Genomic DNA, 261943 nt, shown 5'->3' with positions numbered 1-261943 from the left:
ACAGATGACCACCCAGACTCCTTAGCAAGAAGCTTGGTAAGGCTTCTGGTCTAATTTTCCATTGGATCAGAACCCACCATAACTCCAGAATTGCCCTTCCATTTTGAGCCTAAGTTGCCACACTCCCCTCCTCCTCTACTTTTCTCTCGATCTTGCCAGGCTTCTCATTCCTTGAGGCCTCCCCTTGGCTCTTGCCGCCTTCTTTTTTAAGGCTCGGAGTTCTCTGTGGCTAGCCCTTCTTCAGCTTTCCCTTTGGTCTTTCGGGCTTTCTTCCTCCATGTGGCACGTCTTTTCCTGGACTGCGCTTGAAGGATGGAAAAACCACTTAGCCTAGTGTCTGCTGTGGATCCTTCAAATGCAAAGCCCCGAGCATTTGAATGATAGTCACCTTGGACCCGGACCAGAGACTCCTCCATCTGTGAGAACCTGGAAGACCAGCCGTATACACATTAACTACTACATTCATAACAGTGAGAGTGCAGATGAGCAGAGGACCTGAATGACCACAATGGGCAGTTTTCTAGCTCCCCTGCAAAGATCGTCTTTGACTTAGGAAACCTCTGGGGAAGGGTTACCAGCTGAATGGGTTCTCTAGTTGCCGGAACTTCATTCACCTGTATACAATACTGCAGCACGCCGCTCCTGCCAGCAGAAGAGACAACTGCAACAGGATCCTTCTCAGAACACCCTTTATTGGAGCACTTACACTTGAAGTTTGAAAGAGGCAAGAAGACCCCGTCCCCGTGGAAGCAGAAGAATATATACGGTGCCAGACAAAGCCCTGACGTGTCATCAACCCAATGGCTCAGGCCAGAATGGAGCGATAAACGTGCTAAATAGTGATTGGCCAGATCGGATGGCCAGATCGAAAGACTCCCCGCGCTGGGGGGGGGGGGGGGGGGGGGGGGAGCTCGCGCGCATGCGCACAAGTTCTCTCAAGTTTGACATGGAACAGCAAACGTTGCCCAGGCTCTGTGCCCACGACATGACAGCGCCATGGTGCGCGCTACACAATACAGTCCGTGTAAGGGGAGCATGAGATTGGAGAGATGGGCAAGTTTTGAGCAGATCACCAGGATTATTTTGGGGCAGTTTGCGCAGTGGTTCTTTGTAGGGTGATCATGTAGGGCCCCAACAGTTTTGGCATACTGCATAGCAGGGCGCTCCAATGGAGAGACAGCGTTGACCGTAGGCCAGGTTCTGCATTGAGGTGAGCTTCTTTCTTTAAAATGCACAGCCTCCTGCCTTGCTGCAAGCCATTAGTGAGCTAATGTGTGAGTAGAAACTTAGACTTTGACACATGAAATTAGGAGAAAAGTCATCTTTGAGTCCCTACTGTGTACCAAACACTGTTGCATACATTGTATATATTAATTAACTCTTGCTCCTAAAAACCTAGAGATGACTACTTAAAATTTTTTTTAAAGATTTTGAGCCACTGTCTCCAGGCTGGTCTCAAATTTACTGTGTAGCCAACGATGACATTAAGCTGATCATTTCAACTCCTGAGTGGTGGACTGTGGACATAAACCATCACACCCAGTCTTTGTGGGACTGGGATGGAACCCAGGGCTATGTGCATACCAGGCAAGCACTCTGCTGACTGAACTGTGTCTCTAGTCCACAGGCACTTTTATTCCCAATTTTCATGAGGAAGCTGAAGCAGTTTGCTCAAGATCCCAGAATTCAGAAATAGCAGAGACAGGTTATAGACATCATGACTCCATTGCCCAGTCTTAACCTCATGTAGAATCCCATGTTGGCTGTATGCTAGTTTATCAACCCATACTGTCCAGTGATGTCTGATGCTCACTTATCTGTGTGTGTATGTATGGGTGTTTTGTTGCGTGTATATCTGTGCCTGATGTCTGTAGAGATCAGAAGAGGGTGTCAGATCCCCCTGGAACTGGAGCTACATGTGGTTACACTCTGTGGGTGCTGGGAATTGAATCCAGGTCCTCAGGAAGAGCAGCCAATGTCCTTAATCACTAAGCCGTCTTGCCAGCCCAACTGGAGACACTCGTTTTAATAAGTGAAGGCACACTGACTGTTGAGATGCATCTGCTCCAGTTGAAGCCTGTCTCATTGTTTCTCAGCCACTCCCCTGATGCCTGAGTCCTCTGTAGCCTCCCTGCCAGGTGTTTTGTATACCACACTTACTAACTTAACAAGATTAAATAAGTAGACTAATAAGTGTTTAGAAGTTTAGACAAAAAGAAAATTTTCCAGTCATTTAGATCACCAGGAAACACCTGTAACTTAAGCTTCCTGAGGAATCCATCTATTTGGTTTCCGTTAAGTCAAGAATACTGTTTGCCTTGAAGAGTTCGTCCAATTCTTGATCTTGCTTTTGACACAACTTTCCTAAGAGTAAGAAAGGAAATCCATTTAAAGGAGTTCAGTGTACAAAACACATGTCATGCAAATTTGAGAGCTGGTTCCGATCCCCAACACCCGTATACAGGCCAAGTGGGCATAGTGGCCTTCTGTAATCCCAGCACTCTGGAGGCAGAGACAGGGTTTCCTGGGACTGGTTGGCTAGCTGGGCTAGCCCTGATACCCACCTCAGTAAATAAAGTAGGAAATAATAGAAGATTGCAATGACAGAAACCTCAGGCTTCCACACGCACAGGCACCTGCATGTCCACACACATGCAAAACAACAAAACCCATGATGTGCTGGGAACCTCCTTGGAAGGCATGAAGAAGCTACAAATAGCAAGACTCCAACAGAGTACTGTTTTAGTTGGTCTGCGGCCAGATACTCAGACCAGAATGCCTGGCTGAATGCTTCCTTTGTCCCTCTGGGAGTCTGCACTCACCCGTATGACCTTATATTGACTCCACCTAACAAGAGGCAGAGACAGACACCAGTCAATCGGTGACCTCTGGGTTCAGCCAAACGACCCTGATTCAATAAAGTGGAGTGTGATTGAAATACCTGGTATCTCCTGAGGGCCTCCACATGTGTGCTCGCACATGTTTATTGGCGTCCACATACATACAAACATGCCTATGCATGCACACACAGCATACATCCTGAGTTTAAAGTGTTTGCAAATAAGTAAAATGAGACACTTATTTTTAATAATAAATTTTAAGTGAACAGCTGGAAAAAAACAACATTTGCATGTGTGCACTTAGCAAACCTGTACAGATGCTGAATCCACATTAGGAATAAAACAAATTACACCTTTAAAATTGTTGATCGTGCTTGAGAGGTGGTGGCTTAGGACCCTGAGCCTTTTAGCTGTAACCCCAGGTATATCTCCCTACCCAGAAGATCGCACCGTGGGCTGGAGAAGGAGATCTTTTCCTTTGGCTGATATTCTGGCTGTCCTGGAAGAAAGGCCAAAGGTGGACCCTGGGCTTTCTGATTCAAAGCCTGAGCTCTTTCTGGTGTGCCTGCCTGAGGGATGAAGGGGAGATACACGCAGGGGGCACTGCTGAAGTCTTGAGCAGACTGGAGTTTGCCAGCTGGGAGAGGGAGAAGCATATGGCAGGCAGGAGAAGCCAGGATGTAAGCACAGCTCTTCGTGGTATGAGTTTCCCAGTAAGAGGCAGAGCAGTGGGTTAAGATGCCAAACCATCGGGGTCTTTGCTAAATAGTTTAGACTTTGCACTATGCAAAGAATTTTAATGTGTCAGATTGGTACATTAGAAAAATCGCCCTTAATGGCCCAAAGAGAGCTATGAGCCAGACTGCAACTGCATCTTGAGAGAGCAAGCAGAGGAAAAGAATTTGAAGCGGGATTTTGTTCTGTTTTCAACAGATGATTCTATTGATCCCGCTGGAAACTCCGGACAGGAGAACATTAGGAGTGACTTCAGTGTGGAGCGATTAGCCTCTGTTGGGTCACCTCCTGCGTGGAAATCCTTTGGCTCTTGCCTGAGCCATGGTCTAGTTAAAGCATGAAGATGGGATTGGTCCCACAGTTCCTCTCAGGACTCACGGAGGCCCTTCTCTGACGCACATGCACACACTCTGCTTTCAACCTGGAATGACAGCGCCTCTCTGGAATTCTTGGGGCCAAAGTGACCCGTACTCGCAGACTGATCAACTAAGTCCAGCCCAAGTCATGTTTGCCATATACCTACTGGATGGCCAGCTGCTCCTGTAAACTTGATAGCAGTTTTATAAAGTGTGGCCAGCCCAGTTTCATGAATGAAAGAGTTCAGAAGCTGCCCAGCTAGGACATGGCGGAGTTGGGAGTTGAGAGGCAAACTGAGTGTCCTCTTGCCGTCCATTCTTGATGCCGGTTCTCCCCAGCACTAGGAAGTACAGTACGCAGTTATGCATGTTGGAGTTGGGCGTTCGTGTGAGCCATCCACCAAACGGTCGTCAGACGAGACAGTACCATGAGAGAATGCTTCTCAGGCAATAAGGGCTGCCTTTGCCATGAACCCCAAAGTTCACCCCTAAAACATGGGACCTGCATGTAACTCCTAACTCAGCAAGTAGCTGAGTTCATAGTATGTTAGGTGGATTCCCAGCAACACCTAGAGATGGACACTTCATGGTTTTGTAGAAAAGACTTGCCCTTTCGAGTTGCACTGATTCAGTGAAGCTCAGTGCCCATTTACCATCAGTGTGAATTGTTTCGAAACAGGGTCTCTATCCCAGGCTATACACTAAGTAATCAAGGGTGACATTGAACTTAGAACCTCTTGCCTCTACCCCCCAAGTGATATGATGTGCCCATCACTACCAATGTATGTGGTGATAGGGACCGAACCCAGGGTTTTGTTCATGCTACGTAAGCATGCTACACACAGAGCTGCATCCCCAGCCTCTGTGTGACTACAGAGACAATTTTTGAGTCTTCGGTGCTCATCTACTATGCATCGCTAATAGCTACTTCAAGGTTACTACGAGGACTGGAGATAATAAATGTTCCCAGTGGTTGGTCAACAAGTGCTCTTATTTTTAGAGCAATGCGTTGGCCATTAATCTTACCACTGAAAGAAAAATGACTTGTCATACCTCATTACTTTTTTTTCCCAATTCAGTTTTAGTCAAGTGTCTACTTTATATTACAAAACATGTCAGCCTCAAGACTGATGTCATAACAAAATGAGGGATTGCTGGTGGGCCCAGTGTTTGAGTGGGTGTCCTTGGAATCATGCTGAGTTGTGATCCCTTGGCTCCCTCTAATCCCTCAGCACCCCTGGCTTCTAGAAGGGCTGTGTGCCCTTCTCTGTGTGTATAGAAAACACCGGCTTCAGGTACAGCTCAACCAGGACAATACAGAGGGAAGCACAGACATCAGAGGATGCCATGACTGAGAAAAGGTAAACAACCCCCCAGCGGTGTCAGGGCCTCCCCAGTGATGCAGGGGATGCTCAGGCAGTAGTCATGCCTGCAGCTCCAGTCCATTTGTTTTCCCTGGACATCTCTGAGTACTGTCCCCTTGTGGTTTGCATCATCCTCCAAATCCAGCCCTCTTCACTCCACTGGTTCAATAGCTGTCCTTTTTCAACACGCTCCTCTTTTTGGGCACCAGATGTGAAGTTTCAAGGCAGCAGAGGCCAGGGTGGCCAGTGCTGGGACACCTGCTTTGCGGGCAAGCCAGTCAGCTGCTGCTTCTGATGATGTTGGCCGTCTTTCAGGACAGCATGGGGTGTCAGCTCCACCAAGTGCACACACGGGCAGCTGAGGGAGTCTCATAAATTATGGCTTTGTTTACTTCGGGCAGACATTGCGGTGTAGTGAAAAGAGCCTTGCCCTTCTTGCCCCTAGAAGCCAAAAGCCAGGGTTGGAGTGCTCGCTGGTTATGGGATTTGTGTGTGTGTGTCGGGGGTGGGGTCTGAGAAGCACTGCTTTCTTTGTGGCACTTATCACTAGCCCAGCTGTTGGCATCTGTTGGGTTATCTGCTTATGGGCTGTTGCTACCACAATACCAGTGTTTCAGGAAGTCAGGGGCTGTCTTCTCCATCATTCTATCTCCAGAGCTGGGACAGTGCCTGGAACATTGCAGGCACTTAGGACACAATGAACAAATGAAAGAATGAATGAATGAGTTCCAGAACTGCTTCTCTGTCCCATCGACCTGTGATTCTAGGAAAGTCATTTATCTTCCTTGGACTTAGTTTTGTCAGCTCTAACACGGAGGTTTCTCTCTTGGGCTCGCTAAGATCTGAGAGTTTATTCAGAAGGGACTGGCCATGTGGCTTAGTTGGTAGAGCACAAACCAGGTACACACAAAGCTCCAGATTAGCCCTCAGCACCACATGAAATGGCATTTTGGCATATTCCTGAGATCCTGGGACTTGCAAGGTGGAGGCAAGGAGATCAAAAGTTCAAGGTCATCCTCAGCTACGTAGCAAGTTCAAGGCTGGTCTGAGGTACCTGAGGCTCTATCTCAAAAAAATATTCAAGAAATTCCAATTCCCCCGGGTCTCTGTGCTGACCATTCTGGCCAGCCTTAAAAACAATTACTGACAAAGTCAGAAACGGGTCTTGCCCACGTGAAGTTTTGAGAAAAGCAATCAAATATGTACATTCATAAAGAAATATCAAGTGGCCATTGGGGGATGGCTCAGTTAATACAGTGCTTGTTCCGTAAGCATGAGGACTTGAGTCTGATCCCCTTTCTGTCGTCCAGATGGCTAAATATCGGACCTAAATGCCTTCTACTGGGCAGACCGTATGTCTCCTAAACAGATTTGGTCTGCACACTTCCTGAGTATAGATCCGGAAACATTTTAGGTTAGTTTTTTTTTTTTTAATGTGTAGTCATTCTTTTTGATTTATTTACTTATGTATATGGGCTTGCAGTTCCTACAGAATCCAGAAGAGGGCACCAGATCCCCTGGAACAGAAGTTACAGACAGTTGTGAGCTGCCATGTGGGTGCTGGAATTCGAACCAGAGTCCTATGGAAGAACAGCCAGTGCTCTTAGCTACCACTGAACCATCTCTCCAGCCCTTAGGTCATTCTTAGAACAGATTTTATACTCACTCTCAAAGGCTCAAAGGGCAGACAGTTAAAGCACTTTACTTACCATGTACTTGTCTGTTTTACCTGCATGTATGTCTGTGTGCTGTCTGTGTGCCTGGTGCCCACAGAAACCAGCAGAGGGCATCAGACCCCCTGGCGCTGGAGCTTCAGATGGTTGTGAGCCACAATATGGGGGTTAGGAATTGAACCAGGTCCTCTGGAAGAGCAGTCAGTGCTCTACCCTTGGCCTCTGAGCCATCTCTCCAGCCTCTAACACATAGGCACTTGAAGAAACTCTTTAGGTATCTTTCCAGATTGCCTTCCCAGAGACTGTATCACTCTGATGCTCGCTATGGAGACATGAGAATGGTTTTCCTTGCTGCCTCAAATTGCAGAGGCCAAATCTAACGTAAGCCAGTAGAACCCAGCTCTAATCAGCCTAATTTTGTTCACTTGGAGCCCAAAGGAAGCAGGAGGTGAGTGGAGGGAGAGGAGAAACTGGGAAGGCTCAGGCCTCACGGTGGGGGGGGGGGGGGGGGAGTGCGCGCGCGCGCACGTGCGCATGCATGTAAACGTGCCACATAAGTGCAGTGCCTGTAGAGGCCACACGAGGGCATCAGATTCCCGAAGCTGGAGTTGTAGGTGGTTGCGCACTCTCCACATTGGTGTTGGAACTCAATTCTGGTCTTTAGGAAGAGCAGTATGCACCCTTAAGCACTAAGCCATTCCTCCAGCCCCAGGATTATTTCTTATTAAGAAAGCCAATCGTCAAATTTGTATTCACTTAGTGTCATGAGGGGGAAAGCCCACAGAGTGATGGGATCAGGACAACCTCTGGAATTACTGAGTGAGGAGCGTGAAAACACCTCTTCTAAAAACAACATAAACAAGCCCAAAAGTTAAAACAAAGAAATGACCAAAGGCCTATAACAAATTAAGAAGCATTTATTCATGAGAAACTACTGAACTTGGGATATAAGAACTGCGGGATTCTGTGTGGTTTTAGGGGCTCCAACAGTACTCCCCACCCTGCACCCCAGCTTCCTTCAACCTCCCTAACCTCGGGCACCATGGCCACTATTCTCCCTGGAGGGGCAACTTGAAATCTTGAAGCTTTGCTCTGAGGAGGGACTCACTCAACTTATAGCCGAGCTTGGGACACATGCACGGAGAGACACTGGTGTTAGTGCCAGGGCACTAGGAAGAACACAGCTTAACACACCTGAAGCTGAATCCTAGTTGGAGCTAGCACCCAAATAAACTTCGGGTGCATGGCCACACACAGCCTATAATCCCAGCACTTGAAAAAGAAGACAAGGTCCAGTGAGTGAACAGGCTAGCTACAATGCTTGTATGTACGAGCTTGGGATTCGACCAAGGTGAAAAGTGATAGAGGAAGGCTCCTCATGTCCTCCTCAGGCCTCCACACTAACACACACCTGCATCCACATATTCCTGTACAAACATTCGTCTACACACCTACACACATATATACATACAGGCATCTCATGCACATTCAAGTAAGAAAGGAAAAAAGAAACATAAAAATTCAAAATAAAACAGAAAACAAAAAAACCCTAAGAGACATCATTGGTCCCGCATCATTGGTCCCGCATCATTGGTCCCGCATCATTGGTCCCGCATCACTGGTCCCGCATCACTGGTCCCGCATCATTGGTCCCGCATCACTGGTCCCGCATCATTGGTCCCGCATTACTGGTCCCGCATCATTGGTCCCGCATCACTGGTCCCGCATTACTGGTCCCGCATTATTGGTCCCGCATCATTGGTCCCGCACCGCAGACTTCACATATTTAGTTGAGTTGCGTTACCAACAAACAGCGACCAGAGCAGAAATGCATCCCACGGGGCAGAATGAAGTGTCTGAAGTGTCCAGCTTTTAATAATGGAGATGAGCCCAGAAATGGTAACACGTGTGTGGGGAGGAGATACCGTAGCAAGCATGCAGTCCAAACACCAATACATAGGGAGTAAAGGCAAGTGTGGGATATGCAGTGTGCACAAGTCAGCTGGGGATGGTTTTCTGCTGTATGTTTGAGCAGGTAAAAGGCATCTGTCAACTTTATAAGTCCATTTGGGCTGCATAACCAAACTGTCATAAGGACTCTGTAGCCAATAAAGATTTATGATTTCTCATCTGGTTTCGGAGCAGATCCCATGTAGAGGGGCCAGCACACACATCACCTGCCTTGTAGTTTTCATTTTGTTTAATTTTTTTTTTTTTTTTTTTTTTTTTTTAAATTTTTTTTAATATTTATTTATTTATTATGTATACAATATTCTGTCTGTGTGTATGTCTGCAGGCCAGAAGAGGGCACCAGACCTCATTACAGATGGTTGTGAGCCACCATGTGGTTGCTGGGAATTGAACTCAGGACCTTTGGAAGAGCAGGCAATGCTCTTAACCACTGAGCCATCTCTCCAGCCCCATTTTGTTTAATTTTTTATGTCTGTAACAAAGATTTGCAGGAAGTCTCCCACAACCAAACCTGATCTTCGTTAATTTTGAAGAAACCCATAAATATTTGTTTCCTGTTGGAAAAAAGGCAAAATCTTTCCCCCAATGCAACATGTTTTCTGACTTCCATTCTGAAGTTAAGGCATTCTTAAAATACATAGGTTGGTTTTGTTCAGCAATTTCCATAATCCAATGTCTTGCAGCAGCTATTTTTGTAAATCAGCATTTAAAAATTTTAAACTGAACAAAGCACCATACATGATTCAGATACCCTGTGTATTTCCTGTCTTTACATGGCTTATTTTTATATGTTATTTTACCTTTTCTTTAAAGATTTTATTATTTTTAAACTATTTTCAATAACTGTCTATATTTTCTTTTTTTTTCTTAGCACCTAAGCACATTTTTAAGCACACTGTAACCTGTTCAGAGGTTTTCTCAGTTTGAACCTGATTTTCTTCACATCTGCATTCTCCTCTGACCATGTGAGCCAAATCTTAAACAGCTAGGCACATTGTGTTCACAACCATCTGTAACTCTAGCTACAGAGGATTTGATGCCCTCTTCTGGCTTCTAGCTTCCCTGGTTCTCCCCTACCACATACACATAAATAAAAAATAAAACAAGTCTTTAACATTTTTAATGAAATGTATTAGAAATTTAAATTAATAGTGGATCCTAGCACCTAAAAGAGCTAAAAATCATAAAAGTCTTAGAAGAAAATAGGTCAATCTTCATGACCTTAAGATAGGCAAAGCCTTCTTAGACACATTGAAAGAAAGTGAACTAAAGAAAAGATAAATTGAAGTTTTAAGAGAATCCTCAAGAAAAATTTAAAAAAAAAGAAAGAAAGAAAAGAAAAAGTATCATGGAAAATATTCGTAAATCACTCTTAGATAAGGGAATTGTATTCAGAATATATAAAGAATTTGATAACACAAAGGCAAATAATCCAACTGGAAAACTATCAGGGACTGTGCACATAGTTCTCCCAAAGAACATGCAAATTGCCAGTGGGCACCTGAAAAACATGTTCAACGTTATTAGTCAGTAGGGAAGTGTAAACCAAGATTGCGTGTGCTACTCTATCCTACCAGGATATCAAAAGGACAGAAACCAATTTTAATGATAATGTACAACATTAGAACCCTACAGCCGCTCTGGAAAATTAGCAGCTCCTTACAATTCTGAACACATATAGTCCAGAAATTCCACATCCGAGTATATAGTCCCCTCTCCCCCAAACCACGCATTCACACAAAAACTCACATGTAGCAAAAATGAAAACACAAATGTTCATCAAATAATGAATGGCTAAATAAAATGTGGTATATTGATAGACTGTTATCCAGCCCTGTCAAGCAATGAAACTATGCAATGGTTGCAAGCCTGGTTCTCCTACACCAATGAGGAAAAACAGGAACAAACACAGGTCAATGTGCAGCAGCCGGATGCAGAGTGGATCAGAAAGGCAGAGCACAGGGCTGTCCGCTGAGTGAATAAATGAATTGTTAGGTAAAATGCGCAGAAACTGGATTAAAAGGATAAGGATAAACTGGTGATGAAGAGAGTGTTGGGTTTTCCAAGCTGAGGTGTAGGAGGTGGTAGGAGCATGAATGAGTTCTGAAGCGTTTAAGAAAGAGGGTAGGGCCAAAAGACATTGCAGAGGCCAGTTAGAGGGGATGAAAGGCATTGGGGGTTGCAAGGAGGGTCAGGAGGCGTTGCAGGAGGGAATGAGGGGCATTGGAAGGCATTGGGTGAGTGAGGAGGGCCAGAAGGCATTGTAGGGGTGACTGAGAGGAGCAGAAAGACATGGCAGGGGTGAGTGAGAAGCATATGGATGTTTGCTTGTCTGTGGTTTAGCCCCGTGCACTGTGGCTCAGGTACTGGAAATGTGCATCTGTTATTGTGGGGCGGAGGAGGGTTTGTAGACCTTGGGTCTCAGAGGGAAGCATGGGTTTGCTATTCCCTCGCTTGGCGATGATGGTTTCAGGTGAAGCGATGGCTAAGGTGACCAAGGCAATAGCAAAAATGCAGAACCAGGGCATGCAGATGATGTTTCTGCCCTTTCTGGTTTTCTTTGTTTTGTTTTCGAGTGTCTCTTGCTTTCTGTTGCTATGCTAAAACACTTAGTGAACCAGCTCAGGGGTTGTATTTGGCTCACACTTACTGATCGCAGCGCATCCCTGAAGCAAGATAAAACACTCAGACCAAAAAAGCAGCTTGTGGAGAAAAGGGCTCGCCTGGCTTACAGGGTTGTCTGCCATCAAGGGCAGTCAAGGCAGGAACTGAAGGAGAGACCCTGTGTAAACGTTGCTTGCTGGCTTGCTGGTTTGGCTTGCCTTCCTAGGGAACCCAGGACCACCTACCCAGTGGTGGCACCACCCACAGTGGGCTGGGCCCTCCCACATCAATCAATACTCAAGAAAACGCCCCCCTCACAGCCTTGCCCACAGGCGGACCTAATGGAGGCAATTTCTCAATTGTGATTCCCTCCTCCTGGGTGACTCTAGCTTAACAGCTACCAGCTCAAAAGATAACCTTGAACTCCCAACCCTCCCGCTCCCACCTCTACCTCCCCTCGTGCTAGGATTTCACGTCAATGCCACCACACCAGATTCCTCCAGTCCTTGTCTTAGGCATTCAGATCACGGTAGAGGTATGTGCAGGGGACAGATTCAGAAGACACAGCATTCGCTGTGTGCTGCTGTTCAGCCTTGGACAGCCAAACTTAATGTCTGTGTCACGGTTTCCTCATCTGCCATCAGAGATGACATCATCAGCCCCGTACCTCCCAAAGTTGTTGTACCAACAATATGTGAGAAAGTGTTGGGACCGGTAAAGGCTTATCCTGTGTGAGGGATACAGGGATGGAGATACAGGAGGCTGTGAAACAGGGTGTTCTGTAAGCATAGGTGTTACTGTTTCTTTAAAAAAGAAAGAGAGAGAGAGAGAGAGAGAGAACCGAGCATCAGCAGCAAGTACTGCCAGATGCATAGATAGACAGTGTAGCTTTTCCAACTCTGAAAAGCAAATAACGGAGAGGGGTCAATGAGCTCACCCAGGAGGCCTGAGTTTACCTATTGAAGTCACATCCCAGGGAATGGCTGCAGGAGCTGGCCCAGGGCAGCTGGCCTCATTCTGGGCAGGCAGGACCTGGGAAGTGTTGCAAGGAACAGCTTGTTCGTCCTGGCTGCCCAGAACCAAAATATCCACACAGAAACTGTATTAATTAAATTACTGCTTGGCCCATTAGCTCTAGCTTCTTATTGGCTAACTCTTACATCTTAATTTAACCCATTTCTATTAATCTGTGTATCACCACGAGGTCATGGCCTACCAGCAAAGTTTCAGCACATCTATCTCTGGCAGCGGATCCATGGTGTCCCTCTCTCCACCTTTCTTCTCCCATCAGGGAAGGACAAGGCCAACAGAAGTCCAAATGGCTGGAGAGAGACCGCAGGCCATACCTAGTCCCAGATGGCCCATGAAGGGTAATGCCTGCTCCCCAGAGCATGTTCATGAGTATCAACTCGGTGTTAGGCAGAGAGCGACATGGCTTTACCCCAAAATAGGCCAGGCCAGGTTTCTAAATGGCTCCCCAGGTGCCTAGTCTCATTAGTGCTGAGGGTCTCGTTGGGCCTGCCAGAACTGTGGGCCACGGTCCAGGCCCACAGACATCTCTCCACAAATCCCTGCTGGCTGTGAGCCCCTGAAATCTGTGTGTAACCTGGGCACAGTTCTTGAAACACAGCTATAAGATGGCCACACTCCCAAATCTTCCCAGCCAGGGCAGAGAGGACCCTAGCAAACATCTGGTCCATGCCTTTTATTTCCAGGTCGAGGAACAAGAGGCTCATGATGGGGCTGGGAGCAGAAGCCAGGCCTCTGCCCTCTCTCCTCTGTACTGGTGATTTCTGGCCTCTCCGCTTGGGGCTGCTCCCTCTTATTAGAGTTTCCTGGCCAGGCCTGCCAGCTCCCCAACTCTGCTCTCACTGGCCAGCTTCAGGGATGGGGGCAGGGGAGATAGCTCAGTCTGTAGCTACATTGTCGGGCAAGCCTGATGACTCCTAGAGCCCAGTGCAGCAGCACCCATCCTACAGCGTGAGGAGAGGCAGAGAAGGGAGACTCTGCCTGACTCTCAAGGGCCAGCTAGTCTGGAATAATGTACACACTCCACACACTGACGAGAGCAGCCCACAACGGGCTCCAGAGAAAAGTCATTTTCCAGAGGTGCATGTTTTGTTTAATATTTTTATATTTATTTATGGGGGGTGCACACACGTGTGCAAGTGAGTGCACAGGAGAAGTCAGAGACCAAATGGCTGGAGTCAGTTCTTTCCTTCTACCCACGGAATTGAACTTAAGTTAGCCAGGCTTGCCAGCAGACACCCTTACCTGAGCATTCCCGCTGGCCCTTAATTAATTAACAATTAATAGATTAGTATTTGTAGGGGGCATGCACACCACAGCACACTCGTGGGAGTCAGACAACAGCTTTTGTGGGAATCAGGTCTCTCTTCCTACTGTGTCCTGAGGCACATTCCTTGCCCAGAACAACCTTGTGAGGCCTTTCTGGGGCCCCCACACAGAGACTAATCGTTTCAGCCTCATCTTCAGGTAAAGAGAGACGTCAGGAGGGGCATTCACCAGCAGTGTGCCCAGCACTGTGACACAGGGTAGCATAGAAGATATCAGGGGTCTAGATGGCCCTGGTTCACACAGTCCAGAGACGTTCTTGAGTTCAAATTGCCGGGGTTTTTTTGTTTTTGTTTCTAATTTAAAAAATTTTCCCAAAAGATAAGGAGACATTTCATGGGACTGCCTCAGCCCAAGCCTCACCTGAGCCCTGAGTCCTGCACAGCTCACAGTTTCAGCCACCAGAGCCAGCACTGTTCCTGTTCCACCACTTTTACCTCTCAGCTCAGTGGACACTCTCTGGATGGGTTTCCCACCCCTCTGCCGAGGAAACGGGACTTACAGGGCTGGAGGGATGCTTCAGCGGGTGTCTGAGCAAGCATGTGTTCTTGACTTCAGACCCAGCATCAACATGAAAAGCTGGGCTTGGCCACATCAGTGTCTGTAAGCCCAGCACTGTGGGTGTTGGAGACGGGAGGATCACTGGAGTTTGCTGATGGCAGCCTAGTTCAGGTGACTGGCAGGTCCTTTCTCAAAGGAAGAAGGCAGAGGGTGATAGAGCAGGATATGGAACGTTCTCCTCTGGCACTAACTCGAGCCAGTGCTCACGCGTGTGCATACACCAGTGCCCACGCGTGTGCATACACCAGTGTCCATGCGTGTGCATACACCATGCTCACACGTGTGCATACACCAGTGTCCACGCGTGTGCTTACACCAGTGTCCACGCGTGTGCATACACCAGTGTCCACGCGTGTGCATACACCATGCTCACACGTGTGCATATACCAGTGTCCACGCGTGTGCTTACACCAGTGTCCACACGTGTGCATACACCAGTGTCCACGCGTGTGCATACACCAGTGTCCACGCATGTGCATACACCATGCTCACATGTGTGCATACACCAGTGTCCACGCGTGTGCATACACCAGTGTCCACGCGTGTGCATACACCATGCTCACGCTTGTGCATACACCAGTATCCACGCATGTGCATACACCATGCTCACACGTGTGCATACACCAGTGTCCACGCGTGTGCTTACACCAGTATCCACGCGTGTGCATACACCATGCTCACATACATACTTTTTTCTCTGAGAGTCTCCTATGTACCGCCTGGCTGGCCTGAAACTTGCTATGCAAACCAGGCTGGTTTTAAACTCACAGAAATCTTTGCCACCTGAGGGCTGGGATTAATGGCTCACACCACCACTCAACACACACATTTTTAAAAGGGGTAATTAAGACAAATGAGGCCATTGCGATGGCCCTGTGATGGTTCACATGAGCAATGTCCCCCACGGGTCAGGCGTTTGAACCCTTGGTCTCCTGTTGGTGGTGCTGATTGGGGAGGTTATGGGAACTTGCTGCAGGAAGTGTTTCACTGGGCTCCAAGTGGGCTTTGAGGGTTTATAGCCTCACCCCACTTCCTGTTTTCTCTTTCTGCTTCCTTTACGTGGATGAAAACATTCAACCAGCTTTCTGCTCCTGCCCCCATACCATGCCTTCCCCATCGTGATGGACTCCACCCCTCTGGAACCATAAGCCATAATAAACCTTTTTTTCTTAAATTCCTTTTCTCACAGCAACAGAAAAGTGACTATTCAGGCCCCGACCCAACCCGACTGGTGACCTCGTGAGGAGATTGGGACATGGAGATGGCCAGGGAGATGGTGACCATGTATAAGTGGAGGAAAGAGGCCCCAGGAGAGGCCATCCCTGCCCACCCCTGGATGTAAGATATTTGGCTTTTAGAAAATGTGAAGAAAAACATTTCTGTGTGTAAGTCTCCAATCTGCAGTGGTATGTTCTAGAAGGTCTATCAAGGTATTGTTCCTGTGAGTTGCTATGTAAGAACCAGCTGAGGAGGCCACTGACAGATAGGGGGTATTGTAGGCAGGGGTTGAGATGCCCAAAGTTTAGAGGTAGCTGCAGATCACCCCTGATTGCAGGGCAGTTCACCTCACATGGGTCCCAGGGTGTGACCATCCAACAAAGACAAGCAGGTACTTGAAGGCACTTGATTGCTAAAACTCCACATTCAACTCTGGCAGCCACGCCAAGGGGTCCCTGTCACCCACAATGAGCCATATCTGTCGAAATGAACAAAAAGCCTCACGATTCCTGTCTCCCATAGGGACAGCCCCAAGGCCTACGCTGTCCAGACAGGCAAACACCTGGTGCGAGGTCCCACAGTGTGACAGGTGGCATTGAAGTTGCAGTCTAACTCCCTGCTGGTACCAGCTGCTTCCTTCTCCCTCCTGGCACCTCCTGCCACCCAGTCTGCTTTCCCACCCTCTCCTCTGGTGCTAAGTCCAAGAACATGACCCCACAATGATGAAAGCCAGCTCCTGAGGTCAGGCCGGCCTCTACTCAGTAGCTCTCATTTGGCATGGCCCCATCTCCCTCCAACAGGAGACCAAGGCAGCTTGCCAGGCCTTTTGCACATGTCTGGGGGAACACGATGAGACACCAGAAAGGGCTCACTTCTGTTACAGACTGTCTCCTGACCCAGCCCTAGTCTGGAGGACACACCGGCTCACACCGAACACTGATGCCCACGTCATATTTCCGCCAATCATCCCACACTCACCAATCGCCGCCACCCAACTGCCTGTACTTCTGCCCTTATTCATCTCTGGGGAGTGACTTCTGGTGTTTTCTTGGCTTGGCTTGCTCTGTCTTATTCTCCTTTCCTTGTCTGCCTTGTCTACCTAACTGCTACTCATCCATCAATGCCCAGCTCTGGTGTCACCGTGCCCAACAAGCCTTCCCTAATGCATTCCCAGTAAATGGGCCCACTATATCTCTCTACTCTCTATGTGAAGTACTGCTTACATGTCTTTCTGGCTCCCCATCCAGAATGGAAGCTTTTCAAGAGCAGGGATGGGTTGGGACTAGGACTGACTTATCTATGACCTCCCTCCCAGTACAGAACTCAACACAGAATGAGTTAGCGAGCATGCACAGAGAGCTGGAGTCTCCCAACACACATGCATGCACTACGTGAGGCTCATACAAAGTCATGAAATTGATACTTCATAGGAAAACTGAGGTCCAAGAGAAGGTTCCAGACCTGCTCAAAATCCATGTCAAAATCAGGACAGAAACTAGAATTCATCCTTCTGTTGTCTGACTCTTTCACAAGGGCCACAGTTACAGAGCATCCAATCAGAGGACGCCTCTGAATGCAGCCATACTGTGTCCGTTCTTCCTTCCTTCCTTCCTTTCCTCCCTCCCTCCCTCCCTCCCTCCCTCCCTCTCTTCCTCCCTCCCCCCTCTCTCTTCTGGTTTTTCAAGACAGGGTTTCTCTGTGTGACAGTCCTAGCTGACCTGGAACTCGGTTTGTAGACCAAACTGGCCTCAGACTCACAGAGATCCACCTGCCTCTGCCTCCTGAGTGCTGGGATTAAAAGTGTGCACCACCACACCCAGCCGGAATTAGTTTCTAATTGCTGCTAGAACAAATCACCACAAATTTAAGTGGCTGAAAACAACACATTTGACCTGAGGAGATGGCTCCATAGTACAGAGGGACTTGCTGCCAACTGACTTGAGTTCAGTCTCCAGATCTCACGTGGTGGAAGGAAAGTCTGACTCCTACAAGTGGTCTTCTGAAAATCACTCACTATTTCCCGGGCACTGTTGATGCCGAGCTCTTCTATCATTTTCGTTTTTATTTCACTGTCTTACAGATAGGACAATGGATTCATGTGACCAGGGCGCCCAGTCAGACGGTGGCACATCCATTTTCAAGCAGATGCTTCCCAGTGGGAAGGAAGCTATTGTCCTCCTCTGTCCTCAGAGCATGGCTGGGCTTGGGGACAAAGATAACAGGAAGATGCACTCCAGAGAGGTGGAGGTTGGAGGGTTAGCTGGGGATGAGGCAGGTGGACAGGGTCCATCCAGCCTAGGAGTCTAAGGCAGGCTGAGAATGCAGCTGCTCAACCAGCTGTGGCTGGTTTCCAGTGAAAACTCAAATTATGGTCACACCAGAGTTTATTTACTCTGAGAAGTCTGGTTATGTTTTTCTATACCTGTTCAACGCAGAACATTTAGAAGATCTCAAAGATGAAAATAAACATACATAGAGTGTGTGTATCTGTGTGTCTGTGGTGTGTTTATAAGTGTGTAGGACAGAGGCTGGCCTCAGCTAACCTTGGGTGTCATTTCTCAGGGACCGTCCACCTAGCTGGGATGACAAATGTGCACCCTCATGCCTGGCTTTTTATGTGGGTGTCGGAGACTGAACTCAGGTTCTCATGCCCTTTACCCAGCCCCTTTACAGGTGCTTTGTAAAATAAAATATTTCAACACGTGCCAACGTAAGAGGATAATATGATGAACACCTGTTTATTCCCCAGCTATAACCCAGGATGTTGCATGTGAACAGATGGGGTTGGTGGGAAAGTCATTCACAGTCAGTAGAAGCTGTATGTACAATTTTGAGTCCCTGTCTTTCCCTGGCCTTGTAGGGTGCCACATAATACTCTCTCTTAGTTCTGGCAGCAGTGAGCGGCTGTTCCCAGTCAACCATGCTCTCAGGAGGAAAAACCGCTCATGCCCTACTGGAGCCTCCACAGCATTGCCAGCCGTGTTTAGATATTGTGTCTTCTGTTTCCCGTCCATTGTGTGTTTAAAATGCCCATCTCTGACTGTACAGAAATAGTCAACACTTTAGCATAAAATAGCCTTTGTATTAGATGACTGTGAGGCAGAACGCTCATACACATAAAATAAAAAATATATTTAAAAGATAAAGAAAGAAAAGAGTTTGTTCTCCACACATGAATTTTTCAGTGGCCCACACTGTCCTCAGTGGTTCCTGCCCTAGGTGACCTGGCTTGGCACAGTCCCTCTGCCCACCCCTTCCTACCCACCTGACCCCTGCACTCTCTGCCCACTGTATTTCCTGACTGTTTTCTTTCCTCTCATCCCAGCCTCCCTGCCTTCCAGTGCTCTCCCACTTCTCCCCTGATGGCTGAAATGCCTCCATTTCTGCTCTCTGTAAGCTCACAGTCAGTCTCAAGAACGGACATCCACTGAGACCCTGGTTAGCCCTCACCACTCCCTTCTTTCAGCAGAACAAAGCCAGGACCGAGGTGTCCCTCCTGCCTACTGTCCCGGAGCTCTGGGCATCATTAGCATCCAGAGAACATCTGCCAGGATCAGACCTCACCCAACGTCTAGGGTGGATGGGGGCGGGGCGGAGATGCTGGAATGTCTTCCTGTGTTCAGAGGTCTCTTTTTCTTGGTTTCTGAGGCACCTGGCTATACTCCCTACCTTGCTATAATGCCTTCTCCAGGACTAGGAAGGACAGGAACTTAACTTCACAGAAGGTCAAAGGTGGAGATGGGTCACACTCTAACCCATCCAGTGAAGAGTTCACATTCTGGGAGGATACCTTGCACATACACAGAGCTGAGCTGCAGTTAGAGGTGCCAGGGTGCCAGGGTCAGGAGCACGGGACTGGACGTTGAGGCCGCTGTGGCTACAGCACATATCCTCTAAGGCTCTGCTCAGTGCTGGGCTCTGCTCAGCGCCTAGCATGGGAAAATCAGGGGCTGGCTTTTGACAGAGGCAGCAGAAACAGCTGCACCCCTTGGTGTCTGCAGCAGCAACACCTTCAGCAAGGATCAGGCTTGAACCCAGACCATTCTAGTTCTCTACCACTGAATGTGCTATTGGGTCAGCCCCTGGGCTTTCTTGAGGCCCATTCTGTTCCCCTGTACTGGGAGGACTAAGGACAGCCCCCCAATAAGACAGATGGGACTGTCCTGTGAAGCAAATGCTATCAGGTTATTTACTCAAAATTGAACATTCTGTTAAGACCCCTGAAGTACAGGAACTTACCAGATACAGACCCAGCTCAAAACTCATTAGAGTCACAAGGCCTTTCCTTAAGGTTATACAAGCAGTGGCCAGTCACTATGGGGGAGCAGAGCTGTCTGCAGCTCCCTTTGGGTCACCTCATAACTCACTGGTGCACCAAGGCCAGCCTTGATTGCGATCATTTCTTTGGTCTCTTTGGTGCTCTATCTGGGGTGAGGAGACATTTGTTCATGTCTCCCCAGGAAAAGTCACATAACACAAGCACTCTGAACAGGAATGGCATGGTGAAGGTGACCCAGAAAGTGGTGGTGGCTATGTGAGTCTCCTCCTGCCAAGACAGGCTGAACTCATGAAGGCTTGTCTTAGGGTCTGTCTTGTCTCCTCGCCTACCCTAAATGGTGTTGGCTACGCAAGAGGGGCTTTTCTGTGTCTAGAGGCTGAGCAACTGGATTCTCTTCTAAGTCTGAGCTAGGGCAAGAGTTGCCATTTGGTGTTTCTACATGGGTGAGCTCATCTGAGATGAGTCACTTGTAACTGGATGCCCAGTCTCTGTGCACTGTCCAATTTGTGACCTCATATTATTCTCCCAACCCCTGCCCCTTGCCAATTTCGTGTCCCGTGGGAAGACATGGAGACATGGGGATTGGTTTCCCCAGTTTTTAGATGGGAGAGTTGAGTTTGGGAGAGAGTACGTGACTTATCTAGGGTACCCTGACATTCACAGTGGTTGGTGTAATGGTCTAAGTAAAACGCTGCAGGTCCCCGAATGGTGGCAGTGGGCAGTGGGCCATGAGACCACTCCACAGGTCCCCAGGTGGCAGCAGGTAGCAGGCAGTGGGTCTCGAGACCATGGCAGGCCACAAAGGCAACCGGTCCCAGGCAGGAAGCTGCGTGGCGGGTGAGAGACCGAGATGGACAGGCACACCATGCAGAGTAAAGTTGGATGTTTATTAGTGGGTTATGGAAGGGAAGGGGCGAAGGGGAAAGAGCAGAGAGAGGGGGGAAGGGGAGAAGTGGGGAGAAGGGAGAGACAGAAGCTGCCCGAGAGAGAGAAGAAGAAGAAGGAGGAGGAGGAGGAGGAGGAGGAGGAGGAGGAGAAGGAGGAAGAGGAAGAAGAGGAGGAGGAGGAGGAGGAGGAGACTCAAGCTTGAAGCAGAAGATCAGCTTGCCTAGGTGGACAGGGGAGGGAGTGGGCGTGGCTTGTCTCTTAAAGGGACAGGACAGACCATTACAGTTGGGACTCCTTTCTTTCAGCTCAAAAGGTTTCAGGGAAGTTCAGTGGTGAGCGTGGTGTAGTTCAAGTTCAGGAGCAGAAAGCCACCCAGATACCATGGAGACATGGAAGCAGTCGGGGAAGCAGAGGAGTCAGTGGGACAGCTGGTTCCCCCAAGGGTATTCTGTTGGGGCACTGCTTGCCCATAACATGTGACAGAGGGGTGGACTCAAGGCAAGGACTGTTTTATGGAGTTCTGGCCAATTGTAGGCAGCACATAGGAGGTATGCATATGGTGACAAGTCCTGTGAGCACAGAGAGTGGTCAGCAGATATGCAGTAACCACCTGGAACGAACACTCTGAAGTGAACGCAACTTTATGTGAAAGGAGAGTGAGCAGCACCCAAGTTACCATCCTGGTCTTTATCAGAGACAGGGGTTAAAGACCCAGAGTCGTTGAGAAAGACTCAGCACAGCTGGAGACCCTTGAGGGAGGTCACGGGTTTTTAAGAGGCAGAGAAGTTTACAGCCTGGCTTTAACCTCAGGCTAGGGGAGGGCGTGTCTGATTAGCTGAATTGCCCGGGATTGTTGGAGTGGTGCAATCTAAAGGTGAGCTGCCACAGGAGAACAAAGGGTCTGTCTGCACGGGACTGCCAACAAGCCCTTCGCAGAGTGTGGACTGCACCAGGGCCTGACCTTTCTGACCACAGGGACTCCAGGTACCTCATTGATCTAATCCAAGAGAGCATCCCCGAGAGGAGGCTCCCAGAAACAAGTGACCAACAAGGAGGGAGACAGAGGCCTACAGATTACGTGCGGGGGGTGACCTTGAACAAGATATTAGCTTCCCTTCCTTGGTGCTTTCCGCTGTAACCTGGGTATATCTGTTGCTTTTCTTCTCTTTCTCTTTTTGGTTTTTTGAAGCAGGGTTTCTCTGGGTAGTTCTGGCTGTCCTGGAACATACTCTGTAGAACAGGCAGGCTTTAAACTCACAGATACTTGCTTGCTTCTGCCTCCTGAGCACTGGGATTAGAGGGCTGCACCACCACCACTGCAGGCCTTGTTTTTCTTATCTCTTTGACATAATGACTGACAGCAGCAATTTAAAAAGAAGGGGTTTAATTTATTATTTATTTATTTATTTATTTATTATGTATACAATATTCTGTCTGTATGCCTGAAGGCCAGAAGAGGGCGCCAGACCTCTTTACAGATGGTTGTGAGCCACCATGTGGTTGCTGGGAATTGAACTCAGGACCTTTGGAAGAGCAGGCAATGCCCTTAACCACTGAGCCATCTCTCCAGCCCCCAGAAGGGGTTTAATTTAGATCACAGGCTGAGGGAACAGTCCATCATGTGGAGAGATCTCGGCGTCAGTTTAGTGAGGTGGCTGTGTCTGTAGCCAGGAATATGCTTGGAGCTCAGCACATTTTCTCCTTTCTATACAGTCAAGGACGCTAGCCCATGGGGGTGATGTCACCCACAGTCAGGGTGGGTCTTCCCACCTAAACCTTCCTGGAAATGCCTTCACAGACTCAGAGATCTATTTCTTTAGTGATCCTACATCCAGACAAGTTGACAGTGAAGGCTAAGCACCATACTGGGAAACCCAGCACTGGTTATTTAAAAGCCCTGGGGCCCCTAAGGCAGGCGCTAGTCTGAGTCATTCTTGTCCTGGGTGTCAATGGAACTTACTGGAAAGCAGGAGCCTGCCTGTCTAGTTCACCTCCTTGAGCCCAACGGCTGGCACACAGTAGGTCCTCAGGAAACAGATATGGAGAAGGAGCATTTTGAGACATGTTATTAATGACGGTCATTCCATGTGCCTGTTTGAAATTGCATTGGGCCAGCAGACCTGGGTTCTATGTCATTCCTGGCACTCCTTTTTTTTTTTTTTTTTTTTAACTTCTTCAGTTAAAGAGTTGGGCAAGCTCTCTGGTTCCTTTATGGCTCTGAGGTTGGGAGTCCGGCGAGAGGAACCATGTGTTCATCCATGCCTGGGCCCATAAAGATAATGGAGTCAGCTTCCCAGCTCAACCCTCCTCATACTTTAGCTCCTGGGTGTTTTTTTTTTTTTCTACTCAGATTGGACCAGGTTTATTTGTAGAGTCTAAATGCTGTTTTGAACCTTTGCAGATACCCCCATCCATCTCCAGCATTCCTTGTAGACAGTGACAGTGTCTCCTCCCACTCTCCTATAGACGAGCCGTCCACCCCCTTGGCCTGCAAATGCTCCCCCTCCTTCTCAGTAGCTAGGAACAAGTCTCATTTTTATGAGCGCCTTTACCCGGGACCCACCTCCAGAGCTGCAGTGGCCCCTTAGCCATGGGTCGGGGAGGGCAGAGTGACATGTTTGCTGACAGACTGGTGGCCAGCCTGCTGCGGGGAGCAGGCCAGCAGCCGCAAAGGTGCAGTCTGTGCCAGGTGGGCCTTGCCAGCCTGAGCTATTTTTAGAAGCCATGTTTGCAAATTTTGTGTTAATAGTGTCTCTGTCCAAGCTCTGGCTCCCAGGGCTTAGGGAGGGAGAGAGCCTTGAGAAGCCCTTCCCCCGGCTGCCTCCCTCTCCTCTTCTTGTCCTCCTCCTCACAGGTGGCTGGGATCAGAGCCTTCCCCAGGCTTCCGTGGCAGACATTGGACCAGTGGGGGTGGGGCGGAGGAAGGAAAGTGCAAAGGCTTAGCGCTTAAGTTGTTAGAAGACCAGTCTGAGAGGCGGCAGGGACCTCGCATGGGACACCTCTCTTGTTGCTCATCTCGCTGGATGGGAATTGTCAGTCGTTTTGTTCTTGGTTCCCCAATGGGTCGAGGTCTTCCGCCGTCATTCTCCCAAGACTCCCGTGCTATCCCAAGGCCCCTGCCAGGCCTTGACTGAGACACTGGTAGCCTAGACTGAGCCCTGGCCCACAGCAGAGAAAACTCAACTCAGCTGATCTTACCTGGGCCAGTGTATGAAGAGGGAACTGACCATGCTGGGGAGCCAATCGTACCCCAGGGCCTTCTTGTCTGATATGAAGGACAAAGACAAGGAGCATGTCAGTACCCTAGGGGAGGTGGTGGGGGCTGGGAAGTCATAATTGCTCTGAACCTACAGCTGACCAGCGAGTAGAAGCCAGGTGGAAAGTGGTTGGTAGACATGAAGGACAAAGACAAGGAGCATGTCAGTACCCTAGGGGAGGTGGTGGGGGCTGGGAAGTCATAATTGCTCTGACCAGCGAGTAGAAGCCGGGTGAAAAGTGGTTGGTAGAGACCCACAGGGCACGCTGGAAGACTGGGGATAAGAGAGGACCTCAGACTCCATACTTCTGTGACCACTGCAGCCAGGGCAACCTTACAACCACGGAAGTTCCCATCTTTTCCTGGTTCCTACCCATCCACACAAGCCTGAACTCTGAAGGTGTGCAGCCCTGAACCCTAAAGAGTGGGCTGATAGAAGCCCGAAGGCTCCAGGGAATTCTGTCTGGTCCCCTGCTGGAACACTTGGATGGGCAACTTGACGGGGGTGGGGGTGGGACGGGTGAGCAGGAATTGCCTCCTTGTCGAAACCCACCTTCTTATTGCCAGCTGGCCCTTCCTAGCTCTGCCTCTTCAGAGAGGCGGCTTCCTGTGGTTTTGGGAGTCTGGGTTCCAGCCCTGGCTCTTTCATTTAGGACCGTGTGACCTTTGACGAGGCCTTCACTATCTCTGGACTTTGGGGCCTGGAACCCTGTAGGCTTCACGGTTAACACTGCCATGTTCTCGTTACCCAGCAATGGAGGGGGAAACTGAGGCCGGGAGTGCACAAGCTCCCGCTCAGGGCCTGGCTAGCCCGGAGCAGGCAGGGAGGACAGCCATGGCCTCAGGGGCCCACGCCAGACTCCACTGGGCCGCTGCGCTTTACGAGCAAAAAACAAACACGTCCCACAAGCCCGGCCTGTGCCGCCGGGTCAAAGCCGGCTTTGTGCCCGCCCCGCCGCCCCCGCGGCCCAGGCGATTTTAATTAGCGTCTGGGTCCACGCCGGAGTCGCGAATCAAAGCCCGCGTTCTTCCGTGCCCGCGCCCCAACCCCCGCCCCCGGTCCCGGGCTCCGCGCACTTTGCAGGTAGCCGCGGGCAATGGAGCCGTTTAGAGTTCGAGTCTTGACCTCTACAGCACTTGATCCAAGTTTTCCGCGTTATTCACAGCAGTCACTACAGCCAGCCATAAGTGTGGCGTGTGATATAGGGAGATAGGGTTGACAGGTGAGCTGGCTCTGGTAAAAGTGCAGAAGACTCTTAGGGGAGAGGATGAGGTGGGGCTCAGGAGGGCACTGGGTAGGGCAGCGAGGCAGTGGGAAAGGAATATTAGTCAACGCTTGGCGACCAGATGAGGGAGGTGGATGCGCAGCCATGGACCCCGGCCGGAGTAAGAGGGTCAGATGTGAGTTTCGGGGGAGTCCCTCTACGCTGTCTGGTTATGGAGGTCTGGGGCGTTACCAGTAAGTTTTGAAGCGCTCTGAGAGGGGCTGGAGCAGCCACCACAGGAAGGAAACAAACGGTGGACTAACATGGGCAGCGTTCTCCGTGAGCTTCGGATCTTGTGCTGTTAAGGGAGTCTTTGGGTCTGTCTGGGATGTTTGCTTGTTTAGGAACTGGGAAGTTGGCTCCATAGGTAAAATGTCTGCAGAGCAAGCATAGGGCAGGAGTTCTTCCTCTCAGACTAGCGTGAAAGCCTGTTTGGCAACATCTGAAGCCCAACAGAGACAGTCTGCTCCCTGGGCCTTCTTGGCCAGCCAATCTGGTCCAATTGGTGAGCTCCAGGCTCAGTGAGTGACCTTGTGTTCTAATCAGTGTTTCTATTGCTGTGATTAAATCGTGACCGAAAGCAACCTGGAAAAGAAAGGGTTTATTGGCTTACAAGGATAGATCGCAGCTGTCCATTACTTAGGGAAGCCAAAGTAGAACCTCAAGCAGGGAAGGAACCTAGAGACAGGAACTGAAGCAGAGACCGTGGAGGCGTGCTGCTTACTGGCTTGCTCAGCCTGGGTTTTTATACAACCCAGGTGATGCCCAGGGTGTAGGCACCACCTACAGTGGGCTGGGCTGTCTCCCATCAATCATTAATCAAGAAAATGCCCATAGATTTGCCTACAGGTCAGCTGAATGAGGCATTTTCTCAACTAAGGTTGCCCTCCAGATGAATGTAGCTTATGTAATGTTGATAAAAATAAGTCAAAATAATGCCGGGCGGTGGTGGCGCCACGCCTTTAATCCCAGCACTCGGGAGGCAAGAGGCAGGTGGATCTCTGTGAGTTCGAGGCCAGCCTGGTCTACAAGAGCTAGTTCCAGGACAGGAACCAAAAAAAGCTATGGAGAAACCCTGTCTTGAAAATTAAAAAAAAAAGTCAAAATAAAACAGTTAAACCTCCCTGGACACACCCTCGCAGACATGCCCCAAAGGTGTGCTTCATGGATGCCCTAGATCCATTGAGCTTTCTCTCAAGATTGATTTAGCGCAGTGTGTGTGAGCATGCACACGTGTAACACAATATGTGCGCAGAGGTCAGAACACGTTAGGAGTCAGTTCTCTGCTTCCAACCTATGTGACCCAGGGATCAAACTCGGGATGTCAGCCTTGGCAGAAGCCTTGGTGTTTCTTAATCTAAGCAAGTTACCGTCAAAATCAACGACCACACTGGACCTGGGTCTGTTGGAGGCTGCCGGCTGGAAGGACAGGACATCTAGCATGTGATAACTGCCTTTTGTTGGGATCCCCAGACTCAGAGGTTGAGCTGGGATATCAGGTGAAGTGATGTGTTCTGAGACGTTTTCCAAGACAAACAAGTAACTGTGGAGCAGAGAGGTGGGGAGGGGAGGGAAGTGTGGGAGCCCACGGACATGGTTCAGTTCCACCTTGACCAAAGGTCAGAGAGTTCAGGCCTATTCTTCTTGTTCCTTCAAGGTTCTGACAGGAGGTTTGACCCAAGGTGTGGCTACTAACAGGCTGTTTTTGAGCTAGGGTGTGGTTACTTGATGCTTTGGGTATTGAGAAGGTGATTATTCTGGTTGTTCCTTGTATTTTGGTGAAGAAGCCTCTTTGGATTGTGGTCTATAAAGCCTATGAGAAATAAACTTGGAGCAAATCTCAGGGCTTACTAGATGCCCTCCTGACTCTATCCTGTGTCTCGGTCTTTTCTTTTGTATCTCTGTTTTCTCTACCTGCCCTTTCTTAATCCTCACACGTCCCTCCAAGCACAGACAAACAAGCCCAGTGGGAGCAGCTGATATTGTCACCTGGACGCACGCGGGATACAGCAAGGAAGGGGAACAGAGGAGCTAGAGACAGTGCTGGCGACTGACATTAGCTCAAAGGAGCTGGAATGTCAACACCACACACCCTAAGTCACCATCAGTGGAATGGGAGTGTGCATCCTCAGGTTCCCTGTGCTGGGAGATCACCCGGAACCAGTGCATATGACAATGACAAGGGAATAAGGGATGGGAGATGTCCCAAGTGGAAACCGGCTACAGAATATTGTAGGAACTGTGAGGCCATCTGTTTTCTTAAATGTTGAGGGAGGGAGGTGGTAACCATGTCTGATTGGCATGGCTTTTATTGACTCAACCTTCTATTTATTTATTTTTTACATCTCTGCTTGACCAGTCACTTAAGTGTATTGCTAGCTCTTACATCTAGTATTAACCCATTTTTATTATTTTATATTTTACCATGAGGCTTGTGGCCTACTAGCAAGGTTCCGACTAGTGTCTCACATCTGTCTCCTCTGGCGGCTCCATGGCTTCTCTCTGACTCCGCCTTCTTTCTCCCACCATTCAGTTTAGTTTTCCCTGCCTAGCTCTGTTCCCCTATAGCTCTGCTATAGGCCCACAGCACTTTCTTTATTTACCAATGGTAATGACAGCATACAGAGGGGACTCCCACATCATTCTGTGAACCTTCTATTTAGGTGGAGTTCTTAAATCCACTTCTATCTCTGTGGCCATGTTCTGACCTAGACAGCCAACCTCTCTGTCACTGAGAGCTGTGCTAAGTCACTAAGCCCATGCCCCTGCTTCCCATATTGACCCCCTCCACAGAAACAGCACCTACCCTCAGACCCCATACTGACCCTTTTTCAGTTGTGCCCATAGCACCAGGACCCAAGGAATAAAAAGAATGGGCACTCTCTCCCCATCAAAGGCCACACTCAGAAACAAGGAAGCCTGAGATTCTCTGTCCAGAGGGTAGAGTCTGCTTGCAGACAATGTGATCTCACCTATTCTCAGAGAAACCACTGGCTGCAGCAGGGGACAGCAGAACTGTGGGTGGGGTCTGGACAAGTTCCACTTACCTTTGTGCATGACAAATCCCTGCTCCCTCCCCCAACTACTGCTGTTGAATGCTTCTGAGTTCTGTTTGAGGCCAGCCAATGCCAATGCTTTGTCTATGTCCCACCATGCCTGGGCTCTCTGGTCACGTATGTGGGCTATCATTTATGGTAGCTGGACTGTCGCTCAGCTGGACCTGGTAACTGCAGCATCTAGGAAGACCTCCTCCAAGTGCCTTGGCTTTCTTATGGTATGACAGCCTGCCGTGGAGTCATTGGTGCTGCGTGGCTCAGAGCTCCAACAGCAAGTCTCTTTGTGACGGGCAGCCATTGTGTGGCCTCTTCTGGCCAGAAGTCATCTGCCTAATTTCTCCTTCATTCTGTTGGTGCAGATGAATTCTCCCAGGTTTACAGGGAGCAGAAGGGCTACATGGCCAGTGTGGGGAGAGAAATATCTGTGGAGTTATTCTAGAGATGTCGCAGGTTGCAGGCCAGGATGGCTACCCCTGTGAACAGAGCTAGAATAAGAAGGAAAAGGACCCAGAAATGGTGATACATGTGCAGTCTTGGCACTTGGGAGGAGATGGGAGGATTGTGAGTTCAAGGCCAGCCTGGGATACCTCTCCTCCCGACAAAAAATAAAGGAACAGCAGAAGGGAGGGGGAGGAAGAGCCAAGGATCAATTCTTGGTTCTTTCCTGTGCTACCAAGGAATTTGGAGAAGTCACTAAACTTTGAATTTGAAGTTGACCTTCAAGGCCAAAAAGGAATATTTTGTGGAATGATTTGTTAGTGTGACTCTCAAGTTTTAAATATTTGAGATACACAGACTCTGTTTGAATTCTTGCCCGGGCCCCATAAATGTGAGGTCCTGGTGGAGAAGGTGGCAGTGATACCGGGAAACAATGGTAGTGATGATTTGTGGTCTCAGCAAACGTTTATTGAGCACCTATGATATGCCCCTTCAAGCCCCTCCCACTGCCCTTAATTTCGCTGCTATTGTCTTGTCTCCCTCTTGTATATTGAGTGCCTCCTGTGGAACACAGGCTGGGTGCACAGAGACTATATGGTTGCATCAGAGGCCCACTGCGCGGTAGTAGATCTTTGCTGTATAGAATAAGTTATATTATGGAAGAATACAACGTCTGGGCAGCAGGAAGGATGGGGGGAGGTGCCTTAGTTATTATTATATCGCTGTGAAGAGACCATGACCAGGGCAGCTCTCATAAAAGAAAGCATTTAATTGGGGGCTTACAGTTTCAGAGCGCTAGTCCATGATCATCATGGCAGGAAGCATCTTGGCGGCAGACAGGGAGACATGGGGGGGGGGGGAGAGAAGAGGGCCTGGCATGGACTTTTGAAACCTCAAAGCCCACTCCCACTTGTATATCTCCTAAAACAAGGTCACACCTCCTAATTCTTCCCAAACAGTTCCCAATACCTGAGAACTAAGTATTCGCATATTTGAGCCTATGGGGGCCATTCTCATTCAAATCACCACTTCCATTCGCTGGCCCCAGCAGACTTGTAGCCTGGACCGTGGGGTGCTGTTGGGAGGGCAAACAAGGAGATTCTGTTGAAGAGGTAGCAGAAGACATCAAGAAGAGTCATGATGGAGGGCTTTGGTGTTACCCAAGGGCTGTGGAAAGTCCCGGAAAGACAACTTTAATGGGGGAGAACTGGTGACTCGGAAAGGCCACCCGGGCTGCTAGGCAGGACTTTCTAGCAGGGATGAAGTAGGAAGGGAAAGTTGGTGGCAGGGAGCTGTGAGCAGGTTGTAATAACCAGAATCTTCAGTCACAGCCTCTGAGTGGGCTCATTGGTGTTTGACTTCAGGCATATCGTGTGTTCTGCGATAGAGTGGGATCAGTGAGCCTGAGAGTGAGATTGGACCCATGTGGTCATTACACCAGCCCAGAGCAGAGGTCCAGACCCAAGGTTTCTTTCTAGAAGGCTTCCCTGTGCAGAGAAGGGCATCCACTCAGAGACCCACACAGCCCCAGCCAGCCTCGGCCACACCTGATCGCAATTCCCAGTCTTCTCCTGTCTCCCATACAAGACTCTGAGAAGTCAGGCGGGGGTGCTTTCCAGACACCAGGCTGAGGCAAGGTGGGTTCAGAGCCAGTGCTAGAGAGAAAGCCATTGTGCCAGTGTGGCCCCAGGCCTTCCCTCACCTTAAAGGCAGCTTCAAACTACAGGCCACATCCTGATTCTCAGAAAGACCACCATTTCCCAGAGCCCAGTATCCCCTGAAGGGATGGGGAGAGGTGGAAGAGGAGGAGGAACCAGCCCCAAGCACCACAGTGAATGAACCAGCTCTGGGGCCGGGAGGGTGCCTAGGTTGGAAAGTGAAATGTAGGCTCTGAGCTCAGGTCTGCTGGGCACTCAGTGCTTTGAGGGCCACACGATCACAGTGTCATCGACCCCAGTTGGAATCCACTCTCCTCCTTTTATTCCTCTTTTTTTTCATTCATTCTATGGGTCTTCATTTCCTCACCTGTGAGACGTGAGTAGTAATCCCCACCTCACTGGGGTCTTCTGGGAGCAGAGAAGGTGATGGATTTGAATATACTAGGATGGTGGAGTAGGTATCACTGACCTCAGGCAGGACAGTAGATCCCTGGGGTCCCCTGTGGGAGCCTCGGAGAGTCCCCAAGACTGTCATTTTCTTCTTCCTCAGCAGCCTCATGTGAGAGGAGTCAGGGTACCACAGTGGGTTTGTAGCCAAAAAAGACGATCATCTTTGAATATTCATCTCTCCGTCCTCAGATCTCCTTTCTTCTCTTTTCCCTCTTCCTGGGATCTTCTTGTTACCCAGACTGGCTGGGTTCCCTCTCATCCGAAACACCTTCCATCCCATATGCATAGCTAGCCAGTCTCCCTGTCTCTTCTTACTGCTAAATTTGCTAAAAGTCTGTTTCCTCGCTTCCCAGACACGTCCTCATGTCCCCCAAACTCAGCTTCTGCTTCTCAACTGACACAAATGGTTGTCGTGGTCACAAGGTTGTCCTTGGCTCTTCAGAGGGCTCTTTCAAGGCCTCACCTATTCATCCTCTTCGTGGCGAGTCTCTTGCCTTCTCTCTGATCTCCCCAGTCATTCCCTTGCAAGATGCTCTATGTTCTACAAGCTCCCCCACGCCAGGATCCCTCCCCTCCTGGCTTTGGTCACCATCTATAAGTCAACAGCTTCCAGCTTCTATCTCTAGCCCAACCTTCTTCTGGTAACCTATAATATACCCAGAATGCTATGGTTATATTCTCAGATGCCAGGTGTGTGTGTCTGCGGGTGTGTGTGTGTGCATATGTCTTCTAGAAGCTATCTGGTGAGATTCCTCTCTCTCAATTCTCCTCCCAGTCAGTCCACCCCGCCTTCCCTGTGGCCTCTCTCCTTCCCAAGCCTTTCGTGAACATTTTCTATACCATTCCTCCCTGGCTTCAGCCCAGCTCTGCCAGGTCATTCTTCTGCAGCAGGTAGAGGCAGCCTCTAAATCACAGAGTGTCTCTTGGGGTGAAGTCAGAGCCTCTCAGCTGGAAGACAGCCTCACCTCCGTCTGCTCACTGCCCAACACTGTCCAGCACGGGTGAACGATTGTGATTCTCCTTGTCATCTGCTTCTCTCATCTACAGAGTTTTCTGCTCCTATATCATTACCCACCTTCCTCTCTCCCTCCATCCACTATTTCTCCACCTCTTTCCCATCCTTCAGAGCCTGTATAAGGGTCCTCAGTTGGGGTTGTGGACTGTGCCCCCCGAAGTCCTGCCTTTATCTCCGTCATCGTCACTCAGATACCATGATGTCACCTCTTCACCTCACTGTTGTTGATCTCTTCCTCCAGACTTGGGAAGGGCAACATCAGTTCCTTGCTCCATGCCATTGGTCTAGTGTAAAGCTTCCCCCGGAGTGGCTCAGAAAGCGTGTGAAATCATGGGGCAGTTTGGTGTTGCTCAAAATGAGCGTTTGCTCAAATAGAAAAGACTGAAGCAAGGAGGGCTGGATGTATAAACAGTGCCCCCCACCCCCATGGGGGTAACCAGGCTCAGGGCACACATCACAGACTTCATAAGCCTACTAAAGAAATCGGGGAGACATCTTGTCCTGCCACATCAGGAAGAGTACACTGGGGACCCATTCCTGTCTGGAAACCTAGGACTGCAAAGTCTACCTGCAGCCCGGTAATGGGGAAGAGGGGTGGGGCAAGGGTGGAGCTGACATCTTCAGCAAAGACTTCTGGGGAGATGCTCAGAGCCCACGCTATAAATGGCTGGGCTACTAGGTTTCTGAATTGCTCAGAACCCTCCCTTAGAGTTGCCAGATTAAGTCCCTGTGGTGAGCAAGCTAGCCTGAATTAAGTTTATCCATTAGGAGGGACAGGTTTTTCTAACCCCAGACTCCAGCCTGTCCTTCCAGAACTGGCAATGGGAGCTCAAGGAAGGTGATTCCCAGTCAAGGTGGCATTGGAGGCTGCTTAGATCTCCCAGATCTTGGGGACAGTGTGGTAGAAACCCAGGCTGCAGAGACAGCAGGGTGGGTTCTCTAGGTGGCCGCACACAGATGCTGTCAACAGGCCTCTGCCCACTGTCTCTTCACTGCCTTCAACCTGACCTGGATAGGGAGAGTGGAGAGCTGGGGCTGTGGATGTCTCAGCCTGGCTACCCTGTGAGGCTCTGGGGAAGACTGCCTTCCTCGAGCCTGGAGGCCTCTCCAGAGTCAGGGGGGCGAGGGCGGTAAATCCTACGTTGTTTGACGTAAATGAAGTCACAGGCCATAAAGCATATCTGACATCGCGAGCACTTACACACGTGGGCAGGATAAATGGTTGATTTGTCTTTCACTGCACGGGTTAGGCCTCTGCAGACAACGGGCCAACTTGGCAATCTGACTGCAGTCTTGGATCCTTTTGGAGGTGAGGCCGCTCATGTGGCCGCAAGAATAGGGGGGGGGATGCTAGCCTGGAGTCAGAGTCCTGGCTTCCAGTTCTGGGACAGCTACTACCCCCTCTGTGCCTCCAGGTATGTTAGCTCCAGCTTTCCTCCAAACTCAGGTTCCCTGAAGTAGGGCTGGCTGGCCACACAAGGCCCCAGGCCCCGGGGAAGGATTTTGAGGCTGCAATCACCACCACTTGGCTAACTAAGTTCCTCTCCTAGGCTCAGCCGATGTAACTGCTGGAGGGGTGGAGGTGCTACCTGTAAAAGCAGCCTGCCAGGGGCCTAAGAGTAAGGGTACAAGGAGGCTGCCAGACCTGTTCATGTTGCTGACGGAAAGCTGCGGGCCCTCTGTGCACCTTCTGAATTCAAGATGAAGGCCTCGATCTGCCTAGAATCGAGGAAGTGGGCGGTGGAGTCAACAGGCAAGGCTAGGGAGTAATGCAACCTCTTTATTAATATACAATAACAAAAACAATAAATCTCATATCTGCAACTGTTTAGGTCCTGGTTATAATGTCTTGGTCGCTTTGTCTGGGCTGGCTGTGACTTTCAGCTCTGGAGTCTGGGCTAGGAAGATGGTCCAGTAACCTGCGAGAAGAGAGGCAGAAGAGACAAGGGGTGTGTGTGACCGTGTGTGACTGTGTTCGCTCACAAGCATGTGTACAACAGTGACAGCAACTGGGATGTTAATGCCTGGAGCAGGGAAGACTTTGTGGGCTATGGTCAGCCTTGAGACGCCCTGCATTTAAGGGCTGGGTTTCCTGACTCCATTCCTGTGGGTAATGTTTTATCTATTACCTGACCTGCTACTCCCCCTTTTCCAAAAACCCCATCCAGGTCCATCTTCTTGAAGTAATGCAGACCAAATCAGAGAGTCAGGAAAAGTGGTTAGAAGGACCCTTTGTTGGGAAGTGACAGCCTAGAGCAGTGGTTCAACCTTCCTAATGCAGACCCTTTAATACAGTCGCTCATGTTGCGGTGACCCCACAACCATACAATTATTTTGTTACTACTTCATAGCTGTAGTTTTGCCGCTGTTTTGAATGGTCATGTAAATACCTGATATGTGACCGACCCCCAAGGGAGGGTGACCCACAGGTTAAGAACCATTGGTCTAGAGGCATGGGAAGCAGCAGGGCTTGGGGGATCAGACCTGACCCTACCGAGCCAAGACAAGGCCAGCTGCTTAAGCTCACCTTCTCTCTCTCATTTAGGGATTGAGAAATCTCTGGCCCAGACACCCACTGGATTCCTATGCTGGGAACTGACGTCTGTGGCTGACAGCCCACCCCCTCTCCTGACACTAGCATCCTGGGAACTCCCCAAGAGGTCCTCTGCTTTGTCTCTGCTCCCCTCCTTGGCCCGATTCCTAGACCAAGGTCCCACCTTCATGGGTGCCAGTGAGTAACCGGAAGTTCTGAGCTTCTTTCTGGAAATCTTGCTTCCTGACTCTCTTGATTTGAACCAAGTGGAAGATTCCTGCGGGCAGACAAGACGTGAGCTAGGCAGATCCGATGGGGTGACAGCTCACAACTCACCCTGCCACCTCCCTCCCTGCCTCCAGTCTGACCAGACACCAAATCTGCAGGGTCCCTGTCCTCCTCCTCAGTCACCACACGAGTGTCCTAGCCCCTCTTAACCAGAAATCCTAATGATGACCATTTGAAATATGCTGGCATCTCTGACCGCCTGCCACCACCACAGTAAATAAAGCATGTATCCTTTCCCCTCTTTTCTCTGCTGCTGCTCCTGCCACCATCCACATGCCTGCCCACAGTGAAGGGAACGAGGGGGAGGGAAGGGGAGGAGGGAGGAATGAGAGAGACAGTAAGAAAAGGTTGATCATGTGGACCAGCCAAGCCTTCCTCTAGCTTACAGCATATGATAAAAATCCATAGCTGTGTTCATTCAGACATCACAGAAGATGGAGCTATTGTGTCGTGAGTGTGGCCCAGCCCTAGCCAATACTTGAGGTCCTAGGAGGAAACCGAGCCTTTGCAAATTCCAGCCCTTTTGACATTGTTTTCTACACCCACTGTGCACAGCAAGTGAAGCAAGCGCCCATCTACCAGGTCTTAGTGGGAAGGCTTCCCTGATCCTCCGTGAAGGGGATTTTAGCCCCCTCTATGCGGGACCTATCACAGTTGGGTTCTGTTTATCATTTTACCCGTTTCTTTTGAAAAGTGTCTATATGGGGTGGGGGGATATGTGTACACATGTATGTACATGAACGTGGAAGACAGATGACAGACAACCTTGGGTACCATCCTCAGTAACGTTGCCTTCATCCTTTGTGGCAGGGCTTTTCGTTGGCCTGGAGCTCACCAGGTAGGCTGGTGTGGCTGGGATCCTCCTGTCTCCACTTCCCTAGTGCTGTGATTACAAGTGTGTGCCATTACACCCGGCATTTTTACATGCCTTCCGGGGACTGAACTCAGGTTCTCATGCTTTTAAAGCAAGCCCTTTACCAACTGAGTTGTCTTCCCAGACCAATCCCCCCCTCCCCATTTCTATGGTGCTGTCATTATGCCTATTCCTGCCTTCTCTCTCAGACTTGGAATTCTTGAGAACTTAACTCTCTGGGTTCTGAGCGTGAAACACGTAGGATATATTATTCCTTGGATAGAAGGATGGATGGGTGAATGTATGCATGCCTATGTGTATATATGAATAAAAACAGGTGTCCAGGAGGATGAATGAATGGATAGATGGGTAGATGGGTGTGGGGTGGGTGGATGGATGGGTGGCCGTGTGCATGTATATGTGTATGTATGAATGGATGGATGAGCAGATGGATGCATGCATGCCTATGTGTATGTATGAATGAACAGGGGCCAGGAGGATGAATGAATGGATAGATGGGTAGATGGGTGTGGGGTGCATGTATATGTGTATGTATAAATGGATGGATGGATAAATGGTGTGGGGGTAGGGATGAATAGATGAGTGTCTTGATGGATGAATAGATGGACAGATAGATGGGTAGGTGGATGGAAAGACGTAAGGGTGATGCATAGACAGGTGTAGGGTGTCTGACTAGCTGAATAGATGGTTGTGAGATGGCACTGGCTGTTACCCAGCCTCTGGCCAGAGAGAAAAAATGAATCCAGCAAGGCCTCAGCTAGGCCAGCACGGTCTTGGGGGACACCAAGAACCAGATCTGTACCCAGGGATCAGAGGGGAACCCCATGAAGGGGAATGGAAAACTCAAACATGGAGCCTGCGTTTCAGGAACTGGGAAATAGCCAGCACTATCCTTGGAGCTCTGGCTTAGATGCCAAGATATAGCAAAGAGCTCCAAAGGCCCAGGGACCATATGAGTGGCAAGAAAGAACTTCTGTGGGATGAGGATGGGCCCTCCTGCATTGCTCACAGAAAAAAACATGGGAGGAGAGACGGGCGTGACAGATGGGAGGGACCATCCACCATGGTCTGCAGGGTATATGGAGAAGAAGATGCTTTGGGGACTGGGGTCTCAAATGTGCCTTGCCTTTTTGAAAGGCCATGTCACGTCTGAGCTCAGATGAGCTCGTGGCGGCCCCCTAGGTGGAGCTGGTGCTGCTGAGTGAGTTCCAGGCACTAGGCCAGTCCAGATCACAGTGAAGCCAAACTTCTCTGGACCAAGATGTTCTAGGCACCTGCACGGGGGGTGGGGCAGGGATCAGGGACCATCATGAGGTTAGGGGAAGTTCTTTGAGGCCCCTGAAGTCTACTCTACCAGGAAAGTCCAGAATCTCACAGCCCTGGGCTGGTCCTAGAAGGAGTGGCCTTGCAGCAGGTTCAGTGACCACTGCTCACTTGTTTCCATCCCTCCGAGGGAGGAAACTGCAGTCCTGATAATGAGCCCTAGGTGAGACCGTCTGGGGCAGGGAGGGAATTGTGGAACATTTAGGTGACCCAGGGGTGCAGGAAATGGGGAGCACTGCTAGGGACAGGACAGTAGGGCCTAGCATGGTGGGGCTGAAGTGCCCCCCTCATTTCTCTAATGCTGGGTCTGGTGATGATGAGACAGGAAGTCAGTCCCCTCTCCAGTCTCTCTGTCATCCTGGCCCTCCTGGTCTTTCTCAGGCACGTCCCTCAGGCTTTGGCAAGTCCATGTTGTCTTCCAGACCGAGTCTGCCCTTCCTTCCTTTGCCTGGGTCTACGTAGCCCAGGACGTTCTCAGACAGTGACCTTGAAAGTCTGATTCCACTTCTGGTGTCTGCCACCGTGTCTGGTTTATACTGTTCTGAGAATTGAACTCAGGGCTTCCTGTGTCCAAGGCGAGCATTCTGGTGACTAAGCTACACCCTAGTCTTCCAGACTTAGTTTTCTTACCTAGAAAATGAGGCCGGAAGGTGCTTACATACCATGAAGATGCTTGTGAGGATTAAATGGGGTACTTTGCACCTGGTGTCTGTAGCATGCAGATCACAGAGCACCAGGGCAGCTGTTCTCCTACTTGCAAAGTCTCTGTGACTTCTCCAAGGTCCCGGGCTTCCCTCTGTTGCAAAGGTCTACCCTCCAGGAAGCCTTCCTATAAGCAACTGTTGCAAGGATGGGGGCTTACTGCTTTCTGCTGTCTCAGCACCTGCTGTGTGGGTGGTCTGAGAGCTAGCTGTAGCCAGCACCAGTCTGGGAAACAGTGTGATCTGTAGGTACAGAACAACGGCAAGAATCCCTCCTTCTGCCTCTCCCATGGTCCTCTCCACACCTTCCTCTCACCATAGGAAGGCTGTGAGGATGACAAGTGCGTCCCCTTACTGAACAGAAGCCCACCTCTCTGCCATTCTAACCAGCTGGTGTGGTAGGAGGAGATGGATATTTTTGCCACATTCCATAGGTCAGGAATTATCCCAAAGCACCTTTCCCTGGTTCACAGAAGAGAGCACTGAGGTCCAGAGAGGCTAAGTGACTGCCTGAGGTCATTGAGAAGAGGCAGGATTTGAAGTAGCAGAGGTGAGATTTGAACCCAGGTCTGCCTGGTTGCATAGCCTCTGCTTGTGGTCTGACCTGTGCAGTCATTCAGAGAAAAGCTGTTTCCTCTGACAGGGCAGCCCACCCACTGAATCTTCTTTTCTCCAGGCTTTGGATCATGGTTCAACACTTCAATCTCACCATGTAGAGTTTATAATTTTAAGGCCGACTCCTCAAAGGGTGCAGTAACCCACCCTGACCAGGAGGGGGAACCATTCAGAGACCTTGGCGAGCTTATCAGAGCTATCAGAAATTGCAGAGGAGCAGAAATGGGAATGAAATTAGGGGTTCTTACTCCTGGAAGGATGCTGAGGCATCTGATCAGGAAAACCTCCTTAAGGCCCCTATTGGTTCTGAGGGCAGGAAGATACCAGAGGAATATGAAGCTGGGAGCAGGAGCTGGCCACGCACCTTTTACTAGCTTCCAGATGTAGGTCTCCACCTGGTCAGAGGCTTCATGCTCCAGGACAAAGCGGTGCAGACCGTCTGGGCTTGGAGAGACCAACGTGTACACAGACACCTGGCCTGGCACCTTGGGACACTTGGTGGAAATGACCTCACTGTGGTCGGCATCTGCCTCATCTAAAAGAGAAAAAAAAAAGTTTGATGTATTCAACCAACATTGACTATTTCAAAGTGTCCCACGTTCTAATACTTCATGGCTTCAAAGAATGCAAAACATCATTTGACTTCACATCTATGTCAGGAACCGCTGAGGTTCCCACTGACATGCTAGGTGGTTCCACGTAGCCTGGTATTTTCTGTGTCTGTGCTTCTAGCAATCTGGGCGCCTGTAAACTGCTCCTCCGTCCCAGTACCTATGGCCAGTGCCTCCCCTGCCTTCAGCACCCCTCCTACCTGGGCAGATCTTGCAGCACTTCCCAGCCATCTTCTTGGGCTGACTGCAGGGATATTGGGTGGGGCAGGTCACACGATGGCAGTCCTGCTCGCCATCCACACAGGTGCACAGGATGCAGGGCATGGGGCCGAAGGAGAGCACAGTAGGGTGCCACACCTCCCCGTGGGAGTATGTCTTCCCGTTGTGGGTGCAGGCTGGAACATGGAGATCAGGGAGGAAGCAGGGAGGGTGAGTGCCCCAAAAGGTAGAGGGTGCCAAGTGCACACCAGCTACATTGCCTGCAAAATGCTAGCCAGGGAACAAAATCTGTACCAACCCCAACATCCCTCAGGGCTGAGCCCTCCCCTGGCCTCTGAGGTTCTTCTGGTGGGGAAAGGAGAGTGCTGGCCTGACAATCAGAGAGCCAAGGACAACTCTCAGACCTGGCATGGGCACTCTAGCAGGTTCACTTCCCCTCCCTGTCGGGACTCTGTAGCCCCATGACTCACCCCTCTCTGCCGGCCTCGGAGACCTACTGGGAACCCCTGTTCTCTCCTTCTGCAGCCAGTGCTCCTTCCCTGTCCCCACTGTCACCCTGCAGACCAGCTCTGCCCCTCCTTTATTTGACAGTCTTTTCTTCAGCCCTGTGTCATGGTCATTTATTCATGTGTGTCCCCAACTAGTCTGGGAGCTCACTGGGGCAGAGCCTAGGATGGACTCTGTTCTTTCTCCTCCACTTCTCAATAAAGACATAATAGAAGCTCAGTAAGATACTGTTACTTAGGAGGCTGAGATGGGAGGGTCTGAAGTTCAAGGCCACTGATTCTTTCCCTGATGCAGTACTTGGGCACCTCAGTGTTCTCATCTGCTAAATGGGAATTAGGGTCCATAATCTTCAGGGGTACATTTAGTTGTGTTTGGTTTTGAGTTTAAGCTCACGGTCAGATTGAGATTGGAGAACCAGAGTAGGGGGTACAGGAAGGAGGGGTCCCTACCCCATCAGCAGATGGGAGGAGGGTCCTAGACTCACCTTTCTTATGCTTCTCCTTCAGAATAATCTTGACAGTGGTGCTACCCGTTCCCATGGGTCGGAAGTAGCGAGGGATGAAGCCCAGAGGGAAACTGAGGCTTGTCGGTGCTGGAGTGCTGGGGACTCCCCTCTTTCCCTCCTCCGAGTGCAGATCCTGTCTCTGCAACCAGCAGGCAGGGTGTCTGAGTGGGACGTGCCACAGTGGGGGGGGGGGAGGGGAGGGAGGGAAGAAAATAGGGAGAGGAAAGGAGAGGGAAAGGGGAAGGGAGAGAGGGGGGAGAGAAAGAGAGAGAGAAAGGGAGAAGAAAGGGGAGAGAGAGAGAAAGAGGGAGAGAGAGAGCAGGATCTGCGTGGGTTTCACACAGAACCATCTGGGTGAGAGAGAAGACATTCTCAGACTAATCAATGAACACACTGACAAGGATTTGGCAAACCAGCCTCCACCAGAGCCTTCTCCAGACCTTGGGGCTGCTGTAGATGTGCAGGAAGAGCAATATGGGATCAGGAATAGAGACAACTTATTGCTTAGGAAAATTCAGATGATGAGACAACAGAGTGGGCCTCTGAAGATCCCAGGAAGTCCTAGGCCTTATTCCCTCCCCTCTGTCCTCACTCCCAGACCCTATTCCCACCCCTCTGCTCTCACTCCCAGACCTTATTCCCACCCCTCTGCCCTCACTCCCAGACCCTATTCCCACCCATCTGCCCTCACTCCCAGACCCTATTCCCACCCCTCTGCCCTCACTCCCAGACCCTATTCCCACCCCTCTGCCCTCACTCCCAGACCCTATTCCCACCCCTCTGCTCTCACTCCCAGACCCTATTCCCACCCCTCTGCCCTCACTCCCAGACCCTATTCCCACCCCTCTGCCCTCACTCCCAGGTTCTACTCCCACCCCCTGCCCCTCCACACCAGATCTAGTAGGGTTAGAGAATTAAGTGAGGGTGGGGATGGCAGTTTATGGGGCAGGTTCTCTGCAGCTCAGTTTGGGGACTGGGCTCCAGGTCACAGAACAGGAATGGCAGGGCTGGGCGTGAAACAAAAGAACAAGAAGAGCCTGTTCTTGTCCATGAGCCACTTACCCTGCCTTCTACAATCTGCTCCCACTCCACACTGTCTCTTTCATGGCCCAGAGACAGACTGCAGAATAGAAACACCCCAGGCCCCAGTGTAGGCCTGAGCCCAGAAGATGCTGGCTCAGTGGAGAGGAGGCAAGCTCCAGTTGCAGCTCCCGACTGGTCCAAGCCCAGGTCACTCAGTGTGGAAAGAGTGGCTCAGGGTCTCCACTAACCTGCAGGCCCCACACACTGACTTCTAGGGACAAGCGGGAAGGAGCAGATCAAAAGGCTCAGGTTTGTGTGCCCTCCTGAGAAATCAGCCTGGCAAAGGCACATAGATGCCTTGGCTGTGCAGGAAAGGTCAGAAGTCCAGCTTGGGCTGTCCTAGGCTCCTGGAGCCCAGGCTGAAAGAATAGGAGTTTTCACCAAGGAACTGTAGGGGACCTGCGTCGGGCTGTGGTCACTCTCCCATCTCAGACCTCTGAGGTCTGGGAAGCCTGGGTCATCTGAATTCTAGGCAAGATTGGCAGGAGCCAGGATGGAGGTGAGAGCAGAAAGGCAGATCCCTGGCAAAGACGCCGCATCCTAGAAATGAGGCCCAGAAGCACGGACCAAGCCAGAGGCCATTCCTCAGCGGCTTGGGTTGATCTGACACACACAGGCTGTGGATAGAACAGTGCCAGCCAGATTCCCCAGAGGCAAATGAGGGAGTCTGGGGTTTACCCTGCTTTGTGTGGCAAGCTGTTCCCTTGTGACCCGTCAGCCATAATGGGGGCCCTAATGACAGGTAGGGAGAGAGGCTGGAACTTGGAGGTGCCAATGTAGCTGACCCAGAGTGAAGCTCTCAGGCCTTGGAGTTAGGGTGGACAGAGAGATACAGGATCAGGAGCAGGTAGCCAGTGCTGAGGGTCACGCAGGCTTTTGGCCTGGGACTGCAGCATCTCTCTCCACCAGGTCTGCACAACTGTGTGCACACTCACCTCTCCAGGCTGCAACTGCGCCAAATCTTCTTCAGTGGAACTCTCACTTGTTCTGTCTGCAAAGGAAATGGGGTCACCCTGGTGGCCATGGCACCAAAGCCTCCATCCATAGCTCTGCCTTCCTAAAAGCCACACCTGTAGACCTAACCTACAGGTTACCTTAGAGGGGCCCAAACGTCTCTAGGCAGCTTGTCTTCGTTGTTACTGAGTTATCAGACATCTCCACAGCCAGGATGCTTCCTCAGTTCCCCAACACTGACCGAGTCACTCCAGGGACCCAACTGCTCAGCTACGTCAGAGCATCTTACATAGGCGACTTAAAAGTCACGACACACTTCCAGGGCTCTACTGTCTAGTCCCTCTGCTGCCAGGGGAACCCCGAGGCCACTTCTAGCTGCTATTTTTGGGGGACCAGTACACAGAGAGAGCCCTGAAGCTTCCTGAAGCTTGTCGCCACTCTCTTTCTCAAGTCCTTGCTTCATTCACTACACCCGTGATCTGGTTTGTCTTGAATGTTCCTGCTTCAGAGAGGCAGGGAGTAGAATCAGGCTGCCTGCTAGAGTTGCTGAGCCAGCCTCCCTGCTCACCTCCCAGCTGACATGGATTAAGAATGCCCACACAGAACTGCACCTTCCCAGACCCCAGTGTCCGAGGTTCCCCAGTCCACATGGACAGTCCAGTCGTATACCTCTGTTCAAGCCCAGTCTGCTCTTCAGGAGCAGACATGCCAGCCTCAGTTTACCCCAGGAGTCCAATCCTGTGGCCTCTGAGCTCACCCGCTCCCAGCTGCTACTTTGTGCCTTTTAGCCTTTTGGTGGGGACAGGATCTCTTCACAACAGGCTCTGCAGTGGTACCACTTCTGCCCCCAGCAGCCAGTTGCTCTCAGCTTTACCCCAGCAGTGCCTCCAATCCATGTCCCCTGCCAAGCGCCCCCCCCCCCCCGCCGGCTGCTCCCAGGGCTGCCCAATATCCACACTGCAGAAGTGAGGGGCTTTAATGAGGGCTATTGATGTGAGCATTGGCTGATGGGAGTTGACAAGGCGGGAGAATAAACTTTTCCCTCTGCTTCTCTCACCCCCAGACTTTTACTTTGCTTTGCCTGTGCTTCCTGGTACTGAAGTGACCGAATAGGTATAGCACAATGTTACGCATGGGTCCTGCTTTCTGGGACATCCATGCCAAGCCATCACCTCCCTGTAGGACAGGAGTGTCTACTTCATGCTGGCTGTCCCTGTCTCTTCCTGCAGGTCCACAAAGGGGGATGATGTGGGACCCTGGCAGACTTCAGAGTCACAGTTCCAGTTAATTGCTGGGATAAAACAATTTAGGGAAAGAAAGGGCTTATTTCAGCTTATAAGTTACAGTGCTTCAGCGAGGGAAGTCAATACAGGAGCTCAAGTGGGAAGTGGAAGGAGAAACCGTGGGAGAACACTGCCTGCTGGCTTGCTTGACTTAGCTAGCCCAGGAGGGACCATTTGCCTAGGGGATGGTGCTGCCCATAGTGGGCTGGCCCTCCTACATCAATTAACAAGACAATTTCCCATAGATACCCCACCAGACAGTGTGCTATAGGCAATCCCTCAGTTAAGGCTTTCCTCCCTGAGGGCTGTAGGCTGTATCAAGTTGACAAAGCTCACTGTGACACTCACCTTTGCGGGTCTGACAGCAGGAGTCAGGCAGAGGGAGTGGAGTGGGGCAGCCAGGTTCAGGGCAGGTCATGAGACCGCAGTAGGTGTGTCCTTCCTGACAGACAGAACACACCAGATTGGAAATGAACTCTGTTGAAGAACAACCTTGGGCCCCAGGAGAGCCTCTTTCCCTGGGCACAAACAGCCTTGAGGTCACCCCTGAAGTAGAGGATGGAGGGAAGGAGTGTGTGGTTCCTGAGCAAGGTAAGTCAGCTCAGGAGTTTCCCCTTGACCTCCTTTTCCCTCTCCAAGCCGTGAAAAGAACTTAATCACCATGATTCCCTCAGCTCTCACAGGCACCTGTGAGATGGGTGTCAAGATGAGGGGGGACCCGGGAAAGAGGGAGGAACTGTGTCATCCAGTCAAAGAGAAAGAGTAGAAGGAAGCAGAGCCCAGGCTTTGGGCTTTTCCTACTGAAATCAGTGTCTTTCTCCTGGGCCTGCATCAGGGACCCAGCAAGGGACAGGACTACATGGGTGACTCCTAGGCTTATAACGGTCTTGCAGAAAACCATTGACCTTGAACTTCAAGACCCACTCTCAAAGGTGAGACTCCAGGATGTAGGAGCCTCAAGGAGGCAGGAGGCTGGGCACCTTTGGAGAAGTCTTTTCTCCCGAGTTTCACCTTCTATGAAAGGCAGTGAACACACTCATTTGGGTTGTGAAGATCAGCTGTGAGTATGACTGGGAAAAGCTGCTATAAGACCCTGTGTTCCTGTAGTCTGAGAAGTAAGGATCCTGCCCCAGAGGGGAGGTCAGAACACAAGCCAGAGCCATAAACAGGGATGAGGTGAAAGAGGTGAGCAGAGCCTCCAGAAAGGATGGGCAAAGGGACCGCTAGAGCATCCTCTCATCCACCACCACTTCTGCATCCTCCCACAGCCTGGTCCTAATGCAGGACTCCCCTTTACGGGAAGCAGCACCCTACTAGGAAAAGAACACGGACTTTGGGAGTCAGAGAGGTCTGGGTCTAGATTTTGACCGTGTTGACCACACAGCCATAAGCAAGCTATTTTACTGCTCCGAGTTCTTGTTGCTTATCTGAACAGGATGTACTAAGTTAGACTTGGTGTCCCATCTGTGGTGAACAGATGTTTGTCCAAGTCTCTTCAGGAAAAGTCACACAAGACCAGGGCCGAGCTGAGTTTATGCACAGTTCACTGAGGCTAAAGATCACTGCAACCGACTCCCCGAAGGAGTCAGGAGAGGTTTGGTGATAGGGAGTTAGGAGAAAGGGAAGCCGAGCCTGGAGTTGGAGGGACAGCATGCATGACAGGAAGGGAGCGGCAGGACTCTCCCAAGCAAGAAGATGAAGACTTCCTCAGGCAGGACATGCTGGCTTCACTCTGTCCCCCAGTTACAGGGCTGCCAACCCTGCTGTCCCTAGGCCTCGACCACGGGCAGGGAGAGCCTAGGCACTTCAGACTAAACCCCATCTGTGTCCCAAGACTGTTGAATGGTCTTCCTCTTTCCCTCCCTCCCTCCCTCCCTCCCTCCCCTCTCTCCCTTCTTTCATTTCTTCCTCCCTCCCTCCCTTCCCTCCCTCCTTTTCTCCCTCCCTCCTTTTCTCCCTCCCTTCTTTCCTTCCTCCTTCCCTCCCTTCCTTCTTTCCTTCCTCCTTCCCCTCCCTCCCTCCCTCCCTCCCCTCTCTCCCTTCTTTCATTTCTTCCTCCCTCCCTTCCTCCCTCCCTCCCTTCCCTCCCTCCTTTTCTCCCTCCCTCCTTTTCTCCCTCCCTTCTTTCCTTCCTCCTTCCCTCCCTTCCTTCTTTCCTTCCTCCTTCCCCCTCCCTTTCTTCCTTCCTTCTTCCCTCCCTCCCTCCCTCCCTCCCTCCCTCCCTTCTTTCCTTCTTCCCTCCCTCCCCTCTCTCCCTTCTTTCATTTCTTCCTCCCTCCCTCCCTCCCTCCCTTCCCTCCCTCCTTTTCTCCCTCCCTTCTTTCCTTCCTCCTTCCCTCCCTTCCTTCTTTCCTTCCTCCTTCCCCCTCCCTTTCTTCCTTCCTTCTTCCCTCCCTCCCTCCCTCCCTCCCTTCTTTCCTTCCTTCCTCCCTTTCTTCTTTCCTTCCTCCTTCCCCCCTCCCTCCCTCCCTCCCTCCCTCCCTTCCTTCCCTCCCTTCCTTCATCATTCTGCAATAACCACTGGCATCTTCTACATGCCAGGTCCTGGACATTGAGCAAGAGAAGACACAGAAAAAAGATGGGCACATTCCCTCCCCTCAAAGGGGTACAGTGTTCACTGGGGGAAGCAGACATGAGCTACTCTCATTATTTGGGAATCAGGTGTGAAACCCAGAGAAAGGTCACCTCAACAAACTAGGGGCAGGGCATTGTGGACCCTGGGTGTTCCCTTCCCGTCAACCTTTCTTATTATCGCTTAATGGCCCACCCCATCCCTCTCTGTAGGAGAGACACTGGCTTGGGCCAGAGACTGTAGAAGGTCTTACAATACAGCTACAGAGGACACACTGGCTGGACAGGCGGGTGGGGACCAGCTCCTGCGCACTGAAGATCTCTCCGTGTTGGTATGTGGTCTCATTGAGCCGGCAGGACTTTAGGGGAACCCGAAGCCCCGAGGGAACATGAGGATCTGCAGGTGGGAGAGAAGGGGAAGAAGGAAATTAAATTTCATAGATTTAAGATTTTTTCCAGAATTAGGAAGACCACTTTTCTGAAGATTTTGTGTTCTCCCCCTCCCCCCCCCCCCGCATTACTAAGGTCTGGCCTAAGAGTTCCCCCTGATACCTACATCTAACCACATGTCTCCCTCCACTGCAGCTCAGCCACCTTTCAGTGTCTGAGGCCCATGAGTGTGGCCCAAGAAACAGGGTTGGAGAACACCGAATTCCCACCCTCGCAGAGTTAGTCTTACAGGATCAGGTGTGATGCTCTCCACCATCCAGGTGCTTGGAATAAACTTTTGTCATTCAGTGGCCACCAAGGCCAATATCTACTCCTCATTCTGCTGGGCGGAGGGATGGTTACCCGTCCTGGGACACCCTTCTCATTCCCTCACAATACCTTCACTAAGACCCTAGGCCAAAATCAGGAACAGAGTGATGACCAAGACTTGGCCCTGCCACCTACAGGTTCACAATCTGAGGTAGAGAAAGACACCATGCATGCGTGCATACAGGGGCCAGCCAGCCCCAAGTCCTTCATCTTCATTTTCTCCCCTTCTGCATAACCAGAGGGACTGGAGCCCAAATGTGGAGTCAGCATGCCAAGTCATTCTAGTCTCCTTCAGCCAGTTTCTACTCTTTCTTTCTTTAACTTTACATTTTTTAAATATTTAATCATTATGTATACAATATTCTGTCCGTGTGTATGTCTGCAGGCCAGAAGAGGGCACCAGACCCCATTACAGATGGTTGTGAGCCACCATGTGGTTGCTGGGAATTGAACTCAGAACTTTTGGGAGAGCAGGTAATGTTCTTAACCACTGAGCCATCTCTCCAGCCCCCTTAACTTTACATTTTTACTACATTTTTTTTATTCTGGGGGAAGGGGTGCAAGCTTTGGCATGTGATTGACAGACAGAGGATAAACTTCTGAGTTGATTTTTCTCCTCCTACCATGTGGGTCCCAGGGACTGGACTTAGGTTTTCATCTTGGGGAGCTCAGGTTCCCCTGCCTGCTGAGCCATCTTATCCACCCAATTTCTACTCTGCCTGCTTTCATCTCCTACAATGTGCATCAGTTTGGGAGCTAGAAATCTGCTACCCTCGCCTGCTTGGGGGTCCAGAACGTGTCCCACACATCTGATGGACGGGGTCTCTCTTTTCCTTATGGAGGCTTCTGTCAGTCAGGGGCTTACAGTAGGAGTGAACCGGTCTGTGCGGAGCTCAGGGCCATGGTAGGAAAAGAGCTACTTACCCACACACCTGGGGCAGCACTGCTGTGGCTCCACCACAGGTTGTGAGCAGTGGAGGGGCGGGCAGCGGAGGCGGTAACAATTCACGTGGCCGCTCTGAAACAGACACGTGGTCACTGCCTACATCTACAGGGGTCCTCACCCCAAACATCCACCCAGACTGCAGAACCCCGCTTTCTCTTCAGCCTCTGTATAATAGAATCCAAAACAAACTCAATGAGCCCATCTCGACTTTGCCACCAAGCGACCCCACTTAGCCTACTCATCTGCATACTTCATCCATGCAGAGGACGGACCTGTCATGGGTTTGCATAGACCTCATGACCCCTTTGTGGGTATGAGAAATAGAAATAAAAGCCTTGAGGTATCTGGGCATTGATCTTGGTCCTCTGTCCAGGCTCTTTTTAACTCTAAGATGTTTTTCTTACAGTACTGACCCTGAGCTTTGTGTTCATAGGAGAGCTGTAACACAAGAGGACAGTGACCAGGACAGGACTGGTTCTTTATCATCCAAGTCTCCAAGAGGTCTGGGGAACCCTGGACAGACCCCCTGGGCTTGGCACCATAGAAGGAGGGATCTGAAGTTTTTTCAAGTCATCCAGTTCAGCAGGTGAAAAAGAATGAGACAAACACATAGCAAGAGATGCACAGAGGCTAAGATAGAGGCCATAGGCTCTAGCAGAGGTTTCCCAGAGCTCCAGGCTGTCTCTCAGCCCTTCCTCGGTGTCCGCACACCATCTTGTTCTTGCCCCTGTGCCAGACTCATTGTGATGTATGTTTGCATCTGTCTTTCCTGTTCAGCCATGAACTCCAAAGCGTGGTTGGCATGGGGTCTGACTCCACTATAATCTACAAGGGTGAGCCAGTGGTGACCTGGTGAGTCAGGTCAGTCATGGAGGCTCTCAAATCAATGGTTCCAGCATCAATCAAACCCTAACTTGACCAAGTGGGCTCCAGCTCTCTAGTATGTAGCTCCCTTTTATCCCCTCTGCCCAGCAGGGCCTATGGACAGAACTTCTACCAGAGACAGTCTCTTACACCAAGGAAGATCCTAGACTGCCCAAGTCTCTCTGGAGTCCCTGCTTCCCAAGACGGCCTGGGAGAATGCTAAGGACTGGTCAGAAATGGCTTGAGTTTCAACAGTGACCTTACCTGTGAAGCTCAATCAACCTCAAGAGGGTAAACTGAGGGCGAGGTGAGAAGCTAGGTGAAATTTGAGGGATGTGTGATCTAAAGAGCTAGAATCTTTCTCTTGACTCTTGCTGAAATGTGAACGGCAGGCAGTAGTGGATCAGGTGGGGGGACAACCTGGGCTAAAAAGGGCACAGACATGGCATGAGACAGGGCTCTTTGTGGCCAGAGGGATATTCTCTTTAAGGTCAGATTCACCATTTTTGGAGTGGCTGTGTAAATATAGATGACCTCACATCCTGTCCTTAATAATAGCCTAAGAGACACTAGCATCCATACAGGGTGCGAAGAATCCCCCAGAGGCTGCCTGAGACCACACAGCAGCTGACCACCATCACCAGGGTCCATGCCTGCCTGGGATGCTGAGACACCTTGAGTGCTTATGCTGGGCATAAACACACAACCAGGATAAGGGACAGTCTATCTGTTCTCAGAAGCCTGCTTCTTAGTGGCTGGAGGTAGACCATAGGGCATTGAGAGGCAGGGCAAGCTAACTTCAGGTATTATGTTTATGGTCATGACCAAACCAGGTGATGTGATTAGAAGACAGATCCAGAGACTGTGTGAGAAACCTTCCTAATGGGGTGATAGCTTCACTGTGAACCAGGAAGGGAAAAGCTGCCATCCCTGAAATTAGAGGAAGACTAGTGGGAGGGAATAGAGGGAATGTACCAAATGTTGGAGGTTCAGACTGGTGTGGTGGCAGCAGGGTGTGAGGGTGTGGAATTGGAAGATCAGGAGAGTGTTGGTATTGTGGAACTGCTAGAGGGCTGGGCTGGTAGAGTGCTTGCCTAGCATGCACGAAGCCCTGAGTTCGATTCCTACCACCCCATGAAGTAGGCACAGCGGCACACGCCAATGACCCCAGCACCATCAAGGTAGAGGCAGAAGGATCAGAAGTTCTAGATCATCCTCAGATAACTTGAGGTTAGTCTAGGCTACGCGAGACCCTGTCCAAATATAAGTGATTGGATGATTTTAAGGGGGAAGAAACACCATAGTTCTGGGTTCAGGAAAGGCCATGCGAGCTGCTTCGTGGAGAATGAGTTTTGAGAGGGGCAGCAGAGGGGCCTGCTGGTGGGCTGATGCAGTGGTCCAGATGAGAGATGAAGACGGTGAAGAGGGGCAATGGGGAGAGAGCGGGAGGCATTCAGACTGCACGTTGGAAATGCAGCAGTCCTTTGGGCTGAGGGAAAGAAACTACACTTGTGAATTCTGGGGAAGCAGACAGGAATAAGCTCCAGCCGATCACAAAACTTGGCCTTTGTCAACCACACCACGTGACATGTCTGGAATTTTCTATTATGGTTTCCTTTCTGTTTTCTGGCTATATTTCATAAAGTTCTTTTTGAAATGGCTTATTGGCCTCCGATGTGCTAAGGATAATAAAAAAAAAAAAACGAGGCAGCCGGCGCCTGGGGGAATTATATCCCTATCTGATCCTGAGTTCTACCTGGAGCTAAGATGGTGGGACGGTAGGGAGAGTGAGGGAAAGACCAGGAAGGAGTGAGCCCGGTGAGGAAGAGAGAAGAGCTGTGTCCCTGGCTCCCCACTTAGATCCCTTTGGGGCTCTTCTCTGCCCCTAGAGGTTCTGTCTTAACCATGGACGCCTTAGAACTTCCGCTTCCTCCCTCTCTAGGTCTGTGAGAGAATAGGGTGCCGAGGGTCTGAGAGCCAGAAACCCCGGCAGTACCCAGAAAATGAGTTCTAGACGCCCTCAGCAGGGCCCTGCTGGCTGAGTGTCCCCTCCGCCCTGCTTCTCCTGTCCTTCCGTTCTCTCACCTTCCTGGAGAATTCTGCATTACACTGGTTTCCTGCAAGGTCCAGGGAAGTGCTGGGTTGGTGATATGATTTGGATGTTGAATGACCCCGAAGGTGAAGGTGTTGAGAGGTTTGGAATATGGGATTTTGTGGGCAGTCCGTAGGTCACTGGGGGCATGCTCTTGAAGAGGACCGTGGGACTTGGGCCTCTTCCTCTTTGTTTGGCTTCCTGGCCACAAAGTGAACACCAAGACCAATTGACCTTGGACAAGAACCTCTAAAGCTGTGAAGTGGACAAATGTTTCTTCTTTATGTTTATTTTCTCAAGTGCTGCATTGTGGTAAGGGAAGGCTGACTGCTTCCATTAGTAGCTGGACAGCTGGAGACAGAAATGCAAACAGAGACATGGCCTCTGTTCCATTTGGTTCAGCCTTTGGCTAGATGTGAGACTCTCGGGGGCCTCATCGAGAGAGGCACACCAGGGTGGACAGTAGTTAGGAGGCTGAAGCATGCGTGTTCGTGCAGGAGGAGCTACTCCAGGCACAGGGCGAAGCCTGAAGAATGAACATTCCTGAACTGGAGGAACGCGGAGACAGGGTTAGGTGGCAGGCTGGAGGGGATTCCTTGGAAAGGAAGGAGTAGAAGTCACAGAAGCCAGAAGGCTCTGGCTCGGCTGGGTGGAGACCGGCACCAATACACACTAGACTAGAGACCAGATCCTCAGTCCACTCAGTCACTGAGCCACAGCCACCTCCAAAACCATCACTTTAGGGCGACAGTTCCTGGGTGTCTGGACCTTAGGTCAGGCTGTCCTTCCACCCTCTGGTCTTGCAGACACACCTGGCAGAGGTGACCCAGTGGCCAGAGGAACCTACCTCTGTGCAGGTACATCGCACACAGTATATCGTGCCTTGTGGTTCCAGGTAGGGGTGCCAGCTCTGGCCAGGGGTATATATCTTCTCACCGAAAAGGCAGACTTTGCCTGGGCCTGACAAAGCAATGAGGGGTGTTAGTCTCAGGAGATCCCAACCCCAAACCCTGCTGCATTCCTGCTCCCAGGATGTCTGAGTTGGAATCTCAGCTGGACAACACACTTGCTCTCAGGCATGTGGCTGCCCCTGTCTGAGCCTTGGCAGTTTACAGGGCAGTGAGGGGATCGGGCAATTAAAGGCTTTATGGAGCTACAACTGTGGTATAAATGGTAGTTCTATTGCATTGTGGATAATATGAGGTGCAGAAAGGACAAATTAGATGCTAAAGCCACACAGCGGTTAGCACACCAGGCAGGCTGAAAGCCTGGATCTCCTGGCTCTCAGTGCGTTCACTATTCCTCTGCTTCTTCCTCACACTTGTTCCCTCTCCTCTCAGTCTGTCTCTTACACACACACACACACACACACGTGCACCGAGAGAAAGAGAGAGAGAGAGAGAGAGAGAGAGAGAGAGAGAGAGAGACCTTTGTGAGCCAAGGGGATGGTTTAGTGGGGAAAAGCTGGCTTCACAGATGTGAGGACTGTGTTCATATCATCAGCACCCATGTCGAATGTCCTGAAGTGTGGTAGCCTACCTGGAATCCTAGTGTTGGGGAGGCAGAGGACAGGGAACCCTTGGAGAAATCTGGCTGGCTAGACTAGAAGACACATCACTAGTTGAACCAGCAAGTGCTGGGCTCAAGCGACATATCCTGACTCAATACATAAGGGGGAGCGATCTAGGGAGACACCTATGTCGACCTCTGACCTCCACATCCACGCATACACATCTGCACACACACACACATGCACACACTCGATATGAACACGACACACACCGAGACAAAGATTATCTTTGTTTCTTCCTTGACTTGACGTCCTAGCTGTCTGCGTATCCGTTGCTAATGGGTACGTGGGTTGTTTCTCAGAATGACTGAAATACTGGCTTGTGTTTGAGATGGGCTAGCCACCTCCCCTATTCCTCTGCTCTGCTAAAGCCTCCACTCTCCTTTCATCTCTAACCAACCATTGTCATCCTCACGTTCTCCCTACCCCCTGGCTGGCCCAGGATCAGGCGTCCCATTTCAATATGGCTACCCGGGCTCACTGTGTCTCTTGCCCTGTCTCTGCCAGCTCCCAACCATACAGCCACCTGGGGCTCTTCAGTCCCAAATGAATATTGGCATTCCTATAGGCCATGACTTGGGCTCTTCTTTTCAGAAGACATGGGGAGGTCCAGCCAGAGCTTAGTGCCTCCATATTGAAACATCGAGAAAGAAACCTGCATTTATTCTCTGTGCTGTTTTATGTGTTACTGAGTGGGAGCTGATGATATAGCTCAGTTGGTAGGGTGCTCGCCCAGCATACACAAAACCTTGGATTTGATCTTTTCCTCAGTGCAAGGCAACAGAGGCCTGTAGCTCCAGAACTCTGAAGGTGGGGAAGGAAGATAAGAAGTTCAGGGCCATCCTCAACTACGTGTGCGTTTGAGGCCAACCTGGGATACACCAGACCCTGTGTAGAAAATAAGTTAACAATTTCCTAAACATTGTGTGAGAATTAATTGCTGTAATATTTGCTTAGCTTTCTCATTGTGGGGGCCACAGGGGACCTTAGGAATATACACTTAGCCTCCTCCCTGGTAGGTCACAAAGGACCTTAGGAATGTATATACCACTTAGCCTCCTCCCTGGTGGGTCACAAAGGACCTTAGGAACATATAGCTTAGCTTCTTCCCTACCTGTTCCCACCAACCCACTGTGGAGGGTGGCACCAGACAGCAGGTCCTATCCCCCACGAACCAGCAACTCCTGGCTGGCTTGTCTTGCCCATATCAAATGAGCTATGTTTATCTCCCAGCCTCCCCTGGCAGAGGGTGGAACACAGGCCCAGCTGGGGTGCTGGCTAGAGCCAGTCTGACTCTCCGTGGAGTGAATAATGTCTTTCTTTCTCAATCCCCTCCCCCCACAAGGGAGGGGTGATTGCAACACCGTGACTACCTTAGGTCTCAGTCAGTTGCTGAAGAAACTGTGACCTACCTTTCTTGGGGCAGTCCTAAAGCCCTGGGCTTCTGCGCCAGTTGGCACACCTTCCCATCCCTGCCCGCTCAGAGTGTGAGGACAGGAGCCACTCAGTCAGGGCTCCTCCCTGCCACCAACAGGCCTGGCAGAAGCTGAGCCTGTGGGGGGCCTGGCAGGAGGCCTTTGGTGGCCACAGACTCCACCCTACCATGCCCTCTATGGTGCCTGGAGCGCTCTTCCTCTAGGGAGGTGCGTGCCCAAGGCCATGTGAACTGCCAAGCACAGCCACCCTGGTTCCACTGACCCTGGCACCAGCACCGGCTCCTGTACAAGGCTGTTGGCACAAATGCTTACTCCTGAAGCTGCAAACACATGAGGTGACACTCAGAAATGTCTCACCTTTTCTGAGCCTCAGTTTCCCTATTTGAAAGATATACAGGGGTAGGCTATGGTCTCCAGAGGTTTCCTGTACAGTCTATGAATCCATAATATCACGTTTCTGAGATTCAAGATTTGAGAGTTGCACGCTTGTAAAAGCCCACATTTCATTACATCGTGAAGCTTCCGATGGGCTTTTTGGGTGCTGTGGTTATGAGATGGCTATTCCACAGTCCTTGGAGGTTCTGATGGCTGCATCCACCCTAGGCTCTCAAGCCCTCCTAGGTAGATTAGGATGAAGTTCTGGGAGTCCCAAGTGCCACCGAGAAGGAGGCAGTGTCCTCTTCATATCTCCCTCCCCTTGCCCTCCATAACCTTCTGCCTCCCCTCCTGGCCCCAGCCCAGCCTCCTCTCCCCCATCACCATTCTTATTCAGTCCACCTGTGCCCAGCTCTCTCTCCATCTAGAAATAATCAGGTCTTAATTTCTAGGACCTTTTGTAGTCCCAGAGGTCAGGGCTTAAATAATAGACTTAGCTTTTATTTGAAGCCCAAGTTGAGTAAAGCTGCTTAAGTATCCCACAACCAATTTCACATCTGTTCAGTGGCACTTGGGGCTATTCTAGGATTAAGTCAGATCCAATCACACCACGCTTACTGTCAGACACAGATTACAATATATGTTCATTTAAGTAGTGTGTAAGACCAGACTGAGAAAACCCAGATATGGGTGCTGGCTCTACACTTCCTTAACGGTCTATTTCTCGCGGTATTTATTTCCACAATTCTCAGGACAGCCTCCAGCCCCTCCTAGCCATGAATATCATAATACCCCAGAGGTCATAGCTCCAAAGTTTCCTCATTCATGAAGCTCCTGGGCCCTTATATCTTCACTCAAAAGCCATCCTGTCTCCCTTAATATCATCGGCCCCTCTCGGATCTGAAGGTTGGGCAGAGATGGGGAGGGATGACTAACAGGTGAGAGCCTCGGCTGGGGAAGGAGGGATGGAAGCTCGCGATCCAGAGGGCAAAGGTCGCCTGCGATGAGTTTTAACTGAGTTGCAGGGTGGTATGATCAAACCTGCATTTTAGAAGCATCATCAACGTGGGCCGTGGGAGTTGAAAGCCAATTGGAGGACTAGTGGGCGAGGGACCAGGAAAGAGCTATGGCTGTCACTCTGGGGAGAGAGTACCGTGGCAGGACCTAAAGGGAAGCAACTGTGCTTGGTGGGCAAAGGTTTGTTGGTTCCAAGGGCAGCCGCAGGGCAGGATATGGATGGAGAGGGCAGAGGAGCAATCAAGGCGGGCATGGAGGTTCGAGTGCGTGTGATGTCATCGGGTGGCCCAGAACCACCTGCAAGGCTGGGGACAAGCGCAGTAGCCTGAGGCATTTGGCAGCGCAAAAGTTAGCAGAGTGACAGCAAGGGACCACAGTGGTTGTAGCTCCTGGGCAGGGGCCAGAGAATGACATATCAGTGACGGCAGGGCACTTGGCACATGTGCAGCGAGCATCACTCTCATTAGTAACAGGAAAGAGCTTCCTGACATTCCCTGATTTGTGGAACTTCTGCAACTCAAGTCTTACAACCAGTCATGAGCCACACGCGTGCACGCACCCAGACAGACAGACTCATGACAAATATACAGAGATACACACACAAAGACACACGTGCACACACACAGAGAGCCACACAGAGACACAGGTAGACAGACACACACATAAAAACACACACATGCACACATACACACACATAGACACATACACAGGGACACACAGAGACACACACAAAGACACACGCGCACACGCACAGAGAGACACAGGTACACAGACACACACACACACACACAGACACACACACACATGGAGGGGTGCAGAGACACCAGGCAGGATCTTGGAGGTGTTAAACAAGGAGTGGGAGGAGAATGACTTGCCAGGCATCTGGAGCCACCTGCAAATACAGAGAGGCTGTAGTGCCCATGGCTAGGACAGGAGGACCCCTGAGCGGGCTCTGAAGGGTGCTAGCCCCCACAGGAAGCACCTTTTCCATAGACTCCTTGCCTTAATTTATCTGGTCTCAATTCAGGGCAGTGATATTTTCCAGGCTGATTGCAGATGGCCCCAGGTCACCCACCAGGCTGTCCCTGAGCTGGCTTCTGGATACATTTTTACCACTACTATTTGTGGTGGCCCTGTTTTCAGTCCCATCCCCTCTTGCTGAGTGGATCTGTCTCCTATACCAGAGTGTGTAAGAGGGAGGAATGAGCGTTGACCCTCTGGCGGGTGCAGAGTCTGTGTGGAGTTAGTGCTTGCCGAATGAATGGATGCATGGGTGGATGAGCTTAACCAAAAGAGGGGGTGCGGCTATAGTGGGAGATCAGATGATGATCTTTAATCTTGGAAACCTCTCTCCTTAGCAACAACAAAAAACAGCAGCATTGCATGGAAGAACAAAGCCCTTTCAACATGTACACTATGCCACATCCCAGGAATTAACCTTCCACCGCCCCTTCCACTTCCTGGCCACTGACTCCCAAAACCACCTGACAAACCAAAGGTCAGAAGCTTGGGGCAGCTGAGGGCAAAGATGACTCCCCGATCTTTTTTAAAATTTTATTTATGTTTTATGTATGTGCATTCTGCATGCCAGAGAGGGCATCAGGTCCTATTATAGATGGTTGTAGCCACCATGTGGGTGCTGGAAATTGAACTCAGGACCTCTGGAAGAGCATCCAGTGCTCTTAATCACTAAGCCACCTTTCCTGTCCCAACTCCCTGATCTTTACGAGCAAGTCAATATTCTTCATATGTCCCCCTCCCAGTGCACCCCACAGTCTGATCCAAAACATTCATGCAATGGTAAAGGTCCCATGGGGGCAAGTCAAATGTGCAGGGTGTGCCTAAGGACTCTTCCAATAGCAATCAGAAACGAACCAAAAAGCAGCTTCTGGGGAGGCTGGAGGGGGCCATGGAAATACACCACGAGGTTCAGGGAGGGGAGCGAGAGGGCTGGAACTGTAGTAAGAACTCAGAAAATCTCAGTGAGCCAGACTGCCCAGGAATGCAAGCCTCCGGGTCCCATTTCTACCCATACAATCGTATTTTATTCACACAGACACCCTCACTTCCTTCTAAGACACAAGCCTTGCCCTGGGCTCTGGCTCTCCTGGAAGGGGGCCTCTAATGAAGTTACAAGAAATGTCTCAGTGGCCAAACTGCGCAAGCCAGCAGAAGGGATACGCTTCTCTGAAACCAGCTCCCTTCATCTGGACACAGCAGACATTTAGAAGTGTGGAAGGACGTCCAAGAGCAGAATCATTGAGCCAGGAAGGGCATCTTTATTACCTATCAAAGAGAGCTGTCCGCATTCTATTCCACTTGAAAAAAAATGTGTGTGTGTGTTATATACACTTAGATTCATAGAATCCTAGAAAGCTAAGGACTCAGACTATGTCCAATCCCCTCATTCTAGAGAAAGTGAACCCCGGTGAGGGAGGGATCAGGACTTGCCAGAGATTCTAGATCTCTCCCAGCAAAGACTTCACAGTTATTCCGTAGCTCTGGAAGAGGTGTTTATAGAGATGCCTGTCCAAGGGACAGGACCAGAAGGACTGGCTTCAACTTGCAAGCAAAAGAACCCAACAGAGACACAGCGAAGAATTCCCGAGTACAAGAATGGGCAACAGGCTTGGGTCCTGCCCAGGATGGCGCCTGATCGTTGTGCTGCACCTCCCAGGGACACCGCTCTGACATCGGTCCTCCTCTTTGAGAGTTCGAGATATTCAAGGTCCTTTTCTCCGAGCCGGCGCCATGGCCGGCGGCTGAGGGAACTTGAGAGGCCAGCCCTGGAACAGGTGCAACAGCTGGAGCAACTGCGCAGCTGTCTCGGGGCTTGCTGCCTGGAGCCAGTGAGTGAGGCAGAGACCTCTACTGGTGGGAGCAGGGAGGTGCAGAACCTTGTGGTTAGAGACCCAGACACGGGGTCTTCCCTTCCCTGCTCCCAACCCGGTCATGCACATCTGGACAGATGGATAGAGATGTGACCAAGCTGGACAGCAGGGCAGGATTCCACATTGCTAAGTATTCCAGATACATATTTCTCTAGACCTTTCCAGGCACGTTTTCCTGGGAATTGCTCATTTATTCCTTCCCACAGGGCAGAATACCTACACTCTCCCAACTCCCACTCCCAAAGTCAAGTGGACTTAGGATGAAGACAGACAGTTAATGCTACCCTGGTCCTCAAACGTCACCTAAGCGCAAGCATCTTACCTCACAGGTGGCAGAGGCAGGGAAGGACACGGTGCCTGAGGTTAGATTTTGGCATCAGGGAAAGGGCAAGTGTTGCTACCCTGACATTCTGAGGGTGAGTTTGCCTTTGGAATCACATCACATCTGAGGAACCACCCTTCTGTCCAGGCCTCTTCCGGGGTCTGAGAATCCATCACCTGGGAACCGAAACTCCAATTCCCATTAGACACAAACTCCAGAGGGCTGATGTCTTACTTGGTAATCAGCTAGTCTCCCGAAAGCAGCATAGACAAGAAGCCTGAAGCTAGATGAATCATAAGGACACAATGCAGAGAGAAGCATGTGCTGGAGAAGGCACTGGAGAGGAGTAAAGAATGGGGCCACTTCTGGGTCACAGAGGGGATGAATGACCACACACACAGATGTGATGACTCCACCTGGGGCTTGGGTCAGCACAGGAAGAACTAGGCCAGAGCCTCCAGCCTGTGTGAAAATGGGATACAGCCCAGAGTGAGGCTGGGCAGTTAGGGCTCAGCTTATGGCCTATCTGAGATTCAGTCTGGATCTGTGGGTAGAGCCAAAAAGAGAACTTCTGATGAGCAGCCTTGGACTTCAACTAAAGAGTGTGCCAAAACCCCCACTCACAGGCTCCAGCCATGTTTCAAGCTGTAACCACCTTAGAAGTCCATCCTGCACACTCCCGAGAACACCCATCTGTCAGCACCATTTGTAAAAGCACTTTGGAGTTACCAGGGGACTTCACACAACCACATGCTTGAGATCTCTCTTACACTAGGATAAGACTTTTCATATGAAACCTTAAGACAGAATGCTGGCAGGAGACTTGCAATGATGACAAAATTCACAGACCAAGAGCACCAATCAACCTTAGGCTCAGTGACAGGTGAAGGTGTCCCAACACACGTGACCAATACATGACAGAGCTGGGGTTAGGATCTAGGTCTCTGTTCCTTTTTCCATGACTCGGTAGTAGTTCCCCCTTTCAGCTTGACTCTAAAGATAGGTAATTTGATGGCTAGACACAGAAGAGAAAGCTCTCCCAGCCTTGATAACGCCAGGATCTTAATGCTCCTCCCCTAATGCCAGGTCACCTAAATGATGGTCATTTTCTTGAGTGTCTGGAGCTTTGTATTGACACGGCTATGGAGGGACCTGGGGGCAGATATGGATTAGAAGGCCAGTGGAGGCACGGGGGCCTGGGGGGAGGGGTCATCAGGCAAAGGTGATTATAAAGCTCAGAAGGGCTGGTGGTCATGTGGGGTAGCAGAGGCTTCGAGTAGTTGCTGGGTCATCCTCAGAGTGGACCTCCCAGGGCACTGATATTGGGAAGGGAGCTGTGGGGCCAAGGCCAAGGCCAAGGCCAGGGCAGGCACAGAGGTCCTCTGAGACTGTCTCTTTTGGTGGACAAGCAAGCAGACGAGGAGAAAGTCCTCAAGGTTCAAGGAAGGAGCGAGGACATTTACTGAGTATTTGGCATCTTGCTAGGCATCTGCAAGCGCTATTCCCTTGAATCCTTCCCCAAACCTTTCAGACCCCTGGTTAGTAGCTCTCCTTTGCAGATGAAGAAACCGAGGCTCACAGGACACCAGTGTAAGAGGCAGGGTCAAGGCTTGAACCCAACTCTGAATAATCTGTTTCCCGTTCATGAGGACATCCACAAATCTCCAGCCTCTGGCAGGCTAGGGAACATCAGACAGACATGCAACTTTCCTCAGACAAGAACAAACAAGACAGCAACCAGCCTCACCAGCTCCACAAAACTGGGAGTGAGAGGGAAGCAGAGCTGACCTGTGGAGCTGTGTGGAGATGGAAGGTTCTCAGCTAGGAGGTAGGAAGCTGGGGTCTTCAAGCTAGGCTCTGTCCCTGCGGCCTGGAGCAAACCACTGCCCCTCGTTGGTCCCTGTTTCTTTATTAAGGGAGTTTAGAAGAGATTACCAGTTTAAGGGGGCTGTGGGCCTACATAACCTGCTTGAGGTTACATTGTTTTTGAAGAGGAAAGCATTTTTCTTCGGGGGAAGCTACATCGCAAAACATCACTTTGCAAGTTGCCCTGCATGTTCCGTCATTTAATACTCAGAACGGTTTTAGGAGTCTCAAATTTTATAGATTAGAAAAGAGACAGTGAGGTTCTTTCCGCGTCTGACTCCCTCTGGATAGTATTCAGTGGGGCTGGGAAGATGAAAACACGCATCTAGTTTACCATGTCCTGAAGCCTTCCAGGCACTGCGAGGCAGGCTTTGGAATTAGAGTCCCGGCTATGGATGGTTCGGGTAACTTTCTCCTCTTTGCCCCGCTACGTTTACTCCTCTGTTAAAAGTGAGTGGTGGCACCTCCCTGCAATATTGTGAGCATCCGGAAAGAAAAAGGACTAGAAAGGTCACCCTGCTTTGTTCATCTTTCTGTCCAAGAGCTCTTCCACACAACAACCTTTATCTCTTCATCACACACTCCTATCCTGCGGCGACACACCGGGCTGCTGGGAACACAGTTCCTTTCCACAATGTGTAGTACCTGCCCTGTGCAGGGCAGCATCTCCCCTACCCCGCGTGGAGTTTGCCAAGCCCTTGTCTTCCCCCAGACTCAGCAGCCCACATTGGTCTCAGACTTCCTGCTATGCAGGTGCTGCTGAATGAATTCACGAACGAGGGCTCCCTACATCCCAGTGGTCCCCATCCCTCCCCTGCCTGCCCAGACTCTGCCTCGTTTCTACTTACGGGCTCGGGCTTGCGAGTCCAAGGGGAACCAGAGCATCACGAGTCCCAGCAAAGAGGAGAAGATTCTCACCCCGGTAACCATCCTTCCTTGCCCCAAGGTCAGACAACCCCGGGATGAGCCGGGAGAAAGTAAGACTCTGAGAGGAATGTAAGTAAGTCCCCAGGACCAAGTAGGACCACTGCCTAAGGAGTCAGAGAAGCAAAGAGGAAGAGGAGCCAAGGACAGGAGGGGTCTCAGGTGGGGATGAGAGGACAGTAGGAAGGGGACAAGGAGAAAAAGGGAGAGAGATGGAGAGATGGGAGATGAGTTAGAGGAAGGTCCGGAAGGAGGGAAAAGCGATGGCAGAAAGGGAGAAGGTGCTAGCTAGAGAACCGGGGTCTGAGGGGCGCGCGTGGCTCTCGGGGTTCGGTGCTCGGGTGGCGCTGGCTGGCGGCGCGGCGGTGCGGACTCTGGCACTGGCCAGCGGCGCGATGGGACTGCAGGACCCTCGGCGGCGGCGCGGGGGAGGCTGAGCGAGGCCGCTGTGCACTCTTCGGGCGCCAGACGCCGTGCATTTGTACTTTGCCGCGGGAAGCCTACAGCCCCGGGCCGGCCTAGCTCTGGCGCCTCCTCTGAGGCACCGCGAGCTCGTGGATTGGCCACCCGAGAAACAAGCCCATTTTCCCCCTCCCCTCTCGCGTAGGGCTCCGAACCTCCGCTCCAGGCGAGGCGCGGAGTAGAGACGAGGGGTCTGCGGAGGGGGAAGGGGCCACTGGGTTTTAATCCCTGTCTCCCCTGCAAGGGGACCCAGCCCGGTTACATTTCAGATGGAAGTGGGCTGAGGTTCGAGTGGGGACGAGTACAGCACCGGTCTGGGAAAACTCAGGATTGGGTGCTTGGTGGGGAGTGCAGAAACACTTGCCTTTCTTAACACAGTTTGTGGTTTTGGGCATACCACCTGGGAAGGACACTTTCTTTCTAGCACTAAAATGAAGGTTTCGGTGACTTTTAAGATCTTCAGTATCGTCTTGCAAATGTTGCAAAGTATCAGATGAGATTAGGAGCATCAAAGCACTCCGAGTTGGGAGCAAAGCCATGCCATCACCATTTCAGGTACCTGGATTCTCCCGTCTCCAGGCAGTGGTCCCAACCGCCATCCCCTGGTTGAGAGCTAGCCCAACAAGACTTTCCTATGGAGTCACTCCGGCTGCCACCTACCAAGCAGCCCAGGGTGAACTCTGCCTGCACAAGTGAGGTCCCACCGCTTGCTCTCCGCATGTGTCAGTGACAGCCAGTTGCCAGAACCTTGTCGTTCACACCGACCCAGAACCCCAGCAACCCAGACAGGCTGTGCTTCCAGACCTCATGTTGAATGAGCTCCTGAGCTAATAGGACCCTGAGAAGAGAACCAGCTCTGCCCACACCAGAGCACCCAGGCTCCGCAGCAAATGGGCAGACGCAAGGTCCGGGCCCCATCCACATCCATCCACATCTTGTTGGGGCGCTGTGGGTAAACACAGCCTTCCTAACTTTGGACCTTGGCTTCCTGAGGTTCTACTTGAACTCTTAGCAGAGTCTCAGGGAGACCAGGAAACAGATAAGAGAAGAGATGGCGGGCCAAACCCCACTCTGGCAGAGAATCTGATTTCCAGGTTCAGACAGTGACTGGCGGAATAAATCCGGGCTCCCTGTCCCCCTATGTTGTCACCTCCTCACCCCAATGAGCAGTGGGAGGAACCAATGACCCAGGAGTCCCCTTCTCAGGGCTCTGAGAATGAAGACACAAACACCGAAGTACCCCAGTACCCCTCAGACTTGACTTCTCTCCATCACAACCGGCCTTCTCTCCTTCCTCCGGGGTAGAGGGTTAAGTGCACCTCTTTGCTCTGTCTTTGGTAATGGGAGCTCTGCACCCATCTTAATGTCTTAGGCTACAAGAAGCTCTAAACATTTACCAACCAACTTGCACCCCCCAAGTGACCCTGCATTTTCTCGCCTCTGTATCTTTGTTCGCGTTTTCCTTCTGCTAAATCAGTTTCCTTTTGCTTCTCAATCTTGGCCCTTGAGCAAAGTAGATCAGCACTTTCTGGTTTTAGCTCCTGGCTTGTCAAGTTGCCCCAGCTGGCTTCAATGATCCTCCCAGCCTCAGCCCCCTAAGTGACTAGGAAAAAAAGTCTGCATCCTGGTGCTGGAAGTTTCTGTGACCTCAAGCTGCTTGTTCCTTTTTGCCGTGCGTTTTTTTGGCGTGTTCACACTTGGGCACTTGTGTGCACACCTGTGTATGCTGGTGCACATGCCTCTGCACTTGCATGTTATGGCCAGAAGAGGGCAGCTGTTGCCTCACTTCCACCTTACCCAGCTAGTTCCAGGGATCCTCTGTCATCACTGGGGTTACAAGCTTTAACAGCTACACACAGCTTTTTTGTTGTGAGTCCCAGGGATTTGAAGTCAGGGCCTCATGTCTGCCCAACAAGGGCTCTTACCCACTAAGCCATGTCCCTAGCTCCCCATTTTAACTTACCATCTTCCTACCTTTGCCTCTAAGTGCTGTGGCTGTAGGGATCACTACCATGCTCAGCTGGAGATGGGACAGGGCTTCCTGCATGGTAGGTAGGTAGGCACCCTAACTTAGCAACGCCATCTCTGGGGACTTCACTGAGTTCTCCCAGGCAAAAGTTTTTCTTTTTAATTTTTGTCTTGGTGTAGTCAGGGCTCAAACCTGGGGCTTTCTAGGGTTTTGCTAGGCAAGGGCTCTAGTAAATTCTCAATCCTTGTGTGGAGTGTAAATATTTATTTGCATTTTATCCTGCACTGTGAGGAAGATGCCCTTTTCACTTCTGTAGCTATTTTAAGTACTATACAAACCTTTGATACACAATGACACCGAATAAACATGGCTGAGCATATGAGCAAGAGCAAGGGTGACTTCGAAAGACATTACTCTTTCATCTGAATGCATGAAGGACCCACTGGCCTCAGCCTTAATCACTAAGAAACACAACTGTACAGTGCTAAGGTTCTTGCCAAGCGTGTGCAAGGCCTTTGGTTTTTTACCTCAGGGCACATTACTACAGTCTGCTTTAAAAGGCCCCAGTCCTTAAAAACCATGATACTTTAATAGTCTCCAACCTCTTAACTCTAAACTCCCATGAGCGTACTTCCAACATATTTGGTCCAAGTGGACATTCTTGTTCCAAAGGAGAAAAATAGGCCAAAGCAAATGAGCAATCATAACAAAGTATAATCAAGCCCAAGAGGGAAAACAATAAACCTTGCAGCTCCGAAAACCACCGTCTGGATTCTTCTGGACTCCAGAGAGTTGGTAGCAAAGTCCCTCGAGGAATACTTAGGTTTTTTTTAATGTCTCATGACCTTACAACACTTAACCATTAATATGATCTCAACTGATGTTATATTACATGATAAAGAAACAGAAGAAAGAAAGCCATAAATACTGACCTAATATGTTTACAAATAATGCCTGACAGGTAGGACAAAAACATTCATGTCAGTTACAGTTCTCGTGTCTGTAACTGGTCATGTGACCTCGGCGGACATTTTTAAGTTCATCTGCTACTGCTCGCTCTGTACCTCCCCCACCCTTAACGAGCGCTTTCGTGAGCTTTCGTGAGGGTGAAATCATGCTTTCACTCAGAGGGTCTGGTCCTGCTGTCATCGTGTCTGGATTGGACAGTTGTAGCTTCCAATTGGCCTGGATCCTCCCTGTAGGATCTCTTGCACCGCAGACATACTCTTCCTTACCCCCTTATGAAGAAGCAGTCTAGTTCTTCCCTGGTAGTCTGGGTCAATTGGTCCTTCTAACACGGTTGTTCCTTTCTTAGCTGGCTCAAGAACAACACCAGGAGCCCCAAAGGGCCAAGTCCTCACTTCAGTTCAGTGAAATATTTGGTGGGGCTCCTGGTAGAAGCATTCCTCCATCTAAAACCAAAACTTCCAGGCTTACAGAGCATGAGGTCACAGGAACAGGAAGCAAACAGCTTCCTAACAGGCTACTGAGGTGATTGTGAATGGAACCACCGCCATTTCTTCCCCTTGATTCCTGGACCTGTGAATCCCAGCTGTAGGAGAAACAGTACTATATATTGGACACTGATTCAAATCATATACAGACATCTGGAGAGCCCTGCCCAAACACGCCAAGCTATTGCCACCCAACTGACACTTTAACTGTATCTTTATTTTATAATATTTAGTGATTATTATTATTATTTTACATGTATGGGTGTTTTGCATGCATGTATGTCTGGTACATATGGTACCCAGGGAGGCCAGAAGAGGGTTGGCCTCTTACAGGCAGTTGTGAACCATACTTTGGGTGCTTGGAATCAAACTTAGGTCTTCTGATAGAACAGCCATTTAATTCTTCCCCGAATGTTTTTCTCACTAATTTCTCAATCTTGCTCCTTCTAAATCCCTGACTATCTAGCCAGTCTATTGGCTATAGCCCATTGATAAGTGAAAAATCGCATATATGTCCATTTCTCTGTCTAAGCAAACACACCGATCTGTTTGATCACTGCACAGACTTTCACCGGTGTCCTTTATGGTTGTTCTGGATAGGGTCTGTGATGCAGCAGCTGTCTACTTCAGGGTGATGCCTGCATGGCATGCAGAACCACCAGTAGCTGGGTGAAGTGGTGCACACCTTTATCCCAGCACTTGGGAGGCAGAGGCCAGTTAGATCTCTGAGCTCAAGGTCAACCTGTCTACAGAGTGGGTTCCAGGACAGTCAGAGCTGCATCCTGAGACCCTGTCTAGGGGAAAGAAAGAACAGCCAGTTAACCAGGGTATAGTTTTTTCTTCAGTTAACTGATTACAGGGCATATCCTACAGGGCCATAGTGGATGGTCAGAGACAGACAACATTGTAATAGACATAGGAACCATAGGCATTTGGGAAACTTCCTGTAACTGGCTTGTGCCCTCTGAAACCTCACAAGACACATTTCCATTTGTCTGTGATGCTTTCCGCGTGATCCTCCAGTTTCCCACAGTAGCTCACTAAGCTGCGAGCCCTCAATGACGTCTTCAGCCCAAAGCTCCAAGACCCTTCCACAATCCTCCCCAAAACGTTCTAGTCAGTCTCATCACAGCAACACTCTGCATATGATAGGTTGCTAAAATTCCTCCCCAGGGATAGGGATAGGTCTCATTCCCCTCTCCAAGGTCCCAATGACAAACCAAGGTACGATTCCACCAAAGTTCACCCAGGGAAGCCAATGAGTTTCTTTTTTTTTTTTTCTTCAGTTTTTCGAGACAGGGTTTCTCTGTGGTTTTGGAGCCTGTCCTGGAACTAGCTCTTGTAGACCAGGCTGGTCTCGAACTCACAGAGATCCGCCTGCCTCTGCCTCCCGAGTGCTGGGATTAAAGGCATGCACCACCACCGCCCGGCTGCCAATGAGTTTCTTAGGCTTATTTACAGAGCAATGGTGAGGGGTTAGGGGCAGGAACACAGGTGACCTTAAAGCAGCCATACTGGAAAGTCAGTACCCAGCAGGGATGATGGCTTCCCTGTGACTGCATAGAGGGAACCCCCTCTTCACCCTTTCCCATCTATAGCCCTCCACTACCCATGCTGAAATAGGGACTACATTGATTTGGTGCAGATATTGCATAGCAAGCACAGCTGTTGAGAGTTTGTGCGGCAGCTGCCTGTCAGAAGACAGTTTTGCAGGTGTTCTTTCTGGCCTCCGGCGTTTACAATCTATTTCCTGAGCCTTGGGAGGAGGGCCTGTGATGGAGATGTCCCATTTGAGGACAAGCAGTCACTTCTGTCCACTGCAAGAAGCTTCTCTGGAAAGGGGGGTCAGCTGGACTAACATATGGGTATAAGGATAAGTAATTAAAAGGAAGTTTTTTTGCTCCGGTTTAGCAAAATTATAGTAGCAGGATGTACGGCGCCTCAATCCACAGGTTCTTGGCCAGGCATATTTAGTGTTAGGTATGAATTTCCCCATGTTGAGTGGGCCCTTGAATCCAGGCAGACATCTGTAGGTCACCACTCCAGACATTCTGGCCACGATCACTTTCTTTGTTATTATCTTATTTAATTAACATTTTAAAATTTATTTTACATACTGACCACAATTTTCCCTCCTTCCTCTCTTCCTGTTCCCTTCCCCCACCCACTGGCTCCCATCTGCCCCCTCTCCATCCACTCCTCCTCCATCTCCATTCAGAAAAGGGCAGGTCTCCATGGGTTTGAACAGAACAGGGTACCTCAAGTTGAGGCAAGACCTAGTTCCTCCCCCTGCATCAAGGCCGGGCAAGGTAATCCAGCATGGGGAACAGGTTCCCAAAAGTTGAGTCCCACGCAGGCTCCCTAGCTGTTGATCCAGAATCCACGAGGTCCCTCGAGCTCAGGTCAACTGTCTCTGGGTTCTCCCATCATGACCTTGACCCCCAACTCATACAATCCCTCTTCCCTTTCTTCAGCAGGACTCTGGAGCCAGGCCCAGTGATTGGCTGTGGATCTCTGCATCTGCTTCTGTCAGTGATTAGATAAACGTTCTCTGATGACAATTAGGGTAGTCGTCAATCTGATCACAGGAGATGGCCAGTTCAGGCACCCTCTCCACTATTGCTAGGAGTCTTAGCTGGGGCCATCCTTGTGGATTCCTGGGAGTTTCCCTAGGTCCAGGTTTCTCCCTAACCCCAGAATGCCCCCTCACATCAAGACGTCTTCTTCTCTCTTTCGTTACTCCCCCTCTGTACCACCCCCAGCCCACCTCCAGTGCCCAGCCTGCCCAACCTGGTCCCCATCCCTCCCCACCCCTACCCCCAGTTTACCCAGGAGATCTCTTCTATTTCCCCTACCCAGAAAATCCATACATCCCTCCTTGGACCCTCTTTGTATACTAGCCTCCCTGGGCTGTGGATTATCAGTTGGTTGCCCTATACTTTACTCCCAATACCCACTTATGAGTGAGTACATGCCATGTTTGTCTTTCTGGATCTGGGTTACCTCACTCAGAATGATTTTTTTTTCTAGTTCCATCCATTTGCCTGCAGATTTCATGAGGTCGGTTCTTACAGTTGAGTGATACTCCATTGTGTAAATGTACTACATTGTCCTCACCCATTCTTCAGTTGAGGGGCACCTAGGTAGTTTCCAGGTTCTGGTTATTATGAATAATGCTGCTATGAACATAGTTGAGGAAGTGTTCTTGTAGTATGATTGAGTCTCCTTTGGGTATATGCCCAAGATTGGTATAACTGGGTCTTGAGGTAGATTGATTCCCATTTCTCTGAGAAACCACCACATTGATTTCCAAAGTGATCGTACAAGTTTGCACTCCCACCAGCAATGGAGGAGTGATTCCCCACTCCACATCCTCTCCAACATAAGCTGTCATCAGTGTTTTTTATCTTAACCATTCTGACAAGGTTTGGGTATGTTGTGCTTTCATTTTTATTGAATTCTAGGAACTCTTTCTCTATTTCTTCTTTGACCCAGTGATAATTCAGTTGCAAGTTGCTTCTATGAGTTTGTAGGCTTTCTGTAATTTGTGTTGTTGTTGAATCCTAACTTTAATCCATGGTGATGTGATAATATACAGGGGGTTTTAGCTGGGCAATGGTGGTGCACACCTTTAATTCCAACACTCAGGAGGCAGAGGTAGGTGGATCTCTGTGAGTTTGAGGCCAACCTGGTCTACAAGAGCTAGTTACAGATCAGGCTCCAAAGCTACAGAGAAACCCTGTCTCAAAAAAACAAAAACAAACAAACAAGCAAAAAGATACAAGGGATTGTTCCACTTATTTTTGTATCTGTGGAGATTTGCTTTGTGGTCGAATATGTTGTCAGTTTTAAAGAAGGTCCCTTGAGGTGAGGAAAGAAGGTATATTCTATTGTGTTTGGGTGAAATGTTCTGTAGATGTCTGTTACGTTCACTTGATTACGGAATCAACCTTTCCCAAATTCAAAGCAGTTGCCCATTGAAACCCTGAATAGATATCAATGGTGTGGTGTACATATTTTAGTTTTCCAAATTCTACAAAATGGAACATATACATCTGCCAGATTTTATTCCTTTGAGCACCCTTTGGATTACTTCCTGAAGGTAGTAGTGTTTGGTTGTATAAAGAACAAGTAAAACATTTTCTTATAATCTCCTTGTCTTGTTGCCACATGATGGGAAAGTCTTTTTTAAAACCTTTGCTATTGACATGATGCTTTTAATGAAATTCTGAGGCCTCTAGCACGTTTCCTATCAATAGTTGATCAATTTCTTCATTACCTCGTGCTAGAGCACCTGGTAAACCTGTATGGGATCAGAAGTTTGTTAAATATATGGGATGCCTCCTATTCCTGATTATTTCTACTAACTGAATAAATAATAAAGTCAGTTCTGAATCATCTGGTATAAATTCAGCAGTTTCGATATGCAAAACTCTCTGCATATTGTGAATTGGTAACTATGTTATAAAGTTCTGTAAAATCCATTAGTACACTGAGAATAACATACAATTCTGACTTTTGAACAGAATCATAAGGGTTTTATTCCACTTTACTTAAATCTTCTGATTTTAACATTCCTTTCCTGTTTTATTTACATCAGTATAGAATATAGGGGCTCTAGATATTAGTTTTTCCCCCATACAATGTGAGGAAGAATCCAGGTAGTTCACTTTATAAGTTGAATTCTCTTATTTTGGGGATATTTGTTGTTAAAGTCTTTGCCAGGGTTCACATTCCGCCCATAATTTGTCGATTTCGTTATTAGTAACAGGTGATGTGATTTCTGTTGTAACTATGTTTGCTAATTGACGAAGTCTCACTTTTCCTTTCAGAATAAACTCAGAGACTTTTTTCACATGAGTTTTTAATTTTAACTCTGTTTGTGCGGTACGAAGATTTATTCTAAGATGTTATCTTCCTCTGCATTAATATCCCATAGGAGAATGCTTAGAGGGTGAAATAACCAGAATGCAGTGAAGCTTTGGATCCAAATAATTCGCATGGGTATCCTGTAATTTATTTTTCACCAAAGTCAATTCTCTGTCAGCTTCAGCTGATAATTCTCTTGGACTATTTAAGTCCTTGTCACTGTCTAAGGTTTTGAACAAATTTCTCAGTTCGTCAGCTATTAAACCAATAGTAGGCCATAGATTATAAACGTCTCTAACAATCTTTGAAAGTCATTAAGAGTATGCAATAAATCTCTCCTAATTTGTACCTTTTGGGGTCTAATTTTTTGTGGATATATTTTATATCCTAAATAATTAACAGAATCTCTTCCTTTTAGGTGCAATTCCAAACAAGGCAAAATTTTCTTTACTTCTTCAAACATTCTTTTTAAAGTATCTACATTTGAATCAGTCCCTAAAAGGTCATCCATAGAGTGATAAATTATAGATTGAGGAAATTGCTTATGTATCATTTCCAATGACTGACTTACAAAATATTAGCACAGGGCTGGGCTATTTAACATTCCCTGTGGGAGACTCTTCCATTGATATCTCTTAACAGGCTGAGAATCATTATAAGTAGGCACTGTAAAGGAAAATTTTTCTCTATCTTTTTCTTGTATAGTGAAAAAACAACCTTTTAAATCAATAATTATAAGAGGCTATCCTCTAGGCAATAGAGAAGGTAAAGGAATTCCAGACTGTAACGAGTCCATTGGCTTAACCACCTTACTAACAGCTCTTAGATCTGTTACCATTCTCTGTTTTCTAGATTTCTTTTTAATAACAAATGCAAAAGAATTCCAAGGGTTCATTGATTCTTCAATATTCTGATCATTTAGCTTCTCCTGTACCAGCTGTTCTAATGACTGCAGTTTCTCTGTTGTTAAAGGCCATTGTAGAACCCATACAGCTGTGTCTGTCAACAATTTTAAAGGTAGGACTGTTTGTGCCTTTAAAGTTCAGCAGCTGCTGTGCCCTGTTCTTGTACAACCTGAATGGTTGGTGACTATTCTTCATAATACCTTCTAATATTTTTCCCAGAAACATACATTAATTTATGGTTTGTTTCTATGACTGGGGAAATGTTAATTTGAGTATTCCATTATTGTAACAAATCATGTCCCCATAAGTTCAGTGCTATGTTAGCCACATATGGTTTTAATGTTCCTCTCTGACTTTCTGGACTTATACATTCGACCCATCTTGTACTCTATTTTATCTGAGATTAAGTTCCAGTCCCTAAAAGCTGAACATTTACCACCTGAAGAGACCAGTTTGGATGCCAAGATTCTGGTGCAATTATTGTTACATCTGCAACTGTATCTACCAGACCTTTAATAACAACATCATTTATTCATATTTTTAATTTTGTTCTTTGTTCATTTGCCAAAATATTTGCTTTATGGTTTCTCCTGAATATTTTGTTCTCTCTTCTATAGCTTTTCTATCATTCAGAGCAGGATATTAGGTATTAGGTTCTTTAATTGCTCTGGGAAGGAATTTCCTCCATGGTTACGGGAAATGACTTAACTGAATTTGGTTTAAGGGCCTACGAGAGGCTCCTCAAGGCATTTCCTGAAGGCGAAGGGCTACCTTGACTATCCCTTGTTGATCTACATTTGTTAGCCCAAAGCCTGCCTTTGCAATACCTTCTGTAGAACCCAGAAGGGAGAGACATTCTATTTGAATTATGCATAGAAGAAACATTGTTTTTAGGAATGTCCTATTTACAATCCCCTTTTAAGTGACTGTGTTTGCCACAATTGCCTCTGGATTACCTCTCCTTCGCAAACATCATCATGGTCATGAGATTCAATATTGATTGTATCTCAGATCCATTCCTCCAAGGGTGTTGATTTTGCCTTTAATGACCTAAACTCCAAAACTGCTGTAACCAAGTTGCTCAAGTCATGAGGGATAAATCTATTACAAGTTGACCACGAGTTTAACAATTGCTTCACCAAAGTCATATGAGACCATTGCTTCCTTGAATATCCTTAAATCTAACATTTCCACAGGATTCCATTTAACTCTTGGGAATATCTATCATTTAACAGTTGTTCATGTAAGGTGACAGGATAAATTAAAGTTGGTTGTCTGAAAACCTTAGGCTCTTCCTCTCTAACCTTATGATGAAATGCTGAAATTGGTTCTCCATTAAATTCCTCTGGTTGGATCTGCACATCTCTATGATCTGTTTTAATAAGTTTTTCTAAGGCCTGTACCTTGGCATTCATATCAACCAACGTTTTTAGAGATAAATCAAGAATTATCATACCAACAATAAAGATGAATGAAATGATAATTAACATTATGTCAATCCTGGTTAAATTGATTAACCCTTCATTTAACTGCTCCAATTTTAGACCATCCGTTGTGTAACCATACAGAGACCTAACTCCCTCCATCGTAATAGTGTTTCCCAGTTTTGTGTGTGCGCGCGTTTCCCATTTTTTAACGTGTGAAAGAAACTCTTTTGTTTTAAAATTCCCCCCTTTAAGAATTCTCAATTGTCTCCACAAATCTGCCGAGGACGTTGCTGAGATGTGAGGAACGGCACGGCACCGCTGAGCAGAGAGCACAGGTAGAGAACAGCCTGGCTGAGGTCAGCTGCAGCTGCTAGTGCGTAGCCGTGAGCTGAGAGTGTGTGGTTGTAACAACCGCAGAAGCCTGAATGGGTTTTCAAGGCAGCTACCCAGTGGGGCAGCAGCCCAAGGAGGGGCTTCAGGGGAAGCTCACAACCCGTAGGGGATTGGGAGCCCGCTATCTGAAAAACACACATGGGACTGTGTAGAAAAAACACGCGTAAAGGAAGCTTCCTGAATGCAGAGCCAGTCTAGGGTGGCTAAATCCTGTGGTATTGGGAGCCCAAGTGCTTCTGGAGTTTGGGTGGCTGCTAGAGACTGTTTCAGAGAGGCTACAACAAGAAAATCCCAAATTTGCTCAGAGGCTTGGAGAAAAAAGATAAGACAAAGCTGGGCGGTGGTGGTGCACGCCTTTAATCCCAGCACTCGGGAGGCAGAGGCAGGCGGAAAGGAGCAAGCCACAGCCAACTGTCACCTTGCTAATTCCTCAGTCAAAAAGGGGCTAAACCCTGTCTCCTCCCACCTTATATTTCTCTCTCTGCCCAGCCATATCACTTCCTGTCTGTCTGTATAGCCGATGGTGGCACCCAGGGCTTCACGCACCTTTACCAAGCATTTCTACCACCACATCCCTGGTCCTTACTATCTCCATTTTAAATACAGTTTATTTAATTGTAATCTTATACAAACTTTTTTTTGGTAATAACTTTTTAATGACCAGTTACAAATATCTAGAAATGTAACCCTTGGTCTAGTACGGTCAGTTCTTTAGCATCTATGAACTCAGCCAACTCAGGCATAAGAGATCCAGAAAGGAAGTATACTGAGCATGCCCATCATTCCTAAACACTAACATGTAGCATTATTTACAAGTGTTTATGCTGTCGTGGTGAAAGCAGTCTAGAGGTGAGTAAGTGCACACATGCAGCAGGATGTGTGTTGATTCCGTACAAACACGTTTTATACAAGGGACATGAGTGTCCACAGATTTTGGAATCCAGGCAGGTCCTGGACCCAATCTTGCATGGATAGAGAGGGACACCTGCTCACTGCTTTACTTGATTATTTTCTTTAAAAGAGTGAATTCAGCCGGGCGGTGGTTGCGCACGCCTTTAATCCCAGCATTTGGGAGACAGAGGCAGGTGGATCTCTGTGAGTTCTAGGCCTGCCTGGTCTCTAAGAAATAGTACAGGACAGGCTCCAAAGCTACACAGTGAAACCCCGTCTCAAAAGACCAAAATAAAAAATGACAAACTCTTCATTTTGACTCTTCAAAGTTAGAAACAATTCATAATTCATAAATGGTGGAAGGAGGGGCTTATTTAAAGGGGTTCTCAGCATTGGTGCATGAGGAGAACTCTGTTCACTTGTCACTATTCCCCAGCCCAGTTACTGGAGTTGCAACAAATGTTTATTTTAGAGCCAGTATTAGGATAGATGTGGTGGTGCATGTTAGTCATCCCAGGGACAGGGGAAGTTGAGGCAGGAGGATCACAAGTTTGAAACTAGTTTGGTTACACAGTGAAGCCATGATTTTAGGATATATTCATCTGAGTCTCTAGATAGTGTGTTCGTTCACCTAAATGAATGCTTGCAGAATTGTTACAATGCATCAAGTTTTGTGAATGAATGAGCACACGGATCTTCTTAAAGCAAAACACACGGTATTTACTCGTGTGAGCTTTATTTGTTCATGTAAATATCGCTCAGTCTTTCTTCCCCTGTGGTGGGGCCTCTCTTGTCAGGGCAGTCTGTACACAGTGTGGTAGAGGGTGTGGGACTGGAGAAGTGGCTAAGCTGTTGATCCAGTTCCCAGCATCCCTTCATGGGGTGTCTCACAACTGCCTGTAACTCCAGGTTCAGATGCCTGAACACCTTCAGCCTCTTCAGGCAACTGCATTCACACACACACACACACACACCCAGAAGGGACCAGAGATGTAGAGTGCTTACCTAGTGTGTACAAAGCTTTGGTTTTGATCCCCAGCACTGCATAAATCATGTATTGTAACACATGTATGTGTAATGCCATCGTTGAAAGTGATAGAAGGATCAGAAGTTTATCCTTGGCTACATTGAGAGTTCAAAGTCAGCCTGGGCTATATTAACCGCAAAACACCACCCAACAAAAAAGGAAACTGAATGGGGACAATATCCACAGTGGACTTTATGGAATGAAATTGCCCTTTGTAGGGACCCTAAGCTCTGTTACCTTGCAGGTCTCCTGGGCTATTGGTAATCTTACCAACCCCGCTGTCTTATTAAACAAGCACCATGGGGAATGGACCTTTGGTTCTAGCCTCCTCCACACTCAGGGACGTTAAGAGAGCAGTTTGTCACAGGCTTCTGCCAATGGGTCTGTCAATAGGTAGGGTGCCAGTGGGTGGGGCCATGCGATGAGTCACTAAAACAGATGGTGGCCCCCACTGTGTCCCTCTGAGTGTGGGGCTACTAGAGTTTGTCATCTGTAAAGGTAAGTCAGAGAAGTCTCAGTGTTCTCCTTGGTTAAGAGTCTTTGCAGGCTAGAGAGGTGGCTCAGCAGTTAAGGGACTGGCTGCTCTTCCAGGGGCCGGGGTTCAATTCTCAGCATCCACATGGAAGTTCATAACTGCTTGTAGCTCCAGTTCCAGGGGATCTGACATCTTCCCACCAATGCACATAAGATAAATTTGAATACATTATTTATATATGTAAGAAAGAGTTCTCATTGTTTTTATAATCCAGTCTGGCCTCTTGGTGACTGCTTGAAAGCCCCTTATGAGCTGCCTCTGCCTGTCCGTGGGCTTTCTCTCTCCCTTGTCATGGCGGCACCTGGCCCTTTTCTGTCCCTTGGACATACCACATTCTCAGCCTCCTAGGTATGTGGCCTTTCTCTGTATTTGTGTCTTTCCTGGTTGGAATTATTTCCCTCAGGCTTTCTTTCCCCAGAGCAGACCTGATGTGTGCTCAATTGTCACGTCTTTTACGGTCTTCCAAGTCCAACCCTATCAAACCGTGTCTGCCCTCCGTTTTCGACCAGACTGACTTTTTAAATTTTCTCATTACTTTTTTTTTCTTGTTGAGACAGGGTGCCCACAAACTTGCTAGATGGTAGAGGATGACTTTGAACTTCTGCTCCTCCTTCCTCCATCTCATGCACTCAGGAATGGCGGCTGGATCGCCACAGGGCAGTTCCGTGATGCTTGGAGAAATCGTCGAAACCACGTATGGCACAGGCGGTCTGCAAAACAGCAGTGTAGGTGCTGGAACTGTTCACTGTTGGTCAAAACAAGACCCCCAGCCTCGTTTTCTTATAACTTAATTGAGAAACTAGTCTTTTTGTTAACACAGAAACCATGAAAACCAATGTTAGGCAGGCAATGGTATGTATCTTTAATCCCTGCAGTCAGAAGGCGGAGGCCAGGGTTTCTATGTGAGTTCCAGACCAGCCATAGCGATATGGAGAGACCCTACCTTACAGGATATGCTTAGGGCGGCAGGGCATGGGTAGACACGGAGTTGTCAAAAGCTCTGGTTTCTCGTTCAAATGATTCACTACACGGATCTGTCAAAGTAGTTCCCCTCTTTAAGCCTCAGTTTTCCTCTCTATTTTAACAAAGGGGTTTGATTAGAAGCTTCTGTCGATTTCCAAAGCCCCAGTGCTCTGTGAGCGACTTTGGCTCCCTAGAGACTGTGTGGAAGAGGCTGTGCAGTATCTGTTCGCCCCCTGGTGGTCACATAGTGACATCGCAGGGAGGGCAGAGCTGAGACTAGCCACCAAGTAGTGAACAAAGAACGGTCCTCCAGGGCCATTCTAGCATAGACGAAACAAATCCATCACCGGTTACTGTTCTCTCTGTTCTCGGCCTTTAGCCGAACCTGTCTTGCATCAGTTTCTCCCCCAAACAGGAGACAATTTCTCAGGCAAATTCCTCCTTCAGTATTACTATCCATTAGCGATAAAAAATGGTTTCCCTGCCTCTCTCACTTGAGCTGAACAGGGTCATGGCCACTTTCTTTCCCGGCCTTGGTCTAGACAAAGTGAAGCAGGTAAGACGTCTTGTTGAGGTTTGTGCAGGCTCAGGGAGTACTGAACAGGTGAACTGAGCTGTGACGTGCAGATACTAGCAGAGAAAGGCATGTCTCTAAAGGTCTTACTTGGACATGGGGTTGGGCAGAGTTATTCACCCCTTTTTATCTTATTATTTCTATCATAAACTTTCTATTCATTTAAAGCCACACCTGTCCCTTTAAAAAGAACAACTATATAAAATATACAATTTTTTAACTATAAGAAAATTTTGTAATATATCAATCAAGCTTGGTGTGGTATGTAATCCCAGAACTCTGAAGCTGGAGACAGGAGGCTTGGTGTGAGTCCCAGGCCAGTCTGGGCCACAGGGTGAGACTCTGCCTCAAAAATTAAAAAAAAAAAAAAAAAAAAAAAAAAAAGGAAAGGAAATCGATTGCTTAGAAGCACAGTCGGAGTCTATGGGAGAGAAGAGTAGGAAAGATTCAGGGCCAGGAAGAGACAGGAAAGACTGTGGGAGATGGGCAGGAGGTACAGTGAGTGGGCTCAATTGCATATATAATTAAGTAGGTTTACAGGATGTAAGTAGGAAATCCAGAAATAACTTTTTCACCATCAATGTGCTTGTTTGTTAAACAGATTTATTTTTCTTATACTTTGAAACTCACTAAATGTCAATGGCATTAACTACTGAGAGCTACCCCATGATTTCACAGCGCCTAGGATGTGTCACGTGTACCTACAGCTGCCCCGTGTCACCAACACCCTCCTTCCTTCTTGAGGCTGAGTTCCCAGCATGCATAGATGCTGAGTGACAACTGGCAGCTCTAGTGACGTCTGAGCTCCATATGGGCAGGGAGAAGACACTATTTTTCTCCATATATCCATAATTATAGGTTTGAGAATTATTCCTATAAAATCCACATGCCACACTCCTTTTGTCCAAATATGAAGTCTGGTTTCTCTGTGTATCTCTGGCTATCCTGGAACTCACTCTGTAGCCCAGGCTGGCCTTGAACTCACAGAGATCCTCCTGCCTCTGCCTCCCTGAGTGCTGGGATTAAAGGTGTGCGCCATCACTGCCCCACTGAAGTCTTTTGATTGCTCCTAAAGTTCTTAAAGTGTTTTCCTCTGTACAGGACCTTATGGCTTAATATAGTGCTTGCCACATGGTGAAAAGTCTCTGTAAATTCTAGTTTTATTTTTTAAAACACCCTTTTCATTTAAAAAATTTATGGCTACACGTGTTTTATCTGCATGTATATCTGTGTACTACATGGGTTTGTGGTACTTTCAGACACCAGAAGTTCAGACACTGAACCTCTGGAACTGGAATTGTAGGCATTTGTGAATTACCATGTGGGTGCTGGGAATTGAACCTGGGTCCTCTGGAAGAAGAGTCATTGCTCTTAACCACTGAGTTGTCTCTCCAGGTCCATTAACTTAACTTTTTATTTTTACATTTTTGGGGTAGGGAGAGGTAGAGGAGGAAAGGGAGGGCAGTAGGGAGGAAGGGAGAAGGGAGAGAGGAGAGAGAGAGAGCCAGCCAGCCAGTCAGCCATGTGGATGCCAGCCAGGCTTGCTGTGGGGTCAGACAACATGAAGTCCCTTCTCTCCTCCTAGCACATGGGTCTTGAGGGTTGAGCTCAGCTCTTCAGACTTGCTGGCTCTATTTCATCTCTGCCCAATCCTAACTGCATTCTCAGCCTTGAGTTTTTCCCACACTGAATGGCTTAGTCAGATCCTGCCACAAAGGCTGAGCTTTGACGCCTTCCTGCCCAGCTGTGTCCTCTGCCTGCCTTCCCTTGTTTACTGGGTGAGCTCACTTCTCCAAAGCAGAGCTTGCTCTGACAGCTCTTCCCTGAGCCCTTCCCTGACTCCACCTATGCTCTCTGCTTCCTAAGACCATGTGAACACTCATGACACTATTTCTTGCTTTGCCTCGATTCTTTTCTTACAATCATTAGTGCATACGTTTGCTATCAGAGAGACAGAAATCAAGTGTCATGTGGGTTCATACAGTGTCTGGAGGGGTCAGATGATTCCAAAGCACTGGGTAGAGGGATTCGCTTTGTGAGAACTTCTGAAACCAAAGAGAGGGAAGAGCAGGGCACAGGGAAGTCTAAGGGATGTGAGGTCTTCCCTGGGCTGCTGTGGAGGGGTTCCTGGCTTTTCAGAGACAGGGCCTTCTTTCCACCAGGAAGCAGGCTGAATGAGCTTACTTGCATCACAGTTCATCAGTTCAGTGTTGTGAGCAGTCCGTGGAGACCCCAAAAGACCACCAGGGAGACTGGCTCACTGAAACACAAAAGCAAGGTTTACTGTGTACACGTGTTCAAGCCAGCAGTGACAGGAGGTACCCCACCCTTCTAGAGAGCACTGTTTAAAGGCAAAACCAGAAAAGTTACATTAGCAGGGTTTGGGGTTCAAACCTGATTGGCTCGTATCTAGGGACTTTTCACAAATTTTATTTTTGAACCTTGCCTGTTGCTTGCCTAGTTTTCTTATCGGCTGACCTTCGGGTGGGAACTTTCTACGGTTATCTGAACTTTCCAGGTGGCTACCCTGTTACTTTTGCCCATAGCCATTCCTGAGGACTAAAATATTTTATGGGAAATAACTTATACAAGGCACAAGGTAGAGGTGGAGGGCAAAATGGAGGAAGTTCTTCATTCCCCGTTTTAGTAACTATAGTGAACTCAGTCTTGGGTTACTAACAGTTAACTTGTATCTTCAGACCTGAGGGGACTGTAGATTTGTGATCTCTGGACCATAAGTTGTATTATACCCAACCTGTCTTTCATCAATTTCAGTAGCCAGTTAAGAATGCAAGTCAGTAACAAAAGCAGAATTACCAGGGGTCCCATAGAGTAGAGATGAGAGTGGTCAACCAAGGGAGCTCTTAAACCAGGTTTCAAACCTCTCTTTCTGAGAGGTAAGTTTCTCCTCTGACCTGGCACCAGTTTCTAGTCTTTTCTTTCTCCCTCCTGTCAAAAATATATAGAAAGGGGCACTGCCCAGCACAGTGAGATGATGAGGTAGAACAAAATGTCTGCCAGGCCTCAGTCCTCCTCACGGGTCTGGTGCTCCTTCCCAGTTGCTGTTTTTGCTGGCTTCTCAGTCGTGATCACAATTTCTGGTTTACATCTGAGACTTTAGAACCATCTTTTTCTCCATCCTGTGCTCATCCACCCATCTGCCCGGCCCTCCGTCACCATGACAGTGTTAGAGAGATTACTTTGGCAACAGCATAGGGGAGTGTTTGGGTTATCATACTTAGAGCATTAAGAAGGAACCTCACAGATTGGCCTCAACTTTTGGGTTCGGTTGGCCGGAGGCAGCCCTTGGGCTGTCATGTGCCCATACTTATGTGGCGCACACCATGTTGAGAACTGCTGGGTTCCAGTATTTTTTTTAATTAATTAATTAATTTATTTATTTTGTTTTTCAAGACAGGGTTTCTCTGTAGCTTTTGTGCCTGTCCCGGAACTAGCTCTTGTAGACCAGGCTGGCCTCGAACTCCCAGAGATCCGCCTGCCTCTGCCTCCCGAGTGCTGGGATTAAAGGCGTGTGCCACCACTGCCCGGCTCTGGGTTCCAGTATTTTAACGCCGAGGAAACTGAGGGCGGAAAGGAGGAAGTGAGTCTGTGCAAAAGACTGGGACCAAGATCAGATCTGGCATCTGGTCCAGTGATACTCATGTCTCTTACTTCTCCTTGGGGAAAGGGAAATGTCCTGTTTCTCTCTGTGTCCAAGAAAGCCCGCTACCCTCTTCCAGGCCCTTCAGACTAAAGTCCCACTGAGCGAACAGCTCACAGTAAGGAACTGTTTCTAATAGTGCTTGCTTTCTGACTTAGGGTTACAATTGCTGTGGTGACCCGAAGCAACCTGGGGGAGGAAAAGGTCTGTTTGGCTTATGTACCCCGAGTCACGGTCCATTGAGGAAACCAAGGCAGGAACTCACACTGGGCAGGAATCCAGAGGCAGGAGCTGATGCAGAGGCCATGGAGGGGTGCTGCTTACTGGCTTGCATCTCCTGGCTTGCTCTATCTGCTCACTTATAGAACCCAGGACCACCAGGTCAGGGTTGGACTGCCCATAATGGCCGGGGCCCTCCTGCACCAATCACTGCTCCACAGGCTTGCCTGCAGCCCAATCTTATGGAGGCTTTTTTTTTTTCTTCAATTGAGGCTCCCTCTTTTCAGATGATTTTAGCTTGGGTCAGGTTGACATAAAACACAAAACAAACCAGCACACTTTCTGTACAAGTCTCCCGTGTCGGGAACCAGGCAAGATGCCCCAAGAACCTCAAACAGGTCAGAAGTGAGGAAATGCTGGGAATGAATGTCTGTGTCTGTCAGGACAGGCTGTCCGTCAGGACACGGACCCTCCAGTTGCTGACGGTCCTTTAGCCACATGGTTCTTTCTCATCTTGGGAATCCATGGCTTTTATTTCCCCCTGGCTTCTGACTTTGACGTCACTCTGCTTTGAATTGGTTATCAGCAACTCTGCATAATCTCACGGAACCCAGGGCCTCTGAATGGCTCCTTCTATATGTGTCAGCTTGACACAAAGCATTAATTGAAAAAAATTAATGTCTTGACAAAGCCTCTGCTTGTCTATAAAGATAACATCTTGGTTCAAATGTACCTTAAGGCAGAAAAACAACAGCAGGAGACCTGTTGTAGAGGGGCCATCTTTCCATCAGGGGGCGCCATTCTTTTTTCCAAAAGCCTCGGGATCCTGAAAGGGACGTCACAACAAAGTCTGAGCACCTCACCTGGCAGGGATGGAGCATACCTTTGATCCCAGCACCCAGGACGGGGAGGCAGAGGTAGAGGTAGGAGGATCTCTGTGAGTTGAAGGGCAGTCTATAAAACGAGTTCCAGGGCAGTCTGAACACCTCTCCCTGGCTTAAACAGGAATAGTATGGCCAGAGCTGGCCTTTAGGAAAGAACACTAGGAGCCACGGAACAAGGCTTAAAGGAAGTGGGGCAGCGTGGTAGGAGGTCAGTTTGCCGAAGTCACTGCTGCCAGCTAGGTAAGAGATGATGAGAAATAAACCAAAGAGTGAGACCAGGAAATAATGTTGCCAAGAACAGGTTGGAAAGGAGCTACTTTGGCCAGAAAATGGCTGGACTGTGGGAGACGGTGATAATGCCTGGGCCGGGAGCCTGAGTACCTGTGGCCGCGGTTCTGGGAATAGACTGTGGGAAGTAAGAGCGGCTGTTCTGAAGGGACTGTGGTGTTAGGCTTGTGCATGAGGGATGCAGACATCCAAGCGTATCATAGTGCATTCAGTAACTCTGAGCTGCAGATAGCAATGCGGGGTTTGAGAAGGCTCATCCTCCTTCTCATTCCTCCTTCTTATGGGGGGACCAGGGAAGCACACAGAGTGAGAAAAGGAGGGGACCGAGAACCACACTTAGAAGAGTTTCTACATTTAAGTATCGAACAAGGAAGGAATCAGAGACGGAGCTAGGGTGTGTGTATATGTGTGAAATAAAGTACCCTATTGCCCCCGGTCAAGGGAGGGGATTTCATGAAGGGATGTGGAGAGGATGAGAGCTGGCCAGGCTTGTTATTTCAACACTCATTAAAGACTTTTGGTCATGGTAGGCCTCATTTTCAATCACAACAAGCTGTCGTGGTCCTGAAGAAAAAAGCACAGGCCCTGACCCAAGGAAGCACTTCGACAGGTTTCTGGATAGCTCACACAGATGTAATTACTTTATAAAGCTCCACGTCGCTCAGAATTTCCAAATAAACCCTTCCAGCGCGCAGCCTCTCTGGATTCAGTGCTAGAAACTGCAAAGACTGGAGGGCGGGCTGACGACCGGATATATCAAGAATAACATTAAATATTAATGAGCATTCTTCAGCGGAGCTGGAGGTTCGGGGAGAAACGTCCCCAAGCCACTAGGTCCACGCCCCCTCATGAATATGCAGATCCATGCCAGCCGCGCCCCGCCCTCTACTCTTCCCCCAGCGCAACGGACTCTCCCTTCAAACGGGAAACAAGATGGCGGCGGCAGGTCCGAGCACTCGGGCTTCTTCCGCGGCGGCCACGGCGGCTCTGAGTCGGCGGGGCCGGCGGGGCCGCTGTGACGAGATGGCGGCCGCGAAGACCGGGCTTCCGGGCCCGGCCTCTAGCCCCGCGTTGTTAGTGTTACCGCCGCCGCCACGGCCGGAGGAGTCGGGCTGCTCCGGGTGCCTGGAGACCCCGGGGGAAGCGGCGGCCCTGCCGTGCGGCCACTCGCGGTGCCGAGGCTGCGCCTCCCGCGCTGCGGGCCCGGGCTGCCGTCGCTGTCGTCCCCGGGGTTCGGGCTGGGCCCGACGTCGGGCCCGCGACGACGGCCAGGCCGCCACGGAGCTGCTGAACGAGCGCGCCCGTCGCGGACAACCAGAGCGCTGCCGCTCGCGCCGGGACGGGGGCGCGGCCGGCGCGGGGCCCAGGCCGGACCCGGAGCCGCGCGCGGAGCCAGGTGAAGCCTCCCCTCTCCTCCTCCCCTTGGGGTCCCGGCCAGGCCCAGCTACCCCGGGTCTGGCCTGGTGAGCGGGGTGGAGGATCCCGGGCCCTCCTGGAGCGGGTGTGGATAGTTCTCTCCTGGGGTCGCGATTGGGTTCGGTCCCGACGCCGTCTATGGTTGGTGAAGGTTGAACTTTGGAGCGAACTGCGGGCTTGTTGCCTTTGGAGAGGGGCAGTGAGGGGACCCCGCGCCTTGCGTAAGTCACAAGTTTGGAAGGAAACAGTTCTTGGAACAAGTTAGGGGCATGTTGGAGTTGGTGCGTGGAGGAGGAGGGGCTCCGGAGGATCCCAGGAGCGCTTGTTGTCAGCGTTAGGCGGAGGGGCTTGGGGTCGTGTTCTGAGAAGGATGTGTTTTCCTGGGCTCGAGTGGATGAGCGGCGGGTGTTGGGTATCCCAGGCTCAGAGGGACAGATCGAATCTGACGCCGTGAAGTGGGGCTTTGCAGACTTGAGAGCAGAGCGGTTGGTGGTGGATGAGCTCGCGGCTCATGCAATCTTGAAAAGTACATGCTTATCGCAGAGCCTGGCACATAGTGAGGATGAGATAAATGCCATCTATTTATATTTGCGATAATACTGATCATAAACGCCAGTAGCGCTCGGTGAAAAAGCCGGGTGGAATTTAAGTTTGGGAGACTAAGATTGGTTGACTGGGGCTGTTTTCGGTCTTTCTGGGTAGGTTTCCGGCTGTGATGCTGGCAGTTTAAAGTTCTGTTGCAGGACTCCTTTCTCAGCAGCGGCAGCCCATCACTTGTTGGTGCTGAAGTCTGAGGAAGAAAATCCCTTCTGTAATACGAACCAAGACAGGCTTCTTTGGGGGCACGCCCAGGCAACATAGGTTTTTAAGAAATGTAAAGTCAGGAGATGCCATTTCATAGCCCTTTTATTATATTAGGAATACTGCCTTGCGTTGTTTTCTGTAGGGGAAAGCAGGCATTGCATTGTGTGCATGAAAGTGTAGTTCCTAGAAACTACAGGGTCCAGAATGCATCTGTTTTGGTTCAAGCAGGGACACCTGCCAAAGATACTTATCCTTGCTTCTCCAAGGGCTGAGGTGGTCTTCATTTTACTTTCTGTGTTTTTTGTTATTTCTTTTTCTAACATCACAGTGCTCTTGCAAAGTTGTATGTTTATTTCTGTTTTATAGATGAGACTGAGGCTTAGAGAGAGTAAATAACTTGCCTGATGATAAAAATCCAATTCCATCTGATTCTTGCTCAATTTAGTTTTCTTTAATTTCTGAGACTATAAATATATAAGGTAATTTCTCTGGTCTCTCTACTACTACATTGATTGTATAGTCAATTAAGATAGCAGTTTTTATTTATATATCTCTAGGAGCAGTTGTGAAGTACCTGCTTTGAAATTTGAACTATGAAAGAGACTATTGCTTTTTGGTTCGTGTAAAATTTTTCTTCTTAGGGGCTGGAGAGATGGCTCAGAGGTTAAGAGCATTGTCTGCTCTTCCAGAGGTCCTGAGTTCAATTCCCAGCAACCACATGGTGGCTGACAGCTATCTGTAATGGGGTCGGGTGCCCTCTTCTGGCCTGCAGGCATACACACAGACAGAATATTGTATACATAATAAATAAATATTTTTAAAAAAAGTTTTTCTTCTTAAAGAAGTTTGTTTTCATAAAGGATAGGCTATTAGTGAGTAAGGACATTTACTTAAAATAAGAGTGCATAGGATTTATTGAGTTAATTGTGTGTCTTCCAGTTGTATGCGGGTCATAATGAAAAGTATTTTTTCCTAAGTTTCTTTTTGGATCATCGTGTATTTGCAGTCTTATGTTTATTCAGCCAAATAATTTTAGAAGAATAGAAAAACGCTACTGAACCCGTCATGGTGATGCAAACTTGGGGCCTCAGTATTTGGGAAATGCACTTGGGGTCAGGAGTTCAAGGTTTTTCTTTGCTATGTGAGAAGCTGTTCAAAAAAACAAAACTTAAAAAAAAAAGAATTGCTGAATAGGGCTTGGCAATTATGTTTAGCCTTAGTGGGTATTCACTGAAGTTATACACAGTATTTTTAAATTAAAACCTTAATGGGGGGCAGCAAGATGTCAAGCCTGAATTCAATTCTAAGTGAAGGGAGAGAACTGACTCCGGAAAGTTGTCCCCTGGCCTCCATGTGTGTGTTGTGGCACATGGACACACTTCCCAAAATACATACATAAAAATATAATAAATTGTGCTGAGGGTGATGGGACAAGCCTGTACTCCCACTATTTAAGACAGAATCTTAAAAAGCTCAAGATCTTCCTTGACTACATGATAAGTTAAGGGCCAGCCTGGGCTACATGGGACTCTGTCTCAACAAAACTCAAAACCCAAAACCCTTTTCACCATTCTTGAGTCAGATGCAAATAGAAAAAGTTACTTGGTGATACTGCTTTCTTCTCATTTCCACTGTCTCCAGTGTTCTGTTTACTCTTTTACAATTATGCATCTTACCAAATCCTTACCAAAATTAAAATTTATATTTTCCTATTTTTATACAAATGGTTGTATGTAATGCACATTGTTCTTTATGTAGTGTGTGTGTGTGTGTGTGTGTGTGTGTGTGTGTGTTACATGGACAAACAAGACAGAGCAAGATGTCAGATATCTTCTTTTATGCCAGTGGCTCTCAGCCTTCATAGTGTGACCCTCACCTTGTAGTGACACCCACCCATAAAATTATTTTTGTTCTACTTCATAATTATAATTTTGCTACTGTTGTGAATCGTAATGTAAATATGTGTTTTCTGATGGACTCTGGCAATCCCTGTGAAAAGGTTATTCGACCCCCTTGGAGGTTGCGACCCACAGGTTGAGAACCACTGTTTTCTGCCTTTGGTTTTGAAGTGAGGACACCTTCCTCTATGCCTGATTGCTCTGAGGGACCTGGAAGCTCTTCATTTTGCTAGATTGACTGGTCAGCAGAATCTCAGAATCCTCCAGTCTGCCCCTCAGTGCTGAGATGACAGACGCCTGTAGCTGCTCCTGGCCTTTAATATAGGGATTTGAAACTTAGGTCCTCATTGCAGATCACTCATAGCCACAGAGCCATCTCCCTAGCCCTATAAGTTGTGTTTGCTTGTTTAATATACATTCATAGTAGAACAGAAAATGTCTTTAATGCTCTTATATTTGTGTGGGATTTTATTATGGGCATAACATTTAGCCATCTATTGGTGCATGTTTAAGTGGAATCTTTTTCTATTATAAACAGTTTTTTTTCAAACTTGTATGTGTGTGTGTGCTTGGTGCCCAAGGTGGCCAGAGGAGGGTGTCAGAGTCTCTGGAATTGGTGTCATAGATGGTTAGGAACTGGCGGGTGGGTGCTGGGAACTGAACTTGAGTAGCTGGAGCTCTAAAGCATGAGCCATAAGTAACTTATAAAAGTTGTCTCCTAAGTGTGTGTATTTTTATGGAGAGGTCACCCACAGCTTCAACAGATTTTCAAAGGGTCGCTAAAGAATAAGAAAGAATGAGGTTAAGACCTGTTTCATTCTGGGTCCTCATTGCTCAGAGAGAAGACTGGAGTGGAGGGGAGAAGAGAACTACCAGTTACAAGGTGCAGTGAGGTAGCAGATAAACAAAAGCTAAGATCTCACGTTGTAGACCAGCCAGCCTGAATGGAGCTCTCTGTAGACCAGGGAGGCCTGGAATTAGGGACTATTCTGCTTCAGTCTCCTGAGTGCTGAGCTTGCCCGTGTAAGCTACGATCCTGGCTCATGATGGCTTTTAATGGAGGAGGCTGAGATACTTGCATTGTGGTTTCATGAGTAATAACTAGAGCAGCAGGAGGTCATTTGTAGGAGCCTTAGGAAGTGTATCTCCTGGTGGATTCTTAGGCACAGTTAAACCAGCTAATAAAGGAAGGGTTAGGCCTGCTTTGTGAGACTGGGGATGAACCTGCATTAGGTTTATTTGTTTATATATTTGAGGCCAGGGTGTGCTCTGTTGCATAGGCTGTTTTTGAGCTCCTGCTGTCAAGTGGTGTCCTCCCACTTCATTCTCCTGCACATGATACCGTAGCTGCTTATTATATTTTTGTATTTTGAGACAGGACCTTGCTATGTAGCCTGTCGGGCAGTGAACTTGAGACCTTCTAGCCTTAGTTTCCCAAGTGGTGGGATCCAAGCACATACCACTCTGTACAACTTGCTTTTCAGAAAAGATTTCAAGGAGTTGGGGATTTAGCTCGGTGGTAGAGCACTTGCCTAGCAAGCACAAGGTCCTGGATTTAGCCCTCAGCTCCCCAGGGAAGAAAGAAAAAATCATTTCAAAGTACAATGTCTCTTTTAGAATTGGATTGTCTATGAAAAAAAGTGTAGTCTGTGCTTGTTGAAAATTTTGGTTGTGTTTTTGATATTTTTGTGGCTTGGCATTTTATTTATTTAATTTAGACAGGGTCTCACTTTGTATCCTGGTCTAGTCTCAAACTTACCGCAACCCTTCTCCCTCAGTCTGGGAGAATCTCCCTGAGTGCTGGACTATAGGTGTGCACCGCTACACCTAATTTACTAGTTGTTTGTGTTGATCTGTGGAACCCTGTGTGTGAAGGCTGCAGCAGTGATCAGATCAAGACTGACTCCAAGTGGAACTTCACAATTTTTAGGCTGTGCAGGTCCTTGTCTTTGTGGACAAACTAACTATTTGTACTGTTTTGAGCAACATGCAAGGGGTTATAATGAATACCTACATTTTGCTAATCATTGTTCACACTAGTGAACAAAATACAAATCTCATTCTCATGGAACTTATATTCTAAATTTAAAGGCATTCTAATGTGTTGACTTAAAAACATTTACTACATAGGTGTGCATAGATTTAGAACTGTACATAGTAATTATATTTAAGCCTTATTGAAAATGATTAAAGAATTTTGAGAATTAAAACTAAAGATACTTCTAAATTATACTGTCTTTGATCTTGAAACAGGAACTTTTTGGGTTTTAGGACAATTCTTTTTCCTTCTACTATAGGTAATGATTGAAGTGATGATCTAGACAAAGGCTGACAACCATTTTAAGTTGACGGGTTTTTTTTTTTTTCTATTTTTGTCTTAAAGTTGAATTTCAAAAAAAATAGTAGATAAAAAAGTGAATAGTACCTCTTTTATCCTTTTTTTTTAATCCCACAGTCTCCCTGCATAAACATCCCTGTTCATACTCCCTGTTCACTTACGATTAACAAACATTTTAAACATTTGCTTTCCTTGAAAAGCAAAGAGTTCTGGTCTGTTTGTCAGACAACATCTGCTTTCTGTGTTGCCTAAATGCTTTTCGGACTAGTGAATAATGAAGCTGTGATTGTTTCAGCATATATAAAGTGGCTCGCCCTTCCTCCTTACTGACAGACCTGAGCATGTCCTTTTGTGCACTAAGCAGGATCCATGTGCCTTCCCCTTGCTTATGTGTTTTATAAACTCAGCTGGAGATTACCTCACCACCTCTTTCACCAGTGAAATGAATTACCATGGAAAGAACTGCTCAGCTCTGTGGACTCAGATGAGCAGCAGGGATTCAGGTGGTACTTGCTTCCTCTCTTACTCCTGCTCCCTGACTTCTAGTTAATTTAGGAGAGTTACTCACCTTGAGTTCATTTGTATGTGAGCATATGATAACGATTTTCATCACACTTTATTTGATTAATTTACAGAATATTTGGTTCCTATTTTTTTAAGATTTATTTATTTATTACATACACAGTGTTCTGTTTGCACACCAGAAGAAGGCACCAGATCTCATTACAGATGGTTGTGAGCCACCATGTGGTTGCTGGGAATTGAACTCAGGACCTCTGGAAGAGCAGCCATTGCTCTTAACCTCTGAGCCATCTCTCCAGCCCGGTTCTTCTTATTTTTTAAGACACTTATTTATTATTTGTTTTTATTGGTCACAATAAGTCCAGTCTGGCCTAGGAGTTAGTACACATAGTGTCTAGGAGAGAGTGGAAAGATGGGGGAACAGGACTTGATGGGTGATAGTGGACTTTGGACGCCTTGCCCAAGAGTGAGGGTGCACTGGCGAATTCCACCTTAGAGACTCTCTGATGAGGTAAAGTAACACCTAAGTTGGAAACCCCAGTTGTCTTTGGAAGATGGCTAAGGTAGACAGCACATAACCAGACAAACTGGTGAATATGGAACCGTGACTGCACATATACTCCTGAGCTTGCTGGGATGTCAGCAGACATGGAGCTATCAAAACTGTCAAGTTGTTACTCCCCAGCAGGCTCAAGGGATCTGCTGAAGCCTTTCTGAGTAAGGAGGTTCTCTTTTTCTCTTCCTGGGGCAGGGGTGGGGGTGAGTTTAGCCATGCACAAGAAACTAAGACTTCTGCATAGCCCTGGGGTTTTCCTAAGAAACCAGAGCAAAGGATGTATAGCTTTTTCATATCCAAGATCTTAGAGGTTTTTGTTCAAATAACTTTATGCTAAGAAATATAGAAGAAATGTCTCCAAGATAGTGAACTATTTTAGTCACATGGAGAAACTAAAACAAGATTATCAGGGACACTCTCCTACCTCTGAGAGCCCAGGATTCTTCCAGAAGACAGAAGCCAGCTGCAGTAAACTCACCGTGGAAATGGCAGTATGAGCCTGCAGGGTTCCTGACAAAAGGAGAGTCCACAGACAAAACAGGACTGGAGCTCCTGAAACTGATAGTGTTAGTTCAAAAGATAATTAAAATGAGCGTAGTTAGGACTAAAGCTGTTCCAGAACTGATACCCCAGTAAGCGAGTGTAGTTAGGACTAAAGCTGTTGTGGAATTAAGTACCTTCTATATAAAGATCTCCAGAATTCAACAGCTCAGTAAACATACATGAAATAATTTGTAAGAACTACCTGCAGTGGAAACAGTCAGTGAGGGTGAGTGCTCAGTAGGGCCAACAGAAACGTAGGGAAAAGAACGCAGGAGATTGATCAGGAAGCTCCAGATGTAGTAATCCCAAGAGAAAAGCAGATAGAATGAGGGGGGTGTAGAACCTGAAGATGTGGTGACTTAAGATGTTTCAGAATTAATAAAAAACCCTGAATCTCTTAAGACTCATGAAGCCCAGCAAGAATTAGAAAACACAGAGCCCTCCTAACTAAACACATTGTGGTGAAACCTCAGAACCCACCCCACCCCAGTGCTGGGGACTGAACCCAGTTTCTAAAAATAACAAACCAAGTGGTCAACATAACTAGAAAAATGACAGGTTAAATTCAGAGGAAGTACGTGATAGAAAAAAATGGATCCCCGTGAGAAGAGGCCTAACAAGCCCAAGCCAGAGCCATTGAGGTGTTGGCCTTACCTGGTATAGGTATCTACTACCTCTTGATTCAGCCTTTCCAGTAGTGGTGGTCTCGGGGAGTGCACAGGTGTGCATGCTCACGGTCATCTCAAACTGCAGAAGTGGAAAAAGAACAGTTTCCTTGAGAAAAGTAGCAGTGAATTGTGGGTCGTTCTGTAACTGTTAGTACAGTGAATGAACAGAGTTCTTATATATCATCATGAATAAATCTTGAAAAAGTGTGCAGTGAAAAGTTATAAAAGGTGCATGAAGATGAGCTTATTTGAAGGACTGAGATGCAGGGAAAAGTCAGCAGTGTAGACTACTCTTTATGGCAGCTAGATAGTGAAAGAAAGGAAATGGGCACTTAAAGGGAGGAGGGTCTCTCTCTGCAGACATGACTTTGGAAAGTCCCCATGCTTGGGACTTTGGTAGAGCTTGAGAGCTAAGGTGATAGAGATCTTGTTTCTCTCTTTCAGTATATTGCAGGAGTTACCGTTTGTTTATGAATTGCTGCTGGTTTCCCAGTAGCTGGAGATAATTTACCTCATGTTGGTAGAAAGCAGTTAATGGTTAAAGGAGGTCAGGGCCAGGCCTACCTAGTAAATTGACCCTGACTAAAACTTAAGTGCTGGACACTGTTCTATCTAAACACATAATTCCTACTTAAACCTAATTTGGGCCTCCCCCCCCCCCCCCCCGGCCCCGTGTCTGTATGGAGGCGGGAGGACAGCTTTAGGTGTCATTCCTTAGATGCAATCCAGCTGAGGTCTCTTGTCTTGGAGTCATTGATTAGGCTAGGTTGGCTAACCAGAATGCTCCAGGAATCCGCCTGTCTCCACCTCCTGGTGCTGGTATTACAAGTGCATGCTGTCTTTTAGCATGGGTTCTGGGGACCAAACACAGGCCCTCATGCCTTCATGGCAAGCTCTTCACTGACTGAGCTAGTGTCTTAGTTCAGGTTTTGTTCATTTTAGTTCTAGATATGGAAGATAATCCCAGGTTTATTGGCATCTAAATATATGAGTAGCTATTTCATTTTTTCCCTCAGGATAACATCTCTTAGTTCATCTGTGAGTAATGCGTATGCATATGTTTATTTCCTGTCTTAGTTTCTTTGTGTTTCAGTTTTCTGACCCATAAAAAGCAAACATCATAAGCTGTACCTGGTTACTTGAAGGTTTAGGAATTATGTATAACAGCATTTAGCAGAGTGCTCAACATGTAAGCACTGAGTCAATGTCCGTTTACTAGGTACCCGTTCTGACTGATCCAGACGCTGTAGCTCTTCTATACTCAGTTCTGTAGGCCGGCTGCCTGCTTTGGTTCTGCTCTCTTCCTTTATTACTTTTTTAGCAGTTGTAGAGGTGTTAGCTTTTCTGAGCATTTGCTTCCTTGTGCGTAAGTGGCTGGAGTTATGCCAACAAGCCCTGGGAGTACTGCAAGGATCAGATAAGATGTCCAATGTAAATGGTTAGCAGTGATCTTAAACAGTGAAACCAGCTTTTTAAAGGAATATAATATCTCCAGTTTAGTGTTTTTACAGGATTCCTGGTGTGAATGAGTGGGTCTCTGAGTCTGTATCTGTTTCTTTTGCCTTTTCTTGGTCTCTTTTCCTTCTGTTTGTTTGTTTTGTCTTATTCCAATGTGTTGGTTTTTATTTTATCTTATTATATTTTATTTTCTTATTATCCTTAGAAACCCATTTGTTTTCTAATGAGTGACAGAGGCAATGAATCTGGAGGGGAGAAGGGATGGGGAGGAATTCATACAAATAAAGGGAGGGGAAACTGTAATCAGGATATATTATGTGAGAAAATATCTATTTTTAATAAAAGGGAAAAAGAAATAGAATAGATATTTGCATAGTGAATTGTTTGTATTGTACAAATGCATTTAACATGGTTTGGGGAATAAGGCCAGCTCTCTTGCTGCAGTGTCCAGAGAGAAGCTGGACCAGCAAAGGGTGGGACCAACTCCACATGGCCTTCTGATTTCATCACACATGGTTTCTATGGTCCCCTGAGGTGACACGGGCCACAGACATCAACATAGACCTCAGCTGCTGCTAAACTATGGACCCAGACATGACCCTCAGCAGCAACTTTTGCCCAGGCGACATCCTGGCTCCTGGTGGAAGCACTGGCTACTCAGATCGGGATGGCCCCTGAACAACCCTAGGTTTCTTCTTCTTCTTCTTTTTTTTTTTTTTTTTTTTGGTTTTTCGAGACAGGGTTTCTCTGTAGCTTTGGTGCCTGTCCCAGAACTAGCTCTTGTAGACCAGGCTGGCCTTGAACTCCCAGAGATCTGCCTGCCTCTGCCTCTGTCTCTGCCTCTGCCTCCCGAGTGCTGGGATTAAAGGCGTGCACCACCACCGCCCGGCAACCCTAGGCTTCTTAAAACCTTTGGTGGCAGTATGAGACTCTACCTGTGTCTTCAGCACAGACTCCAGCTGTGGTAAGACCCTGGGCCCAGACATGGATCTGGGCGGCAGCTGGGTCTGGAACAGCAGTATTATGTATTTATACTTTTTCTGAGTTTAGAAGGATTGTAAGATGCATACATGATTAGTAATATCTTCTACTCCTTACTGAAGTGTAACTATTATTTATTTGCATTCTGAAAAGTATTCTGGAAGAAAGATAGTATTGAAAAGTAGTGGATCTGAATGTAAATTCTAGCTTGAGGCCCTGTAGTCGCTGTGAGACTTTGGGCAAACTCTGCACCAAAAATTCTTCATTTCTAAATCTGAATAATGGTTGGATTGGAAAGTGGTATGGTTTAGGCAAGATGGCACATTAGGTGATTAGAGAAAGAAATACCTCACGTAAGCTTTTTATACTTTATTTGCTAATGTAGTCATTAATTATTGTGCCAAGCACAGTGCTAGTTGCTAGGAATACCAAAAAAAAAAAAAAAAAAAGAGTAAACTACAAGCTTCTTGAAGACGGTTGAGAAACTTGTCCTGACAGTAAGCGTACAGGATGGATTTAAGGAGAGCAGAACCTAAGAATGAGAAACTTAGTAGGCGTTTGCATTCAGTACAGGAAAATTGAACACCAAAAAAGCACAGTGAGGGCTGGAGAGATGTCTCAGCAGTTAAGAGCACTGGCTGCTCATCTAAGGGCCCTGGGTTCAAGTCCCAGCACCCACATGGCAGCTCACAGCTATCTGTAACTTCAGTTCCAGAGGATTCAACACCCTCACACAGACATACATACAGATAGAAAGAAAAAAACCCAAGCCGGGCGGTGGTGGCGCACGCCTTTAATCCCAGCACTTGGGAGGCAGAGGCAGGTGGATCTCTGTGAGTTCGAGACCAGCCTGGTCTACAGAGCTAGTTCCAGGACAGGCTCCAAAACCACAGAGAAACCCTGTCTCGAAAAACCAAAAAAGAAAAAAACCCAAAAAGTAAAAAAAAAACAAAAACCAAAACCAAAAAAACACAACAAAGTGATGACATTATATGCTATTGTTTTTGCATTTCAGTAGCAGCCACTGTTAATGAGGGTATATTTTGCCAGACTTTTTATTTGCTGTTCCAGTTAGCACTAACAGTCAAGTTGGCACAGACTAGAATTATCTGAGAGGAAAGCGTTGAATTGCCTAGATCAGATTGTCTGTGGGCATTTTTGTGGAGGGTTGTTTGGTAATTAACTGATGTAGGGGGGCCCAGCTCATCGGGGATGGCACCAGCCTTACACACATGCTTCTGGTCTATACAAGAAAGTTAGACAAGTATGAGCCTGGGAGTGAGCCAGAGAGCAAGCTACCAAGCCAAGTTCTTCCATGACTTCTCTTCCAAGTTCCTGCCCTGACTTCCGTCAATGATAGACTGTGATCTGGAAGTGTAAGCTAAATAACCACTTTCCTCCCTAAGTTGCTTTGGTCAACAACAGAAAGGAAACTAGAACATGTATGAATATTGTGTGTGACTTGTGTGTATATTCAGTTTTATGTTCAATCACCTAAATCTCTTGAATTTTAGAATCTGGGAAATTTCTATCACATCACGATTTTACTTAAATTTATCCTGTAGAGTGTGAAATTTAGGAACTCTGTGTCTCTTCTTGTGATTCTCTCACAATGCAGATGTTTCTGACAGAAATAAGTAGGCTTGTTAATATAGGATATGAAGGATTTGTCGGATTTAGGCTCTGTTTGATACAGCCAGAAAAGTTTTGGAGGTAGAAGAATTAGCATTTATGGAATTTACTTTGCCTATATGCTAAGGCTTTATGCTGTATTTAATGGAGTATTCTTAATATGTGTAAGGCACTGGACTAGGTTCCTAGCAAGGGTGAACGTGAGAGCAGAGTGTACTGAAAAGGAGGGACGCCGAGGGAACAGTGTTCTTTCTCACGTAAGCGTGCTCCCTTCTGCTTTAGAAGAATGCATTCTAAGAAGCTTTAGGAATGGTAAGGAGATGCTAACGAAGGACAGTGTTTGCTGGTTTTTCATTCCATTCTTTCTAGGGGGAGTGGATGGTGCTGCTGTCCCAGATCTGTGTTTCCAGTAAGCTCCTTTAGAGATCCTTAGTTCTTAGACATAAGTGTAGGTTCTTTCTGCACAGTGGATTATGCCCATCCTCTGAACCCTTTGCATCTGTACTGTGTAGCCTTCCTTGGCTTACCTAGAGGTCTTTGGGCTCATTAAAAGCATTTGGTAAAGTAGTTGGATGAAAATACTGGAAGATAAGTTGACATAGACTATTCAAATAGGAGATACTCCCATTTTATGATTAAAGAATCAAGCTAGCAAGGAAGAACAGTGCAAATGGAATCCAGGATAGGGTACAGTTGAATGCAGGTCTCTTTGGTTCCAGATTCTGAACTCTAACTTTGGAATCATTTTACTGATGATAGTTGTCTTAGTTAGTGTCCTATTGCTGTGAAGAGACCCCATTACCATGGCAACTCTTACAAAAGAAAGCATTTAATTGGAGCTGGCTCATATTCAAAGGTTTAGTCCATTATTATCATAATGGGGAGCATGGCTGCACTCAAGTGTTGGGGAGGTAGCTGAGAGTTCTACGTTTGGATCAGTAGGCAGCAGGAAGACAGGCACAGGGCCTTGCTTGAACTTTTTGAAAGCCCACCTCCATTGACACACTTCCTCCAACAAGACTATACTCCCTAATAGTGCCATTCCTTATGAGTCTGTGGGGGCCATTTTCTTTCAGACCACCACAATTGTGAATAATGTTTTGCCTCACATAGAAGAAATCAAAGGCTGTTGTTCCATTTTGGTGGTGGATGTGCTGCTGTGCCCATGAGGTTCTTTGTTAGCCTTGGATGAAAGATCCGAGGCCCAAGCCCTTCTTTTCAGCTGCTGCTGACTCCTGCGCCTACATTTGATTCTGTGACCTCTTTAATCATAGGGTTTTACTGATGATCCATTGCAGATTGTCTAATAAGAAAACATTGCCTTTGGGGTTGTTTTTAGATTCAGTATAGAAGTCTTATTTGCTTGTCTCTATTTTTACATCTGTTTTTGCAGGTCTGTTGACCTCTACTTGTCAGTGTTTTCTGATTCAGGAGTTGGCAAACTGGCCAGTAGGTTAGTCCAGCTTCACCCTTTCTTACGAAAGTGTTGCCTGTCCTTCCCAGTCCTGTTCTCTTCCCATTGTGACTCTTAACTGCAGCACTTGTTTCTAAGACTGATTTGGTAGTTGCTCATTCTGTGTGACTCTGTTATCTCTGTAGTTGTTGAGCTCCATCCCCAAGAACTGTTATATGTTATAGATTTGTCTTAGCTAATAAACCATATTAAATTTCTTTGTGGAAGATCTGCCTCTTATTTGTGTGTTTTCCCTTTTCACATCCCTGCTTTACTGCTCATTTCCTCTTTTATCTCCTAATATCTTGTGACTGTTTCCATTGTTGTTATACACACACACACACACACACACACTCACACACACTCTCCTGTGTCAGCACTTTGATTTTCTTTTTCTCTTTTTGTGAATTCTATTAAGTCACCATTCCTTTTCTAGCATGTCAGTTATCTACCATACTCTAACAATGGCTTTTCGTCTTAATAAAGCAACTTCTTTTATCATTCTAGTTACTGCCCAGTCCATTGGCTTTGTGCAGTGTACTCAATAATAATTTTAAAAAATCCCTTGTCTTATTTTGGTTTACTGTAGCTATGATAGAACACCATGAGCAAGCCAACTTGGGAGGAAAGACTTTATTTGACTTCTACTTCCTTATCATTGTTCATCATTGAAGGAAGTCAGGACAGGAACTCAAACAGGGCAGGAACCTGGAGATAGGAGCTGATGCAGCGGCCACAGAGGAGTGCTTACTGACTTGCTCATTGTGGCTTGCTCAGCTGCTTTCTTACAGAACTCAGGATACTAGCCCAGCAATGGTACCACCCACAATGCACTGGGTCATTCCCCATTCATCACTAATTAAGAAAATGCCCTACAGGCTTGCCCACAGCCCAATCTTATGGAGGTATTTTCTCGTTTGAGGTTCTGTTCTCAAATGACTTTAGCTTGTGTCAAGTTGTCAAGTTGCCAGCATAGTCCCCCATATAATTTTAATAGCTAAATTGTGTGTGTGTGCCTGTGTGAGCACATGCGTGTATATACCAAAGCCTGTGTGGAGTCAGAGGACAACTTTTGGGAGTCATGTCTCTCCTTCCACCGTCTAGGTTTCTGGGATCAAATTGATGCCATCAGGTTGGTTGTAAGTGAGCCATCTTGGTGGTGCCATTTTAGCCTTTTCAGAGAGTATTTTCCTTTCTGTTTCCCCATGGGTCTATTAGACTTGTCTCTTCCTTCTTGTTTCTCTGTTACTCTTAGGACCTATGTCTTTGTTAGAACATTCACTCAGTAGTGGTTGCTCTGACTTCTCCTTCTCCCATCCATATCACTTTTAGAGGTGCTTCATGCCTCTTAGCCCATGCCCCTTAGAGGCAGAAATGCATTGTGTCGAGGACTAACCCTTCGACTTCCTGAGCTGCTGCGCCCGTCCTCATCGCCTCCACTCAGCACTGCCTCCCATTGCTGTCCCCCGGATCCTGTGTCCCACTCTTAACTCACAGTGTCCTTATCTAGTTTGTGAGTAGCTTTCTTGTCTTTGCCAGTACTTTTTCTTGACACCTGCCATAACTTTAGGCTGCCTGGCCTGTTTTATTATGTCAGCTCCTGTTGGTTCTTTCTTTATCCTTCAGATTTATTTGTGTAATACACATTCGTCTTATGATATGCTTCATCTCATAATTTGAAAACATAGTTTGGTCTGCTTCGTGCTTTTATCATGAAATCTTGCTTTTCTTACAGCGCTTATGAAGTATGTAGGTTGTAAATTCTTCTGATTACAGCGGAGCAGATTGTAGCAGACAAAACCCCTGCTGAGAGTAACTAGAAGAGCCTTATTTAAAAAGGGATAGCTCTTAAGATTGCCACGGCAGCCAGGGCTTCAGACATTTGTGGATTCCTGGTGAAGGGGGAAGCAGCTAGTGAGAAACAAGAAGCAGAAAGTCAGACATGCTGTCCTCATGGTCAGTAAAGAGGAAGTGCATCCCCACCTGCTGTCTCTTGGGGCATTTGCTGGCTTAAGTGGTGCCTTCCTTACAGAAGCCACTGAGAAACAGGAGGTCTTTTAACTTTCCTTCAGTGCTGAGGAGGAAAATTTGCAGGAGCTTTTGAGGAAGCTGGGTGTTGTGGATGTCCAGGATCCTCACTGGACCCCTGTAGGAAGAGAGCAAGGCCAGAGTAAGCTTTGCAAACTAGAGGCTGCAGGCAGTTTTGAATTTGTTCATGTCCTGTTTAGGCTGTGGGGGATTTACTCTCAGTCTGACTGTTGCTGGAGAACATGGTGACCCTAGGATCATCTGGATGCCATTCAGAGCTGCTGCATTTTTATGCACAGTGGATGACTTCTTATCCTAAATCACCAGGCCAACTAAGAAGCTAGGAGAAAAACAGACATTGTAGGAATGACTGTTACCAAGATGGTGTCCCACATATAGTTTGTTTAATCGGTTGTAATTTGAAGGTCATTCAGATTGTAGTCTTAGGTACCACGTGAGTGATCTTCAGAGGGCATTCTTGTGCATATGTTTATACACCCATATATCTACAGTATCTTGTGCATACTACCTCAGTCTCTGAGTTCATATGTATGGCAATCACATTGATTTAGAGGGCATTGTTTTCTTGGTGTCCTTCATCCCCTCTGGCTTTTATACTGTTTCTGTCTCCTCTACTTTGGGATTCCCTGAGCCCTGTTTAGGGCTGAGTGTTCTGAGGTTCCTTATTCTCTGTGTGAAATCTGACTGTAGGTCTCTGTATTTGTTCCCGTCTGCTGTAAGAGGAAACTTCTCTGTTGATGGCTGAGCACTGATCTATGAGTATAGTCATTTTATGCTACTTTTTAAAAAAAATATATATAGAACGGAAGTGTTTGGTTTTACCCTAGGTCCCTGGTCTATCTTGTTTTAGGTTGTTGGTCATCTAAGTAGTGTCAGTTACATCTTATCAAGTGGATCATCAATCAGATCACACGAGTCGACTATTCCCATAAACTTTGTGCCACCATTGCACTAGCGTATCTTGCAGGCAGGACTCCATTGAACATCAGAGGGTTTGTGGCTGGATTGGTGTTTACATTTCTCTTTTGGTAGCTTGCAGAGTACCTTCCTGTACCAAAGATGCTAGAAAACAGGGGTGAAGGCTCTATATAGGCACCAGCTCGGCTTCTCCATGTTTAAAGTGTTGTGTGGGTGTTGTCTTCAGCATGGGGCCATGTTGTCATTTAGTAGAGAGCTACCTATAGTCTTAGAACAACCTGGGTTGTTTGGGGGTTCACGTGGGATTCTTTTAGCCAACAGCTCAATTAGATGTAATTCAATTTGGTATTGGAAGCTTCATTTGGTGACAAGAGATGGCCAGTTGAGACTCTTATCTCCCCCATTATTTGTCTATTTCATTAGATAGCCTTCATATATGTTGATATTTTAGAAAGTTTTTTCTCCAGAGCAACACACAGAGAGAGATCCCACATCCCCTCCCCTTTTCTATTTTAATAAAAAGGTTTTAACTTTAACATACTAAAATTACATATAACAAAATAGGTATCAAGCAAGAATTACAGTTACAATATTTATATCTACTTTATCTTTTATCATAACTAAGGAAAATTATATAAATATAAATCTTTACTACAGAAATGTAGTGGAGCTTTACAGGTTTTAGAGGAATATTGACTAGGAAATAAGAATGAATTTGAATTTGATATTGGACCAACAACTATAGATGTGTAATATTGCTATCATTTCTCAGATACAAACTGGAATCTAAAGAATATTTAGAGCTAGGCATTTAGTAGTGCATATTTGTAATACCAGCATTCAGAAGACTGAGGCAGGAAGATACTAAGGTTATCCTGCACTACACATTGTGTGTGTGTGTGTGTGTGTGTGTCCAAAACCCACCCATAACCTCAGCTACTCACCAGGAGCACTTACAGGACTCAGCATGTAGTTGAGCTCATAGCTGTGATATAGGGCAGTGAAATAACACTGACCAACATCAACAGCAAACACTTTGCAGGACAAAGTCTGGGGGAAATTAGATATAGGCTTCCATGGTTTTCTCCCAGTGGAGGCATGCAAGATGTGTATTATTCCCCCAGCAAAGAAAGTGGAGCACTGTGTGAATGTTACCAACCAGAGAAACTTGTTGGAGGCTTTCTGCCTAGAGCTTTTATAATGAACAGATCACATACACTTTCTGTTGAGCATGTACCAACATTTCATACTCCAAGTAGGTAAGCAGGTGTTTCTAAGTCAGGGAGGTACAACAAACCACTCCTACCGGTAAAGTCAGGGAGGGTAAGAGCCTACCTGAAATCCATGTTCAAGGCATCAGCCAAAGCAAATTTTGTAGGCAAGCCTTCATAATGACAGGCAGTTAGGCCTGCCATAATCTTTTTGGCAATGTGTGGTTTGTATGTATTTAACATTTAGCATATAATGTTTGCTCCTTAACTGTTACATGTTTTTATTATAAAACTTTTATTTTGTATTTTTGAGATAGGGTCTTATTGCATAGCCCAGGCTGACCTTGGACTCCATATATAATTGGGCTGGACTGGAATTCACAAAGATCCTCTTCAATTTTCTGAATACTAGGGTTACAAGTATATGCCATACACTAGGCTACAGTAAGGATTCTTCATTGACTGCCAGCCCCAATACTACTTAAAATTATGGTATGTTTTCCTGTGATTAGGTTTTTTTTTTTTTTTAAAAAAAAAAGAAACAGCATTATACTTTGTGAATGTGGCGGAGGAGTTCCTGCAGGTTTTACAGCTGGTGGGGTCAATCTGGGTGAGGGAAGAATGAAATTCAGTTAAGGAAACTAGTTAGTACAAATCCAAACTTGAGAGTCTGAGTTGGTTTATTGTAGCCATATTTAAGCACAGCATGATATTGGAAAAAGTTTTCTGAAAACAAGTAACTCAGTTCCATGAGTATAGCAGAGCTTATGACGTGTTTACATTGAAATTCTTTACAAAGTACATCCAGCTTCTTCCACAAAGATGGGTACTGTTGACTCAGAGATAGCGCCCAGGATTTAGGGTCTAAGGAAAAATGACTACTGTAATAATGCCTGTGGGTGTCTGGTTTGGCCTGGCCCTAAGGTAACAGAGAAGCCACTTAGGCTGTTGTAAAGCACAAGTGACCCCACTCATAAGGATGGGCTTTATGGCCTAGAAGCACTGCTTAAGATTTAGGGGGAAAGGGTCTGGAATAAGCAAAACATATTCTAGGGGAATACAGTAGAGCTTGCCTCAATAGATGAGGAATCACCGGGTCGTCAACTACATCCTTTCCCAGCATCTCAGGAGGACAGGTAAACACTCCCTCAGAAGAAGCAAGCCTGTGTGTTTCACTTTTCCTGGCTTCTTCAAGGCTTATCTGTGTGCACAAGGACACAGTCCTCTACAATGCTTTTAAAAAATATAGATGGTGATGATGATGATTATTATTGATATAGGGTCTTAGTATGTAGCCCAGACTGGCCTCAAACACAGATTCTTCCTATCTCACCCTTTGGAATATTGGGATTACTTGTATGTGCCATCATGTTTAGTTTAGCATTGTGCATTTTTAAATTATTCTAACCCAATATTAAGATGATTTATGTCTGTTCTAATGTTAGTGGACATATGATGGCACCTTACTCTTGTCTTTTGATTGCAAACAAGTTAGAGGCGTAGTAAGATATGATAGATCATAATAATTGTGGTCTAATTGCATATGAGATAAGTTGGCCAGTATGTTGATTTGTATTTGATAGATAAGGAGACTGAGGCAAAGAGAAGCTTGACATTTCTGAGTACTTTGACATCATTGACTGATGGCGGAAGTTACAAAATAATCCCACACGAATTCAGAAATACGTACAATAAAGGGTTATTTATTTAGGAGTAGACTCACAGATCACTGTCCTAGATCACAGTCCTCTGCACAAATGGGGAACAGGAACAGAGTCCAGCAGCCGGAAGTGAGAGCTGGAAGGAAGAGAACAAGCACAGGCTTTACAGCTGCATTTACAGTGTAAGAGACCATGCCCAAGCGGGCTGGTATCTTAAAGGTTATTGGCTGAAGGAGCTGAAGGAGCTCACACAGCAATTGACAGAGCAAGTGTCTGAACCTGATATTATGAGCTCACCCGCAGGGTTGTGATGCCAGGTGCTGAGCTCCTATTTAACATTATATAACTTTTTAAAAAACTGTACCAAAGTGAATTTAGCTTTTTGTGGAATATGAATATAAAACAGCTAAATCTGTGTTTCTTATAAGTTTAACTTGCTAATAAAACCAAGTTATAAGGTACAGAGCATTACACCACAAAAATCAGCTATAATTTTATATTTAATAAATTATGCTCTATTCTGTCAGAAATAATTTACACAGTATTTTCACTTTCCTTATTCTCATTTGATCCTCATAGCCTGCAGTGAATGATATCATTTATTAGGTTGTATTTACTGTTAGTCTGATTTTATAGAAGAAGAAATTGAGCCTGCATCATCTGAGGCTCTGATACTTGTCTACAGTCAAATTTTAAGTTTAGATTACTTACAAGATGAAGATATTAAACACTTGAAACTTGAAAATTTTACTCACTTTTGAAATTAGTGTATACTAGTTATACAAAACAATAGAGTTTGTTCTGAGATTGACAACCATTAAGACCTGTCTTAGAGAAAATGTCCTAATGGTAAACTCAGTTGTCATTTTTTCCAAGGGGTCACTAAAGTATTTTTATACTTGTGTTAGATAGTAGTCTTATTTATAAGCCTGAATAAGATTATGTTCCTTATGTTGTTCCTCAAAATACTTGGAATTTTAAAAAGTGAATCTGAGAAGATTATTATGGTTGTACCAGAAAGAACTATGATAGAGTTAATTATGTCTTGGCCGCAAGGTCTTCCATATATGATACAAAATGCAGAAGCCGTAAAAGAACAATTTGAGGCCAGGCACAGCATGCATGCCTTTAATCCCAGTTCTGTCACTTGGGAAGCTGAGGCAAGTAGATTTCTGAGTTCCAGGCAAAAAGCCCATCTTTAAAAAAAAAATAAAAGAAAATTGAGTATATATTGCATAAGAATTTCTACCATACACAGAGTCCACTGAAAGTGTTGCTCTTCAGACGGTGTGGCTTATACAGAAGGACTCTAGCAAATCAGGAGGATGTGTTTATGTGAGCAACAAAGGGAACAGAGCTCAGAGGAAGCATAAGCTACTTTTAGCTATGTGGAAAGTCCTTAGTTTTACCATGGAGTGTCATCGTTGCCTCTTAGATTAGCAGAGCTAAAGTTTCAGCACTAGTGTGCTGGACAGATGGCAAGTTCATGCCATGCTAGTGAGACCATGATCCAATGTGGTCTTAGGAAGGTGGGCTGTTATCTGTTAGAAAGCAACGCTTCGTTGCCAGCATTTTGTTTTGTAGATAACAAGCAGCCGTTCAAAGGAGCATATATGCAACACCAGTCTTGTAGCGTTAGCGGTCACTGCAGATTGAAGCCCGGTATGGTACCTGCACTTAGGTCTTTTCAAAACAAAATCTTTCTCCTTTCTTCTTGGTTTTGCTAGCTCCTGGTTTACTGTTTATTTCAGAGTACTATGTGAAAAATAGAAACAGCTAATCTTGTTAGTTGTACTGAATAGATATCTACATTTGCAAATTTATTCAGGAAAGGGATTTAATGGGAAAGAATGTTGAGTAACAGTTGGCAGTTGCATGGCTAGAAAGCTCAACTTGGAAAATGGTAGCCAGTGTTAAAGATGAAAATTTTTATAATATGGATTTTTTGAAACTGTTTGAAATGTCTTTGTAACATAGTATATTATAAATAATTGTTTCTCTTTTTCATTAAGTAATAAATACTCTTCATTAGGTGGGTACATATATATATGTAAATATGACCAATGTAATATTTTGCATTTTTCTGTTTATTTTTTGCTGCTCTTTTGGTTTGCTTAATGCATGATTTTACTTGTGGTATATTAAATTTCTTACCATAATTTTATATTAATTTCTCTTTAAATTTTGCTTGTGTGCTGTGTTGTAGGTTCTTACAAATTCATGACTGTTTCCTTATTAATGAATATTTTGTGTTTTTAGGTAAGAAAGGAAACATACTAGCTTCCTTTCTGTTATGAAATACTGACTAAAATTAAGTTAGAGTAGAAAGGGGTTTCCTTTAAACGCCTATTCAAGCAGAAACTTAGAGTAGAAACCATGGAGGAATGCTGCTTGCTGGCTCAGGTACAGATTTACATTTATTAGCTTCTGTACACAGCCTAGAATACCTGCTCAGAGAATGGTGATGGGCTTATTCCCACAGTGGATTGGGTCCTCCTGCATCAGTTCACAGTTAGGACCGTCTTCCACAGGTGTGCCAGGAAGACTGTTCAGGAGGGCACTGCTGCAGTGCTTTCGTAGTAGGCAAGAGAGATTGGCCTTAATTTGGAAAGAATTGCCTTTTAAATCATTAAATAATTTCTCTTTTTCCTCCTGTTAAAAATTTCTCTTCCATTTTTGCCATGTTCCTGTGGTGTTGTGGTAAGCAAACCGTTGGACTCCCAGTTGCCTGCCTCAGTTGTAGGATGAGTTGGTGCCTACTGTGACGTTTCTGTGAACGTTTCACTGACATGTGTGAAGAGGTTTTCAATACCTGTGTCTGAAGTATTTTTTTTAAAAAAGGATGTTTTCTGTGATGAGTGTTTGGCCTGCAGGTATTTTTGTATGTATATAACACGTGTGTCTGGTGCCTCTAGGGACCTGAAGACAGCTTGGATTCCTTGGAACTGGAGTTACAGATGGCTGTGAGCCACTGTGTAGGTTCTGGGAACTGAACCCAGGTCCTCTTAAAGAGCAGCTGATGCTCCTAACAGCTGACCCATCTCCAGCCCCTAAAGTACTTTTTAAAAAGGAGTTTTTCTATCTTTTCTCTTCTTCTCTTCTCTGTTAAGAGCATCAGCTTTTAAATGCACTTCTTGTAAGTGGAATGCACTTTGGGGTACGACTGAAACAGTTATCAGGCCTTGAGGTGGGTGACAGTTGTCTGTCTTCTTTGTGGGTGGAGGTCTTTACGCCACTGTTTCTAAGTAGCTTCTTATTCTTCAGTATACTTTCTTTTGGAAATAGCTGAGACTACTGAAAAGGGACAAAAGGCTTTTGAGGAACTTACTTTTTCTAGAACCAACACTGGGAGGTAGAGTTATCAATAAATTGTAAAACTGTTGCTATAGTTAGAACACTAAACATCTCGAGGCCATAAGCTATTATATTTATAGAAATAAAGTGTGTACCCCTCTATCCTTTCTTTTTCTTTCTTTCTTTCTTTTTTTTTTTTTTTTTGGTTTTTCGAGACAGGGTTTCTCTGTAGCTTTGGAGCCTGTCCTGGAACTAGCTCTTGTAGACCAGGCTGGCCTCGAACTCACAGAGATCCGCCTGCCTCTGCCTCCCAAGTGCTGGGATTAAAGGCGTGCACCACCACCGCCCAGCCCCTCTATCCTTTCTAAAATTAGGTTCCTGCTCTGTAGTCCAGGCTATTCTTGAATTTATGGCAGTCCTGCTTTTGGCTCCTGAGTGCAGGGATTCCAGGCGTGTACCTCCCTGGTTGGCTCTCCTTTTTTTGATAACATTTAAGACTTAACTTTTATTCCTGTTCCAAGTTTTTCATTTTTATTGTCCATTTGCATAACTACCATGTATTTTATGCATCTTATAGTCCTCCTGTCTTCAATTTAGAAAATATACAGAATGGAGAGAAGATAAAATTTTAGATGGGGAAACAGCATACAAATTAACGTATATGGTTTCTGTTTTGAAGCTAATTATTCAAGGATTGAGCAATGTAGTGATTTTGTAGATGATCAGTTAATGGAACACCTTGAAGAGCACGCTGGGAAGTAGTGTCTTTGTTCCTTAGGCTCATGAGAGGCACGGAAGACTTTGGGGGCTAAAGAAAATATGTTACGTACTGAAAAAGACTATTTCTGTGTGTGTGTGTGTGTGTGTGTGTGTGTGTGTGTGTGTGAGAGAGAGAGAGAGAGGGAGAGGTGACACAGGGGCTTCAAATATAGCTTTCTTTGTAGTCTTTTGACATGTTTATCAGCGATCGTTTTCCAAACCACTCTGTATAAAACAGACTTTTCCTTCCACCCTACATTGACTTCCTCGCCATAGCATTTACTGTCACTACTCAGAAGTAAACGCTTGTTTACCTGTGTTGGCTCCTCCACAAGATTGCAATTCATGACACAAAGACTGTACTTGTTCATATTTCTTTCAGTGCTTAGAACAGTCCTGATTTATAACCTTTAGTAAATATTGACTTAATGAATAAGGGAATATTCAAACTAAGATACCCATACTTAGCACACACCTTTTATCTCAGCACAGAAGCAGAGACAGGCAGAGTTCAAAACCAGCTTGGTCTACATAGTGAGTTCCAGCTAGAGCTATATACTGAGACCCTATATCAAAAAACAAACCAATACAAACAAACAAAACTTAGACCAGGCTGGTCTCGAACCCACAGAGAACTGCCTGCTTCTGCCTCCCTAGTGCTGGGATTAAAGGCATGCGCCACCACCGCCCGGCTTACAAAACATAATTTTTAACGTGACTTATAATGTGGTGGTCAGCAGTAGAATATTATCATGCTTCCATCTTACAAAACTCTATTTGAAAGTATTTTCCTTTTCCTCCAGAGTTTATATTCAGAGCACCAATCAAATTAAGCAAGCCTGGAGAACTTCGTGAGGAGTATGAATGTCTAAGAAAGGTACAGTGTACATATTAGCATGGTATTTATTTTCTTGAAATTAACTGAAATATTGACATTAAAGAATGCTTACTTTTGATTCATTGGGCCTTTAAAATTTTACTCTTCGTAGTCTGCCTTTCTATATACTATGTTATAACAGCCCATATAGATTTAAAGCCACACTAGAAGTGAACTTAACTCAGATCTTTTGAGTTGTCTTTTCACAGGTGAAAGTGTAACTTAGAGGGGCTATCACATCCTTCCAAGAAACGTGTTCTCGACACTTAGCACAGCTCTTGCTAATAACTGTTTGTGTTAGTTTTCCTTGTGAGCACTTCTAATTACTTGCAACTACTTTTATTTTTATAGTTTTTACTTTACTAAGTACTCCAGGAGAATTGTAATGGAGGCTGTAGGACATGTGCCAGTCACCACATGGCCCTTCCTGCCATGAGTGACTGTATCCTTCCATAGTGTCACACAAAATGAACCTTTTCCTCCTTGAGCCACTTCTTCCAAGCATTTATCACTGTGAGAAAAACAATCGCCACATTTTGCCTTTATTCTATGACAATGCCTGATTCTGATTAAGTAGATTATTTACCTTTATAAAGTAATGCCCACATGCAGAATTATTACCTAATTATTCACAAGCCTAAGTGAGCAGTTGAAACAATCTCTTAATTACAAAATACTATTCGGGAAGCTTTTAACTGTTATAGTAATTTTTTTTTTCAATATTGGAGTTTGAATTTAGGGCATGGTGGATGTACTCTGACACTGAACTCCAGCTTCAGCCTGTAACTGTTGTTTTTGTTTGTTTGTTTTAATTTCCAACTAATTGTCTGAGATTGGCCTACAGAAATTGGATGTCAACCCTCCCTAGTTCTCTCCCTGCACGACAATTGCTCACTCGTGGTGGGAAGGGCATGGCTGGCTAGACATTTCTTCCATATAGCCATGTGCACGTACACACACACACACACACACACACACTCACAGAGTCTTCAGTGTGTTTATTGAGCACCAGGTATGATCACTGGAGATACAGTGTAAAAGAAGACACACAAGGTTCTTGTCTTCAGGGAGATTCCTTTTTGGGGATAAGACAAGAAATAAGCAACCATGATTTCACATAGTAAAGCAGTCAGAAGTGTCAGAAAGCAGTGGGAGGGAGCATTAGAGCAGTTTTGGAAAGAGGGTTAGGGAAGTTACTTCAGAGGCAAGACTGCGTCCTGAAAGAAGCAAATCAGGTAAAGCGTGAGAAGGCGCCCTGCAGAGGCCTAGGGACCAGCAGTTGGGTGTGGTCAGTGCACAAGGGCTTTGGTGTGTCTGAACATACAAACGTGAGCAGGACGGAAGCAGGTGAGGGTTATAGGAAATGAGTTGAGAGATGTTGAAGGGCCAGGGCAAAGATGTAGTTAACCTGGTAAAGAGCCTAATGCAATCTTACATGCAAGTTTAAAGTGTCTCTAGTTACTATGTTAGAAATAGAATAGGCCAACAAATCAAGAATTGTATTTATTGTAGATAGTAGAAACTCTAAAATAACAACTCACAGTATGTAAGAATGGTTTTCTTCTTTTGTTCTTGCCATAAAAACAAAGAAAATGACTATGTGAGTTGATCTAAGTGTGTTGACTGTCTTACTATCTATGTGTATCCTATGATATCATGCGGGACACCTTAAATATACCAATAAAACATTATTTTAAAGATAATAAGACTTTTTATTATCCTTGGGTCACACAAACATGGAAGGCAGGTAGTTCAGGGCAGAGCACAGCAGTATTATGACTCAGGGCTGTGAATTACTTTGTTTTTGTGTTTGCCTATCTCCAGGAGTGCTGTTTTCCTTGTGTGAACGGGTGACCCTTCTAGAGCCACATCTATTGAGTGAATTGGGTCCTTTGAAAGATCTTTCCCTGACTCATCAGGATTGTAAATTCTAATGTCACAGATCTGTTGTAGGGAGCCTGGGAAGTATAGCATTTTAGCAAGTATGTGAATTTCCTGAGTAAAATCAAGATTTCTTTTGTAAGAAAAGAAAGCATAGATCCTGGCTGGAAACTTGCAGTATCTGCCTCATACAATAGAAATAGACCAAATAGAATACTTTTTCTTAATCTTAAGTTAAACCACGGTTAAAGTTTGTCTAAAAGTTTGGTAGAAAGGGTATAGTAGATTAGAAGATGTATACAAAGAAGTTATTGGAGTTGCATGCTGTTGCTTTGTTTTTGAAGTACAAGTCTTACTGTGAGGCCCAGGTTGGTCTTGTACTCAGGCCTTCAGCTCCCAAGAAGGTGAAATTATAGTATGTGGCACTGTGCCCACTAGTTGTTAAGGCTTTGGTCGTGGATCTAGGTTTATTAAAGAAGGGACTTGAAGGCATAATGGGTAGGGATAAAAAATGAGCTGTCAGGTTTATTATCAAGAAAGAACTGCAGAAGATAAGGTTGCTAGCATAGGAGTAAAGTTGAGAAGCTAGGGTATAGTGGTCTAATTGTGATTTTACTAAAACTTGGACATTTTACTCAATCTATTTGGCGGTATATATGTTGTGTCATAACCTAATTTTAAACTAGCTTTTCCCTTATTTGTTTTCTGTTTCTTTGCTTATTTTAGAAAACACTTGCAACAACCTAGGGAGTTTAAAACATGTTCTCTCATATTACAGAAGCAGCAGCTGGTTGGCCTATTTTAAAGTTTTTTCTATAGTGTTTTTAAGTATAAATGTTTATTCAGTTGTTGGTTATCTAATCCTAAAGCCTCTCCTGTATGAACAGTGATTTATGTAACAATGTCCTTGGTTTGTGATAGGACAGGATGCATTTTAAGATTTCTAGTGTTCTTTGTCTATTCTATCTGCTATTTTTTCCTCTAGAACATTACATACTGTTTGAGAAAAATGCCCGTTTCTGACATGTGCTGGTGTTCTTCTTTCTAGAGACAGAGAAATAGTGCAGAGCCTTATGATCTGAGAACAGGCAAATGCCTGGTACAAGGGAAAGAAAGCCCCTAAGAATGTACTTTAATCCTCACCACACAAAGGAAGACTGTCTCTATAGGATGGGTGCTTAAACTTGCAACTACACAGATGGGAACAGCTTTTTCGAGTAATGTACTTTTTGGAAAAAAATAACATAACACAAGACATGCAGAGTGTGATCAGATTTAGAGTAACAAGTATTCAAGTTATTTATGAAATGTGATATTTTTGCCTTTCTACTTTCATATTTATGAGACAGGATCAATACTTATAAGATTACTATATTAAAATAATTGTTATGGCTTAGAGAATAATTTAAATAAAATCATCTCAATATTACTTGCAAACCAAACAGAGGAATCATCTATCTGTAACTATTTAGCCTCTAGTATAAATAAAATACTTTGTTAAACTATCTACTTAATTAGACTTTGTAGTACTTTGAATGAAAATGGCCCCATTGGCTCATAGGGACTGGCACTATGGGGAGGTGTAGTGGTGTTCAAGGAAGTGTGTTGCTAGAGGTAGGCTTTGAGGTCTCAGAAGCTCAATTCAGGCCTAGTGTATCTTGGTCTCTTCCTGTTGTCTGTGGACCCAGATGTAGAACTCTCAGCTTCTTCCATGTCTGTCTGCATGCTGTCATTCTTCCCACCATGACGATAATAGATTACACCTCTGAACTGTAAACCAGCTCCAATTAAATAACTGCCTTTATGAAAGTTTTTATGAGCTGGGCGGTGGTGGTGCACGCCTTTAATCCCAGCTCTCAGGAGGCATAGGCAGGCGGATCTCTGTGAGTTCGAGGCCAGCCTGGTCTACAAGAGCTAGTTCCAGGACAGGAACCAAAAGCTACGGAGAAACCCTGTCTCGAAAATTCAAAAAAAAAAAAAAAAAGTTGCTGTGGTTATAGTGTGTCTCTTCACAGCAATAAAACCCTAAGACAGAAGTTGGTACCAGGGACTGGGGTATTGCTGTGATAGGCCTATGATGCTTTTCTTTGGAGGAATTTGGACTTTGAACTTTGGGTTAGAAAAGCAGTTAAATAAATGTTTTAAGTAAGGCTTAAAGGGCCATCCTAGTCGTTCAAGATAATTTGAACTGTGGGGGCCCAGCTCGAGTTTCACAGAAGACTATTAATATGTGGCCTGGAGACCCTGGCTGCTTTCTGCCCTTGTCCAAAAAGCAAAAATAGAAAACAAACAAACAAACAAAAAAACAAACAGTCTGAGGCTAAATTATAGAGTTTCGATTAACTGCTTTGGTGGAGGACATTTCAAAACAGCCTGGCAATAGCTGTGTTGCTTGGTTACTAGTGGCCAGTCTTAAGCAGATCTATAATGAAAAGGAGCAAGCTGAGCAAGGGAAAATTCAAAACATGAAGTTTGAAAAGAAAAGGAGCACCAGGAAGAAGTTTAAAGAAAAGCCTGATGCCAGAAAGAATAAATGGAGTGATGACTCTGATCAGGGCCAGACCCCACCCAGCTAAGCTTCCAGTTTGTGAAAAGGAATTAAAGAACAGTTTAGGTCAAGGCATGGCAGCACATGCCTTTAACCTCAGTACGCAGGAGACAGGCAAGCAGACCTCTGAGTTAAAGGCCGACCTGGTCTACAGATTCAGTTTCTGGAAGCCAAGCTTAGGCAGTGAAGGAACCATTGAAAACAGAAAGCTGGTGAAGATGTAATTGAATGAGGAGGCCGTGTTCCAGCCCCAGAAAGCAGCAAAACTTGGCAGCTGAGGCCACATTGTTCTGGCTTTAAAGTCAAAGATAGAAGAAAGGCTTTATAGGATCTTCCTCCACAGCAAAGGAAAGCCACCAAACCCAGACATTTGTCAGGGGTGTCCCTGCATGGAGGCCGAGAGAGGCCATTGTATGAAGCTGTAAAGGTGAATCTTGGATTGCCTGAAGACTTCAAAATGTTGGAGATGCCAGAGCATGAGATATGTGCCAAAGAGAACTGCTAACAGGAAGTAGAACTAGCCCGGAAGAGAGAATCGCGTTGCAGTTAACAGAACCGAAAGGAGTGAAGAACTGAAGGAGTTTGCCCAGCTGGCTTTTAGTCCTGCTTTGGTCCAGGATTTCCTCACTACGTTCCCTTCCTACATTTGGAATGGTAATATATATATCCTGTGCCATTATATGTTGGAAGTTTGTGATCTACTTTTTGATTTTGATTTTACAGAGGATTACAGTTAAGAGATTGCATGAATCTCAAAAGAGACTTTGACGAACTTTGGACTTTTAAACGATGCTGAGATTATTATAGACTATAGAGACTTTTGTAAATTGAACTGAATGCATTTTGTGTTATGATATAGCCGTAAACCTATGGAGCCCAGGGAATGGAATGTTAATTGAATGAAAATGACCCCATAGGCTCATAATTCTTTATTGATTCTTTGGGAATTTCACATCATGTACTCCAATCCTGCTTACCTCCCATTTCCTCCATGTCTGTCCTTTACCCTTGAAGCATGACCTCCCCCAACATTAATTTAAAGCAAAATAACTACTTCCCTCCTCCATCTTTCCAACACTTCTTCATTCATCCTAGTGGCATTGGGAGCTGCAGTGTGTCACACAGTGTACCCTTGTGTCCAGTCAGCCCCACCCGCAGATGTCATTGCATTGAGTCATTAATCTGACTCAGGGCCTCTGGCACACCATCATCATGGACCCTCACTGAAACTCCTCAGACATCCTGCTGTTGCCCCAAGTCATGGAGATCCTGTGGATTGTCCCTCCACGCACTCCAACAGGTCATAGAATATAGTAGATGCTAGGGTGGGCCAACCCAAGGCTCAGGATGTGGGTCTGGGTGGTAGATAAGGTGATTTGTCCTGGCCACTGGGACCACTCCCTTCAGGTGAGGGGTAAAGCTAAGCTGAGCCACCTTTACAGCCCTTTTAAAACATACATTTAAAAGTCTCACTTTTTTTTTTTTTTTTGAAACAGGTTCTCTCTGTATATCCATGGCTGGCCTGGAACTTAATATGTAGACTAGGCTGGCCTCTAACTCATAGAGATCGGTCTGTCTCTGGCTCTGAGTGCTGAGATTGAAGATGTATGCCACCATGCCCAGTTCACTGACCCTTTATTATAATTAAGAATCTGCTTGTTTATCTCAGAATTTTAAAAAAATGCAGATATTATACAGTTAATATTAACCTAAGCTGAAAGGCAATATTGGAAAGCCAACTGCCCTATTTCAAATCCCGCTTTTGCTATTTACTAATATGAGAATTTCCCTCCCAAGTTGCATTTGCTCATGATGTTTCATCATAACAGTAGCAACCCTAAATAAGCCAACCAATATATCGACTTTTTCAGAAAGTAAAAGCAAAATAAACCCCACAAACCTTGTTCTTCAAATCTGTTATTAAGGAAATACAAAAGTAAAAGAAAGATTAGAAGATTTTATTCTCAGAGTGTGTATCTAACAGTGAACTTGTATCTAGAATAGATCAGAAATTCTTGTACATTCTAATAAAATAATAAGTAAATAAAATTACAGAAGGGCAAAAGGTTTGAACAGACATTTCACAAAAGAACATAGCCTATTAAGGACATGAAAAGACAGCGTAATTAGCCATTAGGGAAATACTAATTAAAACCACAGAGGCAACACCTTACATCCTCTCCCATTGGTGGAAAGACAAAATGTAAGAATAATGTAAACATTTGGAAGAACCTGAACTTCGTGCCTTGAAGCTAGAACTTTACAGCAATATACCCTCCATGGAAAGAGTTTTAGGAGTAGTTATGTAGTTTAACCTGCACTCTTTAATATTTGAGTAAAATTTAAAAGTGGGTATGTTCATGCAGTGAAGTAGGTCTTACTAATATAAAAGAATATCTAATTACAAACCCAGTTATATGTAAGTCTCAAAAACAAATTGAATGAACAATTGACATAGGGAATTGTAGGGCTGTGTGTGTGTGTGTGTGTGTGTGTGTGTGTGTGTATGTGGAGGCCAGAGGATGACCATGAACTTATTCTTTAGGTGCTGTCTATGTTGTTTTGAGTCTCTCAGTGGGACCTAGACCTCACCAGTTATTCAAGACAGCAGGCTGGCCAGCAAGTCCCATGGACTCCTTCTGTGTCTGCCTCCAGTTCTGGGATTACAAATATAGGCCAACGTACTGACCTTTTACAAGGGTTGTAGAAAATAGGTCCTCATATTTGCATGGCAAGTGCCTTCCTGGCTGAGCTGTCTTTGCTGTCTTCAAGTGCTATAATTTTATAATTGGCAAAACTAGTCTATAATAGGTAATAGTAGTCAGGTTGATGATTCTCCAAGACTGAGTAGGTGGGAGATTACTGATGAGCTCAAAGAGGCTTTGTAAGTGGTGGAAGTTGTCTGTATCTTGATTAGTGAAATGGTAACATGGATGTATATACATTTGTCAAACTCATTGAACTTTTCAAGTCTTCTTCATGTCCTATTGATTATTCCTTAATATAGTGATTTTTTTGAAAAAGATTTTTTTTCTATTACTTGTGTGTATAGGTGTGTGTAATGTGTACATGTGTGTTCAGGTACCCACAGAGGCCAGAGGGCTGTTCTATTTTATGAGCTGCCTGTCAGGGGTGCTGGAAATTGCAGCAAGCACTGTTCACCACCACTGAGCCATCTCTTCAGCTCTAACATGGTTGATTGAAAAAAGAAATTAGTCATGGTGGTGCATGCTTTTAAATTCCAGCACTCAGGAAGCAAAGGCAGGAGGATCTTTGTGAGTTCAAGGCCAGTCTGGTACAGATAGTGAGTTCCAGGACACTCAGGGAGTGGATTCTCATGACCTCATTGTATGTGAGAATGAATGCTTAAATGAAACAGAAAAATACACTCTCCATGCAATTAAATTAAACAGTGGTACAAATTGGAATTTTCTGTGTTTAGGCTGTGTGGGAAGTAACCTGTGTATCTGAGTGCACAGGTATGTTGTAGTTCACTTTTAGTTCATTGCCTTTATAAACTAGGTAATCTATAAAGACAGGATTACTTGAGGTGGCACAGTCCATAAATGTGGTCCTTGCGTCTGCTAATTATTTGGTGAGGATGTCACAGTGTGATGGCTTGAACGAGATGTCCCCTTAGTCTTGGGCGTTTGAATGGATGGTCTCCAGTTGGTGCTGCTATCTGGGGACGCTTAGGTGGCAGGGCATTGCTGGAAGGAGTATGTAACTGGGGGTAGGATTTGAGGTTTAAAAACCCAGGCCTTTCCTAGTGCCCTGCTCCCTGATGATTCAAGATGTGAGCTCTTAGTTTCCACCTCCAGCAGTCATGCCTCCGCTCTGCCATCATGGACACCCCCCACTCTAACCACAAGCCCAAATAAACTCTTCTTAAGCTGACTTGGTTGTGGTGTTTTATCGCAGCCATAGAAAGGTAACTAATACACGTTAAGACAGCAAGTGTGCTAGCATAGCATATCTCTCTTCTCTTAAGGAGTCGTTGATGTGATCAGGAAAACCCCGCACTCATGACTGATGTCTCAGAACCCTGTCATCATACTGTTAGTGTGCAAATATGAAGGTTACATTTCAGCACATGGACTTTTGGTGAATGCTTTAAGCTGTAACACACAAACATATATGTAGATATATGTATGTACTTCCTATCCAGAGAATATAGGGAACTTTTACTAGCAGGGCAGAGATGTGAATATCCATGCTGGGAAGAGGATGTGCAAACAGTGAGCTCAGGAAAGGTACTCTGCAGGGCTCTTCTCAGAAGAATGCAGATTAGAGTCCTCATGCAGTACCAACCCACAGGATGGCAAAAATAGAGCACCGAGTGATGGGGAATCTGGAGCGACTGTTGTCCTCCTACGTGGAGAGGCTGCAGGTGGGAGTGTAGTTTGATAACCAGCTTGAAAAGCTGGCAGCATGCCCATGTCTTATGACTCACAGTTTCTCTAGATACTATTCTGTGGTGTGCGTATGCCTAGGTAAGTCGTCAAGGTTATCAGCTTATTTCTAAATAGCCACAGAATAGAATGTCTCTAGCTATCTATAAATAACAGAATGGTTAAATTATTTTAAAACCAAACAAGAGAATACAAAAAATGAGAAGGAACACACAATAAGTTTCACAGAATGATCATGAATGATTATAGTCAAAAAGCATAAAACTCCATGTATGTAAAATTCAAAACTAGACCAACTATAGTAGCAAATGCAGCATTTGAGAAACTGAGGCAGTAGGCTGGAGAGTTCAAGGCCATCTTGGGCTTTAAAGTAAGATGCTGCCTGCAGCCCACCAAAAAGCAAGTAGTACAAAATGATTTTTGATAGAACCAAACAGGACCGGCAAAAACAAAATTAAAAAAAAAAACAATGAAATGATTCCTAATGATGCTCTGCTATACTCATAGATCAGCACCTAGCTCGATAGTCAGCAGAGACCCACAGTCAAACATTAGGTGGAGCCCAGGGGAATCCTACAGGAGAGGAGGAGAAAGGATTATAGGAGCCAGAGGGGTTGAGGATACCACAAGAACTTGACCCACAGAATCAATTTAGCTCACAGAGACCGAAGTGACAGTCATGACCTCTGTGTGGGTCTGAGCGAGGTCTGCTATATATGTATATTATGATTGTGTAGCATGGTGTTCTTGCGGGACTCTGGGAATGGGGCGTCTCTGACTTCTACCTGTTCTTGGGGCCCTTTTCCCCCAACTTGGTCTCCTCGTCCAGCCTTAATATGTCTGGTCTTACTATAATTTGTTGTGCCATGTTTGGTTGATTGCCCTGGAGGTATTCTTTTCTGAAGTGAAATGGAACAAGGAGATGGGGTTGCCCCTGAGAGGAGTAGAGGGAGGGGAAACTGATTGGGATGTAATATATGAGAGAATTAAAAAAAAAAAAAGGAAAAAGTGATTTTTGTTAAAGTATTAGAAACCAAGATTGTGGTTACTTTTGGGGAAGGAATTGGTTCAGGACACAGCTGGACTTCCCATAGCCCACTTCTTAAGTACAACTAGTTTACTAGGATGCTTCCTTACACTCAGGGAACCTCCTGTGTTCACTTACTCAACACCAAAGTTATAGCCACGCATACCAATGAAGTTATGAGCAGGGCAAATCCTGTGGAGACAGTCTGTTGCTTCAACATGGCCATTAGACACAGCATCCTCAGGCCTCCATATGCTACCTAAAACTGTTAGATCCTTTCATGGAGTCTTACAGGTGTGAGTGAAACGTGGGAAACTATACAAATGTCATGGACACAGAGGCTGAGGTCTTAGCTCAGTTCCTGGCACACAGATAGCAAATAACAATGACTAAAAGGCTAAACCTGATCCCTTTGGGGCCAGTTTGCCTCTGTATCCCTGAAAAGCAAATGCCTATCTGTGTGGGCTGTGTTCAGTTGTAGAAGACATAAAATCCTCCCTGTGGGCCGTGAGCGCTGACATCAGTTTTGTTTCCTGTTTGTGGATTCGCTCTTCTTCCTATATGGTCTCAATTGGATTGGGCGGAGCTGTGAGTCCGTTTCATTTGAATCTTCTTGCGTAACATTGTCTGTGGTATTTCTGCTTATATATAACCACCTGAAGCAGGTTCAGTGTCTTAGAGACTAGTCAGCCTTAGAGGAGATCCATAGAAATCTGAAAAATAAGACTAAGCAGGCTTTATGGTTTTGCTTTTGTTACTGTGGACTATTATTATTATTTAAACCTAGACACAACAGCCTATCAAAAGTATGTTTTAACTTGGTGTGATGGTGCAAGCCTGTAATGCCAGCTCTTGGGAAGTCAAAGGAGGAACACCGAGCTCAAAGGTAGCCTGGGCTACATAGTGAGCCCTTCTGTTGTAAAACAAGGGCCAGTGAGATGACCTAATGAGTGAAAATACATGCTGCCAAGCCCCACCCCATAGTGTGACCCTGGTAGGAGGAGAGAACCAGCTCCTCCATGTTGTCCTCAACCACGTGTACACCATGGCATGCTCGCATGCTCCTGCTGATTGGTGCAAATGTGCACACGAAATAAATAATTCACTAACTAATTAAAAATAAGCCATAACCTCCCCTAAACTATCATTTTTTCTTTAGCTTTATCTTTTTTACAAGAAATGAAAACTATAAATATCAGTGCTTGGGATGTATCATCTCATTTAAATTTATTAAAACATCGAGCAGTAAAAAAATGAAATAACAGTAGAAAGAACTGCTTAATAAGAGCACAGCAAGATCCTCTGCCAACTATTTAGAATACTTTCAGCCATAGTTTTGTCAGAGAAAGGCACAGAGGTCCCTATTCTGAGCTAAATAAGAGATGAACCGTTGACCTAAGAGTTCCCAGGTTTTTAAGTTCTCTTCTAGTTGCATAATGCAACACTGCCTTTCCTGAATGAGAAGCATATATCTGTGCCTTAGATTTCTTGTAGGTCTTGTGTCTTCGTTGACCTATCCTGTGACTAGGATATGAACGTAAAATGCAGGATGTTGGAACTGGGAGAAGTCATTGTTGTTGCTAATAAGACCCAACCAGCTACTCACATGCTCTTGGGGCTGCTTCGGTGCTTCTCCTGACCCACCCAGTACAATTATATGTAACTTATGGGGCAAGGATTGTTAGGGTTAGATTTATTTTTCCTATGTGAATAGATCTGTCTATGCAGCTAGGTTTTTTGTTTCATGTTGCAGAGCAGCACAGATACTGAACCAACAACCAGGGAACCTGCATGGGACTAACCTAGGCCCTCTGCATGTGTGTTACAGTGTGAACTTGGTCTTCTGTGGGAGTCCCAACAGTGGAAACAGAGGCTGTCTCACTCTTTTGCCAGCTTCTGGAACCCCCTTCCTCATACTGGGTCACCTTGCCCAGCCTTAATATGAGGGGAGGTGCTTGGTCTACTGCAACTTGATATGCCACGATTGGTTGATATCCATGGGGGGCCTGTTCTTTTCTGAAGGGAAACGGGGGTGGGGAGCTAGGAGGGGAGGAAGGAGAAACTGCAGTAGGGATGTAAATAATGATAATAAATCATTTAAAAATCATAACTTCATCTTAAACTGTATGTACACACAGTTATTCATTTTCATTATATTTACTTATATACAAAATGTTTTGGGAAAATAAGAATGCAGAGTAATTCAGTTTTACTCCGTGAACTGTGTTTTAGCTAGTGCCAAGTAAAAGCAGATTTATGTAAAAATTGGGGTGGCCATGTTTAATGAGAGTCACCCTGGAGGCTGCCACTTGTCTGTAGAGTAAAGAGGTTTTCAAGTCTGGGATTTTCAAAACTCCACGTCTCTGTGTGATTTGTATTTTTCAGCTGAGAGAAGAGAAGTTACAGGAAGAAAAAACTTGTGAAGATAAGATCCACAAGGTACTGCAGGAGGATTCAGAAATGGGAAAAAGGAAAACGGATGAACAGAAAACAAGAGATGAGCCAGTGGTGCTGAAAACAACTCTGGAGCAGGTCAGTGGGCACCTGGGTGGACATCTGCCCAGTCTGCCGTCCAGCCAGGGAAGTGGGTCTGAGAGCTCTGTGCAGCCTAGGAGTAGGGAAGCACTTCCCATCCAGATGGAGATGGAGGAAGCAGTTTTGAATGGGGCAGTGACAGCCTGGGTCAGTGTGCTACACGTGATAAGATTTGTATGTATACCATCATACTGACGTATGTGCTGGTTTTTGCATTAAACTTCATACATCTTAACATCTTCAATTAGATTTTTTAAGGTTTATTTATTATGTATACAGTATTCTGCCAGCATGTATGCCTGCAGGCCAGAAGAAGGCACCAGATCTTATTGATGTTTTTGATTGTTGTCAGCCTCCATGTGGTTGCTGGGAATTGAACTCAAGACCTCTGGAAGAGCAGCCAGTGCTGTCAACCTCTGAGCCATTTCTCCAGCCCTCAAGCATCTCTCTAGCCCTCTGATTTCTTTTAAGCTGTATTTTACTTTCCTTTATCCTCTGTAATCCCTTGAGCAGAACTATGCTTAGGTATAAGTACATCCTCAGCCAGGCATGGTGGCACATGCCTTTAATCCCGTCACTCTGGAGGCAGAGGCAGGAAGGTCTCTGTGATTTTGAGGCCAGCCTGGTCTACAAATCTTGACCCAGGATAGCCAGGGTGGTTACACAGAGAAAACCCTGTCTTGAAAAACAATAACAAAAAAAAATACGTTCTCCAATATTAGATGAGTAGTCTAAGCTTACCCAGTTAGGCACATGATTGAGCCAACTCTTGCTTGAACATATCCATTACTGTTTTTTATTACTTACTTGTATGTGTATAAGCAATGCATACCTTGACACAAATGTACAAATGTGACAGTCAAAAGATAAGCTGTGAGAGTTATTCTTCTCTTTCCATCACGTGGGTCCTGGGGATTGAATTCAAATCCCACCAACCTATCTGACTGTACCAAGAAAGTACGTTTTGAAAATGTACTTATATTCGCATAGAAAAATAGGAGTTTAATGTCAATTCTAGTTACAGTGGTTTGAACATCTAATGATTGCTGAATATTTTTGAGTCATATCTTTTAAGTATTTTTATATAGCCTTGTTAAAATTTCAGGTTACTTTTTTAAATGGGTTGAAATTAATGAAGCCTTAACATATGTGAAGATAGGCAACATAAGAGAGTAGGAGAATGAGGGAGTGCCGGAGAGATTGCTGATCTTGTAGAGGAACTGGGTTCCATTTCCAGCACCCACAAGTTGGCTCACAGTATTTGAAAGACCCGCTGCTTGTAAGGATACACGTGCTTTAGCTTAGGAGGCAATAGGATGCATGCTGGTTTGACTACAGCCTCAGCTATGCCTTTTTCCAATCGTAGTATCCTCAAACAGTCCCAAAGCCCCCATACCTAGATTTCCTCCAGGAACAGGTCTCTAATACTGATTTTATGTCACAGCTGGGCATCATAATTATTTTGCTTTTAGCACTACTGTTTTTGAAATAGAAATCAGTTAAACCAGCACAGTTCACTTCTCTAAAGGAATCAGAAAATGCAGCTCTTCAGATTCCCTTATTGTCAGTAGCCAGGTTCACAATATTGTCAATGCAAAGCACAGTGAGTAACATCCAACTTGTTTTGGATTTTTATAATCCTGCCCTTTTCTACCCTCCTATTTCCTTGTACATTTTTGAGGACTTTTAAATGGCTTTAATAGTTTTTAGACTAATGCAGGCTTGTGCTCCCAACTACTTGAGAGACTGAAGTCAGAAGATTGCAACTTCAGTGCTAGCTTGGGCAACTCAGTGAAACTTTCTAAAATAAAAATTCCAACAAAGGCCAACAGTGGAGTAGAAGAACATTTGACTGGCATGTGCAAAGACCCGGGTTCAGTCCCTGTACTGGGGCAAAGCAAGTGCTTGGTCTTGAACAAACAATCTTATTATATTAAAATTGGGCTCAAGAGAATCTGAATAGTTTCAATGGAAAGCCAGCCAGTGAACTCTTTGTATTAAGTGTGTGTCCTGATGAGACAAGTCATTACACTTTCGTACCACCAAACCTCAACGACCCTGCATTTCTGTGAGAACTCTTCAGCCAGCACTCAGGTCCTTCCTTAAGCATGATTCTAGCTTGTCTTCCCATTCTTGAGTATGATCCAAGACTCTTGGGAGCAGAACCATTTGCTGCCAGTGCATATATTCTGCTTCCCTTTTTCTGGTGAGTTTCTTGCTGCTGGAAAGGTTGCTCTGTCTCTCTGGGTCCAGTTTAAAAGCTGTCACCTTCAGACTGGTAGAGATCCTCACTTCATTCATCCTCCTTTCCTCATTTCACCCTCAATACTTAGTGACTGCTACAAGATTTCATGCTCCTATTATAGATTTTGATTGATTGTTGACGTGTTTCTGACCCATTTAAAAACCTCCCACAATTCCTTGCCCATCACAAGTTTTTAATGCATGCTCATGAAAATATTAAACTCAGAAGAACATACTCTTTCTAAGAAAGGAGAGATCCGGGCAGTGGTGGAGCACGCCTTTAATCCCAGCACTCTGGAGGCAGAGGCAGGCGGATCTCTGAGTTTGAGACCAGCCTGGTCTACAAGAGCTAGTTCCAGGACAGGCTCCAAAGCTACAGAGAAACCCTGTCTCGAAAAACCAAAAATAAATAAATAAAAATTTAAAAAAGTAAAAAATAAACAAAAACAAAAGGAGAGATATGATCTATTATTTTCTGAAATAGAAATAAAATGTTTAAATTGTTGTTTTCTTATAGTACCATTAATCTAATAATGGTGTGAATTGTTGAAAAACAGAACAGTATAGCTAACAGTTATATTAAGGATTACAAATCAGAAATGAAAGATTCTACAACCTAGAGTAACCCCTATAGGCATTTTGGTAATTATCCTAATCTGACCTATTTTCTAAGTGCAATGTGCACACACATCTGTACGCGTGCACACATACACACACACCCTTATGTATGCACTACATGTTCTTTTCATTCAGAAATGTTGATTTGCATGCAAACTGCATTACAGCTCCTTTTTAGTTCATTATAAATTGTGCCTTTCCCTGTAAATAAAGAATTCATATCTTTCTTCAGTTGTCCCCTAGTACAACTTGAGAATTTTAATCTCCTGTAGATATCTTACTGTCTTAAACGCTACTGTGGTAAATTACTAAAAGGAGACCAGGTGAAAGTGAGCTTTGAAGCTGTTCTAGCATGTGTGTTGCTCAGTTGTCACCACCCTGGACGGGTGGTTTAGATGAACTCCTTTCTGTGCTGTATGAAAGCCACACCTGCTTCCCCTGCCCCTACCAGCCTGGGAGGGACGGTGGTGTTTTTAGTGTCACTGCAGACTTTTTGTCTCCCCGTGCTCTGCACTGTCTTAGGCTTGTCTATATCCAACACGAAAGATGAGAGGTAGACATTTCCTAGCTAATGTTCCTAGGTTGTGAGCATGGAAGCGTGGAGACATGGGTAGCTTTTGTCTATGTAGATATTTGCCATTTAGTTTTAATAATGCAGTTTAGTTTTCATCAGTTAAAAGGAATTTGGTGAATAGTATAAAACTAAGATTTTTTTAATACTGTTTAAGTTTCTAAAAGTAAAGTCTATTTTTTGAGGGCTTGCCTGTTAGCTTATTTAATATTTTATCAGTTTAGCAGAATCTTTACAGTAGTGAAGTGGTTCTCAACTTTCCTAATTCTGTGACCCTTTAATACAGTTTCTTATGTTGTGGTGACCCCAACCTTAAGATTATTCTCGTTGGTACTGTATAACTATAATTTTGCTACTGTTATGAATCATAATGTAAATACGTTGGAGACAAAGGTTTGTTAAGGGGGTCAAGACCCACAGGTTAAGAACCACAGATTTAGAGACGGCGAAAACGGATGTAAAGATGAGCCACTGACCCTAGCTAGAATGACACTGAGAAGGATGGGGTCCAAATAATCTTTTGCTTGGTACCAAACTGGTTATGAAAAGAGACCAAAGTACATAAAGAGTGCCATTATTTATTTGTGTTGAGTCTGTCACCTCTCTCCCAGAGTTGGAAGAAAATATCAAATGTAATTTGATAATGGGTTAATTTGATTTGGGATATTTTCAGTTAAAGCCACATTTGCAATTAGTATTTTCAGAAAGCACTTCTAATCAAATTGGAACTCAGAAAAGTGAGAGATTGAACTTTGAAACCATAGCTACGATAGATCCGATGGGAACCCCAATTTTATCTCCCTTGTCTCCTTGCCAGTGTCCTGCACGTCTCTCGGATTCAGAGAATGAAGAACCTTCTCGGGGCCAAATGATACAGACACATCGCTCGGCCTTTGTCTCCAAGAACAGCTCCTACTCCTTAGCTTTCCTGGCAGGGTAAGAGCTGAATTCAGAGTTCTTTCATGTTGGGTGACAGGGTCTTCGGACAAGTAGCGGGAGTAAAAAGAGATGATATTATTAATAGATTATAGCTGGATGGTGGTGGTGCACGCCTTTAATCCCACTCTCTGGAGGCAGAGGCAGCAGATCTCTGTGATTTTGAGGCCAGCCTGGTCTACAGAATGAGTTCCAGGACAACCAGGATTGTTATGCAGAGAAACCCTGTCTTGAAAAAGCAAAAAAAAAAAAAAAGACCAAGTAGATTACAGAGGTGTGTGTGTGTAAGGTTAACCTCCATGGTGTTCCTCGGGAGCCATCTACCTTGTTCTTTGAGACAGGGCACCTGATTGGCCTGAAACTTGGCAAGTGGGCTAGGTGAGCCTCAGGAGCCCAGGACCTGCCTGTCCCCACCTTCCTAGCATTAGGATTGCAAGTGGTCTTTGAAATCAACCTCAGTCTTCTATAAAAATTCAGAAGCTAAGAAAAGTCGTATTTACTCATTTCTGGCATCCTCTAGGTAGGATTACGTTAATTTCGTATCTGCAAAGTGTGAACCTTTCTCCTATGGAAATGACAAGTCTCCTTCGGTTTGACAGTATCTGTAGACTCTCCCTCTGGACTGTAAGACTCTTAGAAGGAGTGAGACTGGGTTGTTTCCTTTCCTTGCCTACACCTAGTTTCAGGAAGTTTTTAAAATCCTGGTCAAGGAATTTCTGGGTCCTTTAGGCTTTGCAGGTCCTGGGGAGGAAAAGAAAGCAGGATTGGATGGCTGCTTGACCCTGGAGGAATACAGAAGGGCAGGCAGTGGGCAGGCAGTGGGCAGGCGGCAGGTAGTCGTCATTTGTTCAGTAGACGTTTTGGAAGTGATTCAATGCCCTCTTCTGGCCTCCTTGGGCACCATGTGTTATACAGTATACATGCAGGCAAACCACCCACACAAAAAGTAAGTATAACAAAAAGTATAAAGTCATAATACAAAAGATAAAAATCACGTGTTCTGGAAAACTCGGGAAACTCAAATGTAATGAGTTAGCAAGAGACTACACTTAATTTTGACTACCTAAATAAAAACACAGAGCATTGTGGTGCATCTTCCTAAATGCTTCTTTTTTGTTTTTTTTCTTTGTTTCATTGCTGCCTTAGATTGCTTGCAGAGAGGTGTGGGTCTGATAGGAAGAACAGGTTTTATTTGTTAGGGAACTGTATACTGTACACATCTTCTGAGGGAGGTATAGGGAGGTAAAATACCCCCACTCTCTAAGCCTGGCAGACAGCCGTCTTCTCTGCCTCACCGAGGCAGGGTCTGAAAACAAGCCTGAACTAAGTGTCCTGTCTTTCTTATTGGTGTTTGGTTAATAAGTTAACCTGTTTTCTATTATAGCTACCGAAGGGTTGTCTTTCTTGGTGAGTGGCTTAGAATGGTAAGAGACTGTCATCTTTTCCTAAACTCACGTAGGGGCTAATCGTAACTAAATATTCTTTTTATAGGAAGCTAAACACCAAGGTGCAGAGGAGTCAGAGCTGCAGTGACACGGTTCAGGACCGAGTGAAGAGCAGGCTCAGAACTGCTCCACCCAACAGAGCCAAGGTACACCTCAGCCTCAGGCTCACCCAGCAACACACACATAGCTTCCCCTGCACCAGGCAAAGTACGTTAGTTGCACAGGATTAGGATCCTATAGACAGAGATGAAGGAAGAAGGTTCAAATTAGTAGACAGAGTTGGGGGGTATTACACCATTATAGATAGATACCTTTTAAGTAGGTCTCGGTGAGACCCATCTTCAGATTTTAATGTTTCTAATTCCTTAATGTGTGTGTATGTGTTTTAAGCTAGGATTTCCCTATTTTTTTAAGGTACACTTTACCCTTCTCCCTTCCTTCCCCATCTTCCCACCATCTAAAGGATTTATGTAGAAACAAATACATACATGAGAGAGCTGGAGGGATGGCTCAGCAATGAAGAGCGTTTCTGCTTGCAGAGTACTAGACTCACATCAGTCAGTTGCTTCCCATAATTCTAGCTCCAGGCAGGGGATCCAACACCCGCTTCTGGCCTCTGTGGACACCGGCACATGCATGTGCACAGACACACATGATCTTTTATATTTCTTTCAGGTCACAACTATAACTCCAGGGTCCACCCCCATTATTGGTGTTCTCTTGTCCACTCAAAACAACCGCTGCCTCTCAGCTCCTGACTTAACCATAGAAAAGCGCCTGCCCTTCAGCTCCCTTTCATCCTTGACTTCTTTGCATAAGCCAGAGCGCTCTATCAGCCCTGAAAGCAACGACAGCATCTCTGAAGAACTAAACCACTTCAAGCCCATCGTCTGCTCACCATGCACCCCTCCCAAAAGACTCCCTGACGGCCGTGTGCTAAGTCCTCTCATCATCAAGTCAACACCTCGTAACCTGAACAGAAGCCTGCAGAAGCAGACTTCCTACGAGGCTAGTCCACGGATCCTCAAGAAGTGGGAACAGATCTTCCAGGAACGGCAGATCAAGAAGACCCTTTCCAAAGCCACTCTCACCTCCCTGGCCCCTGAAGGATGGGAGGAGTTACCAGGCTCTGAAGCTATTCATTCTAGCAAGGAGAGGCCGCCTCTGGCTCTAAGTACAAAACTGTCCAGAGCCCAGGTGCTCTCAGAGTGTGCTGGGCCCACATCTACTACCCTTGAATATTTCCCTTCTGTTAACCAGACAAAAGCAGAACAGGACTGTGTTAGAAAAAGGAGCCATGAGGTTCCAGTGGAATCCTGCCATTCCTCAGAGTACAGAGTTGTAGCCAGTGGGCCTTCTTTGGAAGGGGAGCAGTCTGAAGAGTCAAGGTCCACCCTAGATGCCACGTTAGACAAAACTTGCACGAGCACAGTCATGAAGACTTCAGCAGTTAATTCAGTGCTACCCAAAAATGATGTTTTGGGTGGGGTCCTCAAAACAAAGAAACAGCTGAAGACACTTGGTCATTTTGATCTGGCTAATGGCATTCTGGTTGACAGCCTAGGAGAGGAGTCAATTCCTTCCTTGCGTAGGGGCCGGAAAAGACGTTGTAAGACCAAGCACTTGGAACAAAATGGTGTTAAGAAACTGCGACCACCCAGCAGTGACATGGGCCTGGCCCCCAAAGACCCAGGACTGCTTGAGGTGGGGCGGAAATGGCAGCAGGAGGATGCGGGCCCGATGGCTATCCAGTCACAGTGCATATTTGACGGTGAGAGGCGGACTGTGAGCCGGCGGAAAGGAAACATGGATCAGTATCTCTTACGGTCCAGCAGCCTGGCTGGGGCCAAGTAGCACTTACTGAACAATGTAATGTTACGGCTTCTCAGAGGCCTTGGCCTCAGTCATTTATCCAAAAGAACTAGCTGAATGGTCTCACTTTGAGTTTCTTTCGATGGCAAAACACTGTCTAATACGGTTCTGAGGGGCTTCAGGACCTTGGTAATCAAAGCCAAGGGTCTGTATCTTGGGCTCTCTAGGACCTGGGCCATGCTTCTCACCCCCCGAGTGAGCCAACTCTGAAGGCTGCCAGGCCCAAACCTGGCAGCACCCACTTGGAATGAGATTGAGATTGGCCTCATTCATGAACGTGATGGCCAGAGTGAGAGACGGCAGGGAGAGAGTACCTTCTCACACTCGTGAGACCCCCCAGCTTCTTACGACAGAGTAGTGTTTAAGTCAGCCTTGCAGATAAAGATCCACTCTTCAGAGACAAGCAGTGCAGTGCTTGGGAAGATCCGAGATGAACAGCACAGGTGATCATGTTCGTCTGTCTTCCCTGTGTGACTCTGCATACCTAAATCAGTTGAGCTTAGAACCTTTGCTTCTCCACAAGTTAATTTGCATTCCCTGTTTAAACTATGACATTTGACTGATGCTGTGATTGACACCTGGTCTTCTTGGTATCAGCTTGATGAAGCTGCAGTGCAGGTGTTGAGGTTCTCAGCTGCCGAGTGGTGTCGCCCAGGCTGACCACTGTGTCTCCTGGATTCTCCACAACCACAGGGTGCCTGAGGGCATGCCTGCCAGGGCGGCCTAGGGACTGGCTGGGCACTGGGTGTGACAGTGCAAAGCCCCCCGCGGAGCAGTTAACATTGCTGGGATGTAAACGGTAGAACTGCGGTGGCTCACCTACCCCGTTTACAGGCTCTGCTTCCCTAGGAGTCCTATCCTGAGATAGCTATAAGGTTTTCTTACTACTTTCCACTTGGCAATGGCTATCTGAAATTTTGGTCTAAAAATCATGAAAAACTTGCCCCAGAGTCAGGCAAAGGTCAATGCTGAGACTCCCATACTGTGGAAACAAGGTATCTAGCTGGATGCAGCTGGTAAATTCAGTCCCATGGACCTTTGGGGTTTATTTTTCTTAGCAGCTGACACCATGTGTCTTTTGCATCCCTGGTGGTGCTTGGTGCTTCTGCCTTTCTGGGCTCAGTGAGAATAGGGATTCTGATAGGATTTTAGGGACTCTCAGGTGGGCTGGCGTTCCCTTTGTATGAGCTGTTACCATAGTCATGTGACTGGCATTTTAACAGACCTTCCAGAGCTTCTATACCTACCCTATGCAGTCTCCCTTGAAAGGTCCCAGCAGGATACTGCGTAGTTCTCCAGTGAGTTGCCTTTGATCAGAGAGTTTCTGAAACAAAGTGTAGAAATAGCTAGAGGATAACCCCTCCTCAGTGGCTGAGAGAGGTTACCTGTAGTGCTGTTTCCTCGGGGCAGATGTCAGTTTTGGGGATTGTAGGAGAGAAAACCTCAGATTTGGAATTAGCCCAAAGGTGGTTGAAGCTCCTAGGGAGGGGAAGGAGCACATGGAGTCCCAAGAAAGCTGTCCCTTGGAGCAGACAGAGCTCTTTCTCTGCAGCTCAGAACTGACTGTTCCCGGGGATGCTGGATGTGTGTGGCCATCGCCGAGATAGGTGGCTTCAGGGGAGTCCTGGGGTGTGGTGTGTCTCTAAAACATGCGGTAGTCTCGTTATACTCATACCACTTTACTTCTTATGTTAGTGCCCAATAGGAGGGCTGGCCCTGGGCTGCAGATACAGGAGATTCCATTAGAGAAAACTTGGAAATTTTTGCCATTTCATATATTTGTTTTATGATCTTAGTTATTATTGGAAGGCTAGTCTTACTAGGTAGTAGCAAAGACACTTATTTTTCCACATGTCACCCTTTTATATGCCATTGGCCATTAGAAAAACACTTTCAGTTGGAGTTAATTTTTGGTTTTGGGAAAAAGAAAATATTTTTAATAGTTGAGAAATATATATTTTAAATATCCCCCCTGCCCCTAGTTACTGCCTTGACTCTAAGAGTGTGCACAGCAGTGATGACAAGCGTACCTGCAGGTGCGGTGCTGCGGAACAGTGTACACTGAGGAGGAAAGGCTTCCTTTTTAGTCCGCTTAGCTTCGAAGGTGGGAAAACTACTGAAGCACTGCATGCAAGGTGCTCTCGCATGTGGTCACTGGAGCCCTTCACAGCTACAGCTGTTGACTCGGGAGAACTGGTGGGCTAGAGGGAAAGACATCACTTCACAACCCTCGTTCTGCTGTGCTCCTTCTGTATGTGCATTCCGCTTGTTTTCTTACTAGAGTAAGAGGAGGGTGAGTCTTTCTAAGAGATGTGCCATTCCTCAAGAGGGTTGGTAGCCCTTCTCCAGAAAGGTAACCTTAGTGACATTCCTGAGTAGCTGAGTACCTGTTGGGAGAAGTCATCTGGACCAGATGGATTGGTATCAAGTCAGGGATTATTCAACCAGCAACTGACCTCTATCCCTTAGTTACCTCTTGTCTAGGAATTCTTTCCTAACTGACCTTATTTGTTAAAAGAAACAAAACAAAAAATCCAAAACTTTCTTTTGTGGGGAGAGTATACTGGTCATAAATGTCCCTTATTATTTTTTAAGGTAAAATGCCCCTCAGAGAGTAAAGCTATTTCATTAATTATTGTCTGGTTACAAACTAGCCACTGACTAACATGGGCAGCTGCTGATTGAAGGCTGTGTTCATTCAGTAGGCGCTTTTGAGCTCTTAGACCACCCCACCCTGTGCTGGACCATAGGATAGTCCCCGTTAGGAGGGGGGCGTGTCTAGTGCACTGTGCGTGCCCGTGTGTTCGGCCAGAGAGTGTGTTAATGATCTCTGGACAGCCATTTCCTCTGTAGCAGAGAGAACTAGCACTTAGCCTGCCACCAGCAACATTTCCCACTCCTTGTCAGTATTTATGAGCTGGTTAACTCTGCCTTTTCCCGCTTCCTAAGTAACTTTCTCAGGGAAGAGTGGATGTTCTGCAGTGGTTATAGAACAGTCACCTGTTCAGAAGCTGTATTTACATCAAGTCCTAAGAAATGAGGCAGGTCTGGATCACTGGCAGGGCCAGAGAAGCCCATTCTTCATTTTAGTGATCTCCTAATGCATTCCCCAAGCTGACCTCTCACCAGAACCGGCAGTGACCTGGGGTTTCTTCTTCCTAGCTTGTCACTGAAGTGGAGAGCCATCAGGAGACGGTAGAGGCTAGCTCATCATCGTGGGATATTAAAGCTGGACCAGCCCCAGCCCCACTTTAAATGAAGACCCACTGTTCTGGTTTCTGCTGTAGTTTTCTAGGGCAGAATAATAGTGAAAGTCACACAATTTGTGAATGAAGGGGACACCCAAGTGACAGAGGTTTTAGAATGGCTGTTTTGTTTCTTTCAATTAAGTTGTACCTATATCCCCTGAATATGTCCATAATATACAGAGTACTTAATAGGGAAAACCCCATAGTGTGAACTAAGTAATAAGTGGAATTTTGTTGTAGTTATTTTAATTACAGCCTTTGCTGTTTCTTTCAGAATAAAATTCCTTAGGGTCTTACACCTTTCTTAGCCAGCCCTTTGCTCCTCAACCATAGGATGCTCCCTAGACTTAGCGTTTAGAGAGGATGGAACTGGTTAAAGTCTCATGACCCAGGAGGGTGTGAGGACTAGGCTGCTGCACACATTTTCTTTGATGACCCAGAAATGCACCTTTCACCATAGCATTCTGAAGACTTCTGTAGAAGACATGTAGGAAGGAACACACAGAGGTGTCAACTTAGTCAAAGTGGATGGTGGAAGAGGCACCAAAACCCATGTGACCAGACTGCTCTGTGTCTGCCAGTTTTTCTTCTGAGGGGCAAATATACTCTTGTGTCCCCTTTGGGGCGTCTCAGGTCCAGAAGGAGTTAGACAAAGCCATGCTAAGATCAGGTTTGCTCCTCTCCCTTCCCTACCACCAAGTATGAGCAAAAGACAGTGCAGGCTTCAGTGTTGAGCTGTGTAGGGTGTAGCCTTCTGGTGCCAGATTCTTGTAGCAGCCGTCAGTTCTCCCTAGCTGCCACTTGCCCTCCAAGCTGAGATTCCAGTTTGCATCAGACATGACCATCAGCCCTAAGCTCCAGCAAAGCAAGAAACAGATACTATGCAAGACAAGTGGGTGTTCTTTTTCTCCCTTCTCCCCTCTTCCCCCTCCCTCTCTCTCTGCACCTGATACACTGTTTACTCTTAGCTGTACAGATATAGTTGTCTTAAGAGCCAAGTACCAAACCTTTCCACCTAGAAATATAAAATGGTTGTCTGTTTGGTTTTAGGCAATCTGCTATAGCTCCTTGTGATCTGGTGGTTGTGACTTACTCAACCTGTTTACATTAGGATTGGAGAAGGGGCCCTGCATCCTGGTGGACTGCCACTGCTGTCTGTAACCCCTTGACTCATAAAGAGCCTTTTGACAGAGGACTTGGGACAAGGTATGCCCTGTCAGGGATGCTTTTCGCCACAGTGAAATGGTGTGGAATTGAGTGGGAGGTTGTACAACTAAAACAGAACCAAAGTGCATTCTTCATGTGTATGCGCCTGTTCCAGGCGAGGCCCAGGTTGGAAATGCAGTAAAGCAGACTTATGAAAGCAAACAGTCTACTTCTGGTTAGTCTCGAGAGACCTGCGTCTGACAGTGTGGACTAAGCTCAAGGCAGGTGTTTGGGTGCTGTCCTGGGGCAGGGAGGTACCTGGGATGGAAAGGCACTGGGGTGCGGTCTCCACAAGGAATAAGTATACCTTTTGATGTATTCTAATGGACAGTATTTAGTTTCCTGACCTCTTGTGATCATCCCTACTTCTCTGAAGACACAGTTTGCATAAAGAATGACTTGTGGGATGCCATCGTCCTTGCCCCTTACAGCTGTACTTAGAAATACGATTGTTAAACATACTCTTCTTTGGAACCATTGCTCAGAAAGACATAAAAAAAAAATACCTTTGACATGAGTTTTTCACTGAACATAGAACAAATGTTAACCTGTTTCTCTTAAACTCAGAAAACGAACCTGGAAGACTCTGCAAGCCCATGTGGGACCTTCGAAGACCTTCAGCCCAAGGCCTTCAAGGGAGATTTGAAAAGCCAGCGGAGATTTGAAAACAGTACTCGGTCCCTATAGTAGCAAGATGCTCAACGCACTGTTAATTCCCCTGTAACTAGGTATGGTGGGTGTCCTCCTTTACAGATGGGAACTCCAGCACTGGCAGTGCAGAGCCTAGGTGCTGGGCCCTCTGACCCCAAAGCTGCTGGTTACCTCTTGTACTGCTGTAGCCTCAGATAACCTTGCAGTGCAAACCTCTACCACTGGCCTTGGAGAACAGTATGGCTCCAGTTGCTGTCTGGACTGGAACTGGTTGGGCAGGTGACAGGTGTGAGCATAGTCTGCTTCTCCATCTGTGGGTTCTGATTGCTCACTAGCATTCTGGGTGACTAGACGATCCAGTTTGAGTTTGTGGAGACAGCAGGATCAGGAGTTCAAGGTCATCCTGGGCTACATAAAATTCTGTCAGAAAATACAAGAAAAAATGAAAACCATGAGCCATCTTACCAAGTCTTACTAGAGTAGTAGCAGAGCTGGGGTACAACATAGTGGCTTCCTGCTAGGGTTCAGTCAACATTTTGTTACATGTATGGAAAAGGGGGCTCATGCTTGAACTTGCTGTCTATGAAAGTAGCCTGTGGGGTAAGAAGCCAAAGTAAGGAACTCAGAATGATCAGAAACTTAGCAAGGAGAGGCAACCAGCTTGTTCAAGGGAGAGAAGGTGGTGCTTGGCCCAGACAAGTGTGCCCTCTTTGGAATGCCCTCACACTGGTTAAGGGACTGCCATGGGGGTACAGAGAGCAGACCTGGAACTGAGGGACATAGGCAGTCAGGCTACATAGTCCATTGTAGCATAACCATTAAAACTGCCATCCTTCAGAGTCTGAAGAAGCTGGGTTGGAACAGAGTGTGTGTAGGTAAGCAGGTAATAGGGTCCATTCTTGAGAATATGTGGCAGGAACACATCTGGCGAAGGGAGCAGTCTAGGAGGGTCTCTAGTGGAACCTGGTGGGTTGACAGTGTCACTGTCAGGGTGGCTTCTCCTAACAACAAAGGGAAGATGGACACTTAGAAACTCCTGAAAGTCCAGTCTAGCAAGCCAAGCACAAATGCCCTGAATGTGGCTGCTGCTGTGGGTCCCTGAATTACCTGTATCTGTCAGACGTCCAAATGAGCTAACCACTTTGTCACCTGGTGTGGCCTGCATAGTGAGGTACATGCACATGGGCATTGACTATGATCGCAGCTTAGGGTAAGCACTTTAGCTATTTACATGCCTGTGAAGTTGAGTTCAATAATGTGTAAATGGTTGTGATTTGGATTTGGGGCGTCTACCTTGCTGAAGGCCAAGAAGCATTCTTCGACCCCGGGGACTGCAGCTCTGATGCCCCAATCTGAAGTAGCCGTCCTCAGGAGAGAAGTCTTAGGTCCCACACAGCATAGCCCTGTTGGACTTCTCCAGACCTTCCTGGGTTAGGTGCTGCCTACTGGGCACACACCAAGAAAGCAACAACCCCAGCCCAGATGTTTGTATTCCTGTCTTCAGCTTGTGTCATGGATTATGGGACCCTGGGAAACTAGCTCCTCCCCCTTCTACCAGCCATTATCTCAAAAGGGACCATTCCATCATCTTTCACCCTCACAATGGAAAAAAGCTTCCTCACGGGAAATCTGTCTGCCTGGCCTGGGTCCTCTGCTTTGGTACCCTGCCTCTTGCTGGCTACAGCCCACTTAACTTCTGAGCTTTCTGTGCTACTTCTCTGTCTCAGCACTTATTGAAGCTGTCACGAGCGACTCAGGTGGGTTTCTCATAGCCCTCTGGGATGCAGGAATCAGTGGAGATTTTTCCTTAGTGACACCACCACTGTGGCCCTGACCTGGCTTCCAAGAATACTTGGTACCCACTGTATTGCTCTATGCATCACTCTTTATTGCTGCTGGGCCAGCCACCAGGTGTAGCTTGGCCGGGCTCGGAGGCGAGGTCCTGCCGAGCTCCACATGCTGACCACGGAGCGAAATGGAGTCCAAGCCCTCTCTGTTCAGGGCAGGGCATAGTCCAGGGCAAAGAGCCCCTGGGGAGGGCGGTGTGAAGCTCTACTCTTTCGAGTCGCTGGCCGTGGGCTCCTGGCAGAACTCGTCCATGAACTCGAGGAAGCGGCCCAACTTGGGCTGGCCTGCGCTCAGTGCGCGACGGGTGGGCGGCCTGGGCGGCGGGCTGGCGGTGAACACAGTCCGCAGCGAGCTGCGCACCAGCTGCCTGTAGCGCGCGCGGAACTCCTTTAGCAGCCGCTTGGCCTCTCGGTACTGTTTCCGGTTCACCAGGCGCTGCTCTGCGCGCCGCTGCAGCACCGCGCCTGCAGGGACCAGAGTGGACAGGGCCAGGCTCGCCGGTTCCTCAGGCCCAGAGATACACAAAGTATGTTGGTGTGTGGAGGCAGTACAGCCCCGACAGTGGGAAGTCATGCCTTAGTTCAAAACCCGAAGGTGCCCGGTGACATGGGAGCCTCGTGCCTGTCCTGCATACACTGTAAAGGGCTTGGGAAACCCCACTTTCCACATCCTCCCTCCTAGTTTCGTACCAGCCCTCCCTAGTAGACACCAGCCTTGATGGGACAATGGCACCATACCCAGTGGAGCTTCAGTGACGTTCCGAGGGTCCCGCATGCGAATGAGGATGTCATCCAGCAGCTGCGCTTTGGTCTTCCGTAGGGGTGGTATTGGTATCCTCGCAGCCTGGCACAAGGTAAGGAGGTCTGTCATGTCATGCACTCATAGCGACAGGCAGGGGGCAGTAGGGAGTCCTGGGAAACGGGCCTCAAGGTCCCAAGGTGGAGACCTCAAAACTCAGGAGCACAATCAGTGGCTGAGGTGCTTACCCGCTTCTCTTTGGGTATGTAGGGTTTCTGGAAAGTGTCCAGCCTGGGCTTGGAGGAACGGCAGACAAGCGGCTGCTTCAGCATGCGGTGCAGGGCCTGCGCGTTCTTCTGGATGCCTAGCAGAGAAGGCAGAAACAGGTGTCGTCCCTGACCCTGCTCAGTGCTGGGAAAAGAACTGCAGAGCCCAAGAAAGCCATTTACCAGGGCTTTCTGATCTGCGGCCTCCCCACCCCCACCCCAATGCTTCACCATTCATTGCAAGAAATGTCCCTGTGAGCTCAGAGCCTGATGTGGGAAGACTTTGGGCCTCACAGTGATTCCATAAACTCGGGGGTCACATGATAGGAGTGACTCCCAGGAGACTGGCTCCCAGCAGGCTCTTTGGGAGGCACAGATACTGTTGTCACATCAGAGTAAATAGAATCATAGATGAGAGGGCACTGCCTCTGCTGCCCCAAACCAGGTGGGGAGGGTTTGGGATGGTCTTCTGGGCCTTAACAGAGGCTGGTGAGAACTCAGGAATCTGGCTTTGTTTGCTCATTAACCCTTCTCTATGAGCAATTTTCCACCCAGGCTGACTGGGCTAATCCAGGCAGTCTTTGAAAAAAACCCATGACCCAAAGCAGTGAAAGTTCAGCAAAGGGCAGTGTGATGCTGCCGTGTACTAAGAACCCCCTGGCAGACAGTCACATGGAGTCAGAATCAGCCTTGGCCTGGCGTGGCCTGCTCTGGACTGAGAGGATGTCCCTAGCCCTGACATACCCTTCGGCTCCACAAAGGTAGGATCAGGCTTGGCTGTGAGCAGCTCCTCATAGCCATTATACTTGTTGGACATAGGGGCAGACGGCTGCTTCCGCCGGGTCCTCTTTGCCTCTCTGGGTGCAGTTAGTGGTCTCTTTTTTGCATTCTCCTTCGCCTCTAACTTTTCCCTGTGGACGGTGGAGGATGGCAGTTCATTCACCTGTGCCAGGAAGAAAACACACTCACTTGTTTCCTGCCCAATCCCAACATGAGCTCTGCACAGCTCATGTGTTGGGCCCTCATAAGGGAGAGCTGAGGCATGGAGGAGGCCGAAAGAATAGGTGGTGTGTGCAAACAGGAGCAGGCCTGGGCTCCCAGCCATGACAAAGGGCAGTGGCTGCAGCAGTCAAGGAGCAGCGTGCACACGTAAGAGCAGCGCACCTGACAAGTGGCCTGGTGCTGAGCAAGGCCCGGGAAGGACCGTCGAATGCCACGCTCAGGGTGCTTGTTTTATATTCTTATTCTCACTTTGAGGTAAGCCAGGAACATTTTGACTACCCAAATAGTTTTTATACAGTACAGGACGCCCTACCCATGTAGGGATGTTCCGGGGGACCCTGCCAGTTCTTCTAGCCTTATAGAGGTTGAACAATCTTTACATGAAATGCCCAGGAGAAGAAGAACGTTTATATTTTAGAATATTTACATGACAAGATGAGATGCCTTGGCACAAGACCCAAGTCTACATGTAAAATTTGTTGATGTTTTATGTATATTTTAAATACATAGCCCTAAGGTAATTTCATATATCTTCAGTGATTTTATGCATGAAACGAAAATTTCATGATGTGGAATTTTCCTCTTGTGGACATGTTGGCACATAAAAAATTCAGAATTCAGAATTATCTGGGATTTGAGTCATTCACATTGGGGATTTCCTTTCTCTACACCACCAGTGGTTCTCAACCTTCCTAATGCTGCAACCCCTTTAATACAATTCTTTGTGTTGTGGTTACCCCCAAGCATAAAATTGTTTTTGTAGCTACTTAGTAAGTATAATTTTGCTACTTATGAATTATAAGTATGTAAACATCTGTGTTTTCTGATGGTCTTAGGTAACCCATGTGAAAGGGTTGTTTGACCCCAAACGGGTCATGACCCACTGGATATTCATAGTTCCATTTGAATTTCTTCCCCTGCACCACACTGCCTGTTCTCTCTGCCCATATCTCTACCTTGCTAGCGTTTCCATGGCCCTCCTGGTTTGGAACAGAGGCATCCTTCCTCAGGCCTGGTTCCTGAGTTCCCCCAGTCTCAGCACAGATGGCAAGTTCTGTTCCTGTCAGCTTTCCTTTTAGACCATAAGCACCTCGAAGATGGTACCTGTATCTGAGCCACCTTTGTTCCCAGGACCCAGGGCAGCATGAGAAGGGAGGTAACTTTAGCAAAGGTACAGTAGTGACAAGCCTCTGCCAACCGGCCAGCACCACATCCCAGGAAGATCCGAGGTGCTGTCTGTGCCACAGGGCTACTAGTGTCCTGTGAAGCCCCTGACCAGAGAGTGCAGTGCAGGTGGCTTGGTGCAGGAACCTGTGGGCACTGCAGCCAGAGGTGGAGGCAGCTGGGGACAAGCACCTGAGTCAGGAAGATGGACTCCGTACTCTTGGCATCATCATCTGATGGGTGGTCTGGGCTCAAGAGGCCAGCTGTACGGCTTGGATGGGACACGGCCTCACTGTGTACGGTGGAGTCGGAGCAGATGGGAGGCATTGGCACAAAGGTCCGGTGAGTTAGGGAAGGGCCTTCTGGGCCCTCAGTAGCCAGCAGTGCCTCATGAGAGGTGTTTTCGATGGAGGGAAGTTCCTCAGCTCCCAGTTCTGGCTCCTGCATAAAACTTGAAGGAGGCTTGTCTGTGGTCATGCTCAGGTGATGGGGGACCAGAGAATGCCTTGGCACTTTGGGGACGTGGGTTTTCACCTGAATGAGAGAAAGGCTGGATTAGATTGGCTCTCTAGATGAGCTGCATGGTGAGAGCAGAGTCTGGGGAGGCAGGAGGGCCACATGTGCCCTACCCAGAGGACACAGCGTCACTGTATACCACCATGGTGGCTTAGTGGGGAGGGCTCTTGCTGCCAGCCTGGAAGGTGAGAAATGGCTCCCACAAGTTGTCTTCTGATCTCTTGCATGGCTTCTGTTGCTCACGTGAGAATCTTATAAAGTACCTAGGAACGAACAACTGGCCTCTTTCCCAGGTACTTGTCCCGGGCTCTAGGCCTCACATCAGGTCAGTGCCACTCTTTAGGGTTTAACAGATGCCTCTCTCTCTCCTCAGGGATTTCTACAGGGATGGGGTGGCCGTTTCCCTAAGCCGTGTTTCTCAGGAGCTGTGGAATTACTTAGCTGGCAGGGCCAGTTACCGTCTTTCCTGCACTGTCTTCCTGTGTAGGGGAAGGGGGAGCGGAAAGAGGGAGGAGGCTGTCCATGCCTTGTTGTCTAGGTTTACAGACTGACTGCTGGGCACTGTACTTAGGAGCACGTGGATTCCTTGTGAACAGGGCAGACTACTCCCCACCCCTTCCCTCTTCCACAGGGTGAACTGATGGTCTTCATTCCTGCCTCACTGGGGGCTGACCCCCTGCCCTGGGGGCTAGGCTGGTATAGCTGCCTCTTGTGTGCTCACAGGAAAAATTCTTCAGTTTTCCTCCTGCCCATGCCTTTGTCCAGCGAGTTGAGGAGAAAAGTCCTAGAACTGGCCTGCATGTGTAGCTCCCCTTCTTGGCACACTGCAGACAGGCTGCTGTCTCAGCTGGTGTCAGGCCTAAGCCATGTTCTAGGGCCAAGTTCTGTGTGTGCCTAGATGTACCCCAGTGCTTTGTTGTTCACAGCTGATACTCAGATTACTCAGAACCTTAAAAACAGGAGGAAGGGCAAGGGACACCCTTAACCCAACGCTAACTTGTATCTCGTGAGCTGGTGCACCTCTCTGAGCCTGTTTTCTTGGGAGAAGAGTGAGGACAGAGGTGTGAGTGCCCCGTGGAGTACCAGCCATGGACGATGTAAGAGACAGGCATGTACCCAGCATCAAGCTCACTAACATCCTCCCCCCCCCCCCCCCGCCCCAGATGGTAGATGCACAGGGAGGTGGTAGATTCTCAGAGCATGCCACAGAAACCCTAAGAATGTCGTCTATTTCTGGCTTTAACCCTTGCTCTGCTCCTCTGGGGGCTTAAGAGCTTCATTAACTGAAGCTGCCACAGATGAGGTGGCAAGGGACAGATGTGTCTGTGTTAGCAGACAGGCACTCTTCACAGATTTCCTGAAACTCCTTTAGATCAAGAGATGTTAATTACCAACAAGGTCCCCAGAGGTGAATCTAAGAGCCCACTCGGAGTGAGAGAATCCAGCCTGCCTACGATGGGCTGTGTATCTAGTTCTGGCCACACAGAGCTGTTGCGTGCACCAGGGCCTTGTGTGACTAAGGTCAGTGTAGTTTCATGGCTCCTTCCCTTTAAGCAGCTCTGTGAGGCCCAGAGCTGAGATACCAGCCACTCAGATCAAAACTCTAGTCAAGTTCAGACAGCTGTAGATAGTGAGGGGTCCTAACTTCAAGGCTGATTTCTCCCCCACTTCTTCGCTGGCCCTAGTTTTTCTATAAAATTAGGGGATCACTGACTTAGTGACATCCAAGGCTCTTCATTCTCCCTCTTCTTCTTGAGGACTCTCCGTCTTAACACCCCTGCCTCTAGCTCTGTCTAACAAGAAAGGAAGGCACAGGAGTCAATGGAGAGAGAAGTTCCAGGTTCCAGTTTTGGCTGGGGAGGGGTGTTCTCATACCCAAGCCAGTGCGCATGTTAAAACAGGCTCCACCTTCCCCGGGTCAGGGTCCTGTTGGAAGACTTACCTTTCGTGATTCCTTCCGAGGTATCAGAATATGGTGTTTCGCTTTTACCAGTTTCCTCCGCACTAAGCGGATGCCCAGACGCTCCTGGAGGAAGCTCTTTAGCAGTGGTGGGATCCCTGGTGTTGTGGAGGAAAACAAGATGATTGACAGTTGGCTGTGTGTTCATATTACTTTGTATGTGTTAATGTAATTGTACTTCTCTTTTCAACCCTAGTTATTCCTAGTCCATAAGCAAGGAAAGTGACACCCAGAGGCTGAGGTGACAGTGTAGCAAGGTGTTCCAGCAGACCCAGGGCTGGAGCAGACCTCCGGCTGGTAGAGGGCCAGAAGATGGTGAGCACTGCAGCAGAACTGCATTCAGAATGCTGGCAAAGCTAGCTCTGCAGCTGTGCCAACTCCAGATAGAACTGGAAATGGGACCACAGAGCCCTGCTCTGCAACCAGGGTGCAGCTTATAGAGCTAATTGCCATAGCATTTCTTACCTTAGTCGAACGAAAAATCCTAGGCTATATACAACTACGAAAAGGCCCAAACATCGTAGGACCCTACGGAGTTCTTCAACCATTTGCAGATGCTATAAAACTATTCATTAAAGAACCCCTACGCCCCCTAGCTACTTCTACAACCCTATTTATTATTGCCCCAACATTATCTCTATCACTAGCCCTAAGCCTATGAATTCCAGTCCCCGTACCACATCCCCTAGTTAACCTAAACCTGGGGATCCTATTTATTTTAGCCACATCAAGCCTTTCAGTGTACTCCATCCTATGATCAGGCTGAGCATCCAACTCCAAATACTCAATGTTCGGGGCCCTGCGAGCAGTGGCACAAACAATTTCATATGAAGTAACAATAGCAAATTATCCTCTTATCTGTCCTTTTAATAAATGGGTCTTTCTCAATCCAATCCCTTATCTACACACAAGAACCATTATGGCTCCTAGTCCCAGCCTGACCCTTGGCCATAATATGATTTATCTCAACTCTAGCAGAAACAAACCGAGCCCCATTCGACCTAACAGAAGGAGAATCAGAATTAGTTTCGGGGTTCAATGTAGAGTATGCCGCCGGACCTTTCGCCCTATTTTTCATAGCCAAGTACATAAATATTATCCTAATGAATGCCCTTTCAACAATTGTATTTATAGGCCCATTCCATGATTTTACTAACCCAGAACTTTACACCATAAACTTCATACTAAAAACCATAATATTAACAGCCCTTTTCCTATGAATCCGAGCCTCCTACCCACGATTCCAATACGACCAACTAATGCACCTCCTATGAAAAAACTTCCTACCCTTAACTCTAGCTTTCTGCATATGACATATCTCCACCCCAATCTTCATAGCAAGTATTCCACCATACACCTAGAAATATGTCTGAAAAAAGAATTACTTTGATAGAATAAATTATAGGTTTAAACCCTCTTATTTCTAGAACAATAGGAGTTGAACCTATCCTTGAGAATCCAAAATTCTCCGTGCTACCCATTACACCCCGTTCTAAAAGTAAGGTCAGCTAATAGAGCTATCGGGCCCATACCCCGAAAATGTTGGTTTAAACCCTTCCCGTACTAATTAATCCAATTACATTTACAATTATTTATTTAACTATTGTAACAGGGCCAATAATTACCATATTGAGCTCCAATCTATTTGTCATATGAATTGGACCAGAGATAAACTTGCTAGCCCTTATTCCACTTATAATCAACAATTCCAACCCACGCTCCACTGAAGCAGCGACTAAATATTTCCTCACACAAGCAACCGCCTCAATAATCCTCCTCCTTTCTCTATCCTTATAAACATCAAACAGCCAGGCCTATGGACATTCCAACCCGAAACCAACAACACAATCATAACAATAACTTTTATCTCCCTAGCAATCAAGCTAGGCTTAGCCCCCTTTCACTCATGACTTCCAGAAGTCACACAGGGTATCAAACTTAACGTAGGACTCATTCTTCTTACATGACAAAAAATCGCCCCATTATCCATCCTATTCCAATTCTATGAACTAATTAACCCTAATCTACTGATTTTATCAGCCATTATTTCAGTATTAATTGGAGCATGAAACGGACTTAACCAGACACAAACACGAAAAATCCTAGCCTACTCATTCATCACCCACATAGGCTGAATAGTCTCTATTTTACCATACAACCCATCACTAACAACCCTAAATCTCCTAATCTACATCATTATAACTGTCCCCATATTTCTTATCTTCCACGCCCACTCATTTACGTCAATCACTTCCATGTCACTTATATGAAATAAAATACCAGTAGCCCTACCTATAATCTCATTAATTTTATTATCAACAGGAGGACTGCCACCGCTCACAGGATTTCTACCTAAATGAGCTATCATCACTGAACTAATAAAACACAATAACTTATCTTTAGCCACATTAATAGCAATAGCCGCCCTAATCAATCTATTCTTTTACACACGACTAATTTATTCAACCTCACTAACCACCTTCCCAAGCAATAACAACTCCAAAATATATATTCACCAAGACCATACAAAAAGCAACAACATGCTATCACCAATAATAATCATTAGCACACTGATGCTTCCCCTGTCTCCCTTACTTCTATAGCAGAAGTTTAGGGTAGTTAGTCCAAGAGCCTTCAAAGCCCTAAGCAAACCCACAAAGTTTAACTTCTGATAAGGACTGCAAGACTACATCTTACATCTAATGAGTGCAAATCAATTGCTTTAATTAAGCTAAATCCTCTACTAGATTGATAGGACTCAAACCTATAAACTTTTAGTTAACAGCTAAACACCCTAATCTGGCTTCAATCTACTTCTCCCGCCTATCAGAAAAGGGGGCGGGAGAAGCCTTAGTAGAATCAGTTCTCTACACCTTCGAATTTGTAATTCCATGTGATTATCACCTTAAGGCTTGGTAAAGAGAGGCTTTATCCTCTGTGCTTAGATTTACAGTCTAATGCTTTACTCAGCCATTTTACCTATGTTCATTAACTGCTGATTATTCTCTACCAATCATAAGGACATCGGAACCCTGTACCTATTATTTGGGGCCTGAGCAGGGATAGTAGGGACAGCCCTTAGCATCCTAATTCGAGCAGAGCTTGGTCAACCAGGCGCCCTATTAGGCGATGACCAAATCTATAACGTAATTGTCACAGCCCACGCATTCGTAATAATCTTCTTCATAGTTATACTAATGATAATTGGTGGCTTCGGCAACTGACTTGTCCCACTTATAATTGGAGCACCAGATATAGCATTCCCCCGAATAAATATAAGTTTCTGACTTTTACCCCCATCATTTCTCCTCTTACTGGAATCATCAATAGTAGAGGCCGGAGCAGGAACAGGCTGAACTGTTTACCCTCCATTAGCCGGCAATTTAGCACATGCTGGGGCGTCAGTTGACCTAACCAATTTTTCACTACACTTAGCAGGTGTGTTCTCAATTCTTGGGGCAATTAACTTCATTACTACAATCATCAATATGAAACCACCAGCTATAACACAATATCAAACCGCCTTATTCATCTGATCAGTCCTAATCACTGCTGTCCTACTCCTCTCCCTCCCTGTTCTAGCCGCAGGAATTACAAAACTTCTTACAGACCGTAATCTAAATACCACTTTCTTCGACACAACTGGAGGGGGCGACCCCATCCTCTATCAACACCTGTTCTGATTTTTTGGGCACCCAGAGGTATATATTCTTATTCTCCCTGGCTTTGGCATCATCTCCCATATCGTAACCTACTACTCAGGTAAAAAAGAACCATTCGGATACATGGGTATGGTCTGAGCTATAATATCTATCGGGTTCCTAGGATTTATCGTCTGAGCCCACCATATGTTCACAGTAGGACTTGACGTAGACACATGAGCTTACTTTACATCGGCCACAATAATTATTGCCATCCCAACAGGAGTAAAAGTCTTTAGCTGATTAGCAACCCTTTATGGGGGTAATATCAAATGATCCCCTGCAATACTATGAGTGCTAGGATTTATTTTCCTATTCACAGTAGGAGGGCTGACAGGTATTGTGTTATCCAACTCTTCCCTAGACATTGTCCTTCACGACACATATTATGTAGTTGCTCACTTCCACTATGTTCTTTCCATAGGTGCTGTATTTGCTATTATGGCCGAATTTGTACACTGATTCCCACTATTTACAGGGTACACACTAGATGATATGTGAGCTAAGACCCACTTCACCATTATATTCATAGGGGTAAACATGACATTTTTCCCACAACATTTCCTTGGTCTATTAGGCATACCACAACGTTATTCCGACTACCCAGATGCTTACACAACATGAAATACAGTCTCATCTATAGGATCCTTTATCTCACTAACAGCAGTTCTAATTATAATTTTCATAATTTGAGAAGCCTTTGCTTCTAAACGAGAAGTGCTTAATGTGGAACACGCTTCCACAAATTTAGAATGACTTCACGGTTGTCCCCCACCATATCATACATTTGAAGAGCCAACCTTCATTAAAGTAAAATAAGAAAGGAAGGATTCGAACCCCTAAAACTGGTTTCAAGCCAGCACCATAGCCTCTATGTCTTTCTCAATGAGATATTAGTAAATAAATTACATAACTTTGTCAAAGTTAAATTATAGACTAAACTCTATATATCTTATATGGCTTACCCATTCCAACTAGGCTTACAAGATGCTTCTTCACCTATTATAGAAGAATTAATAAATTTTCATGACCATACACTTATAATCGTGTTTCTAATTAGCTCTTTAGTACTATATAGCATTACTCTCATACTGACAACAAAACTTACTCATACTAGCACTATAGACACCCAAGAAGTAGAGACTATCTGAACCATCTTACCCGCCGTAATCCTGATTCTAATTGCCCTACCTTCCTTACGAGTCTTGTACATAATAGACGAAATTAACAACCCAGCCCTCACAGTAAAAACAACAGGCCACCAATGATACTGAAGCTATGAATACACAGACTATGAGGACCTCTGCTTCGACTCATACATGATCCCAACCTCTGCCTTAAAACCCGGAGAACTTGAATAAGGGTGAGAGAATTCAAAATGCCCAGTTTTTTTTCCCTCTTGAGTTACCTTGAGCAGACCATAGCCACTGTGAACTTTTATTTCCACCAAAGTTCTTGAGGTTAGTGCCTGTTTGCTGTGGCTGCTGTGCTCCCCTCTCCAGGCAGACAACCCCCTCCCCTCCTTGGCCTGCTCCATCCCCACCTTAGCTTCTAAGGCGAGAGTGAGGGTTCCAGGGCTAACACTGAGCGCTGGGTTGGGGGACAGATCCGTGGCTGCCATACCTCGCGTATGCGCTACCAGAGGGTTGTTGTGGAAGACAAGCTCACAGAGAGAGGGGAAGAGAGCTGCTGGCAGGACAGCATCCTCCTTTGCGATCTGGAACAAGGGCAGGAGACATGTTAGTCAGTGCTCCCCACCCAGGTAAGGATGGCTGCAGGACAGATGTGAGAATGATGGACAGGAGGCCATGCCTTATCCCTGCACCACTGCCTGCTCAGGTACTCTTGCCTAAAGATTCTGTTACCACTGCTTTATTATATGAGAGCTTTGCCTGCGTGTATGCCTGTGTGACACATGTATACAGTGACCTCAGAGGCAAGAGGGTGTCGGATCTCTCTGAACTGAATTACAGTTGGTTTTGAGCTGTAGGTGCTCTCCAGCCCTCACTGCTGCATCTTTAAGAGTTAGAAATCTCTCTCTTATCCACACTGAACATATCCAGAGTATGAAGGATATTGGTGGCCAAATAATCAGAAGCATTTGTCTCAAAGAGCCTTGAGGGTTGGCACAGACGGCACTGGCTGTGGATGCAGATGGTCTTCCTCATGGCAAATCTGCAAACCCCAGCATTCCGTCAGCAACACTCCTTGGCACTTCTTTCCATTGCCCTACGCACCAATGGATCAGGTGAAGAGCACCAGAGGGCAGGGACCCACTTATCAAATAGAATGAAGCTGAGCCACGGCAAGGGACACCATATCATGGCTGGACATCTCAGGACTGGCTGGGGCCAGGGGCTATAGTGCTCCTGCGCACTTGGCCTGTAAGTGGTCAGGCCAGACTGCATGACAAAATTCACACAAGCATTGTTAAGCAGAGTAGCTAGAACATGGGGACAGCGGTGCGTTTCAGAGGAGCCCAGAGTGCAGTTGGACACAGGGACACAGAGGAACAAGGGTGGCAGGGGAAAGACAGACTCTTTAGATGGCTACTGGATCCTCACTGGACTGCACTGGAGTAAATGCCTTCTCATGGCTGGTCATCCAGCTATCCCAGCACTTGGTTCTCGAGATTGCAGGCCACTAAAGTTCATGTGAAGAGCCAGGCAGTAAGAGCTGGGACACAGTCTCTGCTCCTGACTCAGCCCTGGACAATCCATGAGCAAATTTAATTCCATATAATTTTAACACATCATGAAACGCTATCCTTGTTGAATGTACCTGAAAATATGAAGGCCACTCAGTCCAGAGGCTGCAGCAAGCCACTGGCTCACTCAGTTTCAATAGATCACCATCTTGCTTGTACTCATATCACCTCTGCAGAGCTAAGGGGCAACAACAGACTGATCTATCATCTGGCCTTTATTTAAAAAAAAAAAAATGCTGGGTTTGGGGATGAGGCTCAGTGGCAGAATGCATGCCTACCACGCTGAAAACACGTTACCAAAAAACTTGTGGGCCTGTGCGCTAGAGCCCAGAGAAGGAGGCTCAGCAGTCTCCAGGCTTGCCTGTGGTGTGTGTGATGGTGGCCCAGGACGGCAAAGGGAGAGGCAAGCACTACAATGGGATATGTAAATTAACTCAGTCAAGATATAAGATCCTGTTTATAATTAAAATACGAAGGAAGCTGAGTGGCACCCAGGGCATGTGGTTGCCCTGGGTGATGCCAAGCCCTAGCTGAAAGGCATGGACTCAGGGCTAGCTGATTGGCAGGCAGAATCTGATCCCAGGCTAGCTGCTCCCTACGGGGTGAGTCAGATGACTTCAGGGGCACAGTCAGGTTTCAGTGATAGCCTCCAATTTCTGTCCAACCCAATATAACAAATCTATGAGCTATTAAATACTGGTTAAAGTTTGAGTTAAAATGACTGTTTTGCTTTTGACACAACACTTCTAAGTGAACATCTAGGGAAGAGAACTTTTCTGTTTGGAGGCAGAATTGGTTTTTAAAGCTTGTACCTCTGGTAAACCAAACACTGGTTTTGAAACATGTATCTGTGTCTGTGGTGTGCTGCGAGCAGCATTCATGAAGTCTTAGTGCGCACTGTGCATCGTGTTATTCTGGATGCTAAGGATACGTGTGTAAGTAACACACAACATAACACTCGTACCAGGCAACTGACGAGGGGGCCACAGTGCCAGGAGTTAACTGTCATACAGAAATCATGGTCAGGACACAGGAGCACTACCCCACCCCAACAAGAACAAGCCAGGCAAGCCACGTCCCAACTGTTGTGAAGCTGGCAGAAAACTCTGGCTCACCTGTGGTCTTTGCCAGGGCTGCGTGTGCTTTAAGGACTAATTAACTAAAGACTGCAATGAATTGTTAAAATCAAACTGTGGTCAGAGCAAGGCAGTGAGGCTCCTGAGGATGTGGCTATGGTATGTGATAAGACCACAGAAAGCTTCGTCGTGGGACAGCACCACGTGTAACGTGCCTGGGGGAGAAGAGCTGCCCTTGCAGGAGAGGTTCCCTGCTGCCCAGAAAGAACAGCCAACCCCCAAACCTGGCATCTGGGAAAGGGAGCACTTGCTACTCCTGAGGTGGAGTAGAAAAAGCACCTGGGTCCTGCACAGTAGAGATCTGCTGCCATGGGGGCAGCACGGTAGGACCACGAGAACTGCTGTCTTGGAGAGACAGGACCACAGTGCTGCCCAAGGCTGGGGTTGGAGCCCATCTTGGGCTGGCAAGTGCCAAGGAACAAGCAACAGTAGTCTGCTAGGAAGCAGAGAAGCTAAGGGGATCAGCCAGAGATGCAGGGACCTGGGGGAAGACTGAGAGCTGCAGACGGGAGCAGCAGAAAACCACTCTCACAGCCTGTAGTCTGAAAGGGATGCGCTTTAGCACAGAGACATAGGCCACAAGTGCAAGGGTAGAGACATAGACTGATGCCCACGGAACCCACAAGTCAAAGACAAAACCACAGGGAAAATAAATACGTTAGGTGAACGAAAAACACGGGCTGGGTGTAGCTCAGCAGATGGACACGTGTAGTGTGCATGAGCGCTTGCATTTGTTCTCCAACAAGAAAACAGCCAAGGGTCTATACATAGAGAGGAAACAGCCGAAGTCAGACACATGGACTTTTCAATCTGTTGTGTTCCCCCAACCCCTTCACCTGATGAAACTCGATGACTCAGATCTAAGTTCAGACACCAATTTTCCTTGGCCAAACATGGGGTCAGACCCGGTAATCATACACTGCTTCACGGTGCTGTGTATTCCTCATAGCACCAACCATGCTGACATTGTGACTGCCTGTCCGGTGTCAGTCTCTCAGCTGACAAGCTCTGAAGGCCCATGACTTTTTCTTTTACACAGTCTCTCTTGCTCAGGCTAACCTCAAACTCACCAGGCAGCTGACCTTGATCCACCTGCCGTGTGGCAGGATCACAGGGATGTGCCACCACACCTACTTTATATGCCACACTGGGCACCGAAACCCTGGGTTTAACACATGTCGAGTGTACTCTATCAACCAAGCTCCAGCCCTAGTCTGGAGGTCTTCAAACGTGTACCCCGTGTCTAGCACAAAGGCCAGTACATGGCAAGTGCCAAATAGCCTTCCCTGCCTTGATAACCAGAGCCACACTATGCAGGGAAGAAATTGCTGGACTTCACATCCCTTCCTCCCATCCATGCCCCAAGGAAACATCAAAAGCGGTTACCTTGTTGTAGGCCAGGCTAAGGTATCTTAGCTCTGGGAAAGGTGGGGCCAGCGTCTGGTTCCTTGCTTTCAGTGACTTCACAGGAAGAATCTCAAATATGGGAGGAAGTGAACATATCTTGGCTGTCTTAGAAGGAAAAAAGTGAGAGTCAAAGTGTCACAATGATTTGAAAAAGAAAAAAGAAGCTGAGGCTGGCAGCAGTCAAATGCCCTTTCTATTGGGTGCAGTGAAAAGACCTCTTTGTGAGTCTGGCCAAAGGGACATTTGGGGTCATAAAGGCCAGAATTCTGACTCCACATTCTCTAAGGTCACACGAGCTAATTCTCCAGGGGCCAAAGTTCCAATTTCAAGTTCCCTGGGGACACAGAAGATAACAGGAATGTTGTAAAAAAAAGAGGCTCCTGCCCTTCCTCCAGCGGTGAGGCAACTTGGCTCTGGCTAGCCCTTCTGTGCAACTCAGCTGAAATTTCCCCGAAGGTAGAGGAGGTATTTACACTGATAAAGGCAACCAATCAGTCGATCAATCAGTTGTCTTGGCTAGAAGAGGGAGGGCAGGAGGGGACTGAGTGGGGAAAACTCCTAACCCCTAGGCCCTTAGCCCCCAGTTCTCATTCAGCATAGAGCAACAACTAAGACCCAGTGACCAGAGCCAGGCTCAGCCTGATGACAGGATGCCTCTTCATCTAGACCACCTGTTGTTGGCAGAGGCCACTCAGCTTGTTCATTGCTCAGCCCCAAAATAATCACACAGAAACTATATTATTTGCAATACCTTTTGGCCAATAGCTTAAGCATGTTTCTGGCTTACTCATATCTTAACCCATTTCTATTAATTTGTGCATCGCCACATCGCTGTGGCTTACTGGCAAGGTTCTGGTGCATCTGTCCCTGGCAGTGAATACATGGCATCTCCCTGACTCCGCCTTCTTTCTCCCAGAATTCAGTTTAGTCCCCCCCCGCCCCGCCTAGCCCTGCTATAAGCCTGAAAGCAGCTTCTTTATTAATCAATGGTAATCACAGCATACAGAGGGAAAACCCACATCACCTCCCCTTTTCTGTCTAAATGAAAAGGAAGGTTTTAAATTTAACATAGTAAATTACATATAACAAAACAGATATCAAGCAAGAATTATACTTATAATATATCTACTTTATATTTTATCATAACTAAAGAAACTATCATTATAACTATTTAATTCCATCAAAGACTCCAGAAGGATATAATATTACCTAAGTTAACAGGAAGAGCATTGTAAGCAACTTCCAAAAATTCTAGAATTGACAGAGACATTTGACTGCCTGGACAGTCACCCGAAGTTCTTCTGTACCATTGGGACATCCATCTTCAGCCTACTGGCCCATAGTATCCAGCAGACTTTTCCATGAAGCAGGGAATTTCAAAGACTATTCCACCTATATTGGGAGTTTCTCAGTCACTTTCTTCTGTGTCTTGTTGGATGTCAGGCAGATTCTTCCATTAAGCAGAAACCCTGAAAGATTGTCTCACCTTTAAGCAAGTTCAGCAGTCATTTCTCTGTGGGTCCTGCATGTTCAGTCAAGCAGTCCAGGCAAGAGCAGTTTCTTGCTCAAATGGCTAACAAACTCCATGAGGAGCCTCTTTGATGTCCATCATACTCTTGAAGTTATTGGTGCTGCCAGGAGCAGATGTGTCTCATTGTCATGAAAAGTCCTAAGTTCTTAAAACATTTTAAATGCCATATTCTGTAGTGTTTAAAAGGCTTGAAGAATGTCTATCCATCTGAAATACATCTCTGTACATCTAGAAAATCTAACATGGCTATAAGCTTGACTATTATATTAACTCTATATTAACCTGTATTTCTTAATTATACATTACATTTTAAATGAGCTGCACAAACACAATACTTTAAGAGCAGAAATATACAAATACCAAAATTGACCTAAGATTTATATCAATAGAGCAAGATCCATACCAATGCAACTCTCTGTAGCAAACTGTAGTTCCTGGGCTCCCTACAGCCTGGAGTGCCTCAGGGCCAACGTAGGATCAAGCATGAAAACGGAACTGATGGATTAACCATGCCAAACACTTACGTTCCATGAATTGCATGGATTCAAAGGACATGACAAGGGTAAGATTAATTGGGCTAACATGAACCAAGAGTCACTAACTGCTGTATGATCTTGATGTAATCATTCTACCATCCTTTGTTCCATAGGTGGATGTGTGGAACAACAACTTGGGGACAAATTATTTCATGTCCTTCTGAGCCAACTGGTAAAGCCACACAAATAAGGCAGGCCAGCATGAGGTAAAACAGAAATGAGCAATAATGATTCCTCTGGTCCATGTCACCCCTGCAATCTGAGAGAGCAGAGTACAATGACAGCAACAGAAATCTCTACTATTCAGCTCCCTGTGACAGGGATTGAAGGGCTGCCTCTGACTCCTTAGAGGCCTACAGCTATCTCTGTGCAACTCTCAACTTTTGGTCATATCCCTGCTCAAGTCCACACATACACATTTAAGGGGTCGCCATCATCCTTCAAGGCAGAAGACACAAGATAAGAGTAATTAAGACATGTTCAAGATTCTAGATGCAGACTGCAGGCAGATCACCCCCACCATGGGAAGAGAGGGAGAAGCAATTATCCCATAAGGCAGTGGAGGCTGCCCCTTGAGTGGGAACAGTCATCGCATGACTGAACCCCACCACCCACAAGCAATACTTTCCTGAGAGACTACATCCAGAACCAGACCTGAAATGATGGATGGGTCACACAGAGATGGACCAAGGCTGAAGGACTGTGTATACTTAGTGCCCACCACACAGTCTTGTTCTACCCCTACATAGCCTGGGCTCTTCTCAGTACCCCAGGACAAGAGTTAGTCACTGGTTCCCGTTCCCTCTCAGAGTGGTCACACTGCGTAATAAATTATTTTCTTCCTTGGCCACCACTTGTCTCCCTGAACTCTTGAGAAAGTAGGTGGCAACCATCTGGCCTGTTAGGACCCCTGCAGGGTCGGAATTGGAGCAAGACTGGGTAAGCAAAAAGGGAGAGTCAGGGTAGAGCACAGACCAGGAAACCCAGAGAACCAGGCTCAGAGTACTGAGGGCATGACTGACCCTCTCCTAGAGGGGCATGCATCTGATTTTCACAGAGAGGAGACCCATGACATCTCTACCTCCAGTTCACCTTCTGGTTTCTCAGGTACTGAACTGTAAAGCACTGACAATCCTGTCAACTGTCATTTCCAAGGAACATCCCTGGTCACAGGCTCTTCCATCCAATATGAATGTCCTTTTGCAATGTGACCCTTGACACTGCCCCACCCAAATGGGCAGCTGCCATTTCTATATTTCTAAAAGTATGCTGGCTGCCTTTTGGCAAAACATTTATCTGGTTTCTGTCCCAGACTCCTGGCATTGAGCTTCTAAAGCCCTGGGTGTTTCCTAAGTGATGCCTGTCTGTTACCAGGGTTTCCTCAGTGATGGCCTGTCTGTTACCAAGGTTCCTTGAACCACATTTCCATTTGGCTAGTGGGATGTGGATCAGACCCAGGTGGAGTGTCGGGCTCTGAGCTCAAACACGCATCTGAGAAGATGCTCTACCAAAGCTGCAAGCTGAGGCTCAGGAGAGCTTCCTGGTGGGTAAGTACATTGACTTACCTGCCAGGAGGGCGGGATGCCAGGTTCCCTGGGGTAGGTACACACGTTTTGCACCTTAGGAGCCTTCTCATTCTGCTGGCCTCATTTTTTGTCCTTTCTATCACCACTGCGGTTGTTTGATCCTTTCTCAAGTTCTCTGAGTTCTACAAAGTACTGAACCTCAGAGGAGAGGGTTGTGGGGACTCCCAAGTTTATAGCTCGTCAGTCACAGTGTGGACATCTTACTGTCTTCTTCCTTCATGACTGGCACCTAGAGTGAGGGCAGTTTTCTTAGGAACTCTACCCCTAAACTTGATCTTAAGCTCTGGGCTGGTTAGTGTTAACACTGTTGTCATCCTGCCCTCTAGTTTGCTGTGACAAAAGAATGTGGCCAATGTGACCGTTGGAATTTCACACTCTTCTGTGCTTGCTTGCTCTCTTGAGACCTGAAACTGCCCTGTTGAGACCACGGTGTAAAGACAATGTGGAAAGGCCAGGGCACACTACATCCTTTGAAGCTCAGCTGCCAGCTGGCCTGCAACACCAGCAGAACCATCTTGCTAGCTCCAGTAATTCTGGGAAGTAATCAGCTGAACTGAAGTCAGTCAGTGGTCAGTAGTTTTGTTGTGCAACCACAGTTAACCGGTACAGTTTCTGACACAGTTGTATCTGTGCGGAGGTAGCTCATCTCTCAAGGGTATGATTGGCTGGATATAGATATGCACACCTTGCTGCAAATGGAGGCATCAATATTTAGTCTACAAGTATCCTCTCCATGAACCTGGTTAGTGAGCTCTGCCCTGAGATTAAAACCAGTCTTCTCTGTTGACAAAATCAAATGGTACACCTTTGACAGCGAGGCTCAGATCTGGGCAGCAGTATAGCCAGCAGGAAATCTACTTTTTGAGGCCTTTGTGAGAAGGCTCTTCTGAGTTCCCTCCTGGTGGCAGGCTCAATTTTATAACCTGAGATAGCTTTTGTCACTACTCTCTGCTAAACAGTGTATGAAGGCAAGAGAGGGGCAAGCCTGTGGAACGATGAGGTCAGGGCCTGGTCAGTCAGTTCCCTCGCCACGTGCCCAGTGGTCAGCATAGGACTGAACCTCAATAGGTGCTCAGCAAAGACTTGTTCACTTAGTGTGACCTAGAGAAATGTCTCTTGTGGATCTGTTACAACTATAGGACCTTTCACCGTGTTGGGGAGCAGGAACCCAGGTGAGACTGGAAGTGGGACGACACCCACTCTGTCTGTGGAAGGCCATGGGTTCATCCCTACACGGACAGGGAGCAAACAAACACAAACGTGAAGCAGCAGTTCCTCCTACCTCTGAGGTTGAAAATCCAGGGTAAGATGAGAACACAACCTCTGAAATGACAAAAGACAGAGGAAAGGTTGGTGAGAACACCCACTGATCTCAGAGGGTCGCGGCACACCCTGAGCTCATGAGGCAATCACAGCTCTGATCGCCAGTCCTCACAGGAATCGCCACGGAGGAAGGCATATGCTAGTCACCTCCTGGACCATCACGGCCGAGGGGCAGGGGTCTTGCCCAGGGAGTGCAAGACTGACTCAACACTGATAAAGTCCATCCAGAGTTATCTTACCCCTTCAAATAAAGAAATGTGGTATCCCCACCCCATCAATCTATTGTAGAGGTTGGCAGTGCATGTCTCTAATCCCAGTACTGGAGAGACAGAGGCAGGCAGATTTCCGTGATCAGCCAGAGCTACATGGTGAGAGACCCTGTCCCAAATTTTTTTCACCTTCCCACTACCAAAAATCAATCCATGTAATTACCAGCTCAACAGATTTTTTAATTTATTTTAATTTTTCATATTTATTTGTTTATTTATTATGTAAACAATATTCTGTCTGCGTGTATGTCTGCAGGCCAGAAGAGGGCACCAGACCTCATTACAGATGGTTGTGAGCCACCACGTGGTTGCCGGGAATTGAACTCAGGACCTTGGAAGAGCAGGCAGTGCTCTTAATCACTGAGCCATCTCTCCAGCCCAACAGATGTTTTTTTAAAAAAATAAATAAAATTCCCACCAGCAATGGATGAGTGTACCCCTTACTCCACAACCTCTCCAGCAAACTTGTGCAACCACTTTGGAAATCAGTGTGGCAGTTTCTCAGGAAATTCGGGATCAACCTACTCCAGGACCCAGCAAACTCTTGGGAATATACCCAAGAGATACCCTATCATATTACAAAAGCATTTGTTCAACTATGTTCATAGCAGCACTGTTTGTAATAGCCAGAACCTGGAAACAACCTAGATGACCTTCAATGGAAGAATGGATGAAGAAAGTGTGGAATATATACATATTAGAGTACTACTCAGAGGTAAAAAACAATGACATCTTGAATTTTGCATGCAAATGGATGGAAATAGAAAACACTATCCTGAGTGAGGTAACCCAGACCCAAAAAGATGAGCATGGGATGTACTCACTCATAATTGGTTTCTAGCCATAAATAAAGGACATTGAGCCTATAATTTGTGATCCTAGAGAAGCTAAATAAGAAGGTGAACCCAAAGAAAAACATATAGTCATCCTCCTGGATATTGGAAGTAGACAAGATTGCTGGGCAAAAATTGAGAACTTGGGGGTGGGGTGGGATGGGGGTAAGGGGAAATGGGGAGAGAAAAGTAAGAAGGGGAGGATGGGGGGAGCTTGGGAGAATGGGATGATTGGGATAAAGGAAGGGTGGATATGGAAGCAGGGAAGTATATATCCTCATTAAGGGAGCCATCTTAGGGTTGGCAAGAGACTTGACTCTAGAGGGGCTCCCAGGTGTCCAGGGAGATGTCCCCAGTTAGTTCCTTGGGCAGCTGAGGAGAGGGAACCTGAAATGGCCCTATCCTATAGCCATACTGATGAATATCTTGCATATCACCATAGAACCTTCATCTGGCAGTGGATGGAGATAGAGACAGAGACCCACATTGGAGCACCGGACTGAGCTCCCAAGGTCCAAATGAGGAGCAGAAGGAGGGAGAACATGAGCAAAGAAGTCAGGACCGCGAGGGGTGCACCCACCCACTGAGACAGTGGGGCTGATCTATTGGGAGCTCACCAAGGCCAGCTGGACTGGGACTGAAAAAGCATGGACTCTCTGAACATGGCAGACAATGAGGGCTGATGAGAAACCAAGGACAATGGCACTGGCTTTGTGGGAGCCTAGCCTGTTTGGATGCTCACCTTCCTAGACCTGGATGGAGGGGAGGGAACCCTGACTGCTCTTTGGACTGGAGAGGGAGGGGGAGAGAAGTGGGGGGAGGGGGAGAGAAGTGGGGGGAGGGGAGGGAAATGGGAGGCAGGGAGGAGGCGGAAATCTTTTCAATAAAAATAAATAAATAAATAAAATTCAACACTAATTCACAGGGGGAAAAAAGACCTCTCAGCAAACTAGGAATACATGCAGATTTCATTAAATTTGATATAAAGTGTCTATAAAATATATGCAGCTAATATACTTTAGAAATACTGAACACTTTTCTCCTAAGGTTGGGAAGAAAAATTCACATCATCACTTCTATTCAACACCATACTGTTTGGGTCAGCCAATAAGGTGATAAGAAGGTGCTAAGAACTATTACGACAAGAAAAGAACACACATGGGGCTGGAGAGATGACTCAGTGGTTAAGAGCATTGCCTGCTCTTCCAAAGGTCCTGAGCTCAATTCCCGGCAACCACATGGTGGCTCACAACCATCTGTAATGATGTTTGGTGCCCTCTTCTGGCCTGCAGACATACAGACAGAATATTGTATACATAGTAAATAAATAAATATTAAAAAAAAAAGAACACACATATAGGGCATCATTTATAGATGCTGCCACCATGGACACAAAGAATTCAGGAGAGCCTGCAAGTGGCTGGAAGAGAGAAATAAACTTGGAAATGTTGTTGGTGATAGGAGTTTAATATGTCTGTGTACTAGCAATAAATGATGGGACTGAAATATAAAAATCAACACCATTGATAGCATAAAAAGAGATCAAAAATCTAGGAACATAGTTAATGATAGATGTGCATGGTCTTAGCCTTGGCAACAACAGAACACTCCTGGGAGGAGTTTTAGAAGACCCTGGAATCAGGCTGGAGAGATGGCTCAGTGATTAAGAGCACTGGCTGCTCTTCCAAAGGACCTGGGTTCAATTCCCAGCACCCACATGGCAGCTCACAATCTTGTGTAGCTCCAGGCCCATGGGAACCAATGCCCTCTTCTGGTCCCTTTGGGCACTGCATGCATGGGGTGTACAGAAGTACCATGTAGACAGAACACCCTTGAAAACCGATAGGCTGTGTTCTTATACTATTCTGGAAGACATTATTTCCACCCTGACCTATATAGTCAGTGCACTTCCAAACAAATCCCAGTGGGACCCTGTTGGAAATGGACAATTCCTAAATCTAGGTGGAAACGTTGGGACCTTTAGTGATGCCAGGAGTTGTTGGGCACAACGGACCTCAAGAACTTCACTCCTGAGCAGCTAACCTAGTTATGAAGCTACAGTGCTTTCATTTATGGAACTGTTTCAGTGTGGAAGGGTAGCAGGGTATGGCAGGGAGACTGTGTTAAAAATATATTTGCAGCCAGGTGGTGGTGCACACCTTTAATCTCAGCACTTGGGAAGCAGAGGCCTGTGGATCTCTGTGAGTTCAAGGCCAGCCTGGTCTACAGAGCGAGTTCCAGGATAAGCTCCAAAGCTACACAGAGAAACCCTCTCTCAAAAAACACTTGGTCAGGCCAGTGGCAAGACCAAGCTCAGGTCTGGCTGCAGTCAGCCCCACCCCCACCCCATGTGTGTAGTTACCAGGAGGAAGTGAGACATCTGAGAGCTGTCAGGAAGAATGACTTTTGGAAGCTACAGTGACACACACACTGTCACCCGACAGTGTCTCCCTACTCAGTGGGGAGCACAGGTCTTCCAGTTAATGGTGCTGGGTCACAAAGCACATACATGCAAGCACGCAGACGCTGACTCCGCCTTACACCATGTATGAAAACCTTAGGCAGATCATTGACCAACATTTGAGCACTCGAGCTTCTCCATAGTCTTGAGAGAGGCTCCAAAGTCTTAAAACAGGATAGAAAAACAATGACATAAAATAATGATGAATCAGATTTAATTGAAAGGACTTCTGTCCATCAAATGCCATTAGCATGAACATGGCCTGGGAGTTGTAGCTAGTTGGTAGAGGGCTAGCTGAGCATTTGTGAGCCTCCGACCTTGATCCCAGCAGTGACAGAACAGGAGGAAGAGGAAAAACAGCAGGAGGAAGAAAACAAACTACCCAGTAGGAGATTTCTGTAACATTTTTAAAGGATTTGTGTCCACAGTTATAAAGAATCTGGCAAATAAAGAAAAAGATATGCACTCCAACTTAAAAACAGGTAGAAGTCGAGTATTTCCCAAAGAAACACTGAATTGATAACACAAACAGACAACAACATCACTAATTATCTGAGATGGGAATGAAACCACCATGCGATACCACTACCTACCCAGCAGGACAGCTAACCTCAACTTTCAAGCATTGATGATGTTATAGAGTAGCTGCGAATCACACACAGCAGAGTGGACGCAAACGCTGGGACAGCCACACTGGCAAATGCTCACAGTGTCTGGAAATGCTCAACAGACTTGGAGATGTGTAACAGGCAAGTTCTCTCCTGGGCATATCCCCAAGGAAGTGGGGGCATGTGCCCATCAAATGATGAGAGGGTGCTCACAGCAGTTCACAGCCTCCCACTAAGTACATCTCATCAGTAAAAAGGAAATAAATCATGGTGTGCGGAGTAAATAGGAGCAAGGGAAAGATGTGTGCAGTAATATTAACCCAATGACAACACTGAGTGAAACGGCACCAAGTCCAAGCTGTGCAGTTCCACACATGAACTTCAAACTGGACAAGGGAGGTTACTCTAGGTGGAGGGAATGTTCTGGATTGTGATGTGAGTGATGGGTAAACAGGTGGCAGATGCAGAGGAACACAGGATGTCCAACCCAGACGTGTGCCCTCTATACCCTAGACAGCGTGGGCATGTGTCTTTCCTTTCTGTCTCAGGAGGATGCCATGTGGACGTGACCCTAGGAACTGGGGAGCCATCCTGAGAACCTCATAGGAATCAGCAAGCCAGTGCCCAAGGAGGGTAGAAAGGCCCAGAGCCCTTGAAGACATGGATGCTGCTCAGGCTTTCCCGACTCCTGAGTTTCTTAATATATGAGAATTTTTACAAGAATTATCCACTTTTAGTTGGAGTTGGAGAGCACCTCACCTGACAGAAATGGTTAGGAAGTCTAAGCCGTTCATTTACAGTACAGGGGCTCCCAGAACCAACTCCCAGAAGCCCATTCCCTGATGGAGCAAGCATCGGGACCCAAGGACATGGCTCACCTGTGCGGTCAACGTCCTTCTTCATGGGCAGTACAGTATAATTTGGCTGCTCATCCGGGGTCTCAAATATCCACGTCTGGGGCTGTAGCTCTTTCTGCGCATTCGGCCCCTCTGTAACCCAGTCCCCTGATGCTCCATCACCGAGCTGAACCTGTTGTAGGTACGGGATCCGGAAAATCTTGTTTTGGTCCAGGCTCAATTTCTTCAGTCTTCAATTAAGGAAAGTAAATTCAGAATCACATCAGTGATACCACCTCTGGGGTATTACTGAGCAAGATGGATTCAGGCTTGGACATGGACACCTGTTGTGTAACCTTGAGATGGGGGGCACTTACCTTCTCTGTGGCCCGATGGCCTTACCTCATAATGGGGATGAGGTTTATTAATCTTTAAAGCTCTAGTGAAGACTAAATGAGACAGTATGTAAACAGCTGGGCACAGGAGAACTCAGTAAATAGTAACTAAATTCCAAGCAGAACTTGGCAGATAAAGTTCTCTATGTGTGGTTTTGTGTGTGTGTGTGTGTGTGTGTGTGTGTGTATGTAGGTGACTTGTCTTCTTTTTCAGGGTCAGGGTTTTCTACCCTGGGTGGTGGCTAATCCTACACACGACCAGAAATAACCTTCCTGATGCTGCCTTTCTCTGCCAGGCAAAGCTCAGAGAGAGAATTGCCTTGCCCAAGGCCACACAGCAGAGACCTCTGGTGGAGCTGGGATTTTGCCCCATGCAGCACTCAGGGTGTGAGCCCCACTGGGTTGGGGATGGTGCAGAGGGGGGCTGTGACATTACCTCCTGAGCCCAGCCAGGCTGGCAAAGCAGCTGGGATTGGACAGTTTGTTGTCATCCAGCATCAGGGTCTCCAGGGCCGGGAACCTCAGAATGTACTTCTTGCTCGTCAGTGATGTCATGGATGCCTCCCTGTGGGCGCAGAGATCTTGGGTACTGAGCAAAGGTAGCGATGAGAGCCACTATCCCCAGGAAGAAGGGGAGGACAGGGAGCTGACCAGGGGGATTAACCAGCTTCAAAACTTCCCTGGTGCCAACAAGAGATCCATGCAGAAATGATCAGAAGGTATAATTCCCACCCACTGGCCCCTCCCCCAAATTCTGCCTGTCCACACTGGCCACTGCATAGGGAAATTTCACTGACAGTGGGCTAGGCTGGGGTAGTCGGGTCAGCAGCTGTGCTGATGGTCAACACCAGCGTGAATGAAGCATGACTAAGTTGTATAGAAAACGTTGCAGATGGCACACTGTACAGTTCTGGCCAGAGGCGGACTCCTGGGTATCCTTTGTTGTCCACCCTGGGGACGGGTAGCCACGGGAACAATATGCTCTTAGCTTGGACCATGGCCGTGCCATCAAGGTTTCCTTGAAGAATTCCCAAAACACCTGAGAGTAGGATTTAAGAGGCTGAGGTCCTGATGTGCGCAGGAAGTGGCACACAGGTGGGCAGGAAGTAGTGCCATTTAGGTGTGACTGTTAATGTGGCCTTGTGCTTCCAAGGTGGATGAGGCCTAGGTTGCTCTAAAGACATAGGGGCAGATGACTCCGATCTCAGTTTCGTCCCTCCCTGCACATTCCGCTTCAGTCATAAAATATGCACACATCCCATGCATGAGATATAGGCACACAGGCAACCAGTGAGTGAGCAACATTTCCCCAAGCCTGCTTCGTTCCAGCACATGTCCTTTGAGGAGATCAGTGGGAGGGGTACTGTCCACCTGCCTGTCAATCAGGATGGGTATGCTTATTTTGTTGGAAAGTTTTGTCTGTGTTTTCTGGTGTTCTGTAAGTTTTGCTGCAGGCATGGAGCTGAAACAAGAATGGTTTGGATATTTCTGCTCACAGCAGCCAGTCACCACCTACTGCTGTGGTTACATTTATGATCATGACTGAGAGTTTGTCTCTGAGCTCTGGTCACTGGATTCGGGTTAGCAGGAGCTCAGATATCTTTTGCTATAGATGACATTAAAACTGTCTTATGCTGTTCTTATTAAAAAGCTGGCTCTTCCTTCGCTAAACCCAGCACACTTATTTAGAAGTTTTCTCTATGTCGCTGTGTTTGTCTGAGCCCCTGACACAGCGCCAACACAGAAAACAACCAAACAATTTAGAGATGGTTTATGTGAACACTCTCTACTTTAAAATTCCTAAGTTTATTTGATTAGATATGGTTAAAAATCTTTTAAAATTAAAACAAAGCTAGCTAAAAATTAAAGCCAGTGACACTGGAAATTGGTGATTAAAAATCTGTACATGGGTAGTTGTAAAGGACACACAGGACATGATTCCAGTTTGGATTGCCACCATTCTTTACTCAGGTGTTGCCATTCTGCTGGAGTTAAAGAAAAGATGGCTGTCACAGGATTTCTCCATCATCTGGATTAGAGACAACCACGTGAGATGAGCCTGACCAGGAGACAACAGATCTCCAAGGTAGATTTTCATATGGTAATTCATGTCCTGTCCTAAACACAGGGTTTATAGAAAATAATTAAAATATTAAATCTGCACCTCAAAGCTTTTGTATACAGAAATATACCTTGCTCTGGCAGCTGAACTTTGTAGTTTAACGTCACCCAGGTGACAATGATTATAAAGAAAGACATGAAGGGATCAGAGGGAACAGCTGAGGTCTACAAATGTATGGCAGGACTAGAGTCCCAAACAGAGTCCAGTCACACGGATGGACCTTAGGAGTTTTAGAAGTGCCAGTGCCAGGTGACAGTCACCAGAAGCACCGGGTACAGTGAAGTGGAGCAGGCTGAGATCTAAAAGGCAGGCTGTGTACACACTGCCGGGAGTGAGTCAAAGGGGGATCCAGGCCGCTCAAAAAGAAAAAAAAAAAGATACTTCGATAAAAAAAAAAAGGTTCTTGATACTACAGGAAGACATTTAAGAGATTTAATTTTTTTTAAAATAAAGGGTTTCTCTGTGTAGCTTTGGAGCCTGTCCTGGAACTCGCTCTGTAGACCAGGCTGGCCTCAAACCCATGGAGATTCACCTGCTTCTGCCTCCAAGTGCTGGGATTAAAGGCTTGTGCCACCACCTTCCAGTGAGATTTAAATTTTAAGAACAGTTTTTAAAATACTTAAATTTATAAGGCTATGGGACATTTGTGCTTATAAAATGCTTTATATTGTTAATATTTGTACTTAACAGAAAAGGCTAAAAATTAGGGTCACAGCCACAGGCACCAAATGCTAACTGGAATTAACTGGGGAGTTACTTTCTTGTGATGCAGCAGGACAGCAACCTAAGCTGTCCGACAAAGGGCCTGGAGCAGTTCAGCCCACCGAGTCTCAGCCCTTTGGGGGGCTAATAACAAACCTTTTACAGGGGTAGCCTAGGACCACCTGCATGTCAGATGCTTACATTAAGAGTCATAACAAAACTCCAGCTGTAAAATAACGGGAAAAACTGTAATGGGGAACTATATTAAAAGGTCAAAGCATTAAAAAAGTTGACAACCAGTGGCTTAGAAATGTCTTTCCGCACTCAAGGTCTATTCAGGCTTAAACATTTACGTCTAGCCTCCTTCTCTTTCCCAGCTTTGCTAAGCTTAAGCTATTTGGATAAACTGAATCATATAAATATTTTATGTTTCACTAAAAAGAGCTTCAATTCAAAATCATTTTTAAAGCTAAATCTGACAGAAATGTAATGTAAAATCTTAGCCTTATAAAAGCGGCTCGGTACTTGTGAAGGGGAGAATGTAGGACCTAGTCATGACAAGCTCAATAGGGGCCTGAGTTCCAGATTGGACCACCCAGGAACAGATCACAGGGTGGGGGGAAGAGTACTTAACATTCCAAAGGAGAAGCCTAAAGTTCCAACCATTGTAAATGGGATCACCTGATATCCCTTAGCCCAGCACATACCCATCCCCTTTCACCAGGGCACCCCTAAGACAAATGTCAGCCAATCAGAGGTCCTGAACCTTAGAAATACCTCACACCCCACCCCAGGTGAGCTTGAGACTCTCTGATCACACCAATGCATTGGCAATGCGTTGGACACACGAGAATCCAAATTTGAACTTGAATAAAAGTTTACTTTTACATCTAGGATCCAGTCTCCTTGTTGGTTTTTCAGGGCACTCCGTGATCTGGGCATCACGGACACAAACCGACTAACTCAGAGGAAGCTCTGGCAGGGACTTGCTTTACTTTATGCAGCAAAGCTTCCCATGGAGACACCAGAGTCATGAATAGTGCGCGAAAAGGAAAGAGAGGCCTCGTTTTCAAACCTGCCGGAGGTCACAGTGTACTGAACCTAAATCCCCAAGACAGAACTGAATCTAGGAGGCTGGGCAGCCTCAAGGGCTTTGGTGATCCTGTTGGAATTGAATTATGGCTTAACAGCCTGGAGAATCAAAACCTAGAGCGCGCTGACAGAGGGGCATCCAGTGCAAGTCAGAGATGTTAAAGGGTTCTCCACCCTCAGGAGGGCGTGAACCCCTTAAAGCCCCCTCCTCCCACAAGCAGGAAATGTCTGGGAATGAGCAGAGACGGAGAGTTTGTAAAGCTGTACCTCTGGACACCCGGCCAAAGAAATGGAAGCGCTGATGTTGTCGTAGACTGCTGCGCACCGTGCCCCCCGTGTCTGGGCTCTGTGTGCTATTAACCAGTTCGCGAGCTTCAGGCAAGGGGGCTGGAGGTTGAGAATACACATGCAGAGACAGACCAACATGCAGACCTTTTAACACTGATACCAAAGCCCCAAGAATGCCCCCTTTATTGTGTTCAGGGGCAGATTATGTAGAGATAGGCACGCCCCAGTCAAACCCACCAGAAACCACTCTCCTGCCATCAGGAACTCCTGAAGGTCTCGTGCTCAGCGCAGCTGTAGGCACTCAGATCAGGAGAAAAACAAGTTGTTTCACTGCTCCCAACAGTAGACAAGTAATGTAGGCCAACTTATCTGAGGTGCCCCTAAACTCATAAGATGTGAGGGATTATGGGGCTGAGTTTTAGGAAGTGACCCAAAGGCTACTTTCCCCAGAGCTGTCTGCCCACTACAGGAATGACAGGCAGGCTGGAAAGTTGACTGGAAAGTCTGTTGATAGTACCAATGAGGGTCCTTGGTGTGCCCCAGAATGGGAGCCTAGGAAAATGCCTATGGGTAAAGTTTAGGGAACCAGAGAACTAAACCCCAAGAGACAGTGTGTACTAGAAATACTTTCAAATAATTTCAGTTACTGTAACCGAATTAAGAAGGTTTGGAATTATCCATGTAGAATCTACACTAGATAATCAGAGAGACTCTCAGTATGTCAAGAAAAAAGTGATTTAAGTTGTTAAAAGGGAGAGTTGGGACTTTTCATTTGGTTCGGTATTTGCATTTAAATTAGATGGAATTGGGTTTAAATGAAAGAGAAAAGCAAGCTCTTGCCTCAGAGCAGCTCATTTGAGCGAGTGCTTGCTATGACTGTAGCTACCACACAGAGCGCCACCCACACAGAACAGCAAGCAGCACCGTACAGTGTCCAGCTGGACTTGAACAAACCATCAGATGACACCTGCTGGCTGGCGTGGGTCTCTGGGGATGTGGAAGGCACAGGGGCGGCGGAGGGGGTGGGGGCTGCCATTCAGCATGGGGACTGTGGAGGTCAGGGGAAGGTTAGAATTCCCCCCACAGCTTGAATTAGACGCACTAACCAAGTGACAGAACACCCACGCTTGTTTACTCAGCCCCAAACTGGGGGACTGTTGCTATGGAAAACGCCATGCTGGAGCTCTAGAACACCTCCCTAACAGTAAACTGAAAACTCCATTGTCATCCCGAGGTCACTGCAGAGAGAGCGGTGCTGGCATGGACGCATGGGAACAGGAAGGCTGTCAAATCATATGACATTCCCATGGAGCACCCCCTGCTCATCTGCCTTGTGCAAATGTCAGGCCTTGAAGAATGACTGCAGATTACGGCATCTTAACTCCCTGGTGACTCCCTCTCCAGCTGTTGTTGCAGATGTGAAAGCTTTGTATGGTAAATCAACAGAGCTTGTGGCACTTGGAGTGGATCTGAGAACCTGAAAATGGACCCTTCTCTTTATCAGTTAATTGGACTTCCAGAAATAGCTTGCTTTAATCTGACGGGGACTTGTGTATACCTGTGCCCTTTTCCCTCAGGGTCACATGAACTTCAAGCCCTATTATGATCAATCCATAAGAATTTTCATTATTTTCATGTCCCACAGGAAACATCATGCTGACTGGACTTGGTAATACAGTCACACAGACACACACACCCCAGATGGCACAGTAAGGCTCGCCTGTGTCACAGGCTAAAGGTAAACCACACCTAATTTCCTTGGTGCTCAGGTATGTGGAGCATGTCAGGCTGCATTGCCTGTACAAAGCTTCATTGGTCCCGCTGGGTTCCAGGAACCACAAGTGCAGCACTTGTGGCATTCAGACCCGCTGACTAATTTCTCCCGACCACCAGTTTTCAGGACAAGGCTCTTCAGCAAGCCCACCCAGGTGCTGACGGTCCAAAGCAACAGATGTGTCACGCAGACAGGGTTGCTGCGTTTCCTGTTTTTCAAGTGAAGCTTGCATTTCTCCATTTTCTCAAGCTGTTCTTTTATTCTCGCTCAGTTATGTACTGGGTTGGGTGATGAATGACAATGCTGTGCTATAAATAGAACCCTTTGTAGGCAGGAATGTCGGAAACCATTAAGAGAAAAATATTGCCCCTTTTCCTTTGGAAAACCAGTTTTTGGCAAAGACTGAGATACACATGAGACACAAATGGCCATGTGATGTGAGTCATTCATCACGAACCAGATGTCTGACTGATGGGACTCATCTAGCGACAGAAATGTGCTTTTGAAAATAATGGGCACATTTAAAATGTATTTATGGAGCACTATGCGATGCTTTGAAAATATATACATTATGTAATGTTTGGATCATCATACACACATCTATTTTCTCAAACACATATAATATTCCAAATCTTTTCTTCTCGTTTCTTTTTTTCTTCCTTCCTTCCTTACCATCCAGCACATACTTATAATTGAGAACTCACTTCTCCTCTATACCTGTCGACCCCCTCTTCCCATTGTCCTCTCCCAGCTCTCCTCAGCCTCTATTTCATTCTGCTCTCAGCATCTATGGGATAAACTTTTCATTATTCTGTGTGTGGGGAGGTTATGGTGTATGTGTGTGGGGTGTATTGTGTGGGGTGTATGTGTGTGGGGGTGTATGTGTGTGGGGGTGTATGTGTGTGTGGGGAGGATGTATATGTGTGTGGGGAGGATGTATATGTGTGTGTGTGGGTGTATATGTGCGTGTGGGTGTATGTGTATGGGTGTGGAAGGTGTATGTGTGTGGGGGGTGTATGTGTATGGGTGTGGGAGGTGTATGTGCGTGTGTGGATGTATGTGTATGGGTATGGGGGGTGTATGTGTGTGTGGTTATGGTGTATGTGTGTGGGGTGTATTGTGTGGGGTGTATGTGTGTGGGGGTGTATGTGTGTGGGGGTGTATGTGTGTGTGGGGAGGATGTATATGTGTGTGTGTGGGTGTATATGTGCGTGTGGGTGTATGTGTATGGGTGTGGGAGGTGTATGTGTGTGGGGGGGTGTATGTGTATGGGTGTGGAAGGTGTATGTGTGTGGGGGGGTGTATGTGTATGGGTGTGGGAGGTGTATGTGCGTGTGTGGATGTATGTGTATGGGTATGGGGGGTGTATGTGTGTGTGGTTATGTGTATGGGTGTGGGGGTGTATGTGTGTGTGGTTATGTGTATGTGTGTGTGGGTGTATGTGTGTGTGTGGTGTATGTGTGTATGTATGTGTGGGTGTATGTGTGTGTGGGTGTATGTGTGTGTGTGGTTATGTGTATGTATGTGTGGGTGTATGTGTGTGGGGGTGTATGTGTGTGTGTGGTTATGTGTATGTATGTGTGGGTGTATGTGTATGTGTGTTGGTGTATGTGTGAGTGGTTATGTGTATGTGTGTGTGGGTGTATGTGTGTGTGTGGTGTATGTGTGTATGTGTGTGTGGGTGTATGTGTGTGTGGGTGTATGTGTGTGTGGGTGTATGTATGTGTGTGTGGTTATGTGTACGTATGTGTGTGTGGTTATGTGTATGTATGTGTGGGTGTATGTGTATGTGTGTCAGTGTATGTGTGAGTGGTTATGTGTATGTGGGGGGGTGTATGTGTATGTGTGTGGGGTTATATGGTGTATATATGCACATGTCTATGCAACTGGGTTCATCCATGTGTGGGGGCAGAGGTCAAGGCCAGGGGTCTTTACCACTTTCTACTTTTTTCTCTTGAGACAGGGTCTCTCACTGAAGCTGGATGTCACTGTTTGGGGACCCCCTAGAGGCCATCTGCCTGCCTGCCCTAGTGTGAGAGTTACAGGTGGGTACCCAGACACACCCCAACTTTTACCCTCTGAAACATTCCCTACCTCCTTTTTAAAAAAAAAATAAAAGTAGGATTTCATGTTTCCCAGACTGACCTCAAATTCACAATGTATTCTCAGACTTCAGATCCTCTTGGCTCCACTTCCCAAGTTCTAGGATCAGTTGCCACCTAGTTTGTGTGCTGCTGGGAATTGAACTCTGGGCTTTGTGATGCTAAGTATATTCACTTTACCAACAGAGCTCAATTCCCAGCTGGGTTTCACAAATCAGATTCCAAGTTTGAGTGAGATCTCTCAGTATTTGTCTTTCCACGTCGGTTTCAGAATGTCTGAAATTCCCGTGGTGCCTAGTCCAGTCTCCCATCAGCTCACCACCAAAGAAAGCCCTGCACCTGCTAGATGGGGGAAATGCCTCCACTGTACTCGAAAATTATTCCGTATTGATATGCCAGCATCAATGAAAAATGAGCTGTCATGGTTAGCTCTACACAGCAGTAAAGCTTACAGCAACGCATCTGATTGTCCATGCGCTTGCGTGGAGAGAGAGAGTCAGAAGTACAGATCTTCTCCAGGCAGTGGGTGGATAATAAAAGCTTGTTAAAAAAAAAAATGACTGCTAACGGGTGGCTGGGCTGATCTCTGGACTTTCAGATGGATGGAGGGTAGAAGGCTATTTCTGTCCTCTGTGGGTGTACATACTGCAGAGATCCCAGCCATCAGATGGACAAGGTGACCTAATTCTGTGATTGTTAGGCGGCCAACTGGCCTCCACAGCAGGGAGGAAGACTATGCACTTCTCGTCCTCAAAGCACACAGTGCATCATCTGCCAGCAGCAGAGATCACCGCTGTGCCCCAAAGGCACCTTTTCAGGAGTTCGAGCAGTCCAGTGGGGACAGACTGGCTGCAATACATCCCTTCCTTCACACTTGAGTGTTTGTCCCTATTAAAGTGATCCGGCAGTTTGGGATCTGCCCACAGTGTTCTACATGGAACTGCAGTATTATTACAGTAATACTGTGTTGACTGAGTATTGACATAAATACAATCTTTGTTTCTGCTTAGGGCTTTGGGTTCTGTCTTTCATCCTAGTCTCAAGTCACGCCCGCCTAACACTTCCTGTAGAGGAGGTCTACAGGTGAGAAGTTCATTTAGCTTTTGCTTATCTTGAAATGCCTTAGTTTCTCCCTTACCACAGAAAGACGGCTTGTTTTTATGTGTGTGTGTACCTGTGAATGCAGGATCTACGGGAGCTACACAGCATTGAATTCCCTGTAGCTGAAGTCCAGCAGGCCATTGAAAGCTCCTGGGTGTGGCTGCTAGGAATAGAGACTGGGTCCTCTCAAGGGTAGCATGGACTCAGTCATCCCTCTAGCATCCTGAAGGGCAGGAGACATGGGACTCCTGGTAGGCAGGTTTTTCTTTTAGCACTCTGAATATGTCAGACTTCTGCCTTCTAGCTGCCAAAGTCAAGAATCATCTGATACTCTTACTGAGACTCCGTCATGGGAAGGGTCATTTCCCTTGTACTGGTTTCAAACTTCTCTTTATATCTTTGACACAAATTATAGTGTGTGCACCAAGTTCACTGGGCTTCACGGATGCTTATATTCATATAAAGCTTGGGAACTTATTATAGGGTCATTATTTCTTCAAATAATATCTCTCTCTCCCTCCCTGCCTGCCTTGTTCCTCCCCCTCTCCTTTTCCTCCTCCCTCTTTCCTTCCCTCCCCTCCCTCCCTCCCTCCTTTCCTCTCCTCCTCCCTCTCCCAGCTTGCCCCTCTTCCTCTTCCAGGGCTTCCATAGAACACAGATTGATTTGCTTGACAGTATCTTCAGGTACCTCTGGCTCTGAAGAGGAGAGTCCTTTTAGTTCTCAGACTTGATAAGCCTGCCTTTGGACTCCTCCGATCACCTTTTCACTTCAATACTTTGTACAGTTTTTGTTTCTTCTCAGGCTCTCACTCTTTGATATTCATATTTTGCTTGTACATCATTTTCCTGACTTTCCCCTTGTCTTCTTGGCTCTTTTGGCATCTTTACCACGGTTGAAATTTCTCTCTAGAAGATCTTCCTTCAGATTTTCCTGAGAGATCCAGAACAGCTTCAAGGCTGCTGGCTGAGATGGTCCAGCCTCACAGACTATTCTAGTCAGGACTTGACCATTACCTAATTTTCTCAGGGTCCCCCAAAGATACCAATGCTCCCAAACAACAGGAAGCAGTCTAGAAAACACAATTTCTATATTCCTGAGAGGTGGGGTGTATGGTTTTTGGATATTTGGTGGGTTATGAATGTTTATCATTGTTTAAGGGGGTTGGTTACAAATTGTTATTGGTCATGGTTAAAAAACTAAACAAAGGACATTAGATTCAGGGATCTCTTTCTGAAGAAAAAAGGGAGCTATAGTATAAAAATGATGAGATAAAAGGGTGGATTGTAGAGTCTACTTTTGAACGACCACTAGTCTCAAATACTTTACATTGGTATGGATTTTTGTACAGTGATACAAATTTAAGGTTATTTTTATTAGAACATACAATACTTACATTTCTCCTCTTATTTAAGGCATTGCACCTATGCAGCTCATTTAACAATGCAATGTAAATTTTTAGTTTTTGAAAGTTATTAAAAACTACTTAGGATAATAAAGAAATATAGGTTAGTAGTTAGTCACCTATAACAATCAAACTTTTAGCTAGGCAGTAGTGGTGCACTCCTTTAGTCCCAAAACTCGGGAGGCAGAGGCAGGTGGATCTATGTGAGTTTGAGGCCAGCCTGGTCTACAAAAGCTATTTCCAGGACAGGCTCCAAAGCTATACAGAGAAACTCTGTCTCAAAAAACCAAAAAAATGAAACAAAACAAAAACAAAAAACCCTTTTAGTCATGTATGTTTTCAAGATCAAACATATATTTTAGATAGATAGATGGTCTTCAAACACTTCAAAGACCTACAGAATATGACATTTAAAACTTTTTGTTAACATAGGACTTTTCATGACAGTGAGACGCATCTGCTCCTGGCAGCATCAATTGACTTCAGAGATGATGGGCATTGAAGAAACTCCATATGGAGTCTGCTTTCAATGTGGCAAAACTGGCCATTTGGGCAAGAAACTGCTCTTGACTGCTGACAGTATACTGTACAAACTGGACAACAGGAACAAAGGAGAAAGACTGTTTAACTTTCCCACAGTAAGGCAGGAAAGTCCTTCAAAAATTCCTGCTTCATAGAAGAGTCTGCCAGATATTCCAGGTTTGTACTCCTAAGGTTGGATGCCCCAACAATGCAGAAGAACCTTGAGTGACTGTCCAGGTGTCTCATTTCTATAGGTTTGGAAATGGCTTTCACTATAATCACTGTCTACTCAGGTAATATTATTTCTTCTGGGGTCTTTGATAGAGTTGAAGACTAGGTAGTCATAGTTGCAGTTTTCCTTAGTTATGACAGAAGGTAAATTAGGTACAGAGCTTTGGACTCATCAAGATAGAATAAATAATGGAGCATTTTCTCCAGATATGCCAAATACAAATGGGCTGGACATTGTAAATGCAATTCTTACCTGATAATGTTCTTTTTTTTTTTTATAGTTTTTTATGTTACCCATTCCTTTTTACTTAGACAAGAAGGGAGGAAAACTGTGGAATAGTCCTTTACACTGTGTGAAGTTATGTCACTGTGATTAGCTTAATAAAAAAGCTAAATGGTCCATAGCTAGGCAGGAGCTTGGGGGCAGAGAGGACCCTGGGAAGAAGGCAGAGTCACCAGTCAGGCATGACAACACCAGGAAGGGCATAATAGAAATGAGGTAATGAGCACATGGAAGAACGTAGATTAAAAATAGGACTAATTGAAGTTATAAGAGCTAGTGAGGAACAAGCCTAGGCTAAGGTCGAGCTTTCATGATTAGTAATAAATCTCCGTGCCATTTTTGTGAGCTGGCAGCCCAAAGAAGAATCTGCTTACAAAGATGACTGCAGCAATTGTGACTATTTTGTTACATTTTCTTCTTGCTCTATAGACACATGAGTGTGTGCATGTGCACTGCAGATATAAGCTGCTAGGTGATCACTGACTTCATAACTTAGTTTTTGGTTATAAAACATCTGCATAAGTGTTTTTTTTTCTGAGACAGTCTCACTGTGTACCCCAGGCTGACCTCAAATTCACAGTGTAGCTCAGGCTAGCACTGAACTCTCATCCTCCACCTTTCTCTTCCAAGCGATTACAGGCAATGCTACCATGCCTGGCTCCCACATTTCTATGGAAGCAGTCGTTCAGAGATAGATACAGAAGCTGATGGAACTACATGTCAGCATGTTGTGGAGTAGGGAGAGTGTCTTCAAATGTCAGTTACATGAAGCCTATGGTGGTTGTTACTGTTGTGTGGGAATGAAATATAGAGAGGAGAGAGATACTAGGGCTCCAAGGGGTGGGTGTGCCAGTCATCTGCCTCCATGCCCTCAGCCTTCACCCCTTCCCTCTGTGCTCAGCTCTGCATGGCAGACTTAACTATGCGTGCCAAACTGACTTTTTAACCTGGCTGTAATGCTATCAATTGAAGGGACGGGTAAGACTCTGCCAACCCAGGAAAGTGGGGGCAAATCTTCCTCCCGGCTTCATACAGCAGCAGCGTGGGAACAGAGACAGTGGTGAGTGTCCAGGCAGCAGGGCTAGAACGAGCAGCGGCCTCTCTTCAAGTCCAGGTGCAGACTCCCGGCTCCCAACAGCTGAGTGTCAGCCCTCCTTCCTTTGTTCTTCCACATCCCTCTTCTCCATTTGCCCCAGAAGTGTCCTAAGATTTATATAATGGATTCTCTCTACTTATCATTGGCAAGGCTGGAGGTGGAATAAAGGCTTGCTGGTTCTGAGTTTTAAAAGAGCCCTTATCTCTAGGAGCACATATTGAATATTTATAGATGACACATGAATCTTCTGATTCATTTGTGAGCAGAGTCATTTATAGCTGGGTACATTTTTCTTAAGAATAATCTACAATAGGGCATGAGGGGGGTATAGCTGTAACAGATTGGCTATGACCTTACAACTGTCTGGTGCTAACTACTGGGTGGTAGGGGCATGGGAAACCATCTTACCACTTACTCTCCTTCCGTTACACAGTTTGTCCTCTGTGGTGACAAACACCCATGAAAAGCAACTTACTTATGTTTTTTATGTTTGAGTTTTGTCGACACTATGTCTGTACCCCAGAAGATGGCATCAGATAGTTGTGAGGCACCATCTGAGGGCTGGGAGTTGAACTCAGGACCTCTGTGAGAGAAGCCAGTGCTCTTACCCACTGAGCCATCGCTCCACGGAAAAGCAACTTACAGGGAAGAACCATTTCTTTTAGCTATTGGCTTCAGTTGGGATCCTTTATTCTCTTGATTCTGAGCTTGAGATGGAGTCGTGCGACTGGAGTCTATGGCAGAGGTTACCAACCTCAGGGAGGGCAGGAATCAGAGAGAGACAAAGGATGGGAGGGGGTACAAGATCCCCAAGGACCTTCCCAGGAAATGACTTCCTGTAGCCAGGCCTCCCTTCCTAAACTTCCTGTCCCTCCCACAACAGCCCTACCGGCTGGGGACCTACCTTTTAGTGTATAAAACATTTGAGGGCGTATTACAAAGTCAAACCATAACTTTCCTTTTAGACATTTCTGAAATTTTCCACAGTAAAAATACCAATGGTGATCTCTCTGCACTCAGAGCAAGCAAATTCTCAATTGCAATACTTTTTTGTGAGTCTGACTGAGGCATGTTCTATCACAGAGAAAGCCTCGCTTCAAATGTAGTCAGCACAAAGGCAAGCTAAACTGTGTGCAGCCATAGACACCCTAACAGAAGTTCCACGTGACACCAGACCCCAGCACACAAATCCAGCAGATTCATTTGAAGGCCTTTTCAGATTTATAAGCCCCTTCCCTTTCCTTTTTAAAAATATACATTTTTAATATGTATAGGTGATTCATGTATGTCTGCCCACCAAGTGTATGCAGTGCCCAAGGAGGCCAGAAGAGGGCACTGACCTATGGAACTGGAGTTACAGATGATTGTTAGCTGCTATGTGGGTGTTGAGAACTAAGCCAGGTCCTTGATGCAAGAGCAACAAGGTGCTTTTAACTGTTTAACCAACTCTCCAGCCCTCCTTTTCTTTTTTACAGGAGACATGGTCTCAATATGTAACCCAGGTTGACCTTGAACTCCCATGAACCTCTTACCTCAGCCTCTCACATACTGATAAAATAGGTACAGGCTACCACTAAAGGTTCATAAATACCCAGTTTTTCCTCAGTTAGTTTGGAAACAAAATGATCCTAACTAATGAAACCCTAAATGCAATGATCGATCACTATCATCCCCACCCCTGAGCAACTAACAAACTGCTGTCAATCATTGCTGTCATTGTCTTCCATGGTGGCAATGGACATCATCACTAGGAATGTCCCATCAGTATCCCTATTGGTCAACATCAGCTGACTACATATTGGATGAAAAGCACCAGATCTTTGACTCGCTGCCGCAGATCAGGAATGAGTGAAGCAGAGCCCTTGCTCTGAGTGCTCCTCACCCTCAGATGTTCCAGCCATCTAGATAGCCACCTCCTATAAAGATTCGTGTTTAGCTAGCCCAGGTCAGAGCAGAGTAGCCAAATACTAGACTGACTGAGGGGACACGCAGAATAAACCCAGGGGTGTAGAACTTACTGTTCTGCAACAGCCATGTTGGGTGGCAGAGAGGTGAGCCCATTGCCTGTGAGGAGAAGCACACGGAGATGCGGCAGAATCCCCAGATCACAGATGGCCTCCTCAGTCAGGCTGTTGAAGGAAAGGTCCAAGAACTACCATACAAAACAAAAGAAGGGATAACAGAAGTAACACGTGACACGAGGCCCAAACACACGCGGGAGCTAGCTCCGTCCCCTCCTCCTTCCTGGGAAACCTCACCACCCACACATACACAGCCTGTGGGGGTCAGGCTCAGTCCTCCTTCAGTCTTAGCTGCTACTGCACAGCTCTGTCTCCCTGGGGGGCAGAGAGTCCTCCCTACCCCTGGCCTGTCCCCCCAGTCACCCTCTTCATGTTTCTGGGCACTGGAAGCTCATCCCCAGAAGGCCATCTCAAAGGTGCTTCCTTATAAAACGGTCCCCAGCCCTCAGGCAGGTGGCTGCCTCCCTCCCCTGGGCTTTGTCAGCTTTCTCTAAGCTACCCCAGGATACTCGTCCAAGGCTGCATGTCTTCAGATAGCTGGAGATGGTGGAAGAGGTCAGGGGCCATGTCACTGCCGTATGGTAGCCTTATTACTCAGCACAGGCCCTTACACGAAGCAGACACACAGGCGAGTGCGCTGATGAGGACAATGTGTCCAGTGGTCACCACATCAGCCACTGTCTCATCATCATCTCCTCATTTACCACCCCCATGCTGAAGGCTTATTTCATCCTGACCCTCTGGGAGCTCCGAGATTTCCTGGGCTGCAAGCTCTCTATGTCCATCTGTTAATAAATGATGTTACTGGGCTCAGAGAAACTCCTGTATACTGGTGGGTAGTCAACACAGAGACTCACAGCCAATCCGAGTACAGAGAGTAAGTGGCTGCGGAGCACCCGACCTTGATAGGACATCTATACCCTCTCCTTCAAGGCTCAGGGGACATCACAGAAGGGGGTAGCAAGAGTTTAAGAAACAGAGGGTGGGGAGGGGATGCTGTAAAACTGTCTTCTGGGTGTGACGTGGATGGTGCACTCATGACCTCACTGTGGTTGTGGAAGGAGAAAGGGCTCGTGGGGCCCCGTCCCTCTGAGAAGGACTACTGGTAGTTAACAGTGGTGGGGGAAGGGTATCACTTTCCTCAGTGGTGATAAATTGTCCATGTTCTGGTAAATAACCTCCCACCTACACTCAGCAAGCAGCCCAGAGGGCCACATGCACACAGGTCATAGAGGAAGGACTTGGGAAGAAGGGTTTAAGCAGGAGAGGAAGGGGATGAAACAGGGTACTAGAGGGGGAAAGGATTCAAATTCATTGTATACGTACATGAAACTGCCAGAGGATAACGAGTAAGAAAATTTAAAAGAAGAAAAAGAAGCGATACCTCTACGATATCCATCTAGACACACACCACAAGCCACAGAGGCAACAACGGCCAGGTCTGCCAGAATGTCAGCACAGGCTTCACACAGTGGCAGCATCTGAGCCATCCTCAGACAAGACTGTTAAAAGCAGGGAGTGCTGGAGAGAGAGAGAGCACAAACTGGGAGCAGGAGGCGGCCATCTTCTTGCTGGTTCTGAGAACTATAAAGGTTTGGGTATCAGTGACACCTGTGGTAAAGGAGAGGCTGGGCACCAACAGCAAAGGGAGCACTCGAGGTGCACATAGCAGGGCCCTCTCACTTGGCTGGAACAAGGCCTGGAAATAGACTCTGAGAATTACACATGAAGATGGGAAAGCCCTGTCTCTGTCAAGGTGTATGGATTTGTATCTGCCTCCTTCATGTCTCTCATCGTCCCTCCAACCCGTTCCTCATACAGCAGCCAGACACGTTTTCTAAAACACAACTCTGACCACAACATGATCCCCGTCCCATAAGATAGTTTCAGCTACTTAGCAAGTCCAAGACACGCCAAGGTCTGTCCTAAGCCACTTCAGGCTCACACAGCGCTACCTGTCCACAACTCTCACCTCCCCCCATCCCACCCACATTTGAAATGGTTCCCCAGTATTCAAGCTCAGCAGTCAGCACACCAAGGCCAATGAGTCAAATCCAGCCTGATGCCCATTTGTGGCCGATGAGCAAAGGATGATCTTTACATTTAAAAATAAAAACAAGAGGCCAGGTTAGGTGGCACGCGCCTTTCATCCCAGTGCTCAGGAGGCAGTATCAGGCAGACCTCTGTGAGGTGAGGCCAGTGTGGTCTACAGAGTGAGTTCTAGGACAGCCAGGATTGCACAGAGAAACCCTGTCTCAAAAATAAACAACAAACAACCAAATAGAAGAATAGTGTGCTCCATGCGGCAATTATGAGTAGTTCATAACTCAACATCACGCTTGGTTCCCTCCACTCTGTCTATAGTTCTTCCCTTCTACAGAGGCATGGATGACTAGTTATGACAGTCATAATTAATTATGAATATGTGGAATAAAAGTTTAAGATACTTAATTTCTTGTCTTACAGAAAAAAAAACCTGTGGACCCCAATTCTACTGCTTTGGCTATTTAATGCTGGGTCCAGATTTGCTTTCAAATAACAGCTAAGTGAAGTTTTCCAAAACTGTGGAGGAATTCCACTCTGGGCTGCTCCCCTTGGGGCAGGCTCGCTGACAGCCAAGGACAGATCTTCCTAGCCTGGCTGCAGTATCTGCTGAGTCACATTGGGTTTTATTACACATTAGAGTATTCATTACTGTGAGATGCAAATTTGGGATATTTGACATGTTTATCTTTTTTCCTAAGGAGCCCTTGCAAATCACAGAGAGACGAGAACAAGCGACCAGTCCAGAGATTTCCCTCTCTCATCTATATTCTGCATCCTAAAATGAGTCTGTTTTCTTTTGTCGACAAATTCTTTTGACTAATACCGGGTCTGGAGGATAAATAACCCTCATCAGATGCAATCAGACTGTACGGGGGGAGGGGCACATACAAGATCAGTCGTGATAAACATTAGATCCCGGGCTAGCCATTCAGAGCCAAAGCTGTGACCACACCCCTCTGGATGGCCGCTGGCACTTGTGGCGTGTTTGGGGTATGTGGGAGGAGGAAGACACGATCCATGGCACTCTATGCGGTTCTCAGGAGATCAGTGACTGTTCTCTGAAAAGGTCAAACAACAGTGGAAGTCCATAGGGGCAGCTGGGCCGGGCGGCCAGAGAAATGACTCCTTGGATCTCTACTGTCGAGGATCCACTTCCCACTGTCAGCACCAAAATATCATACAGAACGAGGCTCTAACATAGCTCCAAACTGCATCAGTTACTTCTTATTTTGGATTTTATTGGACTTTGACAGTTTGCCTACTGAATAAGTCTGAGGACCAACGCGTGTCCCAAGTCAGAGCAAACTGCTGTCATCTTCAGTGTGACTCGAAACCATGGGAAAAGTCAGCCCTACATTCAGCACTAGACGTTTTCAGAATGTGAGGACACAGCGTACGTATGGGGAAGATGCCCATTCCAATATGCTAAAGTGTTTCCAAACTCTGGCGTAGAAAGGCCGTCAACTCCTTGACATGTTGACTTGTCTCTGAGACAAGTGAGGCACATGTGAAGCAGATTTAAGTTAGCAAAGCTTACAACACATAGACATGCTGCTAAGGCGTGGGTGGAAAGGCTCTCCTTTTAGGCCTGCACAAAGGGAGGGGTGCATTGCTCAGGGAGAGACTGAGCCTGGCCAGGTGGCTGAGCTCCACTTCTGGCACTGTTCTCCAGTCCATGTGGGACTCTCAAGTAGTGACACAAACTTCATTCCCTTGTTTTTTTTTTTTTTTTTTAAAAAAAAAAGTGGCCCTCTAGTCTATCCAAGTCACAGGAGGTGTGAAGAGATGCAGACCAGATTTCCTATTCCAAGGTCCTGAGAACAAGCATTGATGTGCATGCACACAGAACGTACTGTTGAGTTCACAGGAGCCCTATTTAGTCCATCCTCACCTCTAGGTCTAGGAAATAGATGTACAGCCTGTACTACCCCAGTCCACTGAGACCACCCTAGCTTACAAGTCAGGTGTGTTTTGGTATTGGTCCATAATGTCTCTTTATCTTACTGCAGCTGGCTCTTAATCTCTACAGCTCTTCAGACACCTAAGGAGATACATCTCCTATGAAGCTCCTCCTCCTATGATACTCCATTGACACTCACTTTTTTTTTTCTATAGACTCTCCTGCACGTGAATAACCCTAGGCACTTATATCCCAGAATCATACATGTTGGCTATAGTTACCTATCTACCACAAGTACCACTATTACCACCACTACCACTACTATCATTACCACCACCATCATCATCATCACCATCATCACCTGTTGGGAGCAGTGAGACCCCAGATCCTGAATTTCTTGTAAACAACTTGTTTTCCCCTGATCTGAGTGCCTACAGCTGCTCTGAACACGAGACCTTCAGGAGTTCCTGATGGCAGGAGAGTGGTTTCTGGTGGGTTTGGCTGGGGCGTGGCTATCTCTATATAATCTGCCCCTGAACACAATAAAGAAGGCATTCTTGGGGAATTCAAGGATGACCCGTGTCGCTGTCTCTCTGTCTGTGTGTGTCTGTATTTTAACCTCCATCCCCTTGCCTAAAGCTCGGTAACTGGGTGCCAGCACACAGAGGGCAGACACAGGGGCACGGTGCACAGCAATCACCATCACCACCATCATCACCATCACCATCATCACCACCACCATCATCATTATCACCATCATCATCACCACCACCATCATCATCACCATCACCATCATCACCATCACCACCATCATCACCATCACCACCACCATCATCATCATCATCATCACCACCATCATCATCACCATCACCACCACCATCATCATCATCATCACCACCATCATCATCACCACCATCATCATCACCATCACCACCACCATCATCATCATCATCATCACCACCATCATCATCACCATCATCACCACCATCATCACCACCATCATCATCATCACCACCACCATCATCATCATCATCACCACCACCATCATCACCACCATCATCATCACCACCACCACCATCATCATCATCATCATCACCATCATCATCGCCACCACCATCATCACCATCATCACCATCATCATCACCATCATCACCATCACCACCATCATCACCACCACCACCATCATCATCACCACCACCATCATCACCACCATCATCATCACTGTCATCATTACCACCACAACCTCGAGGCCATCTACAAAGAGCCTAACAGTGAAAGGGTGGAGAACCCTTCTCCAACGTTACACTCTGTAAAGACCCTTATACTAATCCCTTACAGGGAAACAGGTAGGACCAAAAACTCCCTACCTCCAACTTACTTCCAATGTCTTGAAGTCTCCATATTTCACATAGACCGTCTTGATGCCATTGAATGCAAGCTCCAGTTCCTTTAGGGTTGGAAATGTGTGAAAAGCATCTGCATGAGAACAGAAAGAGAGAATCTTGAGCTCGTAAAGGCTTAAAGAGAAAGATACAAATAACGACCATCCACTGAGCTTTTCACAGGGGGAAGGGTGAGTTGTGGACGATGCTTTACGTTATCAGGCCTTTAAAACTCTAACCATGGGGCTTCAGAGATGGCTTGGCAGTTAAGAGGACCAGAGTTCAGCTCCCAGCACTCACACTAGGTGGCTTCCAACTGCCTGTTACTCCAGCTCCAAGGGTTCCAATGTCCTCTCTCTTCTGGCCTCTATGAGTGCCTGCATTCGTGTACATAAACCCAAACACATGCCCACATACACAAAATAAAAATAAAAATAATCTTTTAGAAAATTTAAAATCTCTACCCACACTCACTAATAGGAATTATGACTTTCATTCTATGGCTGAGGAAACGGAGGCTCGGGCTACTAAGTAACTTTTTAGAAATTAGGATTGCAGGCAAGAGCGAAAACTAAGGCTTGGACGCACAAAGTGTGTTCAAATGCAAAGCCCACTTAAAAGTTATCTCTTGTCTTTCTCCTTTTTTCTTCCCAGACTAGGAATCAACCGCAGGACCTTATGCATGCCAGGCAAACTCTCAACCACTGAGCCACACTGCTAGATAATCTGTTATTTCTGATTAGAGATGTCACTATGTTCACCCCAAATAGTCAACATCACAGGAAAAAAAATGTTCCTGTAGCCCCAACAGTTGGGGTCAACTGTTTAAAATGCCATGTATACACTTCATTTTTCTCATGTGTGTATTGAGATACAATCTTTTTCATGGGATACACGCTGCACTGTGGCTGTTCTCCTTTAACAGTGTGACTTGAAGGTTAGTCTATATTAAAACAAACAGATTTGTCCACTACCTTAATTACCTGCTGGTATAGACATGCCATAACATTACCGTTTTCCTATTGATAGCATATAGGCTATGGGGGTAAGAGGTAATCCAAAACTCCCTCTTACATGATAACTGCATCTTAAGATTCCCTTTCTAGTCCTGTTTCCCTGGTAACCTGAAACACATGCTATGGTAACTGTGTTACTAGGCAACTGTTGCTTGTGGTAAAAATGATTGCAGACCAGTATCTTGTGTCTGGACCAGGAGAAAAGTATAAATTATAAACATTTCTATAAATGGTGACTCCCATAACCAGATATGTCCTTCGTGGGACTGCTACAAGCTACAGAACTATGGAATGTCACAAGGGACAAAGGTGATTCCTGCATTTGCCCAGGGAGAGTTTCTGTCCTGCGCCTAGGGTGGCACTTGGCTAGTGGGCAGCCCTCCCAGATGGCCAGTCACGGGGACTCCGCTGAAGCCATGCAGCTGGCACACAGTGTAGAATTACTTAGAACCTCGGAAGTGAACCTGATGTGCTGTGGGGCCTGAAGAAGGCTTGAGTCAGAATGCTCAGCAAGGCCTACTAAGAGGCTGTCTAGTGGGTTTCCTTGTGTAAGTCCTACAAGTGGAGCTACTAAAAGCAAAGACTATTTTGATTTTTAAAACATTCGTGTATGCATTTGTTTGTTTGTTTAGTGTATGTCTGTGTGCCTTGTGACTTCATGAGCACCAAGTGTGTAAAGGAGTCCGTGGAGGCTGGGAGAGGGCGCTGGATCCCCTGGAACTGGAGTTACAGGTAGCTGTGAGTTACCCCATGGGTGCTGGGAACTGAACCTGGGTCTTTTGCAAGAGCAGCTAAACCAGCTCTCCAGCCCTGTTTTGAACTTCAAGAGATACGACCAAATTATGTTCATGGTTCACATCGACTTCTCTATTTTACCTTCACCAAAAGTACCCACCTCCACACCAGTGCTGGCTGTTATCATACTGGTCAATATCTGATGGGCACAAAATAGTATCCTGGTGTTGTGCTCTTACTAGTGAGGCTGACCATCTTTTCATGTGCCTTTCTTCCAAGGCAGGGGTCTCATCGGATGCCTCTTTAGAAGCTCCCATCCAACTCCCGGGGACAAACCAAGCTCATCTCATCAACCCCCCCCCCCCCCAGGACTGTCTCTGAGATCCATCCCTCTCCTTATACCCTCACAGGTCGGCCTGTCTCTAGTATCATCTCCCCTTTCACGGAAAACTGAACTGATTCCTAGCATCTCCTGGCCTCCATTTTCTCTCTTAGAATCCACCCCCTCCTCACTGAGCTTCCTGTTTAAAGGTTTCCAGGCTTCTTCTATCTGAAGGATTAAGTTTGACTCCCAAAGCCCTCCAAGATCCCTAAGCCCTGCCAATGTGTCTAGCCTCAATTCTCCTCCCTTGTAAGTAATCTTTGTGACCAGGCAGTATACAGCTGCCCCCCAACCAAAGCACCTTCATTAACTCCTGAGTTAATTTCTTTATTACAATGTGTGCATGTGCATGCATGTGTGTGTATGTGTGTGCATGTGTTTGTGCACATGTGCATGCATGCGTGTATGTGTGTGTGTTTGTGCACATGTGCATGCATGCGTGTATGTGTGTGTGTTTGTGCACATGTGCATGCATGTGTGTGCGTGTTTGTGCACATGTGCATTCATGCGTGTATGTGTGTGTGTGTTTGTGCACACGTGCATGCATGTGTGTATGTGTGTTTGTGCACATGTGCATGCATGCGTGTTGTGCACATGTGCATGCATGTGTATGTGTGCGTGTGTGTGCACGTGTGCATGCATGCGTGTGTGCACATGTGCATGCATGTGTGTATGTGTGTGTGCACATGTGCATGCATGCGTGTGTATGTGTGTGCATGTGTTTGTGCACACGTGCATGCATATGTGCACATACACGCATGTGTGTATGTGTATGTGTGCACACAGATATCAGAGGACAACTTCAGGAGATGGTTTTCTTCATCTACCACGTGAGTCCCAGGGATCATCATCAGGTCGCCGAGTTCAGCAGCGGGTGCTTTAACTCACTCAGCCGCCTGGCCAGCCCAGTTTATCCTCTGATCTTAGCTTAGGTGCTCTTTTCTTAAGTTTTCCTGACTCTCTGGTATGGGCTAAAGCCCCCTTTGTATGCTTGCATAGTGTTTCCTGACCTCCCTGTACCGTTGCTTATATGCACCCTGCTTTGGGTCTGAGTCTGAGCTCGACTCTCCTCTCCAGAGAGAAACTGGGCACGGTTCTTTCTAAAGGCCACGCATTCTGACACCAGCAGGGGTCACTGTGGATTTGCTGAATTACCAAGATGCTTTCTCTCTGGTAGGGGCACGCACAGATTTAAAAGCCTCTCTTGCTGGAGTTTACAAGGTTGGAGGAGAGGGTTATCTGTGTGTGTGGAGGAGCAGGCTCCAGTTTGGCAGAGTGGGACCAGAGTACAGACTGAGTGCTCTCCGGGGCCCTTACTCTCCGGCTGTTCCACCCAAGATGAAAGGCTGATCACGGATGGACAGACAGATCCTGTCACAAGTGATTTTCTGGCCAGGAGGACGCTCACCTAGAGGCAGCAGGTTTTCAGAGGCGTTGATATAAATCACAGAAGTGAAATGTTTGAAGTCCTTTTCCTTTGCCTGTCAGAAAGTATTCCAGAAAAACACAGGATTAGTTCCCTGCCCGGGAGCTCCGCAGGAAACCAGAGCAGCTGCTGAGAGGACAGACACCTAAAGGACTAAGAGACATTCTGAGTGCAGGAGCAGTCATGTGGGGAGGGCTGGGGGCTTTTCTGTTCATTTTCCTCTACCCTGGAGTACTTCAAATGTATCGAAAAGGACAGAGAACCATCTCTGAAGATGTAGCCAGGCATGACCCAGTTTTAACAGAGCTGAATCTTAGCTGTTTAAATGTGAAAGAAACTATTAGAAGACTTACAACTCTCCATGTGCCGCCTGCCCCCAAACCTCTCACCTCATCTCTACTCTTGATCTGTACATGTATTACATGCACAACACATTTATATCCATCAACTAAGCAAAGGGTGATTTACATGCTTTAAAACTTCACAGTCATACAGACTTATGGTCCAATATGCCTTTTTACTCAATAGTATGATTTTGAGATTTATGTTGAGATATGTATAACACTTTGGAGATTAATCTGTGTTGATACACATAGGTCCAGTTCATCCATTTCAATTCATTGATTGAGTGTATGACAAGGTTAGTCTGTCTCAAATTTTCCATCATTACAAACAATGGTGTCATATACATTCTTATATATTCCACCTCATTGTAAGACTTTATCCCGACAAGGTGGTGAGCTTGTGGGATGGGAACTCCACATAAGGAATTACAGTCTGCCCAAATTCCCTGGCCAGTTCACACCATCTTTGCTCTCAATCCCAAGAACAGATTCATAAGGTAAGTTTTACTAATTCATACAAACACTAAATTTAAAGCAAAGTTGGAATTTGTTTCTGCCTGGTGAGCGCTTGTCTGCCCTCCCTTCCTCCCCCTCACATCTGGCTTTGTCATGCCTTTGCTGCTGGCCTCACCCTGGAGAACTTCATGCCGCTCACGTTCACGGTGCAAAGGTCTGATGGCTTTCTTACACAGTGGTGCTTCACCTGGAACAGAGGACACAGACTTAGTCCCAGGGTCCCAGTGGAGTATGATAGGTTAAGCTACTCCTGCTGAGTGTCTTCTCATTGGGTACGCTCATAAAACCTGTCATTTGTTTTTGCATGTGCATTTGCTCATTCACCAAGAATTAACTGAGAACCACCTCTGGGCCATGAACTGACTGTAACAAGCTCTTGTTCAATCCTAACTGAACCCCTTCTTTAATGTGAATAGTGTATCTTATGACTTATTAGTTGTGTTCAGGGTTTACCTCTCTCTTTCAGTATGACTTTAGTTAAAGAGTTTACTTCCCCTTCAATGAGGCTAAGAGACAGAAGGTGCCTTGCCTGAGGCCCTATAGTTAGTACATGATTGATCTATGATTTGGATTCAAATCTAGAATCATGAAACTATGCATTTTTGCCTACTGCATGTCATTGTAAATAATGAAAAAGTTAGGATCAGATATCAGCTTCAGATTATCTCCTAGTTCAATGTTCCTTGTCCCAGCTATTATGGCCCATCCATATGGCGCCTGCTATGAAGAGGCTCTAAACAGGCTAAGTGGGGAAGCTGCAGAAGCCACCCACGCCTTCACTTAGTGGGAAGTCAAATGAGGTACTTAGAAATGTAATGACTATTCTGAAGGAGAAGTTCAAGACTCCATGGGGGTATGGAAACAGGAGGCCCCAATCTCAGCCTCTGAAGGAGGAAACATTTACTTGAGGGAGTAATTTTCCAGCCAAGGAGATGATCCTGTAGTGGGTAGGGAGTGTGCAGGCCTCCCAGGCAGAAGGCTGCACGATGTTTTTGAGAGGAAGCCAAGACAAGGCTAGAGAGGGAGTCGTGAGACCATTCGGGTCCACATTGGTGCTGAATAAGAGTGTGGATTAAGTAGTGGCTGACAGAAGTTTCATAAAAGTCACTATGTCTGACCTCCTTAGAAAGGATAAAAAGACAAAGCCGGGTGGTGGTGGCACACACATTAATCCCAGCACTCAGGAGGCAGAGGCAGATGGATTTCTGTGAGTTCGAGGCCAGCCTGGTCTACAAGAGCTAGTTCCAGGACAGGCTCCAAAACTACAGAGAAACCCTGTCTTGAAAACCCAGGAAAAAAGAAAAGCAAAGATAAGAAGACAGAAGAGACCATTGTATTATTAGCAGCAGCAGCATCTGGGGATGTGTGCATGTGTGCACATACCATGTTGTACATGTTCTCAGAGGACAACATTTGGGAGTGGTTCTCTTCTTCCACCTTCTCTCCTGGGGGCTGAACTCGGGTTGTCAGGCTTTGTACAGCTAGCCATCGGGATGACCTGAGAGGAAAGCTTTCTAATTGGTCTGAACTAGTTCGGGAGTTACATGGTTAGTAAGAGATGACAAGAGCTAGTTCCAGGACAGGCTCCAAAACCACAGAGAAACCCTGTCTCGAAAAGCCAAAAAAAAAAAAAAAAAAAAAAAAAAAAAAGAGATGACAGTAGCTGGGTTAAGTGTTGTAGCAGAAGAGATGAGAGGAACGTAGACTCGATGTCTGTTTAATAGACGTTCTTGGAGTGGTTAAAGGTGGGGGTATGGGCAGAGTATAAAGTAGAACCCCAAGTTGCAAGTTTGGTGACTGGTTAATTAGTGACAACACAAAGGTACTATTAACCAAAATGACGTATTTGGGGATGTGGGGGTCATTGAATAATACAACCTGAGGGGCCAGTGAACTGAGAGGCAGTGTGGAGATCCCGTTACTCTGAAAAACATTCTCATTGCTGCTTTAGGTAGCAAACCTGGCCAGTACAATGATCTTCTCACAACTGATGGAAGAGCTAGGACGTGAGAACAGGGACAGTCGAGTACCTCAGAATTTTAAAAGTTAACTTTACATCTGGATGCTTGCCTACATGTATGTGTGTGCACCACCTGTATGCCTACATGTATGTGTGTGTACCACCTTTATATCTGGATGCTTGCCTACATGTATGTGTGTGCACCACCTGTATGCCTACATGTATGTGTGTGCACCACCTGTATGCCTACATGTATGTGTGTGCACCACCTGTATGCCTACATGTATGTGTGTGCACCACCTGTATGCCTACATGTATGTGTGTGCACCACCTTTATATCTGGATGCTTGCCTACATGTATATGTGTGCACCACCTGTATGCCTACATGTATGTATGCACCACCTATATGCCTGATCCCTGTGGAAACAAGCAGAGGGTTTTGTATCCCCTGAAAATGGAGTTACAGATGTCTTAAACTTCTATGTGTGTGCTGAGAATTGAACCTAGGTCCTCTGGAAGAGCAGCCAATGCTCTCAACCATGGAGTCATCTCTCTAGGCCTCTAGTCCCTCATTTAAAACAGTGTCATACTTGTTAACAATCTATGTATTTCCTCATATTTACTTCAAACCATAACTGGGTCATTGATAGTACCTAATTCAGTACAAATAATATGTAAATAATTGTTAGATCATATGGTTTAGGGAACAGTAATATAAAAGTATGCACATGTGTAGTACAGATAAAAATAAATTTTGCTTTATTTTTCACAAACATTTCAGTCTGTGGTTGTTTGAATTTGTGGATAAGGAATAGTGGATATGCAAGGTCAGCTTTATTTGGAAATGAGTGGGGGGAGGACACTGTGGAGTGACGTGACCTGTCCCCCTTCAGTCCTGCTGTTTCAGTCCTCACAGTCATCAGTATCCTGGACTCTGGACTCTGCACTGAGTAGTGGTCGTAACAGTCAAACAAACCTAACAGGCTCTGCAAAAACCTTTCCCTGCTCAACAAGGGAACACAGAGCCAAGCATGACCTCTTGTAATCTCTGAGATATACGAGCAGAATGTGGAAACAAGGGAGCAATGAGAACCACACTACCCATCAATATTAATCTACAAAATCCATCTTTCTTTGCCAAGCTACTGAAGCGCTGCGTAGAACAGATGTGAAACTTCCTGGCTGGTCTCCAACCCAGCACCCAGCTCTCTTCAGAGAAACTGCCTCAGGCCTGGCTGGAGTAACACCATTAGCTCCTTCTGCTTCCAGACAGATGCTAAAACCAGAGAACCAAGGCTGGGGGAGAACAGGACACCCCTGTCCCACTGGCTCCCACCTCAGGGCAGTACACAGCATGGCACACAGAGATCTCTTGCTCCTCCTCAGTGCTGTCATGGGATCCTTAGTTTATCCTTTATTTCTGAAACACTCTTTCTTTTCCAACTCACATAAGACTTTGCACTTCATATGATAACTTTTTTCTTCAGGAGCCAGGGCCTCACTATGTAGATTCACAGAGATTCACCTGTCTCTGCCTCCCAAGTACAGGGATTAAAGGTGTGAGCCACTGCATCTGGGCATTTTACATAATACAAAGGTACAGGGTTTAGAATCAGTAGATCAGGGTTCTAATCCTGATCCAGTCATTTGTTGGCTGTAGAGGGGACCTCTTTTTTCTTGTCTACAGGTGGCGATATCAGGTCTGTCTCACAGGGTGCATATGTAAAAGCTTTGCATGTTAAAGGAAATTCCCAGGGTTCTTTTGTCACTGGCCACATTCAGTTTGGCACCATCGCTCTGATAGCTTGGTGTGGGATAGGAGTAGTGGTACCAGGGCAAGACAAGTCCCTAGCCAGATAAGGGCAGGGCAGGGCAGGGCAGTCCTCATTCCTCCCTTCCCCCTCCCTTAGCTGATATCACTAGATACTCCGGAATGCATTTACTCTCACCAGAAAAGCTCGGTCCAAGACATGTCCATGTCCACGACTGTCTGCCTGGTTATCCCGCCGAGACACTTTCTTCAACCCAGTCTCGAAAGAAACCTTCTTCAGGTTCTCCTGGCCTTCAGTGGACGCCTTAGCCACACCCTTCTTCATGCTGCCTTTCCGAGCCACTAACCAGTGTCCTCGGCCTGTGGGGAAGAATGGACCGGTGAGAAGGGCCAACCTTCTCTGAAGCCGAGGGTGTGAACATGGATATTGATCTTTCATACTAACCCCCCAGTATCTCCCAGTTCCTCACCACCGCCAGAGGGTATCTGTGTACGTGTCTCATTTAAGCAGCCACTAAGTTCAGTGACACATATGCTACAGATGAAAATGCTTACAAAGAACAAGATGGGATGGCTGCCCAGCCCCTTCGTTTATCTCCAAGTGTGTGCCTCCTAAGTCTACGGCTCACTGAAGAGAAAAAACTGGACACTTCCTGTTATGTGACATCCTCCCGGACCCCCTCGATATAGAGGACTACTCTCTCGGGTGCTAGCCAGTTACTCTCCCACTGACCATCTCTTAGGTAAGGCCTATGTGTGACCTGGATTCCATGCTACAGCAAAAAGAATACGAGGGCTGGGGATGGAACTCAAGAGTTGGCCAACTGTTCGCCTACCGTGCATGGAGACCTCGGTTCAACCCCAGCACTGTATAAAGCTGGTTATGGTTGAGTAACACCTGTAATCTCATTACTCAAGGAGGGGGAAGCAGGAGGACCACAAGTCCAAGGTCATCCTTGGCTATCTAGCAAATCTGAGGTCAGCCTGGGTTACATGGGACTCTGTATCAGAAAAAAATAAAGATTATGAATTCATAGTAAGTTCATTTAAAAATCATGATGACATTCTATAATCTGCTCTCTCTCACATTAGTGATTAACCGACCCATGGCATTAACTGTGATCTGTAATCATACTATTATTTACTCGTTTGTTGTCTACATTCCCCGCTGGGATAGAATCTCTGGACAGCAGGGGCCTTGTCTGACTCACTCATCTTCATGTCCCCGTGGCCGGCCCAGAGCTCACCACTGTGCCTAAATGAATGACCTAGCGAACCCACATAACCATCTGTTTGGATGTGTATGGAGGTTATGGGAACAAACGTGACAGAAGCCCTGACCCACAAAAGTTCAATGACACCTGAGGTGCCGAGGAAGCCCAGAGAACCTACCAGCGTGACACAGATCTAGCGAGCAGAAGGAATTCATTAGAAGAGGATTGAAACCAAGACAGTCTGGGCAGAGGGAAGAACAACAAACAAACAAACAAACAAACAAACAAAAATGCCCAGAAATATCAAAGGCCTAGAAGACACAGAACCACACAGCTATGAGACCCAGGCTGGGACCACTGGCTCTGGCCTGCCGCCGTTCCTAGTTCTTCCTCTAGGGCTGGACTGACATGTGACCACTGTTGCCAGCTCTGCCTGCTCTGGCCTCACATGAAGCATTTCCTGTTGTGGGATAATCTTCGTGTACACTGTGAAGATTTGTCAGAGAGGACAGTGGGAAGAAGGACGGAGATGGGGAAGAAGCCAACCAGATGAAAAAGGGGGGACATAGGATTAAAATGATGAGATTAAAGGGTGGATTATTGAGTCTTCTTTTGAGCAACTACTAGTCTCAAATATTTTACATTGGTATAGATTTTGTATATTGATTCAAATTTAAGGTTATTCTTATTATATATATATATATATATGCTTTTATTTTTGTTTAATATATTGTAGCTCTACAGTGCATTTAAAAAACATTATGTATAGTTTTAGTATTTGAAAGCTATTTAGGATAATGAGTATAATAGTTATCCATAACTATCAAACTTATAGTCGCGTGAGGTATGTTTTCAAGATCATACAGAAGTATATTTTAGATAGATAGATGATTTCAAACAGTTCAGAGACCTACAGAATATGGCATTTAAAATGTTTTAATAACATAAGGCTTTTCTTGACAATGACACACATCTGCTCCTGGTGGCACTACTTCAAAAATGGATGACGTTATCAAAGAACCTCCATATGGAATTTGCTTTCTTTATGGCAAAAGTTAGTCATTTAATCAAGAAACTGCCCTTGCGTCGATTGCTGATAGTATGCAGTCCAAGCTGAACCAGAGGACACAGAGAAACGACTGCCAAGAAAGGACAGGGAAGTCCTTCAAAAATTCCTACTTCACAGAAGTCTGTCAGATATTCTAGGCATGCAGGCCAAAGATGGATGCCCCAGCATTGAAGAGCAACCTTGGGTGACTGTCCAGGCAGCAAGTGGTTTCTGTTGTTCTTTTAGGTTTGGAAGTTGCTTGTTCTGCACTTTCTGCTTACTAAGGTAATATTCTATCCTTTCGGGGTCTGTGATGGAATTGAAGACTAGGCAGTCATAGTTTTCTTTAATTATGACAGAAGGTAAATTAGGTGCAGAGGTTTGGGCTCATCAGGATAGAATAAATGGAGTATTTTCTCCAAAAATGCCAAATACAAATGGACTGAACATTGTAAATGCAATTCTTGACTGATGATTGTTCTTATTGTCTATAGCTTTATTATGTTAGAGTCAAAAACCTTTCCTTTTTATTTAGACAAAAAGGGAGAACTGTTGTGGAATAATCTTTCTGTACACTGTGAAGATTTGTCACTCAGATTGGTTTAATAAATAGCTGAGCCGGGCGGTGGTGGCGCACGCCTTTAATCCCAGCACTCAGGAGGCAGAGGCAGGCGGATCTCTGTGAGTTCGAGACCACCCTGGTCTACAGAGCTAGTTCCAGGACAGGCTCCAAAGCCACAGAGAAACCCTGTCTCAAAAAACCAAATAAATAAATAAATAAATAAATAGCTGAACAGCCAATAGCTAGACAGGATTTTCAGGACAGAGAGGATGCTGGGAAGAAGAACGGAGATGTGGGAGAAGTCAGCCACACATGGAATAAGTTGGACACACAAAGTGAGATAAAGGCAAGAACCGCATGGTAGAACATGGATTAATAAAAAAAAATTGGGTTAATTTAAGTTGTAAGAGCTATTTAGTAACAAGCCTAAGCTATCAGTCAAACTTCCATAATTAATAAGTCTCCATGTGGTTTGGGAGTTGGTTAGGTGGGACAGAAAAAGTTCAACTACGATTTTCCACTCCTGCCATGGACCAGGCAGTTTGGTAAGGCTGCCCCACCAGGGCATAAACTTTGTTCCTCGACTCTCGTGTTGTATCCCTGACTCCTGGCGATAGCAGTTGGAGTTGGTGTGAAAACTCAAAGTGGTCAAGAGGAAAGGCCACGAGGTCAATGTGAATGAGGCTGGGGGTCAGGAGAGACAGACCATGGAAGTGTGCATGAGGCTGGGGGTCAGGAGAGGCAGACCATGACAGTGTGAATGAGGCTGGGGGATCAGGAGAGACAGACCATGACAGTGTGAATGAGGCTGGGGGTCAGGAGAGGCAGACCATGACAGTGTGAATGAGGCTGGGGGTCAGGAGAGGCAGACCATGACAGTGTGCATGAGGCTGGGGGTCAGGAGAGACAGACCATGACAGTGTAAATGAGGCTGGGGGTCAGGAGAGATAGACCATGACAGTGTAAATGAGGCTGGGGGATCAGGAGAGACAGACCATGACAGTGTGAATGAGGCTGGGGGTCAGGAGAGACAGACCATGACAGTGTGAATGAGGCTGGGGGGTCAGGAGAGACAGACCATGGAAGTGTGAATGAGGCTGGGGGTCAGGAGAGACAGACCATGGAAGTGTGAATGAGGCTGGGGGTCAGGAGAGGCAGACCATGACAGTGTGAATGAGGCTGGGGGTCAGGAGAGACAGACCATGACAGTGTGAATGAGGCTGGGGGTCAGGAGAGACAGACCATGACAGTGTGAATGAGGCTGGGGGTCAGGAGAGGCAGACCATGACAGTGTGAATGAGGCTGGGGGTCAGGAGAGGCAGACCATGACAGTGTGAATGAGGCTGGGGGTCAGGAGAGACAGACCATGGAAGTGTGAATGAGGCTGGGGGATCCGGAGAGACAGACCATGGAAGTGTTAATGAGGCTGGGGGTTAGGAGAGACAGACCATGACAGTGTGAATGAGGCTAGGGGTCAGGAGAGAAAGACCATGGAAGTGTTAATGAGGCTGGGGGTCAGGAGAGACAGACCATGGAAATGCTGAAATGGGGTGGAGCCTGATAATGGTATGGGCCTTTAGTAGCCAGGGGGTGGGATCGAGGGGGGACTTGTTGCTTTGTTTTTCTTATAACTTTTCATTTTGAGATAATTTTAGACTTCCAGAAGAGTTACAGAAATGGTGTAAATTGCTCCACAGCCTTTACCCAGCTTCCCTAATATCTTGTTCTCATATTACATAACAGCCACACAATTACTGAACATCGAGCAATTAGCATTGGTGCAACACCAGCTACTAATGTTAGCCCCTCTTTGAAGTTTGCCAGTTTCCTGACTAAGGCCCTCCTCCTGTCCCAGGATCCAGGCCAGGATCTCACATCACAGTCAGCTGGCATGGCTCCTTAGTCTGCTCCCACTGGTGAGATGGTTCTCCACTCTTTTCCCTTCTGCAGACTTGACACTTGTGAGGAGTACTCGTCAGTGAAACACTGAATATTACAGTATTTAAATTTAAAAAAATCACCCATGTGTGAGCTTGTCTGATGCAGTCCCATGTTCAGACAGAGGCTTTGAACTTGGCAAGCTACCACAAAAGCAAGCTGTGCCTTTCTCTGTGTATCATTTCAGGGAACTCCTGGGGTCATTGCGCTTTATTTCTGGTGGTGGTAACCTGTTTCGGGAACAGGTTCTCACTATGCAGACCAGGCTGCCCCGAAACTCACAGTCCTCCTGCCCCGGCCTCCCGAGTGCTGGGGTTTTAGGAGTGTACTATTATACAGCACATTGACATTACAATGTTTATTTGATGTGTATATGGTATACACATGCGCGATGTTTGAGTGCATGTGTGCAGTTGTACATGCAGAAGCCAGAAGAACATGTTAGGTTTCTCTGTCACTATCTTGTTCCCTTCAAACAGTGCTTCTGGTTGAACCAGAACCCGACATCTCACGTGTGCTGGCCAGCAAACCCCAGCAATCTTCCTGTCTTTGCCCCCACTTCTGAGGTGACAGGCATATATGGCCACACCCAGCTTTTACATGGATGCTGGGATGGGTCCCCATGCTTGCTGCAAGTGGTTTTTCCTGTTGAGCTACCTCTCCAGTCCTACAATGCTGATTTTGATTCCTCATTCAAAGTGGGGTCTGCTCAATTTCACAACTGAGAAGTTCCCATTTTTACCTTTGTTATTAGTAACTACACCTGGGAAGTTCTTTAGAAGTCTTGTTTCTCATACTCCCATCCGTTTTTTTCCTAGCATTCCAGATGTTTCTCATACTCCCATCCATTTTTTCCTAGCATTCCAGATGTTTCTCACACTCCCATCCATTTTTCCCTAGCATTCCAGATTGCTATGTGTCAGCTTTGCTGGGCTATGCAACTGTTCAGACACTCGTTGCTGTGACCGTATTTTGTATTGAGTTAGTGTCTTGATGAGGCGATGTTGGTGAGAAAGGTACTTGATGGTAAAGGTCACACTTCCTCCCTTGGTTAGCTCAAACACTTACGGATCAAAAACAGACTTTTCGGTCGTGAGCCTAGCCTTTAACGGCTGAGCCAAGAGATGGCTCAGTGGTTAAGAGCATTGCCTGCTCTTCCAAAGGTCCTGAGTTCAATTCCCGGCAACCACATGGTGGTTCACAACCATCTGTAATGAGGTCTGGCGCCCTTTTCTGGCCTGCAGACATACACACAGACAGAATATTGTATGCATAATAAATAAATAAATATTTTAAAAAAACCCAGACTTTTGAGAGGAAAAAGAGGTCCTGCTTCAAGACTACAATGGGGTAGAGGAGCAGGTGTGGCGTGGTGGCACGTGCCTTTAATTCCAGCATTCCATTCCAGAAACAGAGGCGCTGGTAGAGCTCAGCAGTTCAAGGCCAACCTTTCCTGAGTTCCAGGACAGCCAGTGCTACCTAGAGAGACGCTGCTTAAAAAAATAAATACATAGGAGCTGGAGAGATGGCTCAGAGATTAAGAGCATTGACTTCTTTTCTGGAGGTCCTGAGTTCAATTCCCAGCAACCACATGGTGCCTCACAACCATCTGTAATGAGATCTGATGCCTTCCTCTGGTGTGCAGGCAAACATGTTGTATATATAACAAATAAATAAATCTTAAAAATAAATAAATAAATGGGCTGGGATGTAGCTCAGTGGTAGAACATTGCCCTCTTGTGCAAAGCACTGGACTTCATATTCACCATCAGGAAACCAAACAAAAGAAAAATCCCACTTCAGAATTAGCTCTTCCCCAGGGGTTACCTCAGCCTCTAAAGTTACATAAGCCAATTCCTATTCTATCTACCCACTTGCTCATCTATCTGTCTATCTACCTGTAGTAATAGGGGTGGCGGGGCTGCGTTCCCAGCACCCCGGCCGCCTGCTCGGCTAGCTTATGCCCTGAAACAACAACACACAAACTGTATTCATTTAATCACTGCTTGGCCCATTTCTATCTAGCCTCTTCTAAGCTAATTCTCACATATTAATTTAGCCCATTTCTAATCATCTGTGTTGTGCCCCTAGGTGCGCTTACCGGAAAGATTCTAGCCTATGTCCATCCTGGGTCGGAGCTTCATTGCGTGCGTCTCTGCCCAGGAGCCAGGAGCATGGCGTCACTCTGAGGCGTCTGCTCCCCAGAGGAGAGCTGTCGAGTCTGAGCTCACTTCCTCTTCCTCCCAGTGTTCTGTTCTGTTTACTCCTCCCACCTATCTTCTAACCAATAAAATGGGCCAAGGCAGTTCCTTTATTAGCCAATGACCTTCCTCCATCATCTATCTATCTATCTATCTATCTATCTATCTATCTATCATCCATCTATCATCTATCTACGTATCTATGTATCTATCTACCATCCATCCATCTATCCATCTTTCCATCCATCCATCCATCCATGTATCCATCATCTATGTATCTATGTATCTATCTATCATCTATCCATCCATCCATCCATGTATGTATCTATCATCCATCCATCCATCTACCTATTTATCCATCTATTAATCCATCTACTTATCTTCTACTAGCCTTACTTCTTTAAAGAATCCTGACTGACATATTATCATAAGTAGGTTTTACCTGCAAAAAATATTACTGTGATATTTGAACAGCGATTTTAAATACCCGTCATGTCTTCTGTATTCATTAATGAGATTTTTACCACAAGGAAAAGCTGTTTCTTCTCTCCCACTTATTTATCGACTTAAATGTTTATTTATATCATTATGAGCTCATGAATATTTATTGCATGGTTTACAACCCAATCCTACCATTATTTACTTTTCTGTGTAGGCTGTCCCAGATTTGGCTCCATTATCTGGCTGCTGTGTCCTTTCAGCTTGCCCTCAATGTTTTTCTGAGCACTTCTTTACTTTCTGGTACCACAAGATGTTCAAGGCCCAATCTGAATTTTTTTTCCCTTACCTCAGACCTGTGGACATCTATTTCTCTAGAGAGGTCTTACTCCTCTCTTTGGAAAATGGTATTTAGAAACCAAGGTCCAGGCAACAAGTATATTCTTCACTGCTGACACCTCCCTGCTTTCAGTGAGTATGTATACTTCTCCCGTCCCCCTCTGTCTCTGTCTCTGTGTGTGAGGGGGTGGAGGAGAGATTGAGCAAGAGAAAGCAGAAATCCACATTGAAAGGTGCTTGGAGCAGTGGTTCTCAACCTGTGGGTCACAACCCTTTTGGGGTTTGACTGACCTTTTCACAGGGGTCACCTATCAGATAACCTGCATGTCAGATATTTATGAAATTATAGTTATGAAACAGCAATGAAAATAATTTTATGGCTGGAGTTCATGCTAACTAGATGGATGTCTGAAAAACTACCAGAAAGATTTAGTGGTTTCATTTAGGAGCTGACCAGAGAATTAGTCATCTAATCGGGAAAAATGGGAGACAGATACATAGCAGACTAAGGGGTCATAGGATGGTTTGTTGAAAAAAGTGGGAGAAGAATAGGGCTTCGTGGATTTGAAGACTTGGCTAACTTTGGAATGGAAGCTGAATATTCCAGACAAATCCAAAAGCTTTGTGAAAAGAGCAGCCCAAAAAAGGAAGGAACATAAATAAAGAAAAGGGGCTGTGGCAGAGACTGAGTGTAGGTTAGACTGTGAATGACAGGTCCTTCTACAGGGGTCAGCAAAGAGAGGCCGCTGGGCTATGGCACTGTGGTCAAGAGCACACTGCACAAGGCCCGATGGGGCTGCTGCAGAAGGCGGGATGAGAGGGGACAGGATTGAGTGGCACAGGCAAAAACAAGAAAACGAGAAAACTGTGCAAGGCAGGAGCTGGGTGTGGAGAAGGGCAGTCACCAGAGGATTCCTCTCACCTTCTTCCGGTGTCCGGAGGAGACTTTTGGCTGGAAAGCAGTTGTTGAGGTAAGGCTTGCCATTGTCCATTTTGTACATCCCTGAAGACACCATCTCCCTGAGAGACAGCAAGGACAGCCAGGAGTCAGAAGAGTGAAAAGGTACAGGGGAGCCCTCCCCAGTGCCATTCCTGAGCCACCAAGACCTCTGAGGACCCCTCTGCTTCAGCAATGGGGCTGCCGTGAACAGAGCAGGGAGGCAGGAGTGGGGCTTTCTGGTTCAAACCAGTCCTAACTCAGCAGGACACTAAGTTAGGCTCACACAGACCTGGTTTGAATTTCGGCTTTGACCTTCCTTGCTGTGTGACTAAGTGTGTTCCTCTACTCCTGAGTCCCACTGTCTTTGCCTATGGGACAACGCTCCCACCTTAACAGGAATGGGTGGACTGAATGAAGGGGGCTGCTGTTTTTGTTCTAACAGAGTTCAGAGAAAGGGGCTTACATGATTAACAGACCAAGTTTGGACTAGATAAATCTGGTCTGAGGGGTAAACCGAATTTACTGACGGAAACGGGGGGGGGGGGGGGGGATCAACAGTGATGTAGCAAGAATAATAAAAATCCAGAAACGGACATTGGGCTTTGAGCTGAAGATCAGAGAAGCAAAGCAGCAGCCAAGTCACTAGAGAGCTCTTACCTCTACCCAATCTTCAGACTGAAAAGAGAGCATGTTCCCGTCTCATCCCACCTCATACTCCTCTCTCGTACCAGTATTAAAGGTATGACCCACCACTGCCCGGCCTCTATGGCTAACTAGTGTGGCTGCTGGGATTAAAGGTCTGTGCCACCACTGACTGGTCATACTTTGTTAGATCATAAACAAACTATCACTATTCCGTTCAAACAGAAAGAGCCACAGGAGCAAGGGCATCATGAGGAGGGAATGGTCGGGACCCACGGGACCCACGAAGAAAAAGGCTATGCATTTGGAACTCTTTGATACAGTAAGGTTCAACAGGAAAATAGTGCCTGCTTCTGAAGGGTGTTTGCTGAGGAGCAGGGAGACCGTGGTTTCACACTTTGTCCTGGGCATTCAGGGACTGGGAGACAGAGTCAACAATTGGGCTTAACACAAACCATGCCTGAGTTGCGCTTGGGAAAGGGAGGCCAGACAAAACCGTCCGGTGAATGAGCCTGGCAATGGGGAACACTGGTAGGGAGCACTGTATCAAAGTAGTGGAACCAAACAAAGATAAAGATAAACGCAGAAGGATCAGAAACCCATTGCCATTGTTCTTGAGTTCTCAGTAGTCCTCATTGTCCGCTATGTTCAGAGAGTCCGGTTTTATCCCAGGCTTTTCCAGACCCAGGCCAGCTGGCCTTGGTGAGTTCCCAGTAGAACATCCCCATTGTCTCAGTGTGTGGGTGCACCCCTTGCGGTCCTGGCTTTGTGGGAGCCTAGGCAGTTTGGATGCTCAACTTACTAGACCTGGATGGAGGTGGGGGTTCCTTGGACTTCCCACAGAACAGGGAACCCTGATTGCTTTTCGGACTGGGGGGGGGGGGGACTTAATTGGGGGAGGGGGAGGGAAATGGGAGGCGGTGGCAGGGAAGAGACAGAAATCTTTAATAAATAAATAAATTTAAAAAAAAAAGATAAACGCAGAAGGCAGGGGAGAAAAGGAGGGAAGGCGAAACACAGAAACAAAAACCAGAAACAGAAACAAGACCAGAAACCAACTGTAGAGAGGTAAACAGGAAGGTGGAGGAGGCCCAGGGAGCTGTCAGGTAAACCAAGGGACGACAAAGCCCAGGAGAGCATCTGAGAGGAGGAGCTGGGAGGTCAGGGAAGGGGACCATCTCAAACAGGCCTTGAGGAAATAGCAGTCCACTTCCAGGAAAGGGCAGAACTAAGTACTGATGTAGGAAGTGTGGAGAAAGAGAAGCTATGCAAGAGGAAAACACAAGCAGAGTTTCCAAAGACCTCAGCTGCGAAAGGGAGGGCAGAGGCAAGCAGCAGCACAGTCCAGAGAAAGCCGCCAATAGGGCGGGTGCTCGGGAGGGTGCGGTGTGGGGGATGCCAAGGGATGTGCTCTCCGGCTCACAGAGGGCACAGAGGCAATGCTTTTACTCTAGCCCCAGCCTCAGAGGGCAGCCACGACAGAGCATGGACTCTGGATGGTTCAAACGCTTGTGAGAACAATTACCTCATGACTTTGGACACAAGTTATTTAACATTTCACCGTACTGCCTCAGTTTCTCCCTCTGTGAAATGTAGACAGTAAGTGGACCTCGTCTATGGAACCGTCTGGATGACCAAATGAGAAAACGCTTGTGGATGGGCTTAGGGGTGTAACCAGCACCTGGCTAGCATACATTGGTCATTTTCTAACAGGACGAGAAAGGCTCAGCTATGTTATCACCAGGAGGGCAGAACAGGTTAGAGGAGGAGAGAACGAGAAAGAAGGGCAGCCTTACCCTCTCTGGGAGTGATCAGCAGGAAGAGACAGGCCAGGAAGGCTCCCTGGGACAGCTGTGATAGGAAGACATTTCATATAGCCTGATTGGCTCATTTCTTACCACCCAAGGAATAAGAAGAACACAAGGGAAATAACCTTTCACTTCCTGTTGGCTCTATATGTATGTATGTGCATGTATACAGATAGAAATGTATGTACATGCATGTATACCGACAGAAATTGGGAAGTGAATATAGTTCTGCCTCCAGGGTCTGACTTGGGCTTTTTTAAAAAATCAACTTGTTACTGTCTTCAGAATAATTCCTCAAAAGAGGGACTGTCCCTGATTACAGTTAAGTTTATCACCTGTCACTCAGGAAACAGGAAGTTAAAGAGCTTGCAGCCTTCAGGGAAGATAAAGATGAGCTGAAGGCAGTAGAGTACTTGCCCAGCATGAGCTCGATCCTTAGCAACACACACACACACACACACACACACACACACACACACGAGGGTGTTTATCATCTGTATCTTTAAGTCTTTGTCAGAGTCTAAGGTCAAACCTTGCATAAACCTGCATAAGTAGCCAAGCATTGCAAATCCAGGTCTTTACAGGAGCTGGGCAGGCTGTGGGAGTGGAATGGGTGAAGGAAGCTGAACGCCAGAGAGACAAATGTATGTGAGCATACGCGTGCCTGCAGGGGCGGCTCCTACTCAGCCCTCGCCAACTGCTGCCAAGCAGAAATCCCAGTCAGTGTTGCCAGACCTTCCTTGTTTTTATCAAGAGATGAGCAACTCATCTGTCACTTTGAAATGATGTGCAGACCAAACCAAACACATCTGGGAAGACCGTCAACTCCAAGGCTACTGTTAGTTTTTTGTGGTGAAAATCTTTTGGCTTTCATAGGAATAAAGTAATAAATGCTATTCAAAACCAAACCAAACCAGAAAACAACTATTACTTAACTTTGCAAATTCAGTCACAAATGTTTGCTGCTGCCTGGAAATGCACAGCTGGAGACTGCAATGCCACCTGGACCCTGTCCCGGCCCCAGGGCCTTTCTTCTTATCCTACACTGCTTTGGGTCATTTGTTGTGGCAGGATTCCAGCTCGTACTGTCCCAGCAGCCTGCTCCTCGCCTAGACTGGGCCCCTGAGGAAGCACTGGTCCTACTCGTTTCTGTTTGTTTAGCTGCATTTTGTTTTTGCTGTGGGGTGATGGAACCCAGAGCCTCAGACACACTAGGCAGGTGCTCCGCCCTGAACCCAAGGCCAACAAGGCTGCTCTCCAAGGTCCTTGGCATCAGTGCCCTAACCTTTCCAGCCTAGCCAATCCTGGGCCTTCAGCCTTACAGGGCTATATTGTCACCAGTGTTTCCAGTCTCGTGCTTAGAGCTTAGTGTTGCTTCTGCATAATAAATACCCATTTTTACCCTGTCTACCTGGTTGATCTCACCCATTAAAAAATTCAGTTCCGCTCCCCCAACAAAGACCTGAATTTCTTACATTGTAAACTCCTAGAGATTTTTCTTTGACAGACTTCTGTTATCCAAAGCTCTGCTTTGGGGGCAGCCTATCTGAGCCGCCCCAGCTGAGGGAAGGGAGTTCCCTGAAGACTGTGAGGCCGAGGCATCGAGTGTGTGTGAAGAATACATAAAAGACAGGCGAGCTGGGATCAAGGTGTCCTGTGAGAAGGCTTCCTGGCAGTGACAGTGGCAGAGGTGGGGCAGAGGGAGGAGGGCAGTTTGGGAACAAGGAACTTAACTTCGGGTCTAGTTTTTCCTTCAAAGCAGGACAGCTGTGGGCAAGTCATTAAAATGACTCTTTGACTCTCAGTTTTCCTACGTGGGAAATCGAGCTACAAATTCTGTGCCTGGAGAACTGTGTTGAGAACGGAATGAAGCAAAGGACAGATGTGTATAAAGAACGTAGAGAAAGGACGTCTTTCTACCCCCTTTGCACACACCACTCCTCTCACAAAGCCTTTATTGGACTTTCTAGCGGGAGACAATGGTGCTTTCGCTAGACTGAGTTTATTTATTCGCTCCTTAGTGTCCCTTTCATGGTTTCACTGCTTTTAACCTCATACAATTGCTACGGATAATGCAAAGCTCCCCCAAGGGACGATGAGCCTCCAAGTCTGAATCACTCCTAATTCATTGCTTCGCATCCATCCATGGGACCTAGCACATTAGAAGCACCCAAAGGTCATGAGCGAGCCAAACGAAGGCTATGACAGCACTCCTGGGACCCAAGGGTCTCTCTAATTTCCCTTGAGGGAAAGGGCAGTGCGTGTAGTGAATTATCAGTTTATCCTAAAACAGCAAATTCCTTTTTTTTTTTTTTTTTGGTCTTTCGAGACAGGGTTTCTCTGTGGTTTTGGAGCCTGTCCTGGAACTAGCTCTTGTAGACCAGCCTGGTCTCGAACTCACAGAGATCTGCCTGCCTCTGCCTCCCAAGTGCTGGGATTAAAGGCGTGAACCACCACCACCCGGCTAACATAGCAAATTCCATGAGTATCTATGAACCGAGTAAGTGATGCTTGGCTCTCCTTTGGTCTAATGCGTAGCCTGTGTATTCTGATCCCTGAGCTCCCTATAAAGGGATAAAGGCTTTTCTCAGGCGGCCCTCTGGCTTGCCACACTTCTAGAACCACACTCACTACTTTGTTAGTATTTTGCTCCCCTCACCAACTTCCCCGTTACAGGGCCTAAGATTGCCTCACCTAAACAAACCCATTCTCTGGTTTAGTTTCCTTTTGCTTGCTTTTGCCAACTGATACAAACTAGGGTTAGTGTCATCTGGGAAGCATGAACATCAGCTGAGAAAAAGCCGCTGTCAGACTGACCTATGAGAAAGCCTGTGGCATGTTTTATGGATTAATGATTGATGTGGGAAGGCGCAGGTCTCTTGTGTAGGAAATCAAGCGGGTGAGCAGCAGGCCTCTGTGATCTCTGCTTCAGTTCCTGTCCTGCTTAGCCTTGGAAGCTTTGGCTTCCCTCACAGACAAAGGGATCAGGACACGCAAGACAAATAAAGCCCTTTCTCCGCAAGCTGCTTTGTGTCAGTGTTTTCTCAGAGCAACAGAAAGTCAAGCAAAAAAAAAAACAAAAAACAAAAAACAAACCACCCTGACACCTAGGCCTGAGCTAGAACTCTCTACAAAAATCAGCTGCTTTGGTTTTCAGGACACCACTCTGTCAATCTATCAGCTGAAATGAATGAGGGAGCACGTGAGTAAACCGCTATTTAGAAAACACTGGAGACAGCAGCGGTTAGAGAGGGATCTAGCAGTTAGTTCACTGGGCTATTAGGGCCTAGTTCCGTGTCTATACAGTACTTACTTGATCTTTGACCTCGGGAACGAGTCTTTGCTTTCCTTTTGTTTTTGTTTCTTTACCTGCTTCTTTACCTGTAAAAGAGATATTGTAAATGGTCTTAGCCTGTTGTTAAGAAGTCTTGAACCTTAGTAATTATATCCTACATTCTAGATATATGGAGCCTTATGCTCCAATATGTGTCTTGGATGAAGGGTGTGTGTGTGGGGGGGGGGAGGGGATAATAGGATGGAAACAATTCCAAGAAACAGATGGACATGCTATGAAGATAAGACAAATGGGGCTAGAGATGTAGCTCATATGTTCAAGACCCTGGGCTTGATCCTGAGAGTCACGTATGCGCACACACAAAAGACACAGGAACGAAGACATGGGCAGAGAATAAGAGCCACGTTGTTTGCCAGTAAAATGTAGCCGGGTTGCTTAAGCAGGCTACAAAAAGCATAGATGGGAAAGGAAGGGACCGTTTATAAGCTCATTTAAATGAAACACATTTCTGTAGGATAAAAATAGCAAAGACAAAGTTGAGAGATAAGTCCCAGTCTGGGAAAAATAAATGTCATGCATTTAACTCAAATATTAGGCAGCACATAAATAATTATAGAAATTCTAATTCAGCGTGAGAACAAGAGGTGAGAAGGTACGGACTTACAACCAAAGGGACAAGAAAGGGACATCATTCCTAGGTTACATTTTCTAGACTGTAACCCTGATTTTTATGGTAGATAAATGAAAGATGAAGGTCCATACTTGAGGGTTAACTTCAGCTACCTCTGAATTCTCTCTCAAACTTGAAAGCTAATGTCAAGTGACTTTAGCATCCCCTAGGTCTGTCTGTCTCCCTCCTGCACCTGTGTGCCTGCATCACTCTCATTGAGGCACCGGTGTTCCTTACTGGCATGCATTTGCCTACTCCACTCCTTCAGCCTGTCACGTCTGTCTTTCTTTACCTTGATTCATGCAGTCTCCTTTCCTGGAACTCCATATTCCCAGGTGGACCTTTTTAAGGCCCGCTTCATTTCTTTTTAAAGTTTACTTATTTTTAATTTATGTGTACACATATTTTGCCCCCATGTCCATAGAGGACAAAGGAGGGCACTGGATCCCCTGGAACTGGAATTACAGATGACTGTAAGCCTTCATGTGGGTGATGGGAACTGAACTGGAATCCTCTGCAAGAATAGCAAGATGCTGAGCCATCTCTCCAACCCTTGGGCCTATTTCTTTTCTTCTTAGTTTTTTGAAGGTTCTTCTGTCTAGCTGTAGTTGTCTTGGCACTAGCTCTTTAGACCAGGCTGGCCTCGAACTCACAGAGATCCATCTGTCTCTGCCTTCTGAGTATTAATAGAATTAAAGGTGTGTGCCAGCACCTCTCAGCTTAAGCCTATTTTTCTTTTCTGAAAGATTTATTTATTATGCATACAGTGTTCTTTCTGCATGTATCCATGCACACTGGAAGAGGGCACCAGATCTCATTATAGATGGTTGTGAACCACCATGTAGTTGCTGAGAATTGAACTCAGGACCTCTGGAAGAGCAGCCAGTGTTCTTAATCTCTGAGTCATCTCTCCAGCCCCATGGGCCTATTTCTTAAAGGAGGTATTCTATTACAGTGTATTAGAATGGCCTGGTTTCCTGACTGTTCACCACACCAACCTCAGGCTGAAGCCGAGGCCCTCCAAAAAGAGTCTAGTGATCTCATTTCCAGTATCTCAAGCAAGGCGTGGCCTACAGAAGGAGGGTTTGTAATAAATGCTACCCCAACTAAACAGGCATAAACAAAACGCTGCAGGAGTACTTTGTTTTGTCTGCTAGAAAGGAAAAGGCAAGGATCGAGGAGGGTTTCGCAGAACAGGTGACGTTCGAGCTGGGTGCTAAGAAATGAGAAGGTGCAGGAAGGATGAATGGCAACAACAAAAAGCCAAGAGGTATTCGACCACGGTGGCCAGGAATAGCTTAACAAAGGATGAAATCTAGTCTAGTGTTCACTATTTTCATATGAATGTTAGCTTTGCCACGACAGGTTTTGTCTGTTTCAGAGGTATACTCTGAGTGACCAGAACGGGAGGACTGATTACATGCTAAGTAATTCAGAGGCTGGGCCTGGTGGTTTGTGCCTTTAGTTCTCCACTCAGGAGGCAGAGGCACCTAGATCTCTGTGAGTTTGAAGCCAAGCTGTCTACACGGAACCTTACAATGAAACCTTGTCTCAGGAAAACACAATGTCTTATGAATTCAGCATTTGGTCCATAATGTGAATATTTATGGGAAGTATATAGGTATAAAAGCTAAATATGGCATAAAGTAATATTCCTAAGCCTCTAGATTAGCAACCAGATTTATTTTCCTTACATGCCTTATACAGTGTCAAGTTTTATCGATGCTCAATATTTTTTCTTAGTCAATATTTGTAAAATTAGGATGCCAAACTGGAAGCATGCTTTTAATTTAAAAAACTAAAAGCTCTGCTTCAGCTGTGTTCTGACCCATGCTCTCTGCTTTCTGGTAAGTTCATTATTTTGAGATTGACACTGGATAGATGTGAGCGCACGTAGGGCACTGCCTGGCAGATAGTAGGCGCTCAATAAATGGCAGTTCTACTTGAAACGCTACTAACAGCTAAGAGGATAGTCACTTTGGAGAGACTACTCGAGCTAATGCTCTAACAACAGGGATAGAAGAGTGAAGAGCAGGCTCTTCCACGCTTTCGGGGCTAGAAAGACTCTTAACTCAAGCAAACCAAGTTTCCTGCCACACCTGCCTCCGGCGTCGCTTCCGCCTCCGAACCGCCCGCTGAGGCGACGTCCCTGACAGGCGGGAAGCACGCCTGCGAGCCTCACGGGAATCTCGGAGTCGCTCCACGGTGGCGCTTGCCACAGCCTTCCCCACCCACTCCTTGGTAACCGCGACGCTGCGGCTAGCAACGTAGGCAGCAACTGGCGACCGCAGATTCTAACAAGTCCCGTCAAGCCCCGCGGCCACTCTCCGCTCTCGTCAGCCCACGAACTACGGATCCCGATGGGCGCTGCGTAGGCATCACGTGGGCGGTTTCAGCCAATCGGCTTTGGACAAGTCGTAGAGGGAGGGAGACGCGGAAGGGAGACAAGATGGCGGCGGCGGCGTCGCAAGGCGGGAGAAGCGGCGGTGGCGGAGGCGGTAGTGGGGTTGGCGGCGGCCCCAGCTGTGGGACAAGCAGCAGCCGCACTGGTTTGTTGGATAAGGTGAGGATCTGGGGCCTGGAGACAGTGGAGAGCCTTGGGGATGCCCGGGAGGTGCTGAGCACGCCGTCCCATCCCCGCCCCCCTTGTCTGCGGCTTCTTGACTAGCGCTCCTCTGTAGCCCACCACCGCGCTCTTGTCATCTGCCCTCTCAGCGCATTCGCATCTCAGCCTTCTCTTTAGGTCCTCTCTTTTCCGCAAGTGTGCTGGTCCCTAACGCTGGCTGCCACCGCAGCTTTTTAAAGTTATTTATGGCTATATTTCGCCGTAAGGATCCCGTTTCTGTTGTGCTAAGGGGGACACACTCTTGAAAGTGCCCATTTCAACAACGCGGAAAACTGATCTCCCCAAGAACTTAAAAGAATCTACTCGAAGTCGGTGTTCCCCAGACTTCCGCCGTCACCCTCGCGTGTTGCTATAGAGGCCAAACAGTTCCTTGGCCTTTTACTAACTAAAGTTTCTAGGCGGATTTGTTTTTCCCATGATACGTCAAATAATGAACTATTCGTATGTTGGCTTCCCTTGCTAAGCTGACAGAAAGTCTTTTTCCCCCTCTGCGTTCGCTGCCTTTCTCTTTCTTCCTCCGCTTGTCCCTTGTTGTCTGTGCCAGCTAGCTGCTTTTCCACTCTGCCTACCCAGTCATTTTTTTTTAAAACAACAACAACAAAAACCATCTTTATCCATAAGTGCTTAAAGGAAAGGGGTGGGGCTGCTCCTGAATTGACCTTCTTGCCCTTTGCACAGCATCTTGGAAGAAACAGTTATGTGAAAAACAGGCCTAGTATTGGTTCTGCCTCTGGGTATGTGACCTGAAATATGCCTGTTCTCCCCGTGTCTGTTACTCATCTAGAAAAGTGCGGGATTTAGCCAGGGTATATCGTAAGATTCCCAGCTGATGTGATAAGTATGAGCATGCTGCTTTAATATAGTAAACCATTTTTTCTTGAAACATTTTAATTGAAAAGCTTTCTGACTCTTCTGTGCCAAGCAGATTTGTAGTGCCTAAGAAATGAATACCTGATTATGTTGAGGGCTCCGATCCAGGATTTGTGTCTCTTCCCACATAGTAGGCAACTACTCCACCATGGAGCCACTTCCCCAGTTCTGCTTGGTTCTTTTGAGGGTCGTTAGATTCAAATTAAGATAGGGTCTTGCTGTGCAACTAAGCTGGTCTCAAACTCAGACCCTCCTGCTTCTTTCTTCTGACTACTCTCACAGTCTTAATACTTCTTAAGTAGGAATGTGTTCTGAGAATTGGTTGGTATTTTTGTTAAAATTCACCCTTTCTGTTGGGTGTGCAACTCACAGCTTATGCTGAGCCTTCCCAGGGTGACTCTGTCTCCCCTCTGCTTGGATTATCACTAGCAAACATAAACAGACATTCTGCCATGGCAGAGCTTACTACACAGTGCTCTTTGATGTCTGTCAAGGCTTGGGTTCAGGTTTCACTGCAGATTTTTGGTGTCCAAGGATGCTCAAATCATTCATAAAATGGTATAGTATTTGAATATAAGCTACATACCCTCCAGTATACTTTAAATCACCTTTAGATTATTTGAAATACTTGCTGCAAAGTAAATGCTTTGCAGACAGTTGTTATACAGTGACAAAAAAATGTTTGTGAGTTTAGGAATATAAAGGTTTTTCGTTTTTGCTTCTGTTTTTGTTTTTCCCATTGAATACTGTCTATACATTGGTTGGTCCTTGCCTGTGCGATATTGATATAGAGAGCTGACTGTAGTATCTTTGTGTTAGGATAATTTGGCTTTTAAGTATCTCTGCTACTGGAGTAAAGTATGAAGACTGTGAAGTTACTTAACCTTAGAACCTTTTCTTTTCTTCATCTGAAACAAAGAGAGTTATATGGCAGGGTTTGGGGCAGAATCAAGACAGTGTATCTATCAGCCTCTGCACTCTGAAGTTTACTGTGTCGTGATGAAGGGAAGTAGCAAGTTTCTGTTATCAGAGTGCTCAGACTAGCCAAATAGGAAGTGGAATATTCAAAATAAGTATATTTAAGGAAACATGATGCATTCAAAAGGTACTTTTTGCAGAAATTCAAATGAGAGAGGATGGTTCTTAAGATCTGATAGCTAAGAGTTAGAGTCCTGGGGTGAAAGGTGTCATGTCTGAGTAGAGTTCAGACATGATGTTAAGAATGAGAAGAACATATCAGGTAAGAAAGTTTTAAATTGTTTATTGCATTTGATGTATTTCAGGGTGTGTGTGTGTGTGTGTGTTTGGGCATATGGTGTGGAGGTCAGAGAACAATTTTTGAGAATCAGTTTTATCCTGCTGTGAGGGACCCAGGGACCCCATGAGGCTTGGCGGTAAGTATCTTTATCCTTATACAGAATGTGATGGTGCTTGAGATTCTTGTAGGCTTACCAGGAGGGTCTCTAGGTAAACTAGTGATGGTAGAGTTAGACTGGAGAGGGTCACTGAAGTGCGATGGAAAGACTTTTGAGACTATATAAAGTGACTTTAGGAAAATTATTCCCGTAGTTCACAGAATTAGACATAATATGGCCATAGACTAGTGTATAGGACTTAATAGAAAGAAGGACAAGTTTGTGTTCTACAGCCCTTACGTTAGCCGAGAAAAATGCCCCCAGTCTTAGGAAGAGCTGTAGAAGATGCTGCTCAACGTGTCTAGAAAACTGACTGCTGAGGTGGGAAATCTGGACCTGTCCTGAGTGGAGCAGGTCTGTGTGAACAGTGGGGTTTTGTTCTAGGAGTGTTCAAATGAAGATGGTGCCTTTAATATAACCTCTTCAACATGATTTCTCTTCTTGCATTTTCTTTTCTCCCTTTGGGGGAGGAAGGCTTTTATTTCCACACCTGTTGTTTCACTTGCCATGAAGAGATGTGATCAAGGTGTACGAATGTGCTTCTCGATTTCTCAACACAGATGCGAGTTTAAGAGCAAAGCGGCACCTGTTTCCTGTTTCAGAAACAAGTTTGCAGATCTAATCTTCCCCCTCCGGGTCACTGCTCTAAGCTGGTTTGCCCCATGTCTGTCAGTGCCTTTTGAACTATATGGAAGCCATAAGGAATAGCTGCTTTGATGAGTGGTGGTGGCACACGCCTTTAATCCCAGCACTCGGGAGGAAGAAACAGGTAGATTTCCTTGTCTACAAAGTGAGTTCCAGGACAGCCTCCAAAGCTACAGAGAAACTGTCTTGGGGAGCGGGCGAGAATAACTGTTTCCCAATTTGTTTGGGCTATTAAAAGTTGGCCTGCTATTCACTCATTCATTCATTCATGAACTGTTATCCAAACCTGGATTATGACTCGTGGTTGGAGTCTGACATTAGGATACGGCTTCTATACCTTGGTTACTGAGAACGTAGCTCTGGGGCCAGCCTTGCCAGCTCCTAGCTTCCTGCAGTGGAGAATCATAAGTGAAATGAATCTCAAGTGTTCATGAAAGTCATCAAGTGAACTTGTTAGGCGGGTGTAGTCAGAGGCTTCATGTATATAAGAACTTCAGAGAAACCCTGTTGGCTGCTCAGAGACTATTTGCAATTATACCAGACAGTATCTTGAAACTTAACCATCATTTTAGTTTTACAGGATTCCATAGAAAGTACATCGTCCCCATGACTGCTGGAAGTAATTCTAGAAGACAACATCCCCTCTCCCAACAAAGTTTGTCCTTAGGGTTAGAGACATCATTTAGGGGTTGATTTTTAAAATCAACTGGTATAGGGTTGGGAGGTTGGGGTGGAAATTATGTAGGCTCAGGGATCTCTTTGATAAAAAGAGGAGGGGGATTTAAATGGGATAATAGCTTACTCACACTAATAATAATAGTGATTGTGAGCTATTATGTATAGACAATTTACGTTGGTATAGATTCTTTCATATTGATACAAATTCAAATTATATTTGTTATATTGAATACGCTCCTATTTCTGTTTGCAATATCTGTACACCTAGGCAAAGTTATTTTGTCATATTGTATGCCTGCATGTTTCTACCTCTACTTAAGACATTTGTATATTGGTACATTTTAGGATATATTGATCATATTGCACTAAACATTTCTACCTCAAGATACTTTATACATACTTTACATTTTGAGGTCATTGTCCTCATTTGCTGCACAGTTGTTTAAAGATTGTTTAATATAAACTCTTAGTCTTTAAGCTCTACAAATATTAAATATTATAGGTCTGCCTGGCGGTGGTGGCGCACGCCTTTAATCCCAGCACTTGGGAGGCAGAGGCAGGCGGATCTCTGGGAGTTCGAGGCCAGTCTGGTCTACAAGAGCTAGTTCCTGGACCGGCACCAACGCTACAGAGAAACCCTGTCTCGGAAAATCAAAAAAAAAAAATATATTATAGATCTTTGATAATCTATGTTTGTCATGATTATATAACTATAATCATGTTATATTATATAACTAATATATAACTAGTCATATTATATAATCAGTTTCTTTAGAAACATAGGGATTGTATTCCGCATAGATAGGTGATCTTCAACCACTTCAAAGAACTATAGAATATGACATTTAAATAACTTAGGGTTCTGTTGACGTGAGACACGATTGCTCCTGGCAACATCAATCTATATCCATGAGAATGTTGAGCACTGAAAACACTCCACTTGGAGCTGTTTTCTCCTTGGCAAAGCTGGCCTTTGGGCAAGAAACTGCCCGTGCCTCGACCACTGACAAAATTTGCGGTGTCCGGAATGGACAAGCAGGATACGAGAAAAAAGACTGCCAAACCTTGCCAAGACAGGGTAAGATGGTTTTGTTCCTGCCTCTTTGACTATGATCTGTCAGTTACTCTAGGCCTTAGCCAGAGTTGGTTGTTCCAGTGTTCCCAGTGAGACTTTGGGTCATTGGCCAGATAGCCGGTTGTCTCTGTCATTTATTGCACATTTTGGAAGCTGCCTGATTGTACTTCCTGCCTACTCAAGAAAAATTATCTACCTTCTCTGGTCTTGGATGAGGTTGAAGACTAGATAGTTGTAGTTACTGTCCTCTCCTGACTTAGCCAGCCATTTCTAATACAAGACTCCTTAGGATAGGATAGTTATTGAAACATTTAGCATATATTTCTTGCTTAATATTGTTTATACTGGTTGTAATTCTAATTTTTATACTTGATATCTGTTCTTATTGTATACAATAGTTTTGTATTGGGTTTGGAACTCTTATTTAGGCAAAAAGGGGAGTTGTTGGGAAACCTCCTTCAGTCAATGGCCTTTGAGATACTTGGGCATGGCCTTGGTTACCAAAAAACCATGCAGGCTCACTTGCTCGCTCTCCTCTCTCTTCTGGCTGCTGGATTCGATTCCTGTTGCCCACTCCTGCAAAGAACTGTGATCTGTGAGTCCATTCTAAATAAAGAACCCTTCATTAGACCCAATTCTGAGCTAGTGTGGGACTGTTTTATTTGCATTTGCCTACATGGGGTATTTCTGTCCTCCAAAACTCAGGCAAGGACAAGTATGCCCTGTTCCTCTGTTGATTAAAAAAAAAAAAAAAAAAAAAAAAAAGTGATTTCTAGTAACCATCATGACTCAATCATGAACATGAATAAGTTGTATGGTTATAATGTAAACTCAGAGCCATGATCTGATCCAGTTAAGCTATTAAATAATGCCAAATCAGTACTATGACTGTTTTGAAAAGATGGCAGGAGGAGCAGGAAAAATAATACGTATGTGTCAGGAGAGTTTCCCAAGATGGTGATTTGTTAGCCAAACCATAAGACTTAGCATATAGTGCTGCCTATAATAAGATCTATTACAGCACCATGGAATGCGGAGGAACCCAAGTGGTATTTAATGGCAGAGCTACAACAGATAGCACATGCGAAGTGGTGTCTGCCAGGGAACCTCATTAGACACACAGTTCATTGGGCACCTTATGCCTAGTCTGTACCAGATTCCTAGAAGGAAAGGTGTTTGACATGGATCACATTGTTCACAGAGCTTAGACACAGGGAACTACTTTCAGCAGTTAGGGGATGTTTTATATAGTGCAGGGAACTGTGTATCAGCCAAGTTGCCAGATAGCAGGGTGGTAGTTCTGAGGGAACTTAGCTTAGTTCCTTCCCATGTGCTGCCCTTAATTATAGTTTATCCAGTGAGGTCCCATGTGAAACAAACTTGCCTTTGCCTTGTTTTAATGTGGGGTTCTTCTCTATGCTATGAATATGTTTTATTACCATTGGTTAATAAAGAAGCTGCTTCAGCCTATAGCAGGGCAGAATATAGCCAAGCTGGAAGAGATAAGAGAGAGTAGGTGCAGTCAGAGAGATGCCATGTAGCTGCCCCCAAAGCAAGAGGTAACAAACCACGAGCCTTGTGGCCAAGTACAAAATAATAAAAATGGGTTAATTTAAGATGTAAGAGTTAGTTAATAAAGAAGCCTGAGCTAATAGGCCAAATATTGTAATTAATATAGTTTCTGTGTGATTATGTGGGTCTGGGCGGCTGGGAAATGAAAGAGCAGTTTCTGCTTACATTGTATCTCTGTGTATATGTTCACATACACGTATGTAGGTGCATGTGTGTGTGTGTGGAGGCCAGAAGCTTCCTCAGTCGATTGCTACCTTTTTGTTTCTGAGACAGAGTCTTTTTATGGAGCCTTGGCTGACCTGGTACTGTGTAAGGCAGACTGGCCTCTGCCTCGGAACACTGAGATTAAAGGCATTGCTACCATGCCTGGCTCCACCTTTTATTTGAGACAGGATCTTTTATTGAATTCAAAGCTCACTGATCTCCCTAGCTTCTGCTTTGTCTTTTTATTCCTTTTTATTGTTCCTCATACTTAGTGTTAAGAAGACCAGAGGGAGGGGACGATACGTGGATATAATAGGGAGGGTGTGATTTGCATGCATTTTAGATGAGCGACTTCTGAGAATGATGGGAAATGGCAACCAGATGGGAATAGGAGCCTAATGTCAGCCCTGCTTGTTTAGATCTTTCTCCATGCTGTAGCAAAGAGAGCTCAGGGTTTTCATGTGTACAAAGTAGAATGGTGCATCCCTTTCTTCAGAAACCAAATTAGTCATGGTTTGTGTAATTCACTGGAAATTTTCCCTACTGAAGTTTCTCGAGCTGGGCATTGGGGTTAGTCAGCATGTTAACACTGCTTCTGCACATTATCTGTGGAAACCGCTGGGAGATTGTACGGCCGAGCTTCATCCCTGGACTCTGCTACCCTCAGTGATGGGGGGGGGGGGTCTGTGAGAATAAGTTCTTTCTCTCTTGAAGTGATAAAATTTCACTATTTCACAGATAATCCAAATCTTGTAGGCTTAACTTGACAAATCCTTTGAGGTTATTAAAGGAATACTGACTGAATGCATATGAGCTGCACTCATCTGTGGTAAAATGGGGTAGGATATATGAGTTGACATAGCACATGCACTGTTCTGGTTCTAGGCTGTAGGATTTGCGTTTTCTGCATGGAAACTTGCACCATCCATATGAGAACCTGACTGTGGTGCCTAGTCTCCATACCATCAGAAGACGAGAGTTCTCAAGGAAGTAGCGCATTCTGCTTTGTAAGGTGCCACAGTTTTGATGCCCAGTTTTTCCGTTTTTTTTTTTTCAGTGGAAGATTGATGATAAGCCTGTAAAAATTGATAAGTGGGATGGATCAGCTGTGAAAAACTCTTTGGATGATTCCGCCAAAAAGGTACATTTTTCAAGAATGTGCATGAGCGTGTTTTTAGCCTGTGGACATGTCTCCTCTCAGATCTCAAAGTGAGAAAATGAGCCAGGAAAGGGCTTCTGAAATTATCACAGAATAAATAGAAGGAAGTGTTTTTTAACATCAGTGTTGGGGTGTCAAGAAAATTGGTAATTCATTGTTTCGAGATTAATTAGTTCAGAGCACAGAGCTTGGGAAGGTAGAACTTCCATCTAGGGAGAGTCCGTAAGGTACTGCCAGGCGCACTTGGGATGCAGAGGCAGGTAGATCTTTGTGAGTTTGAGGCCAGCCTGATCTACAGAACTAGTTCCAGGGTAGCCAAGATAGCCAAGGCTACATAAAGAAACTTGTTTTTGCCTCCCCCCAAAAAAGGCCCAAACCTTTTCTCTGGGATTCTTTGTTAGAGTGGTAAGATGCCAGCTGAAGAGAACACTCGTTCATTCCTACAGGTCATAACATGACCAAGCCACAGCAAGGCCGCATCACTGTTACCTTCCCTCCTGCTTCTCTCTAGGTACTCCTGGAGAAGTACAAGTACGTGGAGAACTTTGGTCTAATTGATGGGCGCCTCACCATCTGCACCATCTCCTGCTTCTTTGCCATAGTGGCTTTGATTTGGGATTACATGCACCCCTTTCCAGAGTCCAAGCCAGTTTTGGCTTTATGCGTAATATCATATCCTTTTTTCATGCTCAGGTTTGCTTTTTAATAACAATTCAAAAATGCCTGCCATTAGATTAGCCTTGCTTCGCATAGAAGCTTTGATTTTTAGGGCTTGCTGATGTTAGAATTAACATTAAAAGCTGCGCATATAAACTCCTGCTATAGCATTGATATTCTGTATTTAATAAGGTTATTTTATCTGTAACATACGTAGTTATTAACTAATAGAACTAGAGCACACATGCACAATGTTAATGAGATCCAGCTCTTTTAACTCGTTGGATTTTTTTCCATCAGACTGGGTTGCTTTAAGCCGTTTATTCCAGACTATTAATAGAAAAGCTTGGGCTTTTAGAAGTTTGAATTTGTTTCCTATTTTTTCTTTGAAGCTGAAGAGCTGGCTGGGGAGGTCCTGAGCATGAGGTGTGGATTTGACCTGTGTTTCAGTGAGATTAAGGACTCCTTCCGGGTCTACACACTATGGGTTTGAAATCCAAGGTGTTTGTGACCTTGTGCTCAGAGGGAAAAAAATGTAAGTAATACACATTCAGAATTGCCAGAATGAGTGGGACTCTGGATGTGGTCGCTATGCTTGTAATTCCAGCTCCCAGGACGAATCAGGATGATCACGAATGTCGAGCCAGCTAGGGCTACCTGGCAAAACCTCATATCCCCATTTAAAAACTGGAAAAAAGAGTTCTGGGAAGATGGCCCAGTTGTTAAAGTATTTGTTACACAAGCACGAAGACTTGAGCTTGGAACCCCAGTACCCACTTAAAAGCTGGACACAGCACATAGGCTTGTGATCCCAGTGCTGAGGAGATGGGGATGGGATCCCAGGGCCGTCTGGCCAGTCAGTCTCTCTGAATCTGAGCTCCAGGTTGGTTCACTATTTAACTTTCATAATTTATAACTTAAAAACGATATAATGGATTTTTTTTTTTTTTTTTTTTTTTTGGTCCATCAAAACGCCTCTTTAGGTGAAGGTATTTGCTGTCCGGTTGATGATGTGAGTTCAGTCCCTGGAACCCAGAGTGAGAGACTGACCCTGCAGGTTGTCCTTTCACTTCCATACCTGTGCCTTGACATACTTTGTGCACACATTTCCCCAGATAAATAAGTATAAAATTAAAAAATTATAGCTATATATCCTCATTAGTATGTAGAACATTAGTATGTAAAAAAAATACATCTTACAGGCTACCTTCACAAAGCTGGAGAGGTAGTGCCATAGTCAGAGTTTGATTCCCGGAACCCACGTCATCTAACTCCAGCTCCAGGGGACCTGACACGTTCTTCTGGCTCCTTCAGGCACCCGTGTGTGCACACACATGTGCACACACACACACACAATTTTAAAAATAAAATGAATCCACTTTCAGAGGCAGTTAGTAAGCCATCTTAGTAAAGCACCCATTAAAAATAGTACTATACAAATAGACAGTTCCTGGTCTTGGCAACAAGTAACCTTTGACTCCTCAATAATCAGATTAGTTATCCTAGTTAGAAATTCTCACTGTTGATGCAATAATCAGATTAGTTATCCTAGTTAGAAATTCTCACTGCTGATGCAATCTCAAAGAACACACCTTAAGTTCTAGAGACAGGGACAGCAGCCACATCACAGTCTCCAAAAGAACTGCTTGGACAGTATTCTGTTTAAAGCAGAGCTTGATCCTAAGGTCATGTTTTATATACAGTACCTTGTGCTAATGGCTATGTATAGAAGCATGATCCTAAGGTCATGTTTTATATACAGTGCTCATGACCACCGCTGTAAGTAAGGACCGTGTGCTAATGGCTATGTATAGAAGCCCCATGACAGTTCTGTTTCGTTTGTCTGAGACAGGTCTCAGTAGATCGACCTTAACTTGCAGTAGTCCTGACTCAGCCTTCCAAGTGTGGAAGTTATAGGTGTGCCCCACCACGCTTACCTTCACGCCTTTCTAAAAGCTCAGTATTCTGCCCATTTAGAGGTGAGCATATGTGGGGAAGAAATTAATTTAGTAAATGCTGACGTGCAAACCCAGTACTGTCTTAACTCAGAGTCCTTATCCTCCTTATACTCCCTGCCTCTCTAGTTCATAAGATTTAAATGACACTCCACACACGTTAGTGGTTGAATATAAAATCAGCACTGTCAAGCTGTGTAGTAATGTGTCTGCATGTACATCTCACAGTAGACTAAATCTGAAGTCACTTTGTCATTGGCTGAATAGTCACATGGAGAATATAGTTTTTATTTTTGTATTTTATGTTTATGGGTATTTTGCCTGCATGTGAGTCTGTGTTAGATCTGGAGCCGGAGCTATAGAATGTACTGAACTGCCATATGGGTGATAGGATTCAGCCTAGGTTCCCTGCAAGAGCAGCCAGTATTCCGAATTGCTGAGCCATCTCTCCCACCGCTGATAGGTTTTTAAGTAGAGAAATAAGCACAGGTGATAATGAAGTTTTGAGAAACTAGGGTAACAGGACGTTCTTAGACCCATTGTCCTTCAGTGTAAAAGATAGAAAGCCTGTTTGTCCTGTACCGTTTCTCTCCATTTTGAGACAGCTAGAGAACGAACCAGAGGAAGTCGTGTTTCTTCTGGGTATTAAATACAAGGGTTAAAGGGAAATAATTAAAATTTCAGTGATACACTAGTAACTTACTTAAGGCTATCAAGAAAATTTTTGTGGCTCTCGTGTGTCATTTGTTGTTACTGTTGTGTTTGCATATTTGTATATTTTCCCCTTAACGTCAGTTGAACCTATTTTGTGATGATGGGGATTCTGACCATTTATACCTCATATAAGGAGAAGAGCATCTTTCTTGTGGCCCACAGAAAAGACCCTACAGGAATGGATCCTGATGATATTTGGCAGTTGTCCTCCAGCCTCAAAAGGTAACTGCCATCCTTGGTCCCTAGAGATTCTGGACTCCTGGTGTTGGGTTTGCCCTGGATTTACAGTGTCCTAGTCTGTGCTTGTTCTATGCCAGTCACAGTGCTAGTCAGTCATGTAAGATGGGGGTGAATGAGCTAGCAGTCAGCGCTAGTCATGTAAGGTGGGGTGAATAAGCTAGCAGTCAGCGCTAGTCATGTAGAATGGGGGTGGATGAGCTAGCAGTCAGTGCTAGTCATGTAAGGTGGGGGTGAATGAGCTAGCAGTCAGCGCTAGTCATGTAGAATGGGGGTGGATGAGCTAGCAGGTTTTTTCTAGCACTGCAGTTCTGAGATTTCTCTATCATAGAAGATACTCTCAGGATATACTTTGTCTTTTTCCTTGTGCCCAGTTAACAAAGGTCAGAGGTTGGGTTGGAGGAATGGCTCAGAGGTTAAAATCCTTACCGCTCTTCTAGAGGACCAGGTTTGGTTCCTAGCACCCATGCAGCAGCTTGCAGCCAGATGTAACTTGAGTTCCAGGGGATCCAGCATCCTCTTCTGTTTTTTCTGTCCTCCTGCATGCATTTCATACACATAAACTCATGCAGGTGAATACATAGACATATTAAATAAGTGAATATTTTTTAAAAGATCAGAGATGTGAGGTTGGTTATCTTTAAGGAGTCTCCATTCTGTAGGGTAGTCCCTGATTCAGCATTGTTAAGCTTATCCCCACCTTTCAAAAACACTTGATTGAGGTGTGTTACTGCTTGAGTTCCTGTTTATTTTTTAATTGATTTTTAAAGTTAGCGTATGAAGTGGTGCGTTTGGGGGCATTTTCATATGTCTGCTCTCACTGGTCCTCCTCCCTCTTCTCTGTTGGTTCCCTTCCTTCCCCTTTAGTGCCCTCTTCCGCTGTTTGGTATTTTATTACTGTCGTCCCTGGCCCCGAGAGCTCTTCAGTTTTCTAGTCTGTTGGTGTTTGATTTGTTCTCTTTGTCCTGATGCTTAGGTTCGATGACAAATATACCCTGAAGTTGACCTTCATCAGCGGGAGGACAAAGCAGCAGCGGGAAGCTGAGTTCACCAAGTCCATTGCTAAGTTCTTTGATCACAGTGGGACACTGGTCATGGATGCATATGAACCTGAAATATCTAGGCTCCATGATAGTCTTGCCACAGAAAGAAAAATAAAATAGCCAATTCTAAAAGCTGTCTTTTGCTGGATTATACAGTTACTGATGGGTAGGAAAGAAACAGAAAGTCTAAACTTGGTCAAGTTTGAAATGTTAAAGATGCCCCTGTGTAGCCCATGCTGGATAAATCGAATATCCTCGCACAGATATGCAAAGCTGTATCTTTGATGGCGAGCTGTAGCCCCCTTGGTCTGCTGGATCGTTGTTGTCTTCCTTAAGAAACATTTTTGTAAAGCTGAGCATTCTTTTCCTTTTTACTTAATAGTACTTTATTTGGCATAGCTTCGTGCCACCACTAACCCACTGGGCCGTGGTGTTCACCTACAATTCCAGTACTTGAAAGGCTGAGGAAGGGGGATTGAGATTGAGGCCCTTCTGGACTGTAGAGCCAGGCCTTGTCTTGGGAAGTGGGTGTTGTTAACTTGTTGCTGACTTTGTGTTAATCCCTGCTTCAGCAACTGTTTCCTTCAGTCCAGGATACAACTTCTTATGTATGACAGCTTTCCTGTATACACCATTTTTGTGGGTGTGTATATATATTTGACTTGGGAAGAATTATTTTAAAAAAATACAAAATATTTTAATTTGTTTAAAATAGACTTGCCTATTACATTTTGTGCTCTTAACCAATTAAAGAAGCCAGTGGCATTTTTAGTTTTATATTCTCTGTTTTCCACTAGTATGTTTCTGTCAATTTGTTTGTGCCCTTTATTAACTGCAATTTTCTAAAATTTTTTTCAATAAATGAAAGAAGATGTGAAACATGGAGTCCTGGTCGTGAAAGAAAAAAACAGCACAGCAAGTGCTTTACTGCTCGTGGTGGGCTCCCTGCTAGGCCACTCACTACTGTCGGGAGGCCTGCGAACCTGGGGCCAGGGACTCTGTTCCAGTGGTGCTGATGCTCACTGCAGTCCTAAGAGGCAGGCACTGTTTCCCGTTCTTTACACACGAGGAAGCTAAGACACAGAAGTTAACAGTTTGCCACACAGATGGATCTAGAACAAGAACTTAAATCTTGGTAATCTGGCTCCAGAGGTTATGTTCCTTCACAGACAAAACAACAGTATTTTTTTTTCCCCAACATTTTCCCAACCAGGACAGAGAACTGGGCACTTGACCAGGTCTTATGACCTTTAGGAATATTGCCCCTCTAGACTTCTGGGATTATAATTCTAAGTCTAGTACCCAAAACTATGTTCACCTTATATGAAAGCACCTGCTGAACACTGGCCATGTTGTCCCTTCTAGCAATACCCAACCAAGTGAGACAAGACTGGCATGTATAATGTATATGCTCTTTCCTAAAAGCCTATGGTAAGTCAAAGCTTACCAAAGCTTGAACTTCTAATCTGCCCCTGTCCCCTCCTGGAATGTAACAATTCAGGGAGGTGGCTCACTTAGTAAAGTGCTTGTCACGCAAGCATAAGAGCCCGAGTTTGGCCCCTAGAATGGATGTATAAAGAAGCCAGGTGTGGTGGTACATTTGTAATCCCAGTAAAATGTTCAAATAAACCCACTTAGAGACTTGGACTGCAGGGATCTCTTACAGTTTTCTCCGTGCCTCAAGCCATTTTAAGTAGTTCAGATGCATTGAAGAAGCAGTTACCAGCCCAGCCAGTATGTGGGCTGCCAGCACTCCTGCACTGATGGCGTTCCTCGTAGATAATTGTCAGTCACATGACCCAGAAATACTCTGCAGGCTCCAGCTTCACAGCTGGCACTCTGTAAGACTGCAGAGTACCTCCTGAGAGCTAGCCTCACGCCACGGCCTGTTTGGGATGCCACTGGGTCGTGGACCTATGGTGCCCTTTCCTCCTGGAAACCCAGAAGCCTATTGCATCCTCCTGTCTTTCACCTGTCTCTAAACTTAAATCTTCTCAAGCAGAAAGAACCAGTAAAGAGGGGAAAGGTCATTATTTACAAATTTCTGCTGCCAATACTTATTCATATGTATCCCAGAGACAGCGCATTTGCTTTGGAACTTCAGGGAATGGAAGAAGGCACGAGATCTCTCTCTGATTCACTCAGCCTGTGAATACCAAAAAGCAGTAACTGCTTTGCTCTCTACTCTCACTAACCTGACTGAGCCCAAGCCAGAGACTACAGGGCAAACCACTAGTCTTAGAGTCAGACTGAGTTTTACAGAGTAACCCTGCCCTCGGTGACCACATCCCCTGTTACCAAGGGTGCACATGCTTGGTTCTCTTCTGAAAGCCTGATTATAATGCTGGATGTGGTGATGCACATCAGAAATCCCAGCACAGGGAGACAGGCAGGAAGATGGCTACAGTTGAGTCCAGCCTAGTCTACCTACCTAGCTCGTTACAGGTCAGCCAGGGCTACATGGTGAAACCCTGGGCCTGATATTCCGGTGGTGTCTGTGACCCCCTTTCTCAGAATATTTTGAGTTCCTGTGTAGTTGCCGGTAAAGTATTCCGGAGGTGGTTGTAGAGTCTGAGCAGTGAGAAGTACTTGGAGAAACAAGAACAAACCAAACCCCAAATCAGTAGATGAGAAGAAATAATTAAGACCAGGCTAGAAAACAATTAGGACAATTAGAAAACAATTTTTTAAAAAATCAGAAAAGGTAGACAGCGGCATAGATAGCAATGCAATTTTAAAAAGTCATTAGGCTATACCTTAAAAATTTATATGACTTATATAGATATAGATGGCTTATCAAAATTCAACCAAGAAGAGATGAGCCATTTGAAGAGATCCATAACAAGCAATTGAGACTGAAGCAGTAACAAAATATTTCTCAACTGGAAAAATTCAATCCCACAATGAGTTCTCTACTTAAGTTTTCAGATGAAAATCTAAACCAGTGCTTCTACCAGTTCATGCTAAAGGAAAGGAACGCATGCTTTCAAACTCCTCTTATGAAACCGTATTATTCTGGTAATCCAGTTTAAAGGCACAACAAAAAGTATAAGTCAATCTTTCTGATGAATACCCATGCAAAAATTAACTTAAAAAATTGCAAACCAAATTCAAGAACATGTCTACAGGTTGTTCACTTCAGTCCAGCTGCAGGAACGGTCCAACATGCAAACCAGTGTAAGAATTCAAGGACAGAAATCACAGCATCATCTCAGTTGGTGAACAGTCGTGACTCCTGAAACTTACTCTAGACTAGGCTGGCCTCGAACTCACAGAGATCCACCTGCCTCTGCCTCCCAAGTGCTGGGATTAAAGGCATCCATCACCACCGCCTGGCAAAATGCAACATTCTTTCATGATGGAAATCCCAAAGAGACTAGGAAAAGAAGAACCATTTATCCGAATATAATATAGGCTCTATATGACAAACCTATATTCACTATTACACCGAATGGAGAACACTGCATTTCTACTAAAATTAGCAACAGCAAGTACGGTTTCTTTCTCTACACTGTGGGATATATTGCTTGAAATCTTAGCTAAAGCAACAAGATAAAAGGGATAAAAATAGGAAGGGAAGAAGCAGATGATAAGATTTCATACATAGAAGAACCAAAGACAACCAGAAAACAGCTCTGCTAAACACATTCAGTGAAATAGTGGGATGCAAAATTACCGTATAAAAATCTTAAAAAGCATTGAGAAGAAACATATTGAGAAAGAAATCAGGGAAACAATCCCATTTATGCCCCCACACACACCCAAAGCCCTTGGAATAAAAGAAGTGAAAGACCTTTAAAACAAAGATTTCAAAACACTCAAGAAATTGAAGCCCACCTATGCTTGCAGATTGTAACAATGAATGTTGTAAAATGGTTCTGTAAGATTCAGTGTAGACCCCACCAAAAGTCAATATCACTTTCACAGGAGAAAAAGGAATCCTAAAATCTATGCAGAAACTTAAAATACCTTGGATAATCAAAGCAGCGTTGAGCAAAAAAGAGAAAGACTGATTTCAAGTTAAGACTTTAGAGCTATAGGAACAGAAACAGCACAATATTGGCACAAAAACCCACAGAGCAATAAAACAGAAGACCTGATGCTAGCTCTTGCAACTACGGCTACCTTATACAAATAAAATGTCAAAAACGCATGCTGGAGCAAAGTGCATTTTCAGCAAATGATGCTGGGAACACCGCATGTAGAAGAATGAAAAAGTTGACCTCACTCGATAGAGCACAGGAAAGGACTTTCTGAATAGCATCTAATCAGGAAGCAATGCCAACTACTGATAAAAAGGAAAGGATGAAACTAATTTAAAAGCGGTAGAGGCAATAGTATGAAGAGACAGCCCCCAAAGTGAAATAGTCTTTGCTAGCTATATTTCTAACAGGGCGGATATCTAGAGAGAACTAAAAAAATAAATAAATAAATGTTCTGGTTTCCTTACTGTTGCTGTGGAAAAAAAACAAAACAAAACAACATTCTAACCAAAAGCAACTTAAGGGAGAAAAGTTTGTTTCTGCTTATAGGTTATAGCACATCAGAGGGAAATCTGGGCAGACTTGAACTCATCGGAGTGCCACTTGCTGGCCGGCCCCCAGTCTTATGCTTAGCTAAGTCCTTATATAGCCCAGGACCACAGTCTAGTGACGGTACCCCCCACAGTGTGCAGGGTCCTCTACAGACAAACCCACAGGTTAATTTGATCTAGGTGATTCCTCAATTGCTTTCTTTAATGACTCTAAGCTATGTGATGTTGACAAAGCTAACTACAAGAAATTAACCATGCAACCAATCAAAAAAAGGAATAATGAGTAATTCTCAGAAGATGGAATCTAAAACAGCCAATAGACATACAAAAACATTTTTACTCTCTCTAGATAGCAAAGAAGTTGAGATTGAAAATCCTTTGCAATTCCATCTGACCCCAGCAAGAATAGCAGCCATTAAAAGGAGGAGGAGGAGGAGGAGGAGGAGGAGGAGGAGGAGGAGGAGGAGGAGATGAACTGCAGAGATGGCTCAGTGGCCATTCCAGAGGACCCAAGTTTGTTTCTCAGCACCCATGTGGGCAACATACAACTGCCTATAACTCCATCTCCAGGAGACCTGATGCCTTCTGGTGTCCGTGGGCATGGTCACTAATTGTGGCATGCATACACATACACATCAATTCTTTTAAAGAATAAAAATTGTTTTTAAAAAGTAAGTGTTGGTGAAGATAGGGACAAAGGTAACCATTAGGCAATGCTGGAGAATGTGAGAAACTGGTTCGGTCATTATGAAAGTCATTGTGGAAGTTCCTCAACCTAAAGACCTATTATGGGATGTAGTTCTGTCACCTCTGGGGACTCCTAGTTAACACATCACAGACATACAGTACTAATAGTAGCTTAGTCACAGAGCCAACCCAAGTGTCCAACAACAGAGGAACGGAAGTGGTCTGTACACATAGTGGATATTTTCAGCTATACAGAAGAATGAAATATCTTTCAGAAAGGTGTTGTAACTGGAGATAATCGCATTAAGTCAGATGTGAGAGAAGGTTTTCTCCCCTTTATGGATGAGCTCTTGTATCTATGACGTGATGGTAGAAGTGAGGCTGTCTGGAGGAACAATCTAATGGGAGAGGAGAAAGAGTGGTAGGAGCAGGGATGTTCTCGGGTGGTGCATATTGCATGAAAATACTTTTATGTAGGACAATTTGATGAATACACATGAGGAAGATATGTTTAAATAATACGTAGGAAAAAATGGAATCCACTCATGAGTAACTCAGTCAACATTCCAGTATTTCAGGTTAGGTTCTGCCCATGAAGAGGCTGTGGGTGGAGTTTCAGTGTTTTAGGGAAGGAGGGCAGTCAAACAAAAGGTGCAGAGGGAGTTTAGATATGGTGTGACCCTGCTTGGGCAACCACCCCTGACTGCTGATTTACTTTGGAGATAAGTTGCCTCAGACCGGCTTGCTCGCCGTTGGATATGGGCCAATCTGGAAGAGCTTCAAGAGACGATGTTTCTTCAGCGGAGGGAAACCCCGAACCATCTGAGGTGCTGACTGAGGCCTGGTAGCAGTTACCGCAGCTGTGGCCACAGGGTTCATCCATTGGCAGAGTTCTAAACTGATAACGAGAAGCCTCGGAAATGGCTCTCAATCATTTTAGAAATAAAATTATGTTTTCTATGACATCTTGCTATGACAAAAGGGATCCCTTTGCCAACATTTAAAGAGTGGTATATTTTTTTATTCATTCCTCCAAAGTGTTTAATAACTAGAATTCTGCCCCCAGGAAACACTATCTCCTTTGTCTAGTTTGTTTGTACAACTATTTGTGTAAGTATGGACTTGGTTTTATTCTGTTCTAGGAGCTATGGTCTCACTACAAATATCTTCTAACCATGTGGATTCCAGCTCCGGCCACTGAGGAGCTCCTGTGAAGGAGACCCCAGTTACTCTGTGACCTCTTTGTACTGCATACATCACAAGGTGTTCCCCGCTCAGCTTGTGTTTTTCCCAGCCCCACCTCTGGGATCAACTATTTTACAAGGAACCTGGTCCATTTGTCTGAAACCGAGATCTAGGGCTTGGTGTTTATTGTCAAGATGACTGAAAACAACTATGATGTTGTTATTCCTAGAAGCAAATCCTGAATGTCATGTAATGGTCACTGGTAACATTGCCTCAGAGTCTTTATAGAACCGATTCGTTCAATCTAGGATCCAAACAGGGTTCCCAGTTTTTCTTGTAGTTGATTTGAACGTATTGAATATTTGAACGTATTGTTTTTGTCTGCATTCCTCCCTCCCCCACTTTGCATTTGTGAATTCGTCTGATCGCATCCTAATCACGTCACGGTATCATTGAACACATTTTCTACTCCCCCTTTGTGTGTGCGTGTGCTGGTGGGTGGCTGAGGGCTGCACCAGGGCTAGATGAGCACTCTACCACTGAACTACACCTCCAGCACCCAGGATGGTTGTTTAGCAGTAAGTCTTTATATAGGAGCCACATAATCACCTGTTTGCTGGGCTACACAGTGGGCTCAAATGTTTTTGGCTTGATGCATCTAACACAAAAATTTTACACTGATCACCATATGGTTCTAGGAGCCACTGAGTTATTGCAAAATTAGAAAATTATATCATTCTTTTATTTATATTATTATAAAGAAGATCATTAAGCCACCTTGGAATAGGATTTGTATAGGTAGGAAAGGCTTTAGTCTATTTTTTACTTGTATTCTAGCTTGATTCTCACCATAGCAACCTCTTGAAATGGGCAGGCTTTTTCTCCATATGTCAATACAACCTCATAACATTTTAAAGGTTTTTCTTTATTTTATGTGTATAAATGTTTTGCCAGCATATATGTATGTGTACCGTGCGCATGCCTCGTGCTCTCAGAGGTCCAAAGAGGGTGTGAATCCTATGGAACTAGAGCTAAGGATGGTTGTGAACCATCATGTGGGTGCTGGGTCCTGGATCTGAGTCCTCTCAGTCACTGGGCCATCTCTCCGGCACCATGATCTCAGAATTGTAAACATTTAGTCTACTCCTTGTAAGTTGTTATTTTTTTTCTCCCTTTGACACAGGGTGTCAATATTTAGCTCTAAGTACTCTAGAACTCATGTTTAAACTGAGCTGGTTTAGAACACGCAGAGATCCCCTTCCCTCAGCTTCTGCAATGCTGTGGCAGGTGTCTGCCTGGCTGTTATCATCCCCTGTAGGATCCTTGTTAAGTCAGCTCTTCTGCTGTGACCCCGGTCCTCTGGCTGCCCTGTTTTCAGGGAAGTCTAGACACGGTAGGATATGATTATCTCCCCAGCCCTGCAATCAGCCGTTTTTCTATGAGGTACTGGTTCTTTTAGGAGAAAACAGTTTTATTTAGCTCAGTGTGGTTAGGTGAGTATCTCATTATAGTTTTCCTTTAAAAAAAAAAAAGAAGAAAAACTGTGTCATGTTGTAATTTTGTGTTCTTAGGAAAGCCAATCCCTTAGAACTCTTAACTCATGGAACCCACCCTAATTCTATACTTAACTGCATTTCCCCTGCCTCGTGGATTCAAATTCAATATGTCAATTGGTTTTCATCCTCCAAGTTAGAATTCCACTTTCCCTTTTGATTTTGCCAAATTCTTTTGTTTTACTTGGCTCCAACAAAAATGATTTTAGATTGTTTCTCACCATGTGACTTTTACTCAGAAGAATCGAACAAGTTCATGTCAAAGAAAGAAACACCATGATAGGGGGCATGGATGTGGGAGAGAGAATCCTCAGATAACCAAAATGAAATAAAAGGAACAGACACTATGTTTCTTGGTGGGCAGGACCCTGACCCTTGGTGTCATCACAGGCAGAGGTGGTGTTCAGGTCCCTGCGAGTGTGCCCTGTTGTGAAGCTTCATGTCTTACTAGTTAATCCACATTTGGAGACTTATAAGGTATAAGTTTTTATGGTACGTCTTATTGAGAATTATAAGCCAAACCTGCGTCCCTCACCACAGGATGATACCACTACGCTAAACGTCCTATATGTATAAGTAACCATTGTCTGGATCTTGATGCCAGTGTGTTCCATGTCTTGGTTCTGTTTCTTTTCATTTTCCTTTGGGTCTTCTCTTTCTGGTAACCTTATTGACCAGGCTGAGTCATCTGTAGCTTTCTTTGTCTCCATGCCTGACTGTTCCTCTTAGAGGCTGCAGTGTCTCGAGGGGTCTTTTTCTTCTTTTGGGGAGGTGGGGAAGAATAGGACGGTCCTTGGACATGACTGTTTGTAAACGTGTGTGGGCAATACACAATAAATTGTCTACAGAACTGGAACGTGAACCTAGGATGATGTGTGTGCTAGGCAAGTGCTCCACCGTTAGCTGGTTACAACTCTGTAAATACTTTTTTATCGTGTGTTAGGGACTTCTTGATAAATTGTTCAGGGTGGCCTTAAACTCGTTCTGTAGTCCAAACAGCAGAAATGTCCAGTCCTTCAGCTTTCGTCTCTAGCGGACTAGCTGAATTCACAAGCCCTGTGCTACCAGGCCCTGATAAATGGGTACTTTTTGCAAGGCAAGTGCCCAGTGCTTTGGGTGCACACACCCTTCCATCTCTATTTTTTTTTTTTTTGGTAGTCCCCTCTGAGGCCCGGAACCTTCGCTCGACAATTAGACTGTCCAGGGAAGTTTTAGGCGGTGATACCTTCCACAAACTAACCGCCAGATAAGAGCGTTGAGAAGCAAGCAGGGCGGGCCCTGCGAGGTAAAGGGCGTGGCCCGGCCGGGAGATTGACACCCGGTCCCTGCAGGATCATTGCCTGCGAGTCGCTTGTAGCTTCACCCCCGCGCGGTCTCTCTTTCTCTTTCCTGCCAGGTCCTGCTCAGCGGTGTCTGTCTCCGCCTCCGCGGTCTCAGTCCGCCTCTTCCCTGCCTCTATCGCCCCAGCCCTGCTGCAGGCCCCCTTCCGAGACTCCACGGAGAGCCCGGAGAGACGCTGGAGCCGGTGAGCTGGGGTGAGGGTCACCCCGAATGTGGCCCGGGACTGTGGGGACCTGCGTCAGCCTGAATCAGCTGGGACCTCACAGCCAGAGAGTGTTCTGGGCCGTTCTATTTTTGTTATCTTCCATCCGCAGCCAAACTTAAGCAGTAGTTTAGAATCGAGAAAACGAAGCGGGAACCGAGCCTAGGAAAATGCTTCTTAGGACAGAGGAAGTTGTGGACGGGCACAAAGGTCCTGGCGTGGGAATTTTGAGACTAGGTTTGCAAACAAAGTGGCCTCACCAAAGTTTTTCTCCTCAGTCAAGGTTTCAGAAGTCGTGCTACCTTGTACCCTCTCTCTGAGAGAGAGAGCGGAGAGGACTGTGTTGGACAGCGAGAGTATAGAACTGCAATTAATTCTTCGAATTCTCTGCTAAAGCAAACAATTCCAAAGCAGACCTGTACGTGATTCTTCTCAGCACACAGTTTAGGAGAACCGTTTAGGTGTCAATGCCAGGCCACTATGTTACCGCTGTCATCAATATTATTAGCATACTGATAATGAATGAAAATTAATGACTACTTAATTGTGGTGACGGCAGAACCACATAGTCTGCTTATACTGCTGCAGCCCCAAGTCTGGAAGGAAGAACAGCTTTTCTTCTGACTCCAAGGCCACTCCCTCCTCTTTTCTCACAATAGTGAGTTCCGGTTCTGTCAATTTAGTGACTGATTGAGTCATTCAGAGGTGTTGGGAGTTTCTCTTGTTTGGCTCGAAGGCGGTAGATGACCTGACACAGTACAACATTACCCCGTAGCTCATTACCCAGAAGCTGCCTGAGAGGCTGGTCTAAACTCACAATGCCATTCCCACCAGAAACTCTACAGTGGATCCCGGTAGGAGCAATACCACGATAATGTGATAAAACCTGCCGGGATTTGCCTCCGCTGGGCCTTTCAGTCCCGTCTTTGCTCATAGGTTTTGCTCTCCAGCCTATCACAGTCACGCCGTTCTACTGAAAGCCTGCACAGCTGTTTCCTATTACCTTCAGGCTTTGCTGCCCCCACTCTGCTTCTTACCCCACCACTTGGCTGGCCCCGTCTACACTCTTTACATTCCAGTTCATTTATCCATGCACTCATGCATCCAGCAAACACTTGTCCGGTGCTGATCACAAACCATGCTTGTCTCCAGATGAGAAGATACAGCCCTATGTGTAAACAAGGGGTACAGCGAAGAAACTGCTGGGATGGCCACTTCATGGTTAGGGAGAAGGTTTTTATTATAAATAAGAGAGAGAAGAGTCAGAGACATCTAGGGGAGTCTAGCCATGACTAACTTTCAGGGACAGAGAGAGGAGCAAAGAGAAGAGGAAGGGAGAGAAGGAGGCTGGCAATTTCCAGGGCTAAGGGAGCAGAGAAGATAGCAAAAATGGTGGCAAAGCCTTGCCAGTTATAAGTAGTTAGGCTGTGGCAGGAGGAGGGCAAGTTGGCTGGAACAGCCGGGAACTACTATGGAGCCTCTGATCTGCTGGTGGCTTGTTTGAGTTAATAGACAACTAGGTGCCCTCTCAGAAGATTGGGGGGCTGTAGGAGAAGATAACAAAGTCATGGCTTTTACTGGCAAACAGAAACCCACTCTACAAGGTTTCAGAGGAATGCTGAGTGTTTCCCGGGTCAGAGTCCAGCCTGAACTGAGCACAGACTGCCCCCTGCGCACTGGGACCTGACACGATGGCCCTCTGATTTTGTAGCATTCTTTGTATATGTGTGTAATCTACGAGCCCTCAGAGAGCGCTGGGTCCTGTGGAGAAACAAGCAGGGAGCTGAGGTGGCAAGGGCGCTGTCAGGTGACAGCTGGCCCGCTGGAGGGTGTCTGCACAGAGCTGGGGGAGGTGAGGTAGGGAGTCGTGTGGCTCTCTAAGAAAGAGTGACCCAGGCAGAGGAGGTAGCTAGCTAGTTTGGCCAGTTATTACCTTTTCTGGGGCCTCGGTCCGCACAGGTGCGCCTTTTCTGTTTTCCTACTTGCTCTTGTGTTACCTCTAAGATAGCACTTACCTTTCAGGGTTTATCTGTGTGCACATGGTCTTCCCACCCTCAGTTCTCAGCTTAAAAGCAGGTGGCTCCTCAACACTGCTGTCTTGGGACTCAGAAATGTTGAATAAATAAAGAGGGACTCATTGGCTTAACTCTGCCACAACACTGCTGTCAGGGCACTCAAAAATGTTGAATAAATAAAGAGGGACTCATTGGCCTAACTCTTATGGGTTGCTGTTTATTATTTATTTTTATTTATGCAAATTATTTCCAAAATGGGCTTTGGGTGACATGATTTGAAAGAAATTAAATCCTAAACCTATTTTAGTCCCTTCTGTGGCCTCTGAGAAGTGGGACTTCTGGGCACTTTCCAAGAGTTTCTGGAGGTTTCCACTTTCTGTTATCACAGACCTGCTATCCTGGCACATGGCAGATAGAATATCGCAAAGACCCATGTAGCTGAGTTTGCAAAAACGTAATCTCCAGAGGGCTGGAAATAAGAGCGAACCCAAAGCCACAATAGTTATCTCTTGAGCTACAGTTAGCTGGTCACACATAAAAGTGTGGTTTTTAAGACACTTGTCCCAGCTGCCAAAGCTGCAGGTCCACCCAGGCTACAGCACCTGGAAGTGAGCTCACAACACCAAGAGGCACCCTTTGAGAATCTACACCCTCTGCTGTGTGCGCCCCTCACAGAGAAAACTATGGGTAAGACCTCCTCACACAGATGAGTCAGAAGGTTGTCCTTTCTCCTGGCCTTCAGGAGAGGGAGAGAACTTGCCTTGAGAATTGTTAACCGTGATCTTACTCAAATGGGTTTGGTTTATAGTTATCTAGAACCCCAGGCCAAGAAATCAATGTGTCTGGAGAGCTGATGTATTGAATGAGGGAACATCTTGTTTGCTTTGGCTGCTGAGGCCATGATGCTGTCTTTGTATGAGAACGTGGACGTTTGAGCACATCCACAGCTCGCTGTGTCCTCAGCTTTGGACTGTTTGCTGTCCCCGCAGAGGTCATGGAAGGCATGCCATCCTACTCCACTCTGTTCCAGCAGGAAGACCAGCATGGGATCACCTACCGGATCCCAGCCATGCTCTACATCCCTCCCAGCCACACCTTCCTGGCCTTCGCAGAGAAGCGGTCCACAAGCAAAGACGTGGATGCCCTCTACCTGGTGCTCAGGCGAGGGGTGATGGATGGCCACTCTGTACAGGTAAGTGACTCCTCTTGGATAAGGACCTGGGACTCATCTCTCCTCAGAGCTGAATGCACTTCTAGCTCTGTCCCCCCTCCCCCTCCCCCCGCACCACCTTTGCCAGCAAAAACCTGTGTGGGGAACTGAGGGGAAAATAATAAAAACAATGGCTTTTACTGAGCTATTTTGTGCCAGGATTCACTGAATTTTATCCTGGGCACTGTTGTCAATCATGTTTAGCACATGGGGGAACAGGGCTCAAAGAGTTTGTCATTTACTCTCAGTCATGCACCTGTAACCCAGCAGTAGAAACATACTTCAAACTCAGGCACAAGCTACCGAGGCCTCTGTGGTGCGTCCAGACCCTGCATGACCTGCCGTTTGTTTCTGTGCCCTGATAGACCCACCCAGGGAAGGGAGCACCATTAGTTCAGCCTTCCTGAGGTCTTCATCTCCTAGTCTGCCCTCGTTTCTACTTCTCACAGCCTGAGGGGCACACTAAGTGGGTGTCTTCTCTGTCACGGTGAAGATGAGACTCTGCTGAGCCCCCGTCCTGGCTCTGTGTGACATCGCTGCCCGTTTCCTTCTGAGGAGTTTGTACTGTGAGGGCTTTCCAGCCCCTGTTTGTACGGTACATCATCAGAGCTTCTCTGTGGCTTACCAGGTCAGACTCCACAGAGGCCAAGCCCGGAGGCTGACAGAGCCCAGAGTTCTAGGTGTCTCATTTGCTCTAGGACAGGCAGAGATCAAGCACCTTCACCTTCACGGACCACTCCCAACCCGCCCTGGTAAACTTTTTTGGTTGGTGTTGGAGATACAAATGCATATAATTTGGGTATTATCCAAAAGGCCCATTGTCTAAAAGGGGAGACAGTTACCAACAATATGCATACTGTCATAGCTGCTGTAACTCTTAGAAGAGTGAGTTTCATGGAAGCCCCCAAAGGAGGGGACATTGGAGTTGGGTGTTGGAGATTGATTTGGAAGTCCAGATGCAGCAAAGAAGAACATTCTTGAGAGAGCACACCTTTTTACAATATCTAACATCATCTTTTTTCAGATGTAACTCCACCTTGTAATAGCTGCAAATTTTGAGATTATTTGGGCATTCAAGATCCTGTCCATTTCGATGTCATATATTGCTTGCAAAAAGAACTGGTGCTTTTAATGAGCCTTGTGTCTTCCTATTAGTAACCCACTCCCACTATCTCCTTCTTCCCCTTGACTAGTGGGGACCCCTGCAGCCACTGATGGAAGCCACATTACCTGGGCATCGGACCATGAACCCCTGCCCTGTGTGGGAGCGGAATACCGGCCGTGTGTACCTGTTTTTCATCTGTGTGCGGGACCATGTCACTGAGCTTCGGCAGATTAGGTCAGGCAGGAATGCTGCCCGTCTCTGCTTCATTTGCAGTCAGGACGCTGGGTGCTCGTGGGGTGAAGTGAAGGACTTGACCGAGGAGGTCATTGGCTCAGAGGTGAAGCACTGGGCCACGTTCGCGGTGGGCCCTGGTCACGGCATCCAGTTGCAGTCTGGGAGGCTGATCATCCCCGCTTATGCCTACTATTTCTCATGCCGGTTCCTGTGCTTTCCGTGTTCGGTCAAAGCCCATTCCCTGATGTTCTACAGTGATGACTTAGGAGTCACCTGGCACCATGGCAAGCTCATTGGACCCCAGGTGACAGCCGAGTGCCAAGTGGCGGAAGTGGCTGGGAGGACTGGTAACTTTGTGCTTTACTGCAATGCCCGGACACCAAACAGATTCCGAGCAGAATCCTTTAGCACTGATTACGGTGACTGCTTTCAGAAAGCAACCCTGAACCCACAACTCTATGAGCCCGGCCGTGGCTGCCAAGGCAGTGTAGTGAGTTTCCAGCCCTTGAAGATGCTGCACTTGCAAGACCCAAGTGGTAAAGATGCGCCCGATACTCAGAAGCGCCCTCTGCTGGACAGTTTTCTGGAGCGGGAGGAAGGAGCTGCAACACCATCAAGAACGTGGCTCTTGTACTCACATCCAACTAGCAAGAAACGGAGAATTAACCTGGGTGTCTACTACAACCAGAACCCCTTGGAGGGGACCACGTGGTCCCGCCCCTGGATCTTGCACCGTGGGCCCTGTGGCTACTCTGATCTGGCTGTTGTGGAAAAACAGGGCTTATTTGCATGTTTGTTTGAGTGTGGGCAGAAGCATGAGTGTGAGCAGATTGCCTTCCGTCTATTTTCAGATCAGGAGGTCCTGAGCTGTGAAGTCTGTAACAGCCCTAGTAGGAGCTAAAGCCAAATCTAGACTGATGGGGGAGGACCCAACTTTCCACAGAAGGCAATGGCAGCTACAGCCAGGATAACAGAGGTCTCTGATGTCTACAGAAAATTAAAAAACTAATATTTTGCTGCTTCCATTTTTTTTCACTTTTCCCTTTCCAATGAGCCTAGAGAAAATTGTGCCTTATCGTACACAGCAATAAGACTATGGAACTGGGAGTTTGGAGACCACGATGTGGTTTGGGTTCTGCTGCTGGCTTGCTTTAGGACTGTGGATGATGTATCCCCCGAACTCTCTGGACATCAGGTCTCCATTGTAAAATGAGAAGGTTGGTTTGTGACTTCTTGTCCTCTCACTGGAAGGAGCGACCGAGTGCTACTTCTTGTCCCTCAAACCCTGGAGTCTGATTGTGAATGGAAGTCAGAGACTTATCTTCTCAAATGGCTCACTGCTCACTTGAGTATGAGGTGACCATAGGTGCTTTGACCAGAAGCTGTGTATCGTTCTATTTTTAATAAGGGAAATGCCCTTATCCTCCTAATCATACCCTAGCTCTTCAAGTTCTCTATCCTGGAAGAATTGAGAGAGCAGAACCATGAAGTCTGCTGCTTTCCCCGGCATTGCTGCTATGTTCAACCCACCCCCCCCTCCAGAAAACATTTCCCAGGGAGAAATGAGAAATCCCTGCCAGCTGCCCTTGATAATGGTGCTGATTGCTTTTGATGCCATTAAAGATGAATATGAGGAGGGCTGAAAGATGGCTCCGTGCTTAAGAGCACTGGCTGCTGTTCTAGAGGACCCGGGTTCCATTCCCAGCACCCACATGGCAGCTCACAGCCGTGTATAACTCCATTTGCAGAGGATCTAATCCCCTCTGGCCTCTCCAGGTACTTCATGCACATGGTCCACACACACATACACACACACACACACATACACACACACACACATACACACACACATACACACGCGCGCGCGCGAACAAAACTCCCATACACAGTTCTCGTGTTCCTTGGCTCAAACAGCTTTTGGCTCTCCATTGTTTGGTTACAGGGAAGCCTGGTGTGCAGACCTTGCAGGTTGAAAGTAACAAATGCATACAGACTTTCCTTCACTCTTATGTGAAGCCCACTGACAGGGAAGCCCACCCTCCAGGTGGGAAGGAAGAGCCGCCAGGGCCTAAGGGTGACTGGGGTAGGTGACAGCCCTGGCAGTTGGGGAAAGGAGGAGGGTGGGAAGAGAAGAGCCCCCCTGAGAGGTAGGACCTCATTGTAGAGCCCAGCTTTGTTCTCACTGTACTGCATTAGGGTAGACGCAGTGGCTGAACTCCATGGCTAGGGATAAAGGATGAAAAACAGCTTTGGGATTTATGTGGGAATATCCAATAAAGGAGTCAAGGAAGGGGCTTGATTGCCTGCCCATGTGAATGCCACTTCTCTCGTTACCCTTCCTGACCCCTTGCTTTGGGCTTGTATCTACTTAGTGACTAGCTGTAAATCCTTTAACTGGGAAAAGGCCCATTGTGATCTTCTCAGAAAACGTAAGAAAAGAGGATCAGGGACTCAGGAAGTCTGAGATGAAGACTAAAGAGAGATAGAGTGGGTGATGGGAACTGGGAAGAGCAGGAACAGAAGATGGAAGACCCTGCACCTTCAGGAAGAGAGGCAGGTGTGAGGTTCCATCTTGTGGGGTGGTGTAGAGGGCAGTGCTGTAGGAGAATCATGTTGAAGCTGTTGTCCTGAAGCTGGCAGGAGGGGAGAGAGACCTGTGGAGGAGGTCCAACCCGAACCATTTAGCAGTGTTAGCTTGTTCGTGGTTCAGCTAAGCAACAAAGACAACTGTGGGCCCTCCAGCCCTGCTAGTCACCCAAAGTCTTCAGGGCCCTGGCATGTATCTCATGCTGTGGTAACAATTGCTGAAGCCACTTCAGCTGTCTTTAGGTTGAAAGAGTAGAAAAGACAGGGTGGGTAGTCACACTGCCAAGGGAAATAAAGCAGAAAGGAGGCCCGTGGTCTAGGTGTGAAGAGAAGCCCACACAGGCTCTGATCTTTTGCCTTCGTAGCCTCCCAGTCTGCTCCTGAGGTCTCTAGAATGGATCGGTACAACACAGTAACCCACCACTGGAGTTCCAGAGAATAGGCCTCCTATCCACGCAACCTCCTGGCCCATGTTCCTTCATAGTCACCTCAGGTTCATGCTGTTTGGTGCTGCATTAGGACCTGCATCTCTCGGTCATGAGTCCTCAGAGTGCCTGAGGATGTCACGGAGCTTCACAGTGAACCCTAGAACCCACAGAGGTCAACCTGAGGCTGAAGGGTTAATGGTCTCCATCTGGCCCTATCGGGCCATGTTGTCCCTCTGAACAGCTGAAGTCACATTCTGAGCCTCCCGTTGGTCCTTCCATGGGCTGCCAGGTGACACTATCTGTTGTGTCCTCTAGACGTCTGCTAGGAGGGGCGGAGGAACCCTTTTTCCTTTTTAACCCGGAATCATAATAACTTGTCTATAATATAGTTTTCCTGTCACATTCTGAATTCCCTGAAAGTAAGAGCTGTCTAATCCCTGTCTGTCCTCTGTCCCCAGCAAAAGGTCTGAGATGGTAGGCAGCAGGAAAGATAGGCTGAACGAATGGATGAGTCAGAGATCCTTGGCCACCCCTCTCCAGGTCCCCCCACGTTCAAACACTGCTGAGCCGTCACTGAAATGAATGCTGTGTGCACGCCAGTTTCCAGGTCCATTACAGTGCTTCCTGGAGCTGGGCTTTTATCTAGGTCGAGCCTGGTCTTGTCTTGTGAGATTTCCCAAGCCTAAAGCCAAGCTGTGGTGCGTGGGGTTCTCATTTCCCTGATATTTCCCTTTTGTCCATGATTGGACTTCCCATGTCTGTCACTCCTCCAGGATTCCAAGGGAGATGCTAAGCTCAAGTTTCAAGTGTGTTTTGTTGGCTCTGTGATGCCAGCACCAGACAAAACACTTTGTAGAGCAATGTACCATAAGCATCACCATCACTTAGAACAGTGGCTCTCAGACTGTGGGTTGGGACCCCGTGGGGTCACATGACCCTTTCACAGAGGTTTCCCAAGACCATCAGAAACACAGAATTTAATGGCAGCAAAATTACAGATATGAAGTAGCAATGAAAATAATTTTGTGATTGGTCACTGTATTAAAGGGTGTCAGCATTGGGGAGGTTGAGAACCACTGACTTAGAACCGATAAAGATGCTTAAAGGTCTTTGTTCCAGTAATTAGTGATCTTTGTTGCTAAGGAAATGAAATGATTATCATCTTAATATCTATTAATAGTTCATATTCCACATTTTTTCAAAAAGTAAATTTGAGGTAATTTTTTTCATGAGAACTTTTAACTTTAAAACTCTTCTATATTATCATTCTTTTTTTTGGTTTTTGGTTTTTCGAGACAGGGTTTCTCTGTGTAGCAGTCCTGGCTGTCCTGGAACTTGCTTTGTAGACCAGGCTGTCCCAGAGTTCACAGAGATCCACCTGCCTCTGCCTCCCAAGTGCTCGGATTAAAGGCGTGTGCCACCACCAGCTGGTTATACACTGTTGTTTAGCCAGTGGGAAGGAAATGGCCAGGGATGCTTGTGACACTGCTGGGCTTGACCAACGGTTCCAGCCTGACTCCTAACATTCTCTCAGTGACTGTGTTTGCTTTCTGGAATTTACTTTTGGAAAGGCTTCTAGTAAGCCTAGCAATTTTCATAATATTGAAACTCTCCCAAGGACAAAAGTATCATCCAGAGAATACTAACTTACCTCTTCAACAGTTTCATAATAATTGTTTACATAATCATTTAAGGCAAGAAATCTGACCTATTTTATGTTTGCATTTCTGTTAGGATGCTCCACATTGGGCCTGTGGGCTTGAGGGGAATACTCAAACCTACACGCCTTGGTGGTTCAATTTATTTAACTCATCTAATAGTTTATTAAGACTCATTAAACAACGAATAGCAAATTTGATCCTGACCCTTTGAGTGTTCCAAGCACTGTAGGTAGTATTTGAAGCATGGCTAATTCAATTATTAGCCATTGTTCTAACAAAGTGGGGCACAAAAACCCAACAGCCTGGGCACATACTTAACTCACCACCTCAAGGCAGCAAGAGGGCCACGGGGTAGATCAGATAGCCAGGGAGTCCTCAGCGGGCTTAGCGGTGTGGAGAGAAGTGGGGAGGGCGCCTTTATCCTGCCCTTGGTCTCCACCGCCCTCAGCATGGGCAGCATTTGGTGGCTGAATACAGACAACGCGGTGATGAAGAAGGGAAGAAGACAGGCCCCCGGAGGAAGGCACTCGAAGTGGACTGCGGTCAGTGCCTGGGAGAGACTGCTGCAATCTCTGCAGCAGAGCAAGCCACACTTGTATTGCAGTTCCTCCCAGGAAAGCGTTTACTCTCGGGATCCCAGGATGGTAGAATTGTTTTCCAACCTCCCGAGAACATGCTTTCCAAGACCCTAAAGATGGGTTTTGTTATCAGCAACCGGGAAGAGAATCAGAAGTGAGAAGATGGATTCCCTCAAGGGAGAAGCATAGACGTGGATGGCAGTGAAGGCTGACGCCATGCCAGCCACGAAGCCTGGAGGCACCAGGCAGCCCTCAGAGCCAAAACTCGGAGTGAACTCTTGTTTTGTGCAACGCTACCTCTGCCTTTCTTCGTGGCTGGGTCAGTCTCTGGAGCTGTGTATAGTACCTACGTCTGAGCCTCTGTATGCAATTTGGGTGGTTCTGCTCACGTTATTTTGAACACATGTGCGCGCGCGCACACACACACACACACACACACACACACACACACACACACACACTGCATTATTGCTCCAGCCTGCAGAGACTACAGAAAACGAGCCTCCTCAGGCCCTTACAAAGTCCTCCCCAGACACCCAAACTGCTGTCACCTGGATCTCTTACTTCTTAGTCTCAAGACCCGTGACCCACAAATTGCTGTGGTGCACGAACTCTTCAGTCCGGGGTGCTGTAATGAAATCACAGGAGGCTGAATGAAGGGAGAGTCTAAGTGACGCTTTCCAGCCTCGGAGCACACACAGGTCATCTCTGGAGAGTTATTTAAAAACAATTTCCAACCTGTCATCCCCATCATGCCTCCCTCTGGAGAACGGAATTTAGGTCTGATGTAAATCCCTTCCGTTAGGGACCCCAGACTTGGATTCTTTGGGGTCAAGTCATTGAGAAATTGCTCTTCCTCCTATACTGTATGCCTGGTTAGAAAACTTTGTTGAAAATGAAGGCCTGGAGTTAGTTTATAGACAGGTATGGACTATGAGGGAAGGGGATTAAGTCTCTTAGTTTTCCTTCTGTTCCTCTTGTATAGCATGGAACTGATGAATATTTGTTGAATGAGTGAATTAATGAATGGCCTCCAGTTTTAATCATTCGAGGAAGTACAGAGCCCACGAATTTGTGGATCCAAAGGCGGATCTTAGATAAGGTGAGCCATCCCGGCTCTTCTCGACCCTACTTGACTTGGGACTTCATAGAATCGAAGTGACCCCAAAGAGGATATCTGGTAGATGAAGTAAAGTGAACCTCAGAGAGGTGCCACTAGCCAGACCCCAAACCGGAGCTGAGGGACGGCTTTGCCATTCCAGGTCCATGCCATGCTCTGTTGTGATTTGGAGGCTGTGTGGTTGGAGTGAGAATGACCCTCATAGCTGCACATGTTTGATGCTTGGTCCCAGTTGGTGGAACTGTTGGAGAAGGATTAGATGATGCGGCTTTGTAGGAGGAGGTTTGTCACTAGGGACATTTCCTGGGTAAAGCCTATGTCATTCCCAGTAAGATCTATCTGGCTCTTATTTCTGGATCAACACGTAAGCTCTCAGCTACTGCTCCGGCAACATGCCTGCCTGCTGACTGCCATGCTCCTGGACACGATGGTCATGGACTTACCCCTACCCTCTGAAGAAGTCCCAAATAAATGTTCTTCTAAAGCTACTTTGTTATGCTCTCTTATCACAGCAATAACCGAGATAAGAGTGGTTCCAGAAGCCCATCCCTCTAGTCTTGCATCTGCTATGTTGTTAGTATTAAGGAATGTGAGCACATTTAACCGAGGACCTGTGATTGACCAGCAAGGCTTCCATATGCTGGTGTGGAAGTAGGAATCAGAGAGACTCTGAAAGCCAGAGCCTGTGTGTTCACAGCCTTCCATCCACCCTGTGAAGATGCTCCTTTGGAGGATACTGCATTGTCCTTACATCTCTGGAGAAGGGCATTGTGGGTAGGGGTCCATCAATACTCTCAAGGCTGAGGAGCATCCCAGCACCCTAGGAATCTCCAGTGGGAGGGCACTGGTCTTGAACTAACCCAGACCCAGGTTCGAGGCAGGCCTCACAGACATCACTGATCTCAATGGGTTTTGATGGGGATCCAGGCTGCAGGCGTGGATGTTACTGTTGAGAGAGCTGAGGTTAATCCTGCCAGCTGGGGATAGATGGCTCAAGATTCAGCTCAGGTGGCTGGCTGTGCTCGGGAGAACTACTGCTGTCTTAGGGTTTCTATTGCTGTGATGAAACACCAAGACCAAAGTAGCCTGGGGAGGAAATGGTTTATTTGGCTTAATTTCCATATGTAGTTCACAATTGAAGGGAGTCAGGACAGGAACTCAAACAGGGCAGGAACCTGGAGGCAGGAGCTGATGCAGAGGCCATGGAGGGGTGCAGCTTACTGGCTTGCTCCTCATACCTTGTTTGGCCTGCAAACACACACACACACACACACACTATTAGGTGTCTTTCCCAATAGCTCTTCACCTTATTTTTTGGATATAATTTTTCCCTGAACCTGGAGTTTGCTGATTGTCTAGATTGACTGGACAGTGAGCTCCAGGGATCCACCCACGTCTGTCTCCCCAGCTCTGAGATCACAGGCACACGCAGTTCTGCCCACTCCCTGTTTAAGCATTCTGGGGAATTGAACTTTGGTCTTCAGGTCTTTGTGATTGTTGGGCAAGCACTTTACCAACCAGGCTATCTCTCCATCTCTCGAAGGAAAGGTTCTTAAGTCTTAATTATAGTTTAGTTCTTGTTTTTCTCTCTTCCCTGTGTCTCCACTCTCCTTTGGTTTTTAGAACGTGAGCAATGTATTGAACTCTAGACTCGCCCTTCCTCCTCGGGAAGGGGGCATGGCATTCAGGTTAGAGAGACATGGGTCCGACTCTTGTCTCTGGCAGGGATAGGTGTCTTTGGGTCTGTCTATGAGCATGAGGCCACAGAGGCTTCTCTTCTGTATCTGAGAGAACTGCAATGACCCACTGAGGAGATCTAACTCAGGCCAGGGAGGAAGCCGGAGGTGAAGGCTGTGGGCTTCATGTGTCTTATCAGGAGGGCCCCATCAATCTCCACACTCCCCACCCGCACTGCTGTGATCTTTCCAATCCATTCTGTGTGCCAGCAGGCGTCTCAGCCAATGGGACAGATTTTTTCACATTTTTATTTATTTGCTATCGTTCCCATGATGCATATGTGTGGGCGTGCACACCACAGCACCTGTGCAGAGGTCAGAGGAAAGGAAGAGGAAGGAGCCTCTCCTTCCTCTCCCATGACCTTTCCAGGGCTCAAGCTCGGGCCAGCAGGCTTGCATCACCTTTACCTTAATGTGCCCTCACAGGCACAGCACAAAGGCTTTGTTTTGGCGATCAGGGACCATTGTCTATCCCACCTCTCCCGATAGTTCTATATCTGTAGGCAGATGTTCCCAAATAGGCCTGTGCTTCTGCCTCTCTGTGGCTCTTTCTGCTGGAACTGCCTCTTCCCCTCTTTCCTCCCAGGATCTAACTGAGTAAATGTCCCATCTACTAGGATCCCTGCCCTGTTCCTGGGTCAGGATAGGCACCCCTTTTTGCCTCCCAGGTCCCTGGTCACATAGCACGACCACAGTGTGTAACGGTCTATTGCTGTATTTGCGTTCTTTTCTAGGCTGAGCTCCCTAGCAGCAGGGGCCAGAGACCAGGTTATGTCCACCATGGGGCTTATTGGATGCATTTGACTATGTGTGAGAATGATGGGAGGGTAGGCAGTTGCCGGTCAGTGGTAGGTGGTCCTATTCCTGAGTCTTCAATAGTCACATCGACCTGGACTGAACATTGGTCTCTTGGCAAAAGAGACTAGTTATTATTTTGTTTCCAGAAATTAGAACACGTTATTGCCACGACTATTTTGAACTGGCAAGTTGAAAGTCTGCAATCTGAAGCATCTGTAAGACACCCCGCACCCTCGCCCCGGCATAATTTTGTCCGAGGCACTACCAATGTTAACCATAAGGTGGCAATCTTTCCCTAACTCCCTGAATTCTGCAGCAATCCCAATTTTGAAGCATGCTGTCTATCATTGGTGACAGAACAGCAGTCCTTGCTCTTTCAAAGTTGTCCTGAGGCATCATTTGTTAGCTTTATCGTCTCCAGGGTGAAAACAGCGCATGCGCATGCGCGAACACGCACGCACGCACGCACGCACGCACACACACGGAATCTGCCTCTGGTTTCGTCTAAGATAGTTGGTTTTGTTGACCTAGGGTTAGCTGGGAGTTGGTAGACTGGTTTCCCCGCACGGTTTCCACTTCTTCATCCATCCATCGTCAATGCATTTAGAGGCAGGCAGCTGGGTTTTCCTCCTCCTTTGCCAGATACCCAAGACTCAGCCTTTTATAGGCAGTCTGTCCTACCTCATCTGTGGCTGTCAGGCTGCACATTGTAGCCTATGAATTCTGTTATGGGGGCTGTGGAAACTGCTGTGATCTTCCTCCATTCCTGCCTACAGGCGGATGAATCCGGAGGGAGCCCTCTGCCCTCTTCCTGGAATTCCTTAGCTAGTTCCCTTCTGATGGCTGATCATGACCCCTTCAGTGGACGCCGGCCTCTAGACATATCTAATAGAACACGGTCCCAGTCTCTCTACTGTTCAGTGACAGCCCTGGGATGGGCCTGCAAAACTCCCTGATTCAGCCAACTTTCTTCATGGGAAGAGGTGAGGTTTCCCCATTCTGGCAGGCACAGCCAGCCTGCGCAAAGATCAGGGGAGTACTTCCAGCCTTCCCCCGCGGCATACACACAGCCTTCCACACAAGGCCTCCACGGACATCATTTTCCATCAAGCCGAGTATGTGTGTGTGTTCTCTCCTTCAAGCCTCTCCTCACAGAGGTGGGCTTAGGGCCTCCTGTCCCCAGCTGGTGCCCTCCACTGCAAATCCAGAAGTCTGAGACCTCAAGGGAAATCCTACTGGGTAGATGTCATGACAACGGCTTTGCATGACTATGACAGAGTTTAAATAAACGAGAAAGGATCGGGGTTCCCTGAGGGAGACACTGCGATCAGAGCCCCTTGTCACCAGTATCAAGCAGGGGGTCTGCCTAGTAAAGGCCTTGCGGTGCTCCCACACCCTGTGCCTCTGGGCAGGGTAGGTCCTCTGCCTCTGGAGGGCCCGGGTTCCCCTCCACAGGAACTGGGACAGGGTGGAGAACTGAACAGATGTTTATGAAGCAAGCACCGTGTGGCTGTTATTTCAGGGCTTCTCACCCTTCTCTCATTCACACGCTGCTTCCATATTAGCTAAATCTGTGGATTATTTTTAATATTTCCCTTAACATACTTTATGTAAACATCTGATTTCATGGTCTCCTGGCAGTGAAACTTGCAGACTTGATATTAACTTTTTCCTAACCTAACATACATTATGATGAATGAATAACTTTTAAAAAATAATAAAGAATGCTGGCAAGGACCCTTGTTACTGCCGGTGAGGAGTGCACCATGCTTGGGTGAGTTATTCACAGACCCCTGTCAAGTCACCAACACCATTTTTATTTCACACGAAATTGAAGCCCAGAAAGGTGAAGTGACTTGGCCAAGGTCACACCGAGAATTCTGATCTTGGCCCACAGCCTCGGGAAGGGGGGAGCCGGTGCTGGGGGGAATAGGAGGAAGCTAGTGACAAGAAGGGGCGGGGTGGCTGCCAGTGAGACCTGCCAGAAGGCAGGGAAGGAGGAGGAGGGTTGGGGGACAGGGACTCCATGTCAGAAAAGCAAATGACCTGAGTCCCAATGTCCTATGCACGGTAATGGCCATGAAAATAGCTGCAGCTTTGCCTGCGCTTGTGCGAGCAAGATTTATCGTGCCAGCGGCTCCGGTAATTGGATGATGAAAGCCATTGCAGCTGGGCCTGCAGGCTCGAGCTTCGTTTTCAGGGAGATGGGTGGGTGGAGTGGGGAGTGGCCTGGAGTTCACCCAGCTGTGGAGAGGCCTCCTGGAAAAGAGCAAGTGGTCAGGCCCCAGAGACGTAGGGGACCCTCCCCCTTTCAGTGGGGATCCCAAGAAGGGGATGGCAGACTCTGCTATGGTACCGCACAGGAGAGCTGGAGGGAGCTCGTCTTCTGACTGGGAAGATGCAGTAGCAGGAGGTGTCAGGAGGAAGGGCCTGTGGCCAGAGGGGAAATCCTCGATTGGAACCTAATGCCTTTGAGACCCTAGGTCTCATGCTTCAAGCCTCAGCTTCCCCAGATACACCCTGAAGATCATGATGCAGACCTAGCCCGGAGGTAGTGAGGCTCCAAGGAAATTATATGATCCCATTTAGACCTGGAAGCTATGCCTGTGAGCCCTGAGTCCTCAGATCCCTAGACCTGATGCTCAGCTACTGTGGGTGCCATCTGTAAGAATGCCAAGTCTTCCTGGAAGGTGAGGAAAGCCAGGGGACACGTAGACCGGAAGGTCCAGCAAAGAGCCCTAAAGGAGGAAACCGGGGGTAACAAATCAACTTGAGGCTATGAATCTCCTCTCGAGGCTAGGGCCTCTGTCTGGCACTGAATCTGCTCCTACCTGGAGGGACCCTCAGCTGCAATGGGGACTGAATGAGCTGGGGATATGGAGATGAGGCAGAGCTAAGGGAGCAGAAGAGGGGTCTTTTGGATCCCAGGTCTGCGTCTGCAACTTAGCCAGCTTGCTGAGTGGCTTTTTACAAGCGATTTTCCCTCCTAAACCTTTGTTTTCTCATCTGAAAAATGACCACAGGTTTTCTTGAATTGCGAAGAACAGAAAATCACCTGAGGCCTTCTAGACAAATGGAGTTGGGCATGGCCCAGCTATGTGATGGAGTATGGACTAAGTTCTGGGGGACCAAGCATCTTGCCCTGTTGCTCTTACCACATGCAACATGAACTCTACACAGCCCGTCTTTTTATTTTATTTTATTTCATTGAGACAGAGTTTTATGTAGCCTAGAATGGCCTTGAACTCACAATGTAGCCAAAGATGATTTTGAACTTCTGACCTTTCTGCCTCCACCTCCTGAGTGCTGGGGTTCAGGCCTACGGCTTTATACACACTAGGAAAACACTCTACCGACTCGGCTGAATCTCAGCCCTGTAGCCGGCTCTTGACAGGAAGCTTTCCCCAGATAGACAAATGGAAATGTAGCATACAGTGGCATGAACTCAGGTCTGACTCAAAATCCTTGGCTCCAGACCAAAGCCGAGGGTGGGAGCTGCAGGCTGCGCCACGTCTCCCCTTCCCTCCAGCTGTGTAAGGTAAATTAATCGCTAACCGACTGACCAGGGACACCAGCTTCATCAAGCCCTTTCTGTGCAGCAGGCATTGCCCAGCTCCATCATCTTAACAGCTCTACAGAGTGGACGTCTCTATTTGGCAAACCCTTACCTTACATTAAGTAACTTGATCAAAGTCAGATGCCCTGGAGGGGCCAATTCGCAGCCAGACTGCCTGGTTGCTGACCCTGAGTGCCTTACCTCTGCCGTAGTACAACAATCAGGCAGGAGCGCCTTCCCCACCTCAAGGCCCAAGCACACTTCTGCCTTCCCCCTCCTGGTACTGTTTTTTCTCTATCTGCTGCTTAGCATTTGGCTACAGATCTGATTACAGATTTCTCATCTCACGGGACCTCAGTCACATGTTACTCTATAGTCACTAAATCCACTCTCTTTCCTCACCATGGTAGCTCAATTTCTTGAGATTTCCCTCTGTCTGAACTTTCTTCCTGCTCTTTAAACTGACCTTCATTTTCCATGTCCCCATCACCTCAATTTCCCTAAGCTTATGGAGTTTGGGTCCTTGAGTCTTCATGAGGAAAATGATTCCTTTCAATGGCCTGAAAATGTTGTCAATCAAGCATGGAATGGGCTTTTTTTATGACTGCAGAATAGCACAGCCTCAGTGGTTTTACATGCTCTTTCATCCAGAGGAACAGTGGCAAAGAGAAACCGTGAGTCATGATTTAACCCAACTGGTGATGACTCTGACCCTCCCTGGAGCCTTCTCTGTCCAGCTGGAGTTTTACTTTTCTGCTCACATACACCTGAGGGTTACACAGCCACAATGTCATTCCTGGATAAGGACAGTAACCAAGAACGTCTGTCAGGACAACGGACAGCACCCTCCGGTTTCACTAGGTGCGCACAGTGCTAACTCTCTGCTTGGATAACATTTCAGCAAGGGTGGTTGTGACTTTGTTCTCGTTAAATACAGTTATTTTTAAATAGCATCAAAACAAGACTCCTTTTCTCTTTGGTTTATCTGTTATATCTTTCTAGCAATCTTCACACATTTCTTATTTTTTTTCTTCTCTTACTGATTTTTTTTTTTTTTTGAGACAGGGTCTCACTATGTAGTTTTGGTTGGCAAACTAGAATAGCTTCAAATGTACAGAGATCTGCTTGCCCCGAGCACTGGGATGAAAGGTGTGTGTCATCACACCTGGCTTGGCTCTTGACCTAATCTCAGACTATTCAGAGTTTGTGGAAAGGGTTGGAGAGGAGTCACTGACAACAGCTGGGCCAGAGATTCCCCATGTCTAGTGCACAGAGATAATTCAAAGTCCATGAGAAGGGTGTTAGAGACTCTCCCAACTCTTGGGTGACACTATGAGCACGAAGACCACTCTGACAAGATCAAAGGGACACTGAGTGCCTGCCTCCCCCTGCTTGCTGGTCCCCACAGACTTTTGCTTTCACCCACCTGACCACTCAACTCCGTTCCTCATTGGCTGACTTCATATAGCTCCCCTCCGAGTCTTTAGACCATTGTCTTCATCCTCTGAGGGTTGGAGAGCTCCAAGGTCCCAGCCTTGATCTTCCTTCCATTGTATTCGCTTCCTCTAGTGATCTCATCTGCTCATATATCTACAACTGTCATTCACCAACAATTTCCAATGGTCTTATGTTTCTATGGCCAAGATCATATGAGGTGTCTTCACCGAGCTTTCTGATTTTCCTACGCTCTCTGTCCATCCACCACCCACCACTCCACACTCCCAGCAGCCTGCCTACCATCCTTCCCTCCTCTGCCTTTTGCTTTCCACACCCAAACAGTCACAAAAACCAGGTGGAGTGTGCACATTCTCCAGTTACTAAAACATTGCTTTTCTTTCCAGGAAGCAGAGTCCAGTGGAAGCGCCTGAGCTGGACAGGTGTGGGCATTAGGGTGAGATGGGTTTGCTGATGTCTTCCTTCTATTACTTACTGTGTAACATTGGGCAAATCTTGATTTCCTTCTTTACCAAATGGGGGTGGTAATCTACTTGAAGAATTGTTGAGTTAGAAACTGATATTAATATCTAGTATTGTCCTCATTCCAGTGAGCATTTGATGACATCATTCATTAGGCTGATGATAATAATAGTATTTCTTTTTTTTAAAGACTTGGGTTTTTTTTTAATACTTTTAACTCTGTGTGTATGTGTGTGTGTGTGTTTGCATGTGAATGCAGATGCCCACAGAGGCCAGAGGAGGGTGTCAGTTTCACCTGGAGGTAGATTTACAGGCAGTTGTGACTTGGGTCCTGGGAACAACTCAGGTCTTTGCGGGAACATTACACACTTCTAATAGTTAAGCCATCTCTCCAGCCCCTGTAACTCCCCCCCCCCTCTCTCCATCACATCAGCTGCCTCATTGGAGTTTCCCTGTGTTCTTCCTGGCAAATTTAAACCCTCCACATCCAGTATCAATGTCTGCGCCCAAACACGGTGTAAACTGCAGCACCAAGAGGGCTGGCGCAGGTCTTTTGTTTTTTTATGGGGCCCCCACCTTCCGGGTCAGGGTGTTGGCCTAGCATCTTGAAGTGGGTCAGCAGCAAGGTCAAAGCTGGGCCTCAGGTTACCTGAACTGGACCCTTGCACAACAGCTACACACACGCAGGGTTGGTGCGTGAAGGTGGAGAAGCTCCTCGGGGTGAGGGCAGCCTGAGGGTATCACACTTTCCATCTTGGTGCCGCACTGGTAAGTGGGAAGAGGATCAAATTATCCACTCCCCATAGCCTGTGTCTTCCCACCCGACACAGACTAGAGATAAAAAATGAACGAAACAAAATCCAATCTTCTCGGCGCGGAGGCTTCTGAGGGTGGAGGCGGGGCTGGCGGCCCAAGCAGCCGCTCACCACGCAGCACATCTCATATTTATTGCCTCATAATTGAAGGCAGCCTGGAGATGTCCCGGCATTGGTCTCTGACAAGACAGATGGGGGCACGGGGATGCTGAAGGAAGGAGCCGGGATGCAGACTTTCTCTGGGGAGTGCAGATAGAGGATAGGCAGCTTACCCGGCTGCCGCACAGACCTCTGGGAGCTCACCTACCCTCAAGGTCTTATTTACCCCTCCCTTGTGACAACTTTGGACCAGATGTTCTCTTCTTCGTCATGACAGCAGCTTTCTATATTTCTTAACCAGGGTATAGGAGAACAGCTCTGGAACTGAGGGAAATCTGAAGTTCTAATGTTCTGTGAGGCTTTACCTCACAAAGCCCTGGTTACCTCTCAGGGCTTTGTGCTTTTGCATTGCAGGGAAGAAAGGGCACCTCCCTCTTCTACATGAAGACCAGGAGGGTTGGGTTGTCCTAGAAGCAACTAGGTTGTGCATTTTAGCAATAGCACTGGGAAAAGCTCTTGGGAGAAGGCAAAGACACGCAGCCCAAAGAACAAGGACCTGCCGTGGCTCCCGGTTGCTATGGAAATGGTCCAAATTGCCAGGCTTGTCATCCAGAGCTTTCTGAAACCTGCAGTTTGTGTCCGCTCATTGTCAGGTGGGGAATGGTTCCGGGCAGGGAGTCAAGTTCTGGACCCCATCCCTCAGTCAAGCTCCTTGGCTCGTTTTGCTTTTAGACAGGGTCTCACTGTGAGCCCTGGCTGACCTGGAACTTCCTACAAAGACCAGGCTAGCCCTTATCTCAGAGATTCACCAGCCTCTGCCTCCTGAGGGCTGGGATTAAAGTGTGCCACCACACCAGGCCCTTAGCATGATTCTTAAAGCCTTACATATCTGATCCTGTGTTGTCTTTTCTCCTGTCCCTGTGTTGGCCTCACAGACCCCACGAAGTGGCCGTATGGGGATGTTTTCCTTGTGTGGAGTTATTAGTTTCCTAGTCGTGGCTTCCTAGGTAGAATAGGGTCAACACGGAGGCCTGCACAGCCAGCCTTCTCAACAAGCCTCCGTGAATACCGCCTCTGCATCATGTCTGTTGGCGATGTTAGAAGCCCCCTCTGTACAAGCCAGGCTCAGCTCCAGTCCTGGAGGTTCAAAGATATTGCCCACATTTTCCTTTTGTTTCATTTCCTGGTGGGTTTTGTAGTTTCATTTAAACATTTAATTACTTTACAGGCCTTGAATTCAGTTTGGGAGATGGTAAGATGTGATTGCCTTACCCATTTATCATTTAGGTCAAAATTTTCCAGTGATTTTACATTTCACAGGTCCCATAAGATTTTAGAAGGGAAGAAAGATTCTGTAGCCAATAGTTAAGAACCTTCTTCTTTTTTTAGAGCTTTACACTGGTGTGTGTGTTGTAGGGTGGTGGTGGTGGGTTGTGCACCCAAGTTCAGATGTGTGCAGAGGCCGGTGGCATTGGATTCCCTTGGACTTAGAGTTGCAGGTTGTTGTGAGCTGCCCCACATGGGTGCTGGGAGTCAAACTTAGGTCCCTTGCAAGAGTAATACATGCTCCTAACTGCTGCTGATCCATCTTTCTAGCCCCTTAAGAACCTTTATCTTTTTTTTTCTTAACAGATGGGCAGCATCCGTTAACACAGTGAGGGCTCCGAGGATTCCTGCAGTCAGGGAAACCAGATGCCTTGTTTTGTAATTTTATTAATATTTGACTCTAGGCACCATTTTTTAAAGGAACAGCTGCTGGCTGCATGACATTGCTCTGAGAAAGCCTCAGGGCAGAAGGAGCTTGAGGCTTTCTCTGCCTCAAGTCCAGCTTCTGTGCTTTGGGGTCTCTCTGGAAGCATGCAGCATGCATGGCTAACCCTGCACTAGGCCTGTGGTGCAAAGCCCTGGGTCAGGAATCGCAAATATGGGTGCCCTGGGTAGGGCAAGGATGGCTGTCATACAGAAACGTTTGCCCTGGGCCTTGAAGAGTGGAAGAGGTGTATGAGTTGGCCCTTGTGAGCTCAGGGCATCCAGGAGTGAGCAGCGGCCCAGTCCAGGCCTCAGAGCAGGGAATGAACAGAGATGTCTGTGGGGAAGTCGGACGGGGAGGAAGGTGTGGGCAGAACTCTCACAGGGGCCAAGGCAGTACATCCACCGTGCACTAAGCCTGGCGCCTGCCATCATGAAGCAGGGTCTCCTGGGCCTAATTACCAGTTGGCTCAGGCCACTTCTGTGGCTGTCTCTCAAGGCCTCCCTTTCCTCCGGGAGCCTGAAAAGTTCTTTACTTGTCTGGAACAAGTAACTGGGGAGCGGAGAACGTGGGGACCCAGATTCCTAGGGACTCATTAGGTCCTGTCAATAAGATCTGTTTCCCTTTTAGGGGCCAATTAAGGCAACAGGGAGCCTGGGAGCTGGGCATCAGGGAGGTAAATATTGGTGTCTTGCTAGAGGCAGGTCCTTCTGTCCTTGGTGGGGCTGAGTCTCTGGAGATGGGAAGACGATCCCCTCAGACATGCAGTTGCCAAGAACATCCAGGATTGTTTCCATCATCTTAGAATCACCCTCGTCTCCATGGTAACTGGTTTGTACCAAGCACCCAGTAGGGGCCAAGGCTGGGCCTCCTCCTGTTACAACCTCACTTTAACAAGCAGCTGTACTGAGCCAGGAGTCCGTACAGTTATCTGCTTCATCGTCGGAAGCATGAATTTTATTTTCAATATAGTCAATACAATATATATTGTATAGCCATTGTCAGAGCACACACACACACATACACACTTTAAATATGTGTCTCTGTGCTTGCCCAGGGAGGTGTTGGGGTATGTGCATACCCAGAGGAGGTGCTTGCTGAGCCCAGAAGAGGGCACTGGATCCCCTGGAGTTGTAGTTACAGGTTGCAAGTCTCGGTGTGAGTCCTGGGAACCCGACTTGGATCCTCTGCAAGATCAGTATGTGCCTTCAATAGCTCAGCCATATCTCAGGTGCCAAGTCATTCTAGAACCTTTTTATCTCCCCCACCAATGACATTCTGCACTCGTCCACAGTCACTTCCCTTCCCCCTCAGCTCCCCTCAGCTCCAGGCAATGGTGACCAAGCTGTCTCTTTATTTAATCTACCCTGGATATCTTTTTGTGTCCTGCTTGAATCACTTACCAGAATGCATTTTGGGTTCCTCCGTGCTGTGCATTTATCTGTATGAATGTAATATTCCCTTTCTGTTTTTTTTTAAAAAGGCAGTTATATTGAGATATAATCCACACAGCACACAATCCACTCATCGAAAGTATATAATTCAGTGTAGGCTTTTTTTATATATTACATTGTTAAAATGTTTTTTTTTTTTAAATAACGTATCATATAGGCCACACCGATCTCCCGTTCAGTAGGCAGCTGAGGGAAAATGGCTTTGACCTAAGCACCTGCCTCTGAGACCTTCCACACCCTGGGGTTGCAGGTGTGTCCCTGCCATCACAGTTGACTTTGTTCATTTTGGAAACTAGATACAACTTTAGCCATTTTAATCAATTTTAAAAGGTGTTTTATTATTATTTATGTGTATGTGTGTGGGCCTGTGTGGCTATGTCTGAATGCACGCGGGGGCTCTCAGAGGCCCGAAGAGGGCACTGGATTCCACGCTACAGTCACAGGTGGTGTGAGCTGCCTAGCATGGGTGTTGAGATTCAAACCACAGACTCTGGGAGAGCAGGAAGTGCTCCTGACCACAGATCCAGCTCTCTGATCCCTGGTTTATTTATTCTCAAGTATTTGATTCTATGGTATCCACTATACCTACAGTGTTGTGCAATCATCACTACTGTTTCTAAAAGTATTCTCATCACTACAAAACAAACCCTTTATTAACCATTACACAATAATTCTCCATCATCTCCCCTCTCCCCGTGCCTATGGTAATTCCTAATCTATAATCTGTCTCATGAATTTACCTGTTTTAGGAACCTCCTACACACATTTTGGTGGTTTCTTTCATCTATTGTGAATAGCCCTCTCGTAAACATTTGAGACACATGTTTTATTCATGCATGTGTATGTGTTTATGAGGAAGCATGGACACTTGCGTGTGAGGTAGGCAGAGGACAGTCTCTGACGTCATCCCCAGCAATGCCATCCACCACCTTTGAAACAAGGTTTTTCATTAGCCTGGAGCTTCTTAATAAGCTATACTGGATATCTGAACCCAGGGGTCCTCCTGCTTGGGTCTCCCCAGCGCTGGAATGATAAGCATGTGCCACTGTACCTGACATTTTCTGGGGTCCTCAGAATCAAATTCAAGCCCCTGTGCTTGTGAGACTTTCTAGTCTTCACTGTCTCCCCAGCTCATGTGGTCACTATTTTGGTTATTTACCCAGGGTGGACTGCTGGGTTGTAGGACGATTCTGGGTTTAACTTACTAAGGAGGTGCCATGTGGTTTCTTGTCATGACGGTGTCTTCTGCACACCCATCAGTGATGCAGGAGGGCTCCAGTTTCTCCGCATCTGTAGTAATAAGGGTGGCGGGGCTGCGTCCCCAGCACCCCGGCTGCCTGCTCGGCTAGCTTATGCCCCGAAATAACAACACACAAACTGTATTCATTTAAACACTGCTTGGCCCATTCTCTTCTAGGCTAATTCTCACATATTAATTTAGCCCATTTCTAATCATCTGTGTGTAGCACCCCAAGGTGCGCTTACCAGGGAGATTCTAGCCTATGTCCATCCTGGGTTGGAGCTTCATCCCGGGAGCGGGGCATGGTGTCTCTCTGAGGCGTCTGCCCCCGAGAGGAGAGCTGTGGAGTCTGAGCTCACTTCCACTTCCTCCCAGCGTTCTGTTCTGTTTACTCTTCCCACCTATCTTCTAACCAATGAGGGCCAAGCAGTTTCTTTTTATTTAACCAATGACCTTCCTCCATCATGCATCCTCCTCAACACAGGATGTAGCAGCTCAGGTTGCCCTAGAACTCACCATATAGCCTACACTGGTCTTGTACTATCTGACCTCCTTCCTTGACCTTTGGTTACAGAGGTTCTGGTGAGGGTGAAGTGGTGTCTTGTACATTTTCCTAATGATTAATGACATCAGATATCATTCCAGGTGCTTATTGCTGTTGTGTATTTCTTTTGGAAAAGTGTGCATTCGGTTTCCGCACCCATTTAGAAATCAAGAGTCTGTGTTGTTTAAATTGCAGAAATGTTTTTATGTTCTCAGGACTCTAATACTTCTCTAACTTTGTGTAATGTCATTTTAATTCATTAATTGTGTCCCTGCCTGGGACTGGCTGCTTTCTGCTGCAAGCCGCTGGGGACCCGCAGCAAACCCATCACAGTCAATGCATAGTAACAAAAAAGTAACTGTTTTGTGTGTCAGTCATATACCCTGCAACTTTGCTAGTCTAATAGATTTTTAAAGATATATTATTTACTTTTAAAAATTATTTGTGTGTGGGTATGTACGTGAGTGCATTTACCTGAAAGGGCCAAAAGAAGGCATCGGATTCCATGGAACTGGAGTTACAGACAGTTATGAGCTGCCTGATATGAGTGCTGTGATCCAGCATTTGACCCCCGAGGCACCTCTCCAGCCCTTTTGTGGGTCTTCAGGACTTGCTCCATGGAGTTTCAGGTCATCTGTAAACAGGGTGTCTTGGTGTTCCTTCCTGACTTTCATGCCTTCCCTTTCTGTCATCTGATGAATTCCTTTCACCAGTTGCCCTAGTAGTTTTCTACCTCTGTAATAAGCACCATGAACAAAGCAACTTGTGGAGAAAAAGTTTTATTTCATCTTACAGCATCGTGAAGGAAGTAAGAGCAGGAACTCAGGCTGGGCGGGAACTAAAGAAGAGGCCATGGAGGGGAGCTGCTTGCTGGTTTGTTCCCCACGGCTTGCTCAGCCTGGTTTCTTATAGTACCCAGGCCCATCTGCCCAGGGCAGCACCACCCACAATGGACTGAGCCAGCCCACACCAATCATTAATCAAGAAAACATCCTGCAGACTTGCTGACAGGCAAGCTGATGGAAGAGTTTTTTTCAACTGAGGTACCCCTGCCTAGATAACTAGGTTGTATCAAGTCAACAACAACAACAACCAGGACACTAGGCTTTTGAGGACAGTGTTGAATAGAAATGAAAGGAGGAGGCATTGTCTTGTTGCCCCTGCTCTTAGGAGGGAGGCTTTCATTCTCCACCAACGGGATGGCTTACTGTGGGTTCCTTTCGAATGCCTATTTCTATTCCGAGGAAGTCCCCATTCATTCCTAGCTCTCTGCGTGCCTTGTTGCGAAAGGACATTGAAACTGTCAGATGCTTTCATCATATCAACTAAGGTGATCATGTGATTCCCCCACTCCTATCATTCTGTTAATGTGCTGCCTTGTATAGAGTTTAATGTATTCTGACACTCTTCCAGTCTGGTAAGTTCTGTGTGGTCACAGTATAGTATGACCATTTGAAAATGAATTCCATTGCTAGTGTTTACTGGGAATTTTTGTATCTATATTCACAGAGGGTATTGGTGAATTGGAGTTAGTTAGTTTTCTTTTGATCTCTTTATCTGGCTCTGACATGAGGCTGATACTGAATTCACCTAATGACGTAAGCAGTGTTCTTTCCTCTTTTTCCCTTGAGAAAGATGTTTATTATTCTTTAAGTGGTAGGCACATCGATCATATCAACTCTTCACTTGCACATTTACAAGCCCAATTTATATTTAGAAATATAAATAAGCTTAGAAAATGTTATTTTCATCTTGCTTGTGCATTGATGTAAAATATGTCACAGTGCTGTCTTATAATCCCTTTATACTTTGCTTTGGTTTGAAACAGCTTACAGAATGGGGAATAGATATCATTACCAACTATAATCAGACTGTGGATTAATATACAGGATAAATAAAGAACTGCAAAAATTAAACACCAAAAAAATTGAACCACTCAGCCAATGGATTGACTATGAATTGAATAGATATTTCTCAAAATAAGTAACATAAGTCACTAATAAATACTTCAAGAAGTAATCAATAGCCTTACCCATCAGGAAAATGCAAAGCAAAACTGCTTAGAGAAAACCATCTCAGTCAGGAGAGACAACTAAGGACACTTGTTGCTCCTCCAGAGGAGGTAAGTTCGGCACCCACATCAGGTGCCGTAGCCCACGTCTGGGCAGTGATGTCTGCTGCTGGGTCCCACCTGGCTTCTTCATTCTTACTTGGAGGCAGGTGTGTGGATTGAAAATTGCAGGAAAGAATGACAGAAGCACAGAATAAACAGACATAGGATAGATTCAGAAGCACCGTCCGTGAATACCGCAGCTTCGAGTTAATTTTTCATAGCCCTTTTATACCCCAAGCCAAAGGGGAGGACAAAAAGACTTTCCTTATCCTGATACAAGAGACAAACAAGAGTTCAAAACATTGAGGAGCAAAACATCCAGTGGCTACACCTTAGGTCAAACACCCTGTTATCTAGGCAAGACGTACAGCAGCTTCACCTTAGGCCTGCTGTTTGACCTTGAAGGAAAACAAACTTGAACTCTCTCTAGCTGTAAGTCCAGACAGAACAGAGCCACTTCTATGGGCTCTCACAGTCAGGAGATCAGAAGCGTCTGTAACTCCAGATCTAGGGGATCTGATGTCCCTGGACACTGACGGTACCTGTACACACATGCACATACCCATCGACAGATATGCACACCTATACATAATTCAAAGTAATCAAAATAAATCTTAAAATATTAACAACAAATGCTGGTAAGGATGTAGGGAAAGAAGAACCCTTAATTAATGATGGTGGTGGTTAAACTCAAATAGCAGCTATGTCCATCACTAGCTGTGGAAGTTCCTAAAAAAGCAGAAACTAGAATGGCTGTGACCCAGTTATGGTCGTTGGGCATGTATGTACTCACAGAACTCTTAGGTAGCTGGGAACTGAACTGGGTGGATGTCCTCCAGCAGATGAATAGATAGAGAAAAGGGGGTGTATATACATGGTGGAACTCTATGTAGCTGTAAAAAGAAACAAAGTCACGGCATTTTGCAATTGAAAAGTCACTGTGTTAAGTGAAACAAGCCAGGCTTAGAGATACCTGGTGTAAGTTTTCTGTCCAGGAGCATATCTCTCTCTCTCTTTCTCTCTCTCTCTCTCTCTCTCTCTCTCTCTCTCTCTCTCGTGCATTGTTCGTGCATGTCTGTTTATGCGTGTGTGTTTATATGGGCATTGTTCAGGTCATGAAACTGCAAAAGGGAACAGGGGAAGGCAGAAAGGGATCCTAAGGGTCCATGTGATGAGGAAGCAGAAGTGAGAGAATGGGAATCAGTAAAGGGGAGGAAGAGGGAACAAATGAGAACAAAACACACACAGGTTTCATCTTTACTTTGTCTGCCAACCTAAAAATACAATGAAGATAAATGTGTCTTCCGCTCAAGAACTGTTAACTATTAAATGAAGCTCAAGCGTTAATCAAGGAAGAAAGACCGTGGAAAACATTAATAGATAGGAAATGCTGTCTTTTAATTTCTTGTTTTCATTTTAAGGATATTAACTTTGTGTACTTGTACTTGCTGTCCTTTGATCCTGAACGATGTTAGTTGTATCATTAATTTTACTTTGTCAAAGTTTGGAACATTAATTTCTATTCTGTGGCTATAATTCCCAGAGTTCTTCAGTCTTGGTTCTATATTTAAATGCTACTCATCATTGTCACTTTTATCTCCGAGTCTTAATTCCAGCCATTCTTTATTTCGAGTCATCTACCGGCTGCCTGCATTTCTTTACATAACAGGCTTTCAGAGTGGGGCCCACAGGTGCTGTGGTCCCCACTTCCTGTGCATCTGGAAAGATCTGCCTGTTGTGGTTAGGTTTGAATGGACACTGCTCATGATGTCGTGACATTGGTGTGCAAAGTGCTTTCGGTTTCTGTTTGAAACTTGCTCACATCATCAAGGTGTACACAGGTGACCATCTTCTGCTCATGTCATCGAGGGGTGCACAGGTGACCATCTCCTGCTCATGTCATCGAGGGGTGCATAGGTGACCATCTCCTGCTCACATCATCGAGGGGTGCACAGGTGACCATCTCCTGCTCACGTCATCGAGGTGTGCACAGGTGACCATCTCCTGCTCACATCATCTAGGGGGTGCACAGGTGACCATCTCCTACTCACATCATCGAGGGGTGCACAGGTGACCATCTCCTGCTCACGTCATCAAGGGGTGCACAGGTGACCATCTCCTGCTCACGTCATCGAGGGGTGCACAGGTAACCCAACTCCTGGTCTCATTTTTTTTTCTTGAAATCTGCTGTATCATTTAATGCTGTAGAATTAGCTCCTTATGTCATGGGGCTTTCTTGGTATGTACTTGAAATACTCTTTCTATGGCACTCACTGATGCCTTTACTTCAAAGACATCAAATATCTTTATGATAAGTTTTCCTATTACTCATCTTCCCTCCACTTAGGCTCTGAGAAGGATAGTCTCTCTCTCTCTCTCTCTGTCTCTCCCTCTCTCCTCTCTTTCTGTTCCTCCATATAACACCAAGTGACTATCACACTACCTCTTTTCCATAATTTTTATTTTAGTACATAATATTCCACTTATCTCTCATGGGTGATATTAAAAGTGAACATTTGAATGCAGATAGTCTTAATTTATTGGCATACTCCTACGTATCTTCATTAATATTTACAAGAGTTGGTAAATTTAAATAAAACATGCATTGAAAAATTCTCCATGATTTCATCAGAAAATTGCCATTTATTTTCACATTAGCTGTGGCAAAACATGATAAACCTAAATTTTTAATTTCTTAATCACTTTTTTAAAAGATTTATTTATTATGTATACAGTGTGCTGTGTTCTGCCTGCATGTGTGCCTGAATGCCAGAAGAGGGCACCAGATCCCATTACAAATGATTGTGAGCCATATGCAGTTGCTGGGAATTGAACTCAGGACCTCTGGAAGAGTAGCAAGTGCCCTTAACCTCTGAGCCACCTCTCCAGCCCCTTAGTTACTTTTTAAACATACAATTAGTTCAGTGGCAGTAAACATGTTTCATTGTCATGACAGGCAGATCATTACCTGTCCACAGAATTTTTCTTATGTCAGTTTTTTGGTATTTATTTATTGTTTGCTTTACACCCCAACTGCAGTTTTGCTCCCTCCCCTTTCCAGCCCCTCTTCCCTTCCCTGTTCCACTCCTCCTCCTCTGTTTCTCTTCAGAAAGGGGCAGGCCTCATGGATAACAGCCAGCCAAGGCATACCAGTTTGCAGACTACACTATTTCTCATCTCACAGTTTTAGCCCTTGGCCAGGGAGCGGTGTGGTATGGAGATAAACTTAAATCCCAGCACTCAGGAGGTTGAGGCAGGAGTATTCTGAGGCCAGTTTTGCTGCATAATAAGATTCTATATTAAAAACAACAAAGAATCCCATATCAAAAACCAAAATACTTTAGTTTTTTTCTGACTTTGACTGAGCTCCAGGAACTGTGATGACTTCTATTTGGTCTTCATTTTTCTTCTGGCATTGCTGAGTGATCCTGCACAGACAGCCAGTCGGAGCAGACTGGAAAGCAAGTAGTCCAAGGGATGCTACTGCAGAGATATAGTCTCGTCTGTTCAGAAGGTACAAGACCATCAAGGAGCAACAGAAGGAGGAATTCATGTCTTCAGGATCCAAGGACCAGACGTGAAGAGAGAGGATTAAGATGGTGGCTGTGAATGAGATGATGGTGGTAGCTGCGACCATGGACCAGATAGCCTACTACGGGTACCTAGATGGAATTGTAGCTCTGAACTCCTGAGCCTCCATATTATTCTCTGTCCATACTCCCTCAGTCTACCTTTCCTCTTCCCAAGCTTTTCTTCTCCCGTTGCTTGGCCCTTGCAGTCTTTTCTTGTCCTTGTGTTCACTGATTCAGAGAGCCTCGGAAGAGTTCCCTTATTCTTCACTGGGGGAGCTGCTTGGAGCTGCTGTGCAGCTTGTCAGGAGAGATAGGAACAAATAGATAATTTCCCTGCATCCTACTCCTAAAGATGGTGTGAGAAGGGGTGGGTCCTGGGTAAAGAAGAGGAAGAGGGCACCAAGGAGTCTTGAAATCACATTGATTGTTCAGCATGGTCCACAGGGCACTCAGTCTGACTGTCCCCTCTCCAGAGATAAAGACACGGGGTGTCAGAAGGATATTCCAGTGCTCAGCTCTGAATGTGAAGGGAGGCTTGCTTGCTTGCTCTCAACTAGGTATCTCCTCTCTTACACTGATCAGGAACCCCAGCCTAGGGAATGGTACTGCCCACAGTAGGCTGGGAACTCCTAGATCAATAAAAGTCAGGAAAATCCCATATAGACATGCCCACAGGCCAACCTGAGCTAGATAGTTCTTCATTCAGACTCTCCTCCCAGGTGACTCTAGTTTGGGTCAAGTTGACAGTAAAACCTAACCAGGACATACCCTGGTACTTCCTTATGCTACTCGGGTCTGATAGTCATCTCTCCAGAAAGAACATGAATTAAACACTTCCTGGAAGGAAAAATTCCCCAAACCAGAAATTACCCAACAACCTATGGAAAAGGTAACATAAAACAATAGCTATAAATTTTTCAAGTGCTCATTATTTTGTTTGAAGCATATGTCTTCATAATCATGCCAACGAATATTATTTATTTGTATTCTACATGTAAGAAAGACTTGAGACTCCTGTAGAGAAGAACGTAAAATGGGGCAAAACATTGCAAAAAATAATTTAGAGGGAAGAAGAGCAGCGGCTGTTTTTAGGATCTTGGGAAAGAAAGGTGCCAAAGTTGAGAAACAGGCTCGAGTTCCTGTCAGCCAAGGCGACAAAGAGTCTGGTGAAGAATGAAGCATGCCATTCACCGGCGGAAGGAAGGTCAGTAAGTTAACCTTCGGATTAAACATTTTCTTCCACGGGGAGAAAGTTCCAGGGTGGTGCTGGGTGATATTATGGGCACTGGCATTCAAAGCACCGTTCTGCAGAGTAATAGCAAAAGCCAGTGGACGCTTAGAACTCACTATTTGCCTATTTGTGTTAGAGTGCAAATCCCCGGGCCTCACTCAGCATCCTTTAGATCAAAACACACAGGTGGGAGGCCAGCATCCTGTGTTTAACAACGCATCAGCATGACTTCCCTGGACACTGGAGTTTGCACACCATGGGTGGTAGGGCCTGGAGAATGAAGGGAAGCTTGGTATTGAGCGTCACCACCAATCACCCCCGGGAGTCCTTGAGCCTTGAGAAGAAAGTTGGTCTCTGACTTGTTCTAGAATACAAATCTGCCATCCGATCTTCCTGTGATGATGAGGGAGGAGCACTAAGGAGCAGGGATGGCGTGGAATGAGGTGAACCTCAGCTAGGGGGCTTGGCTGTAGCTGCGGATTTTCTTTCATTTCCTCCAAGTCTCTCAAGGAGTAAATAGTCTCTAGCCTTGAGCCTATGCAATGTAAAACCTGATGAGATGATTGTGTGTGTGTGTGTGTGTGTGTGTGTGTGTGTGTGGTGTGGTGTGAAGCACCAGATGAAGAGATTACTTAAATTGTTCTATGATTAAATAAAACTCAGGAGTCAAATATTGGGGTAAAAAACCTGATAAATTCAAAGAGCGATGAAGGAATGATGAGCTGAATGATGAGATGACCTGATCAAAAAAGCCTGTGACTCTTTCCAAAGCCCTCCCTGTTCCTTCCTGTGTCTCCCTACCCTAATTGGGGCCCACCAAAACCTCAAAAGATAATTCTGGCCTGCTGAATGTTGACTCTGCCCTCTGATACAAGGTTATTGGTAGTCTCAGAAGTGTCAATGTGATCAAAATATCCCACAACCGTGTGTATGTGGGCCGGCGTGGGTATAAATGCCGAATGGCACATTATCGTTATTATTACATGTATGTGTATGCAAGTGTGAGTACATGCATGCCAAAGGATGTGGAAGTCAAAGGACTTTTAGGAGCCAGGTCTTTACTTCCACTATGGGTTCTGGGGATGGGATTCAGGTCCTCAATCTCATTAGCTCTTGAGTGACACCTCAGAGACATAGGAAGACATAGAAATGAAAAAAAAAAAAGCAGGCCCAGTTCCTATCTTCATATGAATTTTCTAATGAGGAATTTATGGAGGCGTTAGCAAGGTCACCATCATTCATTGCAGTAGGGCGTGGTTTGGAAGCATGATACTAGCTAGAAACGATTTTTTTCTTTACAGCATTAAGTAGAAAAGATACTTTTAAAGGCTTTAAACACAAATAAAGATAAGCAAATCGCTAAGTCAGCTTTGAAATACATGATAAGCTCAAAGGACCATCCTTGTATCCAATAGGAAAATCCCACACACTTGAGAGCTGTAAGGGAATAATTTGGTCTTCAGACAACAACAGACAATTGATAATAAAACAAAGTAGGTGATCCAGAACAAGCTTGGTAGTGAGAATTTTATAGAACTACAAAGGACAGATTTTTTTTACAAAAGATTTATTTTTACTCTTAATGAATATCTGTTTATATCTGTGTGTATGCCATGTGTATGCATTATCCACAGAGTCTAGAAGAAATCAGATTCCCTTAAACTGGAGTGAGGTGGGTGCTGGGAACTGAGCTTGGGTCTCTCTCAAAGAGTAGCAAGCACTCTTACCCAGTGAGCTATCTCTCTAGCTCCTAGGACAGACTGTTTTGTTTTGTTTTTGAGACAGGGTCTCTCTATGTAGCCCTGGTGGTCCTGGAACTCACTACATAGACCAAGCTAGCTTTGAACTCACAGAGATACACCTGCCTCTCCTTCCTAAATGCTTCCTAAGTAGGATCCAAGGTGTCCATCACCTTGTCTGGCTCCAGGAAAGACTTCTTAAAAAGATGAATTTGAGAACAAAAATAATGACTTTCAATATGGAAAGAAAGATTCTTGCCGGGCAATGGTGGCGCACGCCTTTAATCCCAGCATTCGGGAGGCAGAGGCAGGTGGATCTCTGTGAGTTCGAGATCAGCCTGGTCTACTAGAGCTAGTTCCAGGACAGGCTCCAAAACCACAAAGAAACCCTGTCTTGAAAAACAAAAACAAAAAAAAAAAAAAGAAAGATTCCTTTCTTATTCCTTAAATGAGAGAAACTCCATGATATAAACACTCACGATGTAAGTGTACAAACTAAAATGATGCCCATGAGAGTTGGGGATTCCTTTGTGATACTGATGGCTGAACACACTGAAAATACATGGGTCGTGAATGTGATAAATTCAACTCCATCAAATCCAGGATTTCTCCTTCATGGAGGACAAATCGCAGAGTGGGCTGGCAGGTGTGATAGTTGACATCTGTAACAAACAGTCATCAGTGCCCTAACAAGATAAAGAAGAGGAAATATAAAGAGAAGGGCTAAGTATCCTAATACACAGTCCTGCAGAGATTTGCCAGCTGCTGAGAATAAATATAGAGCTGTCGAAATCCATTAGTAAGCAGAGAGATGCAAATCAACAGATCCGGGTCATGCTTTGGCTTGGTGAGGATGGCAAATCTTCATCCCAGGGAGATTGCTCGCTATGGAAACATGAGCATCTGAGTTGGATCTCCACACCCACCTAAAAATCTGGGAGCCGTGTAGAGCACCCCTGTAATCCTAGCACAAGAGAGGTAGAGATAAGCATCTCCCCAGAGCTTGCTCTTCCAGCTAGGGTAGCCAATCAGTGAGCACCATATTCAGTGAGAGACACTGCCTTGTGAAATAAGGTGGAGAGGTGATTGAAGAAAACACCCTTTGTTAACATCTGGCCTCCACATGCACCTAGACACGTGTGTGCGGGGGCGGGGGGAGGCTGGAGACAGGGAGAGAGGAAGGGAGGGAGGGAGGAAGAGAAAGAGAAGGGAAATGTATGTGAGAGAGAAAGGAAGTGTGTGTATGTCCTCCCGTCCTGTGATGGTCTTTACTCTCTTGATAGCATCTTTTAGCATAAAAGTTGAAAAACGTTTTTTTTTTTTAAATGTGAAATACAAAGAGGCTATGACAATTAGCAGTTGTGGTTGTGGGGGAAAAATATTGTTGCTGCCTTTGTGGTTGCTGTTGCATCTCTCCTTGGGATAAATATTTAAGAGAATCCCCAAGGAGACAGTAAGTGGAGGCAAAGCTATCTGGAACTCCGTTATCACACCAATCCACTTTCCATGTGAACATCTCTTTGTCTTGTCTAGAAGGAGGTTTGGAGATGAAAATATGCCTGGGCACAGCGCAGGCAAAAGCTTTCAGTAAAAACTGACCCTGGTCTCCAAAGAGGCATTCTGAACACAGATGGCCAAGACAGAATACAAGCTAACAAGGGGTAATTTAGAATTGTTTGTTGGTTGGTAATGGAGCAGAGAGAGGGAAACTTGCTTTCCACATCCTTAGGTTAAATTCTAACAGTTTTTGGACTGCAGGGGCTAAACTCCAGATTAACCTGTCCCTTTTGACCTTGAAGATTGTGGTCCCACTGAAGTCTAGACATCAGTGCCACACAGCGAAGACCAGGCCTGCTGCAGAGTGATAGGTTCAGAGGGAAGGATGTGAGTCCCAATGACTGCTTTCCAGTGTTAGTAAACAAGAACACTCAGTTTTCATTTCCTTGGCTCGGCTCCAAGAGGTTGTTTGTTGCCATTAACTCTACCACAGTGGTCCTCCACCTTCCTAATGCTACGATCTCTTAATATTACAGATCCTCATGTTGTGGGGAGCCCCAACCATAAAATTACTCTCGTTAGTACTTTATAACTC

At 46.3% G+C, this 261943-nt stretch overlaps 5 protein-coding genes and 1 long non-coding RNA gene across 9 annotated transcripts; 4 read left to right on the top strand and 2 right to left on the bottom strand.

Moving 5' to 3' along the window:
- Nucleotides 1–33802: 33802 nt before the first annotated feature.
- On the bottom strand, nucleotides 33803–61117 carry LOC121459064 (chordin-like protein 2). Of its 2 annotated transcripts, none has more exons than XM_041668573.1 (11): nucleotides 61036–61117; nucleotides 51558–51670; nucleotides 47733–47826; nucleotides 46304–46446; nucleotides 43792–43920; nucleotides 43326–43367; nucleotides 40138–40291; nucleotides 39128–39322; nucleotides 38681–38851; nucleotides 34700–34792; nucleotides 33803–33901 (listed from the first exon to the last, which is right to left on the bottom strand). In XM_041668573.1, the coding sequence occupies exons 1-11, from the start codon at nucleotides 61115–61117 to the stop codon at nucleotides 33822–33824; spliced, it is 1296 nt and encodes a 431-aa protein (XP_041524507.1). In that variant the 3' UTR covers nucleotides 33803–33821. The 2 variants fall into 2 exon arrangements, with proteins under 2 accessions (XP_041524507.1, XP_041524506.1); XM_041668572.1 differs by lacking the exon at nucleotides 43326–43367 and adding an exon at nucleotides 42171–42232 and having other exon boundaries at nucleotides 40138–40297; nucleotides 43827–43920.
- A 21425-nt stretch (nucleotides 61118–82542) lies between these two features.
- On the top strand, nucleotides 82543–132069 carry LOC121458918 (E3 ubiquitin-protein ligase RNF169). Of its 3 annotated transcripts, none has more exons than XR_005975889.1 (7): nucleotides 82543–83028; nucleotides 106597–106670; nucleotides 118924–119070; nucleotides 123324–123442; nucleotides 124934–125033; nucleotides 125563–127202; nucleotides 131058–132069. XR_005975889.1 is itself a non-coding variant. In XM_041668310.1 (7 exons), exons 1-7 carry the CDS (start codon nucleotides 82566–82568, stop codon nucleotides 131069–131071), a joined length of 2013 nt encoding a protein of 670 aa, XP_041524244.1. In that variant the 5' UTR covers nucleotides 82543–82565; the 3' UTR covers nucleotides 131072–132069. The 3 variants fall into 3 exon arrangements, 2 of the variants coding, with proteins under 2 accessions (XP_041524244.1, XP_041524242.1); XM_041668310.1 differs by having other exon boundaries at nucleotides 125563–126658; XM_041668308.1 differs by having other exon boundaries at nucleotides 125563–132069.
- A 1678-nt stretch (nucleotides 132070–133747) lies between these two features.
- On the bottom strand, nucleotides 133748–204435 carry LOC121458889 (X-ray radiation resistance-associated protein 1). Its single transcript, XM_041668252.1, has 19 exons — nucleotides 204098–204435; nucleotides 201347–201414; nucleotides 195566–195663; nucleotides 187082–187263; nucleotides 183287–183358; nucleotides 182294–182366; nucleotides 178749–178846; nucleotides 173422–173555; nucleotides 159124–159252; nucleotides 158335–158543; nucleotides 153245–153285; nucleotides 148289–148414; nucleotides 144683–144776; nucleotides 139341–139456; nucleotides 137075–137416; nucleotides 135461–135659; nucleotides 134699–134814; nucleotides 134450–134555; nucleotides 133748–134176 (listed from the first exon to the last, which is right to left on the bottom strand). The coding sequence occupies exons 3-19, from the start codon at nucleotides 195657–195659 to the stop codon at nucleotides 133917–133919; spliced, it is 2391 nt and encodes a 796-aa protein (XP_041524186.1). The 5' UTR covers nucleotides 195660–195663; nucleotides 201347–201414; nucleotides 204098–204435; the 3' UTR covers nucleotides 133748–133916.
- On the top strand, nucleotides 134540–164597 carry LOC121458891. The gene is made up of 3 exons (XR_005975884.1): nucleotides 134540–134565; nucleotides 160659–160773; nucleotides 164537–164597. It is a non-coding gene; the product is annotated as an uncharacterized LOC121458891 (long non-coding RNA).
- On the top strand, nucleotides 204406–217625 carry LOC121458890 (signal peptidase complex subunit 2). The gene is made up of 5 exons (XM_041668253.1): nucleotides 204406–204561; nucleotides 212141–212224; nucleotides 212754–212914; nucleotides 215656–215790; nucleotides 216782–217625. Exons 1-5 carry the CDS (start codon nucleotides 204448–204450, stop codon nucleotides 216966–216968), a joined length of 681 nt encoding a protein of 226 aa, XP_041524187.1. The 5' UTR covers nucleotides 204406–204447; the 3' UTR covers nucleotides 216969–217625.
- Nucleotides 217626–226054: 8429 nt separating this feature from the next.
- On the top strand, nucleotides 226055–232548 carry LOC121459034 (sialidase-3-like). Its single transcript, XM_041668524.1, has 4 exons — nucleotides 226055–226092; nucleotides 226275–226332; nucleotides 229355–229557; nucleotides 230769–232548. Exons 3-4 carry the CDS (start codon nucleotides 229360–229362, stop codon nucleotides 231813–231815), a joined length of 1245 nt encoding a protein of 414 aa, XP_041524458.1. The 5' UTR covers nucleotides 226055–226092; nucleotides 226275–226332; nucleotides 229355–229359; the 3' UTR covers nucleotides 231816–232548.
- The last annotated feature ends 29395 nt before the right edge of the window (nucleotides 232549–261943 follow it).

Source organism: Microtus oregoni, unplaced genomic scaffold, assembly GCF_018167655.1.
Source record: "Microtus oregoni isolate MIOR12 unplaced genomic scaffold, Mior012 000018F_ref0000195, whole genome shotgun sequence".
NCBI classification, from domain to species: Eukaryota; Metazoa; Chordata; class Mammalia; order Rodentia; family Cricetidae; genus Microtus; species Microtus oregoni.
Note: the sequence above shows the minus strand (reverse complement) of the source record. Positions and strands in the feature narration are given on the sequence as shown.

Bases quoted from the DNA above. Each gene is read 5' to 3' on its own strand.
- LOC121459064 (XM_041668573.1), bottom strand. From the start codon at position 61,117: ATGGTTACCGGGGTGAGAATCTTCTCCTCTTTGCTGGGACTCGTGATG. The intron at 43,921-46,303 runs GTAAGACCTTCT...TCTGTCTGTCAG, and splicing joins GTGTCCTCTGTAGCTGTATT to GAAGGACACACCTACTGCGG. The intron at 34,793-38,680 runs GTGCGTGGCCAG...GTCTGCCCGCAG, and splicing joins CATCTGGAAGCTAGTAAAAG to GAATCTTCCACTTGGTTCAA.
- LOC121458918 (XM_041668308.1), top strand. From the start codon at position 82,566: ATGGCGGCGGCAGGTCCGAGCACTCGGGCTTCTTCCGCGGCGGCCACG. The intron at 106,671-118,923 runs GTACAGTGTACA...TGTATTTTTCAG, and splicing joins AGTATGAATGTCTAAGAAAG to CTGAGAGAAGAGAAGTTACA. The intron at 123,443-124,933 runs GTAAGAGCTGAA...TTCTTTTTATAG, and splicing joins TCCTTAGCTTTCCTGGCAGG to GAAGCTAAACACCAAGGTGC.
- LOC121458890 (XM_041668253.1), top strand. From the start codon at position 204,448: ATGGCGGCGGCGGCGTCGCAAGGCGGGAGAAGCGGCGGTGGCGGAGGC. The intron at 204,562-212,140 runs GTGAGGATCTGG...TTTTTTTTTCAG, and splicing joins GCACTGGTTTGTTGGATAAG to TGGAAGATTGATGATAAGCC. The intron at 215,791-216,781 runs GTAACTGCCATC...CCTGATGCTTAG, and splicing joins TTGTCCTCCAGCCTCAAAAG to GTTCGATGACAAATATACCC.
- LOC121459034 (XM_041668524.1), top strand. From the start codon at position 229,360: ATGGAAGGCATGCCATCCTACTCCACTCTGTTCCAGCAGGAAGACCAG. The intron at 229,558-230,768 runs GTAAGTGACTCC...CCCCTTGACTAG, and splicing joins TGGATGGCCACTCTGTACAG to TGGGGACCCCTGCAGCCACT.
- LOC121458889 (XM_041668252.1), bottom strand. From the start codon at position 195,659: ATGGTGTCTTCAGGGATGTACAAAATGGACAATGGCAAGCCTTACCTC. The intron at 144,777-148,288 runs GTAACCGCTTTT...CCCTTGTTCCAG, and splicing joins TTAGCCTGGCCTACAACAAG to ATCGCAAAGGAGGATGCTGT. The intron at 134,177-134,449 runs GTATGGTGCCAT...TGGTCCCTGCAG, and splicing joins CGTCACTGAAGCTCCACTGG to GCGCGGTGCTGCAGCGGCGC.